The 235,732-nt window shown below is 39.6% G+C and overlaps 6 protein-coding genes across 9 annotated transcripts; 4 read left to right on the top strand and 2 right to left on the bottom strand.

The window, feature by feature from the left end:
* Positions 1–6,015: 6,015 nt before the first annotated feature.
* On the top strand, positions 6,016–23,320 carry LOC101167285 (1-phosphatidylinositol 4,5-bisphosphate phosphodiesterase zeta-1). Its single transcript, XM_020703925.2, has 12 exons — positions 6,016–6,142; positions 6,927–7,125; positions 9,591–9,792; positions 12,599–12,743; positions 12,884–13,036; positions 15,246–15,434; positions 16,341–16,497; positions 17,179–17,295; positions 18,633–18,805; positions 21,119–21,245; positions 22,594–22,743; positions 22,961–23,320. Exons 1-12 carry the CDS (start codon positions 6,134–6,136, stop codon positions 23,041–23,043), a joined length of 1,704 nt encoding a protein of 567 aa, XP_020559584.2. The 5' UTR covers positions 6,016–6,133; the 3' UTR covers positions 23,044–23,320.
* Positions 23,166–39,423, bottom strand: pik3c2g (phosphatidylinositol-4-phosphate 3-kinase catalytic subunit type 2 gamma). Of its 2 annotated transcripts, XM_011475965.3 has the most exons (33): positions 39,335–39,423; positions 38,568–38,987; positions 38,414–38,493; positions 37,822–37,979; positions 37,103–37,217; positions 36,854–36,965; positions 36,460–36,530; positions 36,260–36,323; positions 36,067–36,192; positions 34,791–34,821; positions 33,929–34,109; positions 33,700–33,822; positions 33,400–33,528; positions 33,188–33,302; positions 32,980–33,113; positions 32,715–32,903; positions 31,983–32,076; positions 31,102–31,196; positions 30,536–30,716; positions 30,357–30,464; positions 28,734–28,826; positions 28,506–28,635; positions 28,296–28,432; positions 28,046–28,215; positions 27,796–27,952; positions 27,609–27,718; positions 27,367–27,535; positions 26,801–26,919; positions 26,637–26,733; positions 26,495–26,558; positions 26,343–26,422; positions 26,096–26,221; positions 23,166–25,223 (listed from the first exon to the last, which is right to left on the bottom strand). In XM_011475965.3, the coding sequence occupies exons 2-33, from the start codon at positions 38,916–38,918 to the stop codon at positions 25,059–25,061; spliced, it is 4,074 nt and encodes a 1,357-aa protein (XP_011474267.1). In that variant the 5' UTR covers positions 38,919–38,987; positions 39,335–39,423; the 3' UTR covers positions 23,166–25,058. The 2 variants fall into 2 exon arrangements, 1 of the variants encoding a protein (XP_011474267.1); XR_908881.2 differs by lacking the exons at positions 23,166–25,223; positions 26,096–26,221; positions 26,343–26,422 and having other exon boundaries at positions 26,500–26,558; positions 26,801–26,875.
* Positions 39,424–39,470: 47 nt separating this feature from the next.
* On the top strand, positions 39,471–46,801 carry LOC105354207 (uncharacterized protein C3orf18 homolog). Of its 2 annotated transcripts, none has more exons than XM_011475967.2 (6): positions 39,471–39,766; positions 39,838–40,102; positions 40,179–40,204; positions 42,217–42,325; positions 44,301–44,778; positions 46,252–46,801. In XM_011475967.2, exons 2-5 carry the CDS (start codon positions 39,977–39,979, stop codon positions 44,352–44,354), a joined length of 315 nt encoding a protein of 104 aa, XP_011474269.1. In that variant the 5' UTR covers positions 39,471–39,766; positions 39,838–39,976; the 3' UTR covers positions 44,355–44,778; positions 46,252–46,801. The 2 variants fall into 2 exon arrangements, with proteins under 2 accessions (XP_011474269.1, XP_011474270.1); XM_011475968.2 differs by having other exon boundaries at positions 39,925–40,102.
* Positions 46,802–51,978: 5,177 nt separating this feature from the next.
* On the bottom strand, positions 51,979–143,325 carry reln (reelin). The gene is made up of 64 exons (XM_020703717.2): positions 142,833–143,325; positions 122,472–122,579; positions 105,291–105,429; positions 93,829–93,899; positions 86,531–86,563; positions 86,360–86,438; positions 86,166–86,262; positions 82,316–82,367; positions 80,200–80,308; positions 79,681–79,921; positions 79,121–79,266; positions 77,087–77,238; positions 76,892–77,007; positions 76,472–76,680; positions 76,161–76,289; positions 75,962–76,071; positions 75,804–75,870; positions 75,391–75,624; positions 74,279–74,440; positions 73,064–73,300; positions 72,759–72,951; positions 72,022–72,134; positions 70,290–70,427; positions 69,995–70,181; positions 68,370–68,575; positions 68,076–68,247; positions 67,701–67,907; positions 67,379–67,614; positions 67,080–67,237; positions 66,788–66,995; positions 66,615–66,691; positions 66,377–66,535; positions 66,086–66,280; positions 65,027–65,300; positions 64,801–64,941; positions 64,523–64,700; positions 64,353–64,437; positions 64,083–64,265; positions 63,812–63,980; positions 63,582–63,687; positions 63,252–63,478; positions 62,926–63,149; positions 62,669–62,819; positions 62,260–62,518; positions 61,839–62,088; positions 61,551–61,719; positions 61,320–61,460; positions 60,928–61,105; positions 60,190–60,383; positions 59,858–60,108; positions 59,621–59,775; positions 58,148–58,362; positions 57,874–58,051; positions 57,629–57,804; positions 57,444–57,550; positions 57,127–57,369; positions 56,873–57,048; positions 56,720–56,793; positions 56,453–56,614; positions 56,204–56,361; positions 55,314–55,539; positions 54,972–55,169; positions 54,468–54,566; positions 51,979–52,105 (listed from the first exon to the last, which is right to left on the bottom strand). Exons 1-64 carry the CDS (start codon positions 143,083–143,085, stop codon positions 51,979–51,981), a joined length of 10,467 nt encoding a protein of 3,488 aa, XP_020559376.1. The 5' UTR covers positions 143,086–143,325.
* Positions 143,326–186,899: 43,574 nt separating this feature from the next.
* LOC101157534 (LHFPL tetraspan subfamily member 3 protein) lies at positions 186,900–209,062 on the top strand. 2 transcript variants are annotated; one of them, XM_004069935.4, is made up of 4 exons: positions 186,900–187,985; positions 204,716–204,952; positions 207,042–207,099; positions 207,556–209,062. In XM_004069935.4, exons 1-3 carry the CDS (start codon positions 187,559–187,561, stop codon positions 207,056–207,058), a joined length of 681 nt encoding a protein of 226 aa, XP_004069983.2. In that variant the 5' UTR covers positions 186,900–187,558; the 3' UTR covers positions 207,059–207,099; positions 207,556–209,062. The 2 variants fall into 2 exon arrangements, with proteins under 2 accessions (XP_004069983.2, XP_011474275.1); XM_011475973.2 differs by having other exon boundaries at positions 187,408–187,985; positions 207,042–207,069.
* A 1,963-nt stretch (positions 209,063–211,025) lies between these two features.
* LOC101157773 (E3 ubiquitin/ISG15 ligase TRIM25) lies at positions 211,026–216,957 on the top strand. Its single transcript, XM_011475974.3, has 7 exons — positions 211,026–211,316; positions 212,209–213,089; positions 213,206–213,301; positions 214,567–214,815; positions 214,897–214,919; positions 215,813–215,967; positions 216,058–216,957. The coding sequence occupies exons 1-7, from the start codon at positions 211,067–211,069 to the stop codon at positions 216,597–216,599; spliced, it is 2,196 nt and encodes a 731-aa protein (XP_011474276.1). The 5' UTR covers positions 211,026–211,066; the 3' UTR covers positions 216,600–216,957.
* The last annotated feature ends 18,775 nt before the right edge of the window (positions 216,958–235,732 follow it).

Below are 235,732 nucleotides of genomic sequence, written 5' to 3' on the forward strand. Positions count from 1 at the left end.
ACAAAGACGAAAGTCCATCATTCGATAAACTTGATAACATACTCGGAATTAGGCCAGCTGAGATCAACAATGCTACAGATTAAACTTTATCGTGACACAGCAAAATACCAGGCAGAGTGTGTTAAAATGTCTTTGAACAGCTACTCTTAAAATTACAAAAGATTTTTCGAAATTTGTAACCAAACAAGAGAATTATTTCATGGCAAGAATTTCAGCTTGGAAGATCCCTATGTTTTGCTGAAGTTGTGTTGTCCCACCACTTAGATTTCTAGCCAATGGTTGCAGCGATTGTCACACACATTTTCTTCCCATTTGCAAGAAGTGCAACAAAAGTAAGAACCAAACAAATAAAAAACAAAGTCCACTCAGATTTTTAACCAGAAAAGCAAAACCAACGAATTTTCCATAAGTGAATTCGCCCTTAAGTGTTTCTTATGGCATAGATTGTCTTTTATCAAGTGTTGTCTGGGATGGGCCCCATCTGACTGATAAACCACCAGATGTTTAAACATGCCACGTTTTGCTCTTTGGAACTACAGTATATGTCGCCCAGCTGCACAACCTTGGTCCTACAGAAGCACATTCTCTATCACAACACTTCTTTGTAGGCAACGGCCTACGGAACACATCCTCACCAGAAGAAGCCTTTCATCCATCCCTTTTCTCTACCTGCTTATTCCTGTTCAGGAGTTACTGCAGCATACCCACCAACTGCTTAGCAAAGGTGGGATACACCCTGGACAGCTTACCAGACCATTGCGTGCCACACAGAAGCAAATAACTACACACATTCAGGTGCACCCACCAGCCCTAAATCTGGTAAATGAGCAAAGAGAAAACCTGTTTTCACTTTATTGCACAGCACTGGAAATAAGTAACTTTGGTTTGCACAGTTTATAACATCAATTCATAGTAGGACACTCTAAATAACATTCAATAACAGTAACACCTTTGTAAAAATGAAAACCATTATTAGTCAGATTACCCTGTCACTGAAAAATGTCAAATAACCACATTGGGTATTGTGGTAACTCAAAAAATAAAACTATTAAAGACTGTACCAAACCAGTTTCTGCAAAATCTAATTTCTTTCAAAAACTAAATTCCTTTCTCTTTCTGAGAAAAAATGTTTTCCAATTTCCTATCTTTTGTTCCGGTAAAAACCTCAAACGATTACATTTCAGAAGAATGTGTCTGTCTTCTATCTTGACCAGACTGTGAAACTGGTTTCTAAGAAGAAATTAAATATAATAAGATAAAACGTGATGTGTCTAGAGGCAGAAGGAAAACATATCTGAGAGCTGTGTTCATAAAGCAGCAGCTGCTTCATCCACGGACTCCCTCCCTTTTTTTTCTCCTTTACGGTCATAATTATAAACATTCTACAAATAATATGCATGGTGCATCACATTACAGAATGACTGATGTGTGTGTTAGTAGTGTAAGGCACATATGGTGACTTTGCTCTTATTACTGACAGAAAAACAAGGTATAGTTAATGCCCAACAAGTACTTGTCAGGTGGGGAGGGGCTGGTGAGCGTGAAGGACCCAAAATGCAGAGACGGAGGCACACGGTTCCAGGGCAAGGGGTTTAATTAACAAAAGGCGCTGCAGAGCAGGGTAACAAAACAAAACTCACTGTGGGCAAAACTTGAAAACATGGCAGAAGACAGACATGGACATGACAGCCAGGGAAGAGACGTTAATGACGTTAGAGACGTTACATGAGAGACATTAATGACATTAATGGACCAGCACAAGAGGAAGGCAGAGACAAGACTTATATACAGACAAGACACAGGTGAACATGATCAGGGCAGATTGGGACCAAGGAAGTAAAACTCAAAAACATGACAAAACAGGAAACCTTTCAAAATAAAACAGGAAACAGAACTCAAACATGACAGAGACCAAAACGGAAAGCAAAAACCTATACAAAGAAACCCAAACCATGACAGTACTGAGTTTTGAATTGAAGAAGCAAATTTAGTAGAAAACAACAATTTTAAAATGTTGTCTTACTATCTCATCTATAATTAAAGACATAACAAACCTTAGTCCAAATTGAGTGTTGACGTTTGAAAAGTATTGCCTGTTCACACAGATATATCCCTTTTTCCTAAACAATAGATTTCCCTTTTCCTCTAACTTTCCTTTTTCTTTCCACCCACTTTATGTCAGAGTCACATAAAAACAACTGCTTTGTCGGACGGAGCATTACGTTATATAAAGTAGTAACTCAAAGATAAGAGGTGATTTTCCAAATTTCAACTTTGTTGTAATACTGGTAATTGGAGGATATATTACATAAAAGACTGTGAGCTTTTTTAGTCATATCCATATTCATATACTCTCTACTCCCACTTATAAAAACAAAACTATCCAGATTTTATTGTCTTATCTGTTTAGTTTGAGTCAGTTGCATGTAATTTTTTTTAGGCTGTCACTGGGCAACTCCCTCCACAGAATCTCTATTCAATTGTGGTCTGGAGACAAGCTAGGCCACTACAGAACTTTGAGATGCTTTTAATGTTGCCACTCCTTTGTTATCCAGGTGGCATGTTGAGGATCATTGGGAGCTCTGCAGGATTTGAATTCATGACAACGTAGTGTGTTACTAATAGTAACCTTTGTTGTAACCTTTGGGCGGTTGAGCGGGTCGTCCAATGATCGAAGGGTCGGCGGTTCGATCCCCGCTCCCACCAGCCAAATGTCGTTGTGTCCTTGGGCAAGACACATCACCCTCCTTGCCTCCAGTGTGGCCTCCACTGGTGTGTGAATGTGTATGAATAATCCCGGTGATGGTCAGAGGGGCCGTAGACGTGAAATGGCAGCCACACCTCTGTCAGTCTGCCCCAGGGCAGCTGTGGCTACATCAGTAGCTTACCATCACCAAGTATGAATGAGGAGTGAATGAATAATGGACACAATGTAAGCGCTTTAAGCGTCTGGAAAAGCGCAGAAAAATCCAATCCATTATTATTGTTATTATTATTATTTTGTTACTGTGATCCCAGGTCTGTCCCCCCGTGTAGGTCTCGGCTTCTTCCACACCTTTTTCAAAATCATTGGTACTCCACCAGCTGAGACCTTGAATTGAGGTGCAGGGGAAGAAAGATTCTTAGCCATCTTCTATTTTCTAATAGTTGTTCCAACAGTTGATCTCTTCTCCTTAAGCTGCTTGTTTATTTATCCCAGTCTAGTTCAGGTCTTGTCCTTGGTGTCCATTGATAGCTCTTTGGTCATGGTGGAGAGGTTAAGATCTTGACTGTGTAAGGGTGTGGACAGCTGTCTTTTATACAGTTCCAGGTTCAAACCAGTTCAAACAGCTGACATGAAAAAGGATAATAGAGCTTTGTAAGGGCCTATATCATGGTATTCTTAAGCCTTTTATAGTAAACAATATCAATGTACATGATGATATATTACCTATGGGACAAAAATAACACCGCTTTGGGGTTCCTTTTCGTGAGAAATGAACATCATAAGGCTCAAAACATTTATTTTACGTGGTATAGGCCCTTTAAAGCAGAAGTAACAGATCTGTGAGGGACACAATTCCTGCCTGTTTGTAGAAGATTATTACACATTTTGCACCATTGATACTTATTTCTGCAGCATCATACAAATTAGAACTTTAAAAATAATACAATTTGATTCCCTGGACTCTTTTCTTTACTTTCATTCTCTCTCAAAGTGTATCTATGATGAACATTGCACATAGAAAAATACTTTTTTGCCCCGCTGAATTGAGGTAAGCAGAAAGTACCACATTTTCTGTTTTTTCTTTTCAATCCCCTGTCTGTTTTTTTCTCTGGTTTTACCCATTAAGGTGTTTCACACACTCTCAGCTCTACTCCTAAGTATCTCCTGACAAGAGTTACTTAGAGATCACCACCGACATCCTGGTGTCTGACTCCAAGCTTGAATGCCCCAAAATACTAAATAATAGGTTAGAGAAAATCCAGCCTGGAGTTCTACTTTTAAGGCCACAGTGAGGAAGGCTCATTCACCTTCAGGAAGGTGAATGAGCCTTTGGTGCTCCCTCTTTAAGCATCTGATGGATACTCATTGACCTATTAAAGACCTCAGGATCCGTTTTAAGAGAAAACTTGATCCATGAGAATCATATTTCATAATATGACGTCTGGTGCACACAGATTGATCTGCTGTTAACCATCTTTGTCCACAGATGCATTTAAAAGTAGAAATGAGACCTGGCAGCTCTCTGTGCCTTCAGATGAGTTTAGCTAACTGAGGGTGGTGAAGGAGCTGCAGTGGTGCAGAGGCAGGGGCCGCACACAGGACTTTGTGTTCACTGCCAAAGAATTATCGCATCAAATGAGTGAGCCTGATGGTTCTGACAGGCTCAAGGCCAAAACATTAGGATCCCAGTGTGGGTAGAAGTAATTCTACTGCTCTTTCACAGCAGCAGTTTCCACCTAAAAAAAAAGAAATATCCGCATCAGTGGCAATGATCAGAAAGCAATATTGGCAAACACAAAATAGATTTTTCATATTGTTTTCAGACTTTTAGTTTCTAGGGATTGGAGAATTTTTAATACTGGGATCTTGACTCCATAAAAAGAGGCTTGCTGAAATTGGTCTTTGGTGGCTTGGTGACTATCAACAGAGATTTGCATGATATATTCATACAAAGGCTCAACAAGTCAAAAGACACACTGGAGACGCCCGAGCTTTAATATACCATGCCGTTGTAGGAAATTGTAAGCAAGAAGTCATTTGGTCCAGATTAAAATGTGAGGCACAGACTATATCTGCCAGGGGCAAACATTAGAGAATTATCACACACCAGCAGCAATATTTGAATAAAAGAAACCACTTTTTAAAAGTAGCTGCACTTTGTTTCTCATGGTATTTAAAGGAAATTGTGATTTAAATCTCAGAGTGATTAAAGATTTAAAAAGAAGACATTGCAATATTTGAAAAAAGAAATAACCAAGATGCAAATTTGTCTTCACAGACATGTTCTGACACAGCTGTACTTTGTGTAAATGTCAGGGACAGTACCAGCATTCTAATGTTTACCAGACACTCTATTCAAACAACCCAAAAAGGTTGTTTTTTTCTGAATGCTTCCAAAACCGAAAAGTCACGATCATTTAAAATCTAAAACTCTACTAAATGCTTCTTTTCTGAAAAAAAAGAAGTAATTTTTAAACAAGTAAATTGATATTATTTAAACTCAGATGTTTTTTGGTAACCTAATCTTTTGCAAGTATTCTAACATTTTAACTTGCTATTCTCGTTCTTTATTGTTATAGATCTGGTTTTTGTATAACAAACTTTTTGTTTTTGAGTCCTCTTTTGTGGTCTTTTCTTTCTTTTGAGAGCTCATATGTCTGGCACTTGATTGTAGTTTGTGTAAAAAACAGCTTTGATTCAACTCTTCATGCCAGGTATTCTTTCAGATTTTTTTCAAACATCTGCATCATACTTGGCTCACTAAAGGGATAAAACAAAGTGTCATTGGGCTTCTATTTTATTAAAACGTTTTTATTTTCAAAAGTAAACTTTTTTAATAATAAACTGCAATTTTATAGAACTTTATCATTATTCAGTTAAAACAATGTTTGTGAAAATAAAATCTTCTGGCTTTAAAGTTTAAAAATAATTCTCCTTGCATTATGCAGAAATAAAAGACACGAGTGTTTTTAAACTGAAAATACTCAAACCCATCTTTGCCCCTATGTCTTTGAAGAACTTATTCTTAACAAAAGTGACAGAGTTTAATTTTAAAAAATGTCCTAACATGCTTTTAGATTATTAGAAAGCTATGCATTTTTAGTTCTAATTGTTAGTTTACAACAGTTTAACACAGAAAATGTCTTTTTTTCTCTCCAAAAGTAAGACTTGTTTGTGAAAAAAAAGAAAAATAAAACCTAGGCGAATCAACCTCTCCATCGCACTCTGGCAAAAGTATTTTGCCGAAAAAGACATCCTCTCAACAAAAGTCATTGTATTATTTGAATCTAAATGTTTTGTAACCATGGCAACAACTTTGCATACTTTTAAAAGAATCAGGAGGAGAAAGTCTCTGTGTTTGAGCGCTTCTTATTTTTCTGCTCCTTGGTCCACAAATAACTTCACTGCAGAGACTCGGGAAGATCCATGACTGAGGTAGGATGTTGTTTACATTCTGTAATAAGTTTTCATGAAAGTCTAAGAAAAAAAAACACCTTAGGCCTAAAGGAGCAGCATCCAAGCTATAACTGTCGGTGAAATAAGTGCTTTTCCTTTTGGTCTCTTCATATATGATTGATGACTGTTCATGTTAAGTTATTAATCAAACAGATGCATAAAAGTTAATGCAATAGCGAGGAAAGTTAATGAAGGAAGCTCACAGTGCGGGGACAGATGAGATGAGAGATCGGCCCACTGTGGCTTGCTCAGAGAACAACACATGGCATCAGGGCATATGCTTGACTTTGTGAAGGGCTGTAAAACAGAAGGATGAAAAATCAGAGAAAGTCACAGAAATGTGTGTGTTACTGCGTGAGAAAGACGACAGGAAGAAGAGACGGGGTGACACTAGACAGCCAAAAAGATGCAGGCTGTGGGAGGAAAGAAAGAGAGGAGGAGGAGGGATGAAGAAATGGAGGGCGAGACGTCTTAACTTTTTTTATTCTGAGAAGGAGAATCTGTAGCACTCTGAAAATACATTTTGAGTTGACATTTCAATAATTTTTTTCCTCTAGAAAACAAGAGGAAACAGTCAAAATCTAACTAATTTACTATTGACAAATATAATCAATTACAAAAAATGTTTTGAAAGAATAATTGAACCTCAAATCTGAAAAAAATATTTTAAAGCTTGTCTCGATAAGAAAACAAAATTAAATCTGTTCAAGTTGATGTTTCAACACGTTTTCTGTATTAACAATGAAAGTCTTTTTATTTTTAGTTGGTCAAAATGAAGAGAAGCAAAGCCCCCACTACCAGGAGAGCTGAGATCCAGCAGCTGTACCAATGCTACTCTGCTGGCATGACTTCTTTGCCTTCCTCTGCACTCCTGAAATTTCTGCACAAGGAGCAGATGGAGCTCACCGCAGATGAAGACACTGCAGAGAGCCTGATTGACAGATATGAGATCGAAGAGACGGGTGAGCAGAGAGAGCACCACATCACCAGCCTTAAAAATGACTTCAATCTATAAGAGTTGAGACTTTAAATTTAACATAAACTGCTTACTGATTAGTTAGCATAAAAACTGTAAGGCCTGACTAGCTTCAACAACAAAGTTTGTGAAAATAATCTGTGATTTATCTGACTGTTTTCTAAATGTGCAAAAAAAAAAAATGTAGCAGGGATGAAGATGAGTAATGACTGCTGCTCAAAACAACATGTTTATACCAGGTTTATTTTTTTTTACGGACATAATGTGTAAACAAAGTATGCAACAATTTGCATCAAGTTTCAAGATTTGATTGCTGTTTTAAGATTGTATTGGCCATAATATGTATACAATCTATTCTAAATTTGAAAACATTGTAGACATAAAAATGGCTCAATTACGTTCTAATGGAAGCACCAAAAGGGAACACAAGTTTAGTCCAACAGCATTTCTGTAAATTTGCTTTTTTAAGACTCAATGATCAACTCCGATCATTTTTTGAGATATTTTAAAAGCCTTCTTAGTGGTCTTTTGATCATGATGTGTTATGCGATATTTGTTTTTAGCCAAAATACAAAAGGAGCTTTTGTTTTCTATGACACTTTCTGCTGAGTGGCAGTTCCTCAGAAATTCACCACTAAGTTGTTCAATTTAATTCAATTCAATTTTATTTACATAGCCCAATATTACAACAATAATCATCTCAATGGGCTTCAGTTGTTGGCAAGACAGTTGGCATGGAGCAGCCCCGCCCCCCGTTTTCTTCCTGTTACTGAGAGCACTCTGTTTACATGCTCTCCTGCCACCTTAAGAACTCTTGCAACCCCACCTAAACATTACCGTTGCAACAAAAATTTCAAATAATTTCAAATAATATTGGAGCCGTACAGTTTTGAGCCACAAGCCAGCTCAGATGAGGAAAACAAGGACATACATGGATCTATTTATCTATAAGTGGATGTTTCAGAACGGAGCGGAGCAGGGAGCGTGTGGCTGGCCCAGTGTATTTTTTACATCACAAATACAATCTATTGCAAATGTCAGTTTTTCGTCTGCTCCTAATTCATGACAAATTGAATAGAGAAATACCCAGAAAGGCTGTTTGAGCAATTTTTTATATACATTTATATAGCCAAATATATATAAATAAATATTTAAAAAATAAATCCTCCACTATCGGAAAAAAGGCCACAAGAACAGATTAAAAACACCAAAAACAAAATTTTCATTGGAATGGGTAATTATGATTAAAAAAAAAAGACCTGAAAAGTATAAAGACGGAAGCAGTTGAATAGTTTGCCTTGGGTAAAAGTTTGAGATGTTGCTATCATGTGATTATTAAAGAGAGAAAACCTTTTCTCAATACCCCAAATTGTATCAACAAAAAATAAACAGTAAAGGGCTGAAGTGAAGTAGAAAGTATCAAAATGTGTTTATAAAGTTATGTGATGTTAAATACAATAAAACGTTTCAGACGTTAATGTTTAAACCACAAAAAAATTTGTTTACGATAAAAAATGCAGTAGCTTTAATTCGTGTTCATGTCATACTGGGCTCTTTAGAGACGAAAGCAGTGTGCAGCCCTCTGCAAAACCTCACTACACTCAAACCTAAACCTCAAACACGTCAATGTCGCTAAATCCAGGGGAAAAGCTGTGTAAAACTGAAGATTTATGGTTTCCAAAGCATGATTTACAATCACTGCCTGTGTATGAGAACTGGACCAGGTGAGTGTGATGTCACCCGTAAGAAATGACTTTCTTCTGGCTCTAACCAAATGAAGTCATTTCAGTTGCCACCTTTTTGTAATACGGACATCACCTTGTTGGAGTCCGACGATGTAAGTAATTTAGTCTGAGTCAAATTTCTGAGTCAACATTTCTATGGCAACCTCTCACCAACCAGGAGTGAGTTTGTTGAAAAACCACACCCCTACCATTTGAAAGCGAACTTGGGAGAATCTGTCAATCAAATGTTTCAACCGTTAGACGTGAGACCACATGCAATTGAGGCATCTGATTGGCCAGTTCATATAACTTGAATAACTTGCACTATAGAAAAAAAAATTAAAAAAATGTAAAATTAGCAAGAACATGTTAAAAAAAAGGTAGCATAGACAGAAGGGTTGTTCTGACAAATAAAATGAAGTCTATGGGATTTTGGCTTCATGGAGCCAGTGGTTATTTTTGCTGTTTTCCAAACTTCCTGTTTGAAAGTAACTAGGGAGGTGGGAGGAGGAGTCACTCAGTTCAGTTCTCATAAAGTGTCAATGTTCACAATTTAGATAATCCACATTCAGAGCCACAGTTAGATCACACTCTTAGGTGCACTGTTCCATTTAATACAGCTAAAACTTCATTTTGTAAGCGAGCTGTAGGAGCCCTATTGAGTAATATTTCCCTCATAGTTAACGGTCAGTTTCAGTTGTGCGTTTCCTGTTTCCTCCTCTTCCAGCCAGAGAAAACAGATCCATGACATTTGAAGGCTTCCTCAGATACATGGAGTCCAAAGTCTGCTGTGTGTTCAACCAAGCTCACACATCTGTGTATCAAGACATGGACCAGCCTCTCACCAGTTACTTCATCTCCTCATCACACAACACCTACCTGACTGGAGATCAGCTCATAGGAAAGAGTCACCTCGATGCCTACGTTTGGTAGGAACGGGCTTTGCCTTTACTAGACAAAACGATGTGCCAAAGGTGTGAATAGTTCAACTTTGTGAGGATGTTGTGATTCTGGTTGTGGATTTGGCTCATTAGCATGCCAGTCAAATGCCTCCTTGATATTAATGTGGAACAGATTAGAATCAAATCATTTAGAAAGCCTCAAAGCTCACAAAAAGAACATTCAGATAAATTCTTCCCGCAAATTAGCAAGAATATTCTAATCCTGTGTAATCCATCCATCTGCTGTTCGTGTGAAAAACATAAACACGCCATAAAACCAATTGGGTAAAGCATTTGGCTTAAATTGAGTTTGTTGTGTAGCACAAAGCTGCCTTGTCTCCACAGACATGCACGTTCATCATCGGGATGCTGAATGCTTTCATTTGACTGACCGGCTCATGTGCTGAGGCAGACAGCAAAACTGCTGTGGTGCCTTTGTGGGACAATGGCTGTGATTACAAAAAAAGCTGATGGCAGCAGAAGTTCAGTATTTATGGATCCAATGAAGGTGCTGAATGCTCTGGTCAGCTAGCAGAGGGAAGCCCTCAAAACCAATCCGGCTGAAAGCTCAGCTTTACTCTGACAATAAAGTCTGTATGCTGAGGAAAAAAAGAATTAAATAACCAAAAGACTGAGTTAATTCAGCCGAAATGTATCTTTTAATAGGCGTATTTTTTCAACCAATTATGTTATATGTCTTTAAACATTAAAACATATTAATATTCTGCAAATACTAATATAAGTAACAGGGCATGAAGATAAAATAGAAATTTTTCTCTACTACTATTCTCATTTTATGTGTTGATTAGCCTATGATTCCTAAACCAGTTTTTCCTGGTGTTTGAGTTGTTTCTGGCTCTTTTTGTTTGATTAATTCCTCAAGTTTTGGCTTTTTTCAGTTTGAAATACTCTGATTCCCAATTTTTGGTTCTGAATTTGACACAAACCCAGTAAGCGACCAAATGTTGCGCTTTCACCAAAGACCACTGAAGTTTGCAGAGGACTGCAGTTTTCCATTGCCTCTTATGTTGAAATGACTGATTTTAAAGCAAATATAAACATATTACAGTCTATTTTAAGGACATTTTAAATTTTTATTTCCATCTATCCTATTATTCCTGGAATTTATAAACTTATTTTTTTATTTAAATAATTTTCTGGGTTTCAGTAGCGGTTTTTTAGGCCTGTGTTTGGATCTAACAATGAATGAAGATAGATGCAGGATACAGTTTCCTTTCAACACATTTTAAATTTACATGTGCATTTAAATGCATGAATGTATATTGACACAAGAATGTATCTTGTATGCTGCTTTCAAAATCAGATATTTCCCCTTTGTGAGTACTATTCAGTCTTTAACTACTTATGATTAAGTATCTGTTAGCAGGAACATTATTACAGCTTTTAATTGAGATCTGTCTCTTTTACCATTCATTTCTAACACATTAAAGAAGTTGATTCAAGTTAAAACAGGGCTCAGCGCTAATGTTTGCACGACTCCCCAGGGCAAAAACAAAAAAAAACTGTCAGGGCAAGACTGATGTAGTTGCCTGGAAAAGTGTAAAAGCTGAACCAGTTTCTTTTTCTTTCTTTTGCAATTCTTTTAATGGTTATGATCTGGTTTGGTGCAATAATGAATGAATGAATGAATGAAAACTTTATTAATCCCAACAAGGAGAAACTCAGTTCCAGTACAGAAGATATAGAAGTAAAGATTAATGTTTAATTTTTGAAAACAAAAAAGATGCCTTTTTAACAGCCGTATTATGGCAGGTGAATGCGACAACATTAAAATAAATGTTGCAAAACAGATTTATTAAGTAAAATGTGTATTTATTATCATCAGTAATAATTGCATAGTAACTATTTTAAAGTGCTACTATAGTATTTAATAATCTGTCGTCCCCTGAGTCTAAGACAACCTGAATTCCTTTTCTTATGGAACAGAAACTCAACAATTAGAGTTTCTTTTTTGAAAAAAAGAAGAAAAAAAAGTTTGATCAAAGTCAGCATGCAAAGCATGTGTATTTTTTCCTTTTTTTGTTTTATAAGGTATCACAGATGTATAGATTGTTGATTTAAATTTTGAGTTTGACAAAGTTTGCCTGCTCCATGCAAGAATAAAGAGGATATTTGGTGAAGAAAACCTCTGCATTAAAACAAAGGTTTACAGTAAACAATGTTTAGTACCATTCACAAGTACAGTAATATATGATTATCTAATTATTTTTGTTTAAAACAAGCTTTTTTTTATTCTAAAAAAAGTAAACTTGTCCTTTAGGCATGTAAAAAACACAAGTTCTATTAAAACACGAGTCTAAATTTGAATATCTTTTTTATGTTTATTTTGGCCTTGGTTAAATATCCTCTTGTGTGCACCACTCTTTTTTTAATTTATTATTATTTTTTTTTCTTACATTTATTTTGGGACTTTATAGAGCCAAGAAGGGTGAAGGGCAGGCTGAACGTTTCTGGTGGAGAGCCCACAATGATAACACATTGTGCAATATTCATGCAACAACTGGTCCACTGCACTGCTTTAAAAGAAAAAAAAGAAAAGAGGAACAAACTTGAATTTATCTGAATATGTCTCACCACTTTACTAACACTCATGAACAGAAGCTGCTGTAAGCTCCCTAAACTGCAGATTTGAATGGTTAAGTGGGATTCTTTAAGCAGTTGATGACGGAATAATGTGCAACTGTATTTGAATTAACAAGCAGCCGTGTCATTTTCGATTTGCATCAGTGTGGCTACTGACAGCGATGTGTGTGCATCTTTATATGAGGAACAGGGCTCTGAGGAAAGGCTGTCGCTGTTTGGAAATTGACACTTGGGACGGTCCGGACATGGAGCCCATAGTTTACCATGGCTACACCCTGACCACCAAGATACTTTTTAAAGACGTCATCACCACGGTGGCACAACACGCCTTTGAGGTAACAGCCAATAGTTTGTTGCATTTGAACTCACTGTAGCTCCAAGCATTCCCGATTTGGATGCATTAGGCTGACATGCCGTAAAAGCTCACTTATTCTAGTTTTTTTTTTAACTTTCTGTTCTTCCTCTTTTGCAACAGGTTTCACCTTACCCAGTGATTCTGTCGTTGGAAAACCACTGCAGCCAGCAGCAGCAGGAAGTCATGGCTCAGTACCTCGTCTCTATCCTGGGTGACATGCTGCTAACAGCTCCTCTTGATCACTTGGCCGGTGGAGAGCTTCCAAGCCCAAACGTAAGGCTCATGTCAGAGTGGTGTTGTGCTTGTTGAGCCAATGGAAGAGTGCATGTACATGTTATCATCAGCTGTCAGAGCAAACATGAACAAAAACAAGACTTTTTCGTTACCATGAACAGCCCTCATCAGTCTTTCTCAGAGGTTGCCCCCACACACACACACAAATGGGGTCAAATAGATTCAAGGTTTTCTCAGAGGGTCAAAAATGTGATGCAATGCAGCCGATTATAAGACGTACCCATCACTTCAAATCAAATCAAATCATCAAATCAAACTTTATTTATAAAATAGCGCTTCATGCACTTTGTGCAGCTCGAAGCGCTTTAACACTAAAAACAGTAAACACACAACATTACAATAAAAACCCCAACCCACCCTTCACCCTTCCCACTCCCCTCCATTAAACCACATGACCCATGGCTCCCACGTACAATGAAATATGACTATGTAACTGTAAAAGAATAAATAAATAAATAAACAAACAAACAAGTAAGGCTTGGCTCTGCTGTGAGGAAACAGTATCTGGGAATCCTTTCATACCAGGAGCCAGCCTGGCCACCGGAACATCGCCACAGTGCCCACCCAGACCGGGACAACACCGGGGTCCCCCTCACAGCCAAAAGTTGTAAAATTAGACCCCAGCCGCCCCAGCAAGGGCAACAACTGCAGCAACAACCGCTGACCAAGCCGGAAATCCCTGGAGGAAAAGATCCCCTCAAGAAACACTGGGGCTAAAATCATAAGATGCTAAAATTAAAAACATAAAAAAGAAAGAAAAAAAAACAAACATAAAATTGAAAATAAGATGCGTAAAATTAAAATAAATACATAAAATAGCCTATACTAAAACTAATAGAATAAATTAGCAGTTAAAATCAACTAAAAGCTAAATTAAAAAGGTGGGTCTTGAGCCTCTTCCTAAAAACCTCTACTGTCTCTGTGGCCCTGAGGTTCTCCGGCAGGCCGTTCCACAGGCGAGGACCGTGATGGCAGAACGAAGCCTCACCATAAGTTTTGGTCCTCACCTTGGGAACAACTAAGAGGCCAGCACCGGAGGACCTCAAAGTCCGCGAGGGCTCATATTTTAAAAGAATATCATTTAAATAAGAAGGCCCAAGACCATAAAAACATTTATAAACCATTAAAAGAATCTTAAAATCTTCAAGCATGTTGAGGCACATGAGACAATCATTTAGAATCCCTCTTTGGGCTCCGACATCGCCTGTGGTAGATCTGTCTGAACTCATCATGAAGCCATGAAAGACACTGACTCAGTTACTCATCTTGTTAAATACGGAGAAAAGGATGAAGGTTTTTTCTTTTTTTTCCCAGGGTTCACATATTCCAAAAAAAAATCATTTTTTCTCCCTGAAAAGCTCACATTTCAGTTTTCATCTAAAAGATTTGAGATTCTTGCTGCGTTAACCAGTTTGATTCTTTTTAAATCCACGCACGTTCTGAACCAAACCATGAAAAAACGTGGACAAACAACATTAAAAACTGCATGTTTCTTTAACAGGTTTTAAGACTGTTTACCAAAGTCAGTGATTACCCAATGTAATTGTAAGATTAGAAACACCAACCTTTTCCTAATTAGCCTACAATTACACCATTTTATTGTAATTGCTCATGGTGAAAATGAGGTAAAACTCTAAAAGCAAAGCCCGTATTTTAGCTCTGTGAACTGTATAATTTTGTGTTACAGTGATAAAAAGCAAAAACATGCATTGAAGCTGTGCCAAGTGAAGATACAAGGCTTGCAATTTTTTATCCTGTAGGGTTTCAAAATGTTGTTTACTTTGGCCTTTCTGTAATTATTTTTGCGCATTATGCCTGTGCACACAGATCTGACTTCCTGTGGCGAGGCTCACCACTGAGCTGCCCCCCCACCAATGAGGTTTTCCTGTAAATAAGTTGCTGCTACTTCACTTTTAAGAGGCATTTAGAACACAAACAGGCTGGAAGTCAACGCAGTGAAACGAGAGAGGAAGAAGCTGCTGCTTCTCTTCTTTTTCTTCCTCGTTCTTATCATTCCAAATGCTATTCATGTACATGGATGTGACTCGTGGAAGAATAGCATCTTTGTGGGAAATCATAGAATAGCTGTTTTGTCCAAGCCCTAGCTTTTTCTGTGTGTGCGAATTCAAAACCAGCTCCGCAGATGAAAATGTGTGACACATCTTTGTGCTATTTGTGGGAATGTCAGGACCTGAAGTGTAAGATTCTCATCAAGAATAAGAAGAAAAAGCCAAGGATTAAGACAGAACAGGCAACAGAGGAGAGTGCAGATGAGGGAGAGGAGGATTATGATGATCTGGAGGATGAGGAGGACGATGAGGATCATCAAACAAAAACAAAGTTCTGGTCTCCCAGAAAGGCAGGGCCAAAGAAAGAAGTAAGTGAGGATTTTCAGGTCAGCGTAAAAGAAAGATTTCTCACAGGAAAGTGGTGAAAAAACAATTTGGAGAGGATCTTTTTTTAAATTATTTAGATCTTATTATGTAAAAAGTCCCTTAAACTACTTGATCAAAATAAAGATAGTACAACAGGTTTAAAATAAATAAATAAATAATATTGATAAATCAATTAAAATCAATTATCAGTACATGTTTTGAATTGGTTTCTATTTTAACTGTTACTGGTATGCTTACGTACACACCGGGCATGTAATGTGCATTCAAGAACACAGAACTGTCGCTACCCGATACTAGCTCATGCACTCACAGTTTGAAGAGTCTTGGTGTGAAATGTCGAAGCGGTGCAAATCTCGCTAATATTGCTCCAGGCTTTTGCTTTCACAGCTCTAATATGATATATGAAAGACTTGGTGTCATAATTCCGGTGGGCACAAATCGCAATTATTAATTTCTCCTCCATGGTCACTTGTCAAACGGTTATTATTTCCTTGTTTTGAAAAAGACACTACCCATACATAAGTAGAAAATCCAAGTCCCTGATTGGTCAAAGTTCAACTGGTTCAACTTTCAACGCAGGTTCAATGCTCATGCATTTTGTACACAGAGCCCAAAAAAAGGCTTAAAAACTTGCACAGCCGTGCGTGAAAGTAAGAGTTTTGGAACGCCAAAGCACAAAAGACACACATGCATGCATTTACATATACTTTACATTGAAAGTGGTCGCTTGAACGCGCTTTTCCGAGCCTGTTGTGAGCTTTTATTAATTTTCACTATTAAATATATATTAATTCAAAAAAAAATGTATTATCTGGGTTTGCATCTTGCCAAATCTAGTTGTCTCGCTCCTGACGGGCTTTCGGTTTGTCCTCTTTGACCTGAATAAGGAGAAGAAGGTGGTGATAGCCGAGGCTTTGTCTGACCTGGTGATATACACGAGATCCGTCAAGTTCATCGGCTTCAGTCACTCCAGGGATCATCAGAGCTACTTTGAAAACACATCAATGGCAGAAAAGAAGGCTCGCAAACTGGCCAGCGGCTCAGGTAAAATAAGCTCAGGATGATTTTCCAGCCAAATCTCCATTGTCATGTTGGTGATCCCAGCAGATCCACTTGATATAGCTTCCCAACAGGCATTTTGTGCTGTTGTTTTCAGCTGTAAACTTGTTTAACAGTGAAAGCAGATGAAATATGACACGCATATGACACGAGGGGAACACTTTAGAGACACAATTGCACTATCTCTGAAGTGTGTCTCACAGTTAAGAGCCCAGTGAGGCTCCGGCGGATGAATGATCTGTAGAACTGTCATCATCCCGAAGACTAGAGATTTACCTGAGAAACGGAGTGATGCAGCAAAATGACACCTCTTCCTTTTGACAGATTGACACTGGATAGACATTATGAGTAGGCAGACTGGCATTGCAGAAATTTATCTTTATCAATCTATGCTCAAGATGTGAGGTTGTATTGCTAAATCCAGTCCTGGTGCTCGGAAACCATTTTGGAAATCCTTTGTCGACACATCATAAAGTTAAAACGTGAAGCATCTTTTTTTTCATGTTTAAATGAACAAATATTAAGTATGAACTATTATAGATTTGTTAATCACTATTCTGCGATGTTGTCAAATAGATCTAAACGTGCAGTATAGAATCCTAAAACACATCACAGTAAAATACATTCCTAACTGCTGCTATGTTGTGCATCCATCCTCCCACTCAGGACTGAATTTTGTTCAGCATAACCAGAGGTTCCTCACCAGGATTTACCCAGCAGGCTCCAGGATGTCCTCCTCCAACTACAACCCCCAGGAGTTCTGGAACGTTGGCTCACAGCTCGGTGAGTCTGGACCATCCAAAATAGAGAATAACCTCAAAACTGAAACAAGATGTAAGAATTAACCCATCCAAATGTTCACATGCTTTGTTAAATGTTTTAACTCCCTTCCATTTGAACTGCACATTTATCTAGTGTGCTGTGCATTTGGCACAAAAGTGGAAACTCTCAAAGATCCAACAAAATTTTAATTGTTAAATCAATACTAACAATTTACTAGGATTTACATGATCAATAACAAAGATCACTAAAAACAATCTACAGGACATATTCATCAGATCAATAGTGTCATCTTAAAAGGGAGAGATAAAAAAAATCTATGTGTGCTTCTAGCTTAGTCAATATTAAAACCCCTAAAATCAGTATGTTAGATGCCAGAATACATTAAAACGATCCTTTACAACTGTTGTGCCGGCACAGGAAACGTAAATTCAGGACTTTTAGACACACAAATCAAATTAATTAATCAGGGTCCGAAGGGTTGCTGAAATGGTAAGATTGGATCTCCTTATGTTAGATTAACATTGGAGCTGTAGCGCCATTGTTGATGCTCTTTCACCTTCTGTAACTTTTTAACCATTTACGCGATCAGCGTAAATGCGTTGACGGTAGAAGTACCTTTTTTGTTATGATCTTGATTATGCATTGATAAAAATCATCCCATCCCACACTCATAGACTATGAATGATGTAATTTACCTCTTCCGCATCCGTCTGTCTGCCTTTACACATCCTCTTTATCCATCTTTATTACTCAGTCAGTCAGTCAGTCGCTGTCTGTGAAGGGCAGCCCCGCTGAGCAGACTGTGTACACACTGTGGGGGCTGCTGTGCAGCTGGGGATCTGTGCATTGCACCGTTGTGGGAGACTGCGGAACAAAGCAGAGGCTTAAATGGATCAGCTGCAGTTAGATGAGGGGCGCAGAGCAGGCTAGAAGATCAGGCAGTAAACACGTTGCTTCAGAACAACACATTTCTCTTTGCAATATTCATCGTGTTTATTACAGACTCACCAGTTAGAGAGAGGGACAATGGAAATCCGCTTGCAGGAACACATCTGCCTCACTCTTCATCCAGCAGTTTACTCGTGTGTGTCAAATGTGTGACCACTGAAGGCACGGTGAATCGCAGTGGACTTGCTTTAAAGAGGTTTTCCTGTGGGGCAGCCTTTGTTGCAGAATCAAGTTGCTGTATTATTTAGCTCTATCTTGAAAAATGAAAAAATAAAAATAAAAAGGAGCTTTAGAGTAGGAATGCAGGGATAATCTCGAGCCGCTCCGTTTTTGTCCCTCTGTTATGTTCATTGTCATTGTTGCTGAGATTATCTCACCATGTTTTGCAGTGGCTCTCAATTTTCAATCTCTGGGTTTGCCTATGGACCTTAATGACGGCCGTTTCCAAGACAACGGGGGCTGCGGATACGTCCTGAAGCCAGCGGTGCTACTACCCAGTGATAGGAGCTTTGATCCCATCTGCAGCCGGCACCGCCTCAAACCCACACACCTGCTGCTTAAGGTACTCTCACAATCGAGAATAATCCCTTTATGTTGGCTTCATGGATTAAGGTGTAATGTTACAGGACTATCAGTGGGAGTGTTTTTTCTTTCTTTTGCTTTTATTTTGAAGCTTGTATGTGTGTCTATGGCTCACAAACTAGGGCGCTGCTCAGCAGAGCTCATTCTTTGCCTCCAGATAAAAGCTCTCTTGCCAGATGCAGTGAACCAACAATGATGCAAAACTCCCAGAGAGTGTCTGCTTAATTAGATTATCTCACTCTGAAATGATAGGGAAAAGAATCACTCTGGAGATCTAATGTAATCAGAGCCTAAGTCCAATTAATAAATCATCCTATACAATTATTTTAAGCATCTTAGGTTTATGGAGGCACCTTCAGAAGCTAACCATGAGCTTCATTGCTAATGCCAAACAAAGCTGAGAAGCTGTGAAGAACAAGATTATTGAATTAAAGTTACTCTTGTTAGTCATTTACAGGGGCCAGTTTTTTTTTGTATAATGTCTTGTATGATCACATAAAAAAATTTACTCTTCTGAAAGAAGTAGTTTCAGCTCTGAGCTGTGGTTAAATATCCTGCTTAAGCTGTTGCTTCATCCCAGAGTGACCGGATCTCCTGCTTTGTGTGGAGCCCTGGCCCCTCATCCCACACACAGAGGGCTGAAGCTTTTCTGAGAGTTTACTGATCCATTGACTGCAAGACAATGTCTCTCACAAACACTGTTTTGCGTCAAACCAGCTCTATTTATGCAAAATATGATATGGAAATGTGAGGGTTTTTTTTTTATCTGTGAGTTATAAAGAGATGCTGCTGATCTATGAAAGTAGTGCCAGCGGGAAACAGCCTGAAAAATACAGATCAGCCAAACTAACAACAGTTATCTATGAAACTGAAAAGCATAGAAAGGGGACTAAAATAGAAGATGTTATGGCTGTAATAAAGCTGTCTTGAGAATTGTGTTTCAAAAGCTTTGAGTTTTTGAAACTTGTTCTGCAATTTTCCGCACAACTATCTCTTAATTACACAGTTTGTATCCACTCACATATACCAGAACTGAAAGTTGACCCTTTAAGCCTAACACCAAATAAAACCAAAAACCTTCAAAACATTGGGGTTTTAGTGACATGTTTGACTGTAAATTGTGTGAACAATAAAAATAACAGTCAAATATAATAACGACATCTTTAGGATGAGCTGTTTTAATCGGTTTTCCCTATATGGTGTTCCAAACTTTGAAAAAAAACAAAAACAAAAAAACATGCCTTCAATCTTATTCTTTTCTTAAATGCTTTTCATAAATTTTCTGACAAAACAAGGCAACTAATTAATTTCATTTTAAACTAATAAACCTTAGCTGTTGTCACTATATGCTGCTTCACAATAAAGTACCTTTACTTCTTTTTTGTGCACTGCTATAATTTAGATCAACTTATCAAACTCAATGCTATTGTCACTCCTGTTTTTGTAAATGTTTTTTTTTTGTAAATATATCTTTTTCAATTTAGTGTTAATGCCAGGGAGCTACCCTTAGTAAAAAGTAATCAATTTTAGTGTACTACAACTTTACTTAGTTTATACTAAAAGTGAGGGAGTATACTAAAAGTTTACTTTTTATATTCCATCTGTGAATTTTAAACCTAAAATGTTCCTATTTAGTCTCAAGAAGTATTCCATTAATTTACTTCCTACACTACATGTACACAGTGTACAGTATACTTGCTTTACTTCTACTAATACTCAAGTTTAAATGAACAAATAAACTTGACCTGTAGTATTTTTGGCTACGGGTAAACAGACCTGTTTTTTTAATTATGTTGCTTATTTGCCTCACATGGGCCAGTTTTCTGTTTCTTCAGCATCTCAGTTATTTTTGATTTGATTAAATGGTTTGAATGTGCTGGTTAAATACTATAACATGCATTTTGTGTGTTTACCACAAGGCATTGCTTGTTTTCATGTAAATTTGGATTAAAACTGTCACCAGCAGCCTTTGCAAAGAGCTTTGCCTGACTTAAATTCTAAATTGCCATTGACAAACAAGAAAAGACCACAAGTGTTTTATGGCTCGACTTTGGGAAAGGAAAAAATGACTGTAATTTCAGGCTGGACACTATAAACCCTCATCAGTGGCAAGTGGGGCATGTCGAGGTAAGTGCATGCAGGTTTGTCTTTGATCAAGGCCAGTGAAGGGGAGCCCATGGTGTGAGAAGACTGCAGATAAGTCTGCTTTTCTCCAGAGTGCTGTAATTACAGCCCCATCACTTCTGTTCTACACATTTCCAGACCTCTCTATTTTGCATTTGTGTGCCATCAGGTTATCAGTGGATCCAACCTTCCTGTCAGTAGGAGCAATAAAGGCCTGGACCCCTTTGTGAGAGTGGAGATTCATGGGATACCGTCAGACTCCCGCAAGAAAAACACCCAGACTGTCAAAAACAACTGTGAGTGCCACAGTTAAAATGAGCCATTGGGTTAACCTTGGCAAAACATGTGATTTCTGCATCAGATTCATTTAATAAGAAAGATTGTCTGCCATTTTATAAACATTTTTTAATTAATAACTTCAGTCAGTTACATGGACACACATAAAAGTAACTTTTTCCTGAAGTTTCCTTTATTTAAATGTATATTAAAGTTCAGACGAATGAAAATAAAATTCTATCACATTTAGATTTTTACGTCTAAACTAATGCACTACTTAAACAATGCGATAAAGAGACTTTTTGGAAAGAGCAGTACACAATCACTCAGAATTTGTTTTTTTAATCTCAGATCAGTTAAAGATGTATTTTATAACACTTTGATAATAATGAGAACAAAGAGAGGCATGTTGTAAAGAACTAATAAAGTATTTTTGGGTTAGTTTTTATGTGTGGACATGCATCTTTGGCACATTTTACCACACTGTCACATACCAACTTACAAGGTTCCAAACAACGTATGTGGTCACGGATCAGACCGAAAACTCTTTGGTTTTAAAACAAAATATGGTTTATGTTTGCAGCTGAAGATTTTAGGTGTTTACAGATTTGAAAACTTTTTAATTTGAATTTGTGTTTATAGCCTACAGATAATCAGAATTTGGTATGTAAACGGTTTACTCAAAGTAACAGTACATCTTCTAAACCCTCCAGCTATTAAAACATATCAGGCCTCAGTCGTCATTCCAATCTTTGCACAAATAGAACTGAACGGCAAAACGTTTCTTAATTTTTTCAAGCAGAATTTTAAGTATTAGTAAACTCATCTAAAAGATAAAAAAATCCAGATGAAAAGTTATCAAAAAAGGTGTTCATCATGTTTTATCTGTAAAACTGAAATCATGAGGCCACCATCATATTCTAACCAGGTTCTTCCATCAATAGATGCGGATTTTCTTCCTTAATAGCTTAGCCGTATTCCAAGATGAAAGTGCCAGGGCACATCAGCTTCAAATTAGGGAAGGGAGGATCAGGGGACATAAAATATGATTTTTTTACAGAGATTTGCCTCTTCAGAGTCCAAAATTAGCCCTTGTTGAGAATCTGGAGGAAGCTCTTGGACTCACCTTTCAACAAATTGGGATCTTTGGACAAAAGTCTATAAGAAAATTGAAAACCCAGCAGAATGGTATTTCTGTGACGCCATGTTCAACTTATACAGCATTCAAAGCTAGGCAAGGTATCAAAACAGGCAGTTTGTTAGAGCCAGGCATGAGACTATGTTAATAATTTAAGGAACAGGTTGGTGTACATTTTCCTGGATAAACACTTGTCTAACATTTTGCAAACCCTCCGACTCCCGTTACAGCTCTGAGTCCTCACTGGGACAGTGACATGAATTTCATCATTAGCGTTCCTGAGCTCTGCCTCATCCGCTTCTGTGTCCGAGATCAGACCGGCCTCCTTAGCAGCGAGTTTGTGGGCCAGTACACGCTGCCCTTCACCAGCATGATGAAAGGTGAGCCACAGGGCAGCACGAGGTGTCACATTTCATCACACAACACTGTGGAACCATCATTGAATTTCCCTAACCACTCACAGTGTCAGCATAACAGAAGGTTACTTCTTCTTCTGCTGTTTGACATAGAAAACGATATTTTCTGTCTATACAATACTTCTGTGTGCTGCAAACGTATGCATTTCTTATCACGGCTCCCTTTCTTCTCCACCTCTAGGCTACCGCTGGGTGCCTCTCCGGTCTCGAGACGGATGCAGCCTGGATCCAGCTTCCCTCTTCATCTTTGTCTGGTATTCCTGAAAACGGCCCTCGATATCTGTCTCGCACACACAAACACACATCAACTCCCTGCTCCCCAATAGAGAAATGCGGCTGATCCAGCAGCAACACAGATAAATAAATCATACAGAACCAGTTTCTCTGATATAAATACCATTTTATTGTCAAAAAATAGACATACGTTTGGGATTTTTTTGGTTGTTTTACTGCCTGAAGTGCAGAGGAAAGATTACCCAGAAACTGAAACATTTCTCTGCTTGCAGTTCTTCAGTAACTGAGACCAAGAGCAAAAAAAAAACAGGATCACAGGTTTAATAAATGACACAATTCCTGAAGCTTTTACTTAATGTTGGTCAACCAAATAAAATCTTTCACAATCATCTCAGGTGGAGCCTTGAAAACTGATGAATGCAGTCATCAAATGCGGACCAGGATTTGCTTCCATTCTCATTTCCCTGGATAAACCCCATCAGGGAATAACAAAAATAGCCTCTAGAGAGGTATACATTATTAAACCAAATCCAGTCCAGAGAAGTCTATTTCTATCCTCGTTCATCACTAAATTCCTTTGAATGAGGAGAAGGAAAGTACGGGTCAGCAGGCCTGTCAGGGCGCTCTGGAATTAAGATAACATGAAGACTTGGTTTGGCCTAGAAACGGTGAGCGTGTGTAGATGCCTTATTTTTTTAAATTCATGTTGCTTGTCTGTCTTTACATGTTTGTGCATGCTTGAGCACAACTGTGTTTGAATGCCACTGATGGATGAGACGACAAAATGAAGAGGGGACCGTCGAATCGGCCCCTCGGGTCAGAGCCGCCGACTTATCTTCGCACACTCTGGCCCCTGTTTCTTTTTCTAATTCCACTGGTCAAGGAGCTTCAGTTCACACAGCCTGAAGGAAAAACACACCCAGGCTTTGCAGGTAGCATGCAAGCAGCTCTAAAACATCACCTCCTCCCTAGTCTGTCACATCAAATATCTGTCTGCTGCTCAAGGTTACAGCTGGAGATCAAATCAAAGTGCAAACATTTTTCTTCATGCTCACCAGATAAAATCTACATTTAAAAGATATTTAAATAACAAAGGTTAAAAGTTCCTTCACAAAGTAAACACTTGTGTCTGTCAGATGAGAAACACATTGTTTTTTTACAGTACACTGACAGAAAACTGAATGTCAAAAGAAGACAATACAGGTTTGTATTTTTATGTAAAGTGCATAATTCCTAATGTTAAGTAGATATTTACGTTGGGGTGAAAAGGTATTCAGTCAACCTTTTATTTTGCACGTTCTCCTACTTAAAATGATGAAAGAGGACTAAAGTCAAAATGTAGGATTTTAAAAAATGTATATAATTGTTACATTCCTCAGCAAACTAAGTATTTGGCCACCAACAAACAAGCAAGATTTCTGTCTCTAACAGACCTGATTCTTCTTCTTTAAGAAGCTCTTCTACCCTCCTTGTTACCTGTGTTAATGTCATCTGTATAAAAGACACATGTGCACATCTTTAAACAGCCACACTCTAAACTCCCATCATGCTTTGGGGCTGGTTTTCTGCAAGGGGGCTGGGATGACTGATCTGTGTTAAGGAAAGAATGAATGGGGCCATGTATCGTGAGATTTTGAGTGAAAACCTCTTTCCATCAGCAAGGGCGTTAATAATGAAACATGGCTGAGACTTTTAGCATGACAATGATCCTGAACACACTGTGAAGAAGTGGTTACTTAAGAAACACTTCAAGTAATAAAGACGAAATCTTGAAAATTGACCAAATACTGATTTTCCACCATAATTTGCAGCTAAATTCTTTAAGAAAAAATAGACAATGTGATAACTATGGACTTCTTTTTTCTAAATTTGTCTCAGCGTATCTATGATTTCCATGATATGCCTCTTTCATCTTTATAAGTTGGAGAACTTGCACAGTTAGTTGGCTGACTTGTTTTGACCTTGTGTTCACATCTGTATGGATGGATCTGTCCATTCAGTGTGGTGGCTCCCCCTGCTGGCAGAATCCCTGCAGTGCACCAGGATCAATTTGCTCCATCCTCAAGAATAAACCATCTTTCCTCGTCGAGAAGTTCCCTCTCAAGTTTGATTATGGCTTCAGCCAGAAGCCTCCTATTCTTTTGCTTCTTATTCTTCACCTTCACATCAAGCACCATCCCATACATCAACGGGACATTTTTGTACACCAGCTGTGAGGAGAAGACAGACATGAGACCACTTAAGCATACACGTACTACACATTGTATTGAAAGGATTTGGCCTTAATACTACTATAATACTATTATTTTAATGCGCATTTACAGAAAGCAAAACAAATATAACTTACTGCATTTTATAAGGTAAAAAAAAAGCTGTCACTACTAGGAATAAAAGTGTACTAGTGGGGATTGCATTGTCAAATTTATTTAGTACTGTACAAAATGTGTTATGACTGCAAAACAACTCACATAGAAATAAGCCAAAAATTCTTTCCCCATTGGCAGATTTTCTTTGAATAAGCAAATAATCGTCCTATGAAAAATAGTCTGGCCAAGAATTCTCAGTTTAAGAAAAAAAAGTCACTAAGACGAATTTTCTCAAACTAAGATTATTTTGTGATTTAAAATCTTTCTTGATAAGATTGTCTTTTTTTGCAAGACAGAAAATAAGACAATTTTTCTTGAAACAAGGATCTCTTGACTTTGTTAAGACTACGGTCATATATCCCAAAATGAGACCGACATGCCAGTTTTTCAGCAAATTCAGCAGGTGGCAGCTCAGTCGCATTTTCACATGCCGTGCAGTGGCCGCTGAGATTTTTCGAAAAAATTATTTCACGGCGACCACACAATTCCCGTCACATTATCCATGCCTGACTGTCGCCATCAACATTCATTACCCCGCCAATGATTTAAAAAAAACATTGGGCGGCAGCATAAAATCTTAAAGTTGCATATCTGACCGTAGCATTGGATTCAGTTTTTGCAGCAATGTGAAATGATCATCTGTGCAGTCACCTGGACTCCTGTTTGCGTAACTTAACATATTCACATGTTGCGTGTGGAGGGGGGCTAAAAGTTACCATTTCATTGAAGGTGGGGTTGTCATTATGTCGAACCACCTTGGTCTTCCTTTTGGAGGTCTGCAGAGGGTCGGGTCTCAGACGCATGACCACATAGACATCAGGGTTGGAGCCATTTGTTTGTCTCTGCCATAAATAAAAAAAAAAGAGAAGTAAACAGATGTTGGTTAAAAATGCTTTTCTGTTTTTTCAGAACCCTGTTTTCCTCCCTGATTGTTGTAAAAGATGACAATACAATAACACTCACAATGTTTCTCAGGTGTTTCACCAACACTGACAGCGTGTTTTCTGCATAGGTGATGTACAGCTGGATCTGAGAGCAGTCTCCTGAAAAGAGTTACAGGATTAGTCCAAAACCATCTCAGTGTTTGCAGTAATCAATCTCCAGCTCTGTTTAACCTTCTTGCAACTCTTGCTTTGCCTGTTTTGGACCATCCAGGAACAGTCTGCACACGTACTCATCCTGCAGGTTTTCAATGTACAAAAACATGAGACGCTGTGACATAAAAACAGGCTGGAGCAACAAGAGAAAGACACCTACCCCTTTGCCTGGTCCCTCAAAAAGCTCCTTTAGGTAATTATTAAGCTCATACATCTTTCTTTGTGGAGTGAACGACATCTGAAAAAATCCAGGAAACCTAAAGAGAGAACAAAGAAATTAGGTTTCTGTAATTTAAGAGGAAAGAGTTACTTTTTTTCACTTACTTAGGTAGCTGGGATTCTATGAAGTGCCTCTGCATGGTTTTATGGATCTGCTCAAAATCCCCATATGTCTTCTCTCTTGTCAGACAACCATCGTCAATTTTTATTTGCAGTTCATAAATCTGCAGTTCACACGAAACGAATATGTTGCAAAGTGAATGAAAGAAGGGAGAGGTCGGGACAAGCTGACAAGTATTCAAGTTTGAGGAAAACATGAAATCCAATTCATGAAAATCCAAGAGTGGTTTAAGGATACCAGGAAAATCCCCATGATCTGACAGAGAAATCTGCACCTGAAACACCAACTCACAGCACCAGGAAACTTTCAGCACTGCAGAGTTGGAGGCCACAAGTGATAGCTGAGTGCTTAAAGGTTATTCCACAGACCAGAAATGTGTGAAGGTGCTGTCATCTCCAAGTATTTCGTCAGCTCCCAAGGCCATTAGAGCCTTTCATAAAGCTGTGCTGTGCATCAGGCAGTCTCTCAGGTACATCTTGCTACAAAAAGCGCCCAACAGGGCCCACGTTTTCGGAATCACCCCAGCACAAAGAGCAGCATGCAGCCTCACCACGTCCTTTCCCTTGACAGAGAAGCGCTGAATGACAGCCTCCTGGATGTTGTTGCTGGGAGCAGAGACGGTCTCCCGGAACTGCGACCCTTGTGTCTTCTTTTGTCCCATTAAATGTGTCACAAAGTTGAACTTGGCAGCAACACAACCCATACTCTCCTTGATTTTCCTACAGTATAAGGGCACAATACATGTAAGAAAAGTCTAACAAAACACTGTGTACATGTTTGTGTGACGGCTACTTTGTAAAGTAGACAGTGGCTTCCAAGTCCGTGTCATGGGGTCTGAGGTTGTTCTGGATGTACTCCAGATCCTTAGAGTCCTTCAGCTCTGGCATTCCTGCCCGGAGCATCTGGAATCAGAAATTCAAACTCGTGTCTTGTTTTTTGATAGAAGCTAGACCACAGTTGGGGTGTTGAAATGCCTTACCAGCTCCAGCATGCTGAGTATCAGTGCAGAGCGCCCTCGGATGATGTTATAAGCTCTACAGCAGAGCTCCACAAAGTTCTGAAACCGCTGAGGAGTCTTCCCACCACCTGTGATGAAGTGCTGCATCTCAGATGTGAAGACGAACGGGGTTCGGTCCCTGGTATTAAACAACAGAAGATTTTTGCTGAGTCATCTTTATTTTGATTTAGGATTTAATTAAACAATGAATTGTATTTTTTTAGGGATTTGCCTTTTGAATCCTGCAAACATCTGTGCATTTCCCATGATTTTGCCAAAGTCAATGTGGAACATGTGTCCGGTGCTTTTCAGCATGATGTTGTCATTGTGGCGATCGCAGATCCCCAGGATGAAGGTGGCTACACACCACCCTGCACAGGAGTGGATGAAGTTCATCACAGCCTGGAAAAACACAGCAAGCATGTTTGTGAGATAAGCTTACCAATGTGAGGAAACAGAAAAGTTAGGAGGGAGGATCTCACCTCATCATAACCGTCTTGAGTTTTGTTCAACATGTGAAACCATTTCTCCAGTGAATCGTACCGAAGCGCTCCACCCACACCCCACTGTTGATGAATCTTGGCCAGTGTCACTGCTTCGGGAACCACTTCAACCAGCCCTAACGACCACAGTTTTTACATTTTATTCTATATGTAAAAATACTTTTTAGTGAGCAGTTGGTGTGCAGTTACCTTGAGCTTTTCCTATGGAGATGCATCTGTAAGTGATCATTTGCAAATCCAGCCCCTCCTGGAGCCAAACTGAGTCCATCACACGGACTATCTGAAGCACCAGCATGTCCTGATTCAGGTCATCTCCTGTCTGAACAAAACGTGAAACTGACAAGATCTCCGGCTTTGTACTATTTTGTTGTTTAATTTCCCCTTAAGGATAACAAGCAGGTCTGAACAAAAGCTTACCTTGCAGATGACACTGAATTGTTTGGCCAGGGGGTCATTACAAATGAAGGAGATCCCCAAAGGAGCGGCATTGGAGCTGTAGAACTTACAGTCCTTAAAGAAACAAGGGGAAAACATTCACAAATCTTTTTCAACTTGTGAATTTTGAATGTTTAAACAAAGTGAACAGACAGTGTCCGTTCCTCTTTTGAGCTAAGATAAAATATAATAATATTTTCTTCAGACTAATCACAAATTTAAAAAAATAAATACGTTTTGTGAAAAAGTTCAACGTCTTGTGTCAGTTATTTTTTCAATTTTTTTGAAGAATCATTACAAACTGATTTTAATATTTTATGCCATTATTTCTTTTAATTTTGGTGCCTATAGATGATGAAAATCTAAAGTTTAGTGCATCAAAAAGTCGCATCAGACCAAACATAAAGGAGGTTTCCAGCACAAATGAAGTTTCTTTAAACTGTGTTCACTTCTATGTACTCAACACTCCTTTTGCATGAGTCACAGCACCAGTGCGTGGCGGCATGGCGGTGATCAGACTGTGAAACTGCACAGGTCGCTTTGATAGCTGCCTTCAGATCATCTTCATTGTTGGGTTTGGTGTTTCTCATCTTTTCCTTGACAACAGCCCATAGATTTTCTATCAGGTTGAGGTCAGGCACATTTTCTGGCCAATCAAGAAAAGTAATACTAGTCAATGAATCAGCCTTTGGTACCTTTAGAAAATAAAAGCAGCATCTGTATACAGCTTGAATTTTCTGGCAATGGCATTAATGACTGTGGACTTCCACATTATACTGAAAAAACTTCCTCTGACCTTGATTTTCAAATGAAGTGCCAAATACGCTTTTATCTGAAAAGACGATTTTGGAACATTCAACATCAGTTTAGTTCTTTTTTTTGTCTGTTATCCTGTTGGGAAGCATGTTTCTATGCATCTGCCTTTTACTTCCACCTGTTTCATATGTGAAGATGTAGTCCAGGTGAGTCACTTCTAATATTGCCTCTGGTGTTTAGCCCATGCCTCGAATTCGTATGTGCGTGGTGACTCTTGATGTCATGATTCCCCGTCAGTCTTGAATAGTTTTTGTCTTTTCCTTCTTGTCAGTTTTCTGTAAATATTCTTGGGGACAGCACTCTATGAACAATCCACTTGTTCAGCAACAATCTTTTATAAGACATGTTGAAACCCAGACCAAGAGATCATTGAACGATTCAGGAAACCTTTGCAGCTTTTATAAGTGAATTATTTGATTGGGCATGGAAACCATGCGACTCCAACATCCCCCAGAATTCAAATTTAAGAAAAACCTAATTTAGTTTTTCATTTTATTACCCAAAAGCCAAAATCATAAAAATTACAAAATAAGCTAGGCCTATTTCAATATGTATGTGTACCTATATAAATTGTGAGCTTCAGTTTTTGAATTAACACAAGGCATTGAACATTTTCATGATATTATAGTTTTTTAAGTGCATTTTTAAAGGTCAAACAACATATTGTTTATATGTATCCATTATGACAGAGTTTTTCCTAAACACTGACAAAATGTGTCATGTACTGCTGCTCGTATCATTATGAGCTCTGTTTTTCTGGATACTATGTGCTGTGCAGATATTTCTTACATTCAGATTGACTCCTTTTACACAAACGGCAGGATCCAGTGGTAGACAACAGCTCATCCCTCCTTTGAAGAATTGGTCAATGTTCCCCTTTAACGAGTGCAAAACACCCTGGAGGCAAAGAAACTGTCTTAGCTATATGTTTTGACTCAATAAAGGCTAAACATTTTAATATTCCAGACCTTTCTTTGAGTCTTGTCAGCAGAGCGCACTGCTTCAGCCATGTGTACGAGCACCTTGACCAGCTGAGCTTCATTGTCCAGCTCCTTCTTCATTGCCTGACCACAGCAGCATCGCAGCGCGGCCTGGATCTTCTTGAACCAGCTTTGATAGTATGGGTCATGTTGAGCGTCTGCCAGGAGCCTGTCCACACATATAAACAGTTGATGTTTTAGTTAGGATTTCAAAATAATAATTTGAAAATCCCTAAATTTGTAGATTTTGTTGCACAAGATTATTTCTGCAGATCATCATGTTAAATGTTTCAGAAAGCATTATGTAGCTTTTGTGCAAATTAAAGCAGAAAAGGTTTATACTCCATATTCATGAAAAAAAACACTCAAATGTTCTACATTTTTTGAATAGTCATTTTCTAAAACAACCAAAACTAGCAAATGTTCGATATTTATAGAAACATTATAAGGTATAAGCATTTTTATAAATAGAAATGGCTTCAATTCTGTACATACTAAACACGTTTAGAGTAAACTAAATCTACTACACTGCTGTCGTTTTATGTGCGACTCACCAATAAAGCTGATGACTGATCCTGATGTTCTTCAGAGATCTATCCAAGAGCAACATCACCAAAGGTGAGTTCAACTTCCACTCATTCTTCAGAGCCTGTAGAACAGAGGGAAACTCAGCCTCTTGATGAACTGCAGTTCATGCCACATATTCTACGGATGTTATCAGAAAGTGCGGCACCTTAGAGCCCTGGGTTAAGAATCCCTGATCAGTCTAGACTAGGGGTGTCAAACTCATTTTCACCAAGGGCCACATCATCATAGTGGTTATCCCCAAAGGGCCAGATGTAACTTATACATGTAACTAAATGTAATGAATAATAAATGTACCTACTCCTTAATGTTGAATTACTCAATATTTATTAATTATAACTTTTTTAAGTGACAATTACAGTTGCATTGAAAACATATGTTTGATGTTACTCTAGCATAAATCCTTTTAAAATGTGTCCACTTATTAAAACCCACATAACTCCATTAATGAAGGATCAAATTGTCCAAGTGAATAAAGAAAAATAACATAAAACTGAGCTAGAAAGAACATGTATTATGGTGTAACATTTTACAAAAAAGGGCTGCACACAGCCTTGCATCCAACTGATAGTTTGACGAACAACAATTTGTCTGCATACACACATAATACCTGCAAACATTGAATAATTACAACAGTAGCTACACATAATTAATATGTCATCAACTACAAAAAAATGAATTTTAAGAAATTAAAAACTTTTATGCTCTCGCGGGCCACATAAAATTACATGGCGAGCGGGCGGGCCACATTTGATCCCCGGGTCTTGAGTTTGACACATGTGGTCTAGACCCAAGTCCAATTTGTCTTTGAGACCAAATGAAATGTTTTCCCTGTGTTTGGTTTTCTCACCTGAACCAGCTGTGGGAGAAACAGCTCCAGCTCTCCATCTGGTATTTGTTGAAAATAGTGCACTGCAGCCTTTCGGACGGTCTCATCAGGTATCCTGGAAAACCATTCGGAGTAAACAAACCTCTGCTTTTGAGTCCAGCTGCGGTTATAAAACTTATGGAACAGCAAAATGTGTCATTTTAAGCTTCATTTCTTTGAGAAGCAAAGCTTTTATTCACTTAAACTGACGTTTTTGGACTTGTTTCAGTTTGTGAAATAATATAAAGTTCACACCTACGATCAAATAAACCTTTTTTGACAGGTTTTCATAAAAGTTAGAGTCCTATCAGTTGTCACACACCTGGGAGGACACTCTAAGACAAGATGTGTTTTGATAGGCATCCTGACAAACCTTCACATTTTAACCATCAAGCACGGTGGTGGAGGGTCAATCATTCGTGCTTATATTGGAATCACAGGATCAGTTGCCGTCAGTGAATAAATCAGAAGCTACACTGATTTCAAAGCCAAATGTGAAATCATTCCAACTATATTCCATATAAAAAAAGTCACATGATGCAACTTCCTGGTCCATTTTGCTAGACTTGTCTCAACACATAAAACAATGACATGCAATAAATCTAACTAAAGCTACCGTGGCATTTAGTCATAATAGATGAAAACAATGGCATGTATGTTATATAACATGACTTATTGATTTTAGGGATTTTGTCACACGACTTATTGACCCACCTGTCAGTGAGCAGGAAAAGAGCCTCTTCAGGAAGGTAGATGGGCCAGTTGTCAACCACCGTGTAGATTTCTGTCAAGTCTTTCGGCTGCCAGTGGGGCACACCGCCCAGCAGCAGGTGAAGGAAGGTGCTTCCTTTGTTACTCAAGTGGTGTTTGCTCCACAGGAAAGCCTTCTCGTTTTCTGTCAGACTGGTAGCGGAGAAAACACCTTGAGCTCTTTTCTCCAACACAACTCCAACCTTTGGAAAAGACTTCTTTTACTCACAAGCAGAGGCAATGCTTCTTTGATATCTGCAGCATTTTCTTTCGAACTTCGTTGCAAGGCTCAGAGAACTCGATCGACCCTGGCAGAGCCACGGGTCTCTGATAAACCCACTCGTACTGATCTGGAAATTCAAGCTTAAAGACAGAAGAAAAATAATTGAGTGTGAATTTGGGGTTTATGGGTCAACCAGTTGTGTGGCGCTACAGACCTGTAGTATGACCCCCTCAGCCTGTTTGTGGAGGTCGGACAGTGCAGGACTTGGAGAAAAAGGCAACTCAGGGGAAATGCACATACTTAGGAGAACAGTTCCTCTTATAAGAGTCCTAAAAGAATAGAAAAACATCTTAGGAACCAAAGAGAGACCTGAAAAAGCTTAGCAAATTATTCAGCAACTACCTTGATAAAACTGATGAAACAAACCTGTGACTGTACAGAGGTAGAACAACCCAGGCTAAAAGCTCCATGGTTTTTCCTTTCTTTGCTCCTTTTACGTGAAATCTCAGCATGCATTCATACGGAAGCTGATTTATGGGAACAGGAAAGACCATCCTGGAAATGACACATACCAGAATAGATCTTTTAAACTTACCTATTTAAAATCTCTTATGTTTTCATTATTTGTGCTTTATTTAATGTGACTATGACTGCATGATAAAAAAGTAAAAAACCAAAGCATTGTCTAGTGTATGTATACATTTTAGTTCACCCGGTTAATCTTACGTTCGGTTGCAGTTGATCTTGTTTCTGCATGACAAAGCAGTGCTGATATTTTCAGAGATGGCAGCGTCACAGATTGAAACTCCTCCATATAGCAAATCACAGGAAAGGGAAAAGCTGTCATAACTAAAATCCATGGGGGGAAAAATAAAAACACGTAGCACACACTTGTTAGTTCGTGTGCATGGATCAGTGCAGACAGGAGAATGCAAATATCTAAATGTACTCATACCTCAGCCAGGCGGGGAGCAGCTTATAGAGAGAAACAATGTTGAACTGCAGAATTTCTTGGTTGTTGTCCACGTCACAGGTTTGCGGGCTGCTGATTATTCGCTGAACCGTAAAGTTGGACTGGAAGTTGTCAAAATACAGCTGCAGCAGTTTCAGAAGGACCCCATGGAGCATGACCGTAACTGAAACACAAATGCAGTTTAGACAAACAAAGCATTTCCTCTTAGAGACTTGACACACGTGTGGATTCTACAAATGCATTGTGTAACAGGAAATATTTTAAACCAGGAGAACCCAAGAACATTTTTTTTTTGGTTTGTTCATTTTGGGTAGCCACAATTAACAGTGGCCAAAAATAAATAAAAAAAATGGGGGGGGGGGGGGGGGGGGGTCTGATGGTTCCTCCAGAACAATATAACACTAACTGTAATAGTGATCAAAAAACTAAGTTTTTTTAAGAATGGCAGGTTGCTTTTTATGTCTTTTGCTCTTAGAAGTTAAAGCTGTTTAAATAAGATGAAAAATTAAATTAATGAAAAATAAGACGCAATTAAAAAAAATAATTGACCTAAAATTTGAAAAGAAGCAAATTAATTTTAACTTTAAAGATTCGGTTTTGTATTTGAATCGCTTCCATGCTATTTACCTCACACAACTTTGAACTTTCCTTGATGTAAACTGAGATACGGGACTTGATTTGGCAAAAACTGACCAAAGAGAGCAGACTTGGATTTATCTTAGACAGGGAGACTGCCTCCTTAAATTAAAAAAAGAAAAAACTGGAACAAAATTCTAACCAACCAAAATCTAGAATTTAAATGATGTAAACTTCATTATAAACAATGTTTTTTACTGCTACTCACCAGACTGACACTCAAACATCTCATCATTGTTCTGCAAAACAGAAACAGGTTTACTAATTCATTGCAATTTAAACACACAACAAGCATATTCTTTAAAAGAGATGATAGGCCACAACTGTCGGGTTCCTTGGGTCAAGCCGCTTCTGAGTCTGGGCTAATGGAGGAAAGGTCTCTACTGGGCCAGGAAGAAGAAGGGCTGGGCTTTTGGCCAGTGGTCCAAGGTCCTGTTTTCTTATGAAAGGAAAGTCTGTCTTTCATTTGGGAGTCAATGTCCAAGGGATTAGAGGGAGACTGGTGAAGAGCATAATCCATTTGCTTGAGGTCCAGAGTGAAATCTTTAGTGCCAGTCATGATTTTGGCTGCCATGTCCAGCGCCGGTGTTGGCTAACTGTTTTCTTCAATCCAAAGTCACTGCAGCTCTCTACCAGAATGTTCTGGAGGACTCAGATTCATTCTGCTGAGGATCTGGATGGACTGCAGATTTCACCTGGCTCCTGCCCATATACCTCCAGAAACACCAAAACCTGGTTTGATGCCCGTGTCATCACGGTGCTTGACTGGCCTTAAAATGAGGGGCACAAGACCATAAAGAACGAAGAGCTGGCATTGAGAAAACCTGGGCATCCAAAACTCCCACACAGTGCCACAAGCGGATTGAATCAATGCTGTGGCGTATTGAAGCAGTTATTAAGGCAAAGGGATTCCCAAACAAGTATTAAAGATGGACATATAATTTTAAAAATATTTTATATCAATGAATTTAATGTAATCTTAGCTCTGAGAAGTAAATGGTGATTTCTCCACAGTATTCTAATTTTATAAAATCCTGTTTTTGAGGGTTTTATGAGCTTTATGTTAAAAAAACAACAAGAAAACTTAAATCAATTCAATCAATACATACATAAATCAAGTTAAGATTGGGCTGTGAGTTTATATTCTATGAAAGTTTAATTTCTGAGTGAAATTATGAAAATGAAAACACTTTTCCATGATACCCATTTTGTTTGGGAAAGAGTCAGTATATAATTGTTTAGTTGCTCTCTTTTTTGATTTTGTATTTTCTTAAAATTTAAGCATTAAAAAATTCTGGTAAAATAGTGTCAGTTAAGAACTATTTTCTTCTTTTTTATGCCTTTTCAATCACTAATAGTACAACTGAGAGAAATGCGTTCAGATTTTGTTTTGCTTTTTTTCCACAGTTCTGTTTAATAAAAAATACACTTTTTTATGAATGCAAAACAGCAGAAAGCTAAAAAGGGAGGATGTGATGTCATACCATAGTTTTGAGGTTGGTTCGGTTGAGCCGGCCAATGGCTTCTTCCAGTTCTTGACTTGTGAGTCCAAACAGCAGATTCGTGATTGTACGAACTCTTGTCACAACATCATTGATTTTCTGCTGAGACTGCAGACGTGACCAGATGAGAATCGTTTGGGAAGGAAGTTTTTATTAGTTTGATTTGTCCACTAACCTGACTTTTCATGAGCTCTGCCACTTCTTTGCTATAGCTGTTGAGCACCTCCTGCATGTTGACCCTGCAAAACGCAGACTGATTAAACACATATGAACACATGGAAGTGAACCAGTGAGTTATGAGTTCTACCTATAACTCAATGCCAAGTAAACTGAGACTATTCAATAGGCAAGCATGAGGGTGAGTCATAATCCTACCTGGAGATGTTGTAGACAGTAACAGAGTTCAGGAATGGGTACAGGTGACATTCTGTGCTGTCATCTTCAGCCTTACAACACAAACAAAAATAAAAATAAAACGTAGGCTGCTAAATATATTAGCATCTCATGTATTTAATAATTTTACTCTCTAGGGTTTAGGATGAAAAAAGCTTTTCTTGTGCAGTTTTTCCATATGCAGTTAACTCTTTGCTAAATGCCAGCAGTTGCGTCAGTGAGTGTAAACAGAACAAAGTCGAGGACTCTGGGTGTTTTTACAACTACAATATCCCTCATGTTGACAACACCGCTTGTGACAACAGGGCTTCATGAGTGGAGATAAGGCCAACCCTGTTTGCTGTATGGTGACCTGGAGGAATTTGAACCCACTCACATTTCTGACCAGATGGCGTTTCAGCCTGCCGCCATGGATGAGCCGCAGGTGGATCACCTGTTTCAGCTTGTGGCACATCTGTACTTTCTCATGCACAGAGAGTAATTCAACACTGCGGAGGCAGAGGGAGACAGATTTGTGATGCAACTTCAGCTGCGTGTCTCTGACGGAAACAAGGATCACGACTGACAGTAAAATGGATCCAGAATTTCAAGATCTGCAGCAGTGACGAAAGAAAGACACACTCACTTTTTCAGATACTCCTCTGAGTCGCAAAACTTTAGAACATATTCCCCGGCTCTGCTGGGGTCAAGGTCAAGCAGCTCCAAAATTTCATCAATTAGCTGCTGTACTGGCTTGTTTGCTGAATAAAATAATAGAAATCAGAGTCAGGCAACTTTGTTTTAATTTATTACAACTGCTCACTTAAAAATAGAAACTCACAAAATAAAAGTATATTATACATACACTATACATATTTACATATATGAGAGTATATGTATATATATATATATACATATATATATATATATATACACACACATATAGTGTATTTAGTGACATTTTTTAAACACAAAAAAAGCAGAAGTTTTTTTTAAAAGCCATTTATGTTCATTATTGTTAATGCGTATTTTCCTAGTTGAATTGTGAATATTTAACTAGAATTAATACATTTTAAAATCAAAAGCCATTGAAAAGTAATTATTAAAATAATTTTTGATTAATTTTAAAATCAATGTAAAAATAAGTAAAAAAATATATAAAATGTAAATGTATAAAAAATGTATAAAAAATTAACCATTAATATTTAAGGTTTTATGAAGTCATTTAATTTTTTTTAGGAGGATGTGTGAGCAAACTAAAATAATGTGCTTATTCAAGACTGAATGGCATTTTTATTGTTTTGAAATTTAAAGGATAAGCAAAGTGCTTTCCATAGTCACTGATTATTTTGAAGTTTTTTTTACCCTCTGTGGGGAGGGGAAGCTGGTGGTTGTCCTCCTCGTTGGATACAGTGACCTCCACCTCCACCTTGTTGAGAAGGGAGGGGTGGATTTGTGCCAGTCGGCCCCACACCACACCAGAGTTCTGATCAAAGTTTGTGTGCTTGTACTGTGACTTCAGCCTGTAAGAATGACAAATTACCAGCCTGGCCAGAAAACAAGAATTCATTTACGAGAAACATGCCTGTCAAAAACTGGAACTGAGTTATTTTGAAAGATTACATCACATTGACTTAAACTTAATAGATGTAAACAATAAAAAAAAAAAGGTTCTGCAAAAACAGGCTCCCTCAGAAAAAAAAATCTAAATTTCTTAATTCATTGGCAGATTTCATTTACATGAAGTACGAAAAATGGTCTTAACAAAAATGATCTTATTTTAAGAAAAAATATTCCAGTCGATAAAAGACTTTTTCATTAAAATAAGATATTTTTGCTCTTGTATAACATTCTTGATATGATTGTTTTTCTTGCAAAATAAGAAAGTTATTCTTGAAATAAGAGAATTTTTACTTAAAGATTTTGTTTTTGCAATGTGTTTTGTTCTTTGCCTTACTGGGATGTTGTGCTGCAAAACACTGCCAGATCCTTAGTGCTGCCCTCTGGACAGTTATTTAAGATGATGGCCCATGGATCCTAAGATTAGGATTAGGGAATATTATAACCGCTTGAACAGTCTGCAGTGAGAAACTTCATGCACTGGTACTCACTTGACTCTCCACTTGTGTGTGGGAACGCATTAGTCTGTTTGCTGGTGTAGAGACGGTGTCCAAAGACATCCTCCTGTTGTGGATTTGTTGCGGTCTTGTCCTGGGGGGAATGGGAGGTGGCACAGGTTCTGCTCCCATGGGATCACTGAGAAATCGAGTCCTAACATTTTTGGGTGGACGTGGTGGAGGGCCATTTCCCTGATGTTCAGTATTCCAAATATATCCTTGAGGGTTAGCTTCATCTGGAGGCATCACGGCATAGCCAAAAGGCTGCTCTTGGTAACCTGCAGCAGGAAAATCTGTTGTGTTCTGTCTCTGCAGGACGCCATTGTGTCTCATGAAGGGATCCATGAGCTTTTAGTAAACCATCTGGTCTGAAGTCTCCACCGCTGTCTTTTCAAAAACACTTTATAGAAGGCACTTGACCATGGAATGAAAAGAAAGAAATGCAGTGATTCAGTTGCAGTGTTGGAGCATGTCAGTCGTTTACAATGGTCTAATAATTAACAAACTTTCAACTGCCACCAAAATGAAAGCAAAGTGCTTCTACCTCTGAAAAGGACGTGACAAGCAGCTTCATCTTTGTTATTATCTCAGCACTACAGCTAAAAATGCTTACTTTTTACACAACCTGTGCAAACTTAACAGAAATGTAGCAAACGTGTTTGGCCTCCAAAGCCTTTCACAGACAAGCATGTACTCCTGACAACAGATTAGTCTTAAATTCTGGCATCAATAGTTTCCAAAAATATTTGTTTAAAGCTTACCATCACAGCTCTGCTCCCCACACCACCATTCTGTATGAAGGGGAAACTTTCAATGAGCCCAGGCTGAACAAGTCAGACCTGTACAGCCCAGCTTCTGACAAACTTAACCTTCCCGCCCACAAAACCTCCCCTCTGCTGGAGAAAAGGGAACATTACACCTTGGGATTCATTTCAAGTTTTTACTTTTGTAAATCAAGCATAAAACAAGATATATCAACAACAAATTTGAACGAGTCCACCATAGATTATTATTTTGGTTTATCTTTTTACATCATATATATTAAACATCCCCAGGTTAACCATGACTAGGATTCTTTTAGTCCACTCCTTGTTCAGGAATGTCATGGAGCAGGTTAAGATGTGAGGCTGCTTTCCTGTAAGTATTTCTCATGTCACGATAAATCCCCCCGTTCCCTGCATCTAACATACCAGGTAAGTTTACATTTAATTTGTGGCTCATCCTCTTGAACTGTAGGCCTCAGCGTGCGTTTCATTTTCCAAAGCTATGAGCTATGCGAGGGGGAAGGAAGTTCTTGGGAAGCTCTCTGTGGAAGTGACAGCGACAGCTCTCCACTGAATGTGTCACACAGGCGTCAGCTGTGCATGGACCGGGGGCCTCCATGAAAGAGAGGACTGATCAGGATGGAGGTGAACAAGAACGACACAACTGCCTTCATGCCCTCTGGAGACCAAAAACCTGGATTTCCTGGATACTACACCCTCATTCCACTTGTCCTCTTAACCCTGATTGGATCAATCCTGGCAGCGGTAAGAGTCTTTTTCAGTTCCCTTAAGTTTAAACTTTCAGATTAGCTCAAATTTCTAATACTGTTATCTTTTTCAGGTTATTTATGTCAAAAAGAAATCAAGGTAATAATAATAATAATAATACATTTTATTTAAAAGCGCCTTTCAAAACACCCAAGGTCACTGTACAAAGTTAGAGGTAAAACACAATAAAATCACAAGTTAAAAACAATAAATAAATTGGATTCATTAATAAAATCAGCTGACAGAAAATGAGAAACTGTGTTCCGGAAATGCAAGCTTGAACAGAAAGGTTTTGAGTCTGGATTTGAAGATCAGAAAGGAGTCAGTGTTACGGAGGTCTGGGGGGAGAGAGTTCCAGAGTTGGGGAGCAGAGCGACTGAAGGCACGGCTCCCCATGGTAACCATACGGGCCGGAGGGACAGAGAGCTGAAGGGAGGAAGAAGATCGAAGAGAGCGAGAGGGAGTGTTAATATGGAGGAGATTAGAGAGATAGGAGGGAGCCAGGCTATGGAGGGCTTTGAAAGTGTAGAGAAGGAGCTTGAACTTAATCCTAAAGGCTACTGGAAGCCAGTGCAACTGCTGGAGAACGGGAGTGATGTGATGGAAGGAGGGGGTTCTGGTGATGATGCGGGCAGCTGAATTCTGGACCAATTGAAGCTTATTTAGAGTTTTGTTGGGAAGACCATAGAGAAGAGCATTACAATAGTCGAGACGAGAAGTGACCAGACTATGAACTAAAATGGAGGCAGAGTGGATGGTGAGGGAGGGGCGGAGACGATTAATATTACGTAAATGATAGTAGGCTGACCGAGTAATGCTATTGATGTGGGATTGAAATGATAATGTACTATCAAGGATGACACCCAGACTCTTTACTTGAGGGGAGGGGAAAACTGGAGAGGAATCGATGGAAAGGTTAAAATTAGGAATTTTGGAAAGGGTGGATTTGGAACCTACGAGGAGTAATTCAGTTTTATCACTGTTAAGTTTGAGGAAGTTTAGGGTGAACCAGGTTTTTATTTCAGACAGGCAGGAGGAGAGGGAGGCAGGTGGAATACAAGAGTTGGGTTTACTGGACAGATAGAGCTGAGTGTCATCCGCGAAACAATGAAAATCAATATTGAATTTACGAAATATATTGCCAAGGGGTAGCAGGTAGGTAATGAAGAGGAGGGGACCGAGGACAGAACCTTGAGGAACACCAGATGAAATGAGTGAGGGTTGGGATTTGAAAGAATTCAGTTGAATAAACTGAGTGCGGCTTGAAAAATAAGAATGAAACCAGCGGAGGGGGGTGGACTCGATACCGAGGGCTGAAAGTCTGTGGAGGAGGATGGAGTGAGATATGGTGTCAAATGCTGCGCTCAAGTCGAGGAGGATGAGGATGGTGAAGAGTCCAGAATCAGCTGCAAGGAGAAGGTCATTGGTGATTTTTAGTAGGGCAGTTTCTGTGCTATGAAGGGGACGGAAACCAGATTGAAAGGCTTCAAAAAGATCATTTTGGGTGAGATGATGGGAAAGTTGGGAGGCGACAATTTTTTCAAGAATTTTTGAAATGAAGGGGAGGTTAGAAATAGGACGAAGATTATGAAAGGAATTGGGGTCTGAGCCGGGTTTTTTTAGGATGGGTCTGACGGCAGCGATCTTGAGGAGTGAGGGGACAATACCTGATGTCAATGAGGAGTGAATAATGGCACAAATGAAAGGAAGAAGAGAAGGAAGGCAGGATTTAACCAGGGATGTTGGTAGGGGATCTAGCAAACATGTGGATGGTTTGGACTTATGGATGAGGCGGGAAATTTCACTGGGATCAGGGAGGAAAAAGGAAGTGAATATATGAGTTACAGAAAACGAGTCAGACGGGGTGGGAGGAGAGGTGGAGGAATGGAGATGCTGATGGATATCTATAATTTTCTGGTTAAAGAATAATTGAAGAGAATTACAGTGCTCATCTGAATAAAAATGAGGGGGAAAACTGTTACGGGGTTGAAAGACATTATCCATTAAAGAAAACAGCATTTTGGAAGGTAGGGTTGTACCTGTCACTATTTTGGCTAAAGCAGTTTTTAAATGTTCTTACACAAGTTTCATTTGATCCCTTTGCAATGCAGATTAGAGGAGCTGCGCCACAGGCTGATTCCTCTGTACAGCTACGACCCCGCAGAGGAGCAGGAAGAGTGGGGCGATGCTGGCAGGGAGGATGAGGATGCTGAGCTGACAGTAAGCAAAGCTTCACTGACTGTGTTTAAAGATCACACCAGCTGAGAGGAACTGTGCTTAAAGCCCTGAGATAAACAAAAGGGAACATTTTCACCTTTGACCTTCCAGCCAAACAAAATTGTGGCCTCTGAGGGATCCGTAGACCATGAATCTGTTGTGTTCTGATGATAAAACTTGAATAGTTTCTTTAAATAAAAACCTATTTTTATACATGGAAACTCTATCAAATGCAATTCAATGTGGTCTATATTCGTCAATCTAGTGAGCATTGATGCACACCGGCTTTTTGCAGAGACTTCTGGGAAATTTCTAGGGCACTGGATTTTAGAATTGTAGATTCTAAGATCTACAGCCCCACAAAATGGTGAACACACTATAGTGCACTAAGAGAGGGAAGGAATTCTGACATAATGGTGGTTTGTGTCATTGATGTTAATTGACAGGGGGACCTTTTAAAGTTAAAATGTTTTTTTTTTATTTAGTACAAATCAAAACTTTTTATTTCTTCAACTTATATTGTACACAAAGTTTTGCATTTGTGATGAAGCAATGTTAAATTAGTAAAAAAGAAAAGAAATACCGGTACTCAAATTTTTCCAGACATAGTAGTGCAATAAAGTTGATAGTATCTGTAGTTGTTAAGTCCAAAGATGTTAAGATCTGTTGAAGCTCAGAATCTCATGATATATGTGGGGTGGGGCAGCTGCTGAAAATGTCATCAAAAAGACTCCTGGAATCACAACATTTGCTGTGAGCAGAGTAAGTGAAATCAAGACGTGTTTTGAGCTCTGGGAGAAATGGGTGCAGCTCCTTCATGTTCAACCCAGGGCCAGAGGTGACAGTGGATGAGCGTCTTGTTTCTTTCCGAGGAAAATGCCCCTTTCGGCAATACATGCCCAGTAAGCAGTATGGCATAAAAATATGGGCAGCCTGTGATTCAAAAACCAGCTATGCCTGGAGTCTACAGGTTTACACAGGGAAAGCTGCAAGTGGTATCCCTGACTCTTCCTTCCTGACTCTAAAAGGAAGAAGGAAGTAAGGACAGAAAGACAAATACACCATGCTTCACCTGCAAGGAACACTCTAAATGTGTTACATTTTGCCACGCATGCATCTGAATACACACGAGTTCTTGCACATATGAAGTAGTAATTGGTTTTAGTTGATTTTCATGTTTTGTTGATTGCGTGACCTTGCAATTTCATATTTTGTGCTAGATTTTGTGTTTATGTAAAAGTTCTATTGTTTAAAAAAATATACTTTTGCCTCCTTCTAAGTATAAATATATATCGGTTGAAATTGACCCGTAACACCATATACGTTACTAAAGTTAAAAACATAAAAATGTAAAAATAAGCAAACCAAATTTATTTTGGGGATGAGTCTATCACCCCTCAGTTACAATCAGGTAACACAAAAATACTTTTATTTAGTTATATTATTATCTTGAAGTTCCTTCTGCCATTTTTGCTTATTAAAAAAGAGGGACATATTGACAAAAAAAGAGCTGAGGCTCCCACCAAAGGCATTAAAACTAACAAGATAACTAAAAAAAATATTAGAGATAATTGCTTTTAGTGTATTTTACAGCTGATTTAGGACACGGGTCAAAACTGACCCGTTAATATTAGAGATGTACATGAAAAGCTAACACAGGAGGAAGGTTAACTGACTTCTTGGTTCTTTTGTTATGAGACACGGGTTATGTTTGACACATACCTGACATGTTACGACAGTCTACGTCAGAGTCGTCCTATTTCTAGATATGACAAAAGGCGAGGAAAGAAAACTGACTGACGGAAAGTACTTTGAAAGATGTGACAGAAAGGACTTGAAATCCGATTTCTCTAAGGCTTTTGCTTTTCTGTTAACAGAATTACACTTGAGAAAGTTTTGCAACGTGTGCTCAATATCAATTGTGCAATTTAGCCCCAAACTGTATGCCTAAGACATTTTTTTCTCCTTGTTTTTGCAGGAACCACTTTGCAAGTCCTCACAGCTCACATTCACCCCCGACAACAGAAAATGAGCTGGACATCAAGACAGAAAAGTCCATTCACAACATTCATTTACATAAAATTGCTTCATGTTCAATATAAGACACTAGAGGGCACTGAAAGTCCACTTTATTCCCCAGCTGTGTTTATCAGCTGTTTTGTGTTTAAATACAGGGTTGTGTCAGAAATGGCATCAGGTGTAAAAATTCTGCCAAACCACCTTAAAGGTGGAATGTGCTGATAGGTGAACAAGTGAACAAGTGAATGAAAATGCAACCTACATACAAAAAAAGGACCTCATAGCTTCAATCTTCTGCTAAGCTTTCCTTTTCCTAGCCTGAGTTTTCACTGCACACACCTGTTCCCAACTGCCAATCAGAGGCCTTTATAATGTGGACAGACCTTCTTGAGTTGAGCAACTTCCACTGGCAGGAAGATGGGATCACTGAGAACCAGGTGAATGACACACTGACTCTGATTGCAGACTCTTTACTGTATTTGTTATGTTTACATGTATTTGTGGGTTCACACTTGTATGAACAGCACAATTTTGGGCCAACCTCAATTGCTCCTCGCCTCCATCCTGTTGGTTTCTGGTCCCCTCAGTCCTGTCTCTACCCTGGAACACCTATTGTGTAACGTCTGCCCCCTGCATGAAAAATCTGAGTTGTGTCCAAACTTCACCACCGAGTGTCGGCCCGGCGAGCGCTGCACCAGCTCAAGAGGCTTCTACGGTGCCCTTCACGTCCTTTCCGCTCAGGGCTGCATCAGTGCCGACCTCTGTGGTTCCTATGAGATGGTCACTTACAGAGGAATCAAATATAAACTTCGTTATGCTTGCTGCTGCGGAAACACATGTAACGAGGCGCCTGAATCCAAAACCACACTGAAGGAGCTGCTGCAGATGATCCAAGCTAAAGCAAATGGCACTGAGGCTGCTGTGGAAAAGCCTTTGGCTGTGTGTGCAAACAACACACTGATAGAAACCAGTGCTCCTCCTGCTGTTAAGGCATAGATTAGTGTCTGTCTGCTAGAGGCCTGTTTACCTACAGAGTCCTCTGAGTCTCCCAAAAAAAGGACTTTCATTTGGTCAAATGTTTGCATGCTTTGGGATTTTCCTCTTGTGTTTGTAATGAGGGTGGGGGGGAGAAAAGGTGTGAAATATTTGTAGTTCAGAGAGAATAAGGTGGGTTTGTAAGCCTTCCTCCTGCTATAAAGTGGTTTTGTTAGTCTGCAGTAACTGATGGATACTGAATTAAAAGCACTGTTTAAACTCTTATGTGGTGTAGTTGGTCTGTGTGATTTAACTGCAGTTGTGTAGGAGTGGCCACTTCAGCTCTTCAGAACATTTGATTCTCTTATTATGAGACTTTATTCCCTGAGGGAGGTTCATACATTTTTAAAAACTTTAAATGACTAAATTGTATTTTAGTCCCCCCCCCCCCCCCCCCCCCCCCTATTCTTTCACACTGAACTCCCATTTATATATAACACACTTTAGGCAAACTACTGGCACCTGTGCACGATCACATGATAAAACTTACTACAATTTCTTTTTTTTTTTTTTTTCTCCAAGTCTAGGCTAGTTTAAAGTTTGACAAACTTTTTCCTTGGAAATTGAGCAGAAAAAAGTAGACCTCTTTCAGGGGAGAACAAGGGCCCCCCTTTTATGGTATAGCTAGAGATTCTTAATAAAAATTGTACAAAAGGTGACTAATTACAAATAAAACCAAAGAAGGGTAACGGGACCTTTTTATTTTTAAATGGTCTTTTAGAGCCAAAAAGTTTAATATTTCAATCTGACATCAAGAAGAAAAATCACAATAGACAATCTAAGGAAAAATCCTAGAACTGTTGCCAATCCTTTCTAAATCTTTAAGTACAAGCATCTGAGTAGGGATTGACTCTGCTGATCTCCTTTTCTTGCAGGCAGCTCTTCCATGCTGCTTTGCTGTGGCTTTGCCTTCCCCTTCCTCTGCTGCTCTGTGAAAACCTGCATTGCTACTACAGCCCCGTCCTGGAGAAGGAAATAACGTTTGAACTCGTCGTGACAGAATGCCCTCCGAATGAGATGTGCTTTAAGGGGTTGGGTCGCTACGGCAACTACACTGCCCTATCAGCCAGGGGCTGCATGTTGGAGAAAGACTGCAGTCAGGTTCACAGCCTACGTCTCCTGGGCACCGTCTACACCATGAGCTACAGCTGCTGTGACTGGCCGTACTGTAACCGGGCCGTCGCCCTGGAGCCGCTCACTGCTATGCTGGTGGCTGCTGCTGTGGTGGCCTGCAGCTTTTGTCTAACATGAATGGTAAATGCCCAGTTTGAACAGACTGAGGAAATTACCAGGATAGTAGAAGAGACACTTTAAAAATATTTTAATCAGTGTATTTTTATTTTAAATGTAAATAAATTATTTGAGACAATCTTGTTTCTGGATGATAAGTAGCTGCCACTTCATAAAGTGCTTTTCTTGTTTTTCTTTTTGTGCCGGTGAACCTTATTCTATTTAGTAGGACACGCTAAAATAATAATTGGAATGCATACTGTTTCTTGTCATCCATGGATCTGTTAGCATGTTCTTTCGATGAATGCTGCAGCAGGAGGTCATACTTTGAAAAGCCTCCCAAACCCAATTCAGCCAAGGCCTTGTCAGGTTGCTTTTCTGATAAACTTCTTTCAAGGACAATATACACTTTCCTTCTGCCCATTGTCCACAGTGGTCTTGTAGTTTATATTTAAAAGATATTTTTAAGTCTGAGTTTGAAAATATAAATCTCTATGCTGGTAAAGATAAAATCCTGATCTCCAAACTGCATACAGCACGATTTGATTGTGTCTTGTTTAGAAGAGCTGGTTTAAACACGTTTGTAAAACAAAACTAAATATTCAAATTAAAAGCGACTTTAATTCTGCTCTGCAGCCTGTACCTCTGATAGCTTGTGTATCAGTAAGGGTGTTGTGGGATTTTAACTTTTGTGACATCTGTTTCTGAAGATTTTCCTTTTAACCCTTGTGCTATCCTATGACCCCACCCATACATTGTGTTATTTCCTACCATGATAAAGGTGTAAAGATTTCATGTAATCCATGGACACCAGTGAAGATAACAAATCATTGAAGAAAAAAGGTTCAGCACACTGTTTTGTGGGTCTAGATGACCCAACTCCCAATGTTAAAGTGCCTAGGATAGCACAAGGGTTACACCAGAGGTCTGTGCCTGAGGTCCTGGAGCCACATATGACTCTTTTATCCCTTCATTCTCATTCTTTGGCTTTGAAGAAAAATACTGTGGCTTTTAATAGTTTGTTGGTTAGGTTTTGTCATTTATTTTAAGGTTTTTAAACAGAGGTAATATTACTTTTTTTTTAATCACTGCTGACATTTTATTACAGGGATCCCTCGCTATAACACGGTTTACTTTTCACGTTTTCCCTACTTCACGGATTTGCATCGTGCATTGTGTTCTGTATTCTGATTGGCTAAAAAGTCACTCCCCTTCTTCTCTACCTGTGCTTCAATAACGTTGCAGTTTAATATGTACATGTACGTAAATCAGCTTGACAAATTTACATTACGTACGTGCAAATCATCTTGCAGTTTCTCTAAAACCCATAGAAAAAAGAGCAACAACAGCTGCCAATCACTATGTTCTTCTCCCGAACAAACACAGCTGCACCGCGGGCTTCAAAAGAAGAAAACGCCGCAGAGCGGAGTCAGGATGCAGCGGCTCAGTCTGAAGAGCAGTGAAATAAACCTGAGTCACTATTTGTCCGACTGTACTTTGTATTTTTTTAATCATCATTTGAAATTTTCTCCCGTTTAATCCAATTACTCGGGTCGCGGTGGGCGGGGCTAATCTCCGCAATTTGAAGCCTTCTGTTCACATTGATGATTTAAATTATTATTTGTCAGTACAGTACAGAAGTTATCTGTTGAAAAAACGTTTCTAAGGTACTTTTATTGGTGAAACAAATGTTTGAGCCTGTAAAATGGTTTGTTCTTTCTTTTCAATCTATAATAGAGGATTTAATTGTATATTAATTGTAAAAAGAAAAAAAAATAGAGGTTTTTACTTCACGGATTTTGCCTATCACGGGTTCTTTTTGGAACGTAACCCCCGCGAAAAACAAGGGTTTACTGTACACTAAATCTAGAGCTTTACCATTTCTACAAAATGCACGTCAAATAACTAAACAAATAATGGTAAAAGGTTTCATCAATTGTTAGAGCGGTTCATAATTAGAATAATTCTAAACTCATGTTCTTACCTTTTGTTTAGACGGGTTCTTAAAGTTTGTAAAATGTAATTGCAAATCCACTGAAGCAGAATCTTATTTGATACAGGATGCAATGTTTTTAAAAACAGAGCGCTGAACCTTTTTTCTTCAATGATTTGTGATCTTCACTGGTGTCCATGGATTACATGAAATCTTTCCACCTTTATCCACCTTTGTCATGGTAGGGAGAACACATCAATGTAAGGGTGGGGTCATCTAAGATAGCACAAGGGTTAAAAGTGACGCCACCAAATCTGAGTCACAGTCTGACCTGGTTTAACCCTTAACACGCAATCAATGGCTTTGCGTTTTGTACATAGAGCCTGAAAACTGCCTTAAAAATGTGTGTGGTGATGCAGGATCATGCAAGTTCTGGATGCGGAAGCCTAAAACACACATTTATGCGCGACTAAATAGTCTTTTCATTGGAAGTGGTGTCTTGCAGAGGGTCGTGTCAACGTAGCTTCAGAAGAAGTAAAAGAGGAGGTGACACATGGTGCACAGTTTGAGGTTTGGACAGTTCTTTATTTCCCTTGAATAAGGCTGCTGGGTCTCCCCATAGTGGATATACGTGTATATATATTTACAGGAGATTGCTATACTGGAGTTACATTGAGGGCAGAGGGTCCATATTACACAGACTTCAAAAAACAACACTAATAGAGCCTCACCTCCAGGTTTCAGAAATCAGCAGAGAGGATGGAGGGAAAGGGAAACAGCACAGGAGAGGGGGAGAGTGAAAGAAGAGGGGAGATGATGCAGTCCAAGAGCCCGACTTAACTGTCTAATAACTTAACACTAAAAAAAAAGAACAAAAAAAAAACATACAGATTTCACGCACAGTGCATCTTAAATAGGTTACGTGAAGAACCATTTACCATAAATATCTGTATTTTCAGGAACCACATTTATAAAAAAATGATTAAAAAAAAACGTTAACCAGTCCTTTTTTTTTCTTTAGATATATTTTCCCTTTTTCTGTCCCCGTGCAAATCTTTCCTTTGTCCCTCCTCCGTGTGTTGTTTGGGCCTCTTATGTCCTGCCCACACCTCATCCAACAAAAGAGGGAAAGGAAACCGAACCCCCTGCCTCCCCCCTTAAAAGCATAAAAATTAGTAGAAAAATGAACAAACAAACAAACAAAACACCACAGTCAACTCATCACAAAATGAACCCACAGACACACAGAACACTAAGAACACAGTACTTTTTTTTTTCTTTTTTCTTTTATCTTCATCACTGTTATTCCTCTTAATAGCCAGTATCATCACTGTGTGTCTCTCTCCTGGCGTACTGGTTTGGCGGTGTTGGAACAGTCCTCCTCCTCCCCTCCCAGTGGCTCAGTGAAACTGGGAGGTTTCTCCTCAATTGGCTGGTTAGTGCAGCAATGATGTGTTATCTCTTCAGTTTCACAGTGTGGCAGGAAAAAAGATGGGAAAAGGTGGAATCAGAGGAACGACAACAACGATTACAAAATAAACCCCCAAAAAGCCCTGACCATCCTTTGGGACAATATGGCCTCTTTTCTCCTTTAGTTTCATTCCCACTGATCTGTGTGGTTGGGAAGGCGTGGTTTGGCTGGAGCGCAAAAGTGATGGGCGGAGATGGGTGACGGGGCATCTGAGGCTGATTGGAATTTCACCAATGGACGGGTCTCAACAGGGTGACGAGGATGTACGAGGCATGTTGATGTGTGACTGGCGGATCCCCCGCTCGTTCACGCGCGCCGCTGCTGCTGCAGTGCCCGCCTCTTGCGACTGTAGTAGTTACGCATGCCGGTCTGTCTGGCAAAGTTCATCATGTAGTTTTGCTTACGTGTGCTGCAGGTGTGCAAAGACAGTAAAAGGGGAGGGGGAAGAGAACATGTGCAATTAGAGTGGCAAGGTAAAGAGCACTGAAGGTTCGCACACGCTCCAGACATGCACACAGGCTGACCAATGAAATGGAGCTCTGTCACACCTAAGTTCATGCTGGAGTTTAAATGAAACCTCAAACACTCAACAGCTTCACAAATCTCTATAATAAACGACTGGATCTATTGGACACACTTTGGTTTGTTTGCATTCTGCACAAACTGGCAGCTATGTCAAACACGGTGAGCTTCACGGATACAACAAACTACACACAGTACAAAACAAAAAAACAAACAAACACAATGGTACACTAAACTGACTGAGTGTTTGAGGACAGAGATAACACACACAGACACACAAAAGGCCACAAAAGTGCAGGTTCCTGAGCAGGAAAGTTTTTTTTGTTTTGTTTTTTACTAAGTGACAGAGAAAAGCTGCAGAAGATCGCTTGCTTAGCCTGCTTATAGCCTTTTCCATCCAGCAGGGCGGTGCCAGTGAGCCAGGAGCGCAGCCAGGGCAGGCAGGGGTCTCTGTGAAATGAGGGGAGGGGGGCAAAAAGGGCTCGGGGAAGGCAGGAAATGGCTGCGTATGTGTGTGTTGATGCTAGGGATGTGGCAGTGCATGGTTTAAAAAAAATGAGTGTGCTCATAGGTTTATGACATTTGAGATGAAGAAGAGGCTCCTGGACCAGAGACATGCTGTCCTCAGAGAAAGACTAACACACAGCCATGAGTAGAGAAAGGATGAAGAGATGCTGCGGCAGTTGCCCTTAGAACCATGCGCAGGCAGAGGAGGTAAAAAAAAAAAGGTCAAATGGGAGTTTGTTTGAAAAGAATGACATGAGATGCCCTGAATATCAACTGAAGCTGACATTCAAGTAAAAAAACAGCCATTCATTTCTGAGGCTCGAGTGACAAATTGCTGGATGGAGATTCTCAAGTAGAATCGAAGGATAGAACAGCTGTGAAAAGCAGCAAAACCCCCACAGCGGGCGGCAGCTGACGCAGTATTCAGAACAACACAAACAAATACAGATATAGTGATGAGTTACATCACACTTGTACACAAACACATAAGCACCGACATTTGTGCTTGGAAAATATCCACGGAAAAAGTACATTTTCATGTGCAAACCACCAAATAAACGTTGATACTAAGGATTTTATCTGTATGTTTAACCATTTCAGAACATTTACAAACACTTGCACTCCCTGTTCTTAGTTTTATGACTGTATTTTTATTGTTTTTAATGAATTATTTTGCGCGTTAAGGTCTGTACTTTGATGCAGTAACCCTCCACCTGAACACTGTAAACCGCTGATCTGCCCTTTGACCTGCCCGGGGTGCAAATTTAAGTGAAAAAAATGGAGATGATGGATGGTTGTGAAAATAGACGGCTGTGTGCGCAAAAAAAAAAAAAAAAATCAAAAGAAGGCCGTTTGCGGTGTCACAGGTTAAGGAGGGGGTGGTGGGGTATGTAAGAGGGTGGGGCCGCATTCAGGAAGAGGCGGAGGACTTACCTGACGCTACAGCCATGCCAGAGGGAGCAGAATACAGAAGAGAGCAGAAGTTAGAGCGCGAGAGGAGGGAGGCGGGAGGAGGAGGAGGGGACTGCTGTCTCGGAGAAAGGTCTGGGGAGGCAGGAGCCCCAGCCTGGGGAAGCAGGGCGGGAATAAAGGAGAGAAGTCATAGAAGAAATGAAAGTTGGAAGGAGGAAAGGAGGAAGAACAAAATAATAGAGTAAGAAAGTTGGAGAATAGAGAGTAAAAACATGTAATAATGATAAAATGGGATAAACAGCAGCTATCCATCCGTTGTGTGCCAGAGGGGCACAGTTAGGAGGTCAGGAGGGATTTAGGAGGAAAGTTAAAAGGCCAAGGAGGAGTAGGAGGATGGAGAACGTTACAAAAGGATGAGGCACAAGCAGAGGGGTGAGCATAACCACGTTAGTAACATTAAGCAGCCGGGAGCAAAAGAAACGATCGAGGAGGGACAGTGAGAGGACAATGTGCGGAGGAGCGGTGAACAGAGACATAAACAACAGAGTAAGTGTGAGGGTTACATCACGCTTCAGCAGACACTGTTGAAAACTGAGCAAATGCAAGGGAGGGTGTGCGACAGGTCACGGCTATGTTGGCCAGGGACAGCTCAGGTTAGGCGCAAGGAAGGTTGAGTTTCTGTTTGACTTGCCATAAGCTTAACTAAAGACACTATTTTATCTAGAAAGTCAAATGATTTTATCATTGCTCAGAAACTCAGGTCACCTTGTGAAAAATCAGTCTGAAGTCCTTTGGTATGTTTCCCCATTTCAACCTAATCCTAGTCTTGTTGTGCACAAATACGAAGAACACATTATATTGTTTGACATGACACATAAACAACTTTTGTTCTTAATGGCACAAAGAAAAATAAAAATCAATATGTTAAATTTTACAATAGCCTGCCATGTAGAACAGCAGATTGGTTCCCATTTTATATTTATATCAGGTATTTTTGAACATGTATTTCATAATGTTTTGTAATTGGCATCATAGTTTTATTACATCAGAACTGAACCGCATCAGAGTCTGCAGAACTATGGCCTGCATCTGCAATCTAGCCTCAGCATGCTTTGCTTCATCATTCCAGAGCAGTGCGAACTGTTAGCCGAATGAACCATATATACAGTCAAATGTACTCGGGTATGGTACCGATTAGTATGAGGCGCTGAATGTAAAAGATCAGGAAGCAAAAATCTCTAACAGCTCTGTCAGATTTAGCTAACTTTTCTAATATTTGCTGCATTTTAATTACCTTTATGCCTAGATTTACCCCACACAAATGTGTAATATGTCATTTCAAAGCATACCGATGTAAATGATAATCATTGAAGTAAAAATGACTGTCAAATACAAGTATAAATGTATATTTTAAATCTAAATTAAATGTTACAAAGAAATGTTTAGAAAGTATGCTAATTTTAGCATACCCATCAAAGAAGTCATAAAAAATCACACTGTTATACAGTTAAATACACACATCTTTAAAATCACTGGTTGCCATTTATTTTAGCTCAGCCCAACATACAAATAACTGTATCATAGAGATCATTTTATTTATGCCCTCAAAATCCTTTAGTAGTCTTTACTGAAAGAACACCTTGGTGCAGTCTGTCCACCTGCCATTGCAGCCCTTTCAGTTTTATTGGCTTGAAGGGAATCAGTCTGATAGAAAGGTAATAAAATGCAGCAACTTTTAGGAAAGTTGACTCAATCTGACAAAACTCTGCTTATTTTTCTTTACACTGGGCACCTCAAAGATGATCTGGTGTGAGTAAGCTCTAAGCTAAAATATCATCACCCATCCGTTACTTGATGGTTTAAAGGGTCATAATATGGAATAAGTGAAAATTAAGAAGAAGAAAAAAACAAAATAACTCAAAAATAACCTACCAATATAGAAAAGATTCTTAGGAATAAAAAAAAAAATATTCTTCTTCTCGAAGCTTTTAAAATATGTTATTAAATTCTTCTTAAAGTGTTTAAAAAGACATGTTTGGTTACTTGATTCAAAGTCAACTGTTAATCTACTAGAAGCATAGGCTTTGTCAACCAGCAGGAGTTGATCTGCAGCAAAATAAAAATTGACAGTTTGTCCGCTGGGAGCTTAAGTCCCACTTTAGCCACACACTTCTATGTCTGGAAAAATGTAAACTCCTCATTTAACCCCTCCTATCTGATAGTGGTGTGTTCCAGACACACTAAGGAACCATTTTGAAGTATTAACCCCACAATTCAAGATGTTAATCCAGAGTGTTGTGCCAGTGGGCACTATAGGTCGCATGTTAGCATCTATTAAAGTCCCAGGATGGGCACTCTTGCACTTGGCCACTAAGTTGGTGCCATCGTGTTTGTGTGTACCCCTGTGGAAGGAACCATTGGGATTGAGGACAGGCAGAGGTAGAGACTTTGGTAGCTGAGGGCTCTGTTGTGGCCAGTCTGTGGAGCCGGGAACCGACTTGTACTTGGGTACTCACAGAACTACTTCCACATGGTCCAAGGCCCACTGGTCATGTCCTGCACCTTCATGCCGTGGCTGCCACCATCGCAGCATCACTCCTTTAACCCTGGCTTCACTGGGGAAATCATGGGAACATAATGAAAGCAATGATTTACTCATTTGGTTTTTCTGTAATGTGGCAACAGTTTTTACATCTTTTCGATTGATAACATGTTTTACAAGCCAATGATACAGTATTTTAAAATAAGAAACATGATATATTGATACTCTGTGGAACATATGAGAATTCGTGAAGTTGTGACTGTATTCAAATATATTACTAAGGACAATTTACCTTTGGTAAAGCCTCAAAAAACTATTTAGGAAGTAATATCACAGCTGGACTTCCAAGAAAATCCTATGATAACAGCATAAGAAGGGCTGGATAAGCCCTTAACATGATTCTGTCATAAGCTCTGTTGATAGCAGCATGAGAATGAAAAATGAACCATAGCCACACGTTGGTGTCTTCATTACTCACAGTGGAATGTTGTAGGAAACTCTCTGAGCCTTTATGAAGTCTTTGGGCTGGTGCTGGGCGATCACGTGCCAGCTGACTCCATTGTTGACCGTGTACTGGAGCAGGACAGCTCGATCCACAGTGTCAGCCTGATCCAAAGCTATGTTACAGCTGTCTGTTTGTGCCACGCTCCCAATCTGCAGCACAAACATGATTTTGCTGCAAGGAGACAGGAAAGCATTGGGAAAAAAGGAATTACCAAAAAACTGGACACATACAGTAAATGATAGCAACCTTAATTTTGTTATGGCACAAAAAAGACAAACAGAAACTTTGCAAGATCGGTTTATCTTCTGGTACTACCTGTACCTGGCTCTAGTGAGGTCTAGCGGTTTGGTAACTGCCTGCCTCATTTTACAGCCATTGAAGTAAAGTGAGTCTCCATGAGCGTGAGGGGACAGCTGCCCACAACCACTACCCACTCCCCCACCCTGGATCAGCTGCCAGCTCTCCTGAGACACGCTACTGGACTCAAAGTTATCCTTGATAGAGCTGGGTAGGTCAGTGCCGGAGAGGGAGCAGTCATCTCCTGTTGAGTGAAACAGCGAGATAAAAGGATGTGATCTTTTTTATGGAAAGAGGACATAATTATGGAAGCATTTTGTTTATATTCAATAAAAAAACAATGGGTGTTTTTCATTCTAACTTCTTAAATACAAAAACATTAGCTTAAAAATCATTTAAAAAAATAATATCCCCACGCTGTTGTCAGGTGTGACTCACAAACAAAAATTAAATAGTTCATACTGGAAAATATTCAATACTTCCTCAAAGTGTTGCTCTGTAAAGATTGTGGATAAAGTAGGGGGAACAAAACAGTTCTTAAAGAAATTAGCACAAAAAATTAGTTTGAAAAAGAAAAAGAAAAGAAAAAATATTAGAACTGAAAATACAGAAAATCTGAACGAAAAACACCCATTTTTTCATTTTACATTTTTTAATTGAATACAATAAACTTCTGTACATAATAATCAAAACACTCAAACTTAAAATATAGATGACTGGGTTATAGCAGGACAGCCTCATTCTTGTCCCAAAGATTTATCACTCTGCTCATGTTCAACAGAGATTTTCCTGCTGATTAGCTTGGTTAGCATGGTTGTGAACCGGTGTTCAGCATGCACAACAGATTACATGCAGAGTGGTAGCTCAACAGGACCAGAATTGGGCCCGTTGGTTAGTTTGTGGCCCACCATGATAGCCTTCATCGCATATGCAAACTAGTCCAGTGGTGCAATAGCCGTGGCCGCTGCACAGTCCTGGACAGGCCTCGCCGATGTAAACGTGGTCCACTCCCCAGCTCAGCCTCTCTCCTGTCCCCTCCTTTTGAATCCAGCGGAACTGAGTGGCTCTGGGTAAAGTCAACAACGTGAAAATAGGTGACAACCATTGCCCGACCAACTTGCTTGAGTTCACTTAGGTTCGATGTGGGGAGTCCTTACCCTGAGGAGACGTGGTCTGGAAGCTGGACAGTGACCCTGGTCCATGTTGAGCTGTTAATTGGACTAAAGATTGTGGATTCGTGGAACTGGAAGGGAGAGCAGCCCACATTGTTTATTGAAGATGGGAGGCATTCTGACTGCACCAGCTGCCACGAATCAGACCTGAGGGGAGAGGTAAATGTGTGTTATGTGTGAAGAATATCATACCAACAATAGTTCAATTGGGTTAAAACATTGCAGCTTTGGGTAGTTCCTTGTTTTCCTCACCTAGCATCCTTCCTGTACTGCAGCAGGACAGAATGATGGTCTTCGCACGTGTCTGCTTCACAGCCAACGACGATCTACAGCAGAAAAAGATGCAAGGCTCTGAATTTGCCTGTAAAAGACAGAATCTGCTGCAGCAGCAAACCATTTCTCCACCTTGAACTGTAAAATATATCCAGGTTGCACTATAAGCTCTCGGGTGGCAAGGATGTTATGTGTCCTGTCTTTGTTTTTGTTTGGCCAGTACAGGTGGAATGAGGGGTTCCCGCAGAAGCCGGCCGTTCGTACTGCATTTGGGTAGAAACTCCAGCTCTCTTCATGTGAAACCCCCTCTGGTGAGAACAAATTTCACAGTTAGCAACCAGAATTTCTATTAACTTGAGTAAAAAAAAAAACATATACCAGCCTACCATCGTCAAATGTGTCGAACAGTGCAGATGGGTTGATGTCTGACCCCCCCACCAAGATGTTGTCTATGGCCCACTGGGCTCTTTCAAGGCTTGGGGTGGCCAGCCCAGAGGAAATGGTAAAGGGCTGCCACCAGCGCAGGCGAGTGGCGTTAGTCAGAGCTCCCTCTGGCAGAACTATGTAGTCTCTCCTCACTGACACATACTTCAGATAGTCCATCTCATGCAGGAGAGTCCAGGACACGCCTGAGCAGTGACATGAAGCGCATGAAGGGAAAATTTAGATACTCGAAAATGTATGAGCATGCTTTTTGCTTCACCTCCGTCAACAGAGTAGTCTAGAAGCACCCCCTCCCTGCGGCAGGTTGGACGATGGCACATGGTCATGTTGTCTTCACTTCCAATCCTTGCCCAGTATTCCACAAATCTATCAATGAAACCCCCCCCAAAAATGATTATAAACAGAAATCCTCCCTGTAGCTGGTAAAAGCAGATCAGTACTGACTTGGCGCCTCGCAGGTCCAGGTCAGCAGTGACGGCTTGTCTTGCACCGGCTCCTCCAAAATACAAGGCTGTACCTTCCACAAGCACACCGCAGTCTGTGCAGGGCTTACCGCCCTCAAGCACCTCCCACTGAGCGCCGGCCGGCCCCTCCCAGTCAAAACGCTCCTTCAGAGAAGCCTGAAAAAACAACTTTTAATGTTCTGTCTGCTAATATTTAGCAGAAAGGATATATTTATAGAAAGCCACCTTAAGAGCAGTGCTGGCATAGCAGTTAGGTCCAGTGAAGCCAGGGTCACAGAGGCAGTGCTGATCCAAACAGTCTCCATGCCCCCCACAATGGCTGGCACAGGCTGGCCCAATGTAAAAGTTCTCCACTCCCCACTGGATATCAGATTGCTGCTGGTAAAAGCGGAAGCGCACAGCCCTAAGCGACAAACAACAATCAAATTGGATTAGGAAAAAGCAGTTTCTTTTTTACACGAGTCAAGACCCTGTTTCAAACGTTTCTAGGATGACTCACTTGTCAGCCAGGCTGTCGGGTAGAGGATAGATAGCCCTCTTCCAGCCCTCAGCAGGGAAGAAGACAGACGGCTGGGACACCTGACCACCACAGCGGGGGTCAGCAGGGAGGCACTGGGGAACAAGGTACTTCCAGGTAACTCCAAAATCCACTGAATACTGAGCGTGAACCTGCCGATCTGCATGACGCTCCGGAACACTGCAACCCACAGCAATCTAGACAAAGCAGGTGTGAAGGGATCAGCCAAAAGCAGCAAATGTATTCCAATAAAAGTTATCCATTTCAATAAGTGCATTTTGATATATTGATTATAGATACAGACATGCTAGATTTTGAATAGATTTACTGGAAATTATTCAAGTTTTGTGTCTCAGACTCCACAGATTTCAGAAGGCATGTTAAAGAGTTAAAGCTAAAGACTGGACATTCAATAATAGAAAAGAGCAAGTGGCTTGTTTGGGAGATAAACTTTAATTTAAGCTCAAATCAACAAAACAAAATACTCTAAGGTTCTGTTTTCCATGGAGAAATCCTTACAAAGTGGAGATATTTTGTCTTTAAGTACAGCATCAGGCCTGTTGAAAATCCTACTGCATGTCAGCAGTCTCACCACAGTTGTCAAACATGTCAGTGGAGGTGTTATGGTTTTGGATTTATTAGTACTCACACATCAGACTAAGATTTAGTCATTAAAGTCACTCTCCGGTCATCTTTTGATCTATTTTAAAGCTGTTCCTAGAGATCCTTTCTTTATGATTATGCCCCTTTTAGCCAAATCAAAAACTTGTGTCATTTTCCATGAAAGTTTCTGCAGGAGTTCATTTGTTATTCACTTCTGAGTTGTGAGTGGAACTTTTGGCATGGAGTACCCCCACCCCCCTTCCTGTCACCCATAACTGAGCTATCTGTTAAAGCTCTCACAGCCCCTCACACCCTCAACCCAACATTACCGGTGCAACAAAATGGCAAACAATGTTGGAGCTAGGAAAACAAATACATACATGGATCTTTTTGTCAACAAACGGACGCATCAGAATGGAGCAAAGCAGGGACTTTCAACGTCACAAATGTGCTCTTTTTCAAACTGCATTTTTTTCACTGCTCCTGACTCCTAACGATTTGAATAAAGAAATACTCAGGAACGCAGTTTTAAGCTTAAATTTCTTGTCCTCCATCGTTAGAAAAATGCCACAAGAACATGTTAAAAACACCAAAAACACAAATTTAATTTTATTTGTATTGGGCGGCAACTGTATTGAATTAATATTAATGATTAACCAGAGGCTTTTGAAGGTCACGTTTCTAAAATTTCATTTCTGAAATTTCTTCCTGAGTAATTCAGAATTTTTGTCAGTAGTTGCAGGTCATCTGAGGTTCTTGAACTGGTGCTCAATGTGTTTTTTTCCACATGACTTTACATACTTTTTTTTTCTTCCTGATAATACAGCTGATTATATCATATCCACATTTTACCTTGAACTGCATGGCCCAGCCCTTGCCCGGAATAATATCATGAGTGACAGCGTACACCTCTCTCCCGTCATCATTTCCACAAACCATCACCCCATCAGGAGAGTTGCAGAACCGCTGCACTGAGCAGTCCTCCGAGAACAACCAGTTATCACTCACTGGAAACAAGAGAAACAAAACTATAACACCCCATCAGATGAAACTACTCGACTTGGAAAACTAACTCTCATAACACAACACCTAAAGGGGTTTCCTCCAGCTCACTGGGTTGACCTATCTTTCCTGAAGTCTCATCTGCGGGGGCTCTTTCATGATTTGGCAAAGCCACTCCTCCGAATGTGTCAGAGATCTGAGCTCGAGGCTCTGAGCCTGCGATGAGGACATTATCTATGGCCCAGTCACTGTGGTCTGCACCGTCGTGCTGCGGCTGCCACCAGCGGACACGCACTCCTTCCTGTCGGGCAGCAGGGGGCAGCAACACATTCACAAACCTGAGGAGACAAAAAGCAAAGGTTCTTAAATGTCCTACTTCACCTGGTAAAACCTGCTGCACACAGGACAAAGAAACTCACCCAGGTTTGGTGTACAAATCATAGAAGATCTCTGTCAGTAGATGCCAGTTGATTCCACCATTTAAACTGTACTCCAGGAGGACGCCCTGGTTGCGGTTGCTGGGTGGGATCATGCAGCCGTACATGAAGTAGAACTGGATGAACTCTGCGCTGGTCAGGTTTAAATCCACTGTCACCAGCTGACGGCTGCAGCCCTGCACAAAAAAGGTTGACGTAAAAGCTTAAAAAGAAATGTAAACATATCATGATACCATCTTTCTGAGGCAAAGCACTTCAATGAAATCTGCATAAAACATTGTTCCAAAGCCTAAAAGTCCCACTCCAATCATCTTTTGATCTCCTTCAAAAGTGGAGCAAGGAGCTTGAGACTCGTCGTAGTAACTTGTATGTCACACTTGCAACCTTTATCAAACTGCATTTATCGTCTGCTCCTGATTTGATGATTTGAATAAAGAAACACTCAGAAATCCAATTTTAAGTTTAATTTTATTTATTCATGTCCTCCATCCTGAGAAAAAGGCCAAAACAACACTTACAAAAACACCAAAAGTTTTCGTCTGAGTCTTAAATTAAATCTAAACTTACAGTAAATTTAAGGACCCTTTTATTCTGTAAATATTCTGTAAAAAATAAGTTACATTATTGGGAATGGTGCAAATAAAACCACCTGAAAATTATGTCAGTGTTGAAAAAGAAAAAAATTATAAAAGCAATAAAATATAAAGCAAAAATACATACACCACTGAAATGCAGGGCAGCTCCAGAGGCCACAGCTCCACACACAGTGCTGAGTTTACCACCAGTGAGCGTCTGCCAGTGACTGAGGGAGGGAGCTCGACTGAAGCTGTCCTTTAACTGTGAGGGCAGAGGACCCACTGGCTCATCACAGTACTCTCCACTCCACTCAGGGTCACACCTGTGGAAGAACAGCAGATTCGGACACAATAAACAGGTTCAAATCAAAAATAAAGCTGGCTCAAAGAAAACTCAATTAAAAAGTTTCCAACACTAAAAACAGTGTTTGTAACAAGACACCAGACATTGGTTTTTCTAATTTATTGTTACTTTAAATTGACAACCAAGACTTCTTCCATAAAATCGTTAGCAGGTGTGTCGAGGTTGTTCCTTACAAGCAGGAACTCTGCTGGCACCGTCCGTGTCCCGAGCACATATCCGGGCAGCCGTCCCCGATGTAGAGATTATCCAGAGCCCAGGTCTGCTGCTTGTCAAAGGGAGCCTGCTGGAACCATCTGAACCTTGTGGCAGGAGATCTGAAAACATGACACCAGTTTGAAAGTAAAGTTTCAGAAATGACTGACATCCTGACATGATTGATAAGTCTTTTGATTGATCCTAGTGACCTTGCATGTGGGAAAATGGGCAGCGTAACACGGCCCCATTTGTTGTAGGTGTCAGAAAGCAGCAGCCGCTGCAGAGTGTAAGAGGAGCAGTCAGGACTAGTAGGCAAACATTCTCTGACCAGAGGCTGCCAGCTCAGGCCAAGATCCAGGGAGTACTCCAACTCAACCGCTGCAGAAACACAGCAAGAAACTTCTTCAAAAATCTCACACCACCTTTGTTCTGCATGTTTTTTGGCAGATTTTCTGATGTGAGAAAAAAAAAACCATAAAAGATGGCAGAATGCTTACAGTAGCAGGAGTTTGTGACAGAACAAGATGCAGAGAAGTCAAACTGGATAAAAGAGTCTGGACTCAAGCTGATGTCAGTGGTAACAGCATAGCGTGTGTTGGACTTCTCAATGAACGCGAAAGCAGGTCCATCAGAACCACAAACTGGCATTCGGGTGCCACCAGGGTGGAGGAGCCAAGAACGTCCATCAATTGAGGAGAAATCATCCTCTAGTGGCCCCCAGCCACTGGCACTGCCACCCACCACCACCTGTGGAGAAAAGGGGGACTGTTTGAATCCACTAATAGCAGAACCAGAATCCCATGGGATTTGTCAGTGGGAATAAAAAAGAAAATAATTTACACACACAAAAATACATTAAGTGCAGCTTTTATTCAGTCATGGTTGACTGGTTCATGGAGTTTCTGTCCTTTAAAGTACCTGATCTATGACCCAAGGGCTGAAAAAGTGTCCGTTCTCTGAAGGCTGCCACCAGCGAAGTCGAGTTGATGAGGTACGGGCGCGAAGCGGGATCTCCAGGGCAACCAGACGAGCCTGATTACTGCTGTTACTGAAAAGAAACTCTTGCAAGAGTCCCCAAGTCAGGCCTCCGTCCACGGAGAACTGCAGCAGAACAGGCTGAGAACGAGGGTCCGGAGGTGCTTTGCCGCAGCCCAAACGCAGGAAAAACTGGACAAACCTGCAGTGTACAACCATGATATTTGAACGATGGGCCCAAAGGTGTTTGATGCACAAAATATTTATTTGTGTTTAGAGTACATAAAAATCAACAAATACATGAAAAAGAACATCAAAAATAGATGTCTTGTGTTGCTTGATGCAGGCTTACCTGGCATTGGACAGGTCCAAGTCATTGGTGACTAACATGCGTAAGCCGTCTTCACTGAAGAACAGGTGGTTCCCACTTGACATGATGCCACATTTCCTGGATGGCTTGCCTCCACTGAGGAGTCTGAAATGCTCCGTGTCCACTGCCCCGCCTTAAAAAGCAAGATTTGGATTGTAATTGGATCAAATAAAAGGTTGTCTAAGATCATTTATATACTCCGTCTGAATAGTTCAACAACCAAAACCTGTTAATTTTACCTTCAAAGTCGTCTTTAAGGAAATCAGGGTTAGGGGTTTCAGGAGCAGAGCAGTCAGGCCCCGAGTAGCCAGGGTCACACACACAGTGAGAGCCCCCCACACAAGCCCCGTGACCATTGCACATGTCATGACACTGAGGCCCGATGTACACGTTGTCTATTGCCCAGGTTGGGGGATTAGAACCAGCTGAGAAAAAACCTTGATACCAGCGGAACCTAATTGAACTGAGAGCCAAAGATAAAGTCATTAGAAACAGTTATGGCATTGTGATTTCAAAAACTGTTTTATTTTGTCCAGTTCTTGTGTAGGACACATGTGGTGCTTACCCACAGAGGCGAAGCTTGCCAAAGTGAATGACCTCCCTCCTCCAGCCCTGAGTAGTACCAGGGAAATAAATGCTAGCAGGGTGAAGTTCTGTGGAGCAAAGCGAGGAAGGCTGAGGTCCACCGGCACACATAGGTACCAAAAGGTGCCACGTGGCCCCGAAGTCCCGAGAAAATTCAAGGCGCACTGGGTGAGCAGAGGAGCTTTCAGTTGTGCAGCCCACATTAATCTATGTAGACGAAACAGGAAAAAAAAGAACTTGTGCTGAAACACTTTTATTTTTTGATTTATTTATGTTTTATTTTTTTACATTTGGTTTGGAATCGCTGTACCTCAAACTGGATAATGGTGTTCTCGTTTACATCAACGTCCCTGGTGGTAATGGAGTGCTCTCCAAGCTCGCTGGAAACGAACACCATGGCTGACTCATCCTCCTCCCTGCATTATTCACACACATGAAAAATGAAAAGTCTAAGATAAGACAGGTTTTTTAGGTTTCTTCACTCAGCATTCCCACATGACACAAACTCAGCACTGGTGACAATGGAGAAGATGTTCTTACAAGCCAGATTTCTGGTATGGACAGTAAAGCCCAGTATTTCCACCAGGATAGAACAGCCAGTTGGACTCATTGGGACCTTCTTCAAAGCTGTCGATCAGCACAGGCGGATTGTGTGTGGAGCTGCCATCAATGATGAGATCATCTATCACCCACACCTCTTCCTTTTTACCTACAGAATATATCATGTGGGACAACAGTATGTAAAAAAATAAATAAAAGTATAAACAAAGTTTGGGGGAAATTAAGAATAAAAAATAATGTGTGAAATCACCGCTGTTATAGGGCTGCCAGAGTCTGAAGCGGGTTGCGTTGGTCTGAGCGCTGGTTGGCAGTGGCAGGTGTAGAAACAGGGAGTCTGTAGAGGATGGGAAGTAAAACTCATCCAGAAGCAGCCAGCTGATTCCTCCGTTCACCGAGTACTGCAGCAGCACTGAGTGGGAGCGCTCCGGAACACCTGGAAAAGCCCACAAGATGATCTTCTACACTTGAAGATAAACGCGCACAAAGTTTTTGCCACAATCATCAACTGACATTCAAGTACCTTTGGTGATGAATTTAAAGGAGAACTGAATGTAGAGTGTGTTTGTGCAGTCCAGATCACAGGACACTATCATTCTTAGACCATCCTTCATAAAGACAGAAAAGAGACAAATGTCAGCTAACCAATAATTCGTCTTTCAAATGGTTCCTGCATTTGTATAAGACTCTTACCCCTTTGAAGATGAGGGCAGTTCCAGACTTGAGAGGCTCTCCACTCAGAGTTCCTCTTTCCGCCCCGTACACTTCCGGCCAGGTCTCTTGCTGCAAGTTCTCGTTGAAGTCCTCTCTTAGCAGAGAGGGAAGTGGAGCCAGAGGCACACAATGCGCACCTCCATAACCCTTATCACAGCTGAGGTTGAAACATCAAAAGGTTAAGACTTATTAGCACAAAACACAAAAATGATCTAAGCTGGATTTATTGTTTATGCAGAAAAAATTGTTACACGTACACACAGCGTCCATTGTCACACAAACCATGACCAGAACACATCCAGGGGCAACCAGGGGCAAGCAACACGTTATCTAGAGCCCAACCTTCTGCTCCGGGGGTGAAGTGGGTCTGAATCCACCGGAACCGTGTTCTAGGGGAACTGTAAGGTTGAAAAGAAAGCTGTTAAAAGAATTGGAATCAGAATAATACTATTTTTATTTTTCTATATGTTTATGATAACATACTTGGCTGCACTGGGGAGGTAGACGGTGATCCTCTTCCAGCGTTTGTATTGGGTGGATGTGTAGATGGAGCTCTGAGTATAACCGGCGCAGCCGATGGCTGGCGGCACGCACTCCGGGGTGATGAGAGACCAGTGCCGTCCGCAGTCAGTGGAGTATTCCAGTCGCACGCCATGGGAGAATGAAGTGGACTTGCTGCAGCCCATGCTCAACTCAAACTGCAGAAACGATGAGCCAGTCACCTCAAAGTCCCAGCTCTCTGCATATCTGGGCTTCTCTGTAAAAATAGAAGATAACATCAGGATCTTTGTTTTTTTTGCATGTATACAAAAACTTTGAACCACATACATCTACCATACCCACTTAACATCCTCTCCACATACTATAAAGCAAACTAAAACCTTTCTGTACTGCTGAAATGCCCAGAAACAACTACATACGTGCAAGCTCTGACTTTACACATGTGCTGCCAAACTGCTGTTGCTGTTTAATGAATGGCCCCTGTGTGATCCACTATTTGCACAAAGTTAATCTGCTCTCAGCTTGATGCACACATAAACATCAGACAAGATGTTCAATCAGAATGGCTCTCATTAATAATGCATGATCCATGGAACCACATTCAATGGCTGATTCGATTTCAATCTGTTGTTTGTACTCTAGTGGTGGGATGCACCTATGCAGCCACTCATGAGGATTTTGCATTTGTGAGTGGCTTTTTTCAGTCGGCATACATCTTAAAAAAGTGCTTTTAGACAGTTTCCTCTGCACAGGACAAGACAAACGTATGGCTTGCATTTGAACTGGGAATTATACAACCAAATGCTGCTGCCTTTTAATTCTATGCTTTGTCTTTGTTAGCGTGTGAAGTGCAAATATCATAGTCTGTGTGGGAGGGCTAGAATCTGGATGTTTTTTAGTGAAGTCTTGCCCCTTCGCTGTGTTAAAACTCCAAGCAGAGCAGGATTACCCCCACTTCCATCCTTTTTATTTATGCAGTATTTGACACGAACCTTGTGTTCCTCCATTCAATGTGTCTTTGAGTAGGTTAGTGTAACTCACTGTCAATGGCTTCTGAGTTGAAGGTCAGAGCTGTGTCAAGAGACAAACAGTCCACGGTAACCTCCCCACCCTGAATCCGGTACCAGTTGTGCCTCAGAGGGGTTGTGCCATCGAACTTGTCATGAAAACCTGTTCTGGAGCTGTCGTTCATACCAACCAGAACATCGTCCAGAGCCCACTGGGCTGAATGTTTCCCTGCAAGGAAGAAAAAAGAAGAAAACACCCTGGTGGTGAGTTTTACAGCCTTTAAAAACATTGTTTGCATAATTTTTTGAGGAGTAGCTGACAAACCTTGCTGTGGTTGCCACCACCTAAAGACTGTATATGGGGTTTTTGCCGGAGGGGGCAGCTCAATGGTCACTACCTGAGGTTCCAACAAAGAACTGAAGTCCAGTTCTCTAAGGACCTGCCACTGGACTCCATTGTTGGTAGAAAACTGGACAACGACACCTAAAGAAAACAGATGATGAATTTGGATCATCCAACAATGGAATGATATACTGAAAAAGGTGTTCCCTTTGAAAACTACCTTCATTACGGGAGCGTGGCCTGGTGCAAGTGGGTCCCAAACTCTTGCTGCCAATCCGAATGTAGAATTGAACCAACCTGTGTGCAGAGAGCAGCAAAAACTGAATTCCAAAATTCCTCAACTTTAACACAGCTCTGAAAATACACAGGAATAAACTTAGATTATCTCCTCACCGTGTGTTTGTAGTGTCCAGAGGCACGGTGCGCGCTTCCCTCCGCCCAGAACTGCTGAAGTACAGAGCCTTGCCTTCACCGATGATACCGCAGCCGCCTCCAACCTGTCCGCCACTTATGCTCTGCCAGAGAGGACTCAACTTTCCTTCAAAGCCCTCAGTCAGTTCAGTTGGGCTTGCAACGGTTGGGACACAACTATCCTGCTCCACTATGAAATAAGTAATAAGATCTTATTAATATGCAGTGGCACATTGGTTATTTTGTCGGTTTTCCTTGCTTCACTGTACAGTACCTGTGTATCCCATATCACAGAAGCAGACTCCAGAGATGCAGTCACCGTGTCCTCCACAGTGGTTTGGACAAGGCTCAGAGATGTAGACCCCATCCAGGGCAAAAGGTGGGGCATCTCGGTAGACACTGCTTTCTTGGAACCAGCGGAACCTTGTTTTACTAGAAAAATGAGAGCAAAAATAAATTAAAAAGGTTACGATTTTACCAGTGCAATAAAGTAGTCACCTAAAAAATGTCAGATTCAATTGTAAAATAAGGAAATCCTTCCAGATTTGGTTGCATGCATGTTACCATAGATACCTGGCTGCAACATTACGTGGGATGACAACGGTTACTCTGGTCCACTGCTCATAGTCGCCTGTGTAATACACAGTGGATTCTCTGAGTTCACGGCTGCTGCCTTCACACACCCCTGACCCAGGGGTTCCTGGGTAACAGCCCTCTCTGACCAGAGCCCAGGTACGACCGGCATCATGCGAGTACTGCAACAAGACCGGTGCAGAGCTTCTAAACTCTGACTCACAGCCAATGTTCAGCTAAGGGAAAGGAAAAAAAAAAGATTTTTGTTTGAGTAGAATTATACACGTCAACAAATGTTTACTGGTGCTCTGTATTCGTCCACCTTAAACTGAAGCGTGTAGCCAGGGCGGAGGGCTAGGTCTCTGGTCACAGCCACCCGGTCTCCATCAGAGCGGCCGAACACCATCGCAGAGGGAGTCGGTGAACAGAAGCTGTCGTTGCTTTCCCTCTCCATACCTTCATTTCCCAGCATCAGCCAGACGCTCATCTGGTTCAGGGGATAGTCGAATGCTGGCTTCTCGTAAAAATTCTATTCAGAGAAAAGCAACAGAATTTGGGTTTTTGACTTCATTTTTTATTTGTATGTTTATAGTTTGTTTTAATTGGAGATTCTCCTATAGTAGTGACAACAAAATCCTAAAGCTGCAGTTAGTATAATATAATAGAAAGATTTATGAAAAATGTTGGGATTCTTAACCTGTGGCAAAGTTGGGTTGGCCATAGGGATGATGTGTTTCTCCCTCTCTGATAAAATAATGACATCATCAATCGCCCACTGGTCATAGCCCTCCCCAGAGTGAAGAGGCTGCCACCAACGAAACCTTGTGGAAGGGGTTTTGGAGGCCAACGGAAGCTCATAATGGACAAAACTGCAAAAAGTAATAATGATTTTAATGCAACAATAAACAGTGCAAAAAAATGTGGGATTTTCTGTATATAAAAGACATTAAGCATTCATGTTTTCTGCCCTGTGGCTTAGCAGCCTTCTTACCGAGGCTTGGTAAAGTCTGTGAAGTACATCTCAGCAATGAGGCCCCAGCTAATGCCTCCATCGTTACTGTATTGCAGCAAAACTCCCTCCTCCCTGCTGTCCGCCTGATTGCACTCTGCCCAGTCTCCACCCACTCGCAGGTAAAACTGCACAAACTCCGCCCATTCAGTGTCCAGATCCCAGCTTACGAGCTGCCGCAGCCCAGCCTGTTATTTACACACAAAAAAGGAACAATCAAGACAAAGCTGTGCATTACATCGGAAGGTATGGGAGAGCTCCTGAAAGAACAATAAATTCTGTGATACCAAAAAACACTGATTGCTTTTATTTTTAAATATTTTTTCAGGAGGAAATGTTTCCAAATGTATGTGAGAAAAGCTGGAAAGATGAGAAAATAATTGGGACAAATGTTTTTGCAGCTGTGACTGCTAATTTCAGAGATGCAGCAAAATGTGACAACAGATGTGCAGCTGCTCACAAGCCAAACATTTTCTCAATCCAATACAAATGATAAACTCTGAAGAGCCGTGGCACTTTCAGTGGAGTGGCAATGAAACCACATATTGTATGAAAATAGGGGAACTAGGGGTGTCAAATGATTGTGTTAATCATGATTGATTAATTACAGACAAATGTACATTTTTTTTTTTAAATCACGTTCACCTAATTTTTTATCTATAACTATTATCTATCATGTAAGGGATCATTAGTGATGAGGTGTCCGTTACCATAAATTAAAGGACGAAGAGGAGGTCTGATCAGGTTGGAAGGTTACTTCTGTAAAGTCCACTTTAATCTTGTTATTTTTGTTTTTAAATTTTTTTCCCCAAATAGTGGACTATTTGGTACTTTTGCTGTGCTAACGGCTACAGAGCCCACGCCAACCTCACTCTGCAACAGCGGAGGAATGTGGTATATTCTAAACATCATGATATGTTGAACAAAGCCTCGTTTCAGGGGGTAAGTTCACCTCTTCCCGCTTGGTTTTGTCCAGTCACAACAAAGAAAAAGTCTAAAGTCTAAGTAGTTCAATTTATCCGTTTTCCCCGCCTCATGTCTCATCTCATCCTCCCTTCTCCTCAGCTGCATCCCATGATCAAATTCACCAAACAGGCTAAAGGAAACAATAAAATCACTCATGTATTTTCTAGATTTTGTAACAAACTGTGGAATAATGTATGTCAACATGGTATTAATAACTTGTTATTAATAACAAGTTTGTGGTCAATATATTTTGGATTGCTCAGAAAAGTGTTATGTGTTTTGATGTGTTACATTAAAGCACATGTTTTGCTTTAATTTTTCTTAAAGATTGAAAAAAAATCCCCTTTGTGGTGTAAAAGTGAAGGAAGTTTGGTATAATGAAAAACTTCATTAAGGCACCTTTTTAGTAATATTTTGATCTTTTTTTGTCCCACAATGTTACTCATTTAAATAAAATACATCAAAATGAGGCTTTTTACAGCAATTATTAGGTTAGATTAAACAAAGATTAATTAGATTATTAATTATTTGTCATAATAACTGCTAAAAATAAATAATCACATGATGGACTTAATTAAAAAAAACACATTTAAAACATCTGTGAATGTTTTTAAAGAAAAACAACTTTTCTCATTTCTTACCTTGCTGAAGTACAGTGATGACCCAGATGAGATCACCCCACAGCCCATGTCAGGAGAAACCACCTCTCCACCAATCACCTCCTGCCATGTCGCCAACAAAGCATCCTGGGACTCAAAGTCAGAGAGAATGCTAGAAGAGAGCGGGGAGGAAGGCTGGCAGTCTGTTCCAGAGAAACCATCATCACACCTGAAAAAGAGAGCTCAGTTTGTTTTGTTTTTTTATTTCCCCTCCTGTTTTGTAACAGATCATACATGTATTTTTCAATGGAAAAACCTCAGTTCTGTCAGTGCTGACCTGCAGTGTCCATGGTCACACCAGCCATGTCCATGGCACATGTTAGGACACTGCTGTCCAATGTAGATGTCATCCAAAGCCCATTCGTCTTGTTCCCCATAGTAGTTCTGGATCCAGCGAAACCGGGTTGCACTAGACCTAAGCAAAAAAAAAAAAAAAAAAGAAGAAGGAAGAAGGCGACAGATATTAAAGAAATATCTCCAAATTATACAATCTAGAATTTAATAACATCCCTCAGTGAAAATTTAAAGGATAAAGTTTGACAATGTGACTAATTTCTAAGCCACACTCCCATGGTTTAGCTCTCTGTTGCTTTGCTTACAGCAACAGATTATTGAGGATTTAATTTTCTAGAAGATAAAGATTATCTTCATTGCATGTAAGTGCAGTTGTGGAAAATGATAACAGTGAAAGGTCAATGTCATCACACTGTATTTTAAAGGTTTAATGTGCTTGTGTGTGTGTGTGTGTGTGTGTGTGTGTGTATATGCCTGCTGTGCACTGTGGAAACAATGATGATCCTCACTGGGATAGTGAGGATCATCAGGGATTATATACCACAGAGGTCTGCTGATCTGCTCCCCTGGAGCCACATCAGCCCAAACCACCACACAGACGACAGTTTTATTACCATTAACTATGTCTGCCCTCTGACCTTACAACTGTGCAGGAGATTAGACCATTTTTAAAACTCCCCCTCCCCTTTTTATTCTATATCATTTTTACATCATAAAAAACTGATGAATCAATCAGAACAGCATGGAAAAAAAGTTTTTGGCAAATGCAATTCCATAATATTAAGCTGAAACATCTGCACAAAACATATGTTTAATTTTTTACAGATTGCAATCCCCTTGCCACTTTTGCAGCTTTAAGTTAGAGGTTGGTTGCTCCATCCAGTGCTTGTTGTTGATTGGAGCTGTCAACAGACTAACAGTGGAAGGAACTCTGCAAAGCCATCACTTGGTTAAGGTTTCTTTGTTTGCTGCCACTATTATTTTTCAAAAAGGTTTTATAATCTGCTAAATAGACAAATAGACATATAGACATTATTAAATATAATAGCCTAAATAATTTCAGATAATACTTTGAACACTGTCCTAAAAGGTTGGTAAAATGACCATATAAATGGTCCCTGAGCACATTTTTGCCAGCTTTCAGGTGGTCATCCTGTTTGTTGAGAAGTCTGTTTTAGATTAATGAAACACTTAGTTCCAAGAAAAGTTTTATCCCCTTGTGATATTATTGCTGGAATGCAACAAGTGCTTTACTTCTAGAAAACCAAAAATATCTTATGCAGTTTCTGGTAATATTACTATCACTGAATAAACAACCACCCAAACCTGAACCTACTTGGCTCATGAGGGCCATATTGGAAAGAGGTGAGGCTGTCCCAGGAGTGTTTTTGATATCAGGGTGGGTTGAAAATCAGACCATTTTGAAGCTGGTGGAGTAGAATGGATTGGGAGGTGCTCAGTGGGGAAAACTAGATACTGTAACTTTTTTACACTGCTTTGAGCAAAGCGTGTCCTGATGTTCATGTTTAATGGAGGAGAGTGCACGTCTGTTTTCAGGATGGTGAGTGGGTCTGGTAGATGCTTTTTAAGTCAGAGGTTTGGCTGCTGTTCAAGCATTTTTGTTTTGCTTGTTAACTGAAAAAGCAGCTGAGGCCAGGAAACAGTCCATCCCAAATTGCATTTGTGTGCTGTTATTGTTTGCATGTGCTCCTTACCATGTCTTCTGAGGCAAAGAGAGAGTGATGCGTCTCCAGTCTTTGAACTCTGATGGGTGGTAGACGCTGGGAGCTGTAAACTCAAAGCAGCTAGGCATGCCAGGAAGACAGGCCTGGGTACAAAATAAATAAATAATAAAAACATAAAAAAAAAACACATACAGTCAGTGAAAAAAGATACTCTCTTTATATGTAAAATGTATTTGTTTTTCAGAGTTTAGTTCTGAATGTCTTTTTTTCTTTTTGCAAAAACATAGTTTGAGAGGATCTTTAACATTTTAAAAGATAAACTAGGATTAACAATACAGAGTATTCAGTGAGTTACAATCAGCACTTGCTGAATTTGTATGCAAATGGCAGGTTCAGGGAACACTCACTGATGGAGGATTCATAACTATTTATCTAGGTTCAAATCTAAAAAAAAAATTTGACTGATACTTTGGCTCAATTTGAGTATGCATGAGACAATTACATTTTAAAAAGTCGTTCTTAAATCACGGGTAGCTTATCTGCTGATACAAACACAGTCCCATATTTGCTGATGGTGAAGTCAGTGCAGCTAAATGTGAACATTTATCATAAAAAACACCAGATTTATGCATTCAATTTACATAAAATTGATAAAGAAACTTCATGACAAGGATTGTTTATTTGTAAGTTCAGGATGAAAATCAATCCCAGTCTTGACTGAAGGTGTAAACCAGCTGCTGAATGCACAACGTGAGGTAATGTCTCACCTCTTTGACCAGGTGCCAGGTGAGGCCGTGATTCGTGGAAAACTCCAGACGGACTTGGGTGTCAATGTGAGGGGAGGGCTCACGTCCGCAGCCCATGACCAGTGAGAACTGCAGGCTGTAGGATGCTCCAATTTGCATTGACTGAGTCTCCACATAGCGGATACTAAAGCCAGGGCTGGGCTCGCCAGAGAAACTGGTGAAAACCATGGAAGGAGGAAGTGACATCACATTTAAAATCAACCACCTTCAAAATACCTCTGTGGAGGAGGATTTTTTGAAGATAAACTGGTTGGCTTTTGTTGTACCTGAGAGTCCAGTCATGTTGGCAGTAGGGCTGAACGTGGCCAAGATAGAAGCCAAGACTCTGGGTGACGTCCAGGACATTGCTAAAGTCAAGACTAATGGTGTTGAAGAGCACAGAGGTCATGCTGATTTCATCTAAGGCCCACACGTCATGGCCACGTCCGGAGTGGTAAGGCTGCCACCAGCGGAACTGCACACCAAACTTACGGGCTCCTGCTGGGAGTTCAACCGACACGATCCTGTCCAATAGAAAAACAATAAACTTGAGCCTTTAGAATGTATAAGTGAAAACCCAGAAAATTACATTTTCTAAACCAGCTAGGTTATCAAATAAAGGATAAAAACAGCTCCTGAGAACTGGCAAACATCTTTTCAAAAATAAAACTTGCAATGTGATAAAAAAACAAAATAGCTTGGATTAGGGGTGGGGGATAAATCGATTTTATCGATGAATTCAATTTTGTTGTTTTAGAAGGAGCCGGTTTAGCTCGTGCTGGTTTGCGGCGCCTTCCGTCCGTGAAACCAGGGTTCGACTCCGGGCTGCTCCCTGTTCCCTTCTCTACCTCAGCCGGTTCCAAGCCCGGTTTGAGAAGGTTGCGTCAGGAAGGGCATCCGGCGTAAAACATTGCCAAGTTTACCATGCGACTTGTTCGCTGTGGCGACCCCTGATGGGAGAAGCCGAAAGAGGACGAGAAGATTTATTTTTGGGAAAATCAAGATTTTATTTTCCCAGCTCTGCTCTCTTGTGCTTCCGTTGTTCAAAGTAAAGTCAGGCCGCCGGTCTCTTGTATAGCGCAGATGTAAAAACAGCTAAACAAGCTAACTAAATTTGTCATAACCTGTGCTTCCAGAAGTTGCTTGTAAATGCTTTTTAACAGCATCACATAATGCTGTTTGTGGAGTAAAACATGCACACCCAAGCAACACTGGAAAAGTGATTAGTATACAGTAAAAAACAGTATAACAATGGATTCTATATCAAATAATCATGCCTTTAAATAAAACTTTTAATACATTCTGTAAGACAAAGTTTGCAGAATGTGGCTAAATTTGCTCCTGTTTCTTGGCTGCATTTACAACATGTATTAATAAAATTAAACTTATTCATTTAATAAGAAGTCCTTACAAGTGGAGCCAGGGCCACTCTGTCTCCAACTATACAATCATCGGTGGGATCAAAAGTTTGGCACAAACAGACTCAATGCTCATGACCGTACCTCGGCTCATGGAAACCTTGGTATGCGTAGTGCTGCAGCAGGGTCCAGGTGATGCCATTGTCTGAGGAGTAATGCAGCAGAACACCCTCTCCTGGCTTGTCAGGAGCAGGACATGAGCTCAGGATGCTACGACTGCCCAGACGGAGGGTGAACTGCAGGTACCTGCGGAGCAATAAAGTAGGAAAAACAGTTAGTTCAATTGAGAGATTAGAACTGGTGGATAAAGGGTGAAAAAAATGAAGAGACAGATGGAGTGCCAGTGACACAGTCAAACGGAAAGGGCATGTTGATAAATGAGAAGACGGAAATGTAAGTTGATCAGAAGCATGTTCAAAATATGGAGCAGAAAGGGGATACGAGTCCAAAAAAATGGCTTTGGTGAAAATCAAAGAGGTGGGAAGAAGACAAAAGATGAATTGAAATGATGATTAAAGGAACAAAGACACAATTAGGAGTTTAAAAAAGACATAAATACTCTGGACCAAGCAAGAATCTTCATCTTCTCATGTTTACCAACACCCTGCAGTCAAATCACATTTGTGTATTACAGAATATGCTTTCAATCATCTAGGGGTTGGCCTGCCACAGCTCTCTGTCCATGTTTGAGCTTTTATCGGCAGTAGCCGTATCAGGAAGGCTGGAGATCAGCAACAAGTTTAGCAACCTGGTGAGATTACACACACAGCCAGATGCCACAAATTGCACTGTTGCTGAAATCCCATTGACTATCACACAACTAGGTGTGAGAAATGTGTTCTCCGCATTTGACCCATCCGCTGGGGGATGCAGAGCGGCTAGCTGCAGGCGCAGCCGCGTTTGGGAGCCATTTAGTGTCAAGCAGGGAGGGACTGGGCCCATTTTTAGTCTTTTGTACGACTGGGCCTGGATTTGAACTCCCGACCAATCTCCCGGCGGACACTCTACCACGGTTTAGGTGAAGTTTTTGTTATGACCCCAGTCCAAATCAAAATAAAGTCACATTCAGGTCACCAAATGGACATTAAATCTGAAAATACACTTGAGTGCATTCTAACTTTTGCATGCAGTCTTTGTTAGCGTATACATAAACAAAACTTACGTCTGAGAGGTTTGCTTTTGGAATCCGCACTAACCTGGCTTGGGAACTGTCTAGCGGGGCAGTGATCAGATGCCTCCTGCTGTCCCGGTTGAACACCAAGGCTTTGCCACTTGCAAGCACCCCACAGCCAAAACTGACCTCAGCCCCTCGAAGTGAGGAGAAGCTGTGGTAGGAGGAGAGGCGTGGGCTGGAGAAACCCTCTGACAGGAACGCTGGAAATGTTTGGGACGCAAGCTCGCAAGCAGGGCCACTAAAACCTGGATCACATCTGTTTGATAGAGAGGAGGAAAAAGGACGAGTTAAAGACAAAGATAATGAAAATCCATTAATACATAATAAAGATATTTCAATTTGATATATTTTGACTAATGATCAGTGCTTTAGGACACTGCCTTGCACGGAAATGTCATTTTGGATTTATTTGATTTAATAATAATAAATTCTCACTTGCAGCCTGTGCGGGAACAATGTCCTCTCCCAGAACAGAAACGAAGACAAGCTGGCCCAACATACACTAGCGACAGAAAAAAAAAACTCAGGACAAATTCTAAAGAGTGTTTTTTTTATTTCACTTAATTCCTCTATTTCAACCTCAAAGTGAATACCATTGTCTATGGACCAAATGTTTCCAGTTCTAGTGCCAGACTGCTTCCAGCGAAAGCGGGTGGTCTCTGTCAGGGCAGCGTTCGGTAAAGGAATGGAGATTCTGGTCCAACTAAAGTGACATATTAGAGAATGATATGCAAGAGTAAAGCGGGTTTGTAAAGAGAAACAAAAAGGCAGAATTGTGCTCACTGGTCGTACCCGCTGTAGTTGTCAGAGGAGTAGATGGTGCTGTGGGGCAGATGTGGCCCGGTGCAGAGCTCTGGCAGGCACTCAGTGTGGAGCAGGGACCAAGAGCGGCCAAGGTTGGTGGAGAACTCCAGGCTTACGCTGGTGGAAGAAAAGACGCCATGAATTCCATCGCATTTCATCAGGTTAAACTTTGAAAAATGTGAACACAGGTTCCTTTCTATTGTTTTAGTTTCAAACAATGAATTCACTTCAACAAAATAATTGCAGCTCCAAGATGAAAAGAGCCAGAAATAAAAGCTAAAAATAGGTATGGCTTATACCTGTTGGCTGGCTGGTAGGAGCCACAGCCAAGATTGATGGAGAACTGGGCCACATGTGTGAGGGTGCCAGGCAGCAGAGGGAGCAGCTGCATGAAGTCTACAGCCCACACATGACGGTTAGCACCACCATGCGAGCGCTGCTCCAGACAGAACTGAGTGGCAGGTGTTTGGAGTTCTGATGGCAGGGCCACTGATACCACTGCGGGGACCTGAGAGACAGACCAAACAAAGATCTAACTGTCATACTTTTATAAATTCAGTACAACTAATCTGCCTAATTTGTTAATTAGAACAAAAAAACTAATGAAACTATAACTGACATGTTTGCTTTGTGTCTTGATTTAGCACATTTCCACGCAAGGAATTAATAATTGAGTGGTTTCCTCTTACTGGTCTAAAGTGGGCTGTACATCATCTCACCCTGTAAGAGGAGTATGGAAGAGTGTCGAGCACCACACGCTCCCTCCTGCCCTCCGACCTCCCAAACAGTATCACATCATTCTCATGTGACTCTCCTGGATCGCAGTCACCTCCGCCTGCACAAACGTACAAGATATGCAGACATTCTGGCAGAAATGTTTTAAGTCAATAAGTAGAAAAATATACGGCATATACCCATGGTGAAGTGGAAGCGCAGGTTTCCGTAGGTTGTGGTGTCGATGTAGGGAGTGCACACTTTCCTCCGTCCCTCCTTTTCAAACACTAATGATGCACCTGATTCAATCTCTCCACACTTGATGCCATAGACGGCTCCTTCTACGTCCCAACTGTGAAAGGAAAAACAAAACAAGAAAATAAAAGTGACCAGAAATTACACATTTTTCTGAATAAAAAAAAATCAACCAAACCCTTCCCTCATCTTTATTTTTAGGTCTTACGGAAAATACATTAGATATTGCTTGTTACTAGTTTCTCATTTGCGCTTCAATGATTTAAAATGGGGACTGATCAACTATCAGACAAAATCTAACAATTGCTTGTCGATGACAGAAGGGATCAATGTAAAATTTTAAAATGTGTTGAAAATGACTTCTAATTCCAACTCACAGAAATATTCCACACTTACACATGACTGTTAAAAAAACAAAAACATTAAATTTGATTTAAAAAAAAGACATGTCTCCATTTGGGTTTCATCCATAAAACTCCCCCTTTCAAAAGGAACCAGCCTATAAGGAATAGCGTAAGGAAGAAAAAAAGTAATTTAAACCCAACAACAGAAAATCAATCAAAAAATCAAAATTGAAGTAAAGCGGGTCCAACAGAAAAATGCTGCATTTTTAAATAAAAATAGGCTTATTTTAGGTTGTTTCTAAGGGCAAATTTTTAAAAATCTTTTTTTTTCTTCAATGTTTTATCTTAATGTAAGAAATGTTATCATCCAAGATGTAAGATAATAATTTTCTTTCGCAGGATTTCTGATCATCCCTTGCTGATGAGCAAACAATATGCCAGGATTGTGGCATGAATCACCTGGACAGAAAACACAAGACGCACACACGTGCAGACATATATTTCTGCACAGCAGACACAGGATTCTCATTAGTCGTGACAGAAGTTAGCCCAGGGTGTCAGCCCTCTCCTGAGAACCAACTTTCGGTATGTCTTTCTTTCCCCTTCCCCCTGTTGCTTCCTGTTTTCTGTGTCACAGCCAGTGTTGAGTTAAATGACACTTACTGAAGTGCACCATTGCCACTGAAATTCATCCAAGTGTCGGTCCGTGAAGCCTGATGGGTGCGAGCTAGCCTGCAGAGCAACATGTTGGCGTGCAACAGGGAGGTGTGACGGCTTGTGGTTTTGCTGAAATCCATGCTGTTCAGAGTATTTTAATCTAATCCAAAAGCACATTGACAAACCTGAAACCTGTTTCGTTTTAACACCTTTCTTTCATCATCTTTCCTTATCATGAAGTACATACAACGTCTTTGCTTTTTACTGGCCTGTGTGTAATTGTGTGTGTTTGTGTGTTGTCTAAACAGATGGACCTCCATCTCTGAAGCAGTCAGAGGTATGGCAATCACCTCCATCACAACTAATACCTGACTTATGCATCAGCCAATGTTTTTTTTTTTTGCTACATGATGTTAGGGGCACTAGTGTGTTTGAATTTTTGTGTATGACCACTAATAAAACCTAAAGGAAAATGTGCTCTGAAAAAAACACCTTTTTAGAATGTGTTTCACAAAAAACGTTTCCTTCTAACCATTCATCCACCTATTGTCTATCCTGTGCCATCATGGGGTTGCTGGAGCCTATCCCAGCTACTCTAGGATAAAGGTGGGGTACACTGGGCGTGTCGCCAGTCCACACAAGGCCACACATTGACTTCTGAGAGACCATCTTGAAGCGTTTTTTTTGTGTGGATTATATGAGGAAGCCAGAGTGCCTGGAGAACACCCACCTAATCACAAGGAGAGCATGCAAGTGCCAGGATTTAAAATTTAGATAAAGGTGCTCTCACTATACTGCAAACCTTTTAAATTATGTCAGAAATTTATGTTTTTTTCCTGCATTTTAATATCCCGAAAGTACTGCCAGGTTTTTGACAGTTTTCCCTTTCAAATATTTTCTATAATTTCACAAATGTTAAAAGTCGTAGTTCTCAAATTTATGTGAAATTCTGTAGGAAAAGAATTACCCATCACTTACTTTGAAGGGGGGCTCTCGAAATCCTCCTCCCAGTAGCTTCTTCCCTCTTCTCGGTGAAGATCGATGTCTCTGGTAGAGGCAAAGCTGTGACCGGCACCTTCACCACCATGGAAGTACAGAGCATTGCCTTCTGACTGGCAGGCGTGCTGGTGGAGAAAATTCGAATGTTCCTTTTCCGTTTTTCGATTGGTCACAACATATTTGACACTATTATTTAAACCCCACATCCTTCTCCTCTTGAAAGGAAAACAACACATGCTGATTTTTGTTTTGGTATGTGAGGATAAGCATTAAGGTTGAAGTATATTTCCCTCATCAATGACCTCTTCTTAATCAAAACAAAACATATTTTTTACTAACATGCCATATTTTCATACCGTTTTTATTTTTAGGCAGGTCAAGTATTTTGTCTAATCTAATAAATGTTTTGGAGCATTTTTACTTCTTTTTCATATACGTTTTAAATTAATTATTATGAATGACAAAAGCTAGGAAGTCCAATATTTGTAGCTTTGAAAACCACACACGATAAGCACATGCTAAATAAATACAGGATGTACCTTCACAGTAGCTCCTGGGAAAAAGAGCCAGTTCCCAGTGTCTAGAGGATCAAGGTTGTCCTCCAACAAGGGGACTCTGTGAGCAGCATTGACCAGCAGCACGTTGTCCAGCCCCCAGCATGACTCGTAGCCTTCAGGTCCATGGGGGGCTTCCTGGGACCATCGGAGGCGCACGGCATCCGCTTTAGAGGACTCGGGGAGGGCAAGCAGGTGAACAACAGTGCTGCTGTTGGTAGGAGCTCTGGAAGAAAGGAGACATGGATTTTGTTAAATGTGAAAACTACAAAGAATCCAAAGATATAAATGTTTAGAACCAAACTAGAAAAATATTGTCTTTTCTGCAGGTAAAAATAGGATTTATAGTAAAAGTTAAAAAAAAAATGTTGATCACAAAGACCTTAACAGAAGATGGATGATCTTAAGAAGGGCAGGTGAGACTAAGGCAAAATGCAGGGTGGATGTTCCAGATGGATAGAAGAATGAAGCAAAGAGAAGGAAAGGAGAGGAAAAAAGAAAGACCTGATCTGCCCCAGTGTGATCCAGTCATCTGAGGTGTTGGTGGTACTGATCAGACTGTATGACACTGTGATGCTGGGGTCTGAGTAACTAAACCGGCAGGAGCCCGAGCCTGAAGAATGAAGACACAAAAAGAATTAGATAAAGTAATCATTAACTGCAGAACGATCTTTAAAAAATAGTTCAAACTTCTATCAGAATGGAGAAATATTTTTGAACACATTCAGAGAAGAAGCCAGACACAACATGGTATCTTCTTCCAACATGACTCCCACTCTGCCACCTGCATCCAAGTGGAAAATTTATTGCCATCGGTGTCATAATGATATCGTGAATATCACTCAGATGATCATATACAGCTGAATTTTTTTTTAATATTATGTCACATTACCATGACAAAGGTGGATAAAGGTGGAAAGATTTCATGTAATCCATGGACACCAGTGAGGTTCACAAATCATTGAAGAAAAAAGGTTCATCTAGGCGGTCTAGATGACCCAACGTCCAAGTGCCTAGTATGGCACAAGGGTTTACGTCAGGTCCAGCAGGTTGCTCAGTAAGAGTTGCTTTTTGAAAATAAATGAAGAAAAGTCACATTCCCAGTGGAGAGCAGTTCAGGTCAGAGCAACACAGTTAAACTAAGTGTAAAAAAGAAAGTAAGTAACTACATCAAGTAAGTTAGTAGCTACATCAGTACCTCATTCACCAAGTACGAATGAGGAGTGAATGAATAATGGACACAAGAGCGCTTTTTGCGGCCTGGAAAGTGTAGATAAAACCAATCAATAATTGTCATTAGTATTATCACTATTATTATTATTATTACTATTTCTGAGTATTTCTTTATTCAAATCGTTGAGAATCAGGGGCAGAAGAAAAGTGCTGTTTAAAGTAGATTGTATTTGTATTGTAGAAAATATGCTGAACATGCCACAAGTTTACTGCTTGATGCAGACTAATAGATCCATGTAAGTTTTTTTTTACAGTAGATCAAAAGATGATTAGAGTGGGACGTTAAGGTAATGTTGGAAATAACTGCTGTGTTACAGCAGGTACAGTTCCATTCACTAAATAGATATAGACCAAACAATACAGAAACAAAGCTGGTCCAAATGAACCTAAGAGCAAAAACAACATACAGACACTGATCTCACCAAATAGTGATGTTTATTCTAATAAGAGAGGTAACGTGTAGCCATTGGAGTTTTAAAATAATGTATTTTTGTCAAGCAATCATCACATCAGGACAGGTTGAGGTTTTCCTGTGGATGCTGGGAGATCTGGAATAAAGCAATAGTTGGCGCTGAAGAAAAGCACTTCACATTCGAGGAACTTCTAGGCCCACTGAGTCAGAGACATCCTTATTTCCTTTATCTGTTAAAGTGTAAAGCAACATGACAGGGAGACAGCAGGAACATGGCAGCTGTCAGTATCATGCTGCAGAGGCGACAGGCCTCAACATCCAGACTTTTTGCAGAATTTGTTGGACGGATGGCTGACGATGAGGGACAGCAGCAGAAGTCGCTGTCGCTGGCCGTGGCTGGATTCTGCAGCTGCATTCTTTAGTTTGTGTGCAATCACCTGTGTTACGATGTGCTGTTCTTTCAGTGCTGTGGGACCAGGTGGGGTCAAAGGCTGCTAATGGTGGAGGAGGGTCCACCCCCACCGAATATAGTGTGCATTAACCTGATGACATTACGGTGCATTACTAAACTTAACGGCTCTACATAAAGCCCCTGCAATACTCGTGGTAAGGATCTTCAAACAGGAAGACGAAAAGACAATAGAGTGGGGGGTGGGCTACCTTTTGCATTATATAAACTCTTACTTTTTCCCTGCTGTCCCATAAGAACTTAAAACATGCATATAAATAACTCTACTGTGGCCATTTGTTGTTTTTTTTCTTTTGGAAAAATGCTTTTATTATTACAGTAGTACAGGGTAAAAATATCATATGAAAAAAGTTGAAAATATAGTGTCGGATGACATTAAATAGGGAGATGTGTGTACTAATTATAGTCAGTGTGATGGTCATTGTATTCAAAAGGTGTAGTAAGGTGTTAGTCAGCTGCTTGTTATGTCTTTTCTTTTGAAATGCCTGTAGAGATTTCAAACTTACCCAGAGCGAACTGCAGGACTGAGGCTGTGCTGGTATTGAGTGCTACAGTGGTCTGAGGAAGAATCACAAGACACAGGACGTTTTCTGCAATTCTCACAGTCTGAAACAAGACTTCCAAGGAACAGTACATTTTTAAACATATTAAAAAACCAAAACGTTTTTATTTCATTGAAAAGATAAGTCAGGTGAAGGTCTCGGCATGATCCTCCTTCATAAAACACAAATTTAAAAATTTCGTTTTGTATATGAAACATCCAGTCTTGTTAGACTAACAGTAAATTTAGTAAACTGAAGAAAGTCAGTCTTTTAATTTGAAAGTATCAAGGGTGTAATGATTCTTTTTAACAACAATTTGATTCAAATCATCATTTGTGGTTGACAATACGATTCATACAGGATATCGGTTCATTTTGAACAATCCACTAATCTGACCTAAAAATTTTCACTGACGTGCGGTCAGGTGAGGCAAGTGAGGCAGAGCCTCACCTGTCTGAATCGTAATCAAATAGAAAAAGGTAAATTAAGTAAATATTATTTTCCACTGATCTTAGTTAAATATAAATTTTCAGTCAACTCAACATGTTTTCCACAGTTTCTGAGGTCAAAATCGCAGAATTTGAGTGTTGCACGATCACAGACGGAGATGAATCTCAGGGTGAGGCTCTGAAGCGCTGTGCCTCATGTCTGACGGCAGGACTCAATGTTGTCAGAGACGTGCGGTGAAAGCCTTGCTATAGGCCAGTAGAAAAGGCTTTAGGTGAGGCAAGCCTCACCAGCAGGGAGCAGACGTGAGCTCACAGCTGCTTTGTAGCTACACTGGTGCCGTAGAAACAGACTAAGGACGTCTTTCTCCATTGAGAGGGAAAAACTCATTAAATAAAGGAAAATAAGGAAGACTTTTCCAACAGATCATAGAGCTTTTTGTGGAGAAGGATTGGCGCACGGACTCAAAAAGAAAGGCCAAACATGTTTTTCAATGTTTGTTTTTAAAAAATAACATGGGAGTAAGTGGATAAAAATGTAAGTAAAATCATTTATTTTATTTTTATGATCATTTTCAGAGATAACATTTGAGAAATGATTAAAGCACCAGAATTTAAAGTTGGAAAAATACCAGAAATAGTTACTGAGGGTCAAATGTGTGCTGAACACATCTGTATACTTCAATTTGTTCACAGTATCATTTATACACGAGAACAGTGTTCTATCCATCTATAAAAGAAATATTTTCTGTAGGATAAATATGATCTGGTGTGTATTTTATCAGCTGTTAGCTGCCGTTGGATGAATGGTGAAATATTTAGTTCTTTCATTGTAAATCTGACTCCAGAGGAGTCAGTGCCTCACCAGCCATCAACCTCACCGCACGTCACTGCCTAAAATCAATACAGGACATCTTTTTGAACAGCGCAGGTGAAGTTTTCCAGATTTCTTTCATTTCTTGCAAGATAATCAAGTGTAAATTAAATATGTAAAGAAAAAACAAATAAACAATAATTAATAGCAAATCCATTAATGTTTTAGATCCATAAAGTTCAGCCCACTGTTGTTTTTCCACATCAAAATAATCCAAAGGGAACATTATTAGAACTTTCTACCACACTGTATAGTCACGTTTTTTTTTTTGCAAAATTCAAAGTATTTCCAAACACATTAGACTGGGTTGTGTAATGATGGACTGATCATATTTTGCTAGAACTTGTGTGTTGTCCGCTGTGATGACATTTGATCATTTTTACGCAATAGTTAAATAAATCCACCATACCTTAGTCCAAATGGTATTTTCTAATATTAATATATTCAGTTTATTTAATTATTTTTAAACAATTTTATACTGGTATAGGTTGATCTGATTAACAAATTCCCTCAGACAGATCAATCTGGTTGGATCATGAGAATATAAACCAATTCATCAATTAAGTTGAATAATTGTTACACCATTAGAAAATATTACTGTACTTGTTCTGAGTCAGATTCTTTGACAGTCAAATGAAAAAATAAATGATTAAAGAGGCTCTGGACAAATACTATAACATGACTTCAACTTACAATCAACAGTTTAAAAGACAATAATGCTCCTTTGTTTCATTAAAATGCCTGTTTTTGTCTTTACTCTGTTTCTTTTGTTGCATTTGAAAAGCTGGCAGGGAACAACATCAAACACTTGGCTGTATGAAAGAAGAATAAAAGCTAGACCAAAGACGTAAACTGAATCATAAATAGTTGGATGGGTTAGAAAGAGGGCAAGTAACTGTGAAAGTGGGAGCATGACTGTGCATGAAACCACTGTACCTCGCTGTTGTCACGATGACATTTTTTAGATGTGCACGCTCATTGAAGTTGTCACTTTAGATTTAACATGATTCATGCCTTTCATGATCATCTTTGCTCTGCTGCTGCATCAGAAAATGATGGATAAAGACCGCAGATTTATGAAGGTCAAACTATTTCAGCATTCAAGCAAATTAGATAACTGCCAGACAAATGAAAGACAGAGTGGCAATGTGCTTGTAATTCTTCTGTCTGAAAGGATAAAAACATGAAGGCCAGAAGAGGCACCAGCATCACAAAGGAGGTGTTTTCCACAGCGCATTGTATTTAAAGAAATATAAAAATGTAAAGGCAGTATCACATTAAAATAAAATAAGATTATGAATTTCAAATAAACATTTACAGAAGATGGAGGCGGATTACATGGGAAGCAGATTAGCTGAGCACTGGCTTGACCTTTTCTGTTAAATCTCGCTAGAGAGCTACTAACTGCTCAGTCAAAAATGTCTCACTAGTAACAAACAGAAATTCTATGAAATAAAGTAGATATATAGATGATTTTAAACATTATGTAAATATAGTTGACAGTAGGAAGGATGCAATGTATGCTGTCTTTTTAAAAATGAACTTCAATACAACAGCTATTTTTTTCATTATTTTTAATATTTAAATCTCCTCTTGTCTTCAGTTTCTTTTGTCAACGTGATTTATTGTTACTTTTTGTTAAATCCCATTTAATATTTAGACAGTAAAGTGACTTCCATCTTTGGTTGCAGTAAATGGAAGTTAAAGAAGGTGTCCTGGAGTTGACTGACTTCATGGAAGTGTGCGTAAATGCAAAGACTTCCATGACAGAAGCTCAAGAAGGGGAGGAGTCAGCCACCAGCACCGGTCCTTCTATTTTCAGTACCTGGGCTGTGACTTCTTCCAACGCTTAAAGTAGTAGAAGACACATTGTACAAGTGTCAGCAGGGCCAAAGTCACACTAGACCACAACGGTAAAAGTTTCTACCTCATCTTCAGCCTTGACGGCTAAGGTCTGAGCATTGGAGGGCAGAGACTAGTGCTCCTCCGCCAATCTGAGTCATCATCCGTTCTGCTGATGGCCACGGGGTTCTGTCATTGGCTGCCATGCTGGCAACCTGGTTGACTGAGATCATCTGTCAAACCAGCTGCTTGACAGACTCTGCAAGGGCTCTTGTTTGTCCAGCCTCCCATTTAAACTGCTTTGCTGGTCAACCTGGTTTTCAAGCCACCTAATCTGTTTCACTAGTTCGCCTTGCTTCCTGAACTGGTCTTTTAAGCCACCCATGTCAACAACATATTTGAGATTTTTAAAAAAGTTGTTAGTTCTAACTTCTGTCTATTTTCAAATTAAGTACTGATTCAATATTCAGAACATATTTAATATTTTTATTGTTGGCTTAGTGTTAACAAAGCCGTTGCCTTACATGTAAATATAAAATGTGTCTATAACACATAAATGACTAAAATTTATATTAAATGGTGCTTACAGGATATTTGTTTATGGTTTTTTAGGTCATAAAGTGGGTGGTGTTTGGTTGAGGGTGGTATTTACCAATCGTCTCTCTCCAAAGGGCTCACAGAAAGTGAGCGCTCTGCCGTGCATCAGCACGCCACACTGCTCTCCGACTTCACAGTTGCTGCACTCAGACCTGCCAGGAGAGCAGAGAGGAATGAAGTCCAGTTTCAACCAGAACAAAGGAACTCCTGCGAAGATGTAACTGTGGTGACTACAAGAGGAGCACCTACCAAATGCTGGGGTCCAACTCTGCTTGGAGGTTGGAGTCAAAGTCATCTCGAAGCACAACATGTTTACCATGGAGTTCCACTGCAAACATAACATGACAGAAAAATATAATGTATGATTGATGTCATTGGGTCATCCCGCATATGAAACACATAAAAATCGGGCAGACGTACCAAGATTGGGTCTCAGTGGTGACTCTGTTGGAGCTGAAAAGGAAAAAGAAAATTAGAAAAAACAAACACTTTACTTTAACAAGTAAAACTTTCTGTCCATCCTGAGATAGACTGCAATCAATAAAAAGCTAGAAAAGTTCACGTTAAAAGAGCTGCGTGGTGACATATTTAGCAATACCATTCACTCTAGAAGAGTTTTACAGAGAGAGCTTTATTGTTTAAAAGTCTACAAAAGGGACCAATTCTGTCATATCCAAGTGAAACAAATTTTCTCCATGTCCTGACTGGACGCGGTTGTAGTCTACTAATGTTCCATCTTCTCAGTAATGAAAGGTCAGACGTCTATAATTAATGTTCTATGGCACTCAAAAACCATGCTCCCAAGAGGCCTCTGCATGCTATAATCTGTATAGCAGCCGTCTTGCAAACACTTTCAATCATCAGTCTTTCCCAAGAGGGAAAAAAAACAAAACAGAGCAAAACAGAGGCAGGTGAAACACTGCAAAAATTAATATTGTAATAATGTAAAAAAGAAATGTGCTTAACTCTAATGTTCAGTGTACTATAAGGAATAGAGTCAACATTTAAGTGTTGAACTCAGGGGTTTGCAAGCTTTAACGCAATGAGGCCTTTTGGATCAGTTTCTTACTGATGAAAAGCCACAAGCTATTTTGTGGCTTTTAAGACATTTACAAAATGTAGCTTTTCAATATTATAGTAATTGAATTATTTATTCTTCTTTATTTAATCATTGGAACTTCCTTTAAGTTTGACATCGGCACATGCAAGTTCCTTTCAAATAAAACTCTTTTTAAACTTAAATGTAAGAAAGTCAAGTCAAATGCTGCTATGGTTTGTTTCTATGCTTCTTTGGTAAAAATTCATCCTGTTTCTCAGTTTGCTATTGATTATAACCAGGACAACAGTTGCAACCAAATAAACAAGATGATGAACATAATCCAAAAATTATAAAAAGAAACAACAATGAACAACTCTAAAATAATTTAACTATTTTTCCATAATTCTTTATTTCAAATAAGTTAACAATCTAACCAAAATGACAAATCTAAATTAACTAAAACAAAATAACCAAAACTACAAACCAATTTCTTTTCTAAATTGTTGGCATTTAAAACCAAAGAACCACAATGGAGTTTTAAAAGGGCTGCATGTGGCTCCGGAGCCTTGGTTTAACTAAAATGTGGCAGCAGGCAGTGAAAGTGAGGAGGAGAATGAAAAAAGGAACAGAATTATCTAGTCTATGAAACTAATAATTAACAAAAATAAATAAATAAACACAATATAAAAGTTTATTAGAAGTTATTGCAGTTTGTACATTTTTTTCCAGTAAAAACCCAAATTTTGGTAACCTCTGTGGCCTTTCGTGCTTCTGTGATCATCTTTTTCCATTCGCAAAGTTTTATATTTTAGCTGTAGTTCAAACTCTGGAGAGGGATAATCTGTCACAGTGATTTTAATCCAGGATGAGATGTCAAAAGTTTAACTCTGGCTTATTTTAGACCACCTTTTAAATATTTGGGAGACCTAAAAGCTAAACCTAAAGCTCCTTGTAAACAAAAGATCCTTCATAAAGAAAGGGTGGATTATTTAAAAAGGTTTTTTCTCCATCAGATACTTTGAGTGAGGCTTCAGTTTCCCCCCAAACTACTTCCATGTTGACTATAAAGGTTTTGATGGCAGCCACTGTTGTCATGGCCCATGAAGATCAGCCCTGGCTTGATGGTGGAGCCCATTAAAAGCCAAGCAAAGAGCCTTCTTTCTCCATCATCATCAACCTTTGCCCTCCCTCTTATCCTCTGATGCTTGCTGATTCAGAATATATTTGAGCAGCTCTCCATCTCTCATGCTCATAATTAACATTATCACTTAGTTTTTAATAAATAAAATTATAAAAAAACATCAACACAGAGCTCTGTCTCTCACTCAGAATGCTAATCTAACATATTCAAATGAAAGCCAGTTTCAGGATTATCCACCCTCACAAATTCCAGCACAGTCATGAATTCTTAGTTTGCTGCTAAATCTTCTCTACGCGGTATTCTCTGGTTTTAAAAATTGCCAGTAGACTGGAAAAAGGCCTAGTTTTATTGTTCCTTTCTTTTAAAAGTAATCTTTTTCCAAAAAGGCCTCATTTACAGTCGTCTTTCTCAACGCTTGATCACAGTCTCTGCTTTGGTCTTCTTCGCCTCCCCCAGCCTCACCCTCTGTGCATCAAGAGCAGACAGAGGCGCTAGTTTCACTTGGATTAATCCCCTCTCACTTACTTACAGACTTCAATTACTGCCTCGTCTATTAGCAGCTCATCTCTACTAATGCCTGTATCTTCCTGGCCAGGGCTTAAACACACACGCATGACTGTGTGTGTGGAAATGCACTCATGTGCAGCTTTGCCTTCGCACTTGTGTGTTGTAAAATAAACAAATATGTGAAAAGGCTTGGGTAAACTACACCGGGCCTCAAATCAGATGGATGAAAGAGAGCAGGACTGGGATTTGACGAGCAGATGAGCGCAAACTCAGACATTTGGGCACAAAAGAGAACAGGGCACAAGTCATTTGAAATCTTCTTCCCCTCTTCCAGCTCTAATCTCTTCACTGTCCTCTTTTCACCGCACCCTCTTTTTGAATACCCCTTGTTCTCCACTTGTCTGCCACTTTTCCCTCCGTCTGACTCACATCCTCAATGAAGAGAACTGCATTTGAAGTCAAGTTGCTCTTGTCTAACTGGTGGTTGCAATTACTGCCTCTGCAGGGCGCAGGACGCTGTTGTTTTTCATCTACGCTGACTTAAAAGAGATGGCTCTCCGATGTCAGGCTGGAAGCACTTCCCCCCTCCTGGCAAAATACAACGCCTTTGTACTAACGTTAATGGGTATTATTACAATAAACACGGGTAAGTGAAAGCCAGAAAGACATCAAGACTTGTTGGTATTTTTCAATTTCCATGCTATTTCTATGAGAAGCTTTTTGAAAAAAAAGTCAAACTTCAAGCAGAATCAAACTTTTATCAACATCTCAGCAAGCTAGTAAGCCTTTGAGAACCACTCAAGTCATCTTCTGTTCGTAAAAGCATTCCTAGAGGTATTTGATTACGATTACATCATTTTCAGCCAAAATATACTGTTGTTTTCCAGGAAATAGTTTCTGCAGTAGTTCATTAGAAATTTGCCTCTGAATTGTGGGTGGGACTGTTGGCGCAAAGCAACTCCGCCAGACCTTCCGCTCCCCGTTGCTGAGAGCTCTCTGTTTACACACTCTCCCACTGGCTTACAACCCCTCACACCCCTAACCCAACATTACCGGTGCAACAAAACAGGAGAGTGATATTGGAGCTATTAAGCTGTAGAGTTTTGAACCAGATGCCAGCTCAGACGGGGAATATGAAGAGATTCATGGATCTAATCATCTAAGTGGATGCATCTGAATGGAGCAGAGCAGGAAGCCCAGCGTCAGTTTTACATCACAAATACGCTTCTTTTTCAAATGGTTTTGTCTGCTCCTGATTCACCACAATTTGAATCTAGAAATACTCATAAATGCAATTTTAAGGATAGATTTCTTTATACATGTCCTCCCTCATCAGCAAATGCCACAGGAACATGTTAAAAGCACTAAGATGTCATGAGTGGGTCTTTAAAAGTGAAAAAGATTCCTGGATACAGAGATTTAAAGGAATGAAAAAGACTGCTGCAAATGGTAAGAACTCAAGTTGGGAAGACACAGGGACAAGTCAAGATTTCTTACTCATGAGTAAAGAGGTATGGCTTTTGGCCAGCCAAGCAGGCTGGCTGGCAGACTGGGTGGGTGGTGAGGAGGTGGGAGCGGGTGGGCCACCCATCCCTTCTCCACCGTGCTGTGAGCAGGCATCCCTCAGGGAGCGATGGCCTCTGAGTTATATGCCCCTTTAATAATCCATCTGGGGTACACTACACTTGGCCAGGCCCATAAATGTCTGATTTATTCTCCTGCTGGAAATGAGAGGACCTGTGATGCTGGGGCTGGAAGAAGGGAGCGCTGGCCCGGCTGTCAGGAGATAGAGCTGATAGACTGTCTACAGCGCCATTCAACACTCCCAACGACTTTAGCCTTTAGCACCCTTTCCTGACCTGCCAATGTCTTCAATCATCGTCTGTGCTCTCCTCATCTTGGCTTATGGTTTTTTTTATGTCCTCTCAATACCAGCAGGATTCAGTTATTTAAAAACACATTGAGATCATTTGTATTTTTGTCCTATCATAGTACAAGTTTAAGGCTCTTTGTCATTTTTGCCTTTAAGGCTGTGCAAAAACAAAACGTTGACTTGAAGTACAGTTTGTTGGGGTGCGGATTATGATAAACTGGAGAGGATTTTAAAAGTGGAGGAAAATGGAAGGGATTGGGCTGAAAGTGTGCTGGCACAGCAGAAAGGAGCTGTGAGGAAATGGGGGGAGGAATGCATCTGAGACCATTTCATTCACAGCCCCGCTTGTGTATTTGAGGCCCTTTAAGGGAGTTTATGTTGCCGAAAAGGAAAGTGTTGCATTTCAGGATTTTTCCCCTCAAATCTTGCATGAATTTTTAAAAATAATCTGGGTTGATCTTTATCTTTGCGTAACTTAAGTCATGCAATTGTTTCATTTTCCAATTTTTTTAGTTAATCTATTCATTTGTTCTTTAAGTCTTCATTCGGGCTGATCACCCTCAGCTTCTCTGTCTCAATCCTTCATTCCTCTTTTGACCTTTCCTTCATCTCCTGCATGGATCATAACTCAGCTTTAGATAGCTTTCTTTTCCTCAGCTCTTCAAAGCTTGAGTCTTAAGCATATAAACTTCTAAAGTTGAAATGGCTTCCATATCTACTAGTTCACTTTGAATGCTAATACCTAGATTAGAAAAACCTTTGCTGAAAGTAGCCTAAACCACTTCTTTCTCATGAGCGGATGACGTTCCAAACGGTAAATTACTGGCTTAAAGGGAGAAGGAAGGGTCAGCAGGTCAGTGCCTCACTAACTGGTAACCGGACCTTGAAATATAAACCAGTGTATAAATGTAAATTATCTTCAGTGATGTGCTTTTTAAAATGTACCTCATTGTTTTTGTATTTTGCCTTTACTTTATGTATTCATAATGACCTCCATGCAACTTTTTTTTTTTATTCTAACATGTTTAAGCTTTACATATGGCATTAAATAATACAAATGGAGCATTATTAGAGCATTCTACCACACAGTTTAGAAATACAGTATGTCTATGTCTTAATGTTCCACACATTGGAGTGCAATGATGAACTTGGTCCAGTTCCCACCTACAGTCAATGTTTCTAACTGATATTTCAAAAACCTTTCATGATCGACACAGCCAAGATGGTTACATTATATCAACTTTGTCATTAAGGCCAGCAGAACCATCCTACTCCCATTTCCTTCACTTCTTTTTGCTAATGGTGAATGTCAATGAAGATTTAAAAACTATGATTTGAGTTTAATAATTCAATTAATGTATGAGTTAAAAGCTGCTCATCATCACTATCTCCTCTGTCACATTTGTCCTTCCATTCTCCTTCACCAAGAAGAGGAAACAGCCATTAATTGCTCCTGTAAGTATTCTTGTCCTACCTGCTCCATTCAAATAAAATATATCACAACCACCTCCCAAATCCCACTTTACTCAGATACAAATATACACAATTAGTAGGGTTTTTCTTTTCTAAAAATGAGTGTATTTCTTAAAGACCCACTGTGTTGAAAATAGTCTTTTGGTGTTTTTAACATGCTCCTGTGGTGTTTTTCCTAATGATGGAGGGCATGTTGCCTTTTTTAGTATTTCTTTATTCAAATTGTTGTGAATTAGGAGCAGACAAAAAAATGCAGTTTCAAAAAAGTCATAGTAGTAGAAAATTAAATGAGCAGGCCAAGCTCCCTGCTCCGCTCCATACATCCATTTGCGGACAATTAGATCCATGCACGCCATTGCTTTCCTTGTCCGAGTTTGCATCTTGCTCAAGACTGTACGGCTGGATAGCTCCAAAATTGCTTGTCATTTTTTGTTGCACCGGTAATGTTGAGTTAGGATTTACGGGTATAAGCAGAGATCTTTGAGTTATAGATGACAGGGAGGAGGGCAGGGTTGCTCCGCACCAACGAAGTATAAACTCAGAGGCGAATTTCTAATGAACAACTGCCGATCTGCAGAATCTATGTCTTAGAAAACAACACTTTTTTTTTTTAGCTAAAAATGTCAAAATCAGAATTAAAAGACCACTGTGAACACTTTTACAATAGATCAAAAGATGATTGGAGGGAGACTTTAAATGTTCCACGTGTTCTCTGTGGATAGCTGTTTGACGGTGATTATCGTTAGGGGTTTAGCTGAGTGATTGTAGTTGGCTGCAGATGTTTCCTGACCCGCAGGGGCAGACTGAACCAGTGTGTCAGAGGTGGTGATAGGATGAGCGCTTGGGCAAGGAGACAAAGGAGAGAAGAGATGATGTCTTCTTGTCACTGTTTTTAGGACAGACAGGGCTCTGTGCCTCAACTCTTCTCTTCTCCTCAGCTCCAAGCGTCAGGAAGGCATGAGTTTGAGCTCTTTCTTGGCATCTGTCACCGAGGAGAGTCTCCAATTATCTACTCATGCAGGCGTCAGACACTCACAACTGGGGGAGACCAACATTTAATTTACTTATTGCATAAAACATTTCTAAGAACTCTGCAATTTTGCTCCCAGAAGATTTCTGCAGCAGCATTTAGACGACTTCTGTACTTTTGGCATTAGAGTCAAATTGTGATCTACAAGGAAGAGCTGCTGATTTGGAAGGAAGCCTCTCTCCTGTAAACAAGCAATTATACACCCTCAGCAAGCAGAGTGCGACTGCACTGTCTGTCAATAGCTACTTAAGGCTGTCGCTGAAAGTGGATGTAAGAACTGTTGGCCAAAAATTGTAAATCTCTGACAGAGAGGGAGAGGGAACGGGAGGCTAGAAAGCTGAGTTTAGCATAAGCTGAAATTAAGCTGGCAATATAGGACATCCAAATATGTCGAACTCTAGCTGCATCATTAGGCAGAAAGAAAGCTAAGGGAGTGCTGTAGCAGCACAGTGGTGAGTGAGCAGCACGTTGACTGCTTTGTGACAGACAGGGACAGTGGGTAATAGAGGGTTTCGTTGCGCATGCACGTGTTTATATTTGCGTTAATGTGCAGGTATGGATCTATATGGAAAAAAAAACATGAATTCACAGCATGCACTCGTTATGCACGTGTCAGGTCACAGACAGGGAAGAAGAGCATGAGTGTATTACCCACCTCCTTGCTCACAGAGCTGCTGTGCTAGCGCATCCTTAAAAATGATCTGTCCTCTGTGAGTTGCTGTGGCTCTGAGGGAAGCAATGAAAATAACAGACAAAAGCAAAATATTAAAATATGGCAGTAACTTTATGTCATTTTAACATTATATTTTCTTGATTAGTCACACTAGTAACATTTCCAACACACCAAAATATTTTAAAGTTCATAAAAAAAGCAACTTTGTGATCTAAGTATAAAAGCTCTCAAATTATTTACCTTTTTGAATGAATAAATACTTGTAATCAGTTCAGTATTGTTATTTATATGGAATTCAAAAAAAACATCAACATTTTTAGAGCCTAAAAACATTTTTTTTTGTTATTCAGGAATAAAAAACAGTAGCATCACATGAATCACAACAGCAAAAAAACACTGACGGTCAATTTAAAGAATAAATGACCTGGAGCATGGTTTCAGGGCAGCTATGTTACCTCTTAGACATGAGAGCACCTAAGTCAATGCTCAATGCCCCCCCCCCCCCCCACCCCCCCCCCAAAAAAAAGTGCTGCCCTCTGTGGACTATATTACACTTCAACAATCAAAAAGATAACTGATCTTTTGTAATGTGTCCATAAGAACCTGATGACAGTGATATGTTTGGCAAGGTTCAAATGGATCTTGTTTTTTGTTCTTGTTTTCTTTGAAAAATATGTTTGCCTTCAGCATTTTTTGCTTCTTGCTTTATGTTGGTAACCGTGTTTGACCTTTTTAACACACTCCCCCTAATATTCTTTTATTGTAACGACCTTTGCCTTAATAGCTCTTGTTTTGAAATAGAGAAGTTCCTATCTCTCCCTATTTACTGTTTGTTTTCTTTTATTTTTTTGGCTTTTTTTGACTAATGAACTTTTGAATTCTTAAATTCAGTGCTGCAAAACTTCATTTGTTCTTCAAACTTTCAAAAAGTTTAATGGAGCAACACTCCGAGGTGTGATTGTGCATTGCCAGCTGTTGGTTGTCAATGTGCATTGTAATACACAAAAGAGCAAACCGAGATCTGATACGAAGTAGATGTGAGTTGGAGGCCCTTAAGTTGTCCTTTTGGCCTTAGGTGTGTCTCAAAATCTATAGAGGCTGTCAAATTAGTTGTATATGTGTGCTCTACAATTTTAATTGCTGACAATGGAGAGTTTTCTTGCATCTGTCAGGCTCCAAAGCTCTCCAACTTTTGAATCACTTTTCTTTGCTCCCTAAGACTTGTGTAAGTTTAGCTTTGCAGCCCCAAAACACTTTCAGTGATGCAAAATTTGCAATTGTTTTTTACCAAGTGTGGAGGCATTTACAAGTTCATCTCAACTCATGAATAATGAACAGACCGTTTCTTAATTAATTACCACGTCTTGTTTCTGTGCAGGAGTGGGGAGAAAACAAACTTAATTACACTTATATGTCAGAATTTGAGTTTGGTATTTATGAATAAAAAATGGAGCGTAACGAGCAGTGTGTAGGGATGTAGGAACAAGGTCCTGAAATATTTACTAAACTGCTTAAATTCATTTAACAGACATAGAATCTAAGGGGACAGAGGGCTTAGGGAACACACATAGTATACTCTTCTAACACCATGAGAGGCCTGTTTAGACATATTATACAAACACAGAGAGATACATTTGGTATTTATTCTCACTACTTGGTAAGTTTCAATCTTGAGGTGCTCTCATATCTAAGAGGTAACATAGCTGCCCTGAAACCATGCTCCAGGTCATAAGCCTGCAAGCCACAAGCTATGTTGATAAAACACTGAGTTGTAATACCTGCAAACCAAATGTCAAATTATCTGATTGGGAAGTCTGACCATTTATAATGAGATGTAAGATTAACACATGTAGATTTTTTTTTGGTTGAAAAATTGCATTTCCCATTATACACCCACCTTGTGTAGTCTTAGCTCTGCACATGTGAGTTTTGGGTGGGTAAACAATAAATTGTGACCAACTTAATCAGTGTTGTGCTTCATGGTATCCAATGTAAGCCCATGTTGTTTTACTCACAAACCAGGGTACTCATCCAACAAAAACACACACCAAACTAAAGGAAAAAGCAGCAGAAATAGCAAGTCTGGAGTATTGACTGTAAATGAGAATTGGACGGAGTGAGTGTGACATCAACCATAGAAAATGTCTCACTTCCAATCAAATGAAGTCACTTCAGTGCATCTTTTTGTTACGATACAGATGTTGCCATTTTTAACCCAAATTATGTCCGAGTTGGTCTGAATCTGTGTTTCTATGGCAACTACTCATGCCAATCAGGAGTGAGAGGAAGTCCACAACCTTACGACTTGAAAGTGGGAGAATCTGTCAAATAAATGTTTCGAACGTTTGACGTGAGACCACATATCTTTATTGAGGCCTCTGACTGGCCTGTTTATATCTTGAATATTTGCAATAAAGAAAAAAATTCAATGAAAAAGCATAGGATTAGCATAAACAATAAAAAAAAGGTTCAGAGCAAGAATGGTTATTCTGACAAAAAGAATTACTGAGTAACAGCAGTGTCTTTCTCCATAGAAGTCTATGGGATTTTGGCTTCTCGGAACCTCACTTATTTGGAACATGAGGGGTCACTCAGTCCAGTTTTTACATACAGTCACTGGTCCTGAGCAGCCCAGTGCAACACTGTTCTTCAGTGGAGCTCCCTTGTATCTCTCATTGCCATTCAAACACACATGAAACGCATAAACATAAGAACATGTGTCAAGCATTTAAAGGTTCATTTGAATTCCTCTGATGAGAATGCTAGTTAGGGCAAATGAGAGCCTTAAGGCGTTGCCGAGTTCTACTCCCTCTTTCCTCTGATTCAAACATGGAGTCATTCATCTCACGAAAATAAATGTCATCTTCTCTACTGCCATTAATTAAAAAAAAAAACAAAAAAAGAGGGAGCGAGACAACAAAAATAAATACATAAATCAAAGAAAAATTGGTTGGGATTTGGGCAGAGGAAATACAGATTGGGGGCTTGGATGGCCTTGATTTTCAAACGACATCAAGTAAACAAGGCTGGTGCATTAATGCAGAGACACAAGCACTCTTGAAGTCCCAAATGAGCTTTGACATGTATGTAAATGGACAGGCTGTCACTCAAAAAGCTCCCAAAAGGGCTGGGAGTGGGTAATTGCCATGCGTGTCCTGCATGTTACATTACATGTTGCTGTTGGCCATAAGTAGCAGGAGATGATTTGACATCTGCCTGCTAACCACATACACACACATATTAAATATTAAATACAGACAATAAGCTAGGAGCTGGTTAACACAAAAGGAACAATGATGTTAAAAACTGATTTTTTTTTTTTTAACAGATTGAATCGTCTCCCACCAACAGACTTCTGCTAAACAACAATTGGGTTGAAAGCACACAAAATGGGTTTTGTTCGCTCCCTGCTTGACAAACTACCATACCTTTATCCCCAAATCCAAAAACCTGTTTTCTCCTCCAGCTCGTTGAACGTTTGGCAGTAATAAAAAAGGTAGGTGTATTTTCGCAGGTCCCAGTCCCAGTTCTGCACATTTGGACCTAGCCCTTAAAATAATGTGCCCTAATTGGTTGATTTATCTTCCATACTGAGGACCAGCTGTGGTTATGGCACAGCATCCATGGACAACGGAGAGGCAGACAGGTGGCAAAGCCAGAGAAATGAAATATTCCAAAGCTCTTTTCAATTATGTTTAAACATAAAATAGCTTCTCTTCATTCTTTGTGGCAAAAGTAAAACTTGCTTCACAGATTTGCATCACTCCATCCGTTTCTGAATTCATTAATTGAAAAAGGCTCTTGAAGAACATGCAAATTTAATGAAGCTCCTCAGACGAGGGATTTGGGAGTTGTTTGGCAAATTACCTGCTTGTTAACACAGGGTCATTGAGAGTTATAGCCCCAAATACAGCCAGTGGAAGTGCAGCTATTACTCAGAATATGCTTTAAAGAGAAGAGCAATTGACCTTGTTTACTGTTAGTGGGTGATCATTAGAAAAACAGTAGCTGTTTAGGATTAAACATATGAGGACAACCAGACAAAAATTGGTGTAGATAAAAATTGTTAATTTAAGTCAAGACATTGATTTGTTAAAGGTATTTGACCTTTAAAAATGAAAGTCAAGTTAATCAACTTGACTTTTATTCTTAAATTCACAACTCAGATCAATTGGTTTGGTTTTAAAATTCAGTTTGTAGACAACTTTCAAACTAAATATGGAACTTTCATTAATAAAATTGATCTCAATCTCAATCAATAAAGCTGATCTCAATCTTTCAAAATGATCAGTTCTTGCTATACAATCAGAGGAAATGTTTTTGCATGAAAAACATGAAAAATATTCCTTCAATTCATGGATTCATCAATACAAATTTTCTATGTAAAGATTCATTTGATATCAATTATCCAGTTAAAAAAAAACTATAACTTCAGTGATTTAAAAAATTGAAAATAAAAATAATCCAATTTTATGTTGCATAATAACAGGGAAGGCTACATCAGAGAAATTCTAAAAATTGAGAGAAGAAATTGCTGTGTTCAATCAGAGTGTACAACAAAAAGGATCATCCCATCTGTTCACGTCTGCTTAAATTAAGAAAAATGTGGAGAGTCTAACAAAAGCCACTGCTTTCAAATGCTCAGACACTGACCAGATTCTATGTATTTTCAGCCACCCATCATTGTATTGTTTCATCTTAAACTGTTGACCATGCTCCAGCAGGTGGGACAGTGACCTTCTGAAAATGAGAATGTGTGATGTTTGTAATGTGGACCCTGTTTGACAGTATTGATCACAGCCCTGATGTGCACCACGCTAACATAAGTGCATCTATGAGTCCTCATGTGGACACAGAGTTCAATGCATGATTACAGGGGTCATGGTTCATCCCTGGGGAAATAAGGCAATATCAATAGGAGAGATCGCCTTATGGTGAACAGCAACAAGAAATTGGGTTGGTCTGTAAAGGTTTTCAAACAAAAACTGAAATAAACCTTAAAAGGAATCCTCTGGCTAGCATCTATGTACAAAAACTAGATCAAACTAAGTATGATGGGATGAGAGAATTTAAAAAACAAAAGTCTGGCTTGGTGTTGGTTTTAGAGTAAGTGCTCAGTGGATTCAGCTCCAGAGCTTATAAAAAAAACCCTGAGTGTTTGCACATTTACACGGTTGAATTGGTGTAATGCCTGTTTTGTCATCTAATACAAAACTGAATACATAGTGTGACAGGTAATCAATATTCCACACGTGGATTTTGGTAGGTTCAACTCTGTCTGCCGCACTTCAAGGCCATCGGTGGATCATGGAACTCCTTTTTTCTTTAATTCGTCAACAGTCCAGCTGTAGCTGCCTGTAATCACGTCCTAAACTGACTGTTGGGCTTTTTTGGTTGGTACTGCCCAAAAGCAATGGCACTGTTCCTTTCAGACCAAACCTGTTGATTTCCCAATCGTTTGGCAATTGCAGTTTTGAAAATGTGAAGTTTAGTCATTCCATCACTCTGTAAATTTAGTCTCTTTCCATGATCAGGTCACTCCGCTCCCAGCCTGGTGCATTAACTATCAGCAGTGGTTCTTTGCTCTGAGTCAGTAGCCGCGGTTACATGGGCAAAATATCTTGATCGGATTAATGGTCGGATAAGAGTTCAACCGTGTAAATGGGCCCAGAATTTTTTTTCCGATTGTAACAAACGTTCACATGGTCACACTTTCGATCGGAATAAATCGTTTGTAATCCATGTGGTCAGTGCTTTTTCTTGTGAAAGAACGGAGCTGGAAGAAGCCAGGGTTAGGAGAAGGCTAACACGCGCTAACAACATTAGCCTTGTTTGATGAACACAAAATCCATGAGGGAAATGCCGCTATCTGGGAATAACATCAGCCTTTATTTTGTCGGGACACGACTGGAAACACAAATCCACGTGATTGTTTGAACAGTTTCTAAGAGCGACGGGATGGAAGCCTAACATAGCAATCGTAACAAACACGTAACAAAGCACCACCCCCCTGTCCACAAACACAAATCTATAACTCCGGCTGCTCTGCCAAAAGACACGGTTCACTCGCACGGAGCAGCCGATTCAAAGCTTTCTCTGGAGCGAAACACCGTCTATGCGTGACGCAAAACAGAGCAGTAGTGACACACAATCGGAATGAACAGTTTACATGCAACAAGATCGGATCAACAATCGGCATAACCCAGCTATCTCGATCGGAAAGAAATTTTGATCCGGACAAGTCTGATCGGGGCAGAGTATTCCGAACGGCGTGTTTACATGACGCATTTTTCTTCCAATCAGGCGTTCTTTCAGATTTCTTTTGTCCATCAAAGCGCAGCTGCTTTTTCCTAACCCCAGGATACACTATTCTGCATGTTTTCCATGTTGCCCTGATTGAGCATACCTACTACAGTTATCATCAAGCTTCTCAGAAGCTTGATACTGGCATCTATCAAAAGCAGGTGTGTTTGAGCAGGGTAGAATTGAAAAACTGCAGTACAGTGTTCCCTGAGGACCAGGGTTGGGAGAAAATACTCTAACCATGCAAAAGTTAGACTGTTAGACTGTTTAAGGCTTTAGGACTCAGAGACAGGCCATAAGACTATGTAAAACAAAATACCAGAGGCTGAGCCAAGCTCTGTTCTTTCGAGGCGCTGATGCCAGGTCTACCAGAAAGGGGCTTTAAATGAGTTGTGATTTTAAACACTTGAGCTGTTAATTGTGGGCTCCCATTAAGCTGACATGTACAAGAACGGATGAAGAGCTTTATTCATGTCTTCCAACACACAGTCAGCTCATGTTCCTGACCTGAACAACCTAATGCTAATTTATTATGGTGAATCATGTATGCACTTAACTTGATGGATACCAAAAAGGATTCACAGCTTGACAGCTTAGTGTGAAAGCTGTCAATAATTTCAAACACATTTTTTTTTCAATTAATTCAATTCAGTTTTATTTATACAGCCCATTATTACAACACAGTTGTCTCAACGGGCTTCACTAATTGAACAAAACATAAAATCAGCTATAAAATACGATAGCTGATTGCTAAACAAAACTAAACAGACTAAACTAAACTGGGCATCCCTGCCCTTAGACCCTCCTAGGAAAAACTCCTAAAAGAAAAAACAGGTTCCAGGGGAAAAAAGAAGAAACCTAACGGATGTCCACATGAAGGAGGGATCCTGCCAGGACAGACATTAAAAAATTGTTATACAATATCAAGCCTAGAAATGTATTTGTAAAAAATAATATTGTCTTTTGTAAATGTCTAACTGGAAATTGGCTTCTCTGTGTAGTCATCTTTATACATGAATCCCTGTCCTGGTTTTCTGTGAAAATGCCAATACATGATGACTTTGAACCATAAGCCCATAAGCCAGTGTGATGCTTTAGTAAACATGGTAGCTCATTAGCCAACGATTTTATGTTTAAACATACTTTATTCATGAACTTGAATACTAACAAAAATCAATGGAGCAGACCAATGCCAGGAGAAATCAGAAGCTGGGTAAGATAGGTCAACTCTCAGCTTCAAGTCAATACTCTGACCTGTGATTAACACAACAAGCTGTCCATCATTTTGCCAGTGCTGTTGCTCTGAATTCTGAATTTTTTTTATCTATTTGCAACAATTTGGAAAAAACTCCAAAAACAGCTCTTATCCACAGGTGAGCAGTTGTGACTGAGGTCTAAAAAAAAGGCTCATTGAGTACAAACACCACATAGACCTATACTGTCACGCCGTGAGAATATGTTGCATTGGATAAGATATGCATAAACAGATGTAAAAACAATCTAGATTTTTATTTAAAAAATTCCACATTATATCCATGTTTCTGGAGAAGAAAACAGACACAAAATCCATCAATATTGCATCCAAAAGTGAAGCAGATTAGAGGATGCAAAACATTTGATTTTGTCAATCTGATTTGCCACATCGGATTTTACACATTGTGTCAAAAACCAATAAGTAATATTTAAATGTTTCACCACCTACTAAAAATACTAAAATAAAAAATAAAATAAAAAACAAAGTCCAAAATTCATGTTTTGGGGTTTACCAAAATCTAAATCAACACAAAACATGGCAGTTTAGTTCAAAATAAACCAATTATAATATGACTTATGACTCCAACTTTGCTTTACTTCACAACTGTTTTATATTGAGGTTTCTACCCAGAACATTCTTACCCTTGGATAATTTCTATTTCACCAAACTGGGTTTTGTTTTTAACAGCCAATATGTGTTTTCTGACTTTCTTATAGTACTCCTGTTCACTAAATGTCTGTTCACTCTGATAACTGTGGAAGATCTCTTCTGTAATTCTATTTGCCAAGAACTGTAAGCGACATCAATCCTAACATTAGGCTTCCAGTGGTGTGTGAAATGAGTAAAGGAGAGGAAAATTTAAAGTTTGCAACTTGATGGAGCACCTCAAACATGTTTATCATCACTTAAGATGCCAAAACTGTCTTGCACAAATTTTGTGCCAATATTATTAAGCATCTGTATTTTGCATGTCATTAATTTATATTTTGATTCTCCTATAACATCTACATTTTACAAGAAAATGAAACCATCCAAAAAAGATGACTTCACTTTACAAACTCATGTAATGTAGTACTTTAATTTTCTTTACAAAAAGTAAAAAGAGCTTTTTACAACTTTCTGATATTGGGCTGTTTAAAAGCTGGCGACCTGGCTTGGCAGAGACACATCATGACAAATGTCAGCCCTTTGCAGCAAGATCAGATCTTGATTCAGTGTGGTGTTAAAGTGTCACAACTTCTGACCATGTCCATGTGCTCTCCCCACTCCGCCAGTACCTCATCTACTCCCTTTCTCCAAGGCCTTCCCATCTCTTTGGGTGGCAATTTACAGCTCACCGGGGAATGAGTTTTTCTGGATGACACGTCACATCACTTCATCACACTTTTGCTGGTGATGTGTTACCAGGGACACTCCTACAACCCTGGCAATAAAACTTCGTTCTGGGCCTGTATTAACGCAGCTCCAGTTTTCTGAAGGACAGAAAATGTCTGTGGCTTTAATTTAAACACACTCTCTTAAAAAAAGAGTCCTTGTATCAATCAACAAAGAACATGTTTTACAAGCCAAACAAATGTAAATTAGATCATTTTGCATTTTATTTATTAATTTAAAGTGCTGATTTTAAACTAGAATCAATTAATTTTATTATTTAAAAAAAGGAGATTTGAAAAGTAGTGGAAGTCCAAGATCTTCAATCAAATCCTAACCTCACAGAGGTCAAGGCCTGTTGAATTCCTTCGCTGACCCTTGAAGAGGATGATAGAGATGGGAGCTGTAACAGCCACCAGTTAGGATGTTTGTATAGATGTCTGTGTGTTTGTGTGTGAAGAGGAGTCTTAAGCCAGCTGGAGGAAGACTGGCTGACTTTGATAAGGTCAGCCGCAGGGGCCCTCATTGTAATACCACTGTGGCCCCCCGCCAGCCGCACTGTCATTGGCATTGGCACACGTCGGCCCTGTGCTTTACACTCGCAAGACAACACAGCACATGCAAGCACAGACGCACAACACAATACGTGTAAAAAACACACGCACACACAACAGTAAATGTGTTTGCTGGCAGCCAAAAAAGCCAGTAAATCCGTTTGCCTCAGTGGATATTGTCTCAGTTTCAGCAAAGTCCCCCCACTGAATCTTTTTTCTGTCAGTCAGTCTATAAAAGTCTATCGGATGGGCTTTTGTGTCTCTCCAGGAATTCATTATGGGATTTCTGTGAATGCTGCCAAAATGTTCCGTTTAGTTCTGGTTTGTGGGAAACAATGGCATAAAACTTCCAGCAACTTTTTACAAGAGGAAAACTCAACAAAATTAACAAGAAATAGAAAATGTAATTTATGCATTCCATCCTCAAAATCTTTCAAACTAGTTTGGTAGCACTTAACATTAAAATCCAGTAAAAAGATAGGAATTGTGTAGTAAGTATATTAATAATAATTTAGTTTAATTATGTAAATACCAGAATAATACAATGCTAAATACTAGTAAAAAAGTAAATAAAGTATGTTTTGTATATTTGTATGTTGCTGTTATTAGGGTAAAATCCAGTTTATTGTGTAGTAAGAAAAGTAATAATTTGTTAATTCCCCAGTATTACCATTTTACTTTCTTATTACTAAACAATTGCTATTCTATTGCCGTGCTTTGATGTAAACGCCACAAGTAAGTGACACAGCTTTTATGTAAAATGTTGTAAAATGCATGCATCGGTTTTCTCCGGGGACTCTGGCTTCCTCCCACCATCCAAAAACATGCTTTATAGGTTGATTGATTACTCTAAATTGTCCCTAGGTGTGAATGTGAGAGTACGTGGGTGTGTGATTGTGGACACTCTACCCTACGACAGACTGGCGACCTGTCCAGGGTGTCACCTGCCTTCGCCCACAAGTGGCCGGGATAGGCTTCGGCAGCCCAGTGACCCCGAAAGGGAATAAACGGAAGAAGAAGATGGATGAATGAATGAATGAATGAATGAATGAATGATTGAATGAATGAATGAATGAATGAATGAATGAATGAATGAATGTTAATTGCGTAAATGGGTAAAGTGTTAAGAAAGTCAAAAAACAAACAAACAATGCTCTTGTTTTGGTGGCATAGTTTAGTTTGACTGACAGCTGGCAATAAATTAACAGATGAGGTAACAACATGGAGTTGGTCTAAGATGTAAATGTCATCATACATGCTGAATAAAAAAAACAGTCATAGCCTCTTAAAGCATATTTAAAGGGAAAAGAATTATCCTGCATTAGGTGCAAAGAAAGGTGTCTTGTGTGTGTCGCTGTGTGTCACACATGTCCTCGAGGGATTGGTGGATCTGACCAACAGCTCGCACATTTTCCGTTTGAAGGGCGATGAGTTAAATACGAGGATAGAGATATGTCTGGTAATCCTCAGCAGGCTCAGCTCACACATTCACACCTGCCATGATGGTGGCCATGCTTGTTTTACTCTCTAACTATACAGAATTAAAACAGCTATATTTGCTTACAATAACTTTATTAGTCTTTACAGCAGTAGCCAATATTTTTATATCAGGTGTTCTTTCATTTCTCTTCCTCCCACAAAAAGCAAAAACAGAAATCCTATCTTTACAATGTTGATGAGGCCACTTATGTTGTAAAAATCCAAACTAACTGTCCCTAGTTCAGCCCCCCCCCCCCAGATGAACCTCTAACACCCACGTGTGGCTCAAAGAGGGAGCATGCCGCCCGTGATGAACAACATGACCAGATAAGAGCATGACATCTGTGTGTGGGGGGCTCAAATGTCAGCTGTGAAGGTCCCAGCTGGGCTTTCCAAGCCAGACATCTGGAGACTCTCTGTCTTGATCTGTCTTTGGCATTGACACGTCTTTACAAGTTTTACACGCAAGCAACATAACTTACAAGAAATTGACACAGCCAGTTCCAGGTGGGGGGGCGATCCAGACAAAGCTGAAGCTGGTGGAGGGCTGGTGGCTCACGTGAGAAGCCACCACGCTGCAAACAAACTGGGTTCCAGCAAACTGGCGATCCGGCATCATACCTGGAGGACAGAGGCAAAAGGTGAAGGACCAACTATTGACAGCTAAACTCAGATTATTTAAATAAATTAATCATATAATGATTTGCTGCATGGAACAGAAAAACTGCAAATATTCTGAATTAAAATATATTTCTCTCCTTTACATCCACTTGTATTTTGGACTTTTGTGCACTTTTTTCACGACTTATTTGTTTAAATATGTTCTTAGATCTCTTTTTAATCTTCTGCTATTTGGTCATTTTCATACTGTTTTTCTTTTAATCTTCTTTGCCTGTCCTCCCCTTCCTCGAGCCGACTCTTATATGGAGCTTTTATTAATGTGCATCTTTACTCGGCTATGATTGCATCTCTGGAATGACTTCATGACACAATCTTTTCTTTATAGCTCAGAGGGCAAGGGCAGGACTCCACCAGACTCATCAATCCTTCTGCAGACATTAAAAATATTTTTGTAATTTTTTTTGCATCAAAATGACTTTGTGGTATCAGCAAAGAGGAGTCCAAGCTGTGCATATCGTACAGGAGTATAAGGCAAAAGTATGTCGGCATGTTGTAGATGAAAGCAAAACCAGTGTTTTTATGAAAATGTGTTGTTCTTGCTTGGGTTTGCACTAAAACCTGCAAACACAATTCCTGCTCTACTGTTGCCTAATAAAATATTCTGTCATTGATATTACAATCAGCAGTGATTAATAACACCGAAGCTTTAAGATCCCCCAAAATCAATATGCAAATTAACATAGAGGGATCGTGCTAAAGTGAAAGCCACAAGACTCTTTTTCCAGAAGAAGAATTTTGCTCAATTTTTCAAATTTGAATTATTTGTAACTCTCAGATTGCAACTATAAAAATGCATGCACAGTGCCTCTACACTGGGTTCTGCTTTGTGCCTGGATGCATTTGTATGCTGATGTTTTGTTTCAAAGGTACGTTAGAAATACAGGAAAACTTCACCTTTACAGTTCCTATATTTCTCTTTTTTCTTCTTTTTTGTTTATGCTTTAAAAACATGGATTTGTTTGTCCTGGGTTCAAAGTGAATAATCACCAAAGCTTTACAGCTTTTTATGCATGTGCAATGTGGGGTCCTCATGTCTCAGATTTATGAGGTGTCAAGAAAGGCAGCCTTTAACTATGCTAACGAGGTCTTAGTGTGTAATAACACAGCACAGTGTAATCGCCCTCTAATAGAGTGGCTGTTCCCCAGTCCCCTTGCCTACAATCTCTCTTATGGGGTGCTACTATAAACAGTCATGGTGGCAGAGACTTGATGATTGTTTGAAGTGCGCATTTGGAGTGAATTGTCTAAAAAGAAAAAAAAAAATCATAAATAGAATTGCAGCCAAAAATTGCAAAAATATTTTTTTATCATGGTAACAGGTCAAACATCAGATTTGAAATACTTGTAATCCTCTGACAAACTAATGAGTTGCCTGTCATTAGTGCTTAAGTTACAAACTTTGCAGTTAAAGTTCAAAATAAAACTCATGTAATTCTACAGAAACACCAGATAAACAACAATAGAAGAAAATCTATCAAAAAATGTATATACTTTTTATAAGTGTGAAAGGAAATTAAATATGCAGCCTTCCACTTGTTTTATTCCATCTAGGCTGATAAGTCTGAATTATTTGAACCATCTTGACTTTATTTCTTTATGGTCTTTGACTTTATTCTTTAGGTAGAAATGTGCTATGTAAGTATAAGTAAGTACACGCCATCTGCCAAGACAAAATGGTAAAGCAAAACATTCCCACATGTTACATATTTTTTAAGTTTTTGGAACAAAGAGATCAAATTTTTTGAAAAACAACAAAAGAATCTGAGAAAAAAATCTTCTCTTTTGTCATGCCACAGTTTTAATAATACCTGCAAGTGCATAGAACACACCCTGCTATAATACATAGTATTAGAAAGACACAAAAATATGAAAAAGAAACTATTTCAAATGGACATGATTTGCTTGAAAGGAAGAGTAAAGAGAAATTACAAAAATGTTGGCTCCGTCTGGTTTGTTTCTTAAAAGTTTTGCTCTATATTTGTTCATTCGTTCTTTACAATGAAGAAGGCTTTGGAGCAACTGCAACAAGTGTTAGTGTTCTTACATTTTCTGGATGAACGACTCTTGTTGTATAACTCATGGGCAAATATTGGAATTGTGAAAACTTACACAAAAAAATGTGTTTTTCAAACATGAATCTCAAAAGAAAAATATGTAAATCAGCTTTAAATAAAGAATAAAAATAGCAGCCAAAGTTGGAGGCAAGCTGAAGGTATGGCTGAGGGGAAGCAGAGAGCAGTTGGGCTGGGGTGAAGATGAAAAGGCAGTCTGATGCACTTCAGGACATAGCAGCTCTGGGACTTGACACTGTTCATAGAATTTCTATTCCCACTTGAAAAATACACTCAGGCATAAAAAATGCAAATAACGATCCCTTATTCCTTTCAAGTCTGAGTGTTGTGGGAGAAAAGGAGAGAAAAAAACTAGTTTTATTCAATGGGATCCAAATCCCAAATGTTCCACTGAAGCAACAAGCTATAGTGAACTCGGACAAAGCAAAAAGATTCCTGGTTGTATCCAGGGAGCAGAGAAATGGAAAGATAGGCTATTGCAGCAGTGTGAAATTAAAATACAGAGGATGCCCTTTCTATACGTCCTTTAGCACTTGGGTCAAACCAACCGATTCTTCTTTTTACTCAAGTGACACCAAATTATGTCTTTGTGGAAAATAATAGCATATTTTGTAGTTTTCTATTCTTATTTTTAATGAGACACTTTGTACCTACATTAGGTCCAGTCAACACAATTTAACTGATTAGGTGATGACAGGTGTTGAAAGTTGCACACTTGCTGCATATTTTTTTTTAAAAAATCAACAGAAGCCAATTCTAATTCAATAAACAACTACAGGAGATCTGGCTTCCGTTACATCAACACATGCAAACACATGCATGTGCACCCATGCAAACACATGCAGATCTTTCTCATGCAGATTGGGCACTTATGAGCTGTCAGCAGTGATTAATGACATGGAAAGATGACCTGCTAACTCCCACGGTATGACTGGACAAGGCTTGTTTCATAAATATGAACCACACACACACAAATCCATACGCCCACACACAAATAATACAGAAATAAGACAGGAAATAGGTGTGTTATGGTTTAAAGGACCAGGTGTTGGCTGAAGGAGCATCACCCCGGCATGAATAACTGCTGGCTATTTAAGAAACACATTTAAAGAGCTCCATACACCTAAAATAAGAGTTTTTTTGTTCATTTTGTCTTACCTTATGAAAGCAGAATAACGAACAAACACAAAAGTGTTGGACAGATTTGCATTTAGGTTTATACTATTATTGGTGGGGTACAAAAATGTTCTTATGGGGAACCATGGCTTGTTCTTGGGGAAAAAAAGTGTGTGGTTTCATAGATAAACTGTGTGCAAAGAGGTGAGATTTCCTTTCATTTTCAACATCCCTCTATATCTTACTTACCAAAGCTAATGAGTTTTTCTCAGCCAAGCTCAAAACAAGTCAAATAAATGAAGTGAGAATTTCTCCCAAAGCAGCAGATGGGTACTCGATGGCACAGCCTGCCAGCAACCTCACACTACAGGGACGGCAGGAGCTGCTCTAGCTGGCACTACAGCTAATAGTTAAACTTTATTACAGTGGAGCAGGGATTCAATATGCAGCACTGGAACTGATGTGCACATTTACCAAAACCCAAAGTCACTGTTTAGCATCTGGTCAGTAGGAAAAAACCAAAGCATTTTGCATCGATTTCACAACTGTCCTTCAGCTGCATCTGGCTTTACAAGAATTGAACCATTTTCTGAATGGACTTCATCATGCACAGGCCAGTCATGGGGAGGTGTGGGAGCATATACCACCTGCTATCAGGCAGGAGGCGGGGAACTACGGTGGCTCTGAAGGGCAAATAAGACTTACAAATCAGTCGACGCAAAGACATTTAAAAAGATCACAACAACAATTAAAAAGGGAAAACAGATCAAAACATTAAAATGTAAAACGTTACATTAAACTTTTTTTTAATTAAGTTTTTTTTTTGTTTTGTTTTGTTTTTTTACAGTTTGATGTGGCCATGAGGGAGCCCAAGCCAGGTCTTATTGTGCCGGTCCCAGGTAAATACGGAGGGTTGAGTCAAGAAAGGCGCGTGATGTAAAATCGTCTATGCAAATCCGACCTAGAAGCTGATTCGCTATGGCGACCTCACGAGAGAAGCCGAAAAAGAAGATTTCATTTTAGAATTCAAAGTAAAATTCAATAAACCAACCAGAAATCAAAATTAATGATATGACATAAAAATAATAGGGATAAGTTTTGGTTTGTCAGAAGAACCTGGAAAGTCCAAATTAAACCCCCGTCCTTACTGTGGGGTGACCACGGTAGTGTATAGAAGGAAAACTGTTCTATAAGCTTTAGTTTCTAACCTGCACGTTGGGAATAATTTCATCATATCAACATTTAGTTAAGAGGATGATTAAAATAAACTGGAACCAGCTTTGAAAAAAACTGTGTTTTTGTTGCCTTATCTAAACTAAAAGTTAATTCAGCAAACATTACTTGATAGTTTTTGCAAAGGAGCATCAATAGTTCTAGAATCTGTTCAAGCTCATGAAGAATGATGATTTTTAGATCTTTTACATAATATTCTCTTGCAAAAAGCCATCCTTCTTCTATTGGCTCAGATGGAGAAGTCCAGTGTGCTCTACCCTATATAATTTGCAACACAAGCCCATTATTCGGTCATATTTCATCTGGCGATTCTTAATACCTGTCATAAACCTACTGGACCATTAACATGTGTTATTAAAAGGCAGCAAATGTATGGGAATCTGTCAAAAGCTAGAGTAATGCCCCTGCCATCATGTTTCAATAGAGGGCTACACAATGGTGACATAAATGATACATCACAACAGTGGTGACAGCCACAGCAAGGACCCCATGCGCTTTGTGCAGCTCAAAGCGCCTCAGCTATGTTGTATTCACCCCATTTTCAGCGCCATCCTCAGTTGGTCAGCCGACAACAGCGGGGTTTCAGATCACATGACAACTACACTCTGATCTGCCATTGGCCAATCAGGAGATCCACCTCAGCACCTGCCAATCACATCTCCATGGGGACGGGTTGGCAGCATTGCAGTGGGGGCAGGGGTCTGGCAAAGTGATGCCAGGATAAAGCTGTGGGTTAAATATGGGGGGCTAAAGCTTCAATTGGGAAGGAGCATTATATAGTCTGTGGGAAAATCTTATGAAGAGTTTTGGTGAACGATTTTGGTCATGAGCGGTGTGCACGTAGATGTCGACGCAAATACTGAACGTGAGTATGAGTCACTCCATACAGAAAGCTCATGTGCAAACCAACAGATTTTGTAGTTTACACAATATCTTAAATTAGATTCCTTAAATTTCCCCTTGTGGGATTATTAAAGTATAATTGAATTGAGATGTGTTGATCCCTGACTGAGATATGAAAGATGAACGGAAGCTTGTGTTGAGGTTTTATTTAGATATTAATGCAACTTGTTATCCAACACAACAGGGTTAAAGCTGAAGCCACAAACATGCATATACCATCTCATGCACATATCAATACACAAATAACCAAAAAAACAACTTTACACCATGTGGATTCATCAATAAGTGTATTACTAGACTGAACTCTGTATAAAAAAGGCAATGTTGTTGGTGAAGCATTGACAATTTGGGCTACTTTCAATGTCAACAAAAAAATTGGTCTACTGATAAATTTATTTTCCTAAATGTTGGTCAGTCAGTCAAGGTTCAGACCCTTTCACAATAAAATATTGTTGCAGCTTCTCAGAGCTCAGCGTCTCACACTGAGTAACATAAGCCTCAGTGAGTTGAAACAAATTTAAATAATGATAAATTGTACGTTAAGTTACTTTGTATGGAAGCACTTTGGATTTAATAAAGAACAAACTGTGATCTTCCTTTTATTTCTTTTGTGTTTAAAAATAAAACAAATGCGATACGTTTCCATAACTTTGTATGAAAGGTTCTCTAAAAGTTATTTGATTGATTACATTTGAAAAAAAATGCAACAAAAATTGACTGTTTAAAATCAAGATGTCTAAACAAGAATTTGTAAAGATAAAGTGACGTATGGTTGACCCTGTTGAAGCGACCACAATCAAGTTTTTAGTAAGGTGCGAGGGCTAAACCCTTACTAACCAGGCGCAAATGCGGGATGTATGGGGTGTGCATTGGACACATAAGTGCCAGTAGGATGCCTGTAGGATGCCCACACTCTTTTTAATTTTCTAATTTGGAAAAGCCAGGCTGCACACAAGGAGTGCACACTTACCGTATGTGAACATCGCTAATGAGCTCCATGTGAAGACTGTGGGACTTTGACTGATTAAAAAAATGAAAAATCCATACAACACGCCTGAGTCTCACCTCTTTCACCCTTACTTTATCCTTACATGTTGTATAAGTGTTCTCTATGACCTGTCACTCACAACATGCCTGTAGGGAAAATGTGCATGAACACTATAGCTCTTCGGGCTCACAGAGTGGTCTACAACCTTGATATTTTGTGTGGGCCACCTGCGTGCCACATACAGGTTTGATCAGTTTACACCCTCAGACTGCCCACAAGGGCAGTTGTGACAAAGGCTTTTGGAAGGCTTGATTGTCTTTTGTTTATTGTTAGGGACATGAAAATCTACTTAGATCAGACGTGTCCATTACCAATCCATCCATCCCAACTGTTGGGGTTTGATCAAACTTAAAAATGTCTTGGCCTTCTGTTCCCTGCATCTCTCAGTTATTTCCTTCAATACAATGTCAGCCCTTAGTTTCTCCAAATGTAGTCTTCCTCCATCTCAACCTCAAAGCTGTCATTGCTCTACCTAATGCATTCTTCTCACTTGAGGTCAATAATGCCACTGAGACTCTTTGCTCTACTTAGAGCTATTTTTGCTGTTTTTTTCTTTTTTTTGGTAATAACTATACTTTGTCATGGGCTGCACAGTGATGCAGTGATTAGTGCTTTCACCTTACAGCGAGAAGGCCCTGGTTCAAGAACCTGGTTCAAAAGTCTTTTTTCAAATCATTGTGAAGAGCTGACGAAAAAATGTTGCTGACCAATTTTGTTGTACTCGTAATGTTAGGTTGGAATTGTGAGGGGCTGTAAGCTAACAAGAAAAAGTGTAAACATAGGGATAATTGGAAATGTGTGCAGGCTACTCCTCAACAATAGTCCCACCCACTTAGAGGTGAATTTCTGATCAACTACTGCTGCTCTGCAGAAACTATGTCCTAGAAAAGTATTTTGATTTTAGCTAAAAACTGCCAATGGGAATGTCTTTACAACAAATAATAATGGGAGCTGGAGTTTGACTGCAATTGCTTACACTAAGATTTATCAAGAAACGTTTCTGATTTATAACAAAATCAAATTATTGACTAGGATTTTCCTTGTGTTTGGTCCTGACCTGAGTTTTTCTTTTTTTTAATCAAACGTCAAGGTGACACATTGAGCAACAGTTTTAATGGTATAGAGACAGAGCTGTGTTGGTTTGACGCCTGTAGAGAACAGAGAAATGACAACAAGCTTCGTGCCCCCAGTTTCTCACAGAGGGTGGCAAAGTCACCAAACTCCTCTTTACTATCTATTGGTCCCAACGCAACAGCTTCCTCCCAACTCTTCATCCATGTACCATGAGCAAAGCCCATGACCAGCTGCCTCTTACGGGTGTGTGTAACTGTAGCTTGGCAGTCGCACACCACAGCTTCAGTGGCAGGCGCCGGGGCTAATTTGATTTTTAATTCAACATGACTTCTCGTCTAATGGTTTGAGTCGGAGATTAATTAATCTGATTTGACTTGTGCTAATTTCTTCCACCCATGTCCCTTTCCCCTACCAGTCAATGTACAAACAAACAAACGGGTGAGGCCATGCTCTCACAGGCCCTCTCCTGACACACATGTTGACTTAGAAAGATTGAGTCCTGGGGCGACAGGTGAGGAGCCAGTGGAAAAACGTGGAAAACCGTGGCACAACGCCTTGAAGGGCGTGTATGCTGAAAGTGTGTGTGTGCATCTAGATGTGTTTATGAGGGAGGCTAGAGCTAAGTCTCAGCTGACAAAGGGATGCTGGGAGGCAGTGAACAAATCACAGCAACAGACTGGCTCTCATAAGGAGGGCAAATATTGAGAAGGTCAGTAACTATTTTCACTGCCAAAATGTAGGTCACAGAGGTTCCGGGTGAGTTGTTCCTACAAAACCTGCATTTGTCAGAAAAAGAAATTGGTCACAAGTTAGGGTCTTTTCGATCAGCACTAAGGCTTTTAGAGAGTGGTCCAGTCTGGGTCCGCCAGGAAAAAGAAGAGGCGAAAACACTAAGCTTTTTCAGCTCACAGTCATAAGGAGCTCTTTCACTGTTTCTGTGGGGAAACTTTAAAAATGAATAGACCTAAGAGTGCTGAGAGGCTGGCAAGCACTTTGTGGAAAAGACTCGTAAAATCACACTACTATAGAGAGCACGCCAAAACCACACACCACTGACTTGCAAGGTGCATGTTGAGGTACAAATCTTAAAGAGTTTTTCCCATCACAAAAAAAGAAAGATATATTTCAAAGGAAACTTACAGCTATGTCAAAATGATGCAAACCCACTAGTGTGCTTCAAAAAAAAAACAAGCGAACTCCATTTGAGTCATTGTCTTTCATCCGTTTTTATTTCACTCACGTTCTGTGTAGCATAATAACCACCCGCTCTGCATGGCAGAAAATAACATTGCTCTGTTCAACAGAGACCACACATGGGAGCACCAACCTACGCCTGCTGCTTTCTCCTGCAGCATAAAAAATAAAAATAAAAACTGCCCAAGAGCTCACACACCACTTTGAAACCTCTATCAGTGGGTGCTGCTGCTGCCTTCACCTGTTTTAACACTTTCCTTTACCCTGAACTGCTTTACCATGCAGAAAAATAAAATACATGAGGAAAAAAAAAGGTCAGCTCGTGCATATGAATGTACACATAGGCATGTAAATAGTCGATTTGGGCTGAATATCACGAGCATGGATGAATGTAAGTAACCACTGTAGCACAAGGAAAAGACTGCTTTCCAAGAACTCATCAGAAAAACCAGCAAATGTTAGGAATCAAATTTACTTTCATGCACAAAAACACCTCAAAAAATAAAAGATCAATACTTTTGAGAAATGTCTCCCTTTAAATTGCTACTTTAAATAGAGTTCTTCTCTGTCAAATTGGCTTACTTTCTGTTTTTTGCATGTAAAGAGGCTACTTTTGACTTGTGATGCATAATTACCCGAGCATCCCTCTGGACTCAGAGAGAGCACAAATGTTTAGCCACCTGTTAGCAGCCTCCAGGACTTGCAGAAAGGGGAGGGGGTGCTAAGCAACCGGAGGGACAGAACGGTGGCTCAGTCTGGGCGAGCGGGCTGGGGAAGTCCTGTGCCAGGAAGGCAGGGAAATTTACAACCAGCCGACCCGCCCGGTGTTGAGACGGAGCTGACACCGTGCCGCAGAGAACACAAATCACCTCCCATACATAACCCTGCCCTTGACAACTCATTCCATCTTCTGTGCTAATGAATTCATCATCTGGAGGGATCTGCCTTTGGTGCCCCAACTCCTCGTGTAGAGGGAGTAATGGCTTAGATTAGTCATCATCATCATTATCAGCGTCTCCATAGCTGCAAGGCCCAGCTCTGTTTGGGCCGTACTGAAGTACAGCAACCGTTTGGGAATGCGGAGTGTCCTTGGAAGAGTTGCAACAGTGGAACTTTGTCACATTCAAGGTTATTACTGGGGTGGGTGTCATAGATGGTTTGCTTTACATCCTCTGCATGAGAGTCAGCATAAGTGGGAGTATGTCGGTGGAATTTGAATGTGAATGGATAAGAATTTTAGAGCTCTTACAGTTGCAAGCATCAGAATATGTGTGTATTTGTGTGCGTGCGTGAAGGAGTCTAAGCAGCGCAGTCAGGGAGCTGTCAGCAGAGAGCCAGGGTGCAGGCTGATCACAGGGTTGCATCGCGTTTGATGTCTCTTAGGGACTGACAGCTTCTCTCCCCATGGGAGCCCCTTTTCTCACCCCTTCTTTGCTCCGTGCTCCACCCTTTCCCTATATCGTTTCTCTTCATCCTCTATATCTTTCCCCACTCACTATTTCCTCCGTTTGTCTCTTCATCCCACTGATTGGGAGGGGGTGTGTAGGAGCACACTTGCGATCTCCCGGGACTGAATGAGGAGGCACATGGAAATTTCAAAACAAGGCTTTGTGGGAAACAACCCTGAGAGAGTGTCTCTGTAAATACTGACATGATGAGCTGCCATCTCTCATAGTCTGACATTTTGGCTGACAGACAATCTAGCTTGGTGGGTGTAGGGTGAAGACAGCTAACCTTCAGCCTAGAGATGGATGGGTTACTTCATATGTGGATCCCTTTTCAGAGTTGCACATAATTTAAAGGAAAAATCCTTCTTTACATTTTTTTAATGACGATTCTTTTTATTTTTGGCTTCTAATGCATGGCTTTTTCCCCAGAACAATTTTATACCATGGGTTGCATTGCATTGCTCTCATTAAACATAAAAGGACCGATTAAGCTAAATAGCCTCCATCAGCTTAAATAAGTGTTAGAAATATCGTGTGTTTCCTTACACTTAGACATGAATCATTCAGTTTTTAATTTAATCTTTTTTGCAGTGCTTTTTAGTGTAGAAAGGCATGCACTTTTAGAAATACAGTAAAGGAGGTTAGAATTAATGTCTAAATTCTAAAATGAACTGTTTTCTCATTTAAATTTGGTGGGCAAAAATGTTTTTGTCCCTCTCTTATCAGGATGCAGGCTCATCATTGGTCATGCTAAGAAAACACAGCTACAACACTCACAATTTTTCTCAATAGAGTATTTCAAGTCAATATTAATAATGGTAACATAAGCTTGTTTAAAATGTAGAACAAAAAGAAAACACAAGACAGAACGTTTTCTAGAACTTTCTTGTCAGACATTGATTTACAGCAACTCTGCTCAACAGTGATAAGAGAAAGTGGATGGAAAAAGCAAGGGAATCTCTTAAAGACCCATTTAGATTTTTAGTGTTCTAACATGTTCTTGTTTCTGATGATGGACGACTTGTATTAAAAAAAGAGTATTTCTTTATTCCAATTGGTGTGAATTAGGAGCAGGTGCAAAAATGCTGTTGGAAAAAGCGTATATTTGTTACGCAGAAAACACGATGGACAAGACAGAAGCTCCCTGCTTCGCTTCATCCTGATGCATCCACTTGTGGACGACTAAACCCTTGTACGTCCTTGTTTTCCTCATTTGAGCTGGAATCTGACTCAAAAGTAAACAGCTGATAGCTCCGATATTGCTAATCATTTTTATTGCACCCCTAATGTTAGGTTGGGGTTAAAAAGGCTGTAAGCTAGTGAGAGAGCATGTACCGGTAAACAGAGAACTCAGTTCGAGTGATGGAAAGGGGGGTCGGGGTTGCTCAGAAGCAGATTTCTATTGAACTACCACTGCTGTGCAGAAACTCTGTCTTAGAAAAGAGCACAGTTTTTTTTTTCATTTTGGTCAAAAACAGTATACTTATTTTTAAAAGACCAATGGGAACACTTCTTTAAAATAGTTCAAAATGTGATCAGACTGGGACTTTCCATCACAGGTTTCCTGAAAAAACCTATTTAAAAAAGCTAAAAAGAACACTGTAAAACTGAAGGCTTAATTCAAGAAAAAAGAATGATTTAGAGTGGCGGTAACGTCATCTTTTCCAAACTAATGTTGCCAAATTTAAATATGTCTGCATGGAATGATTACACTTCTGGCTGCAAACCCAATCCCGCCCCTCCTCCACAGGTCAAGGTGCAGCAGGATTTCATCTCTAATCGGCGAGGGTGTTAGCATGAGACCATTCGTCAGGGGAGAGGAGTGTCGGCTGGATGTCCCTGTCACGAAGCTGTCCGCTTTGTCAGACAGCCAAATTCATCATACTGAGATGGGGCCTGATCCTGATCCTTACAAGCAGGAGCCAACCACCCCACAAACTCATACAGATATGCAAATTAATGACAAAATAAACATCGTTCTACAAATGAGCGATCCATCAATGACCACTTTCTCAGCAGCGGCACGGCAACAGTAATCAGCCACTCCGTCAAAGCGAGTGATGGAACGCCATCCTCTCATCTTCTTCCTCTCCTTCCCCCTCTCTATATCATTCACATGCTGTCTTCCTTTTCATTGGTCCCTTTCTGCCATTTTTCACGCACACCTTCTGCAATTTTCGCCACTCACTCAGCTCTTGCACTTATTCATTTAATCTTGTGCACTTTGTCAGCTCCGTGTTGGCTGTTTTGCTCATCAACTTCCATTCCTGTCTGTACTGAAAGCTCCCCCCCGCCTTTAAATGCTGGTTCATCTATGTAATTATCAGTTAGTATAGGAGACATTTAGGATGAGCTCTTTTTCTGCCTTTGTGTTTTTTTATTCAATTGTGTGATGGGGGGGGGGGGGGGGATTTGCCATTAGAAGAGCAAAACAAATCAGAGCAAATGTGACGTTTCTTCCCACTGAGGCTTTGTCCTGGAATTACAAATGGAAACATGACAAAAACCTTTTGTTTGTGATATCAAACCAATCGTTATTATATGGTAAGTTTTTTCACCTCCAGATCAATGACATCCTACTTTAAATTGAGTTCCATTTTCTTCTGTGAAGCCAAGAGGTAGAACTTACAATATGTTTTTGAAGTTTCATACTTGGGTGATGGGAAGACGGGCAAGTTGCTCCATGCAAACAGTCCTTTAACACACTTAAAGTTAGCTTTTAAAATATATTCCACAAGTTTTTTTTTTACCTGCAAACATTTATATTGCATAAGTGAACATTTAAACACCATTTTTCATTCATTAATTGTTTTGTGATTACATGACGTCTAAATCATAACCTCACGTCTTCTGTGCAAACTGCTACCTCCACAAAACAAATATTTCTGCAAAATGCGTTATCCAAATGTCTTGAAGCCCCCAATAGGCACATTTCTTACAACCACACTCAGTTTACACTCGTGTTCTGCCTCTCTTAAGGTGGCATGAGTCCAAAACATTGCTCTGAGCTCCAGTTTGTCTGCACCAGCCACAGCAGAACAATGATACACTCATAAAGGTCTGCGGTTAACCGCTCAGCTGCAGCTAGGATCTTGTCTGTAAAGGAATTCTTCCTGCTCTTGTCGAGGACGGACGCTTTTCCTCTCGCTCCTCCTGTATCAGCCCCCCCCCCCCCCCCCCCCCCCGCTTTTGTCTATCACCCTACCCACCTATTGTAACCATCTTTACCCATCCTAAGAAAAAGGTGCGCACTTGCTGCTGCTGCCTCGGTAAAACTTGAACTGTATGTTCTGATCTTGTTCGGGTTGCACTGGAACAATATCGTATGTCAGTGTAAAAGCTGTTCGTATGACAATAAAAGGATTCTGATTCTGATTCTGAATGAGCCTTGAGCAGGTGTGACCACGGCTCAGCTCAGCCCAGGAACCAAAACAAGACATTTTCCTCACCACCTTAAATATTTTTCATCAGATGTGGGTTTTTGTGACATATTAATATTTGTATTTTAGTTGTACTGGAGAGTAATCTGAATGCATTTGGTGTTAAAATCCCAAATAAATGTGATGCAGGACCTTACATATCAACCACAAGAGCTTTTCTCCAAAAAAGAAAAGAAAATCTATATTGTTTTATGCTTCAACATTAGAATTGATTTTTTATATACTGAGAACATTGCAGGTAGCTAACTAGAAACATTATCACTGGCAGGAAATAAATGTTAACATAATGTTTTACACAGATTATCTCATAGAGATATTCTGTATAGTGAGAATATCACCTCCCTTCTTTAATATTAATTTCCGCTCAAAATGTATGTGGCAAATATTATGACAATTCAACAGGTTTTTGAGTTAACAATAAAAAATAACTTCAATACTCCTTCAAGAAGAGGAAGAGCAGCTTTTGCAACTAAAAAAAAGTTTAATCAAATCTATAGACAGACTGCAAAGCATTGCAATTTTGTACAATCTCTGCAACAATACATAAAAACATGAATCAGAAAATATCACAGACTGTATGCCATTATGCATATTGTGTCAGATACTACACGTAATTATCTGACATCTCTCCTCCTCCCCTGTTTCCTGTTTTTTCCTTTTTTGTGAATCAAAACTGTGGAAATCCTTTGATCTGTTTAGAAAGTTTGCACAGAATTGTGATCGCATTTTTTCTTCTAATTAAGTTGTGACATCAGTGGTATGCAATACAAAGCTAGAAAGGAATGGGACAAATAAATCATTAAAAACTTTGGTAACACTTTATAATAACTATCCGTTATAGCTGGTTAACAACTTTACAGTTTTTCTCAGTCGCTTTAGTACAATTCTCAGATCAGAATGAAATTCCCAAAACTATTTGTTCAATCTTCACATCATGATGTCACTTGTGCACATCATATAAGCAGTTTCTCACTTCTTTGAACAAGTTGCAATTGCTTTGGTACATCCATGCAAATGATTATGTACAATTCTCTGCTCTTTGCTACATTATCAATTGTTTATGTCATGTTGATCAAAATGTATTATATAGTTCACTGTGCAATAGTCTTACTCCTCAAAACACCTAGTCATTAGTTCATCGTATAAGTCATTAACGGCAAAATTGTTGACCAAGTTGTCATAATGTGACAAACATATTTCGCTGCATTGCAAGAGAGGATATTCGCTGTGATGTGGATGAGAATTTGTGGCCTAACATACAGGAAAGACAAGAGGTGTAGGAAGACCACACCAATTCCTACTGCACTGCCTGCACTGTTGTGCAGAATATTGTCCTATCTTTTTTCCCCTTTGTGTTACTGTTTGCAGTGGTTTTTTTCTATGTTGGTATGACATGGTCTGTCAACAAATTACAATATGAACAATAAAAGTGTAAATGTGAATCTTGTCCAGTCTCTTGCAATCAAACAAAAAAGGTGTAACTTACATTTTACAATAATTGTCATCCAAACTTTAGCCATAGTTTACATCAGAACCTCCCTCTAAAGTACACAGTTATATTGACAACATGACTAAGTCATTTGACTGTCTTGTTCGTAGACAATGACAGAAGGACGTGACATTCTGATGGCACTGACATGTTCAATGACATAAAGACTTAGTTTTCAGAGATGAACTAAAGATTTTGAGCAAGTTACAGGCTTTTGCAAGAAATCCATAGTGTTTTGCTGTTTGTACAAATTGCTTTGAGAAATGCACACACGTATTTGCAAACTTCAATTCTGATCTGAGAATTGTACTAAAGCGACTGAGAAAAACTGTAACTGCAGCTTTTTGGTAAACACTGGAGCAACAGTTTGGTATCATTGGCTACAACAAGAAGGACTATAAGTTTGGTTTTTCTTCCGTGGAACACCTTTTAACGTATTTTCATGTATATACCTCTGACCCTCTTCCAGAATCTGCATTGGAAGTCAAGTTCAGTTTTATTCTTCTCTAACCAGATTTCTCATTGGCTCCTATGGCGCGTCTGCAAACCACATGTTCTCCCCAGAAAGCAACAACATCAGAAACTCTACATTTGAAGAAGAACTCTGCATTTGTCCTAAAAAGGGAGTCACTCATTTTCCTTTTCTCATTCTGTGTGTCTGCATGCTGCTTGCATCTGGTAACCATGTCGACCAACAGGCCTCCTTAAGAAGAATTAAAACAACACCCCATCCTAAGTGATTCACAGAAAGATCATGTTTGTCAAACTCCCCAGCGGAGTTGCGTGACCCTCTTTGCTTCAAAGCTCCCTTAATATTTGACATGATCTATGTACACAAAGCAACATCTCATTTCATTAATGTTTCACTTTTGTATCTTCAAAGCATTACAATTTCCATGAGCTCATGTATGAAATCCATTTTCTTTCTTTCTTTCTGTCTTCCCAAGGCTGCAGTCTCCAGATGTTGTCTGCAAACCGACCAGGCTGCAGAACTGTGCAGAAATAGGGGGAACTTGTTGCTTCAGGGATGCCACAAAGAGCAAAAGTTTGAAGACTTAGTGAGAGATTGACTTTAAGAGTCCTGCACAATGTCACTATTTCTTGGTGGGTTACACTCATGTTACATAAGGCTTCACAAGCTTTGTGCAGAAAGTCACTGTTGGAGCTGCAACCTATCGGGGTAAGGAGACAGGCTCTTTAAAAATTTCTTAGGAATAAGAGATAAGGTGATGTAAGCCATGGTTGGATGCCTTCCTAGTAAACAGAAGTGCCAAGACAGAAGAGCTGACCAAGCCTGGGTGAAGTCAGGGTCTCAAGAACAGTAGAGTTAGTCAGTATAACCAAACATACCAGGCAGCAGCTTTGGGCTACTGGGCCCTAAGAGCTCCACCCATGTGCTCAGCTCAGGGCTCCATCTTTGTGCACTTCATGTCACTCTCATTATAATTTTTTTTTTTTTTTAAAAACGCTTGAAATCTTTTAGCATTTAAGAAAACAAAGATGTCTCTATGTTGTACAAATTAGACGAAATATGACTGAACATAGCATCTCTTAAATAGTAAATAGTAAAACAGATAAAGAACCTTAAAGGAATTTGTTTTTTAAACCATAAATTAAACAATAAAGCCAGAATAATCTTAAATGTGTTTTGCAGAACATGTCCATAAAAACATTAATGGAATTTTCACAATTTCAACAGTCCTCTCTCATAAGATTTATTGTTCTTTTAAACATCAATGAAAACCCATTTACTAAATCCCATGACAATATCATCCTCACTTCTCATCTGTCACAGCATTTTGGAAAAACGACTGGTTTTAAATTCATTCTGCACATCGATCCTAATCTGTCTCCTTCATTTTGAAACCCTGTGATCCCCATATGCAGTCTGAGAAGTATAAAGTTTCCTCAGTGCAGAAAATCACACACAAGTACTGAATTAAAAACCCCAAAAGAATGACTTACCAAAGCCAAAGGCAGCTGGAGCAGGAATAGGAGCTGACTGAACCGGTGTAGAGGTGTAAAGGCCAGTCACCAGAAGCCCATCAAAGGAAACGCTAGTGGAAATGGTCACTGAGAAAAAGAAAAAACAGAAATGTTCAAATCCGCATTTTTTCACAAGATATTAATTTAAAAGATAATGATTTAACTTGCAATGTTCACTCAAGGGCCGCACGTTTGTACTTAGAGCCTGATAACTCTATAAGAAACGTACGTAACTACAAGTTTTGAACACGGATCCCAAAATGTTACATGGACTTTTTTTATTGGACGTGGCCGCTTGAATGCGCGATGCCAAGGACGGTGTGAACGTAGTTTAGAGAAGCACACAATGCAGATACACAATGAAGGAAACCTAAATATAGGACTGAGTGGTTCTGAAAAACATGTTCAGAAATGAATGGTTATCATCTAGAATTTTTTCTTTGTACCAATCTGAGTAAATTACACTAAACAAGACCTTCACTTATTGACAATTGTAGTAGATAAGACTGATAAGCTAATTTGCTGTGTTCCTGATAGCCTCATTGAGTCAGTGTTCATCACAGGTCACTACAGACAGCAAGAGATTTGCAAACTGCCTGAGGTCTATTATCAAGCCAAACACATCTGCTGAATGTATCCAGCAGCAAGTTAACTATTGATTTACCCAGTAAAAAAACAGCCCTGAGTGACAGGCCCACAGAGAAACCAGGCTTAGCCACTGGGCTGTCTCCAGCTAGACTGATCAGAGCAACCTGGATCTTACAGGTGAACACATTCCCAAACAGTTCTGAACTGGGGAATCAAATGCTTTGCAGCAGTGAAAGCAAGGTTATTTCCTGACCTTGGAATCCCCATGTCCACGGCGGAAATCTAAAGGGGGAATGGAGGAGACCGTTGCAGTTTTAATGTGTTTATAGTAAGAACAGCAGCACAATCAGTCAGTCTCAGGGCGTTGTTTCTTTGTGGCTTGTTGTGTTTCGTGGTGAGAATCTGGGCAGAGCAGACTCCTGTGTGGCTCTGTCTGTCTGTCTGCCTGCCTGCCTGTCTGTCTGTGTGCCTGTCTGGGTGACTCCATTAACAAAACCTTACACAATTCTTCCAGCTTTCTCTGCGTTTGTCTGCATGTGTGTTCTTAAACCCTGCCTTCTCCTCCTCACTCCCTGGATTCCTGCCATAAAAAAAACCTCAATAATTCATTCCACAACACTGTTTAGTATCCAGACAATTCCTCCTTTCTTCTTATTTTACTACACCCATAAAAAAGTCAAAATGTTCTCTTTTTTAAATCACCAACACTCTTCCAAATAAATGCGATTTCTCAAAACCAAAGTAAGAATAAAGATGAAGAAGCTGTTTGCGAGAAGGGGATATTTTGCTTGGCAACAGAGACATTGCTGCATTTCATGCAACCCATCCAGCTCCAACATCCACACAATTAGGGAAAAGGAATCATGTAATTGCCATATTCGCGCAACACTTGCATGTGCTCCTCATTTAAGCCATATCTTCTTCCAAATGCATTTTACTCAACTAATCAATTCCACGTTGTGCTGAGGCATTTCATTGTACCATGCTGTATTGATCTGTGGCTGCACCATGATGTAGTCTTTGTTAGAGAAGACGTACAAATTAGTGTATTTCCATTGACCTGCGCTGCTACCCATGTATAACAACAATGCACACACAAAAAAACTGTTTTTCTGCTTCCATTATAAAATGTCTTTGATAAAGCCGTGATTTTCTATGACTTCCTTCTTTTTGCTTCTTCTGCACCTTCAAGAGACCAGTTTATTGTGCAGGCTAGGGAGAGAAGAGTGGGAATGTGAGGTGGGAGGGGCAGATGAAACAAGGGACCACAAGGTTACAATAAAAATCAAGAACGGGGTGAAAAGCAATGCAGAGAGATAAGGGCGGTGGAGTGGCCCACGGAAAGGTGCACCACCTGATCAATACAAATCCAAGGTCTAAATTATTTAGGCAGGACTCCCTCAAACACCCCTCCCCCCACCTGCCTGTGGAATGCGTTGGACAGATGAGCCAATCAGATGAGGTGGAATCAGATCGTATCACCTGTGGGGGTACTTTACACTCACATACACACCTCCAGAGTACGGCCTTTGATGGTAGCCTTTAACATTCCTCTCCATACTTCATTTCTCTGTGCTGCGCACTCAGCTGAGGGCGATGGGGCGGGATCGGGAATGAAATTTATTGCAAACAGACTCATTTAAAGAAAATTGGTGCGATCTGGGTCTCTGAGTGTTTCTTTTTTTAAACTCTTTCTTTTTTGGTTTGTATGCATCAAAACATGGGAAGACTGCTCCTGAAAGGAGCAGGGACTGATGACTTTCCATGAGGAAGTCAGCCTGGCATTCGTGCACTTTTAGTCAAAGTAAAACCAGCAGGGCTTTAAACCTGAAATACTCAGCAGCAAATTGTGTGTTTTAGTGTCACCTGGTAGGGACTCAGGTCTTGCAAAACCCTCATTACACTGTATGCACAGCGCTCATACCCACGTACTAACGCTCCGTCCTCTTAACACTCCACAGGGCACGTCCCTTGGCTCAAAGCCAGCATGTAAAATTGATGAAGCGGTGTAGTACGCCTCATTATAGACACACACAGCTGCGCTACTACTCAACTATTGATGGACCTGAGGCTTTCTACACTTTTCTGGAACCGCCATGAGTAATGTTAAAGCACAAAGTATCAGAACACCACACAACCCAACAAAATACACATTCGCAAACACAATACTGGCTTTGCAGGGAAGTTTCCCAGGGCTCACTCATGCATAGCAAAACACATAGTCTGTGTGTGTGTGTGGGGGGGTCCTAGTGGAATGCAAAACAAATCTTTTCTATCAATGAACGGCAGAATTGTAAAAAAGAAACATTTACCAATGAACCATTGAGGTTTATTAATGAGCAGAAAATCGACGTTCAGTGTCTCATAAGACCTTCATCTTATATTTGCGAATTCATATTTTGCTTTCTTCCTAAATGTCTGAGACGTATAGTAATCAAGAACAGAATTATTAACTATTTTGAAATGTTATAACAATCAATGAAAAGTCTTTTAATATACTCGAATGTTCCAATAAATCCTTTTCAAAGAGGTTTCCTCTGTAGGAGGGGAAGTGCATTTTTGCTACGTTCCTACGGGCCTCGGCAACGATATTTCAAGTGACAACTTCTACTGAAAAGTCTGTGTAAACCTGCGTAAATGCGTATTTCGGGCTTCCATGTAAAATACTCTCTTGATCATGCGTCGCTATGTACAAAATGCATGTCCATCGAGTAGTAAATTAAACCAAGTCAAACTTTGACCAATCAGGGACTTGGATTTACCATAGTAATGACTTGTAGGTAGCATTCTTTTTTAATTTAAAGAAGTACCAACCATTTGAAAATTAATCATTGTGCTTTGTGCCCGGCCGGAATTATATCATCATAATATATCGGAATCGAGCTGTGAAAGAAAAGCTTGGAGCTAGATTTGCGAGATTTGTACCACTTGGACATTTCGCACCAAACCTTCTCTGACTGTGACTATATACGCTAATATTGGGTAGTGACAGTTGTGAAAACAGCTGAAAGGACATTCAAGGTGCTTAGTGTGTATATAGCATTTGACAGCGATCTGCTTCTTTCTGACTTTTGAAAAGGAAGGATGGAAATGCTGCCTTGAATTAGAACATGTGTTTTTGGTCAAATCATTAATAAAATAAATTGAAAGAACAAATATTCATGCTGAAAATGTTGATGAGATATATGTAGTTTGTTTTGTAAAACTGTGCCTTTCTCTAAGCATAGTGCTTGGTTGTGTGTGGCTTAAGTGTGACCTCATTCTGAGTAAAAAAGAAAGAGCAAACTATGGGATAAAGCCAGAACCAGACAGAAAACATTTAAGCTCTAACTAAAAACCTGATTTATGTCCTTGATAAGTGTTCAAGTAAGATAATACAGCCTGAAAAAACCTGATAAATCAAGTTTTATTCTTTGTATACAAGTAGATCTAAACATGAGGGAAGAATATGGGAAACCATGAGGCAGTAGTTTCACATTTAAAACAAGTAAAAAATATTCTTTATGTCATTAGATGAGCAAAACAAACAGAAAAGAAAGCAAACCTTTTACCTGCCATAACCAAAATGGCGTATGCTAATTTAACCTTTAGGCTTTTTGTATTGTTTCTGATCAACACTTTAACACTGGAGCTTTCGACTACCTTAAGTCTTCACAATTTAACTTTACGCAATTAACATAATTCCAACGGATTCTGAAGCGGTGAAAAGCACCCTTTGTGTGATATTCAGCACTTTACAGTAGTGAAATTGTTATACAATTGACATAAATCAGCTGATTCTGTCGTGGAGAAAAAGCGGCTTAGCACCTTACTTTAACTTTACTTAGGTAAAGGGAGTCAATATTAAGTCATATTTTCAAAGAGTAGATATGAAAATCTTCTCTTTTTCTTCTTAAAGTTACGGTATGTCAAAGAGCGTGTTGTTTAGGTGTGGCTGATGACATATCCAGTCTTAAAGGGTTATGGCCCAGAGCACTTTACAGTCTTATGTCATGTTCTGCTTATTTGAATGTTGTTTGGTTGTTGAATTTTCTCTTTTTTTGGGGGGGGTTTCTGCGCAGGCTTGCTTTGACTGCACCTATTCACCGGTGGAGCCTGTGGAACACTTACAGCTGCCTGCACTTTGTTAATCAGCCTTATAAGGGACTCCTCTTCAACCTTCAGTGTTGGCTCATCCTGTGTTCATGTGATGTACTCTGTGGAATTTTGTTAGTAAACCTTTTAATTCTTGCTACATCTTTCTTTTTGGGTTTTCCCTGCATCTGGGTTCTCACCTGCTTGCCTGACTGTGACATATTAAGTATTCATCCATGCACATAGTCACATAGATATGGTGGCTCTGCTGCCCTGTAAGACGCCAACCTATAACCACCAGGAGCAATGAGGGGTTCAGTGTCTTGCACAAGGACTATTTGACACATTTACAAGCAGGGCAGGGGCTGAACCTGCAACCCACCAGTCACAGGTCTACCATTCTGCACCACAGGAACAAATTAAAGCTGGTTTGTTTTCTGTATTTTGGATGTATGTACTGTAATCGTCCCTCTGGTAAAAGATCTTCAGACAATTTACGAAATATTTATTTTCAGTTTGAAGGTCCTATTGGACCCTTGCTTTGTTGGACATGGTCAGTTATACCACAAGCTCCTGATGTAATCTTGACCATCTTATCTTAATTGGTAGAAACTTTCCAAATCATATGGAAGTCTAAAATGTGTATTTCTCAATGAACAATTTGCAGTTTAGATTACATTTGGTGCAGCAATGTTTACAGAAAGGACAGAGTCATCTGTGCGCAACATGTCCACAGAGATTGTGTACATTATCAATGAAATCCTCAGGAGGGTTCCCTTTATTTGTGTCCAAACGGATGGAGAATTTCCTGGCAACAAACTGGACATAGATAAGTGACCATCTGACCCATATCCCACTGGCAGACACACTCGTGCCCCAGAGAGGACCAGGAAATGGAGGCCAGACCATGGGGAAGCTATAAATCCATCTGTTACCGTGGCAAAGCCAGTGTTGGGGTGACATTTGATTCTGAGCTTCCTGAAATGGTTTACACAGACCTGATGATAATTCCATGATGACTAGCTTTTCTACAGTTGAGAAAGAAAAAGGAAATCGTATCATGCCAACGACCATATTGTTTATTAGAATGACTTAAGTTCTTTTTCTGTGTTACTTCATGGTTTCAGAGTGTGTGGGAAGTGTGCTTCACCACATACATGTCATGTGGTGTTCAAGTCAGGTCCTGAAAGCATCATTCCATTGCATAACCTTCTGGCACCTTCCTGGCCTGCTGGCACTGCCATCTGTTTTGCTTTCTGCAAGTTTATTTAACTAAAATTGAGGCAGAACAAAGTGATAAACAATTGAATGTCCTTCGGGGGAAAACTTGTCTACTGTTGGAGACACCTCATCCTTCTACCCACAGGATGAGAGGTGTGTAATCGTTGAAAATTGTTTAACTACAACAGAGAGAACTTCTCTGCTTCTTTGTCGCAAATGTGGGCCTGCAGGGTACGGGATTTAACAACTGTGTGTACAGCTATAAACGCCCATCATTTTGTGTTTTGTGGGTGAATTGTAGATTGAAAATTATTAGCAGTCACATTGCTTCAAATGATTAATAACAAAATCTAACTAGGAAAATTTAAAGGAAAGAAATGTGTGTGGTATACCCTGGAGAGGTAACATTGCTACATACAGAAAAACAGGCACACACTCACATTTGGGGTCCCCTCCGGTGGTGACAGGTGGCAAAGAACACTAGACCGCATAAAATTTGCATATTTCCACCACATCTTTAAGGGTTAAATATCAAAATTATGGTCAAACATTAAAGCAAGTGTCAGAAGAAAAATATGTTTTGCCCAGTCACAGTTTAAGCAGCCGAAATACAGAGACAAAGAAAATTATGTTCTGGTTGAAAAGAACATGCATGAAAAGAACATGCAAAGAAGAAAATGAAATTAGAATTAATAAATGTAATAAAAGCCTATTTTCTTATGATTACCGGTAGGTAGAATTTGTGTTCATAAGTTAGTATCCAGAGATTGTCACTTTGTCGGTCACTTGAGTGTGGCGCTCAATGTGTCCCCTGCCTGCTAGTGTCTGTCACACTGTTAGTGTGTGCTGGATTGTCCCAAGGGTACATTTTTGTATTGCATGTGCACCAGGATTTCTGCCAGGTGTGGTAGATCCAGGCCTCTTTTGATCTCATACTTAAATCCCTCACATGCTGTGCTGCCGTGATCAATGCCTCTGTGCTGTTTTTCAGCCGCAGCTTTAATTTGCTGCATGTGCCATACAGTGGTCCTTCCATTCTTTCTTCCTCCTTGGGTTTCTGTTGCTTGAAGTGTTCAGTAAGACACCATTTCTCCCAGCTAGCAGTTTGAAGCCATCCGTCCACAGACAGTTGCTCCATTCCATTGTCAATTTCTATACCCAGTTGTGATGATCTTGGCTGAGGGGGTTCAGGTCTATGTACAGTAGAACAGCAGCTGAGACTGGTAGATACCACTCTTGATGTTGACTTGTGCAGATGGTTTGGAGTATGGCTTTAGGGTTGTTTGTCACATGGCGATTGAATTTCTGATGGAGGCTCTGTATGATGTTGATGTTGAACATTTTCAACCATTCCAGAATCTTTGTGTAAGGCATGACATAGACAGGAAGGAGCCTTGGACTCTAAGGAAGTTCTCCAAAACTGGGGTTTGAACCTGCGCCGCCCAGGTAAAAGCACTAAAGCAAGTGTGTACTTTTTTTCTTGGTGTGTTTACATACTGTCTTAACCCTTGAGCTATCTTAGATGACCCCACCCTTACTTTGACGTGTTCTTCCTACCATGACAAAGGTGGATAAAGGTGGAAAGATTTCATGTAATCCATGGACACCAGTGAAGATCACAAATCATTGAAGAAAAAAGGTTCAGCGCACTGTCTAGTGGGTCTAGATGACCCAACTCCCAACGTTAAAGTGCCTAGGATAGCACAAGGGTTAATGGGTATAAATGACAACATTAAAACTGAGTTGATTTAAGCACTAATACAATAATAATTGTGGATGAAAAAGACACAAACCAACAACAATCATTCCCATTCCTTCCAGTAAATGGAGAGTTGACCCAAAACACTGAACTTGACTCACAGTTCAGGGTCCAGGATGTTAAGTCTTAGTGAGAAACCTCAATTCTCTTCTCATTCAATCATTCTCCTAAATTCACTTTTTCCGCAAAACACAAGCAAATAACAAGCAAACTCCAACCCAAAATTCTCTGATGAGATGGATAATGTCAAAGGAAGGCCTTAGTGGTCACCATATGAATTAGGGCAAACAAACAAACACTCAGCAGGATTGACAGATCCTGGTGCAGTTTTTAATCATATGTAAAGCCTCTTTAATATTTGGCTCTCATTTCAGCATTTTAGCAAGACAATTTGTTTATCTACAGTATATATCTGTTTAAAATGTATACCAATTACACAAAAGAATTGTATCTGCAATTTTAATAACAAGAAGTCTGGCAAAAGTCAATTTTCTGTTTTTTCTTTTTTATTATTTTAGACTGGTTGTTGCTCAGAAAACAAAAGAAACCTTAGCCCACTTTCGAGGAGAGAAATAGACCAAACTTAATAAATGTGAGTGTCTAGAGGCCACTTGGTCATGTTTTATTAAAGTGACACACACACAGCTTCTACTGAATTACTTCCAACTGAGATGAAAAAGCCTAAAAATTGAACATGTTTGTATTCTTTTCAGCAAAAAAGTATGTTTTTCAAAGCCATCCAACTGTTTGGTGTTATATTTGTCCAATTTTCTGTCCTGTTTTTTTCTTTTTCTTTTTTAAACTGTTTGAACTGGACTTACTAATTCTCTGGATGAAAGAGAATAAGAAACTACAAGGTACACCTGCCCTAGTCCTCACCGTCTATGTGAGTTGACACATCAAATTACAGGTTTCTTTTTACATTACTTATCTCAGTACCATTCCCCTCTCTACTTCTGTGCCGGTCCCAAGCCCGGTTGCTTTGAGAGGGTTGCGTCAGGAAGGGCATCCGGCGTAAAACATTGCCAAGTTTACCATGGAAAATCACATAGCCTATCCTTGTAAAACTAGAAAGCAGAAAGCACTATATACATATGCACAGTGGCGCAGTGGCGCACTCAACCATGTAAGCTCAAGAGGCCTTCGGCGTTCCAGCTTACAGCAGTCAGAGCAATGATTCCACACTCCCTGATAGTGCCTTTATAAATAATTGAGCTGTCAATTTAAATATTGGCTCATCTTACACTGCCTCTGTGCCCCTACTTAACAGCCTCTCTATATACCCATCATCCCTTCTTTGCCCTGCTTTCAAAGTAATTGCATGCCATTACATTATTATTATTTTTCATTATATTAACATGACAAATAAGAAAAAAGATTTCTGATGTAGATATTGACAAAAATTGCTCAGAAAATGGCAATGTTGAGGTTGCTGAATGAGCAAGAAAACTGTTTTCCATGTTCAGACTGAGACATCTGTCACTCATTGTAAGCCACACTCTGCAAGCATCACATATGTAACCAATTTTCCCATTGTGGAATCAATAAAACTTCTATTCTAACCAAGCAGGTGTTCTGCCAGTGCACAAAAAATAGCTGCACAACGCACATAGTTGAAACGCTGCCCGATAACTGCTCTCCAGCTACATTTCAGCCAGTTGATATTTCAGAATACAAAGATGTCCTGGGACTTGGAGAGGAAATGCCTTACTTCTTTTCTCTGTGTTTCCCCTCTTTTTTGGCATGAGAAGTCCAGATTATGGCCAACTAAGAAAACTAGAACTGGAATCAATCAAAGTCGAAAGTGTCTATGGCTATGAATGTTTGAAGTACAGATGGGACAAAGAGGAAGGGAAAAGCACTGAATATACAGAGGGAGAAAGATTGATTTCTAATTAACAAGCTGGGTGTCATAATGAAAGCCTAGCTGGTCCATATTGGCAAAAGAATCAATGAAAGCTCCCTTGACGCCCGGTCTACATACTTCACGGGAGTTCAGCTCAACTAAAATGTGTTGATTGTTGTAAATAATGCTTCCTCACACCATCCTTTGTCACTTATCCTTAGGTTTTCCTCAGAATTTTGCTTCTAAGGATGCCACAGAAAAATCTGTCTGTCATATCCTCCATTCCCCATGACCCTAAAGCCTACACAGAAAATATCTAATAAAAAAAAAAAAAAAAAGGTTTTTTTTATCTGATTGTGGTATACAGTTTTCCAATTTGTTAATTGCAACATGCATTTATCTTTCAATTTTATTTTGGACACTCAACAGATTAAAAAAAAAGTACAAAGAAATTCAAATGAGTGCAGTTCTCTACAGACAAGTGGTGAATGTTAACGGGTTTCTTCATGCACATTTAGAAAGAAATGGGAATATGCTTCTGATCAAAATCTTAAGACTAGTTAAGAAAATGCAAGAACTTTCATTTTCCTGAGCTGGACCTTAAAAAATAGAGCTAAATAGAGCTTCAAAATGCAAAAAGATGAAACAGCAGCAAGAAGAGAAATATTTGCTGCCAATTTATTGAATAAAAACATTTAAATGCAAAGAACTGATCAAAAGTTAAAGACCGCAACCTTTAAAAGCCAGAAATTGTGCTCAAACTTGTATCTGATGGTATTTTCAAAGAACTAATTGTTAATAGGTCTCTTTGAAGGCAATGGCAAAAAAGCTCAAGTTCTTTGATCGTAGCAGGATTGTGGAGCTGCATGAGCAAGGCCTCTCACAACGTGCTATTGCAGTTGAGGTTGGATGCAGTAAAACAGTAGTTTTGAATTTTTTAAAAGACCCCGAGGATTACAGAAGAAAAAAAGATCAAGTGGCAGACCCCAAAAATTGTTGCCGGCTCTGAGGGATCCAAAGGGCATTCTGCCAATACACAGGGCGGTCCTTGACCTAAATTAAGACCATCATTGGGGCTAACTGTTGCCCAGTAATGATCAGATGGCATCTGCAAGAGAAGGGATGGAAAAACAAAGAGCATCTTCAAAGGCCACGTCTCCATCAACGCCACAACATTAGACTTTGCAAGAAAACACCAAAAATGGGACATTCAAAAGTGTAAGTAATGTTTCTTCTCTGATGTGAAAAACGTAACCATGGTGGTCCCGATGGCTTCCAGCATTACTGGCATGAAAAGAGATCCCACCTGAAATGTTTTCTACGCCTCACAGTGGTGGAGTAGCTATCATGGTCTGGGCTGCTTTTTCCTTTAATGAAACAAAGGAGCCTCAGGTTGTGTGAAGGCGTCAAACTGCAGCTGGCTATGAGGAGATATTGCAAGAGGCATCCCTAATGACTGAGGGTCCTCATCTTTGTGGTGATGACTGGGTTTTTCAAAAGGATAATGCTGTAGTTCACAACTCCACCCTGACAAAGGACTTTTTTTCAGGAGAATAACCTCACTCTTTTGGATCATTCTGCAATTGAGAACATTTGGGGATGTTTTCATGCAAGTTTACAAAAATGAACATCAGTTCCAGACATTAGATGCTCTTTGTGAAACCGTTTGAGGTGGTCAACAAGGATGGGAGAGCTACTCATTGCTCAGTGTTATGTTTGGACCCTTTCGTTTCTGTTTTGACGATGTAACAGGGTTGTTTTTTGTGCTGTGGTACTAGACTTTTGATCAGACGATGAACAGCCCATTTCAGTCAAATTGTTTTAAAGAAATTGTCTGCTGAAAGTGTTATAATAGATTGGTTTTATCTGCCCTTTTCCAGACGCTCAAAGCGCTTATAATGTGTCCGTTATTTATTCACTCCTCATTCATACTTGGTGATGGTAAGCTTGATGTAGCCACGGCTTCCCTGGAGTTAACTGTCAGAGGCGTGGCTGCCAGTACGCACCTACAGCCCCTCTGACCATCATCGGGACATTCACACACCAGTGGAGCCACACTGGAGGCAGTGAGGGTGTAGTGCCTTGCCCAAGGACACAACGATGGTTGACTGGGGGGAGCGGGGATGGAACCGTCAATCCTTTGATCATTGGCCGATCTGCTCAACTGCCTGAGCCACTGCCTCCCCTTGTTCAGCCTCTTGTTCTCATTTCCTAAATTTACATTTTTGAAGCTCCAATTAGTAAGCTCTACTTCAAGTTAAGCATTTGCAAAATGGGAGTGTAACTGTGCTTCTGACAGGCATACTTCAGTTTCCATTTATTTTCAATTTATGGATCAAAAGACAGTGCAGTTAGTTTGTTTTAAGTTAAATAGTTGAAATGCTGCTGTTAACCAACACAAGTTGAACATAAAACAAAAAGTCTTCGTGGAGGTCGTAATCCTGACTCAGAGCTCACTGAAGACACATGACCCCAAGGTCTCAGGTGTGACACATGGTACCAGAGCAATTAAAAATGTTCCCGGGAAAAATATGCGTGATCTTGAGTTTAAGCCCGTGTGTAATCTGCCTTGGCCAACCTGCTACGTCTTTCTGGGCAGAAAGGAGCTGGTTGTTTGAGGAATGCTGCTGCTTGGAGGGGGGTAGGCCGGCTGCTAATCCGCCTCTGCCATGAGCTGTGTGCCCAGCACCCAGCCAGCGGCACCACAGAGCCTCCTCTGTAGTGGGTCCACTGGGAAGCTACAAGTCCCTCTGAATGCTATCAGCACAGACGGCACACTGCCCCCCAAGCAGGGATTACTGCTCTCTCAATGAAGCTGCCAGGAGGAGGATCTGTAACACAGGGGGGAAAAAAGAGGAGGAGGTATGCTGTCCTCCAACAGGAGTGCTATTATCAAAAAGGACAAGGCCATTAGCAAACAGAAATGTTAATCAGTAGTCAGTTTAAAAAAAGGGCCCCAAGAGAGCTAGAATATCCATCACTTTCAAGTTTAAGCTTTAAACGTTCAATCGTTTAATCCATCGATTCATTTTTGATTAGTCGTAAATATTTTGAAACCCTCCATTTCTGTTTTCTTCTGGATTCTTGTGAAGGACAGCACAAATCGCTGGTTTTGATTTTTTGAAGTGGATCCAAAGTTTTGTTCTCAACTTCATTTAGAAAATGTTAATTGTATTCATCTCAACAAAGGCCTTTAGGGTGTGGGTAAGTCTGTCTACATTGCATAGGTGTATTTTTTGAGGAAAAATGTCACAATATGAGCCTATAGTCTAATTTTTGTCAGTTTTGTGCTTGAAGCTTAATATTTAGTTGAATTCGAGTTATGTTTTATATTTGTTCCTTGTCCTCCTTCTGTGCCATGAGCACACCAGGTTTAAATGGTCAAGCATCTACATATGTTTCTCCTTCTGCTAATTAGTCCTTTAAGTCTTTAAGCTTTTTTCTTTTGGTCAGAAAGCCTTACAAGCCTTTTTAAACATTTTTCTTTAAGTTTACTTTGATTCTGAACTGGACTTACAATTGGACAGTCAATGACTAATATATTAATTAGAAGTTATGTTGAAATGAGAAAATATAGAAATGAGTCCATCACCAATCCCTGACAGCCTTCTTCCCTTTTATCAAAGAACTTTGTCACCGTCTACTCCATGTTCTTCTAACAACAATTTCATAAGATTCAAGCTTTATTTTATTTATTTTAACATCAACCTGCCAAGGAGAAATAAAGACAGAAATAAAGACACTGATGTGCGACAAACAACAAGCACAGAGGAAACAAAGTAATAAGTGATAAAATAATATGTTGACAAAATTAAATTGTGGACATTGTTATTAATAATAATTTTAATATATTGGTAAAAAATATATAATAAGGTGCAGAAAGGTTTGTTCCTTCTGCTTTTTGAGTAAATGTCTAGCCTTAAGTTGATTATTTAGTTCAGTAAGTTTGTTCATTTTTTCTTTTTCCTTATCTAAACATGTTGCATGAACCAAACCCTGTTTGTTTTCATGTCTTAAGCAGCACAGTCATTTGATTAATGGTAAATCTCGGTCAAGTCAAATTTCTTTTTTATATTCTTTCAACAACAAACAACTGCTAACACTGTTGTTTTTGGGTAGTCTAATATCAAATGTGTTATCTGTGACATCAGAACTGGTAATGAACACCAAACGCCATCATTAAATAGAATAACCTTTTAGCCTATTTAATCCGGTAACTTTAAAACATCTAAAACATGAGATTGGTTTGTCACTTAAGAAATATATTTTCATGTTATCCATTTACAATTTGATTCAATATTATGCTTTAAAAAAGCAGTAGTTATATCCAAGTTTTAAAAACAATTAGTGCCAATCCTTCTGGTATTTGCTATATTTAATGGATCAAATGTGGAAAAAAAATCTACCTTCTGTGTCTCCTTAGTTTTTAGAGGACATGCAATATTTTTAGTGTTGAATTTAGGTCATGAAACCTAAATGTGACCGAAGGGAATGACTCCAAGCAAGAAAATAAAAGAACTGCCCTTTCAGTTGCTTGTGCAATTAGCAAGGGCCACAGCAACTCATCTGCCTACTCTGAAAAGATACAGAAAACACAACTCATATGCCACTTAGTTTCCTTCTTTTCCCCTGCTGGAAAGAAGTTGAAGAAGTGAAATTTTAAAGTGTGAAAATTGTCTATTGTAATTTCCCCGGATAAGACTGGCACCAGCACACACCTCTGCCTGGCAGCGATATGCGAACTGTCTTCATCTTCTATTCATTGAAGCACACCTGGCACCACGCTGGCTTCATCCCAGGTCCAACTAGGCAGAGGCGAACAATGTACCAGTTTCCTGAAGAAATTTGACTAACTCTGAAACCGCCAATTTGTTTCCTGAAAATACAGTATTCAGGTGACGGGTGGCATCTCAACTGTAAGACTTTTTTTTCCTAATGATCTGCTGCCATTTTCTTACAGAACTGCGTGGTTGGTTTTGCGTCACAAAGTTGTTCAGTGTTTTGTAGCACCTCAAAGAAGAACAGAGGCATTTAGTGCATGTTTGAAAGAAAGTACAACCCTTGTCCTCGTGTTACCATGTCACACTTTGCTTCAACACTGCCACAAATAATTATAGTCACCCACTGATCAGGACATTTGTGTTTAGCCAGCGGAACATCTGACCTGTCTTTATGTCATGATGGATCACCCACTAATAGCTGAGAGGAGTGCGCACATCCAGGCGTGCATGTGTGACAAAGAGATGATTCTCAATGAATTTCCATTCTCATTTCTCGCCCATCTGCTCCTTGACAGAAAGGAAACTGGGATATAACTGAGAACACAATAGTCTTTAAATGGTTCATCATTCAGCAAACACAATGAGAAGACACCCAAACACCCAGCGAGCCCACACAAAGACCAAAATGCTTGACACACTTCTCTCTGCTCTACAAAGTGACCCATTCAACAAAGCAGTGAGAGGTTGAGAAGATGGTAATGAATGAATAGATTCAGACCAAGGAAAAGTTTCATTTGTCAAAGGTGTTCAGATATTAAATTATTATCCAACAGTCTTTCTCGTACAATAACAAAATAAACTTGACTTCTCTTGGCTCTTTAGGCAGAGAATGTAAAAATTGCACATTTTAGATGAAAGGAGAAATAAGCAGAACAAAAAGAAAAAGTTGCACCAGCCAAATCTAATCTCCTTGGTTACAGAGCTCCCAAAAATGCAGGTCTGACATGGGGTGGTCAAAGGCCAGGATGCAGAGACTCAACAGTCTTGTCAGAGGTTAAATGGTGAAGAGGAAAACACATGTTTCTGTAGTCACAACAAATTTAAGGTGTTTGTTATTCAATTTTTAGAGACTCAATTCCAGACTGTCCAGCCTGTTACCGTAGTGTTTTGCTGCACAGCTACAGTCCTACTAGGCCATGAGTCTGTGACCTTCACTTAAACCTGTGACTGGTTTGCTCTACTACAGACATCAGTCAACGGCACAGAGAGGAGACAAAAAATCCCCAACCATGACAAGTAATCAACCTTACAGATAGATAATGGCTTCTCACTTTGCAGGGCACATTGAGTTGTTTCTGTTGGCTGGCAGCAGAACTGCCGAAATAATTCACATGTCTAATCTGATAGGTTATCATGGGATGAGCAGATGGTGTTTTGTGAGAGTGAATTTATCTCCAAGTTCCCATTAAAAATGCCATTTAGTGGCAATGTCCAAATCTCCTTGAAATGTTGATTGTTTCTTTGGCCTCTTCCATCATGTGCATCATGACAAAAGGCTGCAGAGCAGTTGCTGCTGTATTAACAGTTGACAGATTAGGGTTGGACTTTAACTAGTCCTTGAAGTGCCTCTCTAGTTTTGCTTCATTACTTTTTTTTCCAGCATCATTTCTGCTTGTTGTTTAGATGTTGCATGGTGTTGCCAGATAAACTTGTGTTTGATATTAAGCACATGCTAACCATATGGGGCACATGGCTAACATGTGGGTAATCAGAGGGTGGTGGAAAAACTTCCCCCATTGTGTTGCATTGATTTCAACAAACTTTTAGATGGAAATGAACTCAAAATCCTACCAAACGCGCAAATATGCAACACAAGGTGTAAATGTAAACACCCACATTCAAGGTTTTTAGCTAAATCGGAAAAAAAAAATAATTAGATAAATAGATAAATAAATAGTTTTTCTTTGTATTTTAGGTAAATACTAGAGATGCTACAATTCTTAGTTTAAAACCAAACCATATGTTACACCATGAACCAAATCGTGGGGGAAAGTGAAATGGTGTATCTCTACTCTACCAGTGTGTTTACATTGAATGAGGTGACAAACGCCTTGTGCTAAGAGTTTTAACTTATTGTTTTATTACACTACACCAAGCTTATCATGAACCAACTGAAAGGTTTTTCTTCATTAATGGCTTATTAGGAAATAAAAAAAAAAGATTATTTTGAATTTGAAGGTTTCTTTTCGTGGTTATTTCTTTTGTGATTCACAAATCATATATCAAACGAGAACAAAACCATGACCCAAAAATTGAGGTTTGAACCAAATCCTTGGGAAAATGATTAGATGCATCTCTAGTAAATTCATAAGACTAATTTCACATATTCTTGTGTGCCCTAGTCATAGTTACACTCTTAAACCTTTGATGATCATTAAAAATGCTGTCACTAATACTCTTTGTATAGATGTTGCAACTGAATAATTTAGAAGTCAGCACTGAGTTGCAAAACTTGTGATTGATAGATTTTGTTTGATCTCACAATGGGGAAAATGCTTTGTTACCTTTAAAATATCTCCAAAATCTGAACTTTAGAGATAACTACTACAGAGCTGAGTTAAACAGTGTCTGTCTTACTATGGAAAATACATAAATATTGATCTTTCTATTTGTGTTTAAGCTGCTCAAGCAGTTAGTTAACATCTGTCAAACACAAGATACAAATGTAGTACTTCTTTTATTATTGCATTAAATGATATCTAACAAATATCAACCTTACCTGACCTTTGCTGCCACAATTAAGCACACGGTTCATTTGGATTACAGTTTTAATGTGTGTATTAGTGGATTTTTGCATTTTTGTAACTATAATTGCCGAGTTTTCTGTCTTTCATTCAAGAGATTTATGGATATATGGAAAAAATGTTCATGAAAAAGCAATAGATTGTTCATACTTCATAATCAAGCAACAGCAAAAATGAAAAGTGAAGTAAGATTTGTTCAGTTTAAATAGTGAGGCCTGCTTTTCAGTTATAGAAAACATCTCTTATTCCCACGGTGGTCTTTAATATTTACATTTTCTATATGAAGAGTTTATTTCTTTATAACAAAAATAAAGGGTTTTTGAAATAGTTTATTGTCTTTTTTGTCTTTTCATCTGAGAATATGGGTGGGCAGCTGGATAGGTGGTTGAGCAAATCTTGTTTTTTATTTTTCATTTATTTTTTATTTATTTCTTAGGTGCACAGTTTGACCTTAGATTGAATGCAGGCAGAAAATTCTCCCACAAATCCTTTCATGTCTCATCCTTCCGTTTCCCAGCAGCTCGGAATGTCTCCGCAGCTTTTCTGTTTCCATTTTGTCCACGGTGAACCCTCTGAACGCCCACCCTCTCAAATATTTCCCTGTGAGTTACACAGGCTCTCCTGGTCATTTCATTCTGATAGACCAACACGGCAATCGTGTCTACAACACACACACACACACACACAGAGTGGTCTGCCCACACACGGTCTTATCACTAAAAAGCAACAGAAAAGCATGAGGCTGTGAGGTCAGGTCAAAAACTCAATTACCATACAGACTTCAAACCTTCCTCATGCACTTAACTAAAGACAGAGGTGGTTCTCCGAGACCCCAACCTGCGATTTCTTTTTACAGGATCATCTCTCTCTTTTTCCTCTTTCCTTCAATAAACATTTTCCCTACACTGGCTGACTTTAGTTCTCTAGAGCAACCACACAAACAAACTCTCAGATGTTTTCCACCCCCATTTGTGCACGCAGCTTTTTTAGTGATTATATCACCCTATTAGAATATAAAACTGAAAAATAATGTAGTATTAAAGCTTGTGACATTGAAAAGAGTCATAATAAAATGCTAAATACAACTAGGGGGCTGATTCCATCACATCACAGGTAAAATATTCACCGTGGACATTATCTTGTCTTTCTACGTTAATCAGAGCTGAGAGAGTATTATCAAAACACCCCTGAATGTCCAACATGTGTCCAACAACTAACTTATGGACACATTTCAATGAAAATAGTATATTTTGGTGTTTTTGTAGCATTTTTCTCATGATGGAGGACATTTATGAAGAAAATTAAGATTAAAATTGTGTTTCTGAGTATTTCTTTATACAAATCATGGGGAACCAGGAATAAACAAAAAAATGCAGGTGGAAAAAAAGCCTTTAGCAGTGACGTAAGTACTCCAGTGAGTTGGCCACAAGCTCTCTGCTCCACTCTATTCCGATGCATCCACAAAAGATCCATGTACATCTATGTTTTTCTCGTCCGAGCTGGCATCTGACTCTACACTGTACGGCTGGAAAGCTCAGATATTGCTCCCCAGTTTTGTTGCACAGCTAATGTTAGGTTGCGAGTGTGAGGTAAGTTAGCGGCAGAGAGTTTAGACATAGCGATGATGGTAAATGAAGCAAGGCTCACTCCACACCAACAGTCCCACCCACAACTCAGAGGTAAATTTCTGATGAACTGCTGCCGCTCTGCAGAAACTAAGTCTTTGAGAACAACACAGGTTTTTTGATTTTGCCTTAAAAATGGCACAATCAAAAAAATGACTCAGAACGCTTTTAAAATAGATCATAAGATGAGTAGAACGGGACTTAAAGAAGCGTTATAATAGCAGAAAGAAATTACCCAGATATATACCCTGAAAAAAAGATTAAAAAACACACTTCAGCATTTTACCAGCTAACTTGCTTGTTTTTTATTGGCGTCAGTGGTCTCTCATTCAAAATTTTAAGAATGTGATACTGACTTGCTGTTATGTGACAAAACATGAAAGAGAGAAAAAGTGGGCAGCCTAATACCCTGTCATTTTCCAGTGCAAGCCCCACTGCCGCTATCGTATCTGCTAAATCCCCTCATCCTCATTTAAATCTCCCCCAACACCATTCGATCCCAGCCGCGGCCCTATTTAACCCCCCCCCCCCACACACACACACACACAATTCCAGTCCACCACATTTCTAATGCTAATTATGTAAACCTCCCATCCACTCGCTAGTTACTCAAATCTCTCCCCACCCGCTCTCCTCAGTTAAAGGGTGCTTGACTGGAGGGTCGATCTGGGCTGTTATTTTTCATAAAGATAATAATACTGCCTATTCCACACATCTCTTCTTTCCACTTCTGTTTTTCCTGACCTTATTTTATCCTCTTCTTGCTGTATACAAAAACACAAACTCTGGCACATGTGTCATTTTGCAAGTTGGGGGTTTATTTCTTCTAATAGTGGAATGCGGTTATTAGTGAAATAAATCCACTGTTTGGGAGATCAAATTAGGTATTACAACATTAACAAAATCAAAAAAGGTAACAAGTTCATCCTAAAATAATTCTATTTGATTAGTTACAAATAATCCAAAAGTAAAAGGATATTAAAACTAAAAAAATGTTATTAAATTTTGAGCTTTGACAGACTGTTTTAACCTGTTTGGGTGACCCTTTCCCAATGTTCAAGGAATTTATGAGTGCAAATGATAGCGGTATGAATGAATCCATTCTCTACCAGACTAAGGGTATGAGCAGCGGGTCTGCAAGATCAGGAATGATCTCTGCCTTGTCGTAGCTTTAAGGAAAAACTATCTTTTTTAACTCTACAAGCAAAAGCTTCTCTTTCAATTCTCCATTTGTAAGCTGAGCTTTCACACTCTCATTCAGTTAGAAGGTTTGTGCCATTAGTCCTGTAGAGAAGCCACCTACACACGGAGCAGCAACAACAACCAAGTCCCACTAAGCATCACTGCTATTACAGTTACACCAATGCTGGTTTCCAGTACCACAAAACAACAACTCACATGTCATTTCAAACACCTGTATGAGCGCCAACTATTTCTGTTGATTAACTTTATCTTTTTATTAACCAAGAAATGTTTTTTAAAATATATCTTTGGTTGTATTTTCTTCATTTCTTACATGAATTTATAACATGGACCTTAAAATTAAAAAATAAATGTTAAGAGTGTGATGAAAGAGTCAGAATATTTATCAAAAAATGTCCTTAGTATTGGTGTTACCAGTTTTCATGGACAATACATCCCATTTTTTTCATGCTGCAGTAATATAATTAAAAAAAGTGGAGACCACAGGAGGCATGCTCACCTTGGTACTCCTGTCCAGGGGTGTAGTCGGTGGGGTTGCCTGTGATTTGGAGGGTGAGCAACACCTCTCCTCCCCCCTCTGCTACCCCAGCTCCCTCCAGCTCCCCATGATGGGTGCACAGGAAGAAGAATGGGTTGAAACGGGGATAAAAGCTTGCAGGGGGTGCCCCGAAATCCACACTGCCGCTTCCGAGGACTAGGGACAACAGGGCACAGCCAAAAAGACCCCCGAGAGAGGCCCACGCCATGGCCATCAACCCTCAACAAGCGGGGCACTGAGGGAGGTGGAGGTGGAAGAGGGTGATGGGTGGGTGCTCCAGAGGGCAGAATGTGAGTCCACAGATGAGTCCAAGTCCAAAAAAGTGGGTGTGTGTGTGAGTGTCTATGTGTGCGGGTGTGTGGGCTTTGCCGTCATGAAAACTGTTCTTCTGTTCCCTCCGCCTGTCCTACCTCCACTCTCGGGGAGTTTAGAGCTTCGCCTGTGCTGTCCTGCTCTGGCGTTTAAATACCTCACCCCCCTCCCTCTGTTTCCTTTTCTCCTCCCTCCCTCTTACGCTCTGACAGCAGATCCACGCGCTGTATGAGCTCTACTATACGGCCTCCCTCCTCTTTCCAGTCCACTTCTTTCTCCTCCCTTTCCCTGCCAGTCTATCACTCTCCCTTTCCGCCTTAATCTCACAGTCCCTTCTCTTATCTTCCCTTTACCTCTCACTAAAACATTGTGTTACTCCACGTTGCACTCATGTACCCCTCTCCTGAGACCTCGGCCGTCTTATCTCTGGGCATCTGTTGGTTTCTACATCCCTAACCAGCCCTCTAACAGATCCCTTTTACTCTTCTTTCTTTCCTTTGTCTTTCTGCCCATCCACCAGACAGTCTCCTCCTCTCCCACCCACTATCACACCTCCTTCCTCCCTCACTCCTAAGCTCCTAAGCTATCTATTGCTCAACGTGCTGCTCTTCTGTTTGGTCGCCCTCCCCTCCTTTCTCAACCCTGTACGTATCCGTCCCTCCTCTCATCCTCAAAAATCCTTGGATTTGTTGCTTTTTTCTCTACTTCTCACTTGCCTTTTTCACGGGCTTTCCATTGGAATATTATTTTCCACAAGACCCTCCAACTTTTTTCTGCCCCCTTCAGAGCAGCATGTGCCAGCACTCGGCTCCACATTAATCTGCCCCTTCGGTGCAGACACCAGCTAAATTTCTGCTTTCTCTGGGGGCCCGGAGAAGTATTCTTGTCATTCATCTCTATCTTGTCCTCTTCATCCACATTTTGTCTTCACTCTTTGTTTGTAAATGATTTACTTTGGCCCCCACCCAACTGAACCTTCAAACAATTTTCCCTCCGGAGACCAAGATGATATTAAAAAAAGGTTTTTTTGGAGAACACAAGGACACAACGACGTTTCCAAGGGGTATTTGAAGAGAAACAAGGCAATCAAGAAAACATCGTAAAGAAAAAAAATGTTTTAAAAAATTGTTGAAGTCCCACTCCCATATTCTTTTGATCTATTATCAAAATCATTTCCAAGGTGTCTTTTAGTTATGTTTGTGCTGTTTTTAGGCTAAATTTTAAAAACCTGTGTCAATTTCTAAGGCATTTTTTGCAGAGTGGCAGGAGCTCAATCGTAATTTTTCTTTGAGTTGTGGGTCGTACTGTGGCTCGGAGTTAGCCTGTCCTCATTACCCATCATCTATCTGTTTACACCTGACAGCTTACAGCTGCTCACACCCCCAACCTAACATTTCTGGGGCAACAAAAATATTGGAACCATCCAGATGTACCATTTTGAGCCAGATGCCAGCTCTGACGAGGAAAACGAGTTGTACATGGATCTATTTGTCTACAAGTGGATGCATCAGAATGGAGCGGAGCTTAGAGCTTATGGCTCGCCAACTATAGCTTCTACGTAACAGTTACAGGCCTTTTCAAACTAGCTTTTGGTCTGCTCATACTCCACCACAATTTAAATAAAGATATACTCAGAAATGCAATTTTGGGCTCACTTTCTTTATATGTTTATATGATTTCCATTGGAGTGGGTCTTTAACATCAGTCTCTGTTGTTCTTCTTTAGCTGTTGGTTTTTTGTTGAGTGCTTATTATAGACATAAACACTCCCAAGCCAAATTAAACTGCACACTCACTCAAAACCACTCCAAAAAGCTTGACTGACCCACAACAGGAGCACACTCAAGTCATGCGTGGACCACTGCCTAAACCCAAGATGGGACAAACACACATCCACCACCACATTCTCAAACATGAAGCAAAACGCCAAAGCCATGTTTGTATAAACACAACAAATCAAAGTGTAGCAGATGTATTCATTTCTTGTTTCTCTCTAATAGATTCATATTTGGCAAGAGTGGGATAATTCACCTAGCAGGGCAGTCGCTGCTTCCAACTCCAGTCTGCATGTTTACACAGACAACACTTCGGATGCCAAAAAAGGCTGGATAGAAGGCAAACATTCTGCAAGATAAAAGAGAAGCTTCAGTTACTTTGTGGCTTTATGGTGGGCAGTTGGGTTTATATAAGTCACTTTTGGAGCCGTCAGTATAACCCTAAAAGTGAGAGGGTGCTCTAAAATAGAGACACTTTTTAACCAAAGGTACTAAAGGCCTAACAAAGGACAAAAAGTGTTGAACCATATTGGGAATCAATTTGTTGTTGTTGTTGTACTGCTAGGGGTTAGCAAAAATAGTTGTCATTACACATTTGTTGCTTTTTCCAGATAAAAAAGAAATACATTTTGAAATTTATTTTTTTGCTCCCATTGATATGTTGCTATTATTGTTTAGTAACAAGGTAAAACACCATGACCAAAATTAACATAAGTTGTGTTGTGTCAATATGCTACGTTCATACTGAGTTGGGAAATGCGCATTCAAGTGATCACTTTCAAAGAAAAGTCTAGGTAAACGTGCATTTCGAGCTTCCGTGTGTAAAACTCTGAGGTTTAAATGTCACTACGGAAGATGTTAAGACTGTTTATGGGTTCTACGTAAAAAACGCCCGGCCATGAAATGCTCGTCAAAAATTAAACCAAATAAACTTTGACCAACCAGGTACTTGGGTTTGGTAGTGACGTATGGGTAGAGACCTTTTCAAAAGACAAAAGTCCCAACCTTTTGAAAATTGATCATGGAATAGACAGTAATAATTGAAGTTTGAGCGCGTCTGGAATTACAGTATATGTTACAAAGTCTTTATATATCGGAATAGAGCTGTGAAAGAAAAAGCAAGGTCCATGAGATTTGCATTGCTTTGATAGTTTGCACCAGGCCTCTTCCAACTGTGCGTACATGCAATAGTATCGGGTATTGACAGTCCAGTGTGAACACCATGTGCTAAAACTGTTTTCAAGAAAGCTCGTTTAGCATGTTCTTATACATGTATCTCATGCCTGATGTGTAGCTTCAGACTGACAAATTCCACATATTTTGTTAGACTAAGTTCAGATACATAACTGCACATCAGTTCCAGCCATAAGAATGCAATTTCTAATTTAAGACATCAAAGCATAACTATTACATCAGCAATAAAGGAAACAAGCAGACAGACTGAGAAACAGAACGTAGAAACTTTTATGAACTTTGTGCTCTCTCCAGTAACTTTTTGAGGTCAGGCAGGTGGATCGGCCTGCTGAGACTGAGGAGCAGGGTCTGAGGTTATCGCTCCTTTTAATTTCTCTGCTCACCCATTATGAGGTAAAGCTACAGCTTTGTGTTGACTTAATTAAGCACCTTTAATTAGACTCAAAGCAGGAACTCTCACACGAGATTTCTTAAAGGGCTTAAGTTAGAAGCTCTGACAGCTTTCTTCTCTAAATGTTGCTTCCATGTAGATACTGTTTGAGCTGGTAAAATGTTATAAAATTGTTTGGATTTTAATAAAACAGATTCAGAGACAAACTTGGGTTTAAAAGAAAAAAAAAAGAACTTTTATATGACCGAAAATGCGACTCCGTCTGGGGCATTGGAAAAATCTGGATACATTTTCTTATAGTGGGTCACAATTTTTAAAAACAGCCTTACCAAAAGACACAATCTTCTGAGCTCATAGCAGTCCTACATCTTAAGGGATTGATGATGCAAAACAAAGATTTCCAACAGGAGTATGAGTACCCAGAGGTACACGGGTATGAAGTACATCGAATTCTGCACACATGAAAGCCCGAGACAACTCAACTGCGCATTTAATAACTTACCAACTTGGTGTGTATTTAACAGTTTTAAGCAGACAAAAAATAAAAACAGAAATACGAAAGATGAAAAAGCAAGCTTTATTATTTAATTTCTGTCATTTGAACTCAGGTGACTGCTCAGATGAAGTAGATGAAGACAGGAAGGGATTGCTCTGCACCAATGGTCTCGCCCACAACTCGGAGGTGAATTTCTGATCTACGGCTGCTCAGCAGAAACTATGTCCTAAAAAACGACACAGGTTATTTGGTTAAGCCTAAAATCATAATTAAAGACCACTGGAAATGCTTTTAAATAGATCAAATGATGATCTGAGTAGAACCTGTAAGGGCTCTTGAATACATTAGTGAAGAAGCAGTAAAACACATAAGATTAATGAGGTACAAAAAAGTATGGGAAGCACTGACCATATAGAGTCTTTTGTCCAGAAAAACAGCAAAAATGGTTAATGTCAAATACTTGTATAATGTGTTCTACCTTCTTGCAAGGATAAAAGCACTTTCAAAATCAAATATCAGTTTCTTCTTGGCTTTGATTAAATTTGGGTACAGAGGTGGGGTGCTGACTAGGCCCCTGTGGGGTTCGGTGTCAGGTCAGGTCCAAGGACACTTCAACACACACGAGCAGACAGAAGCACGATCCCTGCAATCAGAGGTTGGCCACTCCCCCTCTAACACAAACAGACTACAATAATATTTGCAAAGTTTAACCTGTTTATTTACACTTAGCAGAAAAAGAAGGATTGTTTTTGTTAAATATATAATTATTGTTGGTGGCAATGTTTTTAAAGGATGGTGCATTTGTGGGATGTTAGGCATTGGAGCTGAGTTAGTGCACTGAGCACAACCAACATTAGGCAATATGTTGCTCACACAATATGAAGGCCAGAATGGTGCTACTGTAATGATCATTTTGATTTTGTCACTAAGTTTTTTATCCATAAAACAAATATTCTCTCTATCTCTCTTTGAACTCTATGACTGGCCAATGGAAACCTTAGTTAAAGAAGTTATGAAAAAGTATTACCTGCAATTGAAGATCAATGATGGGTGGAACTGTCTCTGTACTCTGTGACCTCTCTCTCTCTGTTTCTTCTTTAAAAAAACACATTTATTCTACTCTACATACCTCCATCACATGGTCATTTTCCAGCCCCATAATACCAATACACATTTTAAAAACACACACTCATAGTGTGCAACTCGGGGCTATCATTCTCCATTATGAAAACTAGGTCAGGGAGAGATGGGTGAGTGGAGAGGGGTCGTAATTATTTTTATCATTATTAATTTCCACCTCAAGGTTGTGCAGAGGCTTTTTTGTCTGCTTCAATCATCTTTTCAAGCCCCCCTGCATCCATGCATCCACCCAGCACCACCATCATTTCCAGTGTCTTTGAAAAGGCTGCGTGCCAAACAAGTCACTACAGACAGTGGGGTCACAATAGAGAAAAAAAAAAAAAACCTCAAAGGGATAGGTTGAGTATGATGAAAAGGGAGAGGGGACAACACTGACAGTGGAGATACAGGGGTTGGATGTGTCGCTCCATCACTCATTGGACCCTAATTTCCTCCAACAGGTTGTTTACTTATTATGGCGAACGATAATAAAGGCCTGAGTGTTGGAGGAGGGGAGAAGTGGCAGAAAAAAATAAAGAAAAAGTTGCCCCACGGGAGCACTTCAGCTGTGACGGCTTGCACACTCCAATTAGTCCCATGAAAAGCTGGTGTCCCGCTAAAAGTCTTGAGAAAGAGGCGTGTCAAAATAAGGCAAAGCCGCCCCCAAACTCTTAAAATCTCTTTACTTGTGTGACATGTAAATCACTCATCCTCAGACAGTTCAGAGTTGCCTCACATGGATCTATCATTGCTTTGCAGAAACTACAGATTTTACAGACTTATTATTGGTTACTGCAGGAAAAAAAAAAGTTTGCAAAACCGTAATGTTATGAATGGGATGGAATAACATTTTGATGGTCTAATAACTTTATAAAAATGTTACATTATAATGGTACTATTCAATCATTATAAACTTTTAACCCATTGCTATTTTTGTCTGTTGGTACACAAAACAACTGAAACAATGAAAATACTATATGTGAGTGACATAAAAAATTTGGATAAAATACCATAAACAACAATAACATATTCTTATTGTCAAAATTATTTGATTTATCTGTTTTAGGAAGTGAAAAAAACAATTGCTCAACAAACTCAGAAATAAGTGATTGCAGTAGTTGGTATAGTCATCTGTTGATGTCTAATGTATGAATGAGGAGTTTTTTTTCCTTGCAGCTCCCTCTCTTAGGCAATCCTCCACAAAGAGCTTACACAGCTCTTTTGCTTTTTAGGAAAGTAAAGCTTGTTTATTTACATTTATGTTACCGTTGTGGTTATGGTGAAAGCTCCCAAAATAGGATTTCTTGAGGAAAACCGACAAAAGAAAATGGTCTATTTAAATAAACTCAAGAAACAAAACAAAAATTACAGTCAAGGCTGGAAACCATCAAGACAGACTGACTAAAGACGAAAGGGAACATACATATGTCAACAAACCATGAAGTGGCAACAAAAAGATGACTATGTACTATGTAAAACTGATTTGATGAGAAACCGGGAGCATTATCACCAAGGATGTTTGGTCCAGAACAGAGTTTGTCTCCTGGAGTAGTCCATTTTATTGGAGCAGATGTGAAAGCTCACCTAAATAAGATCCACATACAGTAATCACAACTCAAAAAAAGACTTTGCCTTATTCATTCAATCTAATATAACCACTTCGCTTACGACAGCTGGGTAAAGGCGGGCAACACCACAGACAGTTTGTCCATCCATCAGAGGGCCACACAGAAACACACACTACCACATACACTCATACACATTCAGAGTCACCGAGCATCGTATGGAGGTATATTTTCTGAAGGAAAGAGGAAGTCGCTTTATCTGCAGCTTTAATCCAAAGAGGTGTAAATCTGGAAAGTTTTAGGTCTCAAGGGGCTCAAGTCAGTGGAGGCTGCAGGGACTGGTTCATATGTTATGATCAAAGAACAACTACAAGCTGGGTTTTTATTCTAGGTGGGAAACTATTTCTGCTCAAAGTTTGCAGTAATGCTGGTTTGAGACGAGCAAATGCAATTGCTCCAAATAGGGAGTTGTAAAAAAACACTACACCAAAGAAATGTGACTTTAGTGTATAAAAATGAAAAAAAAAGTCTGCCAGATTATTCAGGTGTTAAAGAACACACAAATAAACACAAAAAATAGGTCTAATGATTTAAGGAAGTAAAATGAAGAAATCATTAAATAGAAGCTGTAGACGTTAAGACCTATAGCCACAATTACAGCAAGCTCCTGGTATTAGTTGAATCAGAATTCAAGGAAGGAAGGGCAGAGCAAACCTGCAGCAGCAGCATTTCAAGATCCCTTCGTCAACATGAGGTTTATGAGAAAACAGAATGGAATTTTTCTTTTTTTTATTGTTAAAAGTATTGCATTTAACAGAAAGAGTGGATAAAGGTGTGGACATTGAGTCTGGTGACATCACCAATTGATATGCACTGTAATGATTTTAAGTCTGTTTTTGTTTTTTCATTTTAACAGTTGGTGCTATCTTGGCTGTACATGACGTCGGAGTGGAATGGAAAGGACCAACAAGCTTTCCGGTAGATGTCCAGTAAGCTTTTTTTTTGTAACTGAAGGTCAAACATTGATCCTATAACACAGGTCATTCTTGATATTCATTTAAAGAAGAAGACGTGCAATTATTAGGTGGAAATAAAACTTTTGATTGATTTCTAGCCATTTTCAGCAATAAAAACAAAGGAAAAATACAAAATAAAAATAAAAACGTGTCTAAAATCAATTACATCAATTCATAAATTAATAAGAAAATAATCAAAAGGGCTGCATGGTGGCACAGTGGTTAGTGCTCTTGCCTCATAGCAAGAGGCCCCCCGGTTCAAGTTCCAGCTGGGGGACCTGCAACAGCACATCAATGCATGGGTTTTCTCCGGGGTCTCCAGCTTCCCACTGTCCAAAAACATGCTTCATAGGTCAATTGGAAACTCTAAATTGTCCCTAGGTGTGAGTGTGAGAGTGAATGTGTGTGTGATTGTGGCCTTGCGACATGCTCAGGGTGTCCCCTGCCTTCGCCCACAAGTGGCTGGGATAGGCTCCGGCAGCCCCATGACCCCAAAAAGGGACAAAATGGTAGAAAATGAATGAATCAAAAGATTAAGATACTCTCTTAACCCTTGTGCTATCCTAGGCACTTTAATATTGGGAGTTGGGTCATCTAGACCCACTAGACAGTGCTCTGAACCTTTTTTCTTCAATGATTTGTTATCTTCACTGGTGTCCATGGATTACATGAAATCTTTCCACCTTTATCCACCTTTGTCATGGTAGGAAGAACACATCAATGTAAGGGTGGGGTCATCTAAGATAGCACAAGGGTTACTTTGATAATAAAAATAGAATAGTTGCACTGAAACATGTAGTACACACTAAAGGCCAGTACACACCGGGACGAATTTCGCGCGCGATATTCGCCGATGTTTAACGCCTCGTGACTAAACAAAGGGCACCAATGTGAGTGTGCACACTGACGCGAAAAACGCCACGTGTAAAAGCGTAATTTTTTTAAAAATGCCTCTGGTTCTTTTTTTTGGTTTGACGCGCCGCATCAAAAACTATACGACCAATGAGAACGCACTTTTGCACACGTGTCTGGAGCATCTGAAGTTACAGTAAAACACAACTTGGGGGCGCTCAAACACAAAACTGCCTTTCTGAACACAATTACCAGCGAAGAAGATAGACGCCAAGTAGCATCTACACTGCCGTGGAGAAATAATGACGGACATTCTAAATTATCCCCGAAAACGCTCATGATACATTTTCAGCTCTTGTACCAGCAGATAAAACTCCCCATGTTCTTCTCTTCTTGTAAATGTGGGATGTACCCAAAATCTGTGTCTTTTCCGGCGTCTTTCATCAGTCTACAGAACAATCATTTCTTCATCACTGGAACTGGAGCTGGAGCTACTGGTGCTGGAAATATTCATGTTTTCTTTGTTTGATTCTGACAAGCGCGTAAATACTTGCTCTCTTCTTCTGAGTGAAAAGCGACTTTAAGAAGCGTAAAGTTGCGCAGCGCCACCTTGTGTTCAGGAGTATTTCTGTTTTACATTAAGCGCCATCTAATGTCAGGGAATGAAATTGCATGTTCACTCGGCTCATCGTCAGCGAAAATCGCCTGGGTACGAACACAAAAAACGTGTTGAAAAACGCTGGCGAATAACGTGCGCCGATTTTCGTCCCGGTGTGTACGGCCCTTAAGGGTGTAACGATTAATTGACTACCGGGTATTCGATGAATCGATTTATATACATACAATCTAACCACATCAATCTGTCTGAGGCAAGTTGTTAATCAGATTGAAAAGCAACTTTATGAAACAAAAATGTAAATGAACTTGACAATAATTCTTGTTTACTTTTTTGTTTGCACACATATTTAATTTACACTTTATTATCTTGCAAGAAATACAAGGAATCGGGAAAACTTCACCTGCACTATTCAGCACCAGGTATTTATCTCTGAGTCACACTGGTTGAAGTTTTGGCTAAAGATGTCCTGGACCCATTTTAGGTCAGTGAATGGGATCGTTCAAAGTGAACCAATAAGTACTGTGAATCGTGTTGTCAACCACAAAGTAGGATATGACTTGAATCATTGTTAAAACAAATTGTTTATATTTGACTTACCTTTCTTTTTTCTTTTAAACAGTTGCCATAATCCAGTTTTTAACATCCATCTAAAGTTATAAATTCCTTTTACAGTTCCAGTTACTTTGGGTATCAAAACAAATTTACCACACAAATGCTCATTTTCAAGAAGTCCAAAAGGTTAGCAGGGCTCGACATAGCCATTTGTCCGCTGGCCCGGTCCTGTTTTTCGAGCAGTGCGGACCACAAGACTTTACTTTTCACTTGTCCGCTCGGGCCACTAAAATATCTAACGGTTTATACATTCTTCACCTTTTTCAATAAAGTAAATTTTGCGAAAACGTGTAGATTTACCTCGTCTTCATAATTTAGTTTTTCTGCTAGTCCTGTGTTCAGACTTCAAGGGTTTCTATGGGAAACCTTTGATCACTTCTCCTTCTCTCCCGCCTGCGCGCGCGAGGCTTTCACTGCCGAGCACCACGCGGCACGCGCTCACTACTTTTTTTTTCCAAACTTTATTGAACGTAACAATTCAATACAAAACAATGTTAAACAGCAACAACGAAGGCACAAGCCAGTGGGTTATTATTACATTTGATTATAAATCCAACACCGTCACTGAAGAGAGACTGAAGCATGTCAGAGATGTGGAAGACATGGCAGGAATAGATAGGAATATGTTAGATGGAGTGACGGGTGGAATTAGTAGTATGGACAGCAAGATATTTAATGAATGCATTGAAGATGAAACTGTATCCACTAAGCTTTAAGCTGAATGTCAAAGAATTAAAGGCAACTCCAAATACCTGAATCTCAGACTCAAATGCAGTAGAATGTTAAACTACTTAATTTTGTTTTTCTTTACAACACTGTAAGCAGTAAGTATTTCTAGTTAGCTGAATGATCTCAGTGAGACCTGCACAATATGAGGAAAACTCGCGATATGCGATATCAGAGATTAAAATTGCGATAACGATATAATTTGGGGTATATAAACAAACAGCAAAATAACCAAATAACCATTCCCAGTTTAAAAATTATACTCCAAATGACCCACGTTGACATAGGTTACAAACATCTAACATAACAGGGCTCCATCTGATTGGTCAACAATGTGAAGGCGTCCATCCGATTGGTCAAATGCATTAAGGGATTTATTTGATTCGTTAAATGGTTCAAGCTGCCATTAGATTGTTTTAACACATTTAAGGTTTATGATTTATTGCGATATTTGCCGTTAGAAGCAGCATGAAAACTTCTGAACTAGTGTTTCCTACTACACTGCAGTGCTCTCTTCAAAACATCTGAAACAGACTAGAGCAGATTTAAGTTTGATATGGTCTATTTTCAGTCATTGAAAAGTGTAGAAATAAGTGATGTCACCAGAATGCACCAAATTGCACCATATTAAAAGTTTCCGGGGGGGCATGCCCCCGGACCCCCCTAAAGTTGCAAGCACCTGCGGAGCGGCGGGTCCCGCTATGCGCGGTGTCGGGCCAGTAACTTTCAGGCAGGGCCAGTAAGTTTCAAAAACTACTGGCCCTGTGGGCCAGTGCAAATTTCTGGGCTATGTCAACCCCTGGTTAGCAATACGAGGCGTTTGTAAAGGCAGATTTAAAATAGATAAAAAAATAAAGACCTTTTAAACAGATTTTTTAACATTTGTAGTTTGTTAACATCTTAAAATGATCATCTGTAATCTTGCATTGCTTTTAGACTTTAATAAAGGAAAAATGAGAATAAACCGTCCTAAGCAACATTTAGGAGCACTCAGACATTCACATGAAACATGTCCATGGTTAATGATTATTGCTGTTTAATATGGTCTTTCAGCAAAAGATCAACCAGTTCTCAAATTGGGTGTTCAGAAATTTGAATGTTTGCGTTTGTTGCTTCCTCCCGACGTCAAACTGTATAACACATTAATCCGTGTTTCGATAAATATTTCTTTTAGCGAACTGTCTAAAAGCTCGAGGGTTTTAATCTGTCGTGCAGCATCATTTATTTTTCAAACTGAAGACTCAACACTGTCCACATTCCACAGACATGTTAATACAAACTGTGATAGTCAGCAGCAAAAAGAAGCTGTGGGCAATAATTATACTTTTGAAAAATATAGCAGTTCAAACAAGTGTACATCCTGGAGCTTATCAAAACTGAAATCTTTAGGAAGCAGAACCAGAGTTATTTGCTTTTAAATGTTTTAGGTGCTCATTTTGAGTTCCAGTGTGTGTTATCATGATATGAACCAGAGCATGTTTTGGTCAAGATAAAGAATTTTCTCATGCCTGGATGGATTGTTTCTTTCTTTGCATAAAAAAATGTGCGTCTGGGAAACACATTCGTTATTTTGAAGTCCCAAAAAAAAAGATAAGAAAGTTGTTTGATTATTTTAATTCTATTCCAATTTCCAGCTCTTTACATCCAAAGGGTTTGTGAAACACGATTCACCACTGCTTCTGTAGACCATGACCCCAAATCTCTAGGATTTGAACGTGGTGCATTTCCCTCCTTGGTTGCTGTGTATCGTGCTTTTATGAGAAACAAAGAGTATTCTGGTGCAGTGTCATGCAATTCAGAAGCATGTTTTAGTCCGATTATCATTGGTTTCCCTTAAACCCTGCACAATTCTAACCTCTACATTGACTTTTACTGAGCACATGGAGGTAGGATTTTTGATTATCCCTCCATCATAGCTAGTGTTGGGCACCCTGACTTTTCTTTCCTGAATAATATACCAGTCTGTCTTATGGCCACACACTCACCTGCACATGTATGAGCAGTTCACAGTAACCAAATTACCTACCTAAAGCATGCTTTTGGACTGTGTGGGGAAGGTGTAGTGGCTGAAGAAAACCCATGCATGCACAGGGTAAACATAAAAACTCAGCACAGAAAGTACCCAGCTGGGATTGGAACCAGGGCCTTCTCGCTGTAAGGCGCAACCTGGATTCTTTAATTATGGTCTGCAAATTCTTGGTAAAAAGCTTGGTCTTTCTCTCTCAATTGGTCTCCCTCTACAGTCTGGGTATTGTAAACTGGGTATAACCTGTCTTTGCCCATCAGTGGCTGGGATAGGCTCCAGCAACAATGTGACCCTGAAAAGAATAAAGAGGGTCTGAAAAATGGACGTTATTTTAAATAGTCAAATCAGTAGACAACTCATAATTTGGCCATGTTACAACTCAGGTACTAGTTCAAACGAAACAGTTTAAAATTAATTGATATCTTACTGATTTTGAGTGCTTCTAGCCTTTAGGAATTTTGACTATAACTTCAATGTTTTTTTTATATATTTTAATTCTGTAAACTATGTTGTTTAACTTCAGTGGAAAAATGCTTTCTAAATAAATTCTGATTCGTTTTAAGTTGAAAAACCACAGTTATTAGTTCAAAAAATAGAAAATTGATTTTGAACTTCAATGGCAATTGATGCAAAATGTTAATGCACCTTGGATGGCATTGGAGCGTGTGTGAATGTTTTTGTCAGGGTGTCCAAACTTTTATAAAAGAGGGTCACATTTGGGGAAGTGAAAATTTGTTAGGGCCAACCATTCGGCTTATGATCTTTGAACCCTTATAATAACATTAAATGCAAATCACCTATTTAAATAAATATTTTTTTCCAATGGGATATTTTTCATTTTTTCACATAGAACAGAATTACATCTAAAGGCATTTTGTATTTGAACACAAGAAAGGTCCACGTATTATGATATGATAGCAGAAACCTGTCAGCCAGTCGAAATTTGAATCCAGGCTGCATTTGACCCTCTGGCCGCACTTTGGACATGCCTAGTCCATGTGCATGAATCATTGTGACTGTAAAACCCTTTGGGCCTAAATTAAGGTAAAAGCAACATATAAGCCATTTGTCCTTACAGGGACTGTTGACCAATCAGTCATATGAACTGAAAACCAGATAGACTTACGTCTGGGGTACTTCAGAGTCTCTAATTAGCCTATAAACAATTATTTTAAACTATTTGAGAATGCCAGAGTGCTTAAATGAGAGGCATGCATGTAGGGAAGAGAACACTAACTCCAACCAGAAAGCTGGAAAATGTAAAAGTTCTGAGCATTAAACAAATTTAGTACATGGACAAACCTTTTTGTATGGCTTTGAAATACTAAAAACTGAACAAAAACATCACAATAGAGGGAGATCCAAGGAAGGGCCCTAAGGACTAAAAGACCCAGATAGCACCCATAGATCGTCATCTCCCGTTTTGCATTTTCTCAAAACAAAAGCTGTTCTCCCAACTCATCGCTTTCTGTCTCAGCTTCCAACCCTTTTTCTCTCTAACTACAGCTCCCCTCCCATTCTGCAGTCATGGTAACAGGAGCTGTGAACGAGCGAGCTGAGGAATATGAGGAGATGACAGACACATGGCCACAGTGTGACAGAGACAGACGGGGTGAACAAAAAAAGTGGTTTGACACCACGGAGAGCAATTTCTCATCCCATCATGCAACATGCATGGAGTTAAGAGGGTCTGTTGCAAAAGTTAGGTGGGGCAAAAGGGAAGATTAATAAATGAATAAATAAATAAAGTAAACTTTAGCTTATTTGAATGTGTTGTGGATAAAAGTAATTAAGCAAAAGATTTTCTCACAGCTTAAATCTTACATGAGCGAAAAACATTCTAGGTTTAGGTAAAACCTTTTACATTTTAATTTAAAGAGAACTAAAAGGAACCTTTAGATGTTCTTGAGTATGTATTTTTTTCTCTAAGGTGCTAAAAATCTGAGCTGCATTGTACTCATCAGCAACTAAAAGAACCTTGAAATAGTCAATCCACACACATGCTTGCATCTAAAGATACACTGGTGTTAGAAACGCAGAGGTAGGAAGGGGGGTTGGGATGGTGAGGGGTCACTGAGACCACAGTACTTACAACAAAAAGAAAGCAGACAGCCTTGAGCTATGAGTGGAGCTCAATAAATAAATATATATAAGGGGAAATCTCATTTTTAACCGGCAGCTTCACACCCTTCTTCTTGGAGCTCACTCCTGCTCCTCCTCCCAGCTCTTCTCCTCATTCCGCTTCTTCATCCCAGATCAAAGTTTCGTTTTAGAGAAGCACAAAGACAAGCTGCCCAGCTTCCATCTTTTATACTCTTTCCAGAGATGTAGCAAAGTGCTGTTGCTTCAGTGACTGTTTGATTTCCTGACAAAAAAACTCAATCTGGCAAATGACATTTGACCTCAAATTGTAAATTTAACTCTTGTTTTTTTTTTCTTCTTGTTTTTTTTTTCTTCAGTTTTTAATGTTGTCCAGTTCAGGTCATGTTATGTGCATATGTGCAGGCGTCTGTACACACCACATTCACTAACATTGCAACTGTTGGAACTAAACAGCTGAGACGTTGCATACAACCTCATTGAAGCAAAGCTGTTGGCAAATCCATATTGTGCTAACAGTTCAAATCAGCAGAGATGAGTGGAGGGTGTGGGCCGCATGTGGATCTGTGATTGTTGGAAACACACAATAGATTGTGGTTGTTTGGGCATGTAAACCTCCACAGACGGATGAAAGTGCTCCCCCAGGCTGGTCACAGGAAGCAGATTGGAGTGAATATGACACAATATCTCTTAAACAGAGCGTAAACTAGCTGTCAACAAGTACACGTGACAAAAGGGAGAAGCAGCATTGACAAGGATTGTTGAGGACAACCGTGGTGAAACAGATGACACAGATGATCATGTGACCTTCATCTTTGTGGCCCTGAATTGAAGGAGGCACACCTTTGGCCTTGATTGTATGGCTGTCCTATATTAAAGGGATCAACAAGTCAAACAGATGTATGGACACACAGAGTGCTGGTTTTTGAAGAAAGAAGCAGTACAGTTTGGGCTCAAAAAGTCAAAGAAACACAAATAAAATGTGAATATATATAGATACAGATACAATTGGCTGTTGTTTGTGTTTGTTTTTGCACTTGTTCACTTTCCAAAAGTAAATCATTTTTACATGGCAGCATTAAAAAGGTGATTTCTGAGCACTTTTCCCTCAAACATCACATTTGTCTCTGATTTGTTTTTAATTTTTTTTTATATTTATCTCTGATGTCTCATGAATGCAGACAGGCACATTTGTTATAAAATTGCCAAATCAATCCTCACTGTAGCTTCTTCATCACTGGGTTCCACATAATCATCGATCCAATTACAGGCCAGAGGTCACAAAAGGGTCCCGCCCTGCCACAAGACCTCCCCCACTCGATTCTTCCCATCCTCCCAGCATATCTTTCATTGGTTTATACTCTTCTCTTCACACCATTCTGCTCAGCTGTCATCTCTCACTTCATCTCCTCTAAATGGTTATTGACTGCACCCACAGAGCTTTGCTTCTTTGTCTGTCCGCCATCACAAATGTGTCTGCCAATCATAGGCTGATCTACTTTGCATAGTTGCCACCCCACTCTGATCCATCCAGGAAAAAAAAATCCAATTCTATCTTTTAAATATGGAAGTCATTTTGTACTTAAGTTTTTTTTTTGTTTTTTTTTTATAAAGTTGCGTTCCTTTTCTGGTATTCCATACACCTCCAAGTCCTGTAGCTCCCGTAGCTTACTTAGGCCCGGTTTAGACTTCATAGCAATTTGTAATCGCTTGGGTTCCTAATGCAACTATAAATTCAGTTAAATTCAATGAAGATGTGGAGCAGGTCGCAAATCATTTCAGTTTTATTTATTTATTTATTTTTTAGTATTATTTGGTATGTTAAGGCTTTAAATTACAAAAAGAAAAAAAAGAAAAAAATATACCTCCTGCCCCATGTTGTCTGCAGCATGAATTAATCACAAACAAATTACATACAGTAAATGTAAGTATCTCCAGAATCTGAAAGATCCCCATACATATCACTATAAATAAAGTACCACGAAAAATAAATAAATAAATAAAAACATCTACTATCCGCTTTTTGTCAATTCATCATGATTGTTTCTGGGAGGTCAACAGTTACTGTGTTACTGTGTCACTGTGTCAGCACACAAGTTGCACTTGTTTATTCTGTAAAAACATATTCACCTTTATCCACACTGACATTAGGGTGTTTTAGATTCAACACAAAAGGCTCATTACATTATACGACGAGGTGTTGGCGAAACCACAAGAACAGGACGCGGTTGATGGATGCAGCACCATGTTAGAAAAATCCCACAGATATCCACATACACACAAAGACAAGGCCATGCCTTTTTAATGTATCACTCCAACAAGCCACCATCACTCCTTTCTCTACATTATGTGCTACAGACTTCTTCTCGAGCGCCTCAGATTTACAACCCCGCTGCTCTCGAGCCGAAGTTCAGCTGATATACAGCAATAGAGGGGGGAAAACAATAAAAAACAAAGGGATTCTGTTCCATCGATTCCTCTCCTGATATGTGTTGCACTCCTGATATAAGCCACCATGAAGCACAAAAGTTTGCAAAACCACACAATAACAACAACGTAATGGGGTTAAATCCTTTTTAGGCTCATTAAGGCTTTAACAGACACCAAATCAAGGTCAATAAAACAGATTAGGATAGTCAGTAAATGATTTTGAGCTAATGAACAAGTAAATTGGTAATACTTCTGTAACAGCAAGTGTGACCCGTCTCTCTACAGGGGAATGGGTTCTGCTTTACACATTTTAAAAATGGACACATGACTTTTTTTATGCAGTTTTTAGTTAGTGTAGAGTCTTTAATAAACCAGATGAATATTATACGATGCATCCTATCACACACACACACACAAAGGTAGGTACCACCAGAGGTTTGAAAGGTTTGAAAAGACCTTTATTCCAGAACTTGTTGAAATATGGTTTTCTTTTAATGGCCAAAATAAGATTTAAAATCTGGGGTTTTAATCTAACTGAAAATAGTGTCATCGGGTGGGTGAATGAAGCCACAGAACATTCTCAAGATCCCACCTGAATCATGGTTACGCAAGCAAAATATTGGTTATTTAACAAGCTGTTGAATCTTGTTCACCCGAACATGGTGACAGAAAAGAAAGAGAAGTTGAGAAACAACCACAACTTTCTGCCCCCATAAGACCACACAAACAGGTAAGAGTTGCTCTTAGGTTCTGGAAAGATTTGGTTCAAAAAAGCATTGAGAGCCATTTCTAAAGCCTTGCAGATCCCAAAACGAGGGCATGACAACCATCCATCCATTTTCTGAGCTGAATCCCTTTGGAGTCACTAGCCGCAGTTAGAGGTGCAAAATATCATGACCGGATCAATGGTCAGATTAGAATTCAACCGTGTACATGGGCCCAGAAAAAACGTTTTCCGATTAGAACGAACGTTTATATGCGCAGCACTTTCAGCCGGAATAAATCATTTGCACATGCGCAGTTCTGTTTAAAATACCAGAAGAGGAAATGAGTCTCGCAAGCAAACAAGCCGAACTGCCACATGCATATACCGTATGTAGCAGCTCCGTAATATACAAGATGATCTACTAAACATGCTTTTGTTAATGTTATAGTTATTATGAAGCGCCTGTTCGCTCATCATTTTATTTTTAATCTGTGTGGTCAGTGCTTTTTTGTGGCAGAACAAAGCCGGAAGAAGGGTTAGGAGAAGCCTGACATGCGCTAACAATAACATTTAGCCTGGATGAACACTAAATCCATGCTAGAAATGCTGCAACCTGCATCTTGGCTGCATGTAAATATGTGGGAATAACATCAGCCTTTATTTTGTCGGGACACGATTGGAAACACAAATCCACGTGATTGTTTGAACGGTTTCTAAGGACTGAGCGGCATTTTCTGCTTTGAAAAGCTCACACACCACCCCAAAGTCGTTGTGGGAGCTGGAAGTCCGAGCTCTGCTCAAAGACGGGAGACATGGTTCTCCTGAATTCGGCTGCTCGTTCACATAGAGCTGCGGGACGGACGGCAGTCCGAAGCCTCCCATACGTAACAAAGCATCCTTCCCTCCCCTCAAACACAAAGCTATAAGTCCGGCTGCTCTGCTCAGAAACATGGTTCGCTCCGTCCACCGGCAGCTGCGTTCGGACCGCGCAGGGTCCGGACGTCAGGGGCACGAAGCGCTCCTCCCCGGCGCCCCCCTCGTGAGGGATGTCAGAGAAGATAGGAAGGGAGAGGCAAGGAGCCCGCGGGGCGAGGGCGGAGCGCAGAGGCGTCCATGCTTCGCACCGGGAGTCCGCGGAGCAGACGGTCGGTCCTGTTTGAGCTCTAAAGCCTTCTCTGGAGCAAAACACCGTCTATGCATGACGTTAAACCAGAGCAGTAGTGACACATGATTGGAATGAACCGTTTACATGAACAAAAATCTGATCAACAATCAGCATAACCCACCTATCTCAATCGCAAAGAAATTTTGATTCGAATGAGTCTGATTGGGGCAGAGTATTCCGAACAGCGTGTTTACATGAGACATTTTTCTTCAATAGGATTACTTTTGTCCATGTAAACGCAGCTACTGAGTTGCTGGACCCTATCCCAGCTACTGTCAGGTGAGGACTGGGTACACCCTGGGCCGGTCTTTAGAATAGTGCACGGCCATACAATCACACTTGCATTTACACATAGGGATCATTTAGAATCCTCAATTGACCCAGAAAGCGTGTCTTTGGAGAAAGCCGTAGAGCCCTGAGAAAACCCATACATGCACGAAGATAACACGCAAACTCCAAACAGAAAGGTACCAAATGGGATTTGAACCAGAGCCTATTCATTGTGAGACGGGAACGCTAACAGTGTAACTGAAATGTTCTTGCTTATTCAAATTATTTGATCCCTGAAAGTTTTTTTTTTTACAAAAATATTACAGTTTTAGCATGTTTTACCAAGAGTAGTGTTTATAGTAAAATTATTTAATTAAAATTACTGTATTGTCTCACAGATAAAGCAACATCAACAAACCCAAATTTCAAGAAGTCCAACTTTTTATCCAAATGTTTTGTAAAGATTATGCAATAAATAGGCATTTATTGGTTGTCTTACAGCTAAAACTTACATTAAGCAAACATTTTTCTCGGGAATAGCATCCAAACTCATCTGCAGTTTCAGTTCAGTTACTGTGGTGGTGCCAGATTTAATAATTTCCCCCTGCAGGGAAATAAAAAGGAGCCCTGTGGCTCAGTAAGGAGGCTCTTTATGTGAGTTTTGGGTCTCATCCCACAATAAATCCCTGCTGAGAGGCTCTTGTAAGACTATCTGCTTTCTGGAAGTAGACAAAACATCTTAAAATGTATTCATAAGGCGGGATTTTGTTTCTTTTTATTATTTTTTTTGCATGAGTCTGACTCAAAGTCGTGCAGAAATAGGTCTGTTAAAGATAGGAACAAGATTTGAAATCTAAATTGCTGTTAAAACTTTTTGAAATTAAATTGAAAGTCAGTCGTCTTGTTCTCCTTTGCATTTCCTTTATCGACATTGAGGCCCCTGCATCCGAGTGGCAGGCCTTTTAGAAGAAGCTGTAAAACTAACCACCAGTGGGAGGTTAAGCTACTCCAGGGTCGCCCCTACAAACCACAACGATGCCGACACACTTCCTGTTCCAAGGACAGAAAAAAAATGTTTCCCCAACTCGCCCACTGGGGTCCAAGTCTCACGCCATGGATGAACAAGCTGAATAAATCATAGATGTATGACTTAAGAGTGGGTAAAGCCAGAGAGCCTAAAGGGACAAGAGTGGATTCTGAGCTTCTTTTATATTAACAGACTGCTGGCCGCATGGCTGGGGGAACTGAGCCCTCCAAAGCTCAGGCTGTTGTGAGAGAAACACTGAATTATGCATCGGAGAAAGGAGGGAAGATTGGCTGCTGACTCCGATACCACCCCCTCCTCCTTTACTTCCTTCTCTTATTCACTGACAAACAGATGAGCACATTTGTAGGAAGTTTTGCAGGGGGCCATCTCTTCAAACTCTGTTAGAGACTGGATGGGCGGTTCCTTCTTTCCTGTTTTCTGCATCATTTCACACAAGTGTCAAGGTATGCCTTCATCTCTGCTCTCCTGTTTGAACAGAGGGGCAGATAGGCAAGATGCTTTCACTTCTGACAAAGATGTATGTCTGCTCCCGTGCGGATGACACATGGAAACCAGCCCTGGGTGGTTATGAAGCTTGTTGCATCGATTCGCGCATGGATAAGGACCATCCCCTGTCACACCTACACTGAGCAATGAGGTCGGAGGGTCGGTGCTAACCCGTCCCCTAAAAAAAATCAATTTCTTATTAGAACTTCATCACCAGACCAGAGGGAAGACAATGGAGTTAGAATGAAGACAAAAGACATTCCCATTCGTCAGATCATGTACGTCCTCTGGTTTCTCTCCAGTTGTTATCAAGGAATTTTAGTGGTTCCCTCCCTCGTTCATTTGCTGGGACTAGGCTGCTCCTCCTCTTCAAAAACCTCTTGCTCCTTGTCTCTTGACACCTCATTGCCAGGCTGTTGGTTCTATTTCTGTCCATTGCTGCAGGCTATACATTCTGCATATGTGTGCGTACAGATTGCCAGATTTCAAACACCTGCTTTTTGCATACCGTAAAATGCTTGACTTTGGAGAGGAGACATATCTTTTGAGGTCTAATAAATTATTGAGAGGGTAAAGTAACCTGCATCTGTAGCAGAATTCTGTATGGTAATTCTACGTTCACCATCAATTGTTCGTCCGCCTTGTTGTCCACCTTCCTTTTGTCCTTCTTCACGACATTTGTCCACACAGTCAGAGGGTTTCACGTCAAGATGTCTGTAGATAAGGACAGGTCCCTTTATTGATCCTTTTAATACAATACACAGACAACGCCTGTAACAAAAACTGCTATCATCCTGAAAACTGGAGCAGCAGGTCCATCCCTGCCTGTATTTTACCATATTTCACTCGTCAATTGATGGATGGCTGCTGGGCAGCGATAAGTTGGCAACGGTACAAAAAAGGTAAAAACATGCAATGAAAGACACAAACTGTCAAACTGTTAGCTTGTTTCCTAACTTCACCTTTCATAAGAACACTGAATATGACATGTATTGTCTGCTTTATTGTTCTTGTTAATTGTTCCAAAAAATTACGTAACTCCCAGGGTGTGGAAAGTGGAAACCGTGCTAAGCTAAAATTCACAGATTGTAGGTTTCAACCCAGACATAACCTTAGTTCAGGTTCATCAAAGAGGGTTGAATGTTTTTATTTCCAAATTGCCTAATTGATGAGCTGCTGAGGGTAAAAAAAAAAAAGTTAAAAAAGGAATAGTAACTAAAGGACCTATTATCAAAAAACAACCTCAAAGTGGTATTTTACTCCATTCATACATTTCTGAGCATTCCTCTAAAAACTTGCGCCACAAAGAGGGGAACAGCCCCTTCCAGGAAGAGTCTACGCAGCCGGCACCACCCCAAGGCTCACACCTCACCCACTTTCTCTGCGGAATGGTGATCGGCAAAAACGCTTTTATTTTATTTGCACAAAATGCCCATCAATCTTTGCAAGCATTTAGATGATGATTATTTTTGTGGGCTGAACGCAGAAACGATGCAGCCGACTCTACATTGATGTCATGAAATGAGCGGCACCTACAAGGAGCGAAAGGCGGTGCCTCAGAGATTGAGTCGTCTTACTTCTGGGAAGGAAAATGAACTGCAAAGAAAACTAATATTTCATTATAAATTGTGTTTTTTGTGTTCCAAAGACAACATATTATCATGCATATGGATATAGTTTATTCTGAAAGACTAAGGCATGATACAGCCCCTTTAAATCTCCCATTTAGTGTTTATTGATAACAAGAAGTACAAAATTTAATAAAAGCTGAAATCTTTTATTTTGAAAAAAAGCTTGTATTTTGAAATTTTGCATCACAAATTCTTTATTAATTTATTTATTTATTTATATTGACCTGTCTAACAGCTGAGCAAGCAGATCAGAGCTGAGTGCCTCTTGTATTGGACAGATTTTATTGTTACAATTGGGGTTTATGGATCTTCAGGCAGACTGAGTGTATATTTGTATAAACCCCTTTTGTATTTGAGGCTAAGCTTTATTTATGAAAATTATACTTGTATGTATTCCTTGTTGGACCGGACAGAAAAAAGAAAAAAAAGGGGAGAGAAAGAAACAGAGTGGGACGTCAGAGATGGGAGATGAGGGGTTAAAGGTGGGGGATAGTCGATATTAAAAAGTTAGAACATTAAAGTGTTGTAAGTAAATTAGATTACATAACTTAGTTCACACAGCCAAAAAAAAAAAAAAAAGTCTGCTCACAACTATTTACAGATTAGAAGTATAATCATGCATCAATGATTAAAGATTCATCTCCCAAGATTTCTGCAAGACTCTTTATGTGAGTTTTGCAAAACTTTTCTGCAAAACTGTACCCACAATATTCGCATTACTGATATTCATGAAGAGGGGTGTAGAAAAAGGGGAAAAAAAACAATACCCACGCTCCAGCAAAGGCAGGAGGCCCCACACCCCAAAGCTAGGGGTAGACAGCGCAGCAACCCGGCCGATCCAGGCATCCAAGAGCCTCACAGTCAGACAAAGATCCAGAAGCAACCACCCTCCCGTGCACTGGACCCCACCACAGAAACGGAGATGGAGGACAGGACCCATCAGCCCCCCCGGCCGAGGAGTGGGAGGAACAGAGAACACGCAGAGCCGGAGCCCCGGCCCCAGCAGGGACCCGCCCCACCCCAAGGCGCACCAGCCCTATACCCAATGCCCCGACCGCTCGAGACCTACGCTGGCGCCCAGACGAGAGGCACGCCGCCGCCCCGGGAGTCTTGAGCCCCCGCCCGCCCCCGACCCCAGAGGCAGGCCGGCACAGCCCATGGTCAGCCCACACTGCACACCCGTGCAACCTGCCCGCCAGCCCCACCGAGGTCAAGAGGGGGGAGGCGGCAGAAACCAACCGCCCGAGTGGGAAGGCGGAGGCAGGCGACCAGCGGACGCCCCAGACAGGTCCAGGGGACGGTGAGCCAGTGGACCAGGCTGTAGTTGCTGTGAGCATCATTGGAAAAGATTGGGGTGTCCCGTTGGCCCAGGAGAGGGACCCCACCCAGACTCCAGGGGATGCCGCCCAGCCCGCTCAGATGTAAAATTTACACAAAAACTTTCAATTTATTTAAACTAACATTACACTTCCAATTACAATTATGATTTCTAAACATCGACCGGTAAATTTATTTCCAGCTGTATAAACAGACTGCTACATTGACAAACAAAATATTGCACGTTCATTGCAGGAACACGTGGTTAACCTCCTAACAATAAACTCCACTTCTGGAGTTTTCCCAATCTAAATGTTGTAATTCGCTTTTACAAATGTGGGCTTTAAAAAAAAGAGGTGGAGTCAGATTTATAATCTGCTGAACCAGATAGATAAGCCTGTCACATCCACAGGGTTGTTCTGTCATTTTCATAATTGTGCTGCACCACAATGGCTTTAACGCTCTGCTTCTTCACTGAAGGCACAAAAATACACAGCTGATGCATCACAAAGTGAACTATGTATATTTTACATTAGTAGTTTTCATAGGCTTCTTCAGCGGATAGTATCAAACTAAAAACCGTGCATGCAATCCACTGCTTAACTAAAAACACAAATGATGATTCACTTTTCCTGTTTAAATCAATGATTGCTGCAAATACAACCCAAAGGTCTTCTGGACACATGACAAAGTTCAAGTGAAAGTGAGTCAAACAGCTTTCTTGTTCTGCTTTTTGTGTCTTGCATGGTAAATGCATAGATGTTGTATGTCCCAGTGATCTGTCATGCATTCACTGATCACTCAACATGGCTCCACTCCCACAACAATTCCCAAATGGCTAGTAATCAGTCTTTCTCAGGTTGTTCAGTTGGGCTAAATGATTTCTTCTACTTCTGTATGTTTAAAGCAGGAAAACTCTTTAAGCAAGTTCTTAGTTAATTTTAGTTCCACATCAATAAAAATAACAAACTGCAGATGGCATTGACCTTTACATGTGCCTGTTGGTTTTGATGAACATACACTTTTTTAAAACCATACATAAGTTTCCTCAAAAAAACAAAAAAACATTAAGAGACTGTAAAAAAAAAAGTTTTTTTTTTTTTTTTTAAAGTCAGAATCACTTTGAGAATAAATACAGGAATGAAGAAAGACATAAAACATTGACTAGTCAAATATGATTATGTTGGGTCTCTGAGATAAGTCCGTCAGTTGGTCAGACTTGTGCACGTTCACAGTAATTCAACTCGTTCTTTGTGACACCTTCCACATTAGCGTATCCACAATATTCAAAACTCCTAACCTTGTCAGTAACACGTGAAAAACACAGTTAAACACTCCTTCATGTTTGCCACGTTGGCATATTCACACTAACCAACCTTGTTTGCAACTCGTAAGAAACAGACTGACATTTTGACAGAGCGCCATGCACCTCTCACAATTGCTTCATCATACAAACGCAACCAGAATTAATCCATATATAAGGTGAGGTGTTGTTTTTGGAAAAAAAATTAAAGTGCGCCATAGTGCAGAAATTATTGTGAAATTATTGCTATTGTGATGACTTCTAATTAAGCCCCATACAGTTACACAAAAGGAACTCCCTTTTGTTATCTAATAACAGTTTGTGATGTAATGGAGAACCCAACATGGCCATTGAAAAAGGAGCAATTGTCAACAAACAAGTGTCGAAAACACGCTGCCTTTGAATTGATTTTGGTCTTTGACCTTAAGCTAGATCTTCCTAAAATTCAATACACTGTAGGAAATTCTGAAAAATATAGCCGAATGAAGTGGTGGAGAGCCAGCAAAAACGTATATTGAATAGATGATTGTCAACATACATGCCTATAAAGGGATTGCAACTGCAATACCAACACAAGTATTAGATATGCTGCCTATTGTTAAACGTGGGCTACATTGGGGAATTTGGTCATTTTAAGGTATTTTTATCAGCAATCAGTGTATCACAGCAGTGCAAATACATTTTTAAACATGTCACTCACTAATTTTATAAATGTAATGCTTTAGACAGCCACATTATACTTTTTTGCAAAGGCTAAGCCAGAAGGAAGGTTGGAGCAGTGAATTATTTTCTGTGTCAATCATTGCTAAATACGTTACTATGTTGTAGAGTTCCCTTACTATAAAGGATATTCCAAATACATTCTTGGCATAATTGCAACAGACACAAGATTTAGGCAATCTGCACCCAAAGGAGTTTGAAGCCTTGAATTTTTAACATCATCTTGATATCATAATCTTGAGTTAATGCCAAGATGATAGATGCTCTTGTAAATAGCAGCAAATCTACCTGGAATAAAACAATAATGAGAGTCGTTCACCATCTATTATTTTTTTTAAAGGGATTTAATGCAAATCTAAGGCTATGTCACAAATTCCCACTATAAACCCTAACTATTAAAAAACAATAATGTGTGGTACTAGTGCCCTGGATTTTAAAAGCAATTCAAACACCACGCTCCCTTTTTTGTTTTGTTTTAAACACTGAATATGACGTCATTGATTTCACAAAGTGAAAATCTAATTGATATGAGCGTTTTGCGATGACCATGTATGGACCTACTGTGCTCCGAAGATGAAAACTTTGATCTTTGATTAAAAAAAATACATTCAAATATATTTTATTTGCCAAAATTGGTTAAATGCAATGCATTCTGGTCTATATTCACCAATCTAGTGAGCATCAATGCACACTGGTTTTCCAGAGACTTCTGGGAAATTTCTAGGGCAATGGATTTTGGAATTGTAGATCTGGACCAAACTAGAAAATGGCAAACGCACTATGTAGTGAGTAAGGAAGGAATTCAGACTTGCCTAAAGTTTTTAAATGTTGTAGTTCCTCAAAAGACCACAGGCTGGTTTAGAAAGGAAGCATGCTTCAATTGGCTGCCATGTTTAAGAAATGGCTTCACAACCAAAATAATGAACAGTGCTTTATAACTGTGTATTCTATTTATGACGAGGATGCGTGTGTGAAAGAGAAGAGATTCTGCTATTACTCCTTTGGTTTGTTGTTTCTTTGATTTTTCTGGTGAAGGTCTGAATCAAACTCTCACTAACACCCCCACCCGCACCCTCAGCCCACCCAATAATTCACTAATCTGTCAATAAGCCCCACCTACTTCCAGCTTCATTTTTGCAGTTCAGAATCTTAAAGGTGGCAAAATAGATGATCTGTTCTCTCTATGCACATCTGTTGTTTCAAACCTGCACCTTCAGTCTGTTGATGTGTGCTTTAAGGCACAACACATCTATTTATCTTTTCATTTTTAGGAAAAAAAATATGCATGAATGTTTCATTATGCTGTTTTCATGATCAAACTTTTAATTCTGACATTTAATCACAAACAACTATAAATCTCTACTAAATTAGTTTCAAACTAATGTTTACTGCATTGAAGAGTCCTAACAGTAGCAGACACCACAGATTCTTCACCAGTTACTCTGTAGTCCAAACCATTAAAAATCTTTACTTGGACATGAGTAAAAGACAAACAATAATGATCTACAATTTAAACAAAGAAAAAGAAACCTAATAGGTAAATCTTTACTAGACAAATGCAAAAAAAATATGTTTTTTTAGAGAACGTTAATCCAAAAACAATATAGATGAATGTGAGATTTATTGAAGCCACCGGCTTCCTTCCCTTTTTTTCTGCTCCTCGTCTCTTATCGTCTGGTGACTTTCCATGTCGTGTTCTGCTAAAAGTTTACTAGTTCGTGTAGTAAAGAAATGACTGAACATGTATTTTTTATGCTGGGCATTAAAAATGTAAAAGATCTGTTCCCTTTCTTTATTCTGAGACTCAAGGAAAAAAAACAAGTCTCAATAATGGATGAAAGAAAGGTTCGCTAAGAAAAGAGAGTCGGTGTGATGTGATTGAGCTGAAAAAAAAGGAAGGAGAGAGTGAGACGCAGTATGATGAGTGGAGGGAAATAGCAGAAATGATGAAGGACGGGCTGAAGAAGAAAGGGTTGTATGGAAAGACAGTTTTACCATTTACCATTATACTTAACCAGGAAAATAAAATGAAATAGCAAATTTGCTGTTTCAGTTTTAGCTTTTGCCTTCCCGTTGAACAGGTATGAAGAAATTATAGGTTTAAAGGCATTGTTTGATCTTTACATTGATTCCCCAGAAACCAAATAATCTCACCCATTTTCTTATGCATCAACCAATGAAAAAATACCTTCTTTTTTTAATGGCTTACGACCGAAAAAAAAGATTAGATCAAAGCTTTAAAGTTGCATAAAATAGTGATCAGCGATCCAAACATTTATTCAGCAGTATAACAGGAATCTGGATGATATTTAACAGCTGCTCTGTCAGCAGGGGGGATGGCCTAACCTTTTCTTTGGTTGCCATCTACTGGTACACCGAAAGTCATACACTTTCTGTGTTCAAAGACCTTTTTTTTATTAGGTGTTTGTGTTTTCAGACAGAATTGAATGATGAGTTTCAAATACAAAGAGAGAAAAGGATATGAGGTCAATACGTGTGAAATAAAAATACATGTATTGATGCTTCAATCCTCATCCTCTCTGTTAAGAAAATAAACTTGATAAAACCCTCCTGTTTGTTCAATATTTTAATTCTAAGGTTTGTAAAATTCTGTGTTATTTTTATGTAATTGAGTTCATTATGTGTTGAACCAAAACGTGGACGTGCACACGGACACATTCACATCTCACACAGCCTCATAAGAGAAGTCCCAGGAATTTATCCATCTAATGAGAGCAACATAAACATAAGCTTTAAAAAAAAGCAGGAATTCTGGGAAGGCAGACTTCAGCTTTTAACCACACAACACACACACACACACCACAAAAATATAACACACAAGGCTTTCTCTGCAACACTGAGGTCACTACTCGGTGGTGTATGGTGTCCAGTCTGTATTTCGAAATACTATATTAGGGGTGTGTTTTGGAGTATTTAGGAAGTTTTTAAAGTAGTCCAGACAACTTCACATCATGCTGGATATGCTTTACCCATGGTGTTGAGAGTCACAGATGAAACGAGAGCAAACTCACGTGACAAAAGGTTCAAAGTTGTTCTTAAAAAAATGATGTTTTTGGACAGCATGTCGCTGATCACCATCTAAAGAAAAAAAGGACAAATAATTTTTCCATCCATCCATCCTCTTCCGCTCATCCGGGACTGGGTCACTGATGAGCGGAAGCCAAAATACATTTATTAGTAGAAATAGGCTGTTTTACACTGTTCACTTTTATGTGAAGATATTAACAACTTTCCAACACAAAGTGCATATTTTTGCTTCAAACCACAGGCAGCCTAAACACAAACACTGACATACACACATACCCTCATGCCTTCCCTTGTATAATCAACAAATTCCAACAGCAGCCAGCATCAGTCAACACTCACCCCACCACCACCGCTCAGAAAAATGCTCTCTCATTGTAATGACTTTGTTTCCTCTCCAGTTTTTTCTTTTTCTTTTTTCATTTGGGTGTTTTATCTTTTGTTGATGGCTCGGGAAGAGGGGGTGAAGTGTTGGCAGCAGCTTGGTTTGATCTACTGTTGTGGATGAAAAGCCCAAGTGGGGGGTAAACAAGGGCATAGCAGAAATATGAAAATGGCGCCATGTATTACAATGAAAGTGCGTACATGTGGCTCCTCCGGGCAGTGAGGGGAAAGTGCCAGTGTCTGCATTGTGATGGTAAACAGCCTGTGAGAAAAAGTTTATTCCACACAGCGGGGGTCTACTTCAGTCACAGTTTCAACCAGAAAGTTAAAAAAATAAGCCTAAAAACTTCCCAAGACTCCAAATGGACCATTCAGCTGTTTAAACAGTGGGTCATCAACAAACATCAGATAGTTTAGATGGGTTTGGATTTTACAAATGTTCACTGTTACATGTGTTGGTTAGTTAATGTTGCATAAACAACTATATTTAACGTAGACTCTACTGTCACCGTTAACCAATAAGCGAAACCATTTTGAACATTTCTGGTGTTCTTTGAGCATTTTGGTAAAAAAAATAACATGTTTGATGTTCATCAACGTTTTGGAGATTTAAACAATTTAAAGCAGTAATTAATAAAACCTTATTTCACAGCAAACTATAAAAAACCATGTTTCACCAGAGAGATGACCTAAAGAAACCTGAGACACATGTGGCTTTATTGTCTGTCCGTTGTGGCTCTTTGACTTTGGAAATTAAAATGCTAACGATTTGAGTAAATAACAGACTTGTAGTTTTTGTTTAGTTAAACAACTATTTTTATTTATGTTGAGATTTTTAACACGTCCTATAACTGAGAAAAATAAAAGTTAAAGGTTTAATCTACTTTCTGTTCACCAATACATCAATCCAGCATTAAAGAAAATGCCATGTCTTATTTTGCTTTCTTGCATTTTTAATTAAAGTTAATCTGCAGCAGCAGTAGGATTTTATTTTAAAAGGACCTTGGAAGTGCTGCTGGCAAAATTAAAAGAAGTTAAAGTTGGTGTTTGTAGAACATATAACCCAGTTATAATTTTAATATCAAAAGCTGCATCTTTTAAATAAATGACCACAAAAATATTGGTATTATTTTCTAAACAGTGACTTTGCAGTTTTTGCTAGATTTTTGTCTGTAAGAAATTGGCCCACATGGCTCTTTCAGTGTTAAAGGTTGCAGACCCCCGATCTAAATATTTGTCCAATGTTGTGGGCCTGCAGCATGGATCTACATGTGTTCTTCCCAACATGATAAGAAAGATTTCCAGTTATCTACAAATTAGGATTAAAAAAAAGAAAACTTTTTAAAACATAAAATCACCGGATAATACAAACAGCTTGTGAAGTGCAGAGGAGGCCTATCATTAGTGGCACCATGGGGGGGCATTAAAGAAATGACTGCTCCTCCAAATCCCTACGCAACCACTAGTCCAAAACATTGTGTGCACACATGGTGATAGTCGTTGACAAAAACACACACATGCACACAGTGTGCCCCGGCCTTATCTCAACAGACCCAGGCTTTCTCTGTTTGGCATTCACTCTCTATTTCTCTGTCAAACATACAAAATCGCACACACAATCCTCTCTCTCATCCCAAAATTCAGGAAGACAAATCACTTTCATCTTCCACCAACTATCCTTTTTTTAAACAATTTTCAGAGGCTCTGTTCCCCTTTATTCTTTTGCAACCTAAAGAAATGCCTTTTTTTATTTAAACTGATCAAGTCTGCCATAATGACTACAGTAGCTACTTTCAATTTCTTTTGGAACCTCAAAGTAATTCTAACCTCGGACTCCTCATTTTTATCTGCACTCAAAAGAGAAGCCATTAACATTATTTTTTAGCAGGTGTAAAGTTTGGTTACAAAAGAAATATCAAGCCAAACGCATTTTTGTCAAATGCTGTATGTCTTTGAGAGAAATCAACGTGCTAACAGTGTTTAAGTGCATTTTTTAAATTTCCACTGGAAACCTATTTTTGTTTTACAACTCTTTGGTGTCAGGAGAATCGATGCTTATTTCTAAATAGATCAGCAAAACGTGAAAAATTATAATAAATTGGGGACAATTAAAATCTGCACCATCATCTTTGCCCATCCGAACGATTTATAAAGAGAGAATAAGCTCCCTCTTCTGCAACGTTGGGCGATACTGACCTTTGGTGGCCAAATGAAGCATTGCATTTCCTATAGCTGCATGTTCCTTTCTCTCATGTTTATGAAAAATTCAAGGCAGTGATCAAATATTAAACATATATGCTTTGTAGAACAAAATGGTCAAAATATGGTTATTTGAATTTCTAATGAATATAAGTATATTTTAGCTGCATTTAAGGCTAGCTGTCAGCTCTTTTTTTGAATCCAGATGATAAAACTTTAACCACATCAAACCAATATACTGCTATGGAAAAATAACTTGCATATATATATAAACATAAAAATCCGAAGTCCCATATCTTTACAGAAAATGGTCTGTCTCTGAAATTAACATTTTGTTTGGAATAAGTTTACTCAAATAGGTATATGCAGTGTGACAGCCAAGTTTTGATTTATGCACAACACCTGTGTTGATTACTCACCAGCACATAAAGCCAACCTGAAAGCATCTTCTTCTGGCTGTTATCATTCTTTTGGCCGGGGGGGTATCCTGGTCTTTCACATTTCTTTCTTTCTTTCTTTCTTTCTTTCTTTCTTTCTTTCTTGCACTGCATGCTGGGAGATTGGTAGCGGCGTCAGCATGGACGGTGTGGGTGAGTGAGTGAGTTTGAGAGTTTGACAGAAAGTTTGTGTGGTTTAGTGCTCCTTTGTTCGTTTTCTATTTTGAGTTATTTACTGTTTTTAACGACTTTCACTGGTGAGTTTGGGGGATCAGCGGTTCACCCGCCTCGCCGGGATGGCGTCTCAGACGCCGTCCTTGTCCCTGAGGCATGGGATCCGCGTCCAACCCGACCCACAGGTGTCTGTGGAGACAATTCTCCTTGCCGTGGGAGACTTAGTTGGTCACGCCAACATTACTTATGCTTCTCGGATGAACAAAGGAGTGATAGTTTTTCTGACGGAGGAGCGTTTGGTATCTGACTTGATCGCGTGTGGCGTCACTGTGGGCGGGGAGTTCCTGCAGGTGTCCCCGCTCGCGGTGCCGTCGACGCGTGTCATTGTTTCGGGGGTTCCCCCGTTCATTCCCAACGACGCTCTGGAAAAAGAGCTGCAGCGTTACGGAAAGTTTGCTAGCGGTTTCCGAACTGTAGGTTTGGGCTGCAGGAGTGAGAAGCTGAGACATGTTCAGTCCTTCCGCAGACAGGTTTTCATGTTTCTTAGCTCTTCTGCTCAGACTCTGGACGTGTCCTTCCGCGTGAAGCACGGGGATGGCAGTTATTTGGTCTATGCCAGCACGGGAAATATGAAGTGCTTTGAGTGCGGAAACGCTGGGCATAAGCGCGCCGCCTGCCCTCACAGGGCAGCTGAAGGGCGGCCTGATGAGGCCGCTCCGGCCGCTCAGGTGGAGCAGGGGCTTGCCGCTGCAGAATCTGTGGGTGTGAGGGACCCCGCCCTTCTAACTGGTACGGATCCTGGTGAAGGTTGCAGCTCTGAGGCTGTTCAGAGCAGCAATAGTGAGGTTAATGTTAGAGACAACACTGTTGCTCCTGCCTCAGAGCTTCAGGAGGAGTCTGAAGGTGGTGTGAGTGTCAGTGTTGAGAATGTTGGCGGTATTTCTGACCATTCTAGTGGTGATAAAATGGGCACAGGGGTGACTGGTGAAGGGGTTGAGTGTGCAGATGGACAGTCTGCTGTTACTGATGATTTTTCTGCTGTGATTCCTCCTCCTGTCACCACAGACATGGAGCTGGATTCAGACTCTGACTGTGTCTCTCTGGCAGAGTCCCAGATATCGTCCGATGACATTTATTCACTTGAGGAAATCAATCACTTCCTAGAAGATTCATTTGGTAGACCAGTTAAAGTGGCTGATTATTTTCCAGATTTGGAGAAGTTCATTCTGACGTCACTAACTTTGCAGAAACAGGTTGACTTTAATATACTTGATGAAAAGAAACGGTTTCGATTAAAGAAACATGTCACTACCATTCGTAAACAGTTGAAGGCTTTGAAGGGTAAAAGCTCCAGAAGGTTGAAAATGAAGAAAAAGGGTGAAACACTGACGTAGTTATGACTGTGTGTGTGTGGGTGATTCTTTTCCTGTTATTTTCTTCACTTTTCCTTCTTCACTCTATGTTTACATTTAAGGCAGGCTCTTTAAACATTAATGGTGGGAGGGATGCGGAAAAGAGGGCGATTATTAAAGACATTTTTGAAGATAAAGCTCTGGATATTTTGTTTTTACAGGAGACACATAGTGATGTACTGACTGAAGCAGAATGGGCTCTGTGGTGGAGGGGTCAGTCTTTCTTTTCTCATGGTACAGTCTTCTCTGCTGGTGTGGCGGTTCTTTTTTCACCTCGGCTGAGTCTTAATATCTTATCCGTTAGTGAGGTGGCCGCGGGCAGGTTCCTCACTGTGAGGGTTGAACTGAACGGGTTTAAATTTTGTTTGATTAACTTTTATGCACCTGCAGAAGGTGCTCACAGAATCCCCTTTTTCCTCACTTTAGAGGATTTTTTGAAGAACTGTGATCCAGGGGACGTTATAGTAATGGGCGGTGACTGGAACTGCACGTTAGATTTTACTTTAGATAGAACAGGTGCAGAACCTCATTTCCGGTCATCATCGGTTTTATCAAAGATTGTTTCTGACTCTTCTTTGGTTGACGTGTGGCGGCTTAATAATCCCCAAACCAGACAATACACGTGGGCCAGGAATGTGGGTGGAAAATTGAGCCTCGCTAGACTGGACAGATTTTATATCACAGACAGTTTTAGAAACAGGGTTTATGGATGTTCCATTTATCCAGTTGCTTTTAGTGATCATCATATGATAACACTAGAATTACACCTTGGATCTTCTACAAAAGGAAGTTCATACTGGCATTTCAATGTGAAGCTTCTACTGGATAGAGTTTTTTGTGAGAAATTTGAGTTTTTTTGGGAGCTTTGGAGATGTAGAAGATCTGATTTTGTTTCTGTTAGCCAGTGGTGGGAGGTGGGTAAAGCACAAATACGGGTTTTCTGTCAGCAGTATACGAGCCATTCCACAGTTGCAACTAAGAGAGCAATATCTGCTTTGGAAAAAGAAATTTCTGGGCTAGAAAACACTTGTTCAACTCATAGTGCTTCACAAGGTCAATTACTTAATAGCAGACGGGGTGAACTGAGTTCATTTCTCCGTGAAAGGGCTAAGGGAGCTTTAGTTCGAGCTCGGTTTATCACCATCAGAGACATGGATGCTCCCACGTCGTTCTTTTTCAACCTGGAGAAATCTGTTTCTAGGAAGAAACAGATGGTCTGTCTGCGCCTTCTTGATGGGACTGTTACTACGAGTCCGGCTGCCATGAGAACTCTTGCGGTGGATTTTTATAGCGGCTTATTCGGAAAAGAGGACTGCGACAGCGACTGTGTGGATCAGCTGATGGAGGGACTCCCACGACTGAGTGACGCAGACAGGGATCTTTTGGACTCTACAATCTCCATGGAGGAATTGACTGCTGCTGTGGGTCAGATGGCGCTCGGGAGGTCTCCTGGTTTGGATGGGCTGCCGGCGGATTTTTATAAACACTTCTGGAAGTGCCTGGGCCCGGATCTACTAGAGGTGTTCAAGGATTGCTCACAGACTGGATTGTTACCTTTCTCATGCCGTCATGCTGTTCTCTCTCTTCTTCCTAAGAAAGGAGACTTAACTCTCCTGAAGAACTGGAGACCGCTTGCCTTGCTCTGTACAGACTATAAGTTGCTCTCTAAGGTCCTGTCCAATAGACTTAAGAATGTTTTAGGTGTAATCATTCACAGAGATCAGTCCTATTGTGTGCCTGACCGATCTATTATGGACAATCTTTTTCTTGTACGTGATTTATTTGATGTTTGCAAACACTGTGACACCTCAGTTGGACTATTATCCTTGGATCAGGAGAAGGCCTTCGATAGGGTTGATCATATTTATTTATTTTCTGCTTTGAGAGCTTTTGGTTTTGGAGAGTTTTTTACGTCTTTGTTGGCTCTTTTGTATAAGGAGGCTTTTTGTTTAGTCAAGATTGGTGGCGGACTGAGCAGACCTGTTATGGTTCAGAGAGGGATTAGACAGGGATGTCCACTTTCTGGACAACTGTACGCTATTGCCATTGAACCTTTTCTCCATAGGCTACGTACTCTGCTTACAGGATTGATGTTACCAGAAATGTCCCACAAACCGTCTCTTGTGGTGTCTGCATATGCAGATGACGTAACGGTTTTTGTTCGACATCAGGCAGATATTGATTCTCTGTGCAATGTTCTGGATCTTTTCCAAAGGGCTTCTTCGGCTAAGGTGAACTGGGGTAAGAGCACCGCTCTATTGTTGGGACGTTGGTCGGGCTCCACATTGCCTCTTTTGCCTGGGAATCTTGATTGGGGAACGGAGGGGATGAAGTTTTTAGGAGTTTATTTGGGCAGTGACGTTTTTCAGAAAAAGAATTGGGAGGGTGTCATGGAGAGAGTGTGTGCCAGACTGTCTAAATGGAAATACCTGCTGCTTCAGCTTTCCTTCAGGGGTAGAGTTCTTGTTGTCAATAACTTGGTTGCCTCGACACTTTGGCATAGTATGATGGTGTTGCCTCCTCCTGCAAGCCTCATCACTGCACTTCAAAAGACCGTGGTGGATTTCTTTTGGTCTGGTCATCATTGGCTAAGAGCTGCCATTCTCTACCTGCCGGTTGAGGAGGGCGGTCAGGGACTGATTGATATTTCGGCCCGTGTAGCCGCCTTTAGACTGCGGACAGCGCAGCGTCTGCTCCACGGTTTTGGACTGCCGTGGTTGGATACTGCATGTGTGCTGCTGAGGAAAGCTGGGGGTTATGGATTTGACAAACATTTGTTTCTGCCCCAGCTTCATACCTTGGACCTGACTGGACTTTCACCTTTCTACTGCTCTGTCCTACAAGCCTGGCGACTGTTGCTCTGCAAAAGGGAAATAGTTTCAACACCTGGAATATGGCTGTTCGAAGAACCCATTTTTGGAAACGACCTCCTCAACTCACAGATTCTGGTTTCTGCTACCATGAGGTCGAAGTTGAGAGATGCGGGCTGTGTGAAGCTTGGACATCTCCTAATGACTCCTGCTCCTGAGCTTTCTGCTTTTACCGGAATAAGATCTCTCAGAACATTGGAAAATCTCGTGAAGGAGATTTGTCTCTCCTTGCCTGTGTCCTATCGAACCTATGTGATGGATCCTATTGCATCTAGCCAGTGGGTGGATGGTGTGGATTTCATCTTTCCTCCTCTGCAGGTTTCTCCGGCCTGCGAGGGATGGCAGGAGGACGGAACTAAACTCCTGTCCTGGACTACTCCTCAAATAGGAACTTTTGAAACGATTGGGAAGAAGGCTTTATATCTTTTATGTGTTAAAGTTTTGAACTTGCGCTCCTTGATGGACGTCAGAGTGTCGAGGTGGGCTGAGTTGTTTGGCACGGGGTTTTCCCCGAGGGGCTGTTGGAGATCCCTGTACAAAGCTCCTGTTGAGAAACGGGTAGGTGACCTCCAGTGGAGGGTCGTACACGGGATCATAGCCACGAACAGATATCTGGTGCACCTTAATCCTGGCGCGGGGGATGGGTGTCCGTTCTGTTCTGTTGCAGAAACTGTGGAACATCTTTTTTTGCAGTGTCAACGTCTGACTGGACTTTTTTCTCTTCTTCGTTCTTTTTTTGAGGGGCTGGGAGAACAGTTTTCATCTGTGTGTTTCATTTATGGGCCAAAATATTTGGCCAGAAAGCGGAGACTCCATGTTTTGTTAAATTTTCTTTCCGGTGAAGCCAAGTTGGCGGTATGGTTGACGAGGAAAAATCGGATACGGGGAGTTGGGTCTGACGATGTCCTGTTTCTTTTTAAAAGACTTTTGGTGGCAAGGTTGAACGTCGAATTTGGTTTTTATAGGCTCACACATGCACTTGATGTTTTTGAAAATATTTGGGCTGTACAAAATGTTTTGTGTTTCGTCAAGGATGACTCTTTAGTGGTAAATTTTTGAGTTTGTTTCTTTGTTTTTGTGTTTTTCTTTAATTTTTTGATGTGAATATTTTATTTGTTTAATGATGATTGGTCATTAAAGGTGTTTTGAAACTCAAACTCTTTCTTTCTTTGTTTGTTTGTTTGTTTGTTTGTTTGTTTGTTTGTTTGTTTGTTTGTTTGTTTGTTTGTTTGTTTGTTTGTTTGTTTGTTTGTTTGTTTGTTTGTTTGTTTGTTTGTTTGTTTGTTTGTTTGTTTGTTTGTTTGTTTGTTTGTTTGTTTCTTTGTTTCTTTGTTTCTTTGTTTCTTTGTTTGTTTCTTTGTTTCTTTGTTTGTTTCTTTGTTTCTTTGTTTCTTCGTTTCTATACATATACACACACACACAAACCTTTATGGTTTTGACACCATAAAGGAAGAAGTCACAGTGCTCAAAAAATATAACATTCAGCCCCACTATGAGACTCACCATAAAGAAAAGTTTCACCATTTGCAGGGGCAGTCAAGAAAAGAGAAGATTTACCAACTAGCTGGACTGAAAAAACAATAGTCTGCAGATACTGCAGCCGTGAGGCCAGTGATGGAGCAGTGACAGCTACCTTATTGCAATCAAGTTGGTGCAAACATCCAAACCATTTTCGGATGATGAACTTAAAAAAAAGGCTAAAGGCTGCAGAAGTCTTGTGCCCCAAAAAACCGTTGACCTTTCCCAAAATAAGTCTGTCAAAGATTACAATTGCAGAAACAACCTCTCTGAGGAGACTTGGAGACAAAGGAAAGAATCCAGGAAATTATTGCATTTTCAGTCGCTATTGATGAAAGCACCAACATCACAGATATTGCACAACTGTTCATATTTTTTAGAAGTGTTGAAGAGACCATCACAGCAGAATTTCTGGAGTTGATGGACACAATAGCTGATCAGCTCTCTAGCTGGAAAATGTTGGAGTGAACTGGTCACGTGACGTCAGTCTGGTCACTGATGGCACCCCATCAAAGGTCAGGAAGAAGGCAAGTGTTGCCAAAGAATTCAGGCAGCCAACTAGGAAAAGATTCTTGGAAATTTCATTGTGTTTTGCACACTTGAATGACAATGTGTTGCTGCACCGGGTTTGAATCTAGATGTTGATGGTCGAGTGAAGTTTTAGGAGAGAAAGGAGGTTAACTCCAAATTCCTATTATTCACAAATGTTAACAAGTTTAATTTATTTTAATTTTTCAATGATTGACATTTACATTTTAGGAAGGGTGTCGAATTTCTTTTCCGTAGCCCCTCTTGAGTTTTTTATTGGAATCGGTTCAGTGTCAGATGTAAAATAATCAGTCTGTATAAAATTAAATAAACCAATTTTTTTTTAAGTGAAATGCATTTTATTGGCCTCTCTGAATGAATGTGTAATAATAAGGATTGGGCTACTATGTTTTTGAGGCAAAACAAAAACAAAGCTACAGATAATAAGTTGACCAAAGGTTATTTTGCTGTTATGTTACTGGTCCAGCCCACTTGAGATCAGATGAGATGAATGTGGCCCACAAACCAAAATGAGTTTGACACCCTGCTTTAGTCAGCTAAAATGTAACAAATTTTCTCACAACTGGACCTAAAAAAGCCTAGAGTTTTGTATGTTTTTTAACCAAGTCAACAATGCTTTTATTATTTTTTTTAGCAGCACAACATTTATATTTTTCCACAAAGAACAAAAAAGTGGTATGAAAAAACTGAGCGACCTGGAATGTGGAAGCCTTGTCCTTGTTGCTTTTAACCCTTGTGATATCCTATGACCCCACCCTTACATTGGCGCGTCATCCCTACCATGACAAAGGTGGATAAAGGTGGAGAGGATTTCTTGTAATCCATGGACACCAGTAAAGAAAAAAGGTTCAGCTCACTGTCTTGTGAGGTCTAGATGACTCAACTCCCAATGTTAAAGTTCCTAGGACAAGGGTTAAAACTACATTTACGCTGCTGTTTCAGTAGATTTGCTGCATTTTCATTACCCGTTTTATTTACCCGTTTGCTTCCACTATAGGGCAGCAGAGGACGCCCTTTCACAAAAAAAAAAAAAAAAAAACTTAATAGGACTTTCAGTTCGAATTGACAGTTATACCAAAGCTTTTTTAACCACAAAATTGATTAATTTTACAGGAAAAACATTAGAACTAACGGATAACTGAAAGAAATTAGAGGGAGGAAATCAATGTTACAGAGGAGTAACACACCATAAAAGGCAACAAATAGATCACTAAAGGACCAACAATTGTTACACACCAGATACAGAAATGACAATAGATTGAAAAAATAATGATACAAAACAGACAGGACACACTAGGTCAACATGCTAACAGGAACAGAGATAGTGATCATACTGCAATGACTAGAACTGAAGAAAACTTCATTTAACAAGAGGCAGAACAGCCTTTATTTAAACTCTACAAAAATCTATAATTAAAACAGAAACAACTGCACCACACTGTAAACTAAGAAAGTGTATCTGCCAAGATAATGAAATATAAATGAATACAGACAGAATGATTTTCTAACCCATCAGTTGACCTCAAAGACAAAAATCCAGCAGACTGCGCGGTCATCCATCTGTGGAGCTGTAGGATGAGCAGCACCATTTAACATTTCTTACATTTATGCTTCTCTTTCTACAACTTGTGTTACTGACTGAGTTTACCCTGTGCTGACTTGTTCATTGTTTTGTTATGTAAAAATATAATAAAATACTGTTCAAAAAAAAAAACATTAAAATTACACATAGCTGTATTGGCATTGGGGGTGTGAGCAGGTCAGTGGGGTCTTCAGGTGGATTTTCACTCAACAGTCTGGTTTTGAGTTCAACTCCAACCATCTTACATTAGCAGTGCAGCAAGAATGGCGAGCAATATTAAAGCAATCCAGCCGTACAGTTTTTGAGCCATGTGCCACCTCAGACGAGGAAAACCAAGAAGCATATGGATTTATATGTCTGGAAGTGGATGCATCAGAATGGAGCGGAGCAGGGAGACTTTGGACCGCCCATTAAAGATCTTACATAACAACAACAAGCATTTTCCAACTGCATTGTTTTCATCTGCTCCTGATTCACAATGATTTGAATCAAGAAACGCTCAGAAATGTAATTTTAAGATGAATTTTAATTTTATATGCCCCCCATCATGAGAACAGTGCCACAAGAACATGGTAAAAACACCAAAAACAAGGTTTTCATTGGAGTGAGTCTTTAACGTGTTCTAGGCAGCATCCTATACCAACCTCCTCATTACACCCATACCAAAGCTCTTTAAACCCAGGTTGTTAATCTAACAGAAAAAAAAAATGACAATAGTGACAACTAAAAATAAAAGTTAACTGTACTGTGATAACTGCCAGCCTTCAAGATAGATATAAGAGAAATGTAAACAAAGACACTTGGAGAGTAAAAGTGAATGAAGAGGCGGACATGCCCAAGGACAGAAGTCTGGATAAACTAAATTCTCCCCTGCTGGTGTAGAATTATTGGTAATGCCAGTCTCTACAAGAAAAGATGAGAAAACAGACTAGAAGAGTCTTATACTGTAGATTTAACAGATGTAAGACAGCATCTCACAACAAACAACCCAGCTAAACAAATTCTAGAGAAAAAATAAACCAGCCTTCATCCCCCCCCAAAGCCTCAGTTAAAAACACCAAAACCAGAAAATTATAGGTTGAAAAACTTACAAAAGTATCAAAGATATACAGGTAGCAGGCCCGAATCTAGCAATCCAACTCTCCTGACACTGCTCCACACAGCATACTTTCTCATTTTCCACAGGAACTCACTACAGCCAGCACCAAGGTCGGCCATTTTGTTTATCACCTGCTCCTCTCTTTCATATCAATTTCTCTAAGCAAAGGGCTAGCTGACTTTGACACAAACCAACTACAATCAATCGGCATGTCAACAATCAATGTGATCTTTCTTCTCCTTCTGCAACAAAGTTTGTGAATTTAGGATTCTTTCCATCATAGGCCATTTATAAAGAGTTCTCCCTGATGTGAGCTTTATGGAATATCCATCATGTTCTGACTCAGACCACAATATCATTTCTGGCTTATGTTTATGCAGGCAATATTTCTGAGTAACTACAGGCCAATTGTTAGTCTCCAGCTCCATCCAACTAGGCTGTAACCCCAATATGCTATGAGCTGTACCTCTCTTCCTCACAAATAAATACCAATAAATGTCATTTCCTCTTTCTCTTTCCACTTTGTCTGCCTTCAAAAGCTGCTGCCAAACATTTCAGTGCCCCCCGAAATGTGAATCCACTTCTGTTAGATGCAAAAGTATCAAAATATGTGTGGTGTATAAAGGAAATGTTAGGCAAAGTCAGTGAATGCAGAATGCACTGGCCCCTGCGGGTCTCACATGATCATCTTCGATCCTCATTCTGATCATCTTCTGACCTATTGTGAAAGCATTCGCAGTGGTCTTAGCTATGAAGTTTCTACGACTGCTTTCGAGCTCTATGTACAAAACACGCGGCCAATGAACATGAGCTGAAAGTTAAACCAGGTCAAACAAGTCTTTTAATTATGATTATGTAATTTTTCAGGACATAGTTTCTGCAGAGCGGCAGTAGTTCATTAAAAATTTGCCTCTGAGCTGTGGGTAGGACTGTTGTTGCGGAGTAAGCCCACCCCTACTTACCATCATCCATCTGTTCAGATGAGAACAACATTTTTTAACCTTTGAACCGATTCAACCAGTTAAGATCCAACAAAGTTGAATACAAGCTGCAGTAAAATCTCTTTAAAGTCCTTAAAATATATATATATATGATGCTTTTATAAAATTTTCATTTACAAGTTTTTCTTCAGACATAAGTGTGTAAACCAGTGATCTACATGGAAATTGTACAATTTAATCTTTAAAAAGTTCTCCAACAGAAGAATTCTGTTCCATTTGTACAAAGATCAAGTTTGGCCTAACATATTTATCAAAAAATGGACTTTGACTGGAATCCATACTGTTTCCTCTACACTCAATTGAAATACTACAAAAATTTCAAGGGGAAAACCTGATGCAGAGATCATCTGTTTTAACCAGCGTCATGGCAGCACAGTGATTGCATAAAAGACTCAGCACTTGCAACCAGTGACCTAGCATTAGTACGTCCTTTCATAAATCAGCGCTGAACAGTAAATCCTCATGGCACTAATCCAAACTAGGATTATGCTGAGTGACCGCCAAGGGAGCAAGTAAGTCCACACAGTATCTTTTACCCAGAAAACGGCAGCGTCATGCGGGGTGCAATGTGTCATTATTCTTGTAGCAGAATGTGGTGTGGCGCTCCATTTTGCACATATAACCGCGGCTACTGAGATGTGGTAGGATGTACCCAGGCTCATTAAAACAACGTTTAGCGTAACACTTCTCACATCTATATGTCATAAACACTTAGCAGTGTACTTTCATACCGGAAATCTCCTCATCAGTGCAGTTGCTAGCTTTGTCTGAGTTAAAGCACACACGGCACGTCTCTTTGCCACTAATCGCCTTGCAGCATGCTTCCGCTGTACCAAAGTAACAAGTAAAAACTATTGATCTTGACATTCAAAACTGGTAAACAAAATATAAAGTTTTGATAAGCTAACTGTCCTGATAAGAATTGTAAAGCGCTTGTTGTTTTGAACTGCTCTCGTAGCTCCTGCCCAATGACTGAAGAGATCTTTGGTCACGTGGTTTTGTTTACAAGCTTTGGTCCATAACAGAATGGGTCGCTTGATGCCACTCTGAATACAGACTAAATGGTCCGGGACTTGATCTGGAATATATTAAGCAGACTTGATCTGGAACAAAGAATTTTTTCAGTCTGAATACACCCTAAGTTGTGATATTGGTGTGGCTCAGAGGGGGCAGACCTTATCAGTGATCTATCATAAATGTGTATTCATGTGAATGGGACCCTAGTGAGTGGCTGAATGGTTCAGTTAGATGTGTGTTGGACTCAACCATGGAAACCAGGGTGGTAACCAAAGGACGCGATGAGCTTCATTACTACCGAACTATGCGGCTGGAAGGGGGCCCAAGTCTGGGTTCCCATAGAAAATGTGTTATGGTTATTTGGTGTCATAACCAAAGTTGACAGTCACCTTCCTAATGCACATTACTATTGGTCATGTTTTAACTCAGAGAGAGCATCCAGGTTGAAAAGCAGAGGTCCAATTGAACTTTGGAGAACTAATTTTTAGTAACATGTATTTTTTATTTTATTTTATTTTTTCAGATTTAGGCTTACTAATAAGACAACTTTTACCTCCACTAAAAGATCTGATCCAAATATGGAGACTAAATCTACCCATGTTTCTAGTTGGTGAAGATACTTGTGAAATAATTATTTGCAAAACCAAATCAAAATGTTTTAAATAGATCATTACTTCTGAATAGGTATATAGGGCCCCAGTGACCCCATTTGACAACCTGAAGAAACGTGTTATAAAGGTATAGCATGGGATCAACTCTGTGCTTTGCATTGATGGTGTTGCCACACCCACATCCAACCAACTAAGTCATGTACTTCCACTGGTGCTTTAGAGATGATAGGGTCTTCCAGTTTGCTGAAACGTGTGACAGCGCGCAACCCTCGCTGTCTTCCGCGCTGATGTTTCGTCAGTTCGTTGGCTGTTGACGCAGCGTTCTGTCGAAGGTGTCCGTCACCGTTTTTTGCAGGGAAGAAGACGCGCGTCTGCCATCTGTGCGCCCCTCCCTCTTTCCCTCCCTCTCTGGCTCGCAGCATCCTTGGCAGGCAGAAACCCGACGCTCCCGATCGCCGCTGTCGCGGTTTTTGAATGAACATTTGAGGTGTTTCGCCAGGTGCTGCTGAATGCGGCGGCGTTCGGTGACGCTTCACGGGGCGAACGTGCGTCAAGGAGCGGAGCGTGGAGCTGGTTTGGAACGCATTTTTCGCTCTTCAGCTGGAATTTTCCAAGGGCGCCAGCATGCGGCAGAGATGATCTGCCGGATGAAGTGAGCAGGTCAGGGAGAGGGCCGTGCAGTCACCGACTTTCCAGAGTTGTCTCCTTTTTAAAGCAGGGTTCCAGCTTTTCTCCTTACACCGCCTGCGTTTGGGAGGATGCCACGTCATGAGATGATCGACAAAAAAAGCCGCAGCTTCTCTGACTCCGTCTGATTCCGATGGTGCTCTGAAATAAACTGTTGATGTTCAGTCATCGCTGCGCGCGCGGACGGATCACAGCATCCACCTATATTTTTCGGATTGCATAAAATGATACCTGGATCTGCCGCATCAATGCTACCGTCTGCAGAAGCTGCGAAACTCTACCAGACCAATTACGTCCGCAACTCTCGAGTCATCGGACTTCTTTGGGCCATTTTCACTATCCTGTTCGGCATCGTGAACATGACCATCTTCTCGCAGCCCTATTGGATTGGGGATGGCGTGGACACGCCGCAGGCCGGCTACTTCGGCCTTTTCCACTATTGCATCGGGGACGGACACTCCAGAGACCTGGCCTGCCAGGGCAGCTTCACCGAGTTCGCCGCCATCCCCTCCAGCGCCTTCAAGGCCGCCTCCTTCTTCATTGGAATGTCTATGACGCTGGTGGTCACCTGCATTGGCTGCTTCAGCCTCTTCTTCCTCCTCAGTACCTCCACCGTCTACAAGATCTGTGGCTGGATGCAAGCATTATCAGGTAGTCTTTCTTAAGAGGCTTTGTCATCATTTTTAATCACATTTTGGACATAACACTAAAAAAATATGATGTTTTTTTAAGATTTTGAAAGCATTGAAAAACAACTTTTAGCGTTTATAACACAAAAAACGTCATTCGTCTAATGGAGAAATAAAAATGGCACATCAAGATGAATCTAGCTCTTCACAGCAAAGAAAATATGTTCTGAAAGCACAAAATGCCTGCTATGAGTTTCTGGTGAATTATTAAATATGTGTTTATTTCAAATAAAATAATAAATGTCAGTCTGAATGCATAAGAAGCTGTCCCCTCAGCAGACAGGGCTGTCCATGGTGCTGAAATATGGTTCCATTCAGAAGGATTCACTACTACCAAACTCAGCTGTAGAGGTTCAATGGGCATTGTGTTTGTAGTTGTCATTGTCTAATAAAATGTTGTGGTCGCTAATAATATTGTTCAACACCATAAACATTTAGCACATGAATCTGATAAACTTCTCAACATCAGTTCAATTTAGGTAAATATCAGATTCAATGATTGGTTTATAAGTTTGATGAGAGAAACATTTTAGCTGTATTTAATTGGTTTGAAAAATTGTTAAATTCCTGATCAGTCATTTGGTGAATGCTTTTATTCAATGGATTTTGGGGTTAAGTCACTTGCCCTAGGACACAGTGAATGTCAATACTTTGATTTAAAACCCTCAACTGATTGTCAGACAGATGCCCAGCCCTGAACAATCCCCCACATTTGCAGAGATTGAAGAAAATATGCTACTGCAGTGATGCTCTGGCCACACTTACAGTATTGTGTCGTGTAAACAAGTGGGATTGAAACTGCTGCTGCTTTTGCCAAACATGCATTCTCTATGCTTTAACTCTTATTTCATTAGGAATCTGGTTAATCAGTTTCTTTTCCACAACAATTTTTAGGAGTCACATAAATATATTATTAATTAATTGTGCCCCACCATCCATCCATCCATCCATCCATCCATCCATCCATCCATCCATCCATCAATCCATTCATCCATGCATCCATCCATTCATCCATCCATCCATCCATCCATCCATCCATCCATCCATCCATCCATCCATCCATCCACCCCTGTTCTCATTCTGCCTTGTAGGTTCACAGGTATTGCACAAGTTTATCCCACTAACTTGAGGTCCATTGAGAAGGTCAGGTTTTACGGATTATTAAAAATAAAAATACTGGAATTTAGGTATTTTTAAAGTGTTTTTAATTTCATTTAAGTCTTACCTTGACTATTGGTTAAAAACATTGTTGAATAAAAGCCAAAACGTTAGTCCAGACTACAGAGTTCTGTCATTTTGTCACAATAGTAGCTTTGTGTGGTGTTGCTTTGTGATTAAAACCAGATGTTGTACTTGTGACTTGGTTTTTTGTGATAAATTTATAATCTAAAAGTGTTAAGTCACGCTTTGAAATCATGTGTCTTTCAAAATTTTCCAAAATGTAACGCACTGACATGGTTTAGTGTTCAAAACCTGCTCTAACATTAAAGCTACAAATGCTCTTGGACTGATAAAAACTTTATTTTGGCTGCATGACTGCGTCATACTTAAGTTCGTTGCATAATATGACTAAAATGCAACATAATCTGAGCCATCGTCATTAGCAGATTACAAAAGAAGCTTTAACTCATCCACAGACTTGAGATATTTGCACGTCAAAGTTGGTGTGTAGGGAATGATGGGGTCACCGGTTAAACTGGCAGTACCACTTTGGCAGTGGCCAAAACTGTGGGAAAATGTTTTCCAGGATGAGCACACGCCCTGCATCAGTTGAAGAGCTCCATCACTGCCAAACATCAGTTCTCTCAGCTGCTTCTGTGGTTAACGCAGTCAGCTTGCTGTTTGTAACAAACATAAAGGGGAATTGTTTGGATCAGCTCCAGCTGAGGGTGTTATGTTGGGCCGAATTAATGCAATAAGCCAAACTAATGAGGAGTCCGCCGGGCTTTGTGCTTCTGCTGCTAAGAGATGAAAGAGAAAGTGAAGAAGAGAGACCTTGGTTGCTGCAATCTGGTGCAGGGACACCGAACGAACATGCCTGGCTGATTACCACTTGCTTAGCTGACAATTCGTATCACTGCCTTTGCTAAGTAGCATCACAATTGGCAGGTGCTTTACAGACCAATGGCCTGCTTTTGCACAGAGAGACAGATATAAAAAATAGTTTTTTGCTTCTTATCTTAACAAATTTTCATTTTAACACAGAAAGCATGAATGGGAAATTATCTTTGGCCAAGGCAGAGCTTTTCAACACCCATCCTGCTACACTAATGCTTAGAGGACATAAGTGTCAGAGTCAGTATTCAGAGCACTGCTCTCTGCTCCACAACATTAATCTTTGCCTCTGCTTCAGCAACCATCATTGCAGGACTTTCATTTTTTTTCCTTAGAAAGAGAGGTGACATTTTTTAGATTATTTTCAAAAATGTGCTGCACATGCACTACATACTGAGCACTTGAGGGTACGACACATAAGGGAGGGAAATGGGAGGGAAATGTCTTTTAAAGGGAAGTTAAAAAAGACTGTTATGTTTTAATCAGAAAATGTTACCATCCTTTCAATGTGGTTACTAAAGACATGCCTTTCAATGGACTGTGGACATTTGTGAGTCACTCTAACTTCCTATAGTGCAATAAGAGTAGCATTCCTCCATCTTTGTCTTGGCCTAGATTTCATTGTTGTTATATCTCAAAAATGCACAGCTGTAACATCATGGATGGTTTATTTAGTACCTCATAATAATCAGTTTGTTGCTAACGATTTATATAACTATTTTTAAGATTAAGAGTAAGATATTGAGATACGATTATTGGATGTTCTATCAAAAAGTGCAAAAAAAAGTTTTGAAAAACTGTTCAAGACTTTATAATTTGCATTTTTTAGTTTAAAACGTATGTAATTGTCCCAGCAACTTTCCAGTGTTTCCTCTGAACATGGAAAGGACTGCTGCGATGAACGGAGGAGCCTTCAGCAGGAAGGGTTGTTGATGAAGCCCAGGTTGGGCTGCTAAAAGTTTAATGAGCTGGCCAACCTTCAGGACACGGCCAAGGTCTAAGAATGTTCATGACAGCCAGCTGAGTGCAGAAAGTGCTCGGGCCTCCACCCTGCCCTTGATGGACTTGTATCTTTCTTTCCAAGCTATTTCTGTGTCTTTGCACAAGTTCAAGCTTATTCCGCTGAAACAAGCAGAGGAAGATTTACGACATGCACTTACCGTTCTGGAGTCTCTTCGCCCCGTGCAAAGAAAAGTTCTTTTCTTTTTCGTAGTTCTGTAAAACACGTGTTAGTCTCCATCAGGTTATCTAAAGCTGACACAAAAAAACGTGATCGATCATTTTTGCATTTCTGTTTTGTACCTTGTTTGTAGTCTGTCCAGCAGTCTTTGTGACCCTAAGATGTACAGTACAGATCAAAAGTTTGGACACACCGTTGTATAGAAATAGATTAGAATCAGAATAGTCAATTTAGGAAAGGCTTGTTTTTCCAGACTACTTTAAGGTGATGTTTCTAGTTTTTCATCTTACTCACAGTTGTTTTTAACGAGGAGTGGTCTGAGTATGCAAATCCAGAATTTATTAAGAAAAAAATTATTTACTTTTGATTAAGTAAGAAAAAAAAAAGCTGGAATCACCCCCAGAAACAACTTCTGCTTTTCCTTTCATGTTTTTAATATTCTAGGATAAGATGCACTTTAGTTATCCTGAATGGTTAAGAAGGTGCACAGTCCAGTGCTTTTTGGGCATCAGCATCTTTAAGCAATTATTTTAGTTTATGAAGTCAAAAATGATGTGATTTTTTTCCCCCCTTAGTTCTGCCCAGAAAATAATGATAAAAAAAAAGAAGGCGTGGTAAATAAATAAATACAAAAAGAACAGGGGAACTTTTGAAACAAAAAGCAGGAATTAAAAACTGTATAAATATTATCTTAACTGGACATTTATAAATCTTAAAAAAAAAAACATTTTTAAGAACACTTTGTGAGGATATGAAGATTTAAAATAGACGTTTTCACAAATTTCAAGTGCACATAACTGGAAATTATTGTTTGCAATTTCAGGTAAAGACTTAAGTAAACCAAATTTTCCATTCTGACCTTAAAACTGTGAATAAAGAACAGATGACAGAACATAAAGTGTTGAGGCGCTGAGAAGAGAAGAGGTCTGCAGGGAAGCATACGGGCAGCAGAAAGCCAGTCTGATAACAGATGTCAAGAAGACAGATTGATCCTGTAAGTCACTTTTTTCTGCCCTTTTCTTTCCACACACTGAATCATTATCTCTGTTTTTCCGTAGCTGGTTCTCACTAATGACCCTTTAGCTCAATTGAGAGGCGTGTTCTGAGAGGAGCTTTTAAGCCTCTTTGAGGCGTAGGGTGGAGGAGCTCAGCGTGAGAGGACCAGACATGAAGGTGTTGTACTGCAGCAAAACCAGTGCTGGTCCAGCTTTGACATTAATGTTTCAAATGAGCACTTCGGGGTGGATATATGTCAGGCCTTTCTAAAAAGTTTAATGTAGGGCAAAAGAAGATTTGTTTCAATGAAAAGAGGAATTTAATTTCTTCTTTTGTCGCTCATTCTAATCAGTTTTAAGCAATGATTTTTGACCTCTTATTTATGTACTGAAAGAGGGGTTTCTTGTGTTTCTTTAACATTTGTGGTGGGATCTAAAAACAATGCCACAAATTATGTAGAAATTAGGGTTTTGAGATTATTTATAAAGAGTAAAATTGCTTGCATAAAGTAAATAAAAACCAAATTAATATGTTTTCATGCTCACAGGACTTAAGTGACATAAACCCCTCTGATATCAATCTTTTGTCAAGTAACAGTTTTTTTACATTGCTGATAACATTTTTAATGTCAATGTCCTTAAAAACCCCATCATTTTTAACCCCTTCATGCCTAATTATTCTTCTGTTTTTTTGTCCTGGATTTAATATGTAGCCATTTCGCTACATACAGCATTAACTTTGGACAAAAGCAGATGATTTAACACATTAAGAGCCCCCCATTGAGCTTTACATTTTATCATGGAATTTCACTTTAGTGTTTCTAACTGGTTGTCATTCGAGGTTTTGTCCAGTCAAAATTTTGTGAGGACATTTCATGTAAATTAATCTTACTGTATTTAAATTGCACACTAAAAGCTCCATGGTTTTAAAAAAATACTCAAATTGGGTTGTTTTCAACCCAACTCCGAGGTTAAAGAAGGGCTATCTTTTTTCAGGGTACTTTTAACTTAGAAAAACTGACCTGTGTTTTGTCACACTTTGTTCGTCAATATTGCACACCATCTGTGCGAACCAACAGCATCTTTAAAATAAACCTGTTTTTCCAGCATCAAATAATAGAATATTTTGAAGTTACAGATATGGTGCAATGAGTGCAGATATGTGCAGATACTGCTCTCTGACTCTATTGAAGTGGGAAAAAAAACTCCCAGGCAAATCTAGACCAAATGATCATTGTGTCAAAGCAGTTCAGGCAATAAAGTGACCACAGTCATGATTCTGAACAAAGACAGAAACTTTCCAACTCTCCCTTTTAAAAAATCTGCAGTGAGAGTTTTTCTCGCCAAAAATACACAATGATGTCAAAGTAGTCAAAGTTTCAGTGAGAAGAGGGCTGTTTTTCTATACAGTGCTGTACAATAAAGTTTTTGATGTGCAAAACATTTACCTTTAAAACAATGGAATGTGGAGTCAATAGACATATGTATGTAAGAGTGAGAAAATATGTTTATGATTGGTTCATAATGAAATATGCCTTGAATGGCTCCTTTATATGCAATGATGAAAGGTCATCTTTCCCCCTTTTTTGGTTGGTAAAGAAAACTGTGTCAGTTATAGAAATGCTGGTTGCTCTCATGGTGGAAACAGTCTGCTTAGATGTCATCTGATGTTGTGTATCGCTGCCGCCGTCTAAGACACATAAAGAACAGAGAGTCGTGTCTCTCTGCAGAAACATCAAGCTGAATAACCGCTGGAGCTGACATATGTAATACAGCCAAACAGCACAAGTGAGTGCTGCCTCCTGGTTCTTTGGTTAGACACATAACAGACAAGAAGAGCTATGCGAGTTCTGATCCAGAGATCGCATTTATTTGAAATGTGACAACAGAAACAGTGGTAATCAGTGGCATAAACTATCATGACTTTTGGTGGAAAATTTTTATGAATGTTTACGGTTTATGAAAGGATTTTATATATATTTTTGACACTAGTGATATGAACACCTAAGTGATGAGGAGGAATTGAAACGCTGTTGCTTCACTTTCCTTCAGGTCAGGAATTTTACTTTCTTTAAGATAGGCAAAAAAGAAAAATGTTTACTACCAGTAATATGACTAAAATTAATCAACTGGTTGATTTTAGTTGACCAAATTTTGCATTCTTTTAATAAAGCAAGTAGCCATTTACCGGTAAACAAAAATGAATAACAGATGAGTAATTCTCATTATAAAGTTCTTGAAATCGATAGAAAAAAAAATGGGAGCAGCCATTTTGAAATGAGCTGGAAAATTCCTTCAATTGCCCCTAGAGGAATGATGATATACTACAGGGCAGAAAACAAGTTCTACACAACGGGTTTATAAGGAAATTTTGGATCTTGTTATTGATAGAAATCTCAGAAATGTGCATATCAAGTAGGATACAGATATGTTTGGTAATTTAATTTTTGGTTAATTTATTTTCTTGTGGCAATTAATTGTTTGAAAGCTTAACATAATGCATGTTTTAAACCACAGATTGATATTATTTTTAGACCTATTGAAGCTCTTAGGCATCTAAAAAATTTTTTTACAAAATAAACACAACAAAGTGATGTTCACATGTTTCCCCTTTGTTACATGATCAGTCATGTGACATGTCACACAGTGCAGCATGCAAGTCTGACTGAAGTAAGTCTGAAATGGCTGTTTGGGGTTTTTCATTAGTTTTTATATCCCAGCAGGTGGTATTGGGAACTCACAACAAGCTGATGCTCCTGTCTTTGGCTTTGGGTCTGTCTGTTTTGAACTATCATTCTCTGAAGACCATTGTTAACCTGTGTTGCCAATACCCAAATAGATGTGTGCTGCTAGTTAAAGCATTCTCACAGCTTTGTGTGTTGTTACTTTAGTGGATGGATTTGTTTATGATGTTGCACACGTTTTGGGGTCAGAGTGGCTACACCTCTTCAGACACTCTATGGCGTAATGTGAACAAGTACTAGAATAATTAGCCAATGAGGAGCTCACGTGGAGCTGCACCATAGTGAGGGGGTTAGTACTCTTGCACCGTGAGAAGGCCTTGGGTCAGCTCCCAGCAGCTTTCTTTCTTTCTGTGTGGAGATTGCATGTTCTCCTTGTGCATGTGTGGGTTTTCTCCAAGCACTCCAGCTTCCTCCCTCAGTTCTAAAATATATAAGAATGTAAAATGGACGGTCACTGCATGAACTGGCGTTAGGAAAGTTTAGACGGAACAGAGATGAATCTCAGCTGCACCTTTGAGGCAGTGACTGTTCAACAGCAGCACAAAACAGAGCTGATGCACAATTCAACAGACTGGATTTGTCCAGAGCTCATTAGGGATTGTAAACCTTTCATGGCGCCCAAAAAACTTGGAGTGCTGATCACTGACTGTATAAGAGAACTGGATGTGTGGAAGTGTGATGTCACCCATAGAAAGGGGAAATGACTTCTTCATTGCTCCACTAAAATGTCTGTCTGTTAAATTTTTGTAACTAAAAGGCACTTAGATAAATCATTTAGCTGACACTAGTAAGAGAATGCAGCTCAACAATTCTGTGTGCCCCCAGAGAGGATGAGGAACGGAAGCTGAGGACGCCATTAAACTCATTGCATATGCAAGTGTGGAAATTATTATGCATGGCATGCACTTTTGATGTTAATTTAGTGTGCAGCGGGGAAAGGTTTTCTTAAAACACTGTTATCTAAATTCTAAATGCCAGTAAAACCAGAAACATGTTAAGTCCCTTTTCCCAAAATGTTCTATAATCATAAAATCTAAACAAAACCTCAACCAGTTTTTTATATTTACAGATGTGGGAGTTTTTTCATATTGGGATATCGCAAAGTTTATTCAGTCTCACAAAAATGAAAATACAACCTCAGAAAAACAACAATTTCCTTTTATTATATGACATTATATACACATTTAACCACAACGTCCCGATTTCAAAGGTTTATCTCAGATGTCATTTTATTTTTAACCTTTCATTAAGCTTAAATGCCAAACTAATTTGTGTATGTCTAAAATATTTGTTTGGAGTTGCGAGTCGATGGTTTTTCACTGGAAAGGCAGAGGTTGTGTTTGATCGCTGCTGCCCTTGTCAGTCTTTATCCTTCACATAGGTGTAGGTCACATCTGTGCTGTTACATAAGCCCTCCACTCACGTCTGTCAGTTTTTTTTTAGTTTTTAACATATTCTTGCAATAATGGAGGACACATATAAAGGAAATTAAGACTAAAATCAAGCATTTCTTCATTTAAATATTTGGGAAGCAAGAGAAGAAGAAAAAAAATGTAGTTGTTACATAAAAACTACAGCTAGCAGGCCACAAGCTCGCTGCTCTGACTAAATCCATCTACGTCTTTGTTTTCCTCGTCCCAACGGCGTCTGGTTCAAAGCTGGATAGCTCTAATGTTACTCGCCATTATTGTTTGACCGATAATGTTAGGTTGGAGAGTGTAAGCTACCTGGAGAGTCCATAAACAGAAAGCTCACAGCGAGGGGGAGGTGAAGAGGGGACGGGGTTGCTCCAAGCCCAACTTAGAGCCGAATTTCTAATGAACTCCTGCCACTCTGCCGAAACTATGTCCTAGAAAGCAACAGTTTTTTTTTTTAATTTGGCAAAAAAAAGCATCATAATTTAAAAATCACTTGGAACACTTTTAAAATAGATCAGAGCAGGACTTAAAAAGTTACACAGTCAATTCTGTCAGGAAGCATGATGTTTGGGCAAATCAGTAGGTTGATGATAACACAGTTCCTGAAAATTACAAATGAAGCAGGATTGATGGATGAAGAAAATTGATGGACTGATCAATTAATACTTAAGCCTGTTTTTTATGACTACATTTAAAAGTTATAATACTTTTACAAAAGTTTCTCTTCCTGCACTTCTCACCAAATTTTCAATAATACTTAGGTGCAGTGGTAGGGCGGTCAACCCCTGATCGGAAGATTGCAGGCTTAATTCCCGCCTTGCCCGCCCATGTGTCAGTGTCCCTGGGCAAGACACTGAACCTCACTTTGCCTCAGTGTTTGGCAGCGCAGCCACCATCAGTGTGTGAATGTGTGTGTGAATGGGTGAATGGGTCTGTGAATGTAAAGCGCTTCGGGCCTTCGAGGAAGATAAAAAAGCGCTAGACAAGCATACGCCATTTACCATTTACTTATCTTCATCATTTCTGGTGATGCAGAGGAAATTTACAATGCATTAATGCATTATGCATTGATTTGGCTGCTAATGTCTAAAAATGTTACTTTTATTTATGGTCAAATCAATAGTGAAACCTTCCAATAATCTGCAGCTACAAGCGTGCAGTGGTGAGAAGGTTCTCTGCAAAACTTTAAAAAAGTTTTTAGTCAACCTTTGTGAGCTGAGAGTAGATCTAAGCTGGTGGTGGTGTCAGCCAGCTCTGCTTTAACTGCTTGGGAGCTCTGGGCATGAGCTTGTTGTTCCAAAAACATGTTGTCAGATTGCAATACAGTGAGCCTGGAAGCTTCTCGCTACGCTCGGCAACTAAAACAAAAATAGATTTGGACCAGGAGAAGCTGTTGGAGTCATTTCCAAAAGTTTCTCTTGCTCCACTTCTCACCAACTTCTCTCCAAAACACTTTGGAAGTACATTTGTAGATAATACTCTTAAATTTGCAACCCGCCTTTTCATCTTCTTCTTGTCACATCACACCTTAATTACTTTGCATTTCCCATCTAGGTTTTTATCTCATTCCAATTAAAGCTTGCTTTTAAATAGTTGTCTCATTATTTTTAATCACCATGTTTCTTTGTTCCCCTTCCACCACATAAACCTGGGCTGTGGCTTACGCTGTGACACATTTTCACACTCCATTTATTCCTAATATATTTATAATACACCTCTAATTGGCCCATTTATCCAAATTTAATTGTGGCATATTATTGTCGAGGTTCCGGGCCATCTTTCTGGATACTCAGCTGCTCATCACTGGAGCCCAAAAGAAAACTGTAAATCTACTCCAGGGGGAGGGAGACGATCCTGTCAGAGACAATCTGTGCTTTCCGCATTTCTCTGTGAGGCTTCAGAATCTACATTAACTTTCTGAAAGATTTTAGAATTAATGTAAAAATTATTTTTGGTCAGAAAACAGAAATGAACAAAGAGATGGGGGTACATACCAAATAAATACTGGAGGGAGCTCTATTAAAATAGAAGACATCCATGCTTATGCCACCATTAGAACGTACTAAAAGTACATTAATTAAAACAAAACAGGCTGTTAGTGGAGCCTTATTAAAGTTCAGAGGTGTTCTTGTCATTTGAAAACTATGTTTAATAGAATTTTTAAGGAACTTATTTACATAGCAAATAGGGGTGTGATGATTAATTGACTAAATTGATGAATCCATTTACATTCCTACGATCCACTTAGATCCATCTGTCTGAGGCAAGTTGTTAATCAAATCAACCTATGCCATTATAGAAATTGTTTCAAAAATATAATAAATTAAGTATTAGAAAATACCATTAGGATTTTGGCGGAGTAGGTTTATTTTAACATAATGTAAAAACAAACAAGTGTCATCACAGCGGACGACACACATGCGATCCAGTAAAAACTGATCAGTCCATCGTTTCAGTCTAATGTGTGGAAACATTTTCAATTTTGCAATTGAAATCCGAAGCAGAGCAACTTCTATATTTGAGCTGATTTTCTTATTTTATCTGAAGAGGGAGTCCTGTGAGCACATTCCTCACTGTGTTCAAATCCAAATATGTCTACGCAGTTAATATGCGTACATGTTATTGTTTATATGTGGTTTGTATAAAAGCAGCGTAAGACAGCACTGCTCAGGATGTGCTGCTTCAATCCTATTTGTCACTGCTGTTTACATACAGAGTGGAAAATGTGATCTACAAAGGAATGTGTGAGATGACAAATAGGATTCCCTTTTTTATGCTATTACATGCTTTTTTTTAAAAGTGCAATTGATGGAAAGCAATGAAGAAATATGTTGATGTGTGTCTGACATGCAGTTCATTGACAAACACTGAGGATGCACTCGGCTGGGCAGCTGTGTTGACAGTGTTGGAGCAAAACAGATTACAGGCACACAAATCCAATCAAGCTCTAGATGTAAATGGAGGTGACCATGGACCTCCACTCACTTCCATGAACTGCAGCTAACATGCAAAGATTATACAAAGCAATATCATTCTTTCCATAAAGGTGGGATTAAATAACCCCTTTTGGAAAATGAGCCAATGTGCTTCTAACAAAATGCCGTTTTATGCCATCTGCTGGTCTGCCATTCGACTTTCCAGCAGCTCAGTGCGCGCTGCATATGCCTTACCTACAGTCTCTTACATAAGCTGCTGTTTTCCAGCAAGCGTCTCTCACTTCAGTTTCCCAATTACCCCGACGTTCCAGGACGACAGACAGACACACCAGTGTGAAGGTGTGTGCTTGTGGGGGGAAAAGGCAGGCGCATTTGCTGAGAATAGCTCTGCTGGGGGGCTCCGGCATATGGTGCCTCTGACGTTCAGTGCAGTGATGGGTGCTTGCTGGCAGCCATTCAGAGGACATGAGCCTGACTCCACACGAACCCACAGTGCTTCTCCACCTTCCCTGCTTTGCCTCATAATCAGACTCTCCACTCCTATATCCACTGCTCTCCTTCAACTCCTCTGGGGGAGCAGGGAAGAGATGGAGAGAAGAGCTGAAAGGGTTGGATGTAGAAAAAAAATTCCCCCTTTAGGGATTTTTCTTTCTGAGCTTGGACTGACACCAGGTGCATTCTGTCAGGAGTGTTATAGGAGGACACAAAGTACAGTGTTCATTGTTTATTTATATAAGTAAATGCAGAGCATAATTTGTCACGCAAAGTCAGAAGATATGAGTTTTCACGCCTTTTTAGAAAGATTTTGCTTTTACAGTGAAACCAAAAACAAATCCTGTCACACTAGCAGATCTACTAGCAGTTTTACTGGCAGTATGTTTGTATTTTTATTTATGTTTAACTTAAGCTTGAGTTTATCATTAATTAAAACAGCAGGTATTTCACTTTCTATTGGGGGTAACAATTCATTTTATTTGATTAATATAATAATTTGAGGTTGTTGAGACGTTTCATAGCCAATTTTGTTTTATGTTGAACAATCTGATTCACTGACAGGTGCAGGTGAGGTTTTCCAGATTCATTGTGTTTCTTGCAAGATAATCAAGTGTAAATTACATGTGTGTTCAAACAAACTAATAAACGAGAATTGTTGTCAAATCCATTCATACTTTAGTTTCTCAAAGTTCAGCACACTGTTATTTTTCTACATGAAAATGATACAAACAGAACATTAATAGAACATTCTACCACACTGTTTAGTTACATTTCTATGCAAGATTTAAAGTGTTTCTTGGACTGGAATGATGGACTAATCAGTTTTTGCTGTTGTCACATGTGTGTTGTCCACTGTAATGGTACTTGATCGTTTTTACGTTACAGTAAAATAAACCTACTGTACCTCAATCAAAATAGGTTTTCCAATATGGATTCAGCTTTAATTTATCTCATTTTAAAAAATGTTTTTAATAGTATAGGTCACTCTGACCAGATTTGATTCTGCCTCAGACAGATCGATCTGGTTGGACGGTAGGAATAGAAATTGATTTATCAATTAATTGTTACACATAAGTAGAGACCTTTTTTTTTAAAATTCTTTCCAGCACACATTGTTGTAGCAGTACTCTGCTAGAATGAGACTATACGATTTGCATTGGATTCCCATGACAGTGCATGGAGGGCTTGTGTGTTGCTCTCACCATAAGCTGCTTCTGGAAACTAGATGGGCATATGTAACACCCTCTGTTGTAGAGAAGATACAAAGTAACTCTTACCTGGTTATCTCCCCCTCAAGACTCTTCTTTAACCATCATTCCGTTTCTTTTTCTCTAACTAGCTACAGCCTCCATAAATCATAAAGATTGGAGTTGCATCATTGAAAGCGATGTGTCCTCCCAAGCTATGGGAGGATGTTTGGGGGGAATAAGTGACGCATGACCTAAATAGTGGAGTTTCTTGTTTATTTGTTCCCAACAAAAAGAAAATATTGGCTGAATCCAATAAGAGGAAGTTAATTCCCAAAATGTTCATCGAAACAATCGAACAGCTCATCTGTTCTGCAGCCATGTAGAGTGACAGATATTCATTACGTCTATTACATCTTTAAAGTCCAAGGAGGACACTTTCTCTCCTGTCCCCTGCAGCGTTAATCTGCTCTTCAAAGTTATCCAGTTCTCTATTTGTCACACACTTAGCAATGCAAGCAAAGCTAAGAAAATCAATAGAGTGGAAAATATAAATAGCAGCTCAGCGGCACTTCATCATGGCCGGATTTAAGCCTGTGTAAGCAGAGGAAATTTAAACATACATGCTGCAGCAGATAGATGGAGCAGACGCTGGGATGACAGGGATCCTAAAGCACATCATTCAGCTGGTTTGTAAAGTCTGATTACATCCTGAAAAAGTAGATTCAGGAATGAAAGTCATTGACTCTGTGACTCGACTGTTGCCAAGTCTATCAATCAAATAAATAAAAAATGTAAAAATAATAATTTATCTAACAAAATAAGACTTTTTGCTCTTGGAGCATTAACTATCATAACCATCTAACCCTGTCCTCTGCATCCTCTATGCTTACGCCAGCCACCCTCATGTCCTTCATGACCACATCCATGGAGCTCCTCTTTGGTTTTCCTTTAGGTCTTTTTCCTGGAAGCTCCAACCTCAGCATACTTTACATCCCTTACCCTCTTCTCAACATCTCAGTTCATCTCCAAAACATCTCATTTGAGCTGTTCCTCTGATAGATTCACTCCTGAACCTATCTGTCTGTCCCTCCCAAAGAAAACCTCAACATCTGCAGCTCTGCCTCCCCTCTCCCCTCTCTCTGTCAGACTAAACCAACAGCACGGCTGCTTTCACCACAGTCTTCTACACATTTTCCTTTCATTCTTGCTCAAATTCTTTGTCACACATCACACCTGAAACCTGAAACTTCCACCCGTCCCAACCTGCATGTACTCTCCGGTTGTACATGCCTCTTCACCTCTTTTCTACACTCTCTGTTGCTCTGGACTGTTGACCCTAAGGACTTAAAATCCTCCAGCTCCTTCATCTCTGCTCCTTGTAACCTCATTGTTCCACTTGAGTTTCTCTCATTTACACACAGAAAGTCTGTCTTGCTGTGGTTGACCTTCATTCCTCCTCATCTTTACTTTACTGCCTCCTACCAAACACGTCTATACCTCCACAGATATGATGTCTGGGCCAACAGCCTCTCCACTCTTCATCCTCTTCAATGCTCTTCACTTCAGCCTTACTGATCTTTCTGCATCACAACAGGCTACTTACTCTTGTCCTTCGTGCTCACTAACATTTTCCTCATTCTACAGCTCCTCATAGTTCTCCTTCCATCTTTCCTGCTTTTCTAACCTGCTTTTGTTTTACCTGGACTCTGGACCAGCACACGAAAGTTCTAGATTGTGCTCACTTGTGGCTGCATTTGTAGTAAAAAATGTAAATAAAAAAATGTCATTCCTTTACCCTTGTGTCCTTCAAAGATGACCGCTATGCACAACAATAGTTTTCATGTGATTTCTGTTCCTTTACAGCTTTCTTTGCTTCTTAAAATAATTGAAAATTTTAAAAAAATATTACAGATATCATTTCAATTTTGAGAAACAAAAAAAAAACATTTTGGTATATTGAAACGTTTGCAGATTTTTTATTGTCGTTACCTTCACTGTTGGAGCCTTGTTGAAGCATGAGCTGCTTAGCTCTGTCATTTCTGTCTTACTCGCTTTCTCCCACGGTTATATCACTTAATTATTGATGCACCTCAGGAGCATTAAAGACTGCAGTGTAACTAACAAACTGCAGCGTTTGTGCTCTGCAATGCATGCATGATGGAAGTGTGCATGCGTGTGAGAATGCAGCTCAATCTCACTCCTCTTTGTGAGATTATGGAGCTGCAAATAAGTATGGTGCAATAACAATATTTTTTAGAGACATGACCAACACATTTAAGCTTACATCAGCCGCAGACTATGTGATATTTCAGAACCAGTGCTTTGAACAAAATAAGCCTAGAAGTGGAGTTTAGTGAGAAACGACTGATGCAGCTAAATGCTTGTGGTAGAAAGAAGTACAAAGTCTGTTGGATTATTAATGTGCAATGCACTCTGAGTAGATAGGCAGTCAGCTTCTTTTCTCAGGTCTTCTGCTGCTTTGCTGCAGCCCCACCTCAGAGAAGAATCTCATTCCAATAGGATGAGTGAAATTTCCTCCCTTTGGGCAAAAAAAGCTAAGCTTGTGGTGTCTTGCTTCTCTGATTCTGCAGCGTTACCTTTAACAGAAACTTCTTTTAAAGCAAAACCGAGCCAAAGCCAAGCTGAACATCAGAGGCTGTACACTCTGAATAAGGAGCTGCAGGTTGAAGGTTAATATTTGCATAGCTTAAACAGCAAAAGGGAGAGATCACGTGTAAATCCTCAAGACTGAGCTGCAGAGTGGACTCACTAAATTTCAATGTGATTTTAGGCAGTTTTTAAGGACATTAGAGGAGTTACTACATTTTTTTCACTTCTGCTGTACTTGAGTACCAGTTAACTACTGGTTTTCTGCTCTTCTTTTAGAAATCTGAAGCTAAACAATGGGTTAAGATTTAATGAAAATGTTGAGATAAAAGGATGAAAATGCACCTCGGCGTAAGACAAATCCACAAAAACTGAGCATCAATTTTGTAAAACATAAAAGAGCGGTATACTTTTTGCCTCATGCTGTAAATACCCTGTATGATCAGTGATCTTTCAATTATTAATATGTTGTTTTTAGCCAAAATACAAAAACCCTGTGTTGTTTTCCAGGACATAGTTTCTGCAGAGAACAGCAGTCGTCCATTACGAATTCACTTCTAAGTTGTGAGCAGGACTTTTGGCGCGGAGCAACCCCACTGCCCTCCTGCTCCCCAGTTGCTGGCAGCTTTCTGTTTAAATGCTCTCCCGCTGGCTACAGCCCCTCAATACCCCAACCTAACACTAGCGGTGCAACAAAAATGGCGAGTGATATTGGAGCTAATCAGCCATACAGTTTTGAGCCAGATGTCAGCTTAGACAAAACAAAGACGTTGATGGATCTATTTGTCTACAATTGGATGCATCACAATGGAGCGGAGCAGGAAGCTTGTGGACCACCAGTTGTAGTTTCTGAGTCACGATTATATAATTTTTCATAAGCTTTAAACATTTTTTTGTCTCTTCCTGAATCACAGCGATATGGATAAAAAATATCATAATAAGAAATGCAGTTTTAAGCTTTACTTTTCAAAATCTGTTGTATTTTTTTCACCTTCCTGTCTCTTTCCATTTTACCTCCTGACAGTATTGCTGTATTTTGCTCTGTTCTCCCCCACCCCCCCCCCATCGTTAGGTGTGTGTCTGGTGCTGGGCTGTATGATCTATCCCGACGGCTGGGATAGTGACGAGGTCAGGCGGATGTGCGGAGAGAAGACGGACAAATACAGCCTGGGGGCCTGCTCCATGCGCTGGGCTTACATCTTGGCAATCATGGGGATCCTGGACGCCCTCATCCTCTCCTTCCTCGCCTTCGTCCTGGGGAACAGGCAGGACGGCCTCATGACAGAAGAGCTGCTGGCTGAAAGCAAAGGTGAGAAAGAGAGACCCTGAACAGGTCAAGAGTTGACTCATCTGACAAACAACAAAATATTTTCTTTTCTTCGTTACAGCAGCTCACAGAGAATTGCACATTTGTGATTTATAGAATAATTTAGACTCAATTTCGGAATAATTTGGATAAAGATCTTAAATTAGTTAATACGGTTAAAAGATTTAGATTCTGTTAAAATGTAAAGAAATTCATCAATACTAGTATGTGAAATATCTGTATGTATATAGTATGTAAGTATATGTGTATGAATGTGTATATTAATATGTATTTGGTTAAATATTTTTATTTTTATGTTTGTGGCATTTTTGTCAGCTTCATGGTAAGTTTTATTTCTGTGTAAATGGCATCTTTTGGATAGGATTTGATAAGCATGATGCTTTTCGGTTAATAGAACCAGATAAACTTCAACTTCAAAAGTAATTTCTGCAAAAAGTGTTTTAAATAGCACAACCTTATCCTTAAAGACAATGAAGAAAAATGATCGGATTGGTGGTTATCATGTGTCCAAAAAAAAAGATATGTCAAATTAAAATTGTTTGTGCGACCAAAAATGTACTGGATTTGTTTTGATGTTTCTCAGTTTTTCCTGCAAATAAAAACGGCCATTTCCGTTTATATTTGAAAGCCAAAAACTCACAGAGCTTGTGGCAAATAAAAACTCATGATTGTAAAAGAAGGATTTGGGCTGCCTTTTTCTGCATTTTTCTGAGACCCAAATACTGTGAGATTGTGGGACTATGCTTTTTATATGAGCACTGTAGAGAATTGTTATGTTAAACAAAAATTCTGTCAAAAAAAAACATTTGAAATGTACACTGACTATAAGGAAAATGTATGCCTCTCGCTGTAGTATTTGTTATTCACTTAATTTTGGAATTTTTTGAACACATATCCAATGCACTACAACTAAAAAAACATCTCATTTTAAAGAAAAATAGTTTTTTCCAAGATCAAGATTCAAGAATAATCTCTTAATGTATTTATGCATTTATGTGATTTCTAAAAATAAAATGCATGCTCATCAAGAAAGCAGCAAAGCTCTACTCTGGGAACATAATCAGTCAATGCTTTCCACTGGGAAAAAGAAACCTTTTATGCAACTTGTAAAAGTCTTGGAAAAAAACATCTCATTTTTAAGAAAACTGACTTTTATTTGAAATTCTTTTGACAAAAGAATTATGTTTCTAAAATCCTTGTTTGAAATGTTTTTGACTAAACTTTAAACTTCCTACTCTCAGATTATCTGTATGTTTTTCCATTTATATTTTTGGTTATGTAAGTTTGGATCCAAAATTACCGTACTTTGTTTTTTTAAGGCTGCCGCAAACATACAGTAACATTCCTTTAACATGTAAAAATTTTGGACACTTTTTTATGAGAGATTATTTGCACTTTTTTGAACAAACCTAATTATACTGATGCACATAGACTGCTATAGTCATTTCCAAACTACTGTCTGTGTCCCAGTACAGTATTTTTTTTGAATGAGTACAGTACTGTTGTAGTATCTGTGCAAGTTCATGGTAGGGTTTTGTGCAATAATTTATCTGTTATCTCATGTAGGATGTCTCCTACTTATTACCACAATCAGCTTCCATATTTTTGATAAAGATTTTAACAATTTTGTTATGTGACCTATTAGGAATGGAAATGGTCAAAAAGAACTAAAATAGAGCACAAGACAGCATTGCTAGAACGTTTTTCAAGAAAGAAACATACGAATGTCCTTATTTCCTTTATAGAAATGCAAACTGAAGAATAGAACTGGCTACTACAGAAAGCAAAGTAGAGTAGCACATTAATAATAAAATATCATACAGAACATTTTCAAATAAAACAGTCATTGCAATTATGATAAATATATTTGTGTTTGAAAAAATAAAAAGTGGGGTCTAGAAATGGTTCCAATGTTTAATTTCATGAATTGGATTTTCTCTGCTGCCATCTGGTGGTTGTTGTTGAAAGTGTATGTACTTTAAGTAATAAAGGTACAGCTTTTGGACTGAAGTGTGTTGCCATACTTGTTTGTACACACTTCATCATTTTATATGTGTTTGTGTTTTTACAGAGGGAGGGAACGCCTAAGCAAATATTTGGTGAGTGTACTGACAGAAGAAAATCTTGAGGTAAATGCACGTAAAATGAATTTGTTGCCATTTTGGATATTTTTACTAGTAAATAGCTTTAAGAAATACACAAATGTCTTCAAGTTATAGATATTGTTGCTAATACCCAATGTGCGGTTTCTATTAATATTAAATTTTGGAAACATTTAAAAATTATATTTGCTTTTCTCAGTTTAAACCAAAGGAATGAGCAAGTTACAAAAGGATAATTGCTTATCACAAATATTTTAAGTGCATTTTTCTAAATCAGACTTTAAACCAATTTAACTATGAATTTAAAGGACTAAGTTAGAAAACATATAGTGTAAAAGTAAAGGATTTTATGTGGAAATTCATGTGGATGAGATTAAAAAAAGAGGGAGAAAGACAACCATTGAAGAGGACAATAATATGTAAAGAAATGTCTTTGGAAAATAAGCAGATTGTAACATTTTCTACTTTTTGTTGTTTTTACAGATTTCTGGGTTTTGATGCTTCCATTTTTTTCATGACTCATCACCTTATGAGAGGAAAACACTATGGGTTCACAAGGAGGAAAAAATACTCTCCTTCTACGACTACCTGCAGAAAATCCAATATAATCTGCCTTTGCATCAAACCCAAGTTTGCTACATCTGACTCCAGCATTTAGATGGGCCCAGCACACCTCCAACCACATGTGTCCCCAGAGCTAAACCTTTACGCAGCACTGAATAGACCATGGCAGGAGAAGAGACTGTTATCCTGTTTAGAGGAAGAGGACATGGAATACCCCCATCCTGCCTGACAACACATGGACACTCACACATATGCAGAAACCAGATGGGGACTTAGACTTGAGCCAGATTTAAAATAAAACACACCTTCACTCTAGACTCAACATCAACTTTAGACTCGACTTGTGAACAATTTTCCCTTTTTATTTTAAATGTCGCCGGTCTAGAAGAGGTCTTTTTAATGGTTTTCCTCTGTTATTTTATTGGAGGGGATGGATAAAGGCACCACAAGATGTCACAAAATGACATACGGAAGAACAGAACATTCTTTATTTTAAAATTATTTTTAAGACATCAGGCTTTAATTTACAGCCACAGACTCTGGACTTGTCTTGGATTTGTGACCAAAGACTTCAACCTTGACTTGGACTTGTGAGCTTCTACAGCAGTCACACAACTCTGTACAAATAAGCAACAAAACCATAATAAACGGTTGTAATTACAAGTATCACATTTCAAAACTAGCTGTATGTGTTACCATTAGAATGCATTATGTTTGTAAAAAAAAAAAAGTAAATGTGAATCTGTTGTGTTTAGGTTAAAGAATAATACTCAAAGTTTGGGTCCATTCTTTTATTTATATTCCACTTTGTCCCCCTTATTGTACTAGAAGAAAATATTTAAGACTGTTTTATAAAACTATCAACATTTACTTGTATTACAAAGTATGTACAGTGAATATTTAAAATTATGTAGGAATTTCAACTTAATCAATTCAGCACCCTGCTAGCTAACTTTGCACAGTGCTTCATTTTCAGAGGAGACCTGCTGTTTTGTAGTTTGTGTGACTTCACTGTGATGGTGGCTGTCCGGTTTGACTGCTGCAGGGCTCCCAGCTGCTGGCTGAGGGGGCTTTCTGTGTGTGAATGTTCCAGCGAGTGCATGCACATGCGAGGTGTGAACATAGGTTTGTCGGGCCAGCGTCACACATTACTGTCCAGTCTCTGTCTGCCTTTGTCTCCAGCCTGGCTGTTCTGTTTCTCTTCGATTGCTTTTCTGTGTTTAGTTGGGACATACAGGGTAAAGCAGGAGTATAGAGACAGAGAGGAAGTGAGGCTTGTCCCACCTTAACCTCTGGATCTGTACCCATGTAAAAGGAAATTCTGTAGATATTGATTAGAACTTTTATCAAGGCGGGGATCAGCTTAGACCAATACAAATGTTTCCTTGGAAAATATATAAATACTTAATAAAGGTTTTCACTGTAATCTACTGTTGTGTGTTTTTCTTCTGGCAGTGACTTCAAAATCATCTGTTTTAACAATTTTCATCGGAGGAGAAGTTAAAAAGAAAAAAACTAATTGAATGTCATATTTTTATGAAGCTTCAAACTGAAATTTTGCAGGTTTTCTGGATATTACAGATGTATATTTTCCCCGATTAATCCCAACATTATGGAAGCGTATTTATAATCCACCAGAGTAGTTTTTTTTAATGCAATACATATCCATACAACAATGAATGTGAACATTTAAAAAATAATAAAAAAAAACTAAATTGTTCAGACTCAAAAGCTAGTTTTTCCACCAGTTTGCTTTCCTAGAGTTTACTAAAAAAAAAAGAAAAATATATTTTTAAAAACGTATATTTACCGTTATCAGAACTAGACCTACAGAGAAACTCTTTTTTTCCAAATATTCATTGGCCCACCTGAACAGCTGTTTCCCTTTCGGCTTTTCCCAACAGGGGTCGCCACAGCGAACGAGTCGCACGGTAAAGTTGGCAATGTTTTACGCCGGATGCCCTTCCTGACGCAACCCTCTCAAAGCAACCAGGCTTGGGACCGGCACAGACGTAGAGAAGGGAACAGGGAGCAGCCCGAAGTCGAACCCTGGTTTCACGGATGGAAGGCACCGCAAACCAGCACGAGCACAACTAAATAATAAATTTACATCTAATTTGGAAAATAATGCGTTTATTATCATGGCATATTTATTAAATATTTTAAGTGTGATCACACTTTTATATACTAACGTTTACATGACATTGAATTAAACAGTATTGATATTTTTTGAAATTGTCTTTTTCTTTAAATTGAAAGGATTTACAGATAATTACAATATCTCACAAATCCTGCTAACTTCATCAAGTAGGGTGTAGGCACTAGAGACACCCGCGAACATGCCAAATTCATGAACACGAAGAACCCCCCCCCCCACACACACACACACACACACACACACACAGCAGGTGAAGATTGTCCGTCACTGGTCCTTACTCATCAAAAACCCTTCTTAAACATTTCTGATGCTTTGTGAAACATTTATTAAAGAACATTGGAATATTGCTCAACATAAAAGGTTTTTTATTCAGAACAACAGACTGTACTGTAGCGTACTTTATAACGCACATCAGGAGTGTCACTCTGTGGCTTAAAACCAGGGGTCCGTGCTTCCTCCTTCCTCAGTTTAGTCCAAGAGGGCATCTTCTTCCAGAAGAGACCATCCATGTACGTCCTTGTTTTCCTCGTCAAAGCATCAGGCACAAAGCTTAGTGGCAGGACAGCTCCAATATTGCTTCCCATCTTTGTTGCACTGATAATGTTAGGTTGGGGTTGAGGCACTAAGCTAGCGGGGAGTGTGTAAACAGAAAGCTCTCAGTAATGGGGAGGGAGGGCAGGGTTGTCCCATGTCAATGTTCCCCCCACAAATGAATGTACTGCCACTCTGCAGAAACTATGTCCTTGAAAACAACACAGGGTTATTGTTTTTGGCTAAAAACAGTAATCATAATTAATTAATAATTATCATGTCTCTGACTGATCCCAAAAGAAGCTCATGCCGCTACACTTCTGCCCTGAGGAAACACTGGATACAGCGATTATACTCTTTTTAATTTATATCTTTTTACTTTTTATTATGTATACTGTATTTGTATCTTTTTCTATGGACCACATCTGAGTCTGAAATAAAAGTGTGTTAAAAGACCAGTGGGAACACTTTTAAAATAGCTCAAAAGGTGCTTGGATTGGAAACTGAAGATGGTACTTCTCTGCCAACCAGACAGCAAGTTTTATTTTGCAATAATAAAATTCAGAAGCTTTTTTAGACACATGTTTTTCGCACAGAAAAAAAAAGAAATGTCATCACCGCGACTCTGATGTGTACTGTACCTTTAAGAGTGGCAGATGGGAGGGGCGAGATTCAAATGTTTGGCCACGCCCCTACCCCCCCTGCCATTGCGGAAACAGAAACCAACATCAACAAAACAAAATGGGGGCCGTGCTGGATACCCCCGCGAAGTGTCCTCTCTGCGACGAGTTAACCCGCGACCCAGTTGTGCTGAAATGCAACCACCGGTTCTGCCAGCGATGTATCGGAGATTTATGGAGCGTCACCCCTACCGGACCATACCACTGTCCGGAGTGGAGGTGCAAAACCGTTTACCAGACTCTCCCGTTTGACAGCAGCCTCATCCGGCCGCCCACTCCCGGCCGACCGGTGCAGGCACGCGGCTCTGCAGGTACAGCTCAACTTAATGCCAAACTTGTGACAAAGTGGCTAAACATATAAGAAACATTGGCATACATTAACATAAAACTAGGGTCAGAGTTATGTAAAAAAAAAAAAGTGCATAAACGTGTTTTAACATTCGAACTAATGAAAATAAACAGTTATAGGTGGTGATTGTTTCCAAAATGTTGGACTTTCTCAGCGGTTCGGTGTCACGAGGAACTTCCGTTTTAAGCCTTTCATCCACAAATACGTTCTGGAATTTATTTAAGATTGATTTCTTACAAAGCAGTTTTAGCTCATTTAGACTTATAAGCATGTCGGACTGCACATTTTCCACTATATCTTAAATTATATATATATATATATATATATATATATATATATATATATATATATATATATATATATATATATATATATATATATATATATATATATATATATATATATACACACACACACACATATTTTTAAAACAGCGCGAGACCTGGACTTTGGACCTTTGCCTTGCCTTTGATGTATTTCGTTATCGACAGTGAAACACGCTGTAACGCGTTTGATTGATCACGGTAAACTAAACCCTCATTTTTGTCTGGAGGAGTTTCCAACTACTGTTTTAATTTTTCATAATAAGAATTTTAATACATAACCTGATGTTAAAAGGGGAATCGTGATGAAACTTTGAAGTTTTATGTAAAAGTTTTTGGAAATGTTCAGCAGGTTTATAAATTACTAAAGTAAGTGTTCTCAAAGATGTCGACGCCATTTATTAAATATGTATGTTCAAAATTTGTCAGGTTTAAGATGATTCCTCTAAGGGATGATATAGTTATAGCTGTTTTCTAAAACATTAACCCTCAGCCTGACCAGATTTTAATTGTCTGTTTTCTTTTGTTAAGGGTCGTCCAATAATGTGGAACAAACCACCTCCGACCTGAAACAAAAGACGTCCTCTCTGACCAGCAGGCTCCTAGGGAAGAGGAAGGCCAGCTCACAGATTCCAGAGCAACCTGTCTCCAAGCGATCAAATGCTGAGGCGTCAGGCGACGTGGAGCCTACTACTTCTGCGTCGCTGAACCCCAACAAGCCGCCTGGCGGGGGGATGTCTCGGGAAGCAGTGGGTGCCCTCCATGCGCGGTCAGATCAAGGTGATGGACCTGTCCCGAATGAAAACGTTGGCCCGCAAGACACCTCAAGGAAGACGGCAGAGTTGGTGGAAGACTCGGACACTTCCAGTGAGATAGATCTGTGCGATGCACCTCTTTCTGTGACCCCAAAGCCAGTTACCCATGCAATGTCAAAGCCATCCGCAGCGCCTGGCAGTTCCAACTGCGGCAGCAAGCCTTCCATTCAGGGTTTGTCTCGTCTAAACCAAGTTAGCGGGGGGTCTCCGGTATCCCCTAAAAAAACAAAATCTACTTCAGGATCCCCAATCCATGTCAGCATTTTCCTCCAACCAGAGAACAAAACCAGCACCCCCGTCCCTTGCCATTACTGCCCTAAAACGGGGTGTCAGCCAGCAGTAAATACTTGTTTGGTGTGTGGGGCCTCCATGTGCAAAGAGCATCTGCTCCCTCATCTGGAGTCCCCAGTCTTCCAGAGCCACACCCTGATTTCTCCAGTGGAGGACATCTCCCTCTGGAAGTGTCAGGAGCACCAGGAGGTCAACCGGATCTACTGTCGCCAGTGTGAAATGTGTGTGTGCACTGTGTGTACGCTCATTGGCTCCCACCGGGACCATGCCTGCATCAGCATCAGGGAGGCAGAGAACCAGCTCCGGGTGAGTGCAGCAGCTTCACATAGATTTACAGTAGGCTTTTGCTTCACTTTATCCGGGTAATCAGCAGTTAGTAGGTCAAAAAAATTAACAAACATTTGTGTTTGTGATTTTCTCAGGCAAACTTGAAAGAGGAGATCAAACAACTGCAGGAGACGGAGCAGCAGGTGAAGAACAGAGTGAGCCAGCTCGGAGAGAAGAAAGAAACATCCAGAGTGAGTTGAAACCTTCATTTATATATATTTTCGACCCCCCCCCCCATGTTCCAAGCAGGAAGTTTCTGCTGGCTCCAGGAAGCCAAAATCCCATAGACTTCTATTGAGGAATAAACGGCTATCACTCAGTCATATTTGTCAGAATGACCATTCTTGCCCTACCACATTTTTGAACATGTTCTAATTATTTTTCATATCTTCTGGAATGCACCTCTCCAGCATCTTCGCACGCGTCCTCTTTTAACTTCAGAAGTTTGTCTTCGACAACCTTCGTTGTGGGTTTTGGTGCCCTCTTGCGACCAACATGCCAATTGTCACTTTTGTCGGACATTCCTGTTTATAAGCGTCTAAACAAACTGTAAATTAACCAGTTCCTTTCAATCTGTACATATTAAGACAGGGTCCTGTAGCCTGTGAGTTTTTTGTAATGCCTCTCTGGCTGTTAAGGTGTTCTCAGAGTTTCATTCATTCATTTGTTTGTTTGTTTGTGATGACATCAGCGCCGTCAGGGGCTGGCTTCTTCCATGTAGCTCAGCATCCAGAGAGAACAATCCGCCTCTTTAAGGTTCTTCTTATTCAGTTATTATGTTTACACCATTGTGTACATTGTGATTTAGAGAGTTAGAGGGAAAAAAAGCATATGGGACGGTCAAAAGACTGCCACACACACAGACGACACGCCCACTGTCCTCTGTGTCTATCAATAAACAAAAGTAATACGTCCAAAAGTGCTTCAACAACCGTATGCAGCACAGTGTTTCACAAATAAAGTCAAAATTATATAAATATATCGAACTGGCTCCTATTTTTTGTTTTCTTTTTTTTCTGTGGAGAAAGTTCTTTCTACAAATATATATTTGGTTCTTAATGTTTCTTTTTTTTCATTTAATTTGTTCATTTTAAAGAATGGGAAAACATGTTTGGCTAGAAAGTAATTTGATGTTTATAGATATTTCTTTTGGATTTCAGACATTTTTCTTGTCAAAAATATGACCTCAAAAATGCATTTTTTGTTAAGATAAATTATAAAAGACAGAAAAGAATGACATTTCAGTCTTTTTGGAAAGAATTAGAAAAGGTTGTTTATGTATAATTGTTTAAAAAATGTGTTTTTTAAACGCGTTTTTGTTTTTTATGATACATCAAGTCCAAAGACAGATTTCCAGTAATTGTTGGTCAGTTCCTCTGGAGGAATTTCAACCAATTTCCAGATGAAGAATCCTGTTTTGTTGTGTTTTTCTGACACTCATTCTTATTGTGCTCAGGTTGTTCTAACCAAAGCTCAGGAAAGTGTGAAGCAGCAGTATGGAGCCATCCGGGAGGCTTTGGACCAGGAGGAGCAGTCGGCTCTGCAGTGCATCCTAAAGGAGGAGAAAAGGGTCCTGGGGGGCCTCGAAGACAAGCTGTCTTCTCTCCAGAAGACGCTGCAGTGCATCCAGAAAAGCCTGCACACCCTGGAGGGTCTGGCTGACGCCAAAGCAGACAAACGTGTCCAGGACCAAGTCTTTATCATGGTCAGCTGAAGAACAAATAAAACAGCATTTTCTATCAGATTCATTCATACAGTTTGATAAATCTGCCTTTTTGTGTTGCAGGAATACTGCAAGGTTTCTCAACTGTAAGTAATTATTGCATTGAACTCTATATTTTGGTTGTAAATTAATTTAAACTCTTAAGCTACGTAAAGACCGAATGGGATTCACGCATCAGCGGCGTCCAGTCGATGTACAGACACGATCAGAGGTCCTGTAGGGCAATTTGAGCGTGAGGCGTGGCGCGGCGGTCTAGCAGCACCACATTTCCAGCGTCATGGCTCGATATTCAAATATCAGAACTTTAGCAAAGAATTTACGTTGCATCAACCAATCAAGAACTCGTGACGTGTTAATGACTCCTCCACAGTCAAGTCTCACGTGTTCTTTGGGCTCTCTCTAGATCTTTTTTGCCTGCACAACCAATTATAGGTCCAAAACCAACACAGACAAGAATCTGATCATTCTCCTGAACTTTATCGTATTTTTTCTTAGATGCGCCGCTCTGAGAGAGTCTCTGGATGATCTCGTGAACCCAGACATGGAGACGGGCTTACCGACGCCTTTGTAAAGCTCTTCAAATGAAATGAATCTGATCTTCCATCATCCTCCGTGTCTTCATGGACTGCATAAGCGTTGACTGTAAATGAGATATACAGTCAATGCTTCCATGTAGCAGTGAGGCTAAAAACCTTTGACTGTAGCTCCTCCCACACATTTCTGGAGCATCACGTTTATGAAGACATTTTTGGACAAGCGTTGAATAGTGAATTTGATCCGTGTCAAAAGAACAGCAGCTGACGCAAATTTGATGCGTGAATCATGTTCAGTGTAAATGTTCTAAATAAATATTTTAAGATTTCTGTTTTTGAAAGTGGAATCTTTAGGGTTCATGGCATCACATAGCAAAAAACTGTTTGGTTTTATGGTTTTTTTTACTCTTTTAAGGGTGTGTTTTGATTGCACACTTCCTTTGTAGAGTGAGTGGCATTGGGAGCTGTGTGGAGCTGTTTGAAACACCAGAAGAAGTTGACTGCGCCCGTTTGAACTGCCTGAAGACCTGGACGGAGAAACGTCTGGACACGGTCATTATCAACATGCCTGGCAAAGACAGAGACCTCTACAGACTGCAGTGTAAGACAAGTGCTGCTTTTGAGTGTATTACTACACCCAAATGTCACATGAAGTGTCTCATGAAGGTGTCTTGATCGTCTCTACCCTCAGATGGAATAATCCCCGTCCTGGATGAAGACACAGCTCATCCCAAACTGCAGCTGTCTGACAACAACAGGAAAGTGAGCTACAGCGAGACCCAACAGGCCTACGCAGAGCACGAGTCTCGCTTCACCTCCTTCCCACAAGTCCTGGCCTCCAATATCCTGGAGAAGGGCCGCTGGTATTGGGAGGTGAACGTGCCCGTGGACGACGGCCGCTGGAAGGTGGGGCTGTGCGAGAGTCAGATGGAAAGGAAAGGCCAGAAGGACAACTCCCGTCTGGGATTCAACAGTTGCTCCTGGTGCCTGGCATGTGACAAAAAGAAGCTGGAGGCGCTTCACAACAAAGAATCGATCCCAGTGAAGACGGATGGCCTTCAAACGCTCGGCGTGTTCCTAGACTTCGAGGATGGCAGCTTGTCATTTTTCAACGCGTCACCAGGGGGCAGTCTTGTTTTGTTGCATTACTTCAAGCACAGCTTTTCCAGCCCTCTGTACCCAGCCTTTTCTGTTTCTAAAACCCGGCTTGCCATGTGTGACCTGTTCCAGTAGGCAGACATCAGTTCTGCTTTTTAATTTCAGAATAATTGAAAGTTTTATCTTTCTATAAAGAGATCTTTTCATTTATTCTTCTAAACTTGGCATCAGGAGCATTTATCCAGAATACAGGTTCATATCAGTACAGCAATAAGAGAATAAATGAGAGGTAATTTGTTGGTTATTTTACATTCCATTGATCATTTTCTACATTTTTTAAAAGGTTTTTAAAATGAAAAAATCAAAGGTGTTTCTAAGTGAAATGTGAGCTGTTCTTATATGTCTTTGCTAAAAACCTTTAAACAAGTTCTCAGATTTTTCCGAAGGATTTCTTATGATGTCTTTTTACTCAATAAAAAGCTTCAAATGCAAACGAAAGCATGGGTTTCTGCGTGTGGGGATTCTCACTCCAGTTTAAATGGAGGTGCAGGTGTGGGTGATGTTTCCCCTCAACAGGTGCTGGCTTTGAAATCTCCCTGCCCCCACAGCCTCGGAGCTCCGCTGACAACAAACGCAGCCTTTGGCTCCAACTTTTTATAGCGCAACACACATCTTAACGCTTCCCCAAACAGCCCCTCTCCTTGAGATATCCAAGGCTCATTTATTCTGAGTTGGTTACAGACGCCGTGACTGAGGGATCAAAGAGGCGTTTAACAGAATTCCTCCTGGACAACCACTCAGTACATTCTGGTTCATGGACAGCTGTCAACAGATCACTTTCAGATCAAATGTATTCCAGCAGCAAACACCTCACAGTCAGTCATGACTGAATTCAAAGGAAATACATGTTTTTTTTAGTTTCCACAAAGAAGCACAGATGGGTAAACCCATCAATAAGCCATCGTTCCAAAAAGGTATCTGCTTCCTCCATTGATAGACTTTTTTCCTTTGGCTTAATTTCAAACACTCAGAGATTTGGAGTACATTTACCCAGGTGCACCATTCAACCATGACCACAATTTCACAGTTGAAGCCCCAAAGGTAATCACAAACCTTCTGGGTTCCTTTTTCCCTCTCTGAGAGCTGACATACGAAAGCAAGAGGAGACATGTCAGAGAAGAATCGGACGTCTAATTAAATTCTGTTCTTCCTTATCATTGTGTGGCCCTCGACTAGGCTATGCTTTTACTAAACTACTTGTATGTTAGCACAGAACAGTGCATTAGGTAATAATAGTGGAAAAAATAAAGCACCACTAAGTGAAAATTTTCTGTCAGAAGAGCTTTGAGTCTGGTTCCTGCACATGGGTGTGTGTTTGGGGGCGGCATTCAACTCCTTATGTCAGAACACTAATAAATTACTCAGTCAATGCTTTTGTTTTGTTTTTTGTTATAAAGCAACAAAAGCGTCTGAATGACTATTGTCATAATCTCAGAGGACAATACTCAGCTAATTTTACTTTAAGATGTAGAACTAAAATTAGAGCTTTTGTGTTCACTCATGCATCCACATGTATCAAGTTTAGGAAATATTGTTATATAATCTGCTATTTCCATGGAGAAAAAGGGGGAAAAAAAGTCTCCTCCTCAGGCAGCATATGAAAAAGTGGTGCACAGAACAGGTCAAAATAGATCCCAGTGCCAAGGCTCAGGCAGCACTCTCTTTCAGACTGCACACTCTTACCCCTCATTACTGCCGGTGAAGTGGAATGGCATGAAATAATCGAGGTCAAATGTTAGACAGCAGCACTTCCATTGAAGCGTTTCCGTAATGCCACACGTCACTCCTCCACTCTGTTTGTGGCTGCAGCGATGGCGACATGGCGCTAGATTACTTTAAGTCGAACCATCACTAGTGATCTTTGAAAAGTCGATTATTTGTTGCTCCAAATGAAAGATTTTTTGTTGCAGCAGCAAGCTTGCAGCACTAACAACCGTCTCTGCTAAACTCAGACCAGTAGCCAATAGATTGTGTCATTTTATAAAGGAAAATAAATCTTGAGCCAGCCTTCAGTATTTAAATCAACATTTTTCAAGCAACCTTCATGGATTGATTTTTATATAGCTATCATTAGAAATCCACTTTGGGCTTTTAATAAGAAATCACCTTGAGGCTCTTTGGAAATTGTCAGAAAAACTATGAAGGAAAAAAACCTCCTAAAGTGAATTAAAATATAATATTCAGGAAAAATGCTGCATCAACAGCCCCAGTCATAGAACAAACAGGCGTACATTCTGTCTGTTTGTGTCAAAATGTGCACATAAGAGCATCAGGGGTGTTAAAAAAACATGACAAGTTGATCTGGAAAGGCTGAGACTAAACTGTTTTAATGTAGGTGGAAGAAGAAACAAACAAAAAAGAAAGGAAACATGCTCTCTTTTCTTTGTAAAGCAGATTGGACAAGCTTTCTCCTGAGATTTATCGTGAAAGCACAGCTGTCATTCATAAGCCAACATTGATAAGGAGATGAAGTAGCTCCCAGGAAGTGGATGCTCTTTCTTTTTTATATAGTTTTTGTGACAAAAATGTGAATTTTAAGTGCAAGTATCATGTGGACCCATTGGAGCTCCAGCACTTCTACCTTGAGGACACCATGTAAATGCCACCAATGTCACCATAGGGTGACCTTGATGATGCTATCAGGTCACCAACAACAGCCAATCAAATGCAGTGAAAAGAAAGAATAATCGTCAGTGAAACCTGATTCTGCAGCTCGGGACTTAAAAAAAAAGAAATCAACACCCACATTATGGCAGCCAGCCTTCTTGTTTGAATAGAATGGTGGCATAAACAATATTTTCTTCTTTCTTTTCTAAGAAAGGAACTGACACCTAACAATGATGGATTATTAAATAAAATCCATGTGCCAATTGTTGAAACGGTTCTTTGTCTTTTCAGTCTTTGTCATTTATCTTGATGGTTTCAGCTCCCTTTAAGACCTGGAACTTTTCTATTATTGTAGCAACATAACATTTCCATCGGCTCAACAAGCAGAGCTTGCCAAATAGCTTCAGAGAAGTGCTAAAATCCCTCAAAATAGTAGCACTGTTATGATCTTGGTAAGGCTTCAGTTTATTTGCTTTAATCCAAAGTGCCAATAAAGCGTTAATCAGAATATCTTTGCGTCACCAGCTGCAGTTGACATTTGTCATAACTGGAATGTGAAGCATTATTAGATCAAGACCTTTTCTTGTATGCAAGTACGGCCAAGGGCTGGCACAGCCTGTGCAGACACCTATGTGGTCGTGTTGTCAGTCGGCATGGTAACAGGTGGTGAGCCCGGGGGAGCAAAGACTCTCACATGTCTGACCCAGTCACCTGCCAGGCTTGGTACACTTCGTGGAAATGAGAGAAGGGAGAAGTAATGTGCCTATTGCTGGTGCACGAATGAAGACTTTTTCCATTCCCGTTTACCCAGGAAAATCAATCTGCACGACCGTCAGGGGTGCAGAGACACAACGGCATTAAAACTGTGTGCAATATAGCAGCACCAGTTGGACTCAGACACATTTGTAACCCAACCTCCACTATGCTGGACTTTCAGCCACAGATGTGCCAACACACAATGAGGGGGGGGGGAGCGATGGCATTTGTGTCACGGTCCCTGTAGTCAACCTCATTGTCAGCATGTCTCCCCCTTCCCCCACACTGCGCCGCTCTCCTGATCCATCATCACTCAGAATATCAGCAGTATCTTCTGCATTACTTATTTATATGCCTGTCCCAGCACTCTTTTCTCTCGGCTCATCGGCAAGAAGGTTAGAGAACAGGTCAGTGGAAGACAGAGCCTCAGGAGGTGACAGAGTGTTTGTACAGGATTTTCGGGCTCTTGAAGGAGCCTTCTAACCACATACTATTGTTTCTTTCATGAAACATTCAGCAACTTGTGAAAGGGGTTAGATTTGAAGAGCATATTCCTAATTTCCAAAAAAATATAAAACAAGAAATCTCTTATTTCATAAAAATCATCTAAAACTTTGCTCCCTAATAATTCTCTTCAAAAAGTTGTGTCATTTTTGATTGTTTAGACATTATTTCAATGCTCTTCTTCTTCTTATAATTATTATTATTATTATTCCATTTCTTTCACTGAATTTCCTGTATGTGAAAGTATTCTCACTCCTGAGCATCATATTTAATCTCTGCTTTAATCCAAGTATCAAATCTATAACAGGAAACGTGTCGGACCCCTGTGTTTGACCTACAGCGGATTGCAAATAAGAAAAGCCATTAAAAAAAACTCTGAAATTATCTTATTATTATTATCATATTATATATACAATCCACCTCTAAATGTTTTTATATAGTATTGCAGCTCACAGAAAAACAACAATTTCCTCTCCCCAAATCAGAAGTTTCTCATTAGAAAATAAAAAGTGCATATTGTTATACATAAAAGAGCTGCAAAACAAGCTTTGAAGTGACTCTAGCCATACTAAAACTAAAGTAAAATTTAAACTGAGACATTTATTTGGTGGCATAGCAACAAAATCTTTTGTTTTTATTATTTTGCTTTGCTTTTTGTCTAGTTTAATTTCCTTTATAATCACTTCATACATAATCTTTGTGCTTCACTAAGCAGAGGTGGATCTGCAGAACTAAGCTTTTATCAGCAATTGTTGCTTGTTGTTCAAAGACCCATTCTGAAAAGAAAAATAAATTGTGTTTCTGGTGTTTTTAATTTGTTCTCGTGGCATTTTTCTCATGATGGAGGACACATAATAAAGAAAATTAAGATTAAAATTGTATTTCTGAGTGTTTCTTTATTTAAATTGTTGTGAATCAGGAGCAGATGAAGAAATGCTGTTTAAAAATGAGCTTTTATGTAACACAGAAAATACAACATGCAGCCTGCACCACTTTATTCTGATGCATCCACTTGAAGACACATAGATCCATGCACATCTTGAATTTCTTCGTCTGAGCTGGAATCTGGGTCAAAACGACTGGATAGCTTCAATATTGCTCGCTTTTTTTGTTGCTGGGGTAGTATGGAGCTGTAAGTTAGCTTGTAAACCTAAACAGGGAGCTCTCAGCAACTGGGGAGAAGAAGGCTTGCTCCGCCCACAACTCGGAGGTGAATTTCTAATGAACTACTGCGACTCTGCAGAAGCTGTGTCCCAGAAAACCACACCGTTTTTTATTTTGGATGAAAAAGGTATAATCATAATTAAAAGACCACTGGGAATGCGTTTACAATAGAAAAAAAGATGAGTAACGTGGGTCTTAAAGACTTATTCGGTGAGGGGTGTGTCACTTCTCCTCAATGCACATTCTAACAATAGCTTTGGAGGATGAACCAAAACCGTTTTTGTTTCATAGGTCCTTTTTCCATCCATCCATCTTTAGAACCTTTATAATCCCTTTTGGAACCACAGGGTTGCTGGAGCCTATCCAGTGATATGCGCCATACAGGCTCGCCAGTCTGTTGTCGGGCCACACAGAAACACACAATGGCACACACTCTCAGATTTACACTCAGGGTCAGTCAGCAATTAACCTAAGATGTTTACGTTTAGACTGTGGGAGGAAGCTGGAGTGCCCGGAGAAAACCCATGCATGCACAAGGAAGACATGCAAACTCCAAACAGACAGGACTCATTTGAACTGGGGCCTTTTTTCTAAGTGCTAACCTCTACACGATTCCACAGCCCTTTTTAGAATACAATCTAGTACAACTTTCTTGATCGCACAAAGAGGAATTTACAGTGTCACAGGAGATAGATAAGGAATAATACTAAAAATTTAAAATAAAAAAAACCAGTCTGTCGCAGGGTAGACTGTCCACAAACACACACCCATTCACTCTCACACTCACACCTATGGACAATTTAGAGCAGCCAATTAACCTATGTAGCATGTTTTTGGGCGGTGGGAGGAAGCCGGAGACCCCGGAGAGAACCCACACATGCACAGGAAGAACATGCAAACTCCACACAGAAAGGTCCCCCGTTGATGTAGTTTTTTCATGTCCCCCAGCCAGAACTTGAACCAGAGGCCTTCTTGCTGTGAGGCAAGAGCGCTAACCACTGCGCCACCGTGCAGCCTATACTAAAAATACACTTGAGAAATAATTACACCAATAGTTATTGTCCAGTTTCCATTGGTATTGTACAAGGTAACAGCTTTTTTTGTCCTACAATCTGTTTTTATGTCTTTCTTTCTAAAGTAAATCAAATTTTACAAAAATCCTTTTTTTGCTTTTGATGTTGTCTCCTCAAAAAGTTTCGGAGTTTGTTGTTTTTTTTAAATACTTGCTTCAAACATTTTTGCATACTAAATGGATCTCTGCATTTGTGAATTCCCTCCTTGAACCACTTATATCAATTCATCTCCCTTTATATCAGAACGATTAATCATCAACGTCTGAGTTCCATCAGTCGAATTTGAAGCACGCTGTTTTACGTGTTGAAAATACTATTTCTATTCAAAAACGTTTTCTAAAAGTAGCTTATGAATAAACCTTAGCCTTTCCTCTTTTATTGCTTAATAATGGGTAATTATTCCCATCGCACACATCAAAATTCCCAGTGAGATTGCAGGCAGTGAAAGGTTGGTCTCTCTCTGACATCACTTTTCTGATTATAAATCAATTTCCATTTGTTTTTCTCTAAATAATTGGATATGAGAAATAGGAAGGAAAGATGTGCATCTGTTGCCCTTAGGTGTGCTGCAGGTATTGCTGGAAAAAGAACGTTAAAGTCGGGGGGAAAAAAGATCAAAAAGTGATATGTTTTTAAAGCTTCTCTGACTGGGAGCACTGAAATCTCAATTAGCATACTGCACTACAAATAGTTTGTTGAACCTGTAACTGCAGCCTATTTTTTTTTAACACTTCTTTGCCTCTTTCCTGTGACGCCCTCCCAGCTCTGCAGAAAAGTAGCAGCTTATTAGCAGACGTGTCAAATTTCCAATGGAGTTAAGAGCTACACTAGAGCAGATCATTGAAAAGAGAGAATGCCCCATCTGCATTTTCCTGCTCTACACCTCCAAGAACAACAGCCAGCATCATAAAGGATTTTATTGCTGACAATAAAACGAATTAGGTCAAATTTGCAACAATGAATCTAAATTATCACAAGACACCTTAACTTAGTGAGATATTCTATCATTTTCATTCCAGCATTATCCAAATGTCAGCTGGGAACACTTCTGATACAAAGCAGATGAACACACCCTGAGACTCTGTGAAGGAGGAAGGGCTTGGCATTTCCACACACAGTACTGGAGCTGTTACATGAAGCAACTGGACCAGCGGGAGACCATCAGATCTGCCCGGCGCAATCAGACTGGGCTTTATTTTATGACGCAGGAGGCACTGCATGCTCAGTGTAATCACCCAACATTTGTATTTCCCCACCCTGAGATCTTCACTCGGCTGGCTGGAACACAGCAAACGCAGATGGAGGTGAAGCTCTGAGCTTATTTTTGAGATGATTGTTATGTTGCTGTGTGCCTTCAGATGGACATATGCTTTATGGATCGTGGCATTATTGCTGTCTTTATGGACACCAATAACACCAGTGCGCACATTGCAGACAGGGCATCTTCAGTCCAGGCGCCTGAAAAGTTACCTTTTATTATTATGTGGTGGGCTTTTACTAGGTTGGAAATGAGTGCAGCATTATTTGTGGCAGGGAGAGGTGTTTTTCAAAATGAGACTTTTTCTTTTTGTGACTCCCATTCCCAACAGAAGCATGCCAATTACCATGAAATCATCACCCATTTCACAATTTTCCCCTCTGTTAGTTCAAACTTGTTGTTTTTATTCTCAGACTTCACTCTCTGCATCTTTCTGTCACACTTTCTTATTTATCTTCAGAGAGCTTTTGCCGACATGCGTGATTTATTTACCTTTTTAAATTAGGGCAGTTTGTGAAATGTAAATGGTATTTGAGTCCACAGAGTGACTGGCTGGTCACAGTTGAATACATTTCAAGCCCACGTTTCTTCATGCATGTCTGTAATTGAGAGTGACTAAAAATGACTGCAGTGGGTTTTCTAGAAAGGGGAACAAGTAGGCCCTGACTAATGTGAAAGTCTCACCTCACACCCTTTTCTTCCTCATTTTGGCTTTACCAAACATGTGAAGCACTGTAACTTTTAGCCTACTTTGTCACAAGCAAGCTCTAATAAGGGTCCACTAAACTTTCTTTCTCCAAGACTACTAAACTTCAACTACTAAATTTCTCCTAAACTTGTGTTTGAAGCTGAGGACTGCAGAGTTATGGGAAGTTCATAAAAAGTTCACAGAAACATAGAACTCCCTATGACATCGTGTTGCAAGGAGATTGGTGCGTATATTTACAGTTAACCAAACCATGACGGATAACCTGAATCATTGAACCGAAATCTTCTGCTGCTCTTTACAAACCACAGCTTATTTTACTTTAGAGTTAAGCATTTTGTGGTTGGAACTAAAAGGTTTCAATCTCCATGATGCATCGAGTTTTGTCTTTTTTGTTTCTTCAATTTTCACACTCACATTTATTCTTGATTTCTGTTGTTTCTAGCTGTTTGATAGCTTGTTGTTGCACTGTAAAGCTGAGTGTAACATTTGCATTTGTGGTTAATATTCCAGTTCTCCAACAAATACAATTTTGATTATTTGATGGTGGTAAACTGACAAGATGACACGATTTGTGATGATCACATTAAAACAATATTTGTATGTGCATCCAAACTCTTCTTAAAGTTCTATTTTTTATGTTTTATATTTTTCACATTTCAAACATTTGTGTGGGATACATATTATACACTCTTACTGATGCTATCTATAGTCTCCTAATTGCAGCAGTCTTTGCTCGTTTTAAATTTCGCAGATTATTTTGAGGCAGTTTCTAAATCTTTCCCCCACCTAGAATATAAATACTTCATGAGGAGCTTGTTTCCCCCTCAAGGTCATGTTGTGCAATTCCAATTTGACTAGTGTTGACATCCGCCCCAGTCTAAACTAAAATGCACCTCTTTGCCGCAAAACAGAGATTGTACTGTTGCACTTGTGAATGAAAAAGCAGAATCATTGGCTGAGTAGTTTATTTGTGTTTGTGGCGACTTGGTAACTGAATGGCTGTCATTTTTCTCTTCAATGTTGACCTTTGAACTTAATAATTCTTTTGACTGTACAGTGTTTGGCTAGAACATGTTTAAAAAATTTAAACCTCCTTTACGCTTTCCCCTGATAAAATGCTCAAAAGATTTGAAATATTGTTTATGATTTTATTATTTCAACTTCCAGTCCAGAGTTGTGGTTTCTTCTCATTTCTCTTTTTGTTTGTGTTTTCTTACACTGAGTGACAAGGAGGAGGAGACGCATCAGTGGATTATTTTAGATCTGGGACTCAGATAATGTGTACAATTGTTAAGTTATCTTTACTGATGACTTCATCTGTTCCAATGATCGAATCTCCCGGTATTGTTGACTCACGTCAAAGACGCACTCCGATGAAAATTGTGTTTTAAATATTTTTAACATGTTCTCGTGGCAATTTTTCTCAAGATGGAGGCCATATATAAAGAAAAATTGGCTCAAAATCCCATTTCCTTAGTATTTCATTAGTCAAGCCATGGTGAATCAGAAGAAGATGAAAGAACTCTGTTTGAAAAAACTGTACGGGTGGATAGCTCCAATATGACTCACCCTTTTTTGCACCACGAATATTGGGTTGAGGGCATGAGGGTCTGTAGGCTAGCGAGAGAGCATGTAAATGGAGAGCTCCCAGTAACAGGGTTGGGTAGGGGACTGGAGTTACATTGCAGCAACAGTCTGAGGTGATTTTCTGATTAACTCCTGCTGCTCTGCAGAAACTATGTCCTAGAAAAAGACACAGTTTTTTATTTTGTCTAGAAATGACAATCATAATTAAAATACCACTGGGAGTCATTTTAAAATAGATCAAAAGATGATCGAAGTGGTACTATTTGTAAAACTAATATTAAAACATTGTTAATTCTTGGAACACTGTGATGTTTAATCTTGGTGACATGTCCAAATCAGATGTGGGTTTGTTGTTACTCAATCATCCATATGCATCTTATTTATGTTTTTGGTGGAGCTAAGCTTTTACAAAAAGCTATTTAGAAAAAAGTCAAAGAAAAATACCGGTACTTTTAGGAAATTTAAAGTCTGCCACCATTTCTCTTTCTCTTTTAAACCTGAAAGGACAGATTGTGGCAGTAAGTTAAATGTCTCCAAAGAATATTATTGTAAAGTAAGGTAGTATAAATGTAGTTTGATCCAAATTTGGCCTTTGAAGCTACCTTTGATGTAAAAGCATGAAGGACCTAAACATGGAAGAGCCTACACTTGGGCCATGGGGGATTTACTGATGACGAGCCGAGTGGAGATGAGGGAAGTGTAAGAGAAGTCATTTGTCCCTTTCTGTCCTTGGAGAACTGTTATATTTTCATCTGACAGCACAGAGACCTCCAGCCTGGCTCTGATTTCACATCCTGTTTGAAATGTACTCTGCATCCTCTTCATCCCCATCAATACAGCATGTCAGCAGGATTCAGGACAAATCAATGTGTGCCTTTACTCGAGAACGTCTTTGATAAGGCGAAGGCAGTCGGAAACTTTTTTAGACAGATCACATGGTGTATTCCATTACGCAAACTCACGCAACTTTTACCTCGATGCATTTGTAAAAGCAGAAATCTGCAAGACACCCAGTCTATACTTTTTCTTGGCAATCCAACAAAAACTGACGTTTAAATTGTGTTTGCTCAAGAATGACCCTTAACAACAAAACAACCGCTCTCGCAGAGTCAGACTCTCAGCTCCAAGCCTCCAACCTGTTAATTATTTAGCCCAGCAGTTTCAAATCCCTTTATTGCAGGTTCTGAGCTGGATTTCATTTTTCCACATCCTGCTGCACCCCGCATTCCCCTGTGGGCTGCTGCTCAAGCTGTGTCTTGTTAATCCAATTAAATCATAATTTTTCTTCTTTCTATTCCAAAGCTCTCCTAAGTGATGTTATGTATTTTCTTTGATTTATTCATTCATATTCTTCCCTGTGTGTAACTGATCTCTGATACAACACTTTCTCACTCTTGTTGTTCAATTGTTATTAAAACCGATAAAATGATGGATTTTGATGTGTGGCCATGCTTGTGATGGTGTGAAGCATAGCTTCTCCTCTAACATTTAAAAGTTAATAATGGCTGCTAAAACAAGTTTATGCTGACATTACTGAGCTAAGAAACAAGATAATTCTGTGCCTTATTGGTTTGCTGACGTATCAATCAATCAAATCTGGTTACGCAGGTGACAAGGTCCACTAAAGCCACTCAAAAGTTAGGATTTAGACATTTTACTCCAAGTAAAATGCATTTTGGAACAAATTTTGCTGCACTATCAGAGGAAATAAAACCATGAATTTTGAAAACAGAAACAGCGCGCCATGCTCTCCAACATTGCGTATCCTGAAACCTATTCCTATAAACTTCTTGCCTTTTTTTAAATATAAAACTTCTTCGATAAGGATGGTGTTTCTTTAATTTGGCTTATTTTCAGCTGAGTTTTCTTGTTTCTTGTCATGTTCCGTTTTCCGCTTTTGTGTTTTCCTGTCACTGTCACACCAGGTTCCAGCCTCTTATTATCCACAGCTGTCTTCATTTAACCCCTTGTGTTATCTTAGATGACCCCACCCTTGCATTGACGTGTTCTCCCTACCATGACAAAGGTGGATAAAGGTGGAAAGATTTCATGTAATCCATGGACACCAGTGAAGATCACAAATCATTGAAGAAAAAGGTTCAGAGCACTGTCTAGTGGGTCCAGATGACCCAACTCCCAACGTTAAAGTGCCTAGGATAGCACAAGGGTTAAATTAATCACTCTCAATTAATTTAAGCGTCTGCTTTTCAGATAAGCTGCTTTGTCAACCTTTTTGTTTATAGTTTTGTCCCACTTTGAGTTTGTTAAAAGTTTTCACTACATGCCTAATCTCCTGCATGTTTGACTCCTTTGCTCCAGGTTTTTGACATTTTCAAAACCAAAACATGATTTTAGAACTGAAGTACATCCTATGTGCATTAGAAGGAAGTAAATAAAATCCATCTCAAATGTTAAAATGTTAACATCAAACAAAAACGGTGAGTAGTAATAGAGCTATCCAATCGTACAGCTTTGTCAGATGTCTGTAAATGAAGACATGCACGGATCTAGTCGTCTACAAGTGGATGCATCAGAATGGAGTGGAGGAGGGAGCCTGTTCCTTGTTGTCGTAGGTTCAATGTCACAGCTAGAAGCTTTTTACAAACAGCATTTCTTGGTCTGCTCCTGATTCACAATGATTTGAATAAAGAAATGCTCAAAAATACAATTTTTTTTCATGTCCTCAGAGGATAAAATGCAACAAGAACCTGTTAAAAACACCAAAAGCCCAGCTATCATAGGAGTGGGTCTTTAAACTGACGACACCATAAGTATGCCTTTTTGTTATTTAAATAAAGTTTCATAGGTGATCTAAAATCCAGACAGGCCAGTTTAGTACCATTCATAACAAGCAAGGTACTGTTATTTGAATGATAAAAGGACATAACCTGATGAGCACATCATTTGGGTGGCAGCATATGCTAATTCAAACCATCTGTTTTGCTCAGCATTAATGATGCATTCGGAGACGCACAGTTTGCCACTGCCATGTGAATAAATGTGCCCTGAAACTTTCACAGATTTGAGCTTTTTAGCTCAGTGCTAATGATAAGACGGATGCTCCATTTCCATTATCTCCATGAGAACATTCCCACATGTTAATTTATGAGCCCACAAGACACTTTCTAACTAACCCCAGTCCATTTGATTTTAATGGGCCTCAGCTCAAAAAAGCAGCCACATGAGTGCTCATATGTAGACATTCTGGCATAGGTTTGTGATCTGTTTACTGAAATGTTCCTTAGTGTTTACCATCATGTGTACCACGCAAGCAATTTCCTTATTTCTATTTTTCCCTGAAGATATTTCTCTACATGGAGATAATGTAAAAGCCAAACTACTTGTAATTTGTGTTTTTGAAGCACATAAACAAATTACATTTAGGAGTCATTCTCGTTACCTTTCCCAACCTCCAGAGATCCGTCTTTTTAATCATGTTTACTGACATGCAACCGGCTACTCGATTTAGATTTGCCATTACGTTTCTTTCCCTTTCATCATTCTCTTTTATTTTCTTTGCCCCTGTTTAAACTTTTACTGGGATGTAATGCATTAACATCTCGTACTAAGTGGTATTTGGAAGAAAGTTTGGGGTTTTAATGAGATACAAGGGAAATCGCTGTTGTGGCCACATAAAAGTGACCTAATTAAATATTAAAACATCTTCATTTTTCTGTGCGTGGGCAAGAATGTTCATTTATGTATCAGCGATGATGGTGAAGAAGGAGGGGAAGAAAGAGCCCCCCAGATGCCAAGGCAAATCCAGCTCTTGGTAGTTTTCTGGCTTAATGCTGTAAAATTAGTGTCAAAATAGTAAGTGTGGAGAGTCATAAATTTATTTTCGCAGGTAAGTAGAGTCTTAATGCCTTTCTGTCTCCAGTCGTAGACAACAATAATCAGCAGACGTGGGTGTTTAAAAAGTCATTTTCAGATTTACTCTTCCATTTATTGGATTACGAGCTTCAAAGCGGTTTATTCCCCTTTTAAACTTCTGTTTTGTATATACATATATTCAGCTGATGGCACAGTCAGCACTAATTTCAATTTCAAACTAGAAATGAATTAGAATTAATATGTTTTTAATGAAGTTATTAGCATTTCTCATGGAAGAGACCTGTTGGCACCTTCAATTAAAGCGCCTCATTTGTCATGCGATTTCATTTTCTCACTGCTGCGACATTTTCTGCTGGGGAAACAATTGTGAGTCACACACTATGTGAAATCTGATTTAAAGGAAACTCACTGCCTCCACAGTCAAACCTGAGGGATAAAAATGTCCCAAAGTTCAAATTAGACCCGTGTTTGCTTTAATAATTTGTTCCTCCAGTCGGAGGCTTAAATTCACAGCTCGAACAATTGCAGCTGGGTTATATTCTTGTTCCAAACCTCCAACCCCGAGGATCAAGCAGGAGGAGAAAAAGGCTGGATTTTCTTTTGACTGGAACAAATATAAGCCTTGTCCTAAAAATAGCTCTCGGTAAGAGCACAGGAGATATTTAATTTTTTTCTTTGAAGAGTTCTCCACTATTGGGCAGTTTAGGGGCTAATCCCAAAGTTGAAGTCACAGTTTTCCTTCTTCCACAACATTTTCATCAGCCCATTATCTTATAACAAAATGCATCAATTAGTTTGCAGTATCTACAATTCAAAGACCCCACTTTAATCATCTTTTGATCTATTGTGAAAGCATTCCCAGAGGTTTTTTTTATTATGATTTTCGTTTTTTGGCCAAAATCAAAAACCTGTGTTGTTTTTTAGGACATAGTTTCTGCCTAGCAGCAAGCTTTCTGTTCATCAGGTCTCCTGCTGTCTCAGAGCACCTAGCACCCTACTCTAACAATAGAAGTGAAACAAAAATGATGAGCATTATTGGAACTATCCAGCCATGCGGTTTTGAACCAGACGCCAGATCAGACGAGGAAAACAAAGACGTATCTGAATCTATTTTTCCGCATTTGAGTAGTATAGAGCAGAGAGCTTGTGGCCCAATAATTGTATTTTTTAATACAACAAATACAATCTTTAAACAACTGTATTTTTTCGTCTACTCCTGATTTACAACAATTTGAAAAAAGAAATACTCAGAAACGCAATTTTGAGCTTAATTTTTCTTTAAATATGTCCTCTATCATCAGAGATAGGCCATAAGGAAATATTAAAAGCATCACGAACAGCTGGTCTTTTAAACACTTTTAATGTATTCAAATGACTCCTTCCCCTTAAATTTTAGACAGTTACTCTGAGAATTACCTGCCATTGTTCATCACTGGACGTATCAAAACTTTATACAAGATCACATAAAAATATAGATAAATTGAAGAGTAAAAAAATATAGAACATAGGAAAAAAATAAAGGTCATTTTTAAAAAAATATAGATATTTTTAAAAATATAGATATTTTTTTAATGATGAGCTGAAATGATCACTCAGAGCAAAGAGGAGGGCCTGGAAAGAATCTGCCTTTGACTAATACTTGACCTACACCTCTGTGCAGCGATAAACAGCCAAATTGCAGGCACAGATGACTACTGCTTGTTGTGCACTCCACACCTCCTCCCCCCGCAGCCTTTAAATATTTGCATTGCAGTGTCTGTGACCAGAAGGGTAGCTGATTTCCCAACACGAATTTGTACACATACCAGCAATGAATCTTCTTGTAAACAAAGAGATTGCATGAGTCTGGGTCAGTAACTTCCTTTCCAATGGCTGCAAAGTTGCACGGCTTCATCGTTTCCTCTCACCTGGTATTATTGGCTGTGGGCAGTATTGGCTGCCAGTTGTTCCTTTTCACAGAATTGCTGTTATCATTGATTTTTTTGCAGTCTTCCTGTTGGGATGACTGTTCCTCTTAAAGTGAAAGAAAATCACATTCCCACTTAGAAATACCCTGCTGTCTAAAAGCACAATAGAGGATTGGGTGAAGAAATATTACATGGTGAACTCCTAATGAATGTAAGACAACATCATTACTGCTTTAGAGGGACGGCCCGTGTTTCTGAAGACATCCCAGAATTGTCGCATGCTGGAGAATGATGAAACACAGTTGGAAAATTTGAGACGAAGCAGCTGGAAGGTTGTTTAACAAGATTACTGAGGAGGTAGGATGTCTGGCAAGGAGCTGATAACAAGACCTTAATGTCACCACCAGCCACTGAGGTGTAAACTATTTAAAGCAAGTGACCTGAAACTCCTCCTAAAAGATTTGTTGAGTGCTCTCACTCAATAAGATTCAGTCTGGAAGTGCAACAAATCCCACCTTAAAAGGACTGTCTTTAATCTTGTGGTCATCTTCTGGCTTTGTGATGAAGAGTCCTGCTTTTAAGAGATTACACATAACACATGGTAACGGAGGATTGCAGAGAAATGTACCGTGTACCACTTGCTGTTCCTTTTCCTCTTTTAACTTGTGACAAATCAGTGACAGAACACTGCAGGACGTTTTAAAGCCCCCTGTCTTCATCTGAAATAATTGAACACCTTGTTCCACGCAATCCTTGCTGAAATGGATGGAAAGAAGTCGATTTTGCAACGTGAGAAGATGATTGGCCGCTGCAGGATGGGGGTGGAAGAAGATCGGTGTTTATTTGACAGGTCTGGATGTGGGTGAGGACAAAGCACACATGCCTCCCCCATAAGCCCCTTTTCCTAAAGCCCACATTTTGTTGTTTGTTGCATAAATCGCACACAGCAAATGCACATTTCTGCGTGTACAGCCAATACATTTTTCAAAAAGAAGACCCCTTATATGGAATGAGATGAATGAAAATCAGCTTTCCTTTAAATCTTCATCTCCTCCTCTTAAATACCTTTTGTCTTATTAGCTTTGTACCCATCCCAAAGCAGAGCATTCATCCCTGCCTTTTTTCATTTCATCAGAATTAACTGGACTGCCATTTACTTGGAAAATCCAGCTGCTGCCGTCCCTGCTCCATCTTGCAAATACTCCAGCATACATCAGAGAGAACTATATTTGGCATTTGGGCACATAATAAATATTAGACACAGTCTGTATTTGGATGAATGGCTGCTTCCACACACACACAAGTAAACAAATACACCTTTTTATGTTTACAAGGTGTTGCTAAAATGCTTTTATGACAACCTATAACCTAAAAGAACCAGCATTCATTGTACATGCATGTTGGAGTGATGAAAGGTCTCATTTGCCAAATAAATGAATGATTTTTCAAAATATTCAAACAAATCGGAACCAGAACGAAGTCAGCCTGTTGCTACTTAAAGATTTTCATGAAAATCCTATGAACACATGTTTTTTTATTTACTTTTTTCAATTTTATGCTTTACTGACGCAGCCTGATTTGATCATTATTCTATATGTGTTTGGAGTATTTACTGCCTAACAACAAAGGTTTCAAAAACGATGTGACATCTTCATTCACCCCCCTGAACGTGTCAAAACATGTCCACAAAATTTCATTTGAATGAAATACAGTCTTTAGGACTCCCGTCCTTTATCTCTCTCCTAGAAAATGTAATCTCCTATGAAAACAGCGTCCGTTTCTTAAAAGCACTGCAAGAGAGGAGAGAGATATGGATTCACAATAAACATTTTGAGTCCTTTAGTTCCATTTATGATGTCAAATTAACCTTAGTCTCACTTTAGAACGACAAACAAATTCCCATCCGCTTCCATCTCCAATTTGCAGAAACGTGGGACTCCTTTCTCACAAACCTGCTATTAATGCCGTCGTGGAGCAGTTTTATTTCATATGTGTTACTTCATATTGCTGCCAACATCCAGCAAATACTCAAAGGTATTTTCCCTGTAACTAATTCAACACCACTGTGCAAAGCAGAGGAGCTTGTTCTATTAGCACCTTGATGAGTGCAGCTGATGCTTTTGCAGAAGGTTACATGCGTTTCTTTCTTAGTGTTGTCTATCTATCTATCTATCTATCTATCTATCTATCTATCTATCTATCTATCTATCTATCTATCTATCTATCTATCTATCTATCTATCTATCTATCTATCTATCTATCTATCTATCTATATCTATCTATCTATCTATCTATCTATCTATCTATCTATCTATCTATCTATCTATCTATCTATCTATCTATCTATCTATCTATCTATCTATCTATCTATCTATCTATCTATCTATCTATCTATCTATCTATCTATCTATCTATCTATCTATCTATCTATCTATCTATCTATCTATCTATCTATCTATCTATCTATCTATCTATCTATCTATCTATCTATCTATCTATCTATCTATCTATCTATCTATCTAATCTATCTATCTATCTATCTATCTATCTATCTATCTATCTATCTATCTATCTATCTATCTATCTATCTATCTATCTATCTATCTATCTATCTATCTATCATACTTCCTTACTTGTTATTTCAAGCAATACTTTCCTAACTGATTACTGTATTTAGATTCATTCATTAATTCATTCATTTTCTTAACCGTTTTCCGTTTTTCCCTTTTGGGGTCACGGGGCTGCCAGAGCCTATCCCGGCCACTTGTGGGCGAACGCAGGGGACAACCTGGACAGCTCGCCAGTCTGTCGCAGGGTAGAATGTCCACAAACACACACCCATTCACTCTCACACCTAGGGACAATTTAGAGTTGCCAATTAACCTATGATTGATGATTGATGATGATTGATGATATGACCTGTATTTAAATATTAAAGCAAAATGTCCCAAAAAAGAGTTCAACATGTTTTCTTATCTGAACTCCAGATCAAATGGGAGGTGCTGGAGTTTGAGGATGACCTTGTCTTGCCCTCTCATACTTGACAGGAGATGCACAAGGAAAGAACCAGAGAAAATGACATCTCAGCGCAGACAGGGCCTGACATCCACAAAACAAGACAAAGGCTGTGAAATTGTCACAAGAAGTAGTCAGCGAGAAATAGTCCGTTCAACAAAAGACACCAGCCTCTGGAAGAAGCCAACTATCCTGGCAACGTCATCTGTGGGAAGGGAGGTCTTCGTGTGTGACGGCAGGAGCAGTTCTTTCCACTCTGAAGGTTTGGAGGTCACAGAAAGAATTCCAAGGTAAGGTTCATTATGTCTCATTGACTCACAGATATGGAGAGTAATAGAGAGGGTCAAAAAAGAAAGGGAGGAGGCAAACTGTGAAATAAGCAGACTTCTACTTTTGCAGAATCATCTGAATGCATAAACAGAGCTATCAATTTTGACTTGTGGGAGGAAACTAACCAAGTCACTGTGGAGAAAGAGATTTTGGAGAGGTGGTGATGGTCACATCCACTGACTGTCTATTGGAACTGGACTGAGAGAGTATGACATCACCTATAGAAAACAACTTATTTCTGGGTCCAGTTACATGGAATCCATTTAGTCGCCATTTTTTAGTGTGGTGACATCACCATGTTGGAACCTGACGTCACCAGTAAAGCAGTGATTGGTCCATTTCAACATTTCAATGTCAACCACTCTCGCCAATCAGGATTGAGCTCGTTGGAAGGCCACACCCTTATCACTTGAAAGCAGGATCAGGAGAATCTGTCAATCAAATGTCTTGAAGGTTTGATGTGA

This window comes from Oryzias latipes, chromosome 6, assembly GCF_002234675.1.
Source record: "Oryzias latipes chromosome 6, ASM223467v1".
NCBI classification, from domain to species: Eukaryota; Metazoa; Chordata; class Actinopteri; order Beloniformes; family Adrianichthyidae; genus Oryzias; species Oryzias latipes.

Coding starts and splice junctions, on each gene's coding strand:
- LOC101167285 (XM_020703925.2), top strand. Junction 12,744..12,883: donor TGGCACAACACGCCTTTGAG/GTAACAGCCAAT, acceptor CTTTTGCAACAG/GTTTCACCTTACCCAGTGAT. Junction 22,744..22,960: donor CTTCACCAGCATGATGAAAG/GTGAGCCACAGG, acceptor CTCCACCTCTAG/GCTACCGCTGGGTGCCTCTC.
- pik3c2g (XM_011475965.3), bottom strand. CDS start 38,918: ATGGATCCCTTCATGAGACACAATGGCGTCCTGCAGAGACAGAACACA. Junction 33,823..33,928: donor CTGCTCCCCGCCTGGCTGAG/GTATGAGTACAT, acceptor CATGGATTTTAG/TTATGACAGCTTTTCCCTTT. Junction 25,224..26,095: donor ACCCCACCTTCAATGAAATG/GTAACTTTTAGC, acceptor TTCTCCTCACAG/CTGGTGTACAAAAATGTCCC.
- LOC105354207 (XM_011475967.2), top strand. CDS start 39,977: ATGGAGGTGAACAAGAACGACACAACTGCCTTCATGCCCTCTGGAGAC. Junction 40,103..40,178: donor TTGGATCAATCCTGGCAGCG/GTAAGAGTCTTT, acceptor TATCTTTTTCAG/GTTATTTATGTCAAAAAGAA. Junction 40,205..42,216: donor TATGTCAAAAAGAAATCAAG/GTAATAATAATA, acceptor TTTGCAATGCAG/ATTAGAGGAGCTGCGCCACA.
- reln (XM_020703717.2), bottom strand. CDS start 143,085: ATGGCCATGGCGTGGGCCTCTCTCGGGGGTCTTTTTGGCTGTGCCCTG. Junction 93,900..105,290: donor ACTGGCTGTGTCAATTTCTT/GTAAGTTATGTT, acceptor TGCTTCCCTCAG/AGCCACAGCAACTCACAGAG. Junction 72,952..73,063: donor CAACATGACTGGACTCTCAG/GTACAACAAAAG, acceptor GGTTTTCACCAG/TTTCTCTGGCGAGCCCAGCC.
- LOC101157534 (XM_004069935.4), top strand. CDS start 187,559: ATGATACCTGGATCTGCCGCATCAATGCTACCGTCTGCAGAAGCTGCG. Junction 187,986..204,715: donor CTGGATGCAAGCATTATCAG/GTAGTCTTTCTT, acceptor CCCCATCGTTAG/GTGTGTGTCTGGTGCTGGGC.
- LOC101157773 (XM_011475974.3), top strand. CDS start 211,067: ATGGGGGCCGTGCTGGATACCCCCGCGAAGTGTCCTCTCTGCGACGAG. Junction 213,090..213,205: donor AGGCAGAGAACCAGCTCCGG/GTGAGTGCAGCA, acceptor TGATTTTCTCAG/GCAAACTTGAAAGAGGAGAT. Junction 215,968..216,057: donor AGACCTCTACAGACTGCAGT/GTAAGACAAGTG, acceptor CTCTACCCTCAG/ATGGAATAATCCCCGTCCTG.